Source organism: Pelophylax lessonae, assembly GCF_965119305.1.
Source record: "Pelophylax lessonae genome assembly, chromosome: 13".
Lineage (NCBI taxonomy): Eukaryota > Metazoa > Chordata > Amphibia > Anura > Ranidae > Pelophylax > Pelophylax lessonae.
Genome location: NC_138780.1, coordinates 154144444 through 154380452, shown reverse-complemented (window position 1 = coordinate 154380452; position 236009 = coordinate 154144444). Strand labels below are relative to the sequence as shown.

General features: G+C 42.9%; 1 protein-coding gene across 4 annotated transcripts; it reads left to right on the top strand.

Annotated features, from left to right (window-relative positions):
- The first annotated feature begins 37793 nt into the window (after positions 1–37793).
- CEP170B (centrosomal protein 170B) lies at positions 37794–207848 on the top strand. Of its 4 annotated transcripts, XM_082275275.1 has the most exons (20): positions 37794–37956; positions 99021–99161; positions 121652–121741; positions 142416–142494; positions 144609–144667; positions 151606–151744; positions 152116–152229; positions 154605–155078; positions 158472–159235; positions 164816–164995; positions 168536–168674; positions 171133–172860; positions 185522–185762; positions 189027–189186; positions 196167–196205; positions 199679–199816; positions 203427–203515; positions 203603–203696; positions 206160–206211; positions 207033–207847. In XM_082275275.1, exons 2-20 carry the CDS (start codon positions 99030–99032, stop codon positions 207266–207268), a joined length of 4947 nt encoding a protein of 1648 aa, XP_082131401.1. In that variant the 5' UTR covers positions 37794–37956; positions 99021–99029; the 3' UTR covers positions 207269–207847. The 4 variants fall into 4 exon arrangements, with proteins under 4 accessions (XP_082131401.1, XP_082131399.1, XP_082131400.1 ...); XM_082275273.1 differs by lacking the exons at positions 37794–37956; positions 99021–99161; positions 121652–121741; positions 142416–142494 and having other exon boundaries at positions 144615–144667; positions 185627–185762; positions 207033–207848; XM_082275274.1 differs by lacking the exons at positions 37794–37956; positions 99021–99161; positions 121652–121741; positions 142416–142494 and having other exon boundaries at positions 144615–144667; positions 171550–172860; positions 207033–207846.
- The last annotated feature ends 28161 nt before the right edge of the window (positions 207849–236009 follow it).

Below are 236009 nucleotides of genomic sequence, written 5' to 3'. Positions count from 1 at the left end.
GGTGTCCATTGCAAGTTAAATACACCCCCAGATCACATTGCTTTGTTAATTTACAGATCTAACTGGAATATGATGGCACTGCTGTGAACCACTATGCCATCAAATTCTGCTGGGGACCTTTAAAAAGGATTATGTGTGATTGTGTGGATAATTATGCCACCTTAAATTTGCATCTCCCACATACCATGTGCAACTCTTGCAGGAATTGTGAATCAAGGATAATTCAGCACAGCTTAATGAACAGACACATTGAGGAGTGTAGGAACACACCGTCAGATTACCCGATCACACTATGGGGTTTTAACTCCTCCATAATTTTGCCACTTTGGAAACCAAGTGCTTACTTTATGTATACTTTTTAGACGGAACTACAATTTCTAGTAGGGTGATATCATTGCATGAGATTTTCCCTCACTTCCTGTCTTAGTGTCACCAAGACAGGAAGTGAGGGGAATATCACTGTGGGGAAATAGCTTGCAATTGTTGCCTTATAATGTCCATAGTATATATAAAAGGAAAGAATTGCTGGCTGTATCCCCACGGGAGATTCCCTCACTTCCTGTCCTGGTGACACCAAGACAGGAAGTGAAGGGAAATCTCCTGCAATGATATAACACTGTTACATGTTCTAGTTATGTAGCAAACTTAAGAATATACAAAGCAAACATCTTTTTTTTTCCATTTTGGCAAAATCATGGATTCATTAAAAAACTATCTTTGTTTGTCCCGTGGCTTGCAGGAAAAACATTTTGCCTTGATTCCACCATCAACACAGACAGGGGAAACCCTCCTGCGGAGCCATTGTGTTCTCCTGGTGCTGCCCCTGCCAGGAAAACACAGTGATTATTGCTAGTGGCTACAAGAGATGCTAGCGATAAGTGTGTGTAAAATCTGACAGACTGGTTGTACGTTGTCCTCCAGGTGATCGACCAATCAACTTGGGTACCTTCAGCCTGGCCATACACAGTTTAAATCTGCATCTCAAATGAAGCAATCCCATTTACATATAACACTCCATAAAGGAGAATTGAGGGGCTTATCAGGTCTGCGTCAAAAATTAACAGCCACACCCAATCAGACAGCTCGTGTTAAAAGGGACCTGAAAAGCAATCTGCATGGCTTGCTTTTCCAAGCATTGGCTAGTTTAGTGAGCCTGGACTAATAACAGTCACTGTAATGCTACCCATACTGCTGTCCTTTTAACATGGTGACAAAAGTTGATACCTATGCTACATGTGTGTAAAGTTACTTGCACCCTGCTAAATGGACAGCAATAAGGTTGTAAATACAGTGACTGCCTGTCCCCCCCTGATGGCGGCCCTGGGTGTGTCATGAAAGGCCAATTGAGAAAATGGCTATATCATGTAGAGGAAATCACCAGTGTGGGGCAACCTATGTCATGGAGGTAGATTTGGACATCGATGTATATGTATCACCAGAAATGGAATTCTTTGTTCTACAATATCTCAAAGACGACCTAGCATGTTATTTGAAGACTGTACTATTTTGGACATACTTGGACTCAAACATACACTGCTCTTTCCACAGCTCCTCCTCCTCTGGGGGTATGATAAAGTTTATACGCATCTTCACCAAAAGCACAAGATGATGTGTCGTCTCCGGATGAGGCTGCAGCGGAGATTTCAGTTTCTGCCTGAGATAGTGGATCTGCAGCGGGCCTGGAGTGATGCCAAAAGGCGCTCACCCAAGCTCCTGCTAAAGGCTGTGGAGCAAATCTCCGGTAAGTAAAAATATACATTACATGTGACCAGATAGGTTACAATTTTTTGGGTAGGTGGACATGTGTTTAGCTATGCAACAACACTAATACCAACACCCCCCCCCCCCCTCCCTCTCGCTCCTACCTTTCCTACCTCCATCAAGTGTCTCTTCACAACCTTTAATACTACTATGTACATTCGTATTTTTTATGTTTTTTTTTTTTCTTCTGCTTCTAGCCAAAGCGGACGGACGGCACCCTCTTGTGCTTTTGGTGAAGAAGGGGAGGAGGAGGACGGCCACACTCCAATATGCAGTCAGAGGCAGCGAGCCATTTGAGCAGCTGAAAATTGTGGATCGTAAGTAGAAAATAAAAATGTTAGAAATTTCTAATCTCTAATCACATTTTACAGAGCCCCCTTTACATCGGAGTCTCCAGACTTACTACACTGTAAGAGGGAAGTGTGAAGACTCTGATATAAGGAGAGTTTGGGAACCATTATTTGAGGGGGGAAGCTGGGGACTCTGGTGTAAAAGGGAACTCTGTGTTCCCCAAAGCTCCCCCATACATCTGAGCTTACAGAGACCCTCTTACACTTCCCTTCCTCAGTCCACCACAGTCAAGGGCACAACAAGTCCCACTGCAGAAGGCTACCTGCTTGGACTTGTAATCCTCTCTGTAGGGGAATGAGGAAATACTGCCTGCTATGCTAAGACTTGTAGTGCCCTCTGTTAGGGACTAAGGATTCCTCAGTCCTCAACATTCTAGGGCACTATAAGTCTCAGCATAGTGGGCTGTCATACCTCAGTCCCTCACAGCTCGGGTCAAAAACAACACAGTTAAACATCTAAAGGACAACTCCAAACAAAACTACCAATAATGGACAGAGTCCATATGCTCTATAATGTCAAAGACCCGCTACCACTCACCTTCCACCTCTGGTGCTGTCATTGTGTAGGGCAAAGGGCTCCATCTACACCATGTTTGGCTTTCATGTCAGATAGGCAGGACTTGCTCAGCTCCACTCTCTTCCTTGGCAATTGACTCTGGCGTCATTGTGGATCTTTCCTCCTCTAGAAAACCCCCAGGGGCCCTCTCCTTGTCCCCCAGCCACCCAGGGCCTTCTTCTCCTCCTCCTCCACCAACCATTTTCAGACTCTTCCAACTTCCCTGGGGCTACTCAACCACTTTGCATAGTGGACACAACAAATCTATGACCAGCCTGCAAAATATCAAGTCTGGGCCTGGTTACCTGTATGTTCCGGGTCCAGGGCGGAGCTCTCCTCCCAGAGCAACAACTGATGATAGCAGAGTGAGTTGACCGGCCAGTCACTTCCTACTGGTGCAGGTACACACCTACCGATTCCTCCACATCTTAGGATAACATGATCAGACGGCCAATCCCCAGGCAGAGAAGGAGGAGTAAGTGTCAGCGGACAACAGACACCTGGCAGACGCAGTGAAGGGACTGCAGCACACTGCTGCAACTTTTTGATCCGAGGATTGAAAGCAATCTTTTACTTGGGAGATTTCCCTGACTGCGCCCTTCGAAATGTTGGTGCTCCGCCACTGGCCGCAAGGCCCCTGTAGGTGCGAGGCCTTAGGCGCCCGCTTAATTTGCATGGTGCCCTCCTGTTTTAAAACATGGTCAATGCATCTCATTGGTGTAAGTGCACTTCTATGTTCTGAATTGTAGGGGCATTGAGTATGGTGCTAGCATGATGAGAGGTTACTGCCTATTTGTGTCCATAAATAATATATAATGTTTTTCTTTTATTTTAGAAACCAGTGATCAGGATGTGGAGGCTCAGCCTTCTCAGGCCCCCTGTAAGTAATGTGGATGTGCTGGTGTGTTGTGTATTAGGTCGAACTTGGAGGAATGATTGTTTGTTTTGTTTTCTTTTGTGGTTGATGTAACTTCAGCAAGAGAGGAGCCTCAGGCAGGGCCAAGTCGCCTGGATCCGGGCCAGGAACAAACTGTTGGCCAAGAAGAGGCCAATTGGTCCGACTCGGATGAGGACCTGGGCTCTCTTTAAAGGGGAAGTAAGTATTCTACATGTGTTTGTGTGTTCAATGTGTCCTGGTAAATATAAGGGCTGTAATATATATATTTTGACATTGGGGTTTTGTAGCAGCTGACATTGAGGATGTTTGTTGTGGAGGACTGGGGAAGAGGGGCCACTGCTTACCCAGTCCACTGTAACTACTACCTTCAATGTTTCCAGACTACTTTCTGTGTGCCTTTATCAAATAGCTTTTGTTCAAGGATTGTATTTGTGTCTTTGTGTTTCTAGGAGATACAACGCCATCCCCCCATGAAGGGACACCATCCCCCCATGTAGGGTCTCCCCCATCCTCCCCCACTCCAGGCTCCCCTGAACTAGTCTGTAAGTACCTAAAATTAGATTCTCACATGAATTGTGTGTGCTAGGATGATGTGTATCTAGGATAATCTAAGTTGGAGTCAAAGCAAGTGTAGTTTTGCTATATGTGACAGGAAGGTTGGTCATGAAACACTCTTGCTTAACCTTCATGTTTGAAAGGTGGTTTTGGGGAGCTTTACAGGACATGTTATCTTTTGTAAGTTATCTCAAGCCACCCTATTCTAAATTGGTGTTAGTTTCTCTACATTGGAAATGGTGTGCTTTGTACTTGTAAATTTTTAGGGGACATTGTAATTTAATCATGTCCTGATTTAGTCAACACTGAAAATGTGTGTTTGTCAATCTTTCATAAATACTCTTCCTCGGTAATGTACCACATTCCAGTTCACAATTTGTGTTCTTTTTGTGCAGTTTCTCCAGAGCCAGCCACGCCATCCACTTCAGGGGCCCCAAAAAAACCTGATGATGGTAAGTTGTGTGCTTTTCCAGTAATGTGTCTACTTAGTAAGTGGAGAAATGCTAACTGTGTATGTCCCCGCTCAGGCTTCAAGTTGTTCTAAAGGCAGCGGGTTCTTTATGTGAATGCATTCTATGCATTAGTATTCCAAGTGATAGGTGTGCATATTCCCCCTAAGACTTACTGGGACCATTTTTTACGGTCCAAATTTTTGCACTAATACTTGTCTGGAACAGACTCCCCCTCCTCCTTAACTGAGGTGACAGCATGCCAATATTGCCTCCTGATGCTGTCACTCCTAATCATTGAGACCATTGGAAGGGAGGGGGGCAAGGCTGGCTCACAGCCTAGTGCCTGAACAGGCACAGGGTGCTTGGCTTCATCTCATGTGCCTCCATAGCAAGCTGCCTGCTGTGGGGTCAAACAACAGGAGGGAGGTGCCTAGAGGTGTGTACAGGGGCCATGTAAAAAGGAGGATTGTTATTTCTCTTGTCCCCAAAAACCTAGAGAGTGTAAGTCTAACCTGATTAGTTTTCCGCAGCCCTCCCAAAATGATATGTTTCCAACACTTAGAACAGGCAGGGCTGAGGCACCAAAAACATCAGAAAAACACAATCAGCACAAAAGCAGGGAGTACGTATCCTTAACGCTACAAGCTTCACCCAGAAGAATGACGCTTGCACTGTACAAATCTGCATCACCACCATATCAATGTCTAAATAAAACTTTCAGGGAAATGTGGAGGGGTAATGAGTGGGTGTTAGAGCGTTTTCATGACTGCGTAACCTACAGTTAGCGTGAGTCCATTTGTTGATAAACTTTTTCTTCTCTCTTAACACAGCTGGGATGGCGGAAAGGAGATCAGGGGAGCAGACACATCTGCTCCGTCCAGAACTGGCCCTCAAAATTCCTAAGGGTGAGTCTCTACTATGTGTCAGGTTCAATCTATAGACAGTAAGAGGGAGAGAGAACGCTCCACAGATTCCAATGGTGATAGAGATAAATGTGTGCACATGTATCGTGTTGACCAATTGAACCCAAAACACCTTACATTCTTCAAAATGATTGCTTGTGTTTACATGCAGAAAAGCATTTTACTTAGCTTTGGTGGAACTGCTACTAACATTCCAAGCCATCTTATGTAACCTTTTGAACAATTTGCTGTGAAAGTTTGAGTTTAAGGTTTACAACAGCAATTTAGCATATTTGCTTCAGAGTGTTGATAAAAGCCAACCAATAGACTCCTAAGCATATTTGTTGAGGCACATTAATTACAATCCTTGTTTGGATCATTTTGCCTAAAACTAATTGTCATGTTTTTTTCTACCCAGGGCACACCCACCTCACCTACGAGGTCCTCCTGGATTATATGAGGTGGTGCGGAGACCGAATTCTCTATTTGGAACACCTTTGTGGCGTGGATCCAGACCCTAAGGAGCCATTCGTTAGGAATGTCACACCTTTAAAAAGATCCTAGTATTTTTTTTTTGTTGTTTGTTTACTTATGTTGCACGTTGCAACACAAAGAAATGTCACATTTGTAATTGTTGCCCATTATAAACAAAAATCTAACAAAAAAATCAAAAACAGTTTAAAAAAAAACCCTTTTTTTGGGACCCAAAAAAACAAAAAAAACAAAAAAAGCCTTGTTTTTGGCAACCAAAAAAAATATAAAAATTTAAAAAAAACCCTTTTTTTGGGAACCAAAAAAACCAAAAAAAACAAAAAAAGCCTTGTTTTTGGCAACCAAAAAAAATATAAAAATTTAAAAAAAACCCTTTTTTTGGGACCCAAAAAAACAAAAAAAACAAAAAAAGCCTTGTTTTTGGCAACCAAAAAAAATATAAAAATTTTAAAAAAACCCTTTTTTTGGGAACCAAAAAAAACAAAAAAAACAAAAAAAGCCTTGTTTTTGGCAACCAAAAAAAATATAAAAATTTTAAAAAAACCCTTTTTTTGGGACCCAAAAAAACAAAAAAAACAAAAAAAGCCTTGTTTTTGGCAACCAAAAAAAATATAAAAATTTATAAAAAACCCTTTTTTTGGGAACCAAAAAAACCAAAAAAAACAAAAAAAGCCTTGTTTTTGGCAACCAAAAAAAAAATGTTTACAAAAAAGCCTTGTTGTTTTTATGGCAACGGACAAAACCACAAATGTTTACAAAAAAGCCTTGTTGTTTTTATGGCAACGGACAAAACCACAAATGTTTACAAAAAAGCCTTGTTGTTTTTATGGCAACGGACAAAACCACAAATGTTTACAAATAAGCCTTGTTGTTTTTATGGCAACCGACAAAACCAAAAATGTTTACAAAAAAGCCTTGTTGTTTTTGGTAACAAACTAAACCAAAAATGTTTACAAAAAAGCCTTGTTGTTTTTGGTAACAAACTAAACCAAAAATGTTTACAAAAAAGCCTTGTTGTTTTTGGTAACAAACTAAACCAAAAATGTTTACAAAAAAGCCTTGTTGTTTTTGGTAACAAACTAAACCAAAAATGTTTACAAAAAAGCCTTGTTGTTTTTGGTAACAAACTAAACCAAAAATGTTTACAAAAAAGCCTTGTTGTTTTTGGTAACAAACTAAACCAAAAATGTTTACAAAAAAGCCTTGTTGTTTTTGGTAACAAACTAAACCACAAATGTTTACAAAAAAGCCTTGTTGTTTTTATGGCAACGGACAAAACCACAAATGTTTACAAAAAAGCCTTGTTGTTTTTATAGCAACGGACAAAACCACAAATGTTTACAAATAAGCCTTGTTGTTTTTATGGCAACCGACAAAACCAAAAATGTTTACAAAAAAGCCTTGTTGTTTTTATGGCAACGGACAAAACCACAAATGTTTACAAATAAGCCTTGTTGTTTTTATGGCAACGGAAAAAACCACAAATGTTTACAAATAAGCCTTGTTGTTTTTGGTAACAAACTAAACCAAAAATGTTTACAAATAAGCCTTGTTGTTTTTATGGCAACGGAAAAAACCACAAATGTTTACAAATAAGCCTTGTTGTTTTTATGGCAACCGACAAAACCAAAAATGTTTACAAATAAGCCTTGTTGTTTTTATGGCAACGGAAAAAACCAAAAATGTTTACAAAAAAGAATTGTTTTTGTGAAAACCTTCCAAAAAATGATGTCAAAACATAAAAAATGTTTAAAATGTTTATCTAAATTAAATTTAAGTATGTTGCTCTTTGCAACACAAATGTTACATTGGCAATTTAGTTCATTCTATTATATATTGTAATATATTTTTTGTACGCTACAGTTGGTAGACACCCACATGTGTTATTAAAACATTTATTTTATTACCCAAGTTTTCTTTTTGGTGTACACATCGAATGTCTTTTGTGTTGTATTTGTTTACTTGAGTGGTGTGGTCTGTAATTGTTAGTATGTTGGCTTTGGTTTATGTTAGCCTTGAGACTTGTTTTGAAGCTACATTTGAAGGGAGACCTTTTCTTGGGTCGTTATGTGAACATTGAGTTATCTAAATTTACATGAAATCATATGTTTGGAGATAGAGAAGCACGTGTGTATAAATGCCTACATTAACCAGGGCCATTACTTGGCCACCAACACTCCTAAAAAACCAAAGAGCAAACACAAACTAATCATTTTGCATAAAATTTTATTTCATCCCCAAAAGAAGCACTATAATAAATCATATTGTGCCACCCTCAAATTAAAAAAAAAAATGGCCCAAAAAATTGGCCAATGTAAATCATTAACAAAACTAAACCAAATTAAACAAAAAAACAAAAAATCAAGTTGGTGGTCGTGCCTGAAGCAGTGTGGTGAGCATTGTTAAGTTTCCTGCCATCAAATGGTGTGCCAAGAGTTCCATCTGGTCTGGGGTTAACTGTAGAGTTGTGCTCAAGTGGCCCATTAGGATCATATCTTCTGTCTGAGGCTGCTGATGATGCAGGGTGTTGAACGTTGGAAATGTCCCAGACAGAAGATGTTCGGCCAATAGTGTCATCTGCTCTGGGGTCAGCCTAAGCATTTGGGCAACGTGTGCCATTACCATGAGATGGGATCGTTGCTGCTCCAAGGCTATTTGATGCTGCTGGTGGTGCAAGGGTTGTGAAGATGTGTGGGGAGTGGTGGTTGATTGTTTGTTGTGGTCCACGGTGCGGGGGCAAACGACATGTCGCATTGGTGACAAAAAAGAAGAACGGCCTGGGGAGGAGTGAAGTGATAAAGGTGTGGAGGGAATGTAGTCAGGTGGAAGGGGTACTGTGGAACCAGTGCGCATTGAGGTTGTGCAGGAGGATTGCTCATTGAGGGGTGTGGGAGTCCGAACGGAGTGTGAAGTGCTAGGAGTGGCTACAGGAGGAATTGTCCCATCCCCAGCTGCCTGACAAGTGGCCAACACTGGCATTACCCTCCCACTACCACAACCTGCAGTGGCAGGTGAGTGAGATGTTTGGGAGGGCTCTGCCAATGGGGCATCTTCAGATCCAAACAGGCATTGGCGTGTGGCCAGCACCTGAGTGTCAACACTTTGCCGATCCCGTTGATGCTGGTCTGCTAAACTTACCAAGCTGTTACGCATATCCTGTTGAACCTGTAACATATCCTGGTGAACCTGTACCATTGTTGCTACAGATTCCTGTATGAGCCCGAGCAGACGTACTGCCTCAGTAGATTGCTGAGTACGCCTCCTTAACTCATTTTGGACCTGATACTCATCAAGCAGCCTCTCGGCTACATCCAGCATAGATGGACGAAGTTGGGTAGGTGACAATCCCTCTGCATCTAAGGCTACCTGAAAGCAGAAGAAATAGACCAAATCATTATCAAACATCATGACTAAATATTTCAGATTAGTTTGACAACTTAACACCCCAAGCAGAACGTTGAAAAGTTTGATGTGCTTCTAATGAGTACTTGTTCATTGTAAGATTATCCAAGCTAGCAACACTTCTGATAATGGGTACATATTATATTGGTGTGACTAATATGACAAAGGCAAAAAAGATTCAACATGAAGGTGTTCCCAATTAACCCTGGTGTGGTAGGTTGTTTATGCTTTTGGTAAATCTGTTACTACACCAATGACTTTATACATCTACGTATGTTGTCTAAAATCTTGCCATCAATCGGCTACAGGACAACCCAACCAAACGATACCCATGAATTTGGACCTGGAAAATCAAAGACGGGCCGGACTTTAAAGATCCTGGATGTTTTTGGAACATTAGTGGCACACCAAATTATAACATAATTCCCTGATGTTCAAGATAGAACTCTTGTTGTGCTGGTGCATCGTCAGAATGTCATAGCACTAATTTAACACACACAATGTAAGCCACATCTAGTCCAAAATCAATGCTACCATTGAAATGTTACATGTGCACCTTGTTCCCTTATATCACATACCACAGCACTGGATGCAGAATCGTCGCCAGCTCCTGATCCAACTCCAGCTGCAACGTCAAGAGGGGCCTGATGTTCTTTTAAAAACAAAAAAAAAAAAAACATGTTTAGTACATAACCTTAGTCAGTAATGATTATGGCCAGATTGCCCTCCTAGCTTCATGAATGAAGCATTGAGGCCAAACATTCAAAAGTGCTTTCCTGGGCTCATAGGACACTTGCTAAACCCTCCCAAAGGTTAAGAAGGCTTGGTCTGCCTACTAATGACGGCACCCATTAATGCTGTCAACTGTGTTTTGCAGGGTAAACATCTAAAAGGCAACACTCTTTCCTAAGAAAAAACATGTGTGTTAATGGGGTTAATAAGATTCAAAAAAACATTATTTGACTAGACATACCAACACCTTCCTCCAGGCCTAGCTGCACTGGGTGTGTTCCCTGCTGCGGATCTTCTGTAAAGGACATAGCAATATGAGCTATCTTGGCAAAAAAAAAACATCTACATTGTTTGGCACAGTATGATATTGGACCTACCAGGAGGAGGGTCAGCACTGATGTCAACACCTGTGAGTCCGTCTGGTTCGCCAAGCTGCATGGGCTGTGGAGGGGCTGAGATCCGTGCTACAGATGAACAAATTGCAGGTTGGGGAAAACAAAAAAAGGACAATTGGAAGGGCAAGTATCACATTCTCTTAATGTCACACATAGGATAGTAGTTAATCTTTTCCAAACAACTCACACAATTGACATCCAAGATAATATCCTACCTCGGTGCAAAGCATCCGAATCTAAGTCCTCTCTGGGAAAGATGGTATCGGGTCCTATGATGTTCAAGAAAGGTAATTGATAATCCCAGAGAGAACTTCGTGCACGTTCATCCAGCCGACCTTGACGGTCATAAAGACCCTCCGCAGCCCATGCAATTAGCTTCTTCCGAACGGACCCACAGATGTCGTTGACCTTCTTCCGCACACTGTCACGGTGGCGAGGTGCTTCACCCAGTGCATTTACAGCATCCCAGATTTCATCCCACAATCTGTTCTTCTCTGTTACTGAGTAAGACGCGGCCCTGGTCCCATGTATCGCCTGATATCTGGCCATATAGGCGTGGACCAGGGCACAGCACTGATTGTGGGTGAAACGGGGAAGCCGGGGTAATGTGGACAAGCTGACTCTGGTGGACGGACCCGCTCCAGGACTACTGTCAGAAGAGCCAGCTTGTCCACTTGGTGTGTTAACACCTCCCCCGGCTTCCTCCTCCGGGATGGGGATGGTGGACTCCCTCATGGATACAGCTGGAGCCTCCCTCACACCAGAGCCAGACGATCTGCCCACCCTGCCCCCCCTGCCCCCCCTGCCCCCCTGGCCCCCCTGGCCACCCTGCCCCTTCTCATCCTTCCAGTGGGTGGGGCCATGGGAGCACGAGGTGGGCAGAGAATCTGGCTGTCCAGCAGCAGCAAAGAGCCCCAAACTCCTAAATCTGAAATGACAAAAGAGAAAACAGAAAAAACAGGATTTGCAGATTGCTCTTCATATACAGTATAATTAGTGAACAGTTACAGAACACACTTACCTAATGGCACAAACAGACTTGGTCGTGGTGGTGGTGGTAGTAGTGGGCAAAGAGCAGAAGAGGCTGCAAAGAAAAGGAAAAAAAAAAACACATAAGAAAACGCATATGGGTACAAATCACACGAGGCCCTCCAAACACTTACCTAATGGCACAAACACGGTGGTGGTGGTGGTGGTGGCAAAAAAAGCAGAAGAGGTTGCAAAGAAATGTAAAAAAAAAAACACATAAGAAAACGCATAGGGGTACAAATCACACGAGGCCCTCCAAACACTTACCTAATGGCACAAACACAGTGGTGGTGGTGGTGGTGGTGGTGGTGGTGGCAAAGAGCAGAAGAGGCTGCAAAGAAATGTAAAAAAAAAACACATAAGAAAACGCATAGGGGTACAAATCACACGAGGCCCTCCAAACACTTACCTAATGGCACAAACACAGTGGTGGTGGTGGTGGTGGTGGTGGTGGTGGCAAAGAGCAGAAGAGGCTGCAAAGAAATGGAAAAAAAAAACACATAAGAAAACTCATAGGGGTACAAATCACACGAGGCCCTCCAAACACTTACCTAATGGCACAAACACAGTGGTGGTGGTGGTGGTGGCAAAAAAAGCAGAAGAGGTTGCAAAGAAATGTAAAAAAAAAACACATAAGAAAACGCATAGGGGTACAAATCACACGAGGCCCTCCAAACACTTACCTAATGGCACAAACACAGTGGTGGTGGTGGTGGTGGTGGTGGTGGTGGTGGTGGCAAAGAGCAGAAGAGGCTGCAAAGAAATGGAAAAAAAAAACACATAAGAAAACGCATAGGGGTACAAATCAAACGAGGCCCTCCAAACACTTACCTAATGGCACAAACACAGTGGTGGTGGTGGTGGTGGTGGTGGTGGCAAAGAGCAGAAGAGGCTGCAAAGAAATGGAAAAAAAAAACACATAAGAAAACGCATAGGGGTACAAATCACACGAGGCCCTCCAAACACTTACCTAATGGCACAAACACAGTGGTGGTGGTGGTGGCAAAGAGCAGAAGAGGCTGCAAAGAAATGGAAAAAAAAAACACATAAGAAAACTCATAGGGGTACAAATCACACGAGGCCCTCCAAACACTTACCTAATGGCACAAACACAGTGGTGGTGGTGGTGGTGGTGGTGGTGGTGGTGGTGGTGGTGGCAAAGAGCAGAAGAGGCTGCAAAGAAATGGAAAAAAAAAACACATAAGAAAACTCATAGGGGTACAAATCACACGAGGCCCTCCAAACACTTACCTAATGGCACAAACACAGTGGTGGTGGTGGTGGTGGTGGTGGTGGTGGCAAAGAGCAGAAGAGGCTGCAAAGAAATGTAAAAAAAAAACACATAAGAAAACGCATAGGGGTACAAATCACACGAGGCCCTCCAAACACTTACCTAATGGCACAAACACAGTGGTGGTGGTGGTGGTGGTGTAATCCTTTATAGGCAAAAGGAGGCTGCAAACATTAAACATACATGAGAAATCGCATGACCTACATACGTGCACATAATAAATTACAGTTATCAGGAAAGCAAAAATGGTGTCTTTGGAAGCTGGGAAGGTAAGGGGGCAGGTTTAGATGCCAAATCTAGACTGCACACCTTTAACAAACATGAGAAAACACATGTCCAAACCACATGCACATGGGGCCAACTGCCAATGATTAAAAGACACTTGAGGGGTTCCCAAGCTATTGTGGGTTGGAGGGGATTCACCATAGACAACTTAAGCACACCCAAGATAAGTACAAATTGTCTCCTTCCTTTTTTTTGGGAGAGAGAGATACAATTGTCTTACCTCCAGATAATGTAGGTTGTGGGTCACAGGGTCTTGCTAGCACATAAGAAACATCGATCTATAACATCCAGCAGCCATATTGGCCATGTGCTCCTTTTATAGCTGGCTCACAGGTGTGATAATTAGCGGCCGTTTCTATATATATCTGCGCATTCGCGAATTTGCGCGTTCAAAATGGAGGACGATATCCCAGACGCATTAGATGGTGCAATGCTGGCATTTATTGGTGCCTTGTTTGAGGAGGCCCTGGCACAGGAGGCAGCAGAAGGTGGGGAAGCTGCAGCAGCAGCAGCAGCAGCACCTCCAGCAGCAGCACCTCCAGTCCGTGTGCCCTTACCTCGCCAGCCACGCATTTTTGCTCCAAGGATCTATTTGGACAAGCTGCGGGATTCTGATGTCAGGAGGAAGTTCCGGCTCGAGCGAGGAACTATTCTACACCTCTACCAGCTCATAGCAGAGAAAATTGACCCGGACACACAGCGCGGCCATGCGGTGCCCGGCATGGCCAGATTGCTGGCCACTTTGTATATTTTAGGGCGTGGCAGCTTCCAAGCCACTTCGGGAAGTATCATGGGCATTAGCCAGCCCACAGTTTCAAGGGTGTTCATGTTGGTCATTAATGCCATAGTGGATATAGTGCCCAATTTTATCCACTGGCCACAGAATGAAAATGAGTGGAATGAAGTCAAGTTGGGTTTCTACCGGCGGGCACACATGCCGCAAATCCTAGGGGCAATCGATGGCACCCACATAGCCATTAGGCCCCCAAGGAGCCACGAAAGTGAATACCGGAACCGCAAGCAGTACCACTCTGTGAACGTCCAATTAGTGTGTGACGCCAAACAGCGCATCATGAGTGTCAACACTGGTCACCCAGGGTCGTGCCATGATTCCAGTATGTTAAGAACAAGTACTCTGTACGAGGTGTTTGAAAGTGGACAAATGCCCGAAGGGTGGCTTATTGGTAAAGTATTTTGTCTTAACAACATAAACTGTAAGATTACATAGACATAGGAATAAGCTACATCGGTGTACACCCTGATTTAAGCAAAGCCTACCTAAAATGGATGTGTTAGGAGTTGTCAGGCTGTTCACACACAACCAGATCAGCAGCTTAGCAGCTCACAAAAGAAAGATTTGCAAAGTTGTCTTTGAGTCCAATGAAGGTGGTTAACCAATGTGTAAATGGTGTCCTCTAGCCACCCAAAGAAAACCTACAAATGATTCCAATGGTATTGCCATATCCCCAAAGTACTTTGCATAAGTGAGTCAATATTGGTTTCCTCACTCTAGTTGCAGATATATTCCAGAAGTAAGACCTAGGCTAATGTAATAGGAACAAAATAGGGGCCAAGTTGGAACTTGCAAGAGAAACCCACCACTTTGTGTGTCCTTTTTCCCATTTGTATTAGTGATTTAGGCAGTTAGACAGAGTTGAGATGTTTCATATGATTTTTTGCAAACAGACGAGCAGGTTGTTTAGTAAAATGCCTAATTGTCTCCCATTTTGAGGAGTCATCTAAAGTCACATGATAGGAAGAACTAATGTATATTTTTCTTATTTTTCAGGGGATGCTGGTTACCCGCAGCTGACGTGGCTGATGGCTCCAATCAGGTACCCCCAGGGCCCAGCAGAGAGGAATTACAACAGGGCCTTGCGGAGAAGCCGGAGTATCATTGAGTTGACCATAGGTCTTCTCAAGTCCCGGTTTCTCTGCTTGGCCCGGCCTGGGGGTGAACTCCTGTACTCTCCTACAAAGGCTTCCAAGATCATCCTGGCGTGCTGCGTGTTGCACAACATGTGCGTTGCCCGGGATGATTCTTGGGAGCTGACGGAGGAGAGGGAGCCAGAGGTCCGTCAGCCGGCGGCCCCCAGGCGGCGGAGCACCGCTGCCGGTATGGCCACCCGGAATACCCTGGTTGCTAGCCACTTTACATGTAAGTACTGTAACCGGTCAAGATAGGGCATGTGTATTAATTAGCTAGTTAGCAGAGGTGCCACTCACAGGGAGACAGAGGGTGATTATCATCTGCCAATGACACTTGCCATTGTAGATAAAGTGTAGTCAACATTGGTAAAATTGTGTTACTTGAGCAAAAACATGCACCTCTAACCATAAACATGTTGGTATTGTGAATAGTGTAAAGGGCTGAGAAGAGCTGGCAGGTGTTTATTTGTGTCTATGCCACCTGTGTAGTTATTGATAACATGAACGGCTGCTTGGTATCTTATGGTGTTGTAATTTTCCAGAACATCAACATCTTGGAATCATGGCACGTACCATGGGAAGCCTGTGGTGATGGGCTGTCTGGCGTCACAGGTGTGTATTCAAATGTTTACATTAATGATTTCTGGTTTGTGTAAGTTGGCATAAAATGTGTTATTTCACTCGTGATGTCGAAATTAAATGAAGTTCAGAATGAAGCAAACAGGCATTAAGATGTGATTTTCATAATGAAATGTCTTATCCTTTGTTTTATTTTTCCAGGAGTGGTACTGCTTGCGGGTGTAGGTGGTAGAAACCCACCTTGATGGACTCCACTCATTTTCTTTTGTGGTCAGTGGATATTTGGTAAGGCACATGGCCAATGACCAACATGAACACCCTGGAACTTCGAAAGTGGCTTGGAAGCTGCCCAGCAACCTTGCCATGCCTGTCCCCTATGAGCTGGTAGAGGTGCAGAATGGATTCTGAACTCTGCCGGAAGTTGTGGAAGACATCAGAATCCCGTAGCCATGGAGCAAAGATCGTGGTCTGGCGCTGTAAAGGCACACGGACTGGAGAGTGACAATATTCTTTTGCTGCATCCCTCCTTCTGCTGTCATTCTCAAATAAATAAATACATTAGAATTGAACATGTGTTTTTTTGTTTTGTGTGGGTGCCTACAGACAAAAGGGCCATCCACACTGTAAGATTTAGAGAAGACTTTATCCTTCCGATTGACATTTTCTATGTAGTGCAAGGGCCTGCCTGATTGCATCCAAATTGAAAGTGTTGAGGTTTGAGCTTCTATTATATGGTTTGGTTAAGTCTACAGGAAAAAGTCTAGACAAATTGTTAGTGTATGGCCCATTAAGCTGCCAAGGCCGGAGTTTTGCACTTTGCATGCTGCTTGTACTGGTGATGTGAGGGGTTGTAATGTAGAGTAGGGATGTGACAGTGTTGTGTTGAGGTGTGAGGCAAATGTAGTGTTGGACTATGAGGGCCTGTGTTGTTGAAATATGGAGAGAGTCCAATATCAGACACCTATGTTTATTGGTCAAGAAATTGTAAGAACCATGGTAAATATGTAAAGAATTGCATCTCGATAAAACTAGGACCACACTCATAAAATCAAAATTGTGTTGTTTCCATTGATGTGCTTGAAATTTGGGTAGGACACCCCCCTCCCCCCCCAAATTCAAGATAGTTTAAAAAAACTGTTTAAAAAAATGAGAGTGAAAAGAGATCCCAAGTGTAGTGATGTGATTTGAACCCATGACGTTGTGAACTGCAGTGAAGTTGCAAAGCACTTAGCTATTGTGCAGAATAAAGCTGTATGGTGGAAAAAATGGAGTGTGTTAAGGCTAAAAAGCACATATAGCTAAAGAACTAAACATTGTATGGAATGTGGGAAGAAGACCATGGTAAAATTGTGAGGTTTCATCTTGCCCTGAAGTAGGGTATGGGTTTGGTCACTTGCCTTTGGTACTTTCCTTCATAAGATCGATTCGACACACAGACAAGATCAAAAAAACACTTAAAATGGTGTAAGCTTGCAAGCGCTTCTGAGTGTAACATTATTTAGCAATATATATGATGTAATCCGTTACATTTTAGCAATATAAACAAAAAAAGAAAATAAAAAAAGTAGGTGGAGATGGTAAGCCTCGAACCTACAGCAGAGGGAGATGAATTACAGACATGTGATGTGTGCACTAATCCACTAGCCCACATCGCTATGTGAAACTGCTATAAGCACGAAGACATAAGTTTGCGAATTGGCGAAGCCGCGATCGTAAGTGAATCCCGCTGACGGCGGAATTCATTATTGCTGTTTTACTCGCCAATTCGCCGCAGCGCCAGTTAATTGATTTGAACGCGGCGAAACTGAAACACGTCATAGAGGTTTGAAGCTGCAGTTTCTTTAAATCCGGCCCTTTATCTCTATCATTTAAAATACACTTATGATAAACATTATAGACCCTTCATTTCTTTATAAGTGGGCTACCTTACAAAATTTGCAGGGGATCAAATAATTATTTTCCCCACTGAATGCATACTTATGCTGTGCCAAGCTGGCCCAATATAAATATGCAAAATCAATGGAGTTCAGCTTTAAGTGCCTCAGACAGTGCACTAAAGGTGTGAGTCAGCAATTCCAGGAGGTGAGTACCATCTATTCAGGAGACATTACATTACAAATCTCTAAGCGATATCTTTAGATGTGTCCATTCACTTTTTTTTAGAGATTAGAAAGAGGAACACCATTTAGCACAAAGCATGCAAGCAACAAACATTATCAAGCAGTGGCGGCCGGTCAATAAAGGGCGCAGGGGCACCACTCCCCCAAAATTAGCTTGCAAAAGAAGAAAGCTACTTTAATATGTTAAAAACTGTTAGTCATGTTATCATTTATTAAAAATAAAAAAAAAATAAAAACTGTATTTCGTTCATTCATTTGTGTGTGCACTGTGTAGGGCGCCAGACTAATGGGTGTCTATTAGGTCCATAAACTTTTGAAAAGCATGTGATTTGAGGCTGAGCTCTAATTGGCTTGTTTCTGAATGTTCTCCCACTTTTGATATTTTAGCGAATTAATATTCGTCCTCACGTCACTTCCGGTTTCCAGCTTCTCGTCCTGTGGAACGCAAGGCCTCCTTTGGTGAGTGCGGACCTGGAGGGGGGAGCGCGACGAGTGATTTCACCATTCACTATTATAATTTTTCAGGTTGCACCCCCCCCCCCCCGAAAAAAAATTTCTAGCACCAGCCATCACTGCTATGAAGTACCTTGATGTGAAGCCTGACTAGGGTTGCCTCTCTTACTGCTCATGACAGCATATGCCAGTCACTGGGAAGAACAATACAGGAACAAGCTGGGGTCAGCAACAGTCAGGCAAGATGGCACCAATATGGCATGCAGAAATGGAGTCAGGGGCAGGTAAATTCAGCAACTTGTGGGCAGTGTGTCAAAGAATAAACCAGGTCAACAACTGAAGATCAGGATCAAATTTAGAATTGCAGGTACCAGAGTATGGTTGAAGATCTCTTAGCACTGGAATCTTGCAGGTCTTAGCCTTGAGGAAGAATTTCAGGTATTCAGGTATTCCAGGTATGTTATATTTATCAAAAATTCCAGGCATGGTATATTTTAACATACGGTAGTTACTGTACATTAGTCCAGTATGGACCAATGCCCCTAAAAGCTGAAAGGAAACGGAAGTAGACACCGCCGCTCAAGCGATCTTTGCTTCTGGGTCCTGTGATTTTCAGCTTCCAGGGACATTGGCTCTGACACCATACCTGGAATTCCTTTTTAAATAGACTGCTGAATGCCATTCTTCACAATGAGTGTTGCACACGCCACAAGACACAGACAACCCGCACACAGATGTGTGGCCATGCTCAATTCTGTGAGCAGAACTACTGTGTGTTAATGCACTCACGTGGGTGAGTTCCTGACAAATACAACCCTGTTACACCCCAAGTTTAATTAATGATGAAGTATTAATACACAATAGCTCACCTTTTTTTCATAGACAACAAAGCCAAACATTATAATGAGGCATCCAAGCCCACTTTTGCCTTTTTTCCCTAAAATGGTTAAAAAAAAAGAAAAAAAAGAAATAAAACAATGTAGTGGCTGTATGAAAGGTTTAGGCTCAGTTCACACTGGGGCGGCACGACTCTGTACGACTTCGGAGCGACTTGCATGGACTTTACATAATGAAAGTCTATGCAAGTCGCTCCGAGGTCGCCCCGAAGTAGTACAGGACCCTTTTTTTAAGTCGGAGCGACTTGCGTCGCTCCTATTAGAACGGGTCCTGTAGCAGTCAATGGACCACGAGGGAGCGTGACTTGTCAGGCTGACAAGTCGCCTGACAAGTCACGCTAGTGTGAACTGAGTCTTAGTGTAATATAACCATTTTTGTAGGTAAACAGTACATTTTAATCTATCCATGAGACTAAATAGAGGAGGAGAGAGGAACAGAGAAATTTGGTTCCAGAAGGAGAAACATTCCCTCCAAATGAGGGACAGTTGAGAGCTGTGCAATCTCAAGAAGTGACATAAAAGAGCAATTATTTTAGTATCTAATATATAAAAATGCCCCTGTGGCTCTAGGCCAGTGGTGTCCAAACTGTGGCCCTTTGCTTTATTTTATCCGGCCCATGTGGCACTATTTTTTCCACTGATATGAGGCACTAATCATCTCACTGACACTAGTGATGAGGCTCAATTTCTTCCACTGACACCAACAGTGGGGCATAATTCTTCTCACTGACACCAATGATGGGACACCATTCCTCCCCCACTGACACCAACGATGTGGCACTATTACCCCCATTGACACCAATGATGTGGCAGTATTCCCCCCACTGACACCAATGATGGGGCACTATTCCCCCTTCACTGATACAAATTATGGGGCACTATTCCTCCCACTGACACCAATGATGGGGCACTATTCTCCCCACTGACACCAAATGATGGGGCACTATTGTTCCACTGACATCAATGATGGGGCACTATTCTCCTCACTGACACCAATGATGGGGCAATATTCTCCCTACTGACACCAATGATGGGGCACTATTCTCCCTACTGACACCAATGATGGGGCACTATTCTCCCTACTGACACCAATGATGGGGCACTATTCCTCCCACTGACACCAATGGTGGGGCAATATTCTCCCCACTGACACCAATGATGGGGCACTATTGTTCCACTGACATCAATGATGGGGCAATATTCTCCCCATTGATACCAATGATGAGGCACTATTCTCCCAGTTGAAACCGATGATGGAGAACTATTACTCCCACTGACACTAATCATGGGGTACTATTCCCCCACTGACACCAATGATGGGGCACTATTAATCCCACCAATACCAATAATGGGACACTATTTCTCCCCTTACTGACCACAGGCGCTATGTAATTTTTTGACTCTCGCCGACCACCAAACCTGAGGAATTGTTTGCATTGACTCTGGGGTTGTTTCTACTCCCTCTTGCCATAGTCTGGCCCCCCCTAATGTCCGAAGAAAAGTAAACTGGCCCTTTGTTTATGACGTTTGGACACCCTTGTTCTAGACTAAAGCTAGACATACATGTACCGATTTCAACCACTATCAATCAACTGAACATACACACAAAAATAGTTGCATAAAACACACAGTCTATTACCCAAAGTTGTGATTAACCACATGCATTTGATGGAGTGAACTGGGCTGTATATTGACAACTCCAATACGGGTTATTGAGAAAAATGATCGAAATCAGAAAACACACATTGGCAATTTAATCAGAATTGTTCATATTTTTCCACTGGGTTCAATGATAGCAGTTTTGATCCTTCCTCCTTGCAGTCAGTCAAGACCAATAATTTCCAATAGTTTGGGATTTTAATTCCAGTTTAATCAAATGTGGTTGAAACTGCAGGAAATTTGCCACAGGTATGGTGGTACGCTTTAGGCCCCGTTCACATTAGTGCAAATTCTCCTGCATCTGCTGTTGCATTGCAATGCGCGATAATAAAAATCATATTTTTCTTTATGGTGCCATGTTTACATCAATGCAACATGGTGCAGTACAGTTTTTGAAAAGGTGTAGGTGCCTCTTGTGGTGTATCATAGTACCTTTTTGGCCCCATAGATGCCAAATGCATGAAGAGTGCATGAAGCATGGAAACGCATAAAAATCACGCCTACAGACATGCAAAAAATGCATAATTGTGCAGCAGCACTAGCGTTAAACTTACAATAAGATTATATAAACAAACATATCAATCCCATGAGATTTTGGCATAATGATCAAGCTATTAAAAACTATAATATCAGACAAGTGATCCCGTCATGGATGACGACCAGGATTGCTAACCTTTTAAGAACCACTTGCCACTTCCTATGCAGTCACTCCGTTGTTCGCTGGAACATCCAGACTTTTTGTCCCCTATGTGATGTCAATAAAGTTTTAGAGAAAATAAAACAAAGAAAAAAAATACAGTTTGACCCAAGGACTTAAACCGCCCCCCCAAAAAATGTTTAGCCTGCCCCGTCCCCATTTTCATGCACCCATCAAGGGCGCCTACGTACGAAAGTGTATTTACAATACACATGTCACATATTGCCATGCACGCCAGAGTGAGAGCAATAGTTCTAGGGCTGCTGTTCATGGTTAACTCTAAACCAATGACCTGTAGGGGTTTTAAAATGTCACACACGGGAAATTGTTGGTACCGAAGTTCGCTGTCTCTTTACTACGTAGCTATTTAGTCGGCGCAACCTCATCTTTTATAGTTTACCAAAAATGAGGGTAATATATTGTGCCCTAAAATTTACTTTAGTGTATTTTTACTGGGATTTTGCACTTTCTAGATTGTTGTGCAATTTTAGTGTGACATAAAAATTGGAACTACCACCATTTTATTCTACAAGGCGTCTGCTTTCAGAAAATATATACAGTACTGTTTGGGGGTTTTAACTCATCTTCAGGCCTAAAATGATTTCTTAAACACGTGTGCATAAAATGCAAAAATGACTCTGGCGGTGAAAGGTTTAACCCATTGAACACAATAAACTCTAAACATCCCCCCAAAATTCTTAATCCAGCCATTGCAGTTTACAACTTTCAGTACTGCTGGCTCCTGCTCCCTCAGTAAGGCTTCCCTGAATATCTTCAAAAGGAAAAAGTCCGCCCTCAAACTAAAATCCCTTTATCTATAGACATCCATGATCTAACACTAATCTATCTAGCCCTGTAAAGAAGAATTCAGTATACATACCTTTTTTGAAGCCGATCTGATCCTATCTTCAGTGGCGGAAGCTCTGCAGAGGACATGAATGGGAAGTGACGTCACCCATAGACTTACTATGGGGCTTCCTTTGTCGGATGTGTCTTCTGCACCCGCCTACACAGTGAAGCCACAGCTAATAGCTCAGCATGGGATCGGACCGGATCAGCTTCAAAAAAAGATATGTATACTGATTTTTTTCTTTACAGGGCTAGATAGGTTAGTGTTCGATCATGGAGCTCTATAGATGCAGGGATTTTAGTGGTAGGGTGGACTTCTACTTTAAAGTTCAACTCCTGTATACTTTAAACCTATCCCTTGCAGTTGGGCATTGCAAGGGTTAATTGCTTGTTTAGGTCTAAGGGGACACAGAAAAGCATAATTTATTTTACCTGCTCCTCCACGCTCTCAATAACTCCTTACTTCTCGCTTCCCCCACTGACAGCTCAAAAAAGAAAAATGATTGCTGGCAAAAAAAAAATGGCATTTGGCCCCCTGCTCCTAAACCATACCAGGCCAAATGCCCTCAACATGAGGGGGTGGGTGCTTTGGGGCAGGGGTGGTTCTGCCTTCCCCACCCCAAAACACTTTGTCCCCATGTTGGGGACAACACAGACGCAGTTTTTGACAATTACTTTATGAAAAATAAAAAAACTTCCCCTAATGTAGATCCATCGTCAATCACAATGCCGCAGCCCGAGAAAAGAAAAAAAAAGTTCTGACATCAACAAATGCTAACCGCCAACTGCAGGCTTCGGCATTTGACAGTTAATATATAGGTAAGAGCCACATGGTGACGTCATGTCATGGCCCCACCCCCTTGTGATGTCACTGACCATTGCATGCTGAGTCAGTGACATCACAAGGGGATGGGACCACCAGGTGACATTTATTCAGCCCATATTTAGTCCTAACTTTAACTGAGTGGCTGCCCAGGCATACCTCTGCAAGTTAGTAGCCCGTGATAGTGTTTTCCAGGTGCTGGCTGATCTCTGGATCCTCTGTGCCTCGACAGACTGCAAAGCGAAGCAATCCTCCTTTATAGCCTGTACGGTCAACACTGACCCAGCCTTCTCCCATATTTATAGCATTGGTGAGTAGACTGGATCCAAAAAGCCCAGGAACTTTTCATACACGCTTAACTCTTTCCCCCACAGCCTAAGGCAGCAATAAACAACCTGCCCACAAGTCTGTTAGTTCAGAGGGAGGGGGTGGGGAGAGGAGGAGGGGAGTGCTTTGGCATCCTTGGCTATGGCACACCTCCCAACTTTCTGAGATAAGAACAAGGGGCACCTATCAGCAAATGTATGTAGACATACACACCCCTGCCACGACCCCTTAAAGGAGAATTATACAAAAAAAAAAAAAAAAGATTAGGTAAACCCACAAGTGCTTTTTTTTAACCACTACTATTCCTTTATACTGGCTTTTGAAATTTACAAATGCAGCAATTTAGAAAATCAGGGACAGTCCGTATAAAATCAGGAACAGTTGGGAGCTATGGCTATGGGGTTGTGTGTTTCTATTGATGCGTACATTGGTTTGCTGAGACTGCGTGTGTCTGAGCAACCAGTGACATCCTGTGTGTGCGCCCTGCCCCCTGCTCCTCCCCCTGCTCCTGACTGCGGCTCCCGTCTCCCACTCCCAGCCGGGCCGAGAGTTGGGGCGCGACGTCACGTGCACACTGATGGACATATTTTGTTAAGGGGCACACTGATGAGCACATTTTGTTGTGCCCACCAGAGTGCCCCATAAAATAAAATATGCCCATCAGAATGCCCCTTAACATAAAATGTGCCCATCAGCATGCTACTTATTTTATATTAAGGGTCACGCTGATGGGCATGTTTTATGTTAAGGGGCACTCTGATGGGCACATTTTATGTTAAGGGGCACTCTGATGGGCACATTTTATGTTAAGGGGCACTCTGATGGGCACAAAAAATGTGCCCATCACAGTGCTTGTTTACATCAGGTGTCCCCATCACAGTGCTTGTTTACATCAGGTGTCCCCATCACAGTGCTTGTTTACATCAGGTGTCCCCCATCAGAGTGCCACCTTACGTCAGGCATTCCAGTCAGAGTGCCCCCTTACATCAGTTGTTCCCATCAGTGTGTCCCCTTAACATAAATTGTGCCCATCAGAGTGCCCCTTAACATAAAATATTTCCATCAGTGTGCCCCATAGCATCAATATGCCCATCAGAGTGCCTCTTAACATAAAATATGCCCATTAGAGTGCCCCTTAACATTAAAAATGTGCCCATCAGCATGCCACTTATATTATGTTAAGGTGCATGCAGATGGGCACATTTTATGTTAAGGGGCACGCTGATGGGCACATTTTATGTTAAGGGGCATTCTGATGGGGGATATCTGGTGTAAGGGGGTACTCTGACGGAAATGCCTGATGTAAGGGGGCACTGTGATGGGGACACCTGATGTAAGTGGGCACTGTGATGAGGACACCTGAAGGAAAGGAGCACTGTGATAGAGACAACTGATGTAAAGGGACACTCTGATGGGCACACCTAATCAAAAGGGTACTCTGATGGGCACACCTGATGTGGTGGGGACACTTGATGTAAGGAAGCACCCTTATGGTGACACCTAATGTAAGAGGGAACTCTAAGGAGGACACCCTATGTAAGGGGGCATTGTGATGTGGGAACCTTATATAATGGAGCACTCTGATGGGGACAAAAGATGTAAGGGGGCACACTAATGGGAGACACCAGCTGTAAGGGGCCTTCCATTGCAAAAACCTGATGTAAGTGGGCACTCTGATGGGAATACCTGAGGGAATTACTCTGATAGGGGCAACTGGTGTAAGGGGGAACACTAATGGGGACATTTACTTTTACAGAGTATTACCAGAGTGTGTGGAGGAAAAAGTAGCAAAAGCGCCAGAGAGCATGGCTTATGTCAAGAAAAGAAAGGTAGACGCTGAAAACCGAGCCTTCAAAGATGAATGGACAGACCAATATATGTTCATTCTTTCTATGGGAAGTTTAAAACCAGCTTGTGTCATTTGTTGCAAAACTGTGGCGATATTAAAAAGTAGCAATGTGAAGCGCCACCTCGAAACAAAATACGGTTCATTTGAGCAAACATATCCACAGCATTCCGAGGTGAGGGCATGTAAAATAACTGAACTGAGAGCCCAGTATGACAAATCCACCAAAGTCCTCTCACATTCATTTACAACCCAGCAGCATGCAAATGAATGTTCACTTAAAGTAGCATGGATTTTGGGGCAACACAAAAGACCATATACCGATGGTACATTTGTAAAGGAGTGCTTGAATGCTGTTGCTAAAACTTTACATGAGGGGGAAACAAAAAGCTGTGTGACAAAAACAGCCAAATTCCACTATCAGCATCAATGGCAACCAAAAAGACTGAAATACAGTATTAACAGAGGATGCATTGGCACAACTTGATGCAGCTATTCAGAGTGCAGTATGTGTTTCTTTAGCCATTGATGAATCAACAGATATAACTAATAATGCCAAGCTTTTGGTGTATGTAAGATTTTTCCACGAAGAAAGAAAAGAACTCTGTGAGGAACTGTTGGGTGTAACACCACTTGAGACACATACAAGAGGACAAGACATATGTGAGGCTATTGGGGAGATTCTGAAAAAGAGGAAGATAGACCTGAAAAAAGTGATCTCAGATGGTGCCCTGTAACGCTCTGGGTTTTAGCTCAAGGATACTGGATTTGCAGCTGCAGAATTCCACTCAGTAGTCTTGTAGAGATCTTGTTAAATCACCTGATCCAACTCTCTTGACTCATCATAGTGGTTCAGCCTGATTCAGTATGCACATATACAAACACTCAGATAATGATGTTGCAGGAGTGATAGTAATTATGCAAGTAGCAGTGAGATGTTACACTGAAGGTATAGGCTCTGAGGAGTGATAGTAGATGATGATAAGCACTCAGATAGTGATGTTACAGGAATGATAGTAGATGATGATAGATACAGTGGTGGGATTCAGCCGGTTCGCACCGGTTCCATAGAACCGGTTGCTAACTTTCTGCAAGTTCGCAGAACCGGCTGAATCCCTCTGCGCGTCTGAGGAAGCGCAGGACAATTGAATGTCCCGCGCTCGGACAGACGTGGCGGCCGGGGGGCGGAGCAGTGCGCTCCTCCCCGCCCATTCTGTGACAATAGCGAATGAGAATTAGCTATTGTCACATGATCCTCCTCCTAGCCAATCAGGGAGCGGGTCCTCCCGCTTCCTGATTGGCCAAAAGGCAAACACCGTGCCATTGGACGAGGAGGAGGCGCCGCGGGAGGACTCGGAGACGCGGGGAGCCGACTGCGAGACCGTCCATGAGGTAAGTGCATGGGTCTCGCGGGGGGGATCGCTGGCACTCTGCAATTGGGGGCAATGTTGTGGCTGGCACTCTGCAATTGGGGGCAATGTTGTGGCTGGCACTCTGCAATTGGGGGCAATGTTGTGGCTGGCACTCTGCAATTGGGGGCAATACTCTGGCTGGCACTCTGCAATTGGGGGCAATGTTGTGGCTGGCGCTCTGCAATTGGGGGCAATGTTGTGGCTGGCACTCTGCAATTGGGGGCAATGTTGTGGCTGGCACTCTGCAATTGGGGGCAATGTTGTGGCTGGCACTCTGCAATTGGGGGCAATACTCTGACTGGCACTCTGCAATTGGGGGCAATGTTGTGGCTGGCACTCTGCAATTGGGGGCAATGTTGTGGCTGGCACTCTGCAATTGGGGGCAATGTTGTGGCTGGCACTCTGCAATTGGGGGCAATACTCTGACTGGCACTCTGCAATTGGGGGCAATACTCTGACTGGCACTCTGCAATTGGGGGCAATGTTGTGGCTGGCACTCTGCAATTTGGGGCAATGCTGTGGCTGGCGCTCTGCAATTGGGGGCAATGCTGTGGCTGGCGCTCTGCAATTGGGGGCAATACTCTGGCTGGCGCTCTGCAATTTGGGGCAATGCTGGGGCTGGCACTCTGCAATTGGGGGCAATGCTGTGGCTGGCGCTCTGCAATTGGGGGCAATACTCTGGCTGGCACTCTGCAATCATTAGGGGCAATGCTGTGGCTGGCACTCTGCAATCATTGGGGGCAATGCTGTGGCTGGCACTCTGCAATCATTGGGGGCAATGCTGTGGCTGGCACTCTGCAATCATTGGGGGCAATGCTGTGGCTGGCACTCTGCAATCATTGGGGGCAATGCTGTGGCTGGCACTCTGCAATCATTGGGGGCAATGCTGTGGCTGACACTCTGCAATCATTGGGGGCAATGCTGTGGCTGGCACTCTGCAATCATTGGGGGCAATGCTGTGGCTGACACTCTGCAATCATTGGGGGCAATGCTGTGGCTGGCACTCTGCAATCATTGGGGGCAATGCTGTGGCTGGCACTCTGCAATCATTGGGGGCAATGCTGTGGTCACTGTGCATTGAAAGGGGGGCACGCTGGTCTCTCTGCATTGAAAGGGGGGCACGCTGGTCACTGTGCATTGAAAGGGGGGCACGCAGCGCTGGTCACTGTGCATTAAAAGGGGGCATGCTGGTCACTGGTCATTGAAAGGGGGCACGCTGGTCTCTCTGCATTGAAAGGGGGGCACGCTGGTCACTGTGCATTAAAGGGGGCATGTACACTGGTCACTGCATTGAAAGGGGGCACGCTGGTCTCTCTGCATTGAAAGGGGGCACTCTGGTCACTGTGCATTGAAGGGGGCATGTACACTGGTCACTGTGCATTGAAAGGGGGCATGTACACTGGTCACTGCATTGAAAGGGGGCACGCTGGTCTCTCTGCATTGAAAGGGGGCACTCTGGTCACTGTGCATTCAAGGGGGCATGTACACTGGTCACTGTGCATTAAAAGGGGGCACACTGGTCACTGTGCATTGAAAGGGGGGCACGCTGGTCTCTCTGCATTGAAAGGGGGACACGCTGGTCTCTCTGCATTGAAAGGGGGAACGCTGGTCACTGTGCATTGAAAGGGGGCACGCTGGTCATTCTGCTGGGAAAGTCGGAACTGGTTACTAAAATTTTTGAATCCCACCACTGGATAGATAGCAATCACAAGAGCTAGCAATCTAGTATTATCAACAGGTGATAGATAATAGCAAGCAAGATATACAGGTGTTGCTAAGCTTAGTTCGGTAATGCAGGTTGTAACAAATAATAGGCACAAGAGCTAGCGATCTAGGTTTAGAAATGCAGATGGTAGATACTGGAGAGCATGTATCCTAGAGCTAGCAATAGTTCTTATAATGCAGGTATAGGCCAATCCTGGATACACGATATCTTGCTTTTATCCATCTTAATGCCATTCTTTGATATGATGTATCCCAGGAATAACACTTCCTCCATATGGAATAGGCATTTCTTCAATTTTACATATAAATTGTGTGAGAGCAATCTGGATAATACAAGTCGTACATGTCTTACATGTTCAGACAAGGATTGTGAGTAGATGAGTATATCATCCAGATATACCAACAACACGTAAGGCATTACAACGATTCCTTGGGTTCTCAAACTTTTACAGAAAATTCATCAAAAACTTCTCTACCATTGTAAGACCGTTAACTCAACTCACAAGTGTGAAAAAGACGTACAAATGGTCTGAAGAAGCGAATCAAGCTTTCCGCTTGCTATAATCAAGCTTCACTTCTGCTCCCATATTACGCCATCCAGACCCATCTCTACAATACATCCTAGAGGTGGATGCATCAAATATGGCTGTAGGAGCAGTTCTCTCCCAAAGACCGACAAATACGTCTCCTCTCCACCCAGTTGCTTTTTTCTCCAAAGCACTGACTGCCCCAGAGGTGAACTATCCTGTGGGTGAAAAGGAGTTACTTGCCATAAAATTGGCACTTGAAAATTGGCGACATTTACTTGAAGGTACCCGGTTACCAATACTCATATATACGGATCACAAGAACCTCCAATACCTCCAAACTAACAAAACCCTTTCCCATCGGCAAGTGCGTTGGTCATTATTCTTCCTAAGATTTAATTTCCTAGTGACCTACAAACCTGCAGATAAAAACAAGAAGGCGGATGCATTATCACTGTTAACCGAAGATAACTGTGCAGAAATCCCTTCACTCCCTATAATACCACAAGATCGTATTGTTGGCGTTGTTCGTTCCTTAAAAGAAGAGATTCTGCATAGTCTAGGATTGGATTCACCACCACCACATCTAAATTCTGATGCAGAAGGCTTCCTTTACTTTGATAACAAACTCTACATACCTCCTGACATGCGCACTAAAATCTTGGAACTAACACATGATGTACCTATGGCAGGACACATGAGTATGACCAAAACATTAAATTTACTCACCAGGCAATTTTGGTGGCCTGGAATGAAGACGTCTGTACAGAAGTTCGTTTCCTCATGTGACACCTGTGCTAGGTCCAAAATTGAGACTACAAAGCCATTCGGGCTACTTTGCAGTCTACCTATACCCAAAGTTCCATGGGAAGTTGTGTCCCTAGATTTCATAGTGGAATTACCACCTTCCAAGGGATTCACTACCATTTTAGTGTCAGTGGACCATCTGACCAAGATGGCACATTTCATTCCCATTCGCAGATTACCATCATCTAAAGAAACAGCGGAACTACTAATTAAACATGTGTTCAAGTTACATGGAATTCCAAAGACCCTTTTATCTGACCGGGGTTCACAATTTATTTCTAAGTTTTGGCAAGCTCTATGTCGTATATTACGTATTGAGCGGAAGCTTACTTCCCCCTATCACCCACAGACTAATGGACAAACTGAACGGGTCAACCAATGTATTGAACAATACTTGCGCTGTTACACCTCCTATTTACAGGATGATTGGGTGGATCTTCTTCCTCTGGCGGAATTTGCTTACAATAATGCAACCCACAGTACCACTAAGCAAAGTCCGTTCTTTCTGAATTATGGGTTTCATCCCACATTTCTTCCTCCACGCATCCTACCATCATGTAACCCGGTGGCTACTGATTACCTTACGCAAATAAAAGACTCCTTGGATTTACTGAACACCACCATCTCTCATGCCCACAGCCAACAGAAACGGTACTACGATCTTCATAGAAGACCTTCCCCTCAGTATACCGTTGGAGATCTCGTGTGGTTATCCACGAAAAATCTGAGATTGAAAATCCCCAGCAAAAAACTTGGACCTCTGTTTTTGGGACCTTTCCCGATCGAGAAAGTCATTGGAAAATCTGCAGTTCGACTCACATTACCGACAGATCTCAAGATACACCCTATATTTCACGTATCCTTACTAAAACCACATATACCTAACCAGGGAATTAGACCTACCATCTTGCCTCCACCTCCAGTACAAGTAGAAGGGGGAGAAGAATTTGAGATTCGGGAGATTTTGGATTCTCGTATCCATAGAGGAAAACTCCAGTACCTCATCAGATGGAAAAATTATGGCCCTCAAGATGACACCTGGTTGGATGCTTCTGATGTTCATGCATCCAGACTTATACAAAGGTTCCACACCAAGTACCCTGAGAAACCAGTTCTATAGGCCTTCTGGAGCCGGCCTTACGGGGGGGGGGGGGGGTACTGTAAGATCCTGGCACTCTCAGTGCCTTTCTATCAACTCACTTCCGGGTTGCGTTCCACCACTCAGGTAGGTGGAACGCATATAAGGTGTGTATTCCTTTAACAGTGCTGACGTCATCATCAGGCGCCGCACTGAGTGGCTATTTCAACTGACGGTCTGCACTCACACATTGTTCGTGCAACCGCTCCTGATACCTGCCTAACCTGATGCTGCCGAATCTTCCAGCTACATACCCTATATCTGGATTGACCGGAGCCTCGCTACCTTGTCCTACACTCCCTCACTACTGGCTATTGATAAGTACCCCACAGGGGGCCCCCTCTTATCAACAACGCTTGCTATCTATACCTGCATTATAAGAACTATTGCTAGCTCTAGGATACATGCTCTCCAGTATCTACCATCTGCATTTCTAAACCTAGATCGCTAGCTCTTGTGCCTATTATTTGTTACAACCTGCATTACCGAACTAAGCTTAGCAACACCTGTATATCTTGCTTGCTATTATCTATCACCTGATGATTATACTAGATTGCTAGCTCTTGTGATTGCTATCTATCATCATCTACTAGCATTCCTGTAACATCACTATCTGAGTGCTTATCATCATCTACTATCACTATCATCTAACATCTCACTGCTACTTGCATAATTACTATCACTCCTGCAACATCATTATCTGAGTGTTTGTATATGTGCATACTGAATCAGGCTGAACCACTATGATGAGTCAAGAGAGTTGGATCAGGTGATTTAACAAGATCTCTACAAGACTACTGAGTGGAATTCTGCAGCTGCAAATCCAGTATCCTTGAGCTAAAACCCAGAGCGTTACATGCTCTTGCCATGGTAGGAAAGGAGAGAGGAGCTGTTCCACGACTGAAAGAGGACAACCCTGGCCTTATTGCTTACCACTGCATCATTCACCAGGCTGTCCTGTGTGCCATTCTATCAGAAAGGTTTGCAGAAATCATGGACACAATGATGAAACTCATCAACTTCCTCAGGGTATCCTCATCCCATCAACATCCTTTACTAAGAGAGTTTTTTAAAGAGGAAATAAAACCCTCCTCTGACACTTTTACCTATAGGTAAGCCTATGATAAGGCTCACCTATAGGTACTGTAAATATCTCCTAAACATGTACCGTTTAGGAGATATTTACCTTACATGCAGCCAGTGACATCACTGGCGCATGCGCTCCGAAGGAACGGCCGCTGGTGCCGTTTCTTCAGAGCCCCGTGCCGTGACTGTCGGCTCCTGCGCGTGGGCGCGGGAGTGACGTCACCGCGGCTCCGGCCAATCAGATGGCCGGATGCCGCGATCCCGGAAAAAACGGGCGACTGGACATGTCTCCCGTCATACAGGTGAGCGGGTGGCACGGCGGGGCTCGTTCTAAGGTAAGTATATAATAATGAGCTAGTATGTGATGCATGCTAGCTCATTATGTGTTTCTCTTACAGGTTGCAAAAAAAAAAAAAATAATATGGGTCTACAACCTCTTTAAAGAAGCTGAGGCAAATGCAAATGGCCTTTTACTTCACAATAATGTTAGGTGGTTGAGTAAAGGCAGTGTATTGGAACGTTTTTGGTCCATTTGAACTGAAGTAGCAGCTTTCTTAGTACAACTTAAAAGCCAGAAAGAAAAACAGTTTTCAGTTTTTACAAGATGATAGCACCATGGATAATATTGCTTTCCTAGTGGACATAACATCACACCTTAATGAACTCAATTTATAGCTCCATGGACAATCCAAGAACAATTCCATCTGTGATTTGATGACCGCTGTCCGCTCCTTCCAGAGAAAACTGGATTTGTTCAGGGAAGATCTTGAAGGAGAGTGGTTGCATTTCACAAAAGTGAAAGAACAGATTCAAGGAAAGAGAGATGTATCTCCTTTTGTTGATTTCATAGATAAACTGATTGGAAACTTCAGTAAAAAATTTGACAGCAACAGTCTTGGATTCATTCATTCCTCATTAAAGATGTCAGAGTGTTTTCAAAGGAGGTGATGCAGACTGTCACAGACCTTCAAGTGGGCACATGAGGGATCTCTACACACAGAACTTATTGCTCTGCAAACAAATGTTGCACTAAGAGAGCACTTTGGAGGAACTGATCCTGCTAACTTCTGGCTACAGACTGTGCCTGAGATTGATTTCTCTTGTCTAATCAAGGTAGTACTACACACCTTGACCACGTTTGGATCTACAGTACTTACAGCTATGAGTCAGCATTCTCCACTATAAACATTGTTAAAACTAAGTATCATCCCAGGCTCACCAATGAGCACCTACATACAGTATGTGCGTGAGAATGGCAGTAACACAATTTAAGACAAGATTCAAACTACTGGCCAGACAATCAAAAGCCCATTTTCTCACTAGACAGGGAAGGTTTTTGCGTGATAAAAAAATTAAAAACAAAACTGAGGATATTTTGTGCCGTTTTTTAAATTGACACCTTGTTTTAGTTAGAAGGTGCAATTTTATTTTACTTGAAAAATGGATGGGCTTTTATGTTTTATTAAAGAGTTATTGATTTGTTTCCATGTTCATTCTCTTAAAGATAGTCGCTTGTTTACCATACAAGACAAGAGCAAATGTAAAGTTATCCTAGTTCCAACTGTCCACATGTTTAATGTCGTAACTGAAACTTGACAATAAATCTTGTTGAAATGCTATAGAAATTACACATTTCTCATTTTTTGATAAGACATACAGTGACTACAATCTTTCGGAGTCATAGCACAGACTTGAGATTCGGACCTCGGCCCAAAGAATATTTTACCGACCTGACCTCCTTGAATTTTAATTCAATACCCCTGTTCTAGAGCACTTAATGCTTCCCTCTGCTGACCAGCTTTACGGAGATGCTGATTTCATTTTGCAGCAGGACTTGGCACCTGTGCACACTGCCAAACGTACCAATACCTGGTTTAATGATCATGGTATCACTGTGCTTGATTGGCCAGCAAACTTGCCTGACTTAAACCCCATAGAGAATCTGTGCGGTATTGTCAAGAGGAAGATGAGAGACACCAGAGCCAACAATGCAGAAGAGCTGAAGGCTGCTTTCAAAGCAACCTGAGCTTCCATAACGCCTCAGCAGTGTCACAGACTGATCGCCTCCATGTCACGTTGCATTGATGTAGTAATTTATGCAGGAACCATGGCCAAGTATTGAGCACATACTATACTGTACATGGACATACTTTTCAGTAAGACAACATTTCTGTAATAAAAATCTTTTTTTCATTGGAATTATGGAATATTCAAATTTTCTGAGATAGTGAATTTTGGGTTTTCACTAGTTGTAAGCCATAATCATCAAAATGAAAATAAAGAAATGCTTGAAATATATCACTCTGTGTAACGCATCTATATAATATATATTGGCACTTTTCTGCTGCGAGTAGCGGCTCGGCTCCACTCGGCACTGCTTGGCCCTGCTCGGCTCGGTTTGCTTTTCCACTGTGTGGTACGAGTCGGGACCTTTCAGCACTGTATAGGCTCTACTCAGCTAGGTTTGCTTTTCCACTGCGTGGTACGAGTCTGCACCTTTCAGCACTGTATAGGCTCTACTCAGCTAGGTTTCCTTTGTACTCGTGGTACGAGTCGGTACCTTTCAGCACTGTATAGGCTCTACTCAGCTAGGTTTCTTTTTCCACTGCGTGGTACGAGTCGGCACCTTTCAGCACTGTATAGGCTCTACTCAGCTAGGTTTCCTTTTCCACTGCGTGGTATGAGTCGGCACCTTTCGGCACTGTATAGGCTCTACTCAGCTATGTTTGCTTTTCCACTGCGTGGTACGAGTCGGCACCTTTCGGCACTGTATAGGCTCTACTCAGCTAGGTTTCCTTTTCCACTGCGTGGTACGAGTCGGCACCTTTCGGCACTGTATAGGCTCTACTCAGCTAGGTTTGCTTTTCCACTGCGTGGTACGAGTCGGCACCTTTCAGCACTGTATAGGCTCTACTCAGCTAGGTTTGCTTTTCCACTGCGTGGTACGAGTCGGCACCTTTCAGCACTGTATAGGCTCTACTCAGCTAGGTTTCCTTTTCCACTGCGTGGTACGAGTCGGCACCTTTCAGCACTGTATAGGCTCTACTCAGCTAGGTTTCCTTTTCCACTGCGTGGTATGAGTCGGCACCTTTCGGCACTGTATAGGCTCTACTCAGCTATGTTTGCTTTTCCACTGCGTGGTACGAGTCGGGACCTTTCAGCACTGTAAAGGCTCTACTCAGCTAGGTTTCCTTTTCCACTGCGTGGTATGAGTCGGCACCTTTCGGCACTGTATAGGCTCTACTCAGCTATGTTTGCTTTTCCACTGCGTGGTACGAGTCGGCACCTTTCAGCACTGTATAGGCTCTACTCAGCTAGGTTTCCTTTTCCACTGCGTGGTACGAGTCGGCACCTTTCAGCACTGTATAGGCTCTACTCAGCTAGGTTTGCTTTTCCAATGCGTGGTAGGAGTCGGCACCTTTCGGCACTGTATAGGCTCTACTCAGCTAGGTTTGCTTTTCCACTGCATGGTACGAGTTGGCACCTTTCGGCACTGTATAGGCTCTACTCAGCTATGTTTGCTTTTCCACTGCGTGGTACGAGTCGGCACCTTTCAGCACTGTATAGGCTCTACTCAGCTATGTTTCCTTTTCCACTGCATGGTACGAGTCGGCACCTTTCGGCACTGTATAGGCTCTACTCAGCTAGGTTTGCTTTTCCACTGCGTGGTACGAGTTGGCACCTTTCGGCACTGTATAGGCTCTACTCAGCTAGGTTTCCTTTTCCACTGCGTGGTACGAGTCGGCACCTTTCAGCACTGTATAGGCTCTACTCAGCTAGGTTTCCTTTTCCACTGCATGGTACGAGTCGGCACCTTTCAGCACTGTATTGGCTCTACTCAGCTAGGTTTCCTTTTCCACTGCGTGGTACGAGTCGGCACCTTTCGGCACTGTATAGGCTCTACTCAGCTATGTTTGTTTTTCCCCTGTGTGGTACGAGTCGGCACCTTTCAGCACTGTATAGGCTCTACTCAGCTAGGTTTCCTTTTCCACTGCGTGGTACGAGTTGGCACCTTTCAGCACTGTATAGGCTCTACTCAGCTAGGTTTCCTTTTCCACTGCGTGGTATGAGTCGGCACCTTTTGGCACTGTATAGGCTCTACTCAGCTATGTTTGCTTTTCCACTGCGTGGTACGAGTCGGCACCTTTCAGCACTGTATAGGTTCTACTCAGCTAGGTTTCCTTTTCCACTGCGTGGTACGAGTTGGCACTTTCGGCACTGTATAGGCTCTACTCAGCTAGGTTTGCTTTTCCACTGCGTGGTACGAGTCGGCACCTTTCAGCACTGTATAGGCTCTACTCAGCTAGGTTTGCTTTTCCACTGCGTGGTACGAGTCGGCACCTTTCGGCACTGTATAGGCTCTACTCAGCTAGGTTTGCTTTTCCACTGCGTGGTACGAGTCGGCACCTTTCAGCACTGTATAGGCTCTACTCAGCTAGGTTTGCTTTTCCAATGCGTGGTAGGAGTCGGCACCTTTCGGCACTGTATAGGCTCTACTCAGCTAGGTTTGCTTTTCCACTGCATGGTACGAGTCAGCACCTTTCAGCACTGTATAGGCTCTACTCAGCTAGGTTTGCTTCTCCAATGCGTGGTAGGAGTCGGCACCTTTCGGCACTGTATAGGCTCTACTCAGCTAGGTTTGCTTTTCCACTGCATGGTACGAGTTGGCACCTTTTAGCACTGTATAGGCTCTACTCAGCTAGGTTTGCTTTTCCACTGCGTGGTACGAGTCTGGACCTTTCAGCACTGTAAAGGCTCTACTCAGCTAGGTTTCCTTTTCCACTGCGTGGTACGAGTCGGCACCTTTCGGCACTGTATAGGCTCTACTCAGCTATGTTTGCTTTTCCACTGCGTGGTACGAGTCGGCACCTTTCAGCACTGTATAGGCTCTACTCAGCTAGGTTTGCTTTTCCAATGCGTGGTAGGAGTCGGCACCTTTCGGCACTGTATAGGCTCTACTCAGCTAGGTTTGCTTTTCCACTGCATGGTACGAGTTGGCACCTTTTAGCACTGTATAGGCTCTACTCAGCTAGGTTTGCTTTTCCACTGCGTGGTACGAGTCGGGACCTTTCAGCACTGTAAAGGCTCTACTCAGCTAGGTTTTCTTTTCCACTGCGTAGTATGAGTCGGCACCTTTCGGCACTGTATAGGCTCTACTCGGCTCGGTTTGCTTTTCCACTAAAGTAGTAAGTGGGTGGGATTACAACGATTGTCTGACCAATCAGTGGCTAGTAGTGACAAACAATCAAGGCTGCATGCGAAGGATTGTGGGATATGGTATAGGCACGGCCCGCTTGGAACCCCAAATGAGGTGATCCCGAGCCGTACCATGTAGTGGAAAAGCGCAGCTGTACCAAACCGTACTGAACCGTTCAGACACGTACCATGCGGTACCATGCAGTGGAAAAGCACCAAAGGAAGCCATACCGACTAGTACCATGCAGTGGAAAAGCCCCATATGAGTATCACTTTTTGAATTTAATTTCTGAAATAAATTAACTTTTTGATGATATTCTAATTTTATGAGATGTACCTGTATAATGAATGCAGGGTCCTGGGATTAGTAACACTTTATTATCACTTTAAATTGCCAGTCATTGATTGGCCAGCTTTAGAGAGGGAGTTCCTCTTCCAGTGTACTCTCTCTGTCCTCTGTATATCCAGCACTGACTCAGGTGTCCTGTGCCTGCCTTCTCAGACTCACCAGCAGATGGCGATCGCCTCCCCTCATTGCAGAAGAAGAATGTCACCTATCCTGGTTTTCCAAGCCAGAGGGGGAGGGTGGACAGGCTGGTGATGTCATGAACCTGTCGTGCAAGTGCAGGCGGACTAGCAGGAGGGGAGAGGGTGTGTAGCTGGTGTGCATGCATTACCTGCCTCCATACACCTTCCTGCCTGCTGATCACAGCTACAGAGCTGAAGCCTTCCCTTCCTGCTGGATCCCAGGGGCTGCTGGAACCATCCCAAGCCAAACCCAAGACAGGTAAGTGACAGCAGCAGCACCACCTCCATCCTACATCATGTCACCCAGGGACATGGACACAGCTGATCGTCCATATTTCTGCTGGTGTGTCTGATCAGATCTGTGCTCTGCACTGATACATTGTATTCCATTCTCTGTGCATGCTTTATATTTCATTTCTATGTATCTGTAGGCTATGGGAGGGGGAGGGGATGTGTAAATATTAACACTTTCACTTCTGGGAGAGGGTCAGGCAGATAGATCCCCCCCCTCCCCCCAGTGAAAAGGGATTAATGATTACATTGTGACAAGCGGAGATCCTGGGAGGGGGAGTGGTTTGGATTTAAAGGGATCAAAATATTGCAGCTGCATCACATCTGTATCACCCGGCATGTCCTGTGTGCCTCTACTTGTCTGTGACCCCCCCCCCCCCCCAAAGAAAAGATCTGATAGATGATCTGCTGTTACATTGTGTCTGTGCCAGTGAATAATACATGAGATTGCTGGGTTTGGTCACTGCAGGGCCCTGTGATTTTGTAATTCACTACTGGGGGGGGGGGGGGGGATGATGATGAGCCGGCTGGATTTGGCAGATGTCTCTTCCCAAGGCATGGTTTGATTTTCTTCCACCCACACTGCTTGTCTGGTCGGAGCCTGTGTTTGTGTTTCCACCACACTCTGTGCTGTGACTTTATATTCCTCCCTGATGACAGGAGGCCAAGGAGAGAGGCCTGAACGCAGGATCCAGGGGGGGGCCCATGGCGAGCAGATCCGCCTTGTGGATGTTCGCCTTCAAGTGTACCTGTCATCACCCGGAAACAGCCAGTGTGGGTCAGACGGGTACTTTAGGGGCTCATGCACACGGGCGTAACAAGGACCCCCTACATTCAGATCCATACAACGCATGCAGAACGCAGCAGTGCGGTATATATTCCGGGCCGGTGTACACAGCTGCGTTGTGTTCCATAATGTTGTGTTGTGTAAAATCAAAGTATAAAATTCTGCGCCCGCTGTCAGTATTTCTGCGTTATTTATGTGTATACGCATGGAAATGGTGGGATTGAAAATTGAGCTAGAACAGGGGATTTTAACTTGGGGTCCAGGGATGGGTTTCAGGAGGTCCATGGGGGTCTGGTAAAACATAACATTTACATTCATTATACAGCCAATGAAAGAAAACGCACCCTTGCCACTGTTTACAGCGCCAACCGCTAAGCGTCTCTTGACTAGTCGTTGGCCCATGTTTACCATTTACACATACACTATATTACATACATACTATATTACTATACATAAGTATTGGGATGCCGGCCTTTACACCTACATGAACTTTATTTGCATCCCAGTCTTAGGCTTCTGTCACTGACAGGCGGACCTGAAAAACTGACAGGCTGACCTGATTGGATGCTCCATGCACCCCTATGGAGCAGCGGATGTCAGCGGTGACATGTCCCCTGACACCCGCTGCTATGCGATCCGATCCTGTCTGTAAAATCCAGGACGGATAGAAACCCTATTTTCCATCCGTCTGGAGGATCGAATCAGATAGGACTGCTTGTCTGTTTTCACCTGATCTCCCCATAGAGGAGAGCGGGGCTCTGACAGGTCTGTCTCTGCAAAGTAAGCGGAGAACCCACCTGTTATTCGCCTGCTCAGCGGGGATCGGTGGATCAATCCCCGCTAAGCAAAACGGAGTCGACCGGGCAGAAAGCCCGTGTGAGAGGACCCTTAGGCCACAGACGGACCGTTCATATCCGCCTGTCTGTTTTTTTGGGCGGATCTGAACGGTCCCCCATGCATCCCTATGGGGCATCGGATGACAGTGGAGAGCTGTCCGCTGACATCCGATCCAATCTGTCAAATCTGGACGGATGGAAACTCTACTTTCCATCCTTCCAGCGGATCGGATGGGAACGGACCGACGGTCCGTTCCCATTCGATTCCCCCATAGAGATGCATGGGGATCTGACAGCTGTGTCTCCGCACACAGCGCGGAGACACAGCTGTCATCCTCCTGCTCAGCGGGGGATCGGCGGATCGATCCCCCGCTGAGATAAACGGAGTCCGTCCGACGGACGGACAGTGTGAAAGGGGCCTTAAGCCTCATACACACGCAACGATTATCGGCCGACCGATCGGCCGTCTTTTGTCCAGTGTTGTTGTGTTGGTTGAAATGTGCTCTAGACTGCACATACATTTTTTCGGCCAACAACAACCAACTGCAGAAGTGATGTCATGTGATGGTTTACTTTCCCTGTGTTTTTTCTTCTCTGAGCATGCCCAGTCTTGCTCATCTGATTTTTGTCTGCCAAATCTGTACTGACTGACGAACAATCGGCCTTTCTGTTGACGGCCAACAAAAATTTTACAGCCTGCACACCAGATTTTGTTCGGCCGAAAAGTCGCAGTCGGTTGTCGGAAGCATCATACTAACAAGCCGACAATCGGCCGATCGGACGTTGGCCGAAAATTCACGGCCAACAATCTTTGCGTGTGTACGAGGCATTAGTCTGTAGGGTTCAATAATGATTTGGCCCACCCTTTGCAGCCGCTATAGCACCTTCAACTCTTCTGGGAAGGCTGTCCGCAAGGTTTAGGAGTGTGTCTATGGGAATGTTTGACCATTCTTCCAGAAGCGCATTTGTGAGGTCAGGCACTGATGTTGGGGAGAAGGCCTGGCTCGCAGTCTCTGCTCTAATTCATCCAAAAAGCGTTCTATTGGGTTAAGGTCAGGGCTCGCTCATCCATGTCTTTATGGACCTTGCTTTGTGCACTGGTCCAAATTATTTGGTGGAGGGGGGAATTATGGTGTGGGGTTGTTTTTTAGGGGTTGGGCTTGGCTTCTTGGTTACAGCGAAGGGAAATCTTAAGGCATCAGCATACCAAGACATTTTAGACACTTTCATGCTCCCAACTTTGTGGGAACAGTTTGGGGATGGCCCCTTCCAGTTCCAACATGACTGCACATCAGTGCACAAAACAAGGTCCATGGATGTGCGAGTTTGGGGTGGAGGAACTTGACTGGCCTGCACAGAGTCCTGACCTCAACCTGATAGAACACCTTTGGGGTAAATTAAAGCGGGGACTGAGAGCCAGACACACTCCTAAACCTTGTGGACAGCCTTCCCAGAAGAGTTGAAGCTGTTATAGCGGCAAAGGGTGGGCCAACTCAATATTGAACCCTACAGACTAAGACTGGGATGCCATTAAAGTTCATTTGCGTGTAAAGACAGGTGTCGCAATACTTTTGGTAATATAGTGTATATGCGAATTTGAGGCATTTTTTAACCGCATCCAATTCGCATATAATTGTGAATGTGATCGGCTCTCAATGGAGCTGGTTTACACAGATCCGTGGCGACTGTGGTGCAGTTTTGAAAAGGGTCCTGTGTGTTTTGGGTCTGGTTCAGGTGCGAATGCAAGCAAAAATTTGCACCTGAAGCGGTGAGCAAAAATGCACCGGACTGCAAATCGTTGGATGCCATTTTTTTCTGAGTGCCGGTCTTCGGGCTTCTTCATTGGCCGACAGGAGGCTGTAATCCCGGCACTCCGGGATCAAACATCCAATCGAGTAAGAATTGATCAATGACCAAGTTGAAAATAACCAAGTGATGAGCGTCAGCTAGTGATGGTTTTGATTGACCCAAGATGATGGGTTTGGGCGATGAAAAATAGTTCATACAGGGTTGATCGATGGTGTTTTTTCACATCCTTGTAAATCACTTTTGATTGATCGCCATCAATTGAAGCTGTAGGCCTATTTTTATCCACCACAACCAATAGACTTGGGTCAATCAAAACTGTCATTACCTGTCACCCATCGCTCAGCTGTGCCATTTCTGGCTTTTTTCATCAGTGACCGATTCTATCAATTTGTTGAATCAGACATCAATCAAATAACAGTTTTATCACATAATGTATGCACACTATAAGGCATCATGAACATGGGCCTCAGAGGCCGCACAGCATAAAATGTGGGTGTATTTCCCACCTAGGTTCTAGAGGTGCTGCAAATAACCATCCATAGTGATTAATGGCTGTAGATAAATGTTAATCAATTAATAATTAATATTAAGCTCTTTTCTCCCTGGGGGGGTTTAGAATGCTTTATCTGCTGTATGGGCAGATGGTGAGGCGGCCATCTTGGAATATGCTAAAGCAAATTGACCTACCAGTGTTTCTTTGGAGAATGAGACAAAACCCATGCAGATAGTGTATTTAATAGGACTCGAACCAAGGAACCCAGTATTGCAAGGCAGAAGTGCTAACCAACGAGCCACTGCATGTCCGAGAACCACAGGTACAGCACACAGACGCCCATAATAAACAATGGCTATATACGCAAATACTTGCGTAAACGTGCTTGTGTACGAAGATAGACAGTCCACATTTAGGGGTGCATATCTGTGTGCATTCATTTGTGTATGGACATATTGGCACATATGTCCTCTCCCTGCCCCCAATGTCTTGGGACCAGTCACAGGCCCCAGGAGGCTGCAGGACCGTTCGCAAAGCTTTGCACAACTTGCGCATGCGCAATGGGAAGCCGGCTGTGAAACTGCAAGGAGTCCCATCCCTCTTCCCACATTAGACGTGTCGGCACCGGGGACCCAAAGACCTGGTTCAGGCGAGGATGGCGCTGAATCCTTGGACAGGTGAGTGTCCTTATATTAAAAGTCAGAAGCTACAGTATTTATAGCTGCTGACTTTTAATTATTTTTCTAAAGACTGAGGCTCCATCCACATATGCTGCGATTGCGGATCACAGCATGGGGTCCGGTGCGCCCCTTTTCACCGATTCAGGTGTGAATCAGGTCTGAATTTTTGCCTGAATTCGCACCTGAATCGGAACCAAAGACACTGGGGACCCTTTTTAAATGTGGACCACGGTCGCACCGGAGCTGTGTGAACCGGCTCCATTGAGAGCTGGTCACACTCCTGTCATGCGAATTGGATGTGGAGAAACCTGCATCAAATTCGCATATGTGTGAACCTGGCCTAAAGAACTGCTTTAACCACTTGACCTCCGGGAGATTTATCTCCCTTCCTGACCAGGCCATTTTTTGCGATTTTAGCACTGCATTATTTGAACTGACAATTGCGTGGTTCTGTACTCAAATAAAATCTATGTCCTTTTTTTTCCCCCAGAAATAGCTCTTCCTTTTGGTGTTTTTTGGGTATTTGTTTTTTTTTTAAAGCGGAGTTCCTCGGGGGTGAAATTTTTAGATAAAGGGCTAGTACATTCCACAATGGATAGCCTCTGAACTGTCCCAGGTCGCACTTACCTGCAAAAAGAAATACTTACCTTGAAAATTTCTTCTCCAGCGCTGCCATCTCGGATGTGGGCAGCTGAAGCCAGCGCGTCCTCTTCTGCGTCCTCTTCCGTGTCCTCTTCTCCCAGAATGCACCTGCACCGGCCCCGCTCGTCATTTCCAGTTCGGGCGCGTCATCCCTCCACAGCTTCTGGGCATGCCCAGAAGCGGTTTAGCAGGGAATGACGGGCCCAAATCGGAACTGACGAGCGGGGCCGGTGTTCCGTGAAAAAACCCTACCCGTGAAAATTCCCTACCCTCGTCCCTTCCTGTGCACATACGTCATTTAACAGCTGAGCCGCTTCCCACTGCACATGCTCACAGCGGCGGAGGGCAGGGAATTTTCACGGGTAGTGTTTTTTAACGTTACACCGCATCAGCTGTTGCCGCACGTACATTAAATAATCTCCGCTCCATCATTAAATAATCTCCGCTCCAACCCATCACACTTCCCTGATCTTGGCTCCAAATTGTAAAAGCGGTGGCGGGTCTATGAAAATATAAATCACGGAGCCGAGATCATGTGGGACGCCGCACCTGCTGATGAATGACGGGCGCCCGCAGGGAAATCTCAGGGTTGGAGCGGAGATGGTTTCATGTTGTGGCTGCCCATGCGCAGTGGGACGCGCGGCAACAGCTGATATCTGACGCGATGTAACGTTAAAAAATACTACCCCATGAAAATTCCCTGCCCTCCACAGCTGTGAGCATACGCAGTGGGAAGCGGCTCAGCTGTTCAATGATGTACGTGCACAGGAAGTGACGAGGGTAAGGAATTTTCACGGGGTAGGGTTTTTTAACGTTACACTGGTGCAGGTGCATTGATTCCTGGGAGCGATGACGTTCAGCTCCCAGGAATCAATGCAGGGAGGAAGTGACGGCGTGGGCCATGGCCGCAGAGGGAGGAAGTGGAAGAAAGGTGAGTATATTTTCTTCTATAACAAGGTAAGTAAACAAAAAAAAAAATCTTAATTATCCATTTGTTTTTCAGGTGACCTAGAGCAAGCGGATGGCCCAAAATCGATTTTGAGGCCGGAACTCCGCTTTAAGCATTTTTGCAGCTTATTACAATCGTTTTTACTGCTTCAGGCGTTTTTGTTTAGCCAATAGAAATCACTTGGTGGGGGGGGGGGAGAGGAAATTAGGGTTGAGAGCTGTTGTTTGAGCATAAAACGAGCGACAAAACGCTTGTAAAATGCTCAAGTCACATGTTTTCATCCGTTTCTATTAAAGTCTATGGGACCAAAAACGCTTGTAATCTGCCAGAAAGAAGCTCATGTACTTTTTTAAACAACGGGCATTTTGCTTTAGGTGACAGAACACTCAGATGTGAACAGGGGCCATTGTTGTTTGCCTTGGCTTATTGAGCGTTTTAGGGCTACAAGTTTCAAGCTGAAAATCGCTCAGGTGTGAACATGGCCAAGGTCTGGGACCTCACTGTGAGAATTAGCACTAGGCCCCACCACCACCATCTTTATTTATTTTTTTCTGCACTTCACCTCATGGACTAGGCCCTTTGGCTGGGACTGAGCCAATTTTCGTTACCACGCCGCAAGGCCTAGCTATTGTATAACACATTAGCACCTATTTATTTTACTCTGTATCTGTTACTTGACTTGACTTCATCCTTTTTTTTATTTATTTTTAATTTTTTTACCTCACATGATGGTAGGGAGCTGGTCTTCGGGCCTACCCTGAAGCCTAGGGGGAGGATGTGTGGCCATTGGATTACTTCCTCTTTGGGAGAGCCCTCACCCAGTACTCAGTGGTCAGGTTCAGCTAGCCATGAGAAAAGGGTCCCCCAGGCCCTTTGCCTAGGTTGGCCAAAGTGTCCTTGCCCCTATCAGTAGCCTTGAGCCCTGTGGTCAAAGAAGGTCCTTTTTTGTGTGTGTTTCACATGCACTTTTTCTGGACATTTCTTTTAACCACTATCTTCCCAAAAGATTACATAAACATGTACTGTAGTATATTTCAGGAATGTTATTTACCTGTAAATGGCTCCCATGTGCAGACTTTCAAAAGCCCTAATATTAATGTTGTGCATTGCCATCTTGGTTTCCAGGAGCTCCAATTGAAGTCTATGGGGCCAAAAATCTACCCTTAAAAGTTCATGTACTTTTGCACATGACAAGCAGCATCACGGTGTTCCGGAGTGAATGGGCACCATTGAATACAATAGGAATATTTATGTTGGGCAGTGTCCTACTTCAGAAATGTGTAACAAATTGCTTCATTTTGAAGGCAATTTTCTAGAGGTGGGTAAATTTCTGCGTTTGCTGACATTTCAAGTAAATTTCATTTTTGGGGGAGGATTAGATATGCAGTAGCCCAGGGCCTATAATATTTTTAAGAATGGGGAGAAGCAAGCAGGCCTCGCTTAGGGCTCCTTCACACGTGGCATGTTTTCCCTGAACAGGGATGCACAGGTATTGTCCGCATGCTGGTATCCTTTTTATTTATATTGGGACACACGGCTGCACAGACACAGCCGCTTTGTCATAATATGAAATGTGGGTGCAGGTCCACTGACCTGCATATCATATTAGGACACGCCCAATAGAAATAAATGGGATGCCGGCACTGGGATGCACACAACACCTGGGCATCCCTGTGCCAGAAAAACACAGACCTGAACAGGGTTTTTATCGTCCTTGTGGCCCATGGGTAACAATAAAACAGGTGGTCCATCTGCGTTTTTATCATCTTCCTTAACCTAACATGGCCCCCAAAATCCATACCAGACCCTTATCCGAGCATGCAGCCCGGCATGCCAGGAAAGGGGAGGGGACGAGCTAGCGGCCCCACCCCCCCTGGACCATACCAGGCCACACGCCCTCAACATGGGGGGTGTGGGTGCTTTGGGGCAGGGGGGCCCTGCACGACCACAGACATCTCCTCCTCCTATCAACATTAACACATCCAAAAAACATAAAAAGCATCAAAAACATGCATTATAAAACGCAAAACACATAGGCAAACGGGCTCCAAAAACGCATTAACAGCACATGCATAGATGTGAACCTAGCGTTTGTGTTTTTTTTTACATGCATTTTTGATGTGTATTTGATGCATTTGCAGTGTAAGACTTCACACAGCCGTACAATGTTACTAATGTTATTGCACGTTTTCTAGAAGAAAAGTTCCTGTGTAATGATCATTATAGATGTGATTAAACGCGTAAAGATGCGTGTGCGAACATAATTATTTTTCCTCTTCTTTTCTTTTTTTTTTTTTTTAGATTTATTTTACGCACTTAAAAACACCTACACATGCATGTTCTTAGATGAAGATTTTGGGATTTTGTGTTACAGATCTGAATGCAGTGTATGTTATGCATTTGCGTGAATGGTTCCATTGAAAAAAAAGCAGCTGCCTTCAGATCCGGAATAAAACATTTGTATGTGCGTGTTTTTACGGCCATGTAAATGAAGTCTGCTACACCAGCAGCATGTTGTATCACAGCAGCTGTGTGCAATGGGGTTTGAAGGGGTGCCCAATGTATTTGGAGTTGGTTCACCTTTTCATTTTTCGTTGAGCCCTCAAAATGGCAGCTGCCACCTGAACTTTGATGGTAAATACACGTTTACCCTACAGATTCATCCACAAAACTGTAAAAAAAAAACAAAAAAAAACTATGCATATACAAGTGTTTTTTAATCGCTTTAGCCCCGGAAGGATTTGCCCCTAATGACCAGGCCCTATTTTGCGATTCGGCATTGCGATACTTTAATGGAAAATTGCACTGTCGTGCGATGTTGTACCCAAACAAAATTTACATCCTTTTTCCCCACAAATAGAGCTTTCTTTTGGTGGTATTTGATTACCTGTGCAATGTTTATTTAAATAAAAAAAGAGCGACAATTTTGAAAAAAAAAAAAAAAAAACAATATTTTTTCACATTCTTTTATGACATTCTCAAAAAAAAATTATTTAAAAATCAAAATTTTTTAACTTTTTAGGCCAATTTGTTTTCTGCTGCATATTTTTGGTAAAAAAAATTGCAAGAAGCGTATTTTGATTGGTTTACGCAAAAGTTATTGTGTCTACTAACTACCGGAAAGATTTATGTCATTTTTTTATTGTTTCTTTTTTTTTTACTAGTAATGGTGGCGATCTGCGATATTTTTTTTTTTTTAACGGGACTGCGACATTGCAGCAGGCAGATCGGACCCCTAACTGACATTTTTTGACACTTTTGGGGTTGCCAGTGACATTATTACAGTAATCAGTGCTAAAATTATGCACTGTTACTGTAATAATGACACTGGCAGGGAAGGGGTTAATACTGTTGATCAAGGGGTTAAATGTGAGCCTTGGGGAGTGATTCTAACTGTGGGGGGGTTGGGCTTGTGATATGAGAGACATGTGATCCTATATAGAAGGATCACATAGTCTCTGTGATCATCTCAGGGAGAAGAACGGACGGCTGTGTTTACATCAGCCGACCGTCCTCTGTCAGCGGGGAACGATCGCCGGTGTCAGGCGGCAATCGGAGCCACCTGGCACACGCACTGGCTTCCTGGTTGACGAGCGGGGGCGGGAGCGCACCGCCGGCGGTGCATTTGCCCCCTAGCCTCCCCAGAGCGAGCGCCGTACATGTACAGCGATTTGCCTGTGGGAGTCAGCCTGCCACAGTATATCGGTGGCTGGTCGGAAAGAGGTTAACCAGGTGACCTCGGGTATATTGACCCCCCCCCCCCACCTTTTATTACCAGGCCATTTTTTTGCAATACAACACTGCGCTATTTTAACTGATAATTGCGCAGTGATGCAATGCTGTACCTGAATTAATTTTATGTCCTTTTTTCCCCACAAATAGAGCTTTCTTTTGGTGGTATTTGATCACCTCTGCCTTTTTTATTTTTTGCGCTATAAACAAAAAAAGACCAACGATTTTGACCAAAAAAAATATGTTTTACTTTCTACTATAAAACATATCCAATAAAAAATGTAATTAGTCAAATTACTTTATAAATTTAGGCAAATATGTATTCTGCTACATATTTTTGGTAAAAAAAAAGAAATTCCAATAAGCGTTTATTGATTGGTTTGCGCAAAAGTTTTATAGCGTCTACAAACTATGGTGTATAATATACCAGAGTTTTTATTTATCTTATTTTTTTATACTAGTAATGGCGGCAATCAGCGACTTATAGCGGGACTGCAATATTGCGGTGGACATTCTGACACTTTTTTGACACTTCGTGGGAACCATTGACCCTAATACAGTGATCAGTGCTAAAAATATGCACTGTCACTGTACTAAGGACACTGGCTGGGAAGGGGGACAAACATATAGGGTGATCAAAGGGTTAAATGTGTGCCTAATCCAGCACGTCTCCGCCGACAGGACAGAGCTCTGCCTCTGTTCTGTCGTTCTCCTCCCTGATCAGTGAGTGCCAGCGGACATCCATTGGCCGGCACCCACTGATCGGCTTGTGCTGTGACTAATCACAGCACAAGTGGCGTGCGTGTGCGCCCCCAACCCAGGAGTACCTAGTACGTGACCTGGCACAGGAGGGCCACTGTGCCGCCATATAATAGCATTGTGTGTTTGGCAAGGGGTTAATGACGGATCTGAACACAGCTGCATTATTTTCAATAAAGCCATTCACACAGGTGCGTAAATATGCACTGCATTCAGATCTGTAACACAGACTCTGCATCTCAGAATGTGCGCTTTACGTGCTTACGCATATAAACAGATATATACACATTTGTAGGCATGGGAAATAAAGCAGAAAACTATTATTATGTACGCATATGCATCTTTGCGTTTGAATGCATCTATATGAAAGTATTTTACTGGTCATTATGCTGGAAATTTTCTCCCAGAAAATAAGGACTATCTGTATGGCTGTGTGAATGAAGCCTGAGAGAAATACAGAGGCTGCCTTCGGTAACTTCTTCCTGAAAACGCTAGTTGCCTGGCTGCTGTGATTCTCTGGCTTTAATATTAGAGTCACTTAAAGTGGAGTTCCGCCTCCCCCTCCCCCTCCAAAAATTAAAAGTCAGCAGCTACACATACCGTAGCTGCTGACTTTTAATATTAGAACACTTACCTGTCCTGGAGTCCAGCGATGTTGGCACCGCAGCCGACGTTTCCATCGGCTGTTGGGTGCTGCCACCGCCATTGCCGATGAGGGAACCTGGCAGTGAAGCCTTGCGGCTTCACGGCGTGTCCCTACTGCGCATGCACGAAGCACGCTGCGCATTCCTATTGGCTCAGCGGCGGAGGAGGGAGGAGGGGGCCGAACTTCTGAGGGATGGCGGTGCGGCGCCGTATCCCAGAAGTGGGGAACGGGTACCTGTCAAAACCCTAACCCATGATAGGTGCCAAATGTGGCACTGGAGGGGGGGGGGGAGCAAAAGAGTGGAAGTTCCACTTTTGGGTGTAACTCCGCTTTAAGCTGGCCATGCATTATTGGCTGAATTAAAAATAAATGACCTAATTCCCCCATCCACACAGTTGATATGAATGGGGGAATCACTCCTGCTGGAGACTTCCCCCACACCATAATACACCGATCAATGCTGCTGGCTATAGCTGGCAGTACTGATCGTTCAGGAAAGACCCTACAGGCTGGTTGTACAGCCATGTTTGCTCATGTTTAGCAAATGACAATTGAATGAAAGGCATGGCTGGGAAAAAAAGCCATGCAGTGCTATCGGCATTGCATTACATTTGTGGAGTACAGGGGTGACATCCAGGGTCTTTTAGACCCTTGACGTCTCATTAAAGAGAACCTGCCCCCATAAAATCATCACATAGGAAACTTTTTTGTCCCCTATGTGATGGGAAAAAAAATGTTAAGCAAAAAAAACCATTTTTTTTTTTAACTGTAAAAAATGAAAGTTACACGCAAGCACACAAAATCCCACCCCCACAAAAAGTTTTAAGGCCCCCCCCATCTCCACATATTGGGACATCTATGTATGAAAACGTAGATTGCAATATCCATGTTACATATCGCTGTGCATGCCAGAATGAGAGCAATAATTCTAGCACCAGACCTCATCTGTATCGCTAAACTGATGACCTATAGCGGGCTTTTAAAGAGCCGCCTATAAAAATATAGGATACTGAAGTTTGTTGCCATTTCACAGGTGCACGCAAATTTAAGGTTTGACATGCTGGGTATCTATTTACTCTTTACATCTTTAAGGCTCCATTCACACCTGGGCGTTTTCAGCTCCAAAAACGCTCAAAAGAAACTCTTCCAAAACGCCCAACAAGTAAAACCCCATTCATTTAACCTTCCTAGCGGTATTCCCGAGTGTGACTCGGGGTTAGATTTTAGTGCCAAAAGCGGTAACCCCGAGTCACACTCGGGGTAGCGCTAAGAAGATCGCTGGATGCTGGAGGAGGTTTTACTTACCTTTTCTCCGGGATCCAGCGAAGACTGCCAGCGGTGTGCGGCGGCGGAGCTCTCTCCCGATCGTCTGCGAGCCCCGGCTTCCGTCTCCGGCGACGTGACGTCCGCCGGGGGGTGGAACCGGCAGCAAATTCGAATGTAAAATGCACCAAACACACTGATATCGTTCAAAATAAAATAAAATCACATTACATTGCCCCCCAGTGCCCTTTCCTGCAGTTTTACTGTACTTTTTATGTAAATATATGTATATATATATATATACATATATATACAGTATATATATATATACGTATATATATATACACATATACATATATATATATATATATATATATATACACACACACACACACACACATATTATATATATATGTATATATATATATATATATATATACACGTATATATATATATACACGTAATTCTTGTGAATGAGCAGCCCAAACCAACTGTATACATTATATATATATACGTATATATATATATATATATATATAATATATATATAATATATGTATACATAATATATGTATACATACATATATATATATATATATATATAATATGTATAATAAATGTATACAGTTGGTTTGGGCTGCTCATTCACAAGAATTACATGCTTTCAGCACCTAAAATAATAGTACCGCTTTCAGCACCTAAAATCCAAAAGAATCATACCGCCAGGGAGGTTAAATGGCCCCTGTTCACATCTGAGCGTTTTGCAAAACGCCTGTAGCTAAAAAAAGTACATGAGCTTCTTTTTGGGCTGATTACCAGCGTTTTTGATAGATGTCAATGAAAAACGCCTGAAAAAATCGTGGTAAAAATCGCGGTAAAATCGCGGTAAAAAACGCTACGCTCAAGTGTGAATGCAGCCTTATATTTTACCTAAAAATGTAACTTTAGTGTGTTTTTTTTTTTTACTGAAATTTTGCGGTAATATATCGTGTGACATCCCCCTGAAATTACCTAGAGAGAAAGCGGTCTCATTTAGTAGCATTGTAACTGAATGAGACAGCTGTCTGATTTTTAAATAAATCAAATAAAATAAAAAGCTTTAGGCTCCATGTACACGGGACGCTGGAAATGGCCGTTTAGGAGCAGTTGGGCGTTTTTTTCAGAAGCCCCTGAACCCATCTACATGTTATTTTATCTGTCCATGTACACCAGGTCGTTTAAAGTCATTTGCAGGCAGTTGCGTTCAGGGACTGTTTTTAGAACGCAATTATTTGCGTTCGAACGTGTGTTTCCCGGCGTTTCAAATGCACAAACGCGTCCGAACGCGATGACCCGCGTTTAGCGTTCGCGTTTTTCCATTTTAAAGGGGAATAATTTTTTTTGATCTCTAGGAATGGTTCTAAACGCAAACGCCCGCTAAACGCGGTTACAAACGCGACCGAACGGACGTTTCAAACGTCCTAAAAATTCCAGCATTCAAAGGGACTTTTAACAACGTCCCGTGTACATGGAGCCTTAAATTACTTTTATTTGCCCGCCTCATGGGACTGGCCGGGTAAGTAAGTATAAGAAATTTATAGCTTTTATTTTATTCTATCATTTTATAATCTGAACAGAAAATAAAGCTTTGCTGATGTAGCACCCTCCTAGGTAGATGCTGGGAAAAAGCATATACAGTAAAACCTTGGATTGCGAGCATAATTCGTTCTGGAAACATGCTTGTAATCCAAAGCACTCTTATATCAAAGCGAATTTCCCCATAAGAAATAATGGAAACTCAGATGATTCGTTCCACAAGTCCTTCAGTTTATAGTCTATATACAAATATTATAGCAATGTGATAGGTTGTGTAACCATAAAATGTCCATCCACAATATGCAGCCTTCCCAAGGGGATTAGAAGCAAAATCTAGCAGAGCTACAGAATATAAGAGAGATGAGAGGAGCCTCTAAGTGTAGCAATATGGTTACATTTAATGAAGGTTCAACATTTAGCAACTCACATGGTTGATAATTAAAACAGGCACATCTAAGTATGCAGGCATCCGGGGTAAAGCTGTCCACATAGACCATCTTCTGAACCACCGGCTCTCACCACTGTCAGTCTGCATTCCTGACCGGGAAGAATAGCCTGCAGTAGAGTGATCTGAAAGCGAGGCTTTGAATCACTCGTGGAGTGCAGCGGGGAAGGGATAATGAAGATGGCGGTGCAGAGGACGGTCTATGTGGACAGCTTTACCCCAGATGCCTGCATACTTAGATGTGTCTGTTTTAATCATCAACCATGTGAGTTGCTAAATATTGAACCTTCATTAAATGTAACCATATTGCTACACTTAGAGGCTCCTCTCTTCTTTTTTATACATGAGGCTACTTGTATATCAAGACATCGCTTGTATATCAAGTCAAAATTTATTTAAAAAATGTGCTTGTCTTGCAAAGCGCTCTCAAACCAAGTTACTCTCAAACCAAGGTTTTACTGTATATGGCCCTGTCTGCTTATCAGGGTTGCCTGATCATTCAGCTAGGCTGTCATATGTTTCCAGGGGTGTCTGTTGAGTTTGGGGAGTCTTCCCACTGTGTCCAATGAGGGCTCTTGTTGGGAAGTGGAGGAAACCTGGCCAATAGTGCCCTGGGGCTTATATCTATCTCAGTGGGCAGAGTCTGCCGCAATGCATCCTGGGATGGGGTATAAGTCTGAGGGGAGCATCTTTGGCGGGTGGCAGAGTCCCAAGAGGAGGCTGACTGCTGTCTCTCCTCCTGTCAGAGCAAGTGAAGGTGTCCTGGGAAGTCGGCCTAGAGGACGAAGGTTGAGCTGGGCTGCAGAGAGAGATCCAGAGTTCTGTGGACCGAGTGGAGCTGCTGGGCAGAAGTTTCAGGGAAAACAGTGTCATGAGTACTTGAAACTGCCTAGGGGTCTGCCTAGGAGAGGGGACCACTCCAGAAGGTCAATGGGATCCGGGAGCCAGCTAACCAGTAGAGAAGGCTTAGCAAAGGGGGTGCCAATGTCTAAGCCCTGAAGATAAGAGAGTGAAAGGGGGCGCCGGTGTGGGCCCTGAAGTGTTCAGCAGTGCAGCAGAGTATACATGTAGCTACCTCAGCAAGGAGTACTTAAGGGAGCTTAAAGAGGACTTCTTCACTCAGGAAGCAGTCAAAAGTATTTTCAGCGTTAACAGGCATCAGGCCAGCGTTAACCAGCGCTGACCGGCATCCAGCCAGCGTCAAGTCAGTGCCAACCGGCATTTTTCAATGGTCCCTAGCAATTTGTGCATAGTTGAGCCAAATGAGTATCCCACTCATCCCTTCTATCCAAGTTACCAAATAAATACAAAAAAAAACAAAGATACTGGACTGGTCATTGTCTCAGTGCTCTTGGAGAAACATGCACAAAGGTACTTTGTCAAATTTGTCAAGTCCTGATTTGTGCGACAATGCGTGTTTCTGGCCCCCATAGCCTAAAATGGGAGTGCATGAAAACCCACAAAAAGAAGTACAAGTGACCCTAGGATATGGGCTCATTCACATCAACTGGTGCTTGTAGCATTCTGTAAAACTGCTGGGGTGCGTTACAGTATCTCACAAAAGTGAGTACACCTCTCACAATATTGTAAATATTTTTTTATATCTTTTCATGTGACAACACTGAAGAAATGACACTTTTCTACAATGTAAAGTAGTGAGTGTACAGTTTGTATAACAGTGTAAATTTGCTGTCCCCTCAAAATAACTCAACACACAGCCATTAATGTCTAAACCGCTGGCAATAAAAGTGAGTACACCCCTAAGTGAAATTGTCGAAATTGGGCCCAAAGTGTCAATATTTTGTGTGGCCACCATTATTTTCCAGCATTGCCTTAACCCTCTTGGGCATGGAGTTCATCAGAGCTTCATAGGTTGCCACTGGAATCCTCTTCCAGTCCTCCATGAAGACATCACAGAGCTGGTGGATGTTAGAGAACTTGCGCTCCTCCACCTTCTGTTTGAGGATGCCCCACAGATGCTCAATAGGGTTTAGGTCTGGAGACATTCTTGGCCAGTCCATCACCTGTAACCCTCAGCTTCTTTAGCAAGGCAGTGGTCATCTTGGAGGTGTGTTTGGGGTCGTTATGTTGGAATACTGCCCTGCGGCCCAGTCTCCGAAGAGAGGGGATCATGCTCTGCTTCAGTATGTCACAGTACATGTTGGCATTCATGGTTCCCTCAATGAGCTGTAGCTCCCCAGTGCCGGCAGCACTCATGCAGCCCCAGACCATGGCACTCCCTCCACCATGCTTGTAGGCAAGACACACTTGTCTTTGTACTCGTCATCTGGTTTCCGCCAGCCCCAATTTGGACATTTTCACGTAGGGGTGTACTCACTTTTGCTGCCAGCGGTTTAGACATTAATTGCTGTGTGTTGAGTTATTTTGAGGGGACAGGAAATTTACACTGTTATACAAGCTGTACACTCACTACTTTACATTGTAGCAAAGTGTCATTTTTTCATTGTTGTCACATTAAAGGTATAATAAAATATTTACAAAAATGTGAGATACTGTATGTAGGGACGGAACGGTGCAATGCGTTGGAAACAATATTACATAAGGCAGATCGCCTTGTCTATGTATTGAGCAATGTTGCCCAATGGGGCTGGCGTGAACGGGTCTCTGCTTTGGAACAAGCATGTGCATTAGAAAGTATGTGCAAAACCAGAACTGGTTCTGGGTCAGTTAGAAATGATTGAAGATAATGCGTCAGCCTGACAGCCAGGCAGCTAGCATTTTCATCAGGAGAGGTCAGCAGCGGCATCCTACATTTCTTTTTCGGGTTTCCTTTAAGGCTGCTGAACTACAATAAAATGCTGTGGTAATGGCGGTAATGGCTGCGGATCTCCAGGACGGTCTGGAACATATTATTATGTGCTGTGGAGCTCTGGAGGGCTGTGAGTACCCGGCGTCTGTCTCAGGAATTCCTGCACATGCTTTGTGTGTCGGTTGTTAGGAAGATTAGGGACTGTTTATTCCCGGAGCCTTAGCAGCCTTTTCCAAAATGGTTGCCGAGGCCTGTTATAATCGGAGCTAAAAGCAGCATTGGAGATTCACAGGGTTCTAACAGCAATAGGATGGAATAAATACAAACGTGGGATTCTTGGGGCTGATATATGGAAAGAGGAATAAAAAAACAGAGCAGAAGTTGTTCTCCTGTCTGGAGGATGAAAAGAAAAGGATTTATTTAGTTGCTATAAGCAACCACTCAGTTCTGCTTTTGTTGTCATATAGCGGCCATGTTGGAACGTGTTAAAAAAACATCCTCAAGGCTTGTTGATACATATGCCAGCCCTTGCTGCCCGCAATGGATCGCTTTTGTGGCAGCCCTTGCTGCTCCTCTGAAAAGCACTCCGCGACGGATTGCTTTATACATGCAGCAACCCTTGCCGCCCCTTTGGAAAATGTTCTGCGATGGTTTCCGTTTGACAGGCAGTATGTCGCCCTCTCATCACCTGTTTTAACCCTGAAAATGTCAACCCTCCACGCCACAATGGCATTATATGGAATTTAAATTGAGCTGTGCATGCTCAGGTTTTATCGCTGGCACGGTCCCTGTGTGCCAGGGTGGCTGACTACTGCGCATGCACAGGAGTTGCGTTATCCCATGCCAGCTAATGAAGATGCCTGAAGACTGGTGCTTGGAGAAAAGATGTCGGAGAGAGACCCTTGCCGCCCCTTTAGAAAATGTTCTGCGATGATTTCCGTTTGACAGGCAGTTGCCTTCTCATCCCCTGTTTTAACCCTGAAAATGTCAACCCTCCACGCCACAATGGCATTTATGGCGTTTGTGGCATGGCCCCATTCACTTGAATGTATTGTTCTCAGTGGAGGTACTGCCTGCTGGATACAACATGCCATTTCATTTTTGCCATGGCATCTGTACAGCCCTGAGCAGCTGCCCTTTTTTAGGTGGATAATCGGGGGGGCATTAAAGCAGAACTGAAGGCAATTTTCTAAAATCTGCAAGCAGGCAAGCAATTTATCACAGAAAAACTATGTATTGCCTCTCCTGTGATTAAATATACCTATCTGCCTTCTCTCAGCTTTCTGTGGAATTTAAACTGAGCTGTGCATGCTCAGGTTTTATCGCTGGCACGGTCCCTGTGTGCCAGGATGGCTGACTACTGCGCATGCACAGGAGTTGCGTTATCCCATGCCAGCTAATGAAGATGTCTGAAGACTGGTGCTTGGAGAAAGGATGTCAGGGAGGGACACCTTGCGAACTTCGGATGTTAAAGAGGTAAGTATTTTGACATTAATGCCACTTTAAAAGTGATTTTACAACCTCCAGTCCGCACGACTGAGCGAACTGTTGGTCCCCTTTCGACCGATCGAGTCCGTCTGTCCGTTTTTCAGGGGGACTCAATCGGGCCACCCATTCTCCTCTATGGGGAGGCAGATGTCCTAGGACACCCGCCTGGCATCCGATCCGACAAGATCCTCTGAAAACAGACGGATGACAATACGTCCGCCATCCCTCCAGCGGGTCTGATCAGATGGAATCAGATGAAAATGTACAGGCGGTCTGTTTTCATTCAATCTCCCCATAGAGGGGAGCGGGACTCTTGACAGGTCCTTATCTGGACAGTGAGCGAAGACGCACCTGTCATCTGCCTGCTCAGCAGGGATCAACCGAGCGATCCCCACTGAGCGAGCTGAGACCGTCCAAACAGATCTGCACCATGTGAAAGGGGCCTTAAGTGGGGTACACACTAGTAGAAAATCTGCTGAAAATTCCCGTCCGAGGTAAAATCGTCCGATTTTCGGCTAGTGTGTACACAACTTTCAGAGGCCGATGCAGACATTTTCAACTAAAAAAAAAATGGAGGGACAAACACCAACATTTTTATCGTCCATCCCCAGACGACCAATTTTCGTTTAATGTGTATGCAGTCCGTCCATGAAAAATTGGATACGAAAGACTGCGCATGATCTGAAGTCGCTGACAACCCGGAAGTCCAGGAACAAATGTCCCAAAAAAAAAAATCGGACGAGAAATTTCGTGAACATTATACACTGTCAACTAAAAACAGTTATGATTGCTGAGCATGAGGGAGAAAAATCGGAGGATATTTCGTCCGTTTTTTGCCAAGTGTGTACGAGCCTTTATAGTCTGTGTTGCTCCCTGGCAGCAAATCAGATTAAAATCTGTTTGTATTTTTTTGTATTTGATTGGATGAAGGAAAAATAGACAAGTGTAAATTGCTCGTTTTATGCTGGATTTTGTACAATTTTAATAAATTGTCATCTACTTAGGGGTGGGCAAATACATGGCAGATGAAGTCTAATGTTGAAAAATGTAGAGTAATGCACCTGGGTGCCAGAAACCAGAAAGCAAGCTACTCACTGGGGGTACTGGTAGACAACAGGCTTGGCAGTGGCATGCAATGCCAAGCCGCTGCAAGCAAAGCAATCAGAATACTGGGATGTATAAAAAAGAGGATTCACTCCAGAAATAAAGAGATTATTCTCCCAATCTACAAGACTCTCGTCCGGCCACATCTGGAGTATGCCGTCCAGTTCTGGGCACCGGTCCTCAGGAAGGATGTGCTGGAACTGGAAAGAGTCCAGAGAAGGGCAACAAAAATAATTAGGGGAATGGAGGACATCAGCTATGAGGAAAGACTACAAGCATTGAACTTATTCTCTCTGGAGAAGAGACGATTGAGGGGGGATATGATATCAATGTACAAATACTGTACTGGCGACCCTAGCATATGGAAAAACCTATTCAGAGAAAGGAAATGCAATAAGACACGTGGCCACTCACTAAAACTAGAGGAAAAACGGTTTAACCTTAAAATACGCAGGGGGTTCTTCACTGTAAGAGCGGTAAGGATAAGGAATTCTCTTCCACAAGCAGTCGTATCAGCAGGGAGCATTGATAGTTTCAAAAAACTATTAGATGGGCACCTTAAAGACCACAACCTACAGGGGTATACAATGTACGGTTAACAGTAGACACACACACACACACACACATCATATGTTGAACTGGATGGACTGATGTCTTTTTTCAACCTCCCTAACTATGTAACTAATATACTCCTTACCTTACTGCCCTATGAGTTCTTTTTATTTTCTGGGTGTACTTATTTGATCGAGTGGAAGAATATCGATCAGTCGGATCCTTGAGTCTATGATATTTACTATCATACTGATTTAGAGAGCGTGTGGGTCTTCCTGTGGATGAAGCCTGAGAGTCATTTAAACACACTGCGCATTATTATTGATCGTCTGGTAAGCAGATTTGATTGTATCACGGTGGTGTGGTGTGCTTTATAAACACACAAAGCTGATGGAGGACATTCATGGTTCCATCCTTCCTTTGATCTCTAATCAACTTTATACCAACTTGGAGCGCTGCATATGGACATTTTTATAAAAATAGACAAGTGCGACTTGTGTGACGAGTTCCTCTCACATTTGACTAATCTATATTTTTTAAAGAATGCATGCACAGTAAGGTTTTTGCATAGGGAACAGTAGTTCCTCATCCTATCCTCTCTGTTCTCAGTTGCTCCAATATCCCATCTGTTTTGACTAAAATGTGATCATGAAAAATAGTCACGTGAATCTAGCCTCCTGGTTCACATAGATTTAAAGTGAATGTAAACCATCTTCTTCTTTTTTTTTTTTTAATAAACATGTCATACTTACTTGCTTTGATCCTTTTCTTCTTGGGTCCCCTGCCAGGGCTTCTGGCTCCACCTCTTCAGTGAGTGCCCCATAGGAAGCCGCTCCTTATGAGAGCACTTGTGCTGGCTCAATCCCGAGCCACCGTGCCTGTGTCTATAGATACAAACAACGCAGCTTGGCCTCTATAGGGCAGGATTGATCCGATGCTGCAGCTATCCCATGTCAGGTTTAAAGCAGAGTTCTGGCCTCAAAATCAACTTTGGACCATCCGCTTGCTGAGTGTCACCTGAAAAGAAATGGATAGTCAAGATTTTTTTTTTTTTGTTTACTTACCTTGATATTGAAGAAAATATACTAGCCTTTCTTCCACTTCCTGCCTCTGCGGCCGCGGCCCGCCCTGTCACTTCCTGCTTGCATTGATTCCTGGGAGCTGAACGTCATCACTCCCAGGAATCAATGCGCCTGCACTGGCCCCGCTCGTCACTTCCAGTGCAGGCGTGTCATTCCCTGCTAAACAGCTTCTGGACATGCCCAGAAGCTGTGCAGGGATGACGCTCCTACCCCCGAAGTGACGGCGGGGCCGGTGCAGTGCATTGTGGGACCGAAGAGGACATGGAAGAGGACGCAGAAGGGGACACGCTGGCTTCAGCTGCCCACACCTGAGATGGCAGCGCTAGAGAAGAAATTTTCAAGGTAAGTATTTCTTCTAAAAGGTAAGTGCAACTTGGGACAGTTCAGAGGCTATCCATTGTGGAATGCACTAGCCCTGACTGTCCCGGGGGTATTTTTAGTAAAAAATAATTTCCGAGGCCGAAACTCCGCTTTAAGATTGAGAACAGAGTGATCGCATGGCTGCTGATCGCTCCGTTCTCAGTCTGTTTGGAGTGGAGAGCAGTAGCTGTCAGTCTCCACTCTGCTCCTGTAGCGCTCACTGAAGTGCTGGGCAGGGAAGAGGGTGGGCACAGCTAACTCAAGTTCTCAGCGTCACAGAGAGGCTGAGCTAGCTATCAATCAGGCATCTGAGTGGATCCCAACAAAATTGTCAGGATCTTTCTGGAGCCGGAAGCGGTTCCACCACATCAGCTGATAATGAGCTATAACTCGCTGTCGACTGATTCTGGGTCACAGAAGTGCACTTCTTTGACCCACAAGAGAAGTATAGCCAAAACCGCTTTGTCAATACTTCTTTTAGGCTTGGTTCACATATATGCAAATTGGATGCGTTTTTTTAACTGCATCCAATTCGCATAATGTGAATGTGACCGGCTTTTAATGGAGCTGGTTCACACATGTCCGGGACGGCCGCAGTGGAGATTTGAAAAGGGTCCTGTGCGTTTTTGTGTCCAGTTCAGGTGCAAATTCAGGGAAAAATTTGGCCCTGAATCTCACCTTAACCAGTAAACACAAACGCACAGGACTTTGGACTGCAAACCGCAGCCGGATATGTGTGAACCCAGCCTTAATCTGGTGGTCATGTTATATTCATATATGATAAGGGCCCTTGACATGTCAAGGTAACACACATAACGTGCTGCAGTGCCATTCATTTTGAATTGCTGCCCAACACACCACTGTAGTGCACCTGCACCGCAGCGTGCCACAACACATGGTAGAATGTTGCGCTACAAAAAAAAGGAGTCATGCCCAATTTTTATCAGGGTGGAGTCTGTTGGCGAATGGCGACCTATTTATTTAAATGTGCTCGCTTGATGCAGTTTACGCTAACGTATGGCATAATTCACAACACATAGTAAGTGGGCATATGTATGTAGGATTACACCGGATTGGCATGCAGATTGATGCCCTGTTTAAACACCCCAGTCCTAATTTTAGGGAAACAGTTTTTGTGATTGTCTGAGAAAATCCATGCCCTAGGATTGTTTTTTTAGGATAAATCATCCTAGAGACTTCACCGGGCCATTTGGTGCAGACAGCTACACCGACACTTCAAACATGCAGAGACAATGTGTGAATTGTTCCTCTCCAGAGGAGGGAGAAACGATAATTCACACAAGATCTTTCTTTGATCCAACCCTTATTGGCTGAAATTGACAATGATCCCGTGCCTGTATAAATATTGTTTTGTGAATTGGCACAGACAGCGGCTCAGCATGAAAACAGTAGTGAAAGTATAAATGGAGAAAAGTTTGCCATGCAAAAGACTTTTTCACCAAATTGTGATTGTTTTTATCGTAAAAGATAACTGAACCTTCAGCCAACACATTTTTGTTTTAAATTCGATTTCGTTTTTTTGCTTTTTTAATTAAAAATACTGTTCTTCTTCTTTTTTTTTTTGCATCAGTGCTGCTGATCTTTTGCAGCCATTTTCATCCACTTTTTCTGTCTGTATGCACTCGCTCCAGCTTTGACTGTGCACCATTGCTGTAGTAGACCATGCTTGTACAATATGTATATAAGTATGGCCACTTGTAGGAACAATTGAGAAACGGTTGTCACCCCGTAAAAGGGAGCTCCTGCACAAGGATCTTTATGATAGGATCACTATGGACTGTTGATTAAAGCTGCAGATTTGAAAATAATGAAAACATCTTTTGAAAGCTGACTTTTGATGAAAAACCTTTACCCCATCTCCACTGGAAAGGTTAACTGTTGATTTGCAGCAGGGATGGTAAATAAGGCAAATCACTTACCTTGGTCCTTGCACCTCTGGCAGCTAAAGTTCTCCTCTACTTGTCTAATGGGCCGCCATACACACTATACAATTGTCTTTAGATTTTTTCCTTTAGATTTACCAAAACCATAAAATATGAGGTCAAATCTACACACTTTCAATTTGTATGCAATCAGTCAGGCCCCTGCACTACATAGTTGAAGGTAAATCTAAGAGCCGGTTCACATTAGCGTGACCCGATTCCTTACTACTTCGGGGGCGACTTGTGCATTACATTGCACCAAGACTTCGGAGCGACTTGCAGGGACTTCACATAATGGAATTCTATGCAAGTCGCTCCAAGGTCGCCCCCCGAAATAGTACAGGACCCTTTTTCTAAGTCGGAGCGACTTGTGTCGCTCCTATTAGAACGTGTCCTGTAGCGGTCGATGGACCGTGAGAGAGCGCGACTTGTCAGGCTGACAAGTCGCCTGACAAGTCGCGCTAATGTGAACCGGCTCTTAAGGAAATCTAACAACAAAAGTTGTATAGTGTGTATCCAAGCTTAACACTTTTAAATGTGGGCGCCGTACAGTGCAGGACTGCTGGTACCGCATTGTACAGGATGATGTCAAAGAGCTGCAAACTGTTGGGCAGTGAAGGGAAAGGGCTTTGGGGGACCAGTTACTCAAAGAGGAAGAAGCATGCGTAAGCCGGAAATAAGGTAAGTATATCATCTTCAGGGCCATTTCTGTGCGATCCCGGTGTGAACCGGCCCTAATTATCTCCTAGGCAAAACAAGCTGCTACCCTTGCAGTGGAGAGGAAGACGGAGATGCAAGGATAGCTTTTTCCTCACTGGATTTTGCAGTAAAATGCCAAGGTCTGTTTATAATGGTTTGCCAATTTGGAAAAAATAAAAGGTCAATCCACCAAATATTTTATAACATTTTTCCGTCAGGTCTCATACTTTCCTCTTTGACTTTAACCTAGTCAATGCTTTTCCTCTGGCTGGGATATTTTCTGATTCCTGACCCCGAAGAAATCTGGAGATAAGAACAATTCTTAAGTGTGTTCTTGTCCAGTCAAGGAGTCAACCTATTAAAGTCGGGGGGTCAGCATGACAGCCCAGGAACTAACATTTTGAGAAGATAGTCAGCAATGACACACATGTCTGCACATGTTCCCAATACAGGTTTCCTTTTAATAAGTTTATTAAGCACTATACATATGGGGCAGAGTTTTCTGTAGTTTGTGTAGTTTTCAACACTCTCTACAATCGTGTTGGGCCTCCACATACCAAATGTTGGTGTTTGCGGCAGATTTAGATGCCTGTTGGAAACAAGTGTATGAATTTGCGCCATGGAGGCATGATTGGCAGCAGTAATGGGGATGGAGTGCCAATTGCAGACCTTCCTTCACAGTGTAACTTGGTAACACTAAGGTTCCTGTACGGCCACTGTGCCCACCACACAGAGATGGAAATGGATAGGTAGAGCCTGCTGGGAAACTCTGAAAGACAAGATTCCCATCAGGCCCAGCTTGCTCGTTATTGGCAAAGGGGGATCCCATATTCACTATTGGCTACTACCACCTACTGCTGTCCATTGTCAATCACAAGCAAGGCGGACCTTATAGAGATCTAGTCTCCACCCAACACCCAACAGGAGCAGCGGGTGTGGAGATGATTTTGTTGGGGGGGGTAGACCTTGATGGGGAACTCTGAGACTAGTTACCCTTCAGATCCGCCTCCTATGTGATTTCATAGTGGATGGCAGCGGTGGATTTCATATCCACAGTTGAACCCAATAATGGCAATGGAGTCCACCCTTTGGCCTCTGTGTCAGCCACAAGGAAGGCAAAAGTGATGAGGAACTAGTCTCTGGGCATCCCCTTTAAACGCTCCCCACAGTAATTAGCCCTCATCATTGGTTGCTAGGACGCTGGTGGCCCTGCTTCCCAGCAGCCATTAGGGTATATACAAATATTCACTATTGGCTACTACCACCTACTGCTGTCCACTGTCAATCACAAGCAAGGTGGACCTTATAGAGATCTAGTCTCCACCCTAACACCCAACAGGAGCAGCGGGTGTGGAGATGATTTTGTTGGGTGGGTAGACCTTGATGGGGAACTCTGAGACTAGTTACCCTTCAGATCCGCCTCCTATGTGATTTCATAGTGGATGGCAGCGGTGGATTTCATATCCACAGTTGAACCCAATAATGGCAATGGAGTCCACCCTTTGGCCTCTGGTGTCAGCCACAAGGAAGGCAAAAATGATGAGGAACTAGTCTCTGGGCATCCCCATTAAACGCTCCCCACCGTAATTACCCTCATCATTGGTTGCTAGGACGCTGGTGGCCCTGCTGCTTCCCAGCAGCCATTAGGGTAAATGCAAAACACAATAATCACAGACCCCCCCCCCCCCTAATCGCTCTGGCTTGTCTGGAGGCCAACTCTGAGTTCATCTTTTTTACATCCAGTCTCTCTATCTATGAACTGGCATTCATTCTTTCTTAATTCGTTATAGTTGTAGTGACACGTTGTGAAAATTACACACATAACTTCATTATTCTGGCGTACATGTTGGAATTCTTATCAAAACTGAAGTTTGCATGTTCTCCCTGTGCCAGCGTGGGCTTCCTCTGGATACTCCGGTTTCCTCCCACACTCCAAAGACATGCTGGTTGGTTAATTGGCTCCTGTCTGAGGCCCCTTTCACACTTGAGCGACCTAAAAGTTGCGCAATTTTACCACGATTATTGACTGCCTATGTCTATGGACCTCAAAACGCATCAAAGTCGGACGAAAGTAGTGCAGGGACTACTTTGAAGTCGTTGGGACTTGAAGTCGCACAGATATGAACGGTACTCATTGGAAATCATGGAGTACGACTTGTCATGTGACTTTGCAGGACAAGTCGCACAAGTATGAAAGGGGCCTAAATTGACGGTGCTGTATAAGTACTTTGTAATAAATAAACTATTCCTAAAGCGTTTATGAATTAGGCACGGGACTTTTTAAAGAGTCCATGCTGCCAGAAAAGTTTCACAATTCCTTTTTTGAATTCCCCCCATTGTTTTCAATGTAGTTATTGTTCAGACATGTCTCTTTAACTAGCAATCAATGACCTATTTTATTCTCTAATCATCCCCATTGAAAGAATATAATCCCCTTTCCTGTGTAAGATATATATACCGAATCTGACCTGGGAAAATCTGGTCGTCGTATTGTTCCAGGTAATTGACTCTCCCCCACCCTCATTTATGGGATAACAATGATGCTTTTCTAACCCCTTGCCAGAAAGTGGAATCAGATCAGGTTTCCTAAAGCTTCAGGTGAAGGACTTTGACGTGAACTGTTTAGAATGTAGAGCGATAGCTAGCAACTGGACTGGAATCATAACTTCACGGTTCAAGAATCTCTCCATTGTGGTTTGGCCCATTTGAACTTAGGACCTCATTCACACGGCCATATAAAAGCTGCCTACAAGTGGCTTCTATTGCATCTCAACTTCTATGCGTTTTTGTCTGTATGAGTTGAAGTGGTTCTAAAGGCAGAATTTTTTTTTACCCTAATGCGATCTCTGCAAGGTAAAAATAAACCTTCTGTGCACAAAATCATCCCCAGCTCCTCCTCTTACCAGAGGCAGAGCTACGGACCAGTTGATAGGCACAAAGCGGGAGCGGAAGAGGAAGGCGGGGGGCGGAGCTTGGAAGCCCTGAACATTGTGTCATCAGTTGCCAGGACGCCGGCAGTCCTAGCAACTAATGTCAACTAATGAGTGGAACCCAGTGTTGGAACTTGTTCCAGCACTGGGTTCCCGGGACTTACTTAGAATCGCGGGACAGTCCCGTGGAATCCGGGACTGTTGGGAGGTATGCCTACCTGAGTCCGATCCAGCGCTGTGCCCGCAAGCAGTAGCTTTCTCTGCTCTCTCCTTCCTCATAGGACAGAGTGGCAACAACGCAAACCATTGGCTCCCACTGCTGTCAATCAAACCCTGTAATTGGGCGGGGCCGAACCTTGCTGTCTGTGATGCAGGCAGCATGGCTCGAGATTGAGCCTGCAGGTGTGCAGCTTCCTATGGTGGCACACCAAGAATACGAGGCGCCAGCAGGGGACCCAAGAAGGGGAAAATCGGGGCTGCCCTGTGCAAAACCATTGCAGAGCAGGTAAGTATGCCATGTTTGTTTTTTTTTTTAAAAACGTACCCTTTTCAATTACTTTGAGATGGGAACTATGTAGTTATTCTGCACTGGTGCTGCTGCCTGCCCCTTGTGTACTCCCCCCACCCCCCCCCCCCTCAGTGACTCATTCACTAGGCATTTGCAGCAGTCCAGTGCAGAATGACCTTGCAGTTGGATCATTTAAAATGACTGAAGGCTGAAGTCATTCACCACCTGCGCCGCTTCTGCCTACACCGTGGGTGCTTAACCTGCGGCCCTCCAGAGGTTGCTGAACTACAAGCCCCTTCATGCCTCAATCCTTTGGGAATCATGCTTATAACTTTCATCCTTGCAATGCCTTAATGGGAGTTGTAGTTCCTCAACAGCTGGAGGGCCACAGGTCGAGCACCCATGGCTTCCACATTGTTGTTTACATCTCAAACTTTTCCTGCTTTGCTCAGTGCAACAGATGAGTTGTGTAATAGTCCATAGCATAGAATACTGCTGCATTCAGATCCTAAAAGTGATTTTCTTTTTTTTTTTTTTTTGTTTGTGTGATGTTAGCCGCTGACAGATCTCAGTCACTAGTCACATTTTTAAAAAAACGATGGTGTGTAACTGTAAGGGTAAGGTTTAGGTAAACCCAGCATCCAATATACTTTTTCATGGTGCATGCATGCCAATGAATGTGTAAGTGTAACATTTACTACCTGCTACAGACCCCTGACATCATCCACTTCTGTCTCCAGAAGGGCAGCGCTTCTTTTGTTAAGTTGTCATTCAGGATTGCCATTCACTTGTAGCACTACTCCCTTGGGAGCTGCTGGTTACCGGTTCCCCTGGGTTACCATTAGCAACAGTTCAACATGTTCATTGTGATATTGGCTCAGTCAGCAAACCGTCTAGGAGCCTTGTTTTTTGTGTTTTTATTGAGAACTTGGATGGGAGAAGGGAATGAGTGGGATACTCCAACTTGTATAACTATGCACAATTGGCTAGGACAACTGAATAATGCTGAGTAACGCTGAGTTGCCGCTAGGCCGCTGCTTCAGTAGCAGTGCAAGAACTTTCTGAGGTAAACTGTACTGTACTGCAGAACAATCTTCAGGGCCCTTCCTGGCACCCCCTTTGTTCCTATTCTTCAGGGTCTACTACACGGCACCCCCTTTACTGTTACACTTCCTGTGTGAGCTAGCTCCTTGACCCCCTGACTTCTCTGGAGTGGTCCCCTTTCCTTGGCAGACCCTTTGGCAAATCTCCTGGTACTCACGGACACTGTTTTTCTCGAGAGACTCTGCCAGCAGCTCCACTTGTCAGCACTCTGGATCCTCTGAAGCTCAGTTCCACACCCGGTTCAGTAGGCCGACTGCCTGAACCACTTTCCTCACACACTGCAGGAGGAGAGACCAGCCGTACACCTCTTCCTGGGACCTGGCTTCCCGCCAAAAACGCCCTGCCACATGTCCCCTCAGTATTTATGGCCAATCCCAGGATGCATTGCAGGAATGCCCTCCCACTGGGACTACCATAAAACATGATGTCACTGGCTAGGTTTCCTCCACTGTCCCAACAAGCTCCCTCATTGGATACAGTGGGGACACTCCATCAGACCCAGTGAATCACACCTGGAAACATGTGACAGGCAAATGAATAGATCAGGCTCTTCTGATAAGCAGCAGGAGCAAAATATGCTTTTACCTAGCACCTACCTAACTAGGAGGGTGCTACATACTTCTTGGCCGAGATGCTGGCTCAGATTTATCCCGCTGTATCACCTCACCTTGTGGTTACAGTGTTGCAGTCTGATCATTGGTGGGGGGCAAGAGACTGAGGTAATGCTTTCTTTTGCTTGCAGTGAAGTGGTGATATAAAAACATAGATTAGGAAAAATCACTTTACTGGAGCTCAGATTTATTGAAAAGCTCTTGTTTTATACTCGGGTAAAAAACTAAAGCATTGTAACGGTGCTTTCATCCCTTAGGGGATTTTAACGTTACTGTCCTTAGACAAGAAAAAGTAATCCAATAAAAAATGAAATATAACACTTTATTAAGGTAAAAAACACAAAAAAGCACACCAGGAAAAAGCAAAAAATTGTGTACATTATAAACATACAAATAGTAAAAGCATGTATGAATACATGAGATGATTCTATATAACCTAGAGGGAGGGTACTGTTCCCATGTTCACTCCCTCAATGGTATGGCTGTAAGTGTATAGAGCTCCCAATAAATCACGACCTGTTTCACGGAGAACCGCTTCTTCAGGGAAATGGGACAACAGAACAACAAAAACTGATTTTTACACCATAGGAATGAGGAAAAAGGGAACAACTGATTTTTTTTTTTTTTAAGACTCTTGATAAAGTATAACGTGTAATCAATCAAATATCAAAAATCAACATAACAATAGTTAAAGCGGAGTTTCGGCCTCAAAATCCACTTTGGGCCATCCGCTTGCTCAGTGTCACCTGTAAAAGAAATGGATAGTCACGATTTTTTTTTTCTTTACTTACCTTGTTATTAAGAAAATATACTTGCCTTTCTTCCACTTTCTCCCTCTGCGGCCGCGGCCCGCGCCGTCACTTCCTGCTTGCAATGATTCCCGGGAGCTGAACGTCAACGCTCCCAGGAATCAATTTGCCTGCATCGGCCCCGCTCGTCAGTTCCGGTGCAGGCGCGTCATTCCCTGCTAAACAGCTTCTGGGATGACGCTCCTGCCCCGGAAGTGACGGCGGGGCCGGTGCAGTGCATTGTGGGACCGAAGAGGACATGGAAGAGGATGCGCTGGCTTCAGTTGCCCACACCTGAGATGGCAGCGCTGGAGAAGAAATTTTCAAGGTAAGTATTTCTTCTAAAAGGTAAGTGTGACCTGGGACAGTTCAGAGGCTATCCATTGTGGAATGCACTAGCCCTGACTGTCCCGAGGGTATTTTTAGTGAAAAATCATTTCCGAGGCCGGAACTCCGCTTTAAGCTTGAGCATTGGTGGGACAACAAGATTACCTCATATATAGAACAAAGCTCCATAAAGGGCAAAGAAACATCAAGGTAAACTTCCCCTGGGCGAGCATGGAAGCCGCAGTATAGGAAAGCCCTGTCTGTGTCTAATAATGGAAAACAGTCTTTTAATGGTAAAATGTAGAGCTTTGATGATAATGTACTCGCTGATGATAATTTACTTGCTGTAAATTGTGACATGTTGGGAATTTTTTTCATTTAGCCTTGTAAACTTGCTGAAAGATCCACTTCAGAGGTGCATTCACACCTGCAAATGCACCCACTCTCTGAGTCGATGTGAGAACCCCAACGGGGGTTCCTGCGATTAGCTGCAGGAAGCAGCTCTATTGAAAGCAATGGGAGGCTGTCAGCTCCTGCAGCTAATGGTGGCCACTTGGATATAATCTCTCATGCAGCGATCACGTGCAAGTGACCATGATTCGCTGCAAGAGTTGACCGTCTCCCATTGCTTTCAACGGGGCTGATTCCTGCAGATAATTGTGGGAACCCCAAGCTGGGGTTCTTGTATATACTCAGAGTGCAGGTGCATTTGCAGTTGTGAATGTTTCCTAAAGCTGTCCATATACGGTTCAAAACTTGGCCTATTAAGCAGGGACCAGCTGAGTTTTGAATCATGCATGGGCAGGCTGAATGAACCCAAATAAATCGTTTTAACTTTGGTAAAACCAGTCTGTCAGATTTTACATGTGATTATTGCTAGCGGCTGTTTTAGCCGCTAATGGTAATCACTGTGTTCTGTCAGCGGGGGTGGCACCCCCCCTGTCAGGAGAACACAATGGCTCCACGGGAGGGATTCCCCCCATCATCACTGATTGTGATGATGGGGGTAATCGATGGGGTAGTTGGCCTAGGGGGGCAGCAAGTAGTATGGCATTGGCATTGTTCATATGTGGCACAGCTTCATAGGCCGCTATGAGAGCAGTATGTTTTTTTTTCATTAAGGCAGCCTATTCCATTTTGAACGGACTGCCAACGCATTCTAGCATGGCCATGGTAATGCAACAACCATGCACAGTATTGTGTTGCCATGAGTTTTTTCATGCTGCAATGCAGGTGGGTTGTCTTAGTGAGTTGGGGTGCCATGTAAAGCTGAACACCAGTGAATTGAAAGAATAACTCATGCAATCCCCCCCAACAGTTTTCTTACCTCATTTAAAGCTAAAGTCTGTGGAACTTACAGAAATACTTATGATGTGCCCCCGCCGCCGTTAAATGCTTGTTTTTGCCTAGGCTACCAGGAAAAATGAGTTGTGTGTTTTTTGTTCTCATCCCTCACTCCTGCAGGCTTCTCCTTCCATGCAACCAATCCCCGAAGCCTTTACAGCTCTCCGTCTGGCTGTCGCACTCTGACGTCAGTACGTATGATGCAGAACAAACAGTCCTGCGCTGTAAGGCCTCATTCAGATGGGTGACACCCCTTTGCCATCCTGCCATACCAGTAACTTTTGGTGGTTGACAGGCACTTGGAAGGTTAGACTTCTCCTTATCTTTTGTGTTAACCCTGAAAACGTTGAACCACTGCACTGCAACTGCCAGCATGTGGTCTCACGTGGCCCTGTTCACTTCAAGGGGGTCAGGTTAGGCAGCAGTACTGCCCATCACACAAAATATTTGCGGTGGCTACGAAGCAGCGCATCTTGGCCGCAGGATGTGTATAGCCCTGAGCAGCTGCATGTTCTTCTCTGTGTGGGTGATCAGGGGGAAAAATCTGCGGCTCGACTATTTGTTTTCCCTGCCAAAGTAAATGAGCCCTCGTTCACACTAGTGCAATGCAGGAAATGCTGCAAACCCTATGCGTTTTCCATACTGCACTGAGCTTTGTGATCCGCTGTGGGTGTCAATTCAAAATGAACACACCCAAAAAACAGGTTACAAACGCAGTGCGTTTGCCTTAACCGGATTGCATGGGTATAAACAACCATGCACTTCAGTTCTGGTGCAGCAAAAAATAAATAAAAAAAGGTGCCTGCATCTTTTTGGTGCGGATGTGGTAGAATTTCAAAAATGAATGGGCTCAAATCGCACAGCACAGAATCGCATGTGATTTGCACAGGAATGTGCGGTTCGCTATGTAAACCTAGGCTAAATGAGGACGCTGAGGACCTACCAAATATTCGAGACATTGAGTGAAGAGGGTAGTGCCATCTGCTGGGAGAACGAAGGATAGGGTAAGTAAGAGTCAATGTGATGGCACTAATATAAAAAGGGGGATACCGCACTAATGTCCCAAAAAAACAAAAAATAATAGGCAGCCAACACCACAAAGGTCCAAATGTGTATAAAGTAGGGATCGACCGATTTTTAGCAAAGCCGATATGCACTCTTCCCGATATATCGGCATCTGCCCCAGAGGTTATCGACATTGCCGATATTTTGAGAAAGTGCATGTACCGGAGTGATGCCTGCAGCTAGAGGCATAACCCCGGTACCGCCGTCCATAGCCGACGGTCGGCTGTCTTGTAATGACAACAGATGCGGCTGAGAAGCCGCTCGGCTGTCATTACAAGGAGCGGGACCCCTTTCACGGCTCGCCCGGGTCTCCCGTCCCACCGGGAGACCCGGGCAACCAGCCTGTACGGCCGCCAAAGACCCGATCAAAGCCGCATTCCGGGTACTGTCTGGCGTCAAGTAAAAAAAAAAAAAGACCGCATTCAAAACAGCCAAACTTGGTGTTTTGAATGCTTTTAAGTGCAGAGGAGGGGTTTGGGGTCTTTTAGACCCCCAGATCCCTCCACAAAGGTATTGGTCCGAAAAAAAAATGTTTTTTAAATGTACAAAAATATCGGCTGATACCGAAATGCATTGGCCAAAATATCGGTATCGGCAACGAAAAACCGATATCGGTCCATCACTAGTATAAAGGTTATCGCAATATGTGCAGCGCTAATGAAACGTGTTATTATCACTCGTGATTTAAATTATATTATGTAAGTGCAAAATAAATCATGATGATTTAAAATCTCATGTGAAAATTTTTTTAAAAATTGGCGTCAATAGATAATCAAGATTGGGTATCAATGACAACTATTACTGTACCTCCACGTATATGTTGCGTAAACCTGTGTTAGTGATAAAACATTGATAACAAGACAAATAACCTCACTTAAATTGTGATATGGTGATCCGAATATCAATACCACAAATCATAATGAATGTGCCATATCCACATAAAGTGTAGACAAGTGTGCAGTCCATAAAATTTAAAGAGTCCAAACAAACGTGTGGAAAAATAAATATCTCCAAATCGTAATCCAAGTGGATACTGGATGATTCCAAATCCCACGACCAGAAATCCCCACTGAGAAGAGTTTCACCACCACCAACATTAAGGGGGGCTTACCGGAACAAGTGGACCCAATTGGCATATGCCTATTGGATCTATATGAGCAATGATGTATAAACCATCTCTCCCACCACTCTCCACACAACTCTCCTTGATCGATTAAAGGGAAGCTCGACCTCCACCCTCAATTGAACGACTCAGTTGGGGGTTTACCGGCATCACAGTTAGGCATGGATGATTTCTTCTCTTGTAACGTGCTGGGGACCACAGTGACTCTCGGGGCCCTCACTATTCTCCTTCTTCATGCAGATTCACTGCTTCAGCCCACTGCTTGTATATGTTATAATGTGATGGCACTCACCAATCAGAATCCATGTGGTCTGTTCTGGAAGTGCTCATGGAGTAGAGAGAGAAGAGCGGGGAATTCAAATCCCTGGACCGCTGGAGTGGCTGCTGGGGTGCTGACAGCTCAGCAACCCTGGTGGTAAGTACAGCAGGGTCTAGGATGGTGTTTCTAAAGGAAAACTAAAGCTTTAAAGTGCCGTAATGCACATGTAGCACTACTCCCTTGGGAGCTGCTGGTTACGGATTCCCCTGGGTTACCCATAGCAACAACTTGACAATATAACATATTCTAAGTGCTTGGCTCAGTCAGAAAACAGTCCAGGGGTTTGGGTTTTTGTTGTTTTTATTGGAGAACTGGGATAGGAGAAGGGATGAGTGGGATACTCCAGCTGAATAAACTATGCACAATTGCTGGGACTTCTGAATAAAGCTGAGTGCGGCAAGGCCGCTGTTTCACCTTTCCACTAAGTGAAGAAGAATTAGATGAACCATACTGTACTGTGAATCGCTCTTCAGGGTCCTACTCGGCACCCCCTTTGTCTCTACTCTTCAGGGTTATATACGGCACCCCCTTTAATCTGACACTCTGTGTGACCTGACCCCTTGATCCTTCGACTTCACTGGAGTAGTCCCCTTCCTGGGCAGACCCTTTGGCAAGTCCCCTGGTACTCACGGACTGTTTTCCCCAGAAGACTCTGCCAGCAGCTCCACCGTCAGCTCCACTGGATCCTCTGCAGCACAGCTCCACACCTGGTTCACTAGGCCGACCACCTAAGACCACTTTCCTCATACAGCAGGAGGAGAGGCCAGCCGTCAGCCTCCTCCTGGGACTCCCCACCAAAGACGCCCTGTCACATGTCCCCCCCCCCCCCCCCCGGCTTTTATGAGCAATCCCAGGATACACTGCAAGAGCCCACCCACTGAGACTCCCACAAAAGCCAATGTGTCACTGGCTAGTATTCCTCCACTGTCCAACAAGCTCCCTTATTGGATACAGTGGGGACACTCCCTCCAACCCAGTGAATCACACCTGGAAACATGCAACAGGCAACCTAATAATCAGGCTCCCCTGATAAGCAGAAGGAGCATAAGATGCTTTTACCTAGCACCTAACTAGGAGGGTGCTACACACAAATTCATGCATAGTGGGCTATCACATGTTTCATCAACACAAAGATGCGATCCTGACCTAACACCTTTCTTCAACATAAAAAGAACAGTTTGACCTCCTTGCACATTTTCAGTAAGCTGAGAAATCTGTGTGCAATAAGCTGAGCAGATGGTCAAAATCGCTCATCCTGGCTCATTAGAAGAGCAGGAAACAGCCTAGGCTGCACCGAAAAAGAAAGTCCAATCTTACACTGACCTTTAAAAGCTGTAGCCAGGTTACATACAGACAGGGTGGGTTTGATTTTATTCAAGTCGATTTAAATCCCGATTTTAAATCAGGATTTACCTGTCACTTGTAAAAAGGCTCGATTTTAAATTATGTTTTTCAAAGAGTAACTCTCATCTCTGTTCTGCAGCGGCTCCTCCTCTGACCCGCTGTTGAATCACCGACAGTCCCATTCACTTTAATGGGACAGCTGGTGATGCAGCAGTGACAAGGTGAGGGACGTGGCGGCAGCAGGTGAGAGTGGATGTCCGCTAACAGGTGCTGCCATGATGGATCTGAAATGACAGGAGCTCTTTAAATGTAAGGACTCATTCTTGCTGGTAGTTAGTGTGAAATTGTGTGAATGCATCAATGCAGCGCATGTCATCTCAGCTTGCAGAGCTTGGATTCATTGAATGAGTTTACCAAAAATGTAAATATTGCAGAATATACAGCCTCATGCTACATAATGCCTTGTACACACGATCAGATAATCGGACGACTTATAGTTCGCATTTTGTTGCGTGATACTAACATCGAATTCAACAATGCGTTCTAAACGTATGATTTTTGTCGTACGTTTATGGAAAAGCTTCCTGGTTGCGTAGCTAAGTATCGGATAGTGCAAAACAAAAACAATGGCAGCCAGGCTTTTTCCGGGTTATTTTTGTGTTTCTGATCATGCATGGTCTTTTTGTATCGACTTTTAGCGGACTCACACTGTACTGATTAAACGATTGTCGTACGCTAGTCTATCATACGACAAAAGTTTTTGCGTTTGTCCCTTTTGGATTTTGTTGGATGAAATGTTGTGATCGGCTGTCGAAAGCTGTGTAGTAACGATCAGATTAATGCGCGATCAAGTCGAAATCAATATTTTTCGTACGATTATCTGAACGTGTGTATGAGGCATTACTAAGCTTTTTTTAATGCTGAATAAATGAAATTAATAATGTATCTTAAATAGAAAACTATCTTTTGGATATATTTTTATTAAAAAATAAATTTGATAAAAATCCAAAAAAATCTGATTTTTTTTTTTTTTTTGTATTTTTTTTTTTTTTTTTTAATACAGTGACAAAGTGCATGTTACAGTGAGAAGAGAAAAGAGCAGTAACCTTTAAAAGGACATTTTTTTTTTTTTTTTAACTGGCCCCAGTAAACCGAAATCTGGTTGCTATGTGTTATTGGACTTTGCACCTCATCGCCGTGCTTTGTGCTGCTCTCCTGGGTTAGGGTCCCTGTGCACAAATTCCTGAACATAGGACTTTGATTTCATTGTGTAGAAGTCTGACCACGCACGGGCAGGAAGACACAAAACAATAGTATCACTCAAACGTTGATTAGACCATTTGGCCATTTTTAATTCCTATTGTTTCCAGGTATTACAAATGAACCTCTAGCATAGTAAATCCTATCAAGGGAAGAGCAGGTTCGCTCCCCTGCTGTGACCTAATACAGGTGACTTGTCAGCAGACAGTGCGCACATTGCTCTGTAATCCTCCTCTTCCAGCGACCATAGAAGCCATGTAATCCTGGCTATGGGCAAGCAGACTTTCCATCTACTGCTGCAAAATATGTCAGTGCATACTTGGCAATCATTGTAGAGGCTGCACAGGGATTCCGGAATAACAGCCTCAGACTTTGGGGGGGGGGGGGGGGGGGATCCTAGCATCAGGTAAATTCATGGTAAGTGCATGGATTATTAGTATACTGTATAGGGCCCATTCACACCTCCGCATTTTATAGCTTGAAGCTCCAAAACACTGGAGGAGAAAAAAAATCTATTATTCTCTATGGAGTTGGTTCACATCTCCACTACAAGTCGCCTGAAGCTCAAAAAAGTTCCGGAGCTTTTTTTTGTAGCTCGAATCCAGCAGGTTGGTGTGTTTTTGAAATATTTTTTGTTCCGTAGAAATGCGTGGAAATGCTTTAGTCGCACATTTTAGAGCGTTTTGTTGCACGTTTCTGAAAGCTTTTCTCTTCAAATGCAATAATCAAATAAAAATAAATAATAAATTGCATAAATAATCATAAATATAAAAAAAATGAATATAAAAACCCTAACCCTAATATTAACCCCCAACCCCTAACCCTAATAACGCTTATTAACTCCTCGTTGTAATACCACCTCCTCAACCACTTCCGCCCTCTGTAAATACACGTTGGCACTTGGACGTTAAATACCTGCCATAACCCTGGTATTTTTTTAAACTGTGGGCGGTCCTCTTTAACATAAGGGTGGTCCCAGCGGTGGATTTGCCACGGGATAACCCTTATGGACATGACGCAGATCGCCGTGTGGTGATCTTACCAGGAAGTGGGAGCAGGGACCTGTCAAAACTAGGTACCCATCCCCCCATCCCCACCCTGAAAAGTGCCAAATGTGGCACTGAAAAAACGCCCAAAACAACTCTCATTCACACGTTCAGGTGTGAATGTAACCTAAGAGTGACCCTTGCTGGCATTTAGTACCTTCTTAGTACTACCCCTGACTATGCCTTCATCTCCTTTTCCTCCAGAAGAATGGAGCCAACTTTGTTCAGGCATCATCAACATGATCCCTCTACTTCTTGGATTAAGTTGTTAGCTCAGAGATGACACAATCCTGTAAATACTTGTTCCTGTGCAGTTGTTGGCTGCGTTCATAAATGTTTTATACCTCTTACCTTGTGACTCTCACTGCGAAGTTATAATGTTATGTCTGATCACTGGGTTAGAGGATATTGGCGAAATGCTTCCTTCTTTTTGCAGCAGACTGATGACATCATCTCAGCCTAGGGAGAGGCTCTGGACTGGAGCACAAGGACTGCTTTTTACTACACATTGCTATTGCTGTAAATTTTCACATGATACCATCCGATTCCACAGTTCGCACTGCGTTCTGTAAACCGATTTGGGGGTGTCGTTAACTTTATATTGGCACCTGCAGTGGTTTGCAGAACAGAGTGTGAACTGTCTGCAATTCTGATGCCTAAGGCCTGGTTCACACTGATGGAGTACGGGAACCGCAGCGATTCCTGTGTGGTTCCCGCACTGCAACAGAATCGCAGGCAGTTCACACTGTGCTCTGCGAACCGCTGTGGGTGCCAGTATAAAGTTATTGACACCCCCAAATCAGTTCGCAGAATGCAGTGCAAACTGTGGAATCGTATCGCATAGGTCTGAACAGCCATGCAAGCCAATTGCAGTGCGGACAAAAAAAGGGTCCTGCACGTTCTTGGTGCGAATTGAGCCATACATAATGTATGAATCAGTTTGCACCGCACTGAATTTGCATGTAATTTGTACAGGAATCCAGTGCAATAGCCAGCTGAGTGATCAGAGTGATGGTCGACTCCCAAATCAAAGATGGCTGCTGAAGTGTCACTAGTTATGCGTGGAACGATTGACTGCAAGGAGAGTGTTTTGAAGCCTCCTAGAATGTGTGACTTTTATCCCAGGAGGTTGCAAGCAAGTAGTGGGCCAGCTGTATGAGGAATAAGTAAGTGAACAAAAGCATCAGCCCAAAAAGAAGGTTCCCCCCTCTCAATACGTGCAAGTATGTAACTGGGGAGGAGCAGGGATTACAACGATACCAAGTCTTGTATTGTATTTGAGTGAAAGTCCGCTTTATTGTGCCTATAGACCTGGCTGAATTTGCTTAGAGGGACTTTGTCAAGTATTATTGTTACCCTCAGGACAGTCATTTCTTCCAGCACTTCCTCCGCCGTAGGCAAAAGCTTGCACATTCAACAATACAAACTCATAAAAAAAAAAAATATATATATATATATATATATATATACAAACTTAGACTGTTTGTAGAACAAATTTTTGTTAGCTTGTTCTGCATGCATTGCAGCCACTGTTTTCACTCTTTAGGCTGGACATAAGAAGAATGTTATGCTTCCTACGAAGTTGCTGTCCTTTTTGTTTTTTCCATTTTTGACTTTTTTTCAGTAAACTATATTGAAGCTTTAAAAATGTTGCCCAGTTTTGACTTCCCAATTGACAGAAGTTTTTATTTCAATTCTATGTTTTTATAAAAATTTTCATTTAAATAAAACAAAAAATTACTTGTGCAATGACATAAGATCCAAAAGTGTCAAAATAGACATTGGAAAACATTCTAATAACAAAGCAAGGTTTGTGGTATTCGGTAAGGTTATGATGGGGTACCGGAGTGTTTTGACGTTCCAGTAGGCACAAAAAGGGATGGTAGACAATTTAATTCAAACAATAGCATATGAACAATTTGTAAAAGTGGTTAACCCTGACCTAGGCAGGGTAAAAACACAAGATGCACAAGTTAAAGCGGAGTTCCGGCCACAAAATCGACATAATCAATTTTGTGGCCATCCGCTTCCTATTTGTCACCTGAAAAAGAAATGGATAGTTAAGATTTTTTTTTTTTTTACTTACCTTGTTATTGTAGAAAAATATACTCCCCTTTCTTCCACTTCCTCCCTCGTCGGCCGCGGCCCGCGCCGTCACTTCCGGTTTGCAATGATTCCTGGGAGCTGAACGTCATCGCTCCCAGGAATCAATGCGCCGACACCGGCACCGCTCGTCACTTCCGGTGCAGGCGTGTCATTCCCTGCTAAACAGCTTCTGGGCATGCCCAGAAGCTGTGGAGGAATGCGGCGCCGTACCGGAAGTGACGAGCGGGGCCGGTGCAGGCGCATTCTTGGAGAAGAGGACACGGAAGAGGAAGCAGAAGAGGATCGCGCTGGCTTCAGCTGCCCACATCCGAGATGGCAGCGCTGGAGAAGAAATTTTAAAGGTAAGTATTTCTTCTTGCAGGTAAGTGCAACCCGGGACAGTACAGAGGCTATCCATTGTTGAATGTACTAGCCCTGACTGTCCCGGGGGTATTTTTATTGGACGGAACTCCGCTTTAAAAAAAGAATAACCATTAAGCCGACCATAGCCGATTTGAATCTTGGCCGGTTCAGCACATTTGAACCTTGTATGGGCAGGCTTAAAGTACCCAAGTTGTATACAAGTTGATTAATCAATCAATCAGCCTGCTGAATTTTACATGTGATTTTTGGTAGCGACTGTTTACAAGGGGAAGTCACCCTTCAGGGAGAACACAATGGCTCCACGGGAGGGATTCCCCTGTCAACCTATGGTTGCAGGAAAGAAAATTACTCTGTCTATGGCTGGTCTTAGAAAAGTTCAGCCCAAATGCCATAGTAAATCATTGCAATATCATTGGTAGGTAGGTGATAGAGAGGGTGAGCTGTACAGGGATTTATTCTAGAAATCCCAGGTTTTATTAAAGAGGTCCAGGGTACCTTCAACCTTCGCTGTGAGGTACACTATTCTTATCACACCTACGAGAACATCTAGAGAGCCAATAGAAAAAAAGGTTCTGGCAGCCCTCAAGATAAGAGAAACCTTTTTTTGGGAATATTTAGAAATTCCATGGAAGGGTAATCCTAAAAGACAATGAATGAGTAGGGTCTGAGGGGAGAATGACATCTAGGATTTGGTTCAGGAGCAGCATCAACTGAGGCTAAAATGATTGTATACAGGAACATTGCCAGAATATGATATAATGATCCTTTATCAGACCCACATCTCCGGAGCGATTCTAACGGCTATCATTGGGTTATTCTCCTCATACCTCCTCCTATTTATGGGTATATAAATGAGGATTGTTCTCTCGTGGTTGGTGTTCATAAAGGATTTTGTATATAGGGGAGAATCTTGGGAGCATATAGATTCAAAAGGCATTGCTTTTTCCACGACCATAGAAGGGTGTAAGGAAGAAAAATAATGCCGGACCTGTAGGTGCATAAATAAGAGCTTTTAGGAATGTGTTTATTGGCTTGCAATTCTTCAAAGAGTGGTTTGCGGGATATGGGATTAATAAACTGTTGCAAATTTGAAATGTACAATCGACAGAAGTTTGATAGGAGGTAGGTTGCTTATTTTCTAGCAACTAATTGCGATCGTATTTGCGATTCCCAGGAACGAAAGCGGTTGATATAGACTGACAATTGCTACATGTATGGCCAGCTTTAATCCTATGTTACATGAGCTGTTATTCTTTACTTGATACTTGAGTGGTTTATCCATTTATTGGCAGTCACCTAATTTGCAGCCCTTTTTAATCAATTGCTGCTAATGAGGTGGTAAATTCAGTAGCAAGCGATTAAAAATCACCCATATAGCTAAGCCCTTACTGGTCTTGCTGGCTTATTACGCTGTACATAAGCAATGCTTGGCAGAGGCGTAACTAGAACCTTCAGGGCCCCGGTGCAAGAAGCCATGAAGGGCCCCCCGGACCCCTGGCCGGGGCCCTTCCCTATAAGCCTGGAGCTCTTCCCACTAATCCTGGGGCCCTTTACTCTCGTTGCGGGCCCTTTATTATGGTCCCACAGCGGGACCCTTTCACAAGTTCTGCTTGGGGGGGGGGGGGGTGCAGGGGCCTAGTGACAGCAGAACATAAGTGAACTGGATAGGAGGAGTGGCAGGGGCAGCATACAGAGAAACCAATCTCCTCTATTTTCCTCCTCCAGCTACAGGAGGCAAAAGGAGGACAGTGATTTCTCTACATACTTTCCCCGCCACCCCTCCAATTCAGGTGTACAGGGGAGCCGCATGGGGCCCGGTTGCAATTGCAACCCCTGCAACCCCTGTAGTTACGCCCCTGATGCTTGAGTATTTTTTCAAGTATACATTTTAAATAATTTCCTCATATTTAAAGCAAAACTAGCTGAATTGAAGTCCCAGGCATTTTTTTTTTATCATTATACTTACCTTTTGTAATCAAAATTATGTATGTAATCAACAGGCTGGGCTCTTGGCAAACAGGCAGAATACCGGTGTCGGTCTGCCCTGAAGAAAACAGCCAGCACTGGACCGACCAGCATGTTGGGAACAAACAGTTGTAACATCAACAGGAATACGGCATACAGAGCTGCAAAATATGATTCCTCCTTTAGTAAAATAGCCAGCGGCAAGTAGAATAGAATTTGTTCCTGCTATTTTGTTAAAGGAAGAATATCATTTTGCATCTCGTTGTGTGGTGGTCCTCTTGTTGGTACAATTGATTGCTTCTTTGAAAATTGACGGAGCCAGCACCTGAGATGTGATTGTGGAGCCTGATGTTGCCTGGAGCAGCATGTGAAATATTTGATTAAGTCGGGGATAATACTAAAGCTTGGGTAGGTAAAAGTTGGGGATTTTATTTTTCCAACAAAGGTGGGGTAGAAAGGGGTAAAAAAAAATGTCCTGGAGTTTCACTTTAACAATGTTGGGTGCTTCCCTCTTCAACAGCAACATCCTCTTCCCAGGTAGGTGGCACCTGTTGCTTGACCAGGGGGCACATCCTAACTCAACGTCAAAGCTAAAGTCATAATGTGGGAAAGACCAGGTTACATTCATTTTCTATTGCCAAAGTTATGACGACACTAATTGCACACATAGAAGAACATGTCTATCTCCACTCAGCCACCAAAAAGCTCCGATGCTTACGTTATACGCTGCTTAGCATATCGAATAAAAAGGACAATGGCCATTAACATAACTCAGAGGTGACCGTGAGCTCATTATACTTATTAACTTCCCATAATAGTACTTTTGATGCTTAGCTCACCTTTCTGGTTTTCCCCAGAATCCTGGCAGTATTTACATATGATAATCACAAGTTTGTGGCCCCACCTAATTTCACAATGTGAGAAATCCTCAAGGTATTTGTACCTTCTTATGCTTGCTGAGACTGTGCATTTAATTTCTATGTCTTAAGATAACAACTTTATAAATTATTCAGGATAGGGTTGTCAATGTCACTAGTTTATATTGATCTCCGTTCGATGGCACTGAAGTGGACCTGCCAATAAAATTCACACTCTACATAAACGCATAGAGCCCAAGGCACAATATTTTGGTAAATAAAGTATTTCTTCTTCTTAGCTCTTTTATGTCACCTAAAACCTAGCCAAAAGAATGCATCATTTCTTGCTATAGGGTGGGGAGATGGGGGCAGTAGAAGGGGGTAGGGGTTGCATGCAGAGATCAGGGGTGAAAGTAAAAGGTGGATGGGAGATGCAGAGTTAGGTAGCTGTGGAAGAAGGCTGAACTGTATGTGTGTGTCACACCCCCAAACTCTGCACTACGTATGTAGCGCACCCCCCGAATGCTGCACTCTGAGAAATACACCTTCCCTAACTCTGCATTCTGTACTTAATGCATTCTGTACTTAATGCACTCCTGGTATTTAACCACTTTCCGACCGCCTAACGTACATTTACTGTGGCAAGTCAGCTTTATTGCGCAAAATTCCGTACCTGTACGTCATTTTGTGCAATAGCCACTAGATGGCGCTACCGCACCGCATGAGGCGCAATCTCGCTGTGATTGGCTAACAGGGATGTCGATCAACAGGACCTGTGGACCCGATGTCCGCCCGCCACCCGCGATCGTTCCCTAGAGAGGCAGAACGGCGATCTGTCTATGTAAACAAGGGGGATGTTCTTACAGGGAAGATGGCGATCTTGTGTTTCTGCTCAGCAGGAACACCGATCTCTGTCTTCATCCAGTCAGACCATCCCCCACCCAGTTAGCAAGCACCAGCTAGGAGCCTTTGATCGCCCTTGCCAGGGTCATTAGTACAGTAACAGTGCATATTTTTAGCACTGATTGCAGTAAAAATATCACTGTTTTCCAAAAAAGTGTCAAAAGTGTCAGCTGTCCAATTTTGTCCACCACAATGTCGCAGTCCTGTTAAAGATTGCTGTCATTACTAGTAAAAAAATAAATAAATAAAAATTCCATAAAAATATCCCATAGTTTGTAGATGCGATAACTTTTGCGCAAACCAATGAATATACGCTTATTGGGATTTTTTTTTAACAAAAATATGTAGCTGAATACATATTGGCCTAAATTGATGAAGACATTTGATTTTTTTAAAAATTTTTTTTGGATATGTTTTATAGCAAAAAGTAGGGCTGGGCGATATGGCTGAAAACTGTATCACGATATCAGTGTTTCATATCAGTCGATATCGATAATTATTGATATTTTTTTATTACCCATTTAAAATAAGGACCAGGAGAAAAATGTTACATTTAAACATTTTTATTTTAAACTTAACCTTCCTCTGAGTCTGATCATAATAACCCCCTTAGTTCTTAAGACAATAAAATGTCAACACAACCATGTAAAACTCAAATAATTAAAATGTAAACATAAGTCACAATGAACACTTAACAATTATCTTACATTTAGGTGCAAAATGAAAGAAAATGTAAGAAATGCTTAATAAAGTGTAATAAAATAGTGCAAACTGTTAAATATAAACAGAGAAACCTGAGAATTTAGTGCAAGTTTAGTGCTAGGAGCCTGGTTCACTAGCTGTTCACCTTCTGGTGAATAAAGTGTTTAGTTTCTACCGCATGACAGAACAGACCCATCCCAAAAACACACATTGCATCAAATATGTGTAAAAACAAAAAAAACGCACCAACCAACTGCAACCTGCATAGGCTGTAAGTTGAAACTAACATGTTCCAAAAGGTGAACTTGGCCTGTAATTTGGGCCAAGCTGGCCCTAACAAACCACTTTAAGGATAGCTAGCCGCGAATAGCTGCGACCTATCATTCCAGTTAACAGGGCCGGCAGCCACATCTAGCCGCTCATAGCTGTGTCAGGATTCAGATTGCCAGTGTGAATGTGGCTGCTGGCCTGCTGGGTATGCTGTAATGCACTGTAGTAGTAGCAGATGCTATGTACTGTATGTGCAGTGTTTTGTAAAAAAATAAAACTGAGGTAGAGGTACAGTACATCTGTAACATAAAAAACAAACCTACAGTAGTAACATTGTTTGAAATATAAAACCTGCAGAAATATGAAAAAGTAAGGGCTCTTTCACACGGGCGTTCCTTTTTTTTTTGCCCGATCAGGTCCTTTTTTTTTTTTTTTTTGTAACGGACACGAGTGACACTTGTGTCATCCGGTCCGTATGTCCGTTTTTCATCCCATCCGTTTGCGGATGAAAAACTGACATAATGCATGTCTATGTAAATACGGATGTCTGCGGATGACACCACTGACATCCGTTTTTGCTTCAGTTCCGTTTTTTGAAAGGAAGAAAAAATAGGGTTCTCCTCCGTTCAAAAAAACTGAACTGAACTGACAAAAAACGGATGTCAGAGGATGATCATCCGATGACATCCGTATTTACATAGAGATACATTATGTCCGTTTTTCATCCGCAAACGGATGGGATGAAAAACGGACATACGGAACGCCCGTGTGAAAGAGCCCTAACTCAGTCTAGTTCAAGCTATTCTTACTCTAATCATCATACTTAGTTGAACTATTCAAGTATATTTTAGTCCAGGTTTTGTGCTATGAACACCAGCTGGTTGACCTTCTCTGGGTCTAAAGCTGCCCTGGTGCATGTAACAATATTACCCCCAGTACTAAAAATCCTTTCTGAGGGGGTTCTGGTGGCTTGAATGCACAAGTACTTTTTCGCCAGCTGAGACAATCTGGGGAAGTTGTGTTCATGTAGCCTCCACCAGTCCAGAGGGTTAGACTCACTGTCTGCATCAGGGCACCTCAGGTAACTTTCCAGCTCGCTCTCCACTTTTTGTTTTTCAGTGAGAGGCAAAGCATCATCATCTTGTCACTGTTTTTTGAAAAAGCTCCCCAATAACTTGCGTTGCTTCTTCACGCCCAGTGGCAGAGGTGGTCCACTTGCAGCTCCTCCTTCTGCACCTTGGTCTGCTGCTCCTTCAGAAGGTCCTGCCTGTGATTGTTGGCCCTGGTCTTCATCCATGATCTCAGACACAGCTCTCATTTGAATGGCCCCTACCTTCTCTGGTCTGATGTATTGGCCTTTAAATCTAGGGTCGATGAAGGTAGCCATGTCAAGAAGATCATCTGTGTCAGGGTCAGCATATTTCTCGTCGAGATAAGTCATTATCTTTGTCTTTAACTCTTTTGTGAGCTCAGTGTCCCCCTCAATAACTTTCAGAAAACTGGAGCGGAAAAGGTGGAGCACAGGCTTCACGTACGAGACCGTCACATATGACTCCCCAGAAAGGGAGTCTGTGAACTCCAGGAGAGGAGTTAAGGCCGCATGCATTGACTCAAGGACGTCAATATCCTGCCACGTTGGGATCAGGTGCCTGTTGTTTTTGTCAGAAGTCAGAACTTCAATGATGGCCTTTTGTTGCTCTAGGACCCTTGCCACCATCTTTTGTCTTGAGCCCCACCTGGTTAGTGACTCTGTGACCAGCTGGTGTGTGGGAAGATGGAGACGTTCCTGTGCTTTAGAGAGCGCACTCTTTTTCTTCCACGAGTAAGAAAAGGCAGATACCACTTTCTTGCACACACCTACAGCCCTCTCCACTCTTTTATCTTTTCCTGCAGCACCTGTAGAAAAACAATGCCAGTGTAAACAACTGATAATAGATCGATTGTGTACAAAATTGATGACGAGCATTAAAATGACAAAGCTACTCACCAATAGCAGAGTGCAAACGATGGCCAAAACACTGCAGCCGTGTCCAGTTGTTCAGTGAAGTCGCCTTCACTACATTTGCCCCGCTGTCTGTGGTGATGCACACCATTTTGTCTTCATTCAGACTCCAGGACAACAGTGCTTCCTACAAGCCTTCTGCTATCACTTCTCCTGTGTGATCTTCGGGGAAATATGCAGTCTCAAGACATCTGGTTTTCAAACCCCATTCATTGTCGATGAAGTGAATGGTCAAGCTAATGTATGACTCAGAAGTACGGCTTGACCACAGGTCAGAGGTTGTTGCAAAGTACTTGGCTGACAATATTTCTTGCTGCACAGATTCTTTCCACATTACATACAGCTTAGGAATGGCAGTCTTAGAAAAGTACTTTCGGCCAGGAATAACATAGCGTGGGTCAAGCACGTGTATGAGCTTCTTATAACCTGGCTTCTCGACAGTGCTAAGCGGAAGCATGTCTTTGGCTATATGATATGCCACTGCCTCCGTTATATCTTTGTACCGTTTAGATTCTTTGTCATAAGGCACTGATGCAGAGTACCTCTCCATGGTGGTCTGCTGCTTGTGCGGTGTTGCAGAAGATGTTGTTGGTTGAATACGGCTGTGCTCCAAAAGATGAGCGCGGCTAAGGTGGTAAAACAAGTTTGTGGTATTACCAGTCTTGGTAGGTACGACGGTCTTGCATAACCTGCTGACGACATTGGTCTGACTACGGTCAGACTTATAATATCCAAAAAACTGCCATACTGGCGAGCTGACTTTTCCTCTTTTATTTACAATTTCCTCACTCGCTGCGGCACTCATTTTTTGCATTGGTTGCATTATTAACAAAGGCACTCACACTTTTGGTAACCTAGCAACTAGGGCTGGGCGGGGAGGGAGGAGAGCTCACTGTGTGGAGGGAGGACTGAGGAGGAGTCCGGAGAAGCGCTGTATAATTATGGGCGTGTCTGACACTCTGACTCAGTCTGACGTCTCTGACGGACCACCGCCGCGCCTGGATGTGACGTCAGCTGCGGGCTGTACAGGGGCTGCGCTGTGATAGGTACAGAGAAGAACTCCCCAGTAACCGGCCACCTTTTTTAGTTGAACTTTAAAGTACTATTTTTTTTTTCCAACTCCTTTATTGTACAATTGTTTTGTTTTTTTCGCCTATTCTTATTTGAATAATGAAAGTACTTTTTCTACTTGTGCAGCCAGCCCTCGCGTAACTACACACACCCTGGGGGTCCAGCCAGCTCGTAGTCCGCCGCACAGGAACCGAACTCCCCAGTAACCGCCCGGCCACCTTTTTTAGTTGAAACTTGAATGAAATGAAAGTCAAAAGTACTATTTTTTTTTTTTTTTCAAACTCCTTTTTTGTACACTTGTTATTTCGCCTATTCTTATTAGAATTAGAACTTGAACTTTTTCCACTTGTGCACTGCAGCCAGCCCCCGCGTAACTACACACACCCTGGGGGTCCAGCCAGCTCGTAGTCCGCCGCACAGGCCGCACAGGAACCGAACTCGCTCCCCAGTAACGGACCACCGCCGCGCCTGGATGTGACGTCAGCTGCGGGCGGTGCGTCTGTACAGGGGCTGCGGCGCGCTGTGATAGGTACACAGAGAACTCCCTGGCCTGGATGTGACGTCAGCTGCCGGAGAGGAAACAGGCGGTGCGTCTGTACAGGCCAGGGGCTGTGATAGGATAGTACCTATCCTATCACAGCCCCTGGCCTGTACAGACGCACCGCCCGCTTCCTCTCCCTGCAGCTGACTGACGTCACATCCAGGCCGGGGAGTTCTGTACCTATCACAGCGCGCTGCAGCCCCTGTACAGACGCACCGCCCGCAGCTGACGTCACATCCAGGCACGGCAGTGGTCCGTTACTGGGGAGCGAGTTCGGTTCCTGTGTGGCGGACTATGGACCCCCAGGGTGTGTGTAGTATATCGAACGTTATATCGTTATTGCAACTATCGCGATACATATCGGTATCGCTTTATCGCCCAGCCCTAGCAAAAAGTAAAAAATATTTTAGTTTTTTTGTTTTTTTTTCCAAAATTGTTGCCATTCTTTTTTTTTTTTTTTTTAGCGCAAAAAAAAAAAAATATGCAGAGGTGATCAAATAACACCAAAAGAAAGCTCTATTTGGGGGGAAAAAAAGCACATCAATTTTATTTGGGTACAGTGTCACACGACCGCGCAATTGTCACTTAAAATAATGCAGTGCCGTATTGCGAAAAATGGCCTGGTCATTAAGGGGGTAAAACCTTCCGGTCCAGAAGTGGTTAATGCCCCTTTAAGACCCTCCCTCTGTTAGTGAAATTAGATTACACTCACTATTTGATGCGGTTTGGAGGGTGTGTGATGGGGGAGGGGTGCTTTGGGGGGTCGTGTTTGAGTTCCTGCATCTATTTTCTGAGAACAAAAAAGCTGTGTATATATACATAAGGTTGGGTTTACAAATAAGCATTGAATACATGGCAAATGATTCCCAAAGTACTATGGGTTAGCTAAAGAGACAGCACAGCAGTTTTTGCTTGCTTTTGAGGCTTTTTTTGTCTGATTAAAACTTCAATCTGATTTTTTTTTTTGATCAGCAGTGAGTCACTGCCTTAAATCACCTTATTACTGGTTCAAATAGGTTGCAAGTATTGATTTATATTTTCAGAATGTTGGGCTGCTTTGTGTCCAGGGGTTTGGGATTTCCATTTATTTAGTGAGCTACAGAAACTGAGCAGTGCAGATGGATGATGAGTTTGATAGCATAACTAATTCCCAAAGTGCACTTTGAATGAATCAGGAAGCAATTATAAAGCTGTTTAATATTTATCTGCTGCCAGGTGCACTGCCCTAGTTTCTAGTTCCTGCTTGTTGGGTGAGCTCCTGTAAAGGAACTTGAAATCATCTGAATAATAGACTAAAGCCCAGTACACACCACTATTTTTTTTTTTTCAACTGAGCGGGTTGAACGAAGGACAACTGACCGCTCCGGTCGGACCAACTGTACTAACAATCTGATGTTAGTACAATGATCTCCTCTGCTCTTCTATTGTGTTCTGGCTGAGAGAGCTGATCCAGAGTTGGGTCAGCTGCTGGTTTTCCAGCGTGCTCATCTGACACCAGCCGACTTCTATGGGACCGGTTGCCATACACGCATGCTGAATGTTGGCCGGTTTTTATTGAACCGACCGATGTCGTCCGACATTCGGCCCATGTGTACTAGGCTTAAAGCGGTAGTATCCCGCTTTTTTCACTTTTACCTACAGGTAAGCCTATAATAAGGCTTACCTGTAGGTACAAATAATATCTCCTAAACCGGCACGGTTTAGGAGATATTTACAGTGCATGCAGCCGCTCGCGCGAGCTGCGCATGCGCTCTGAAGGTCCGGGGGGACCTTCAATTAAGTTGCCGGGAGCTTGCCGGAAAAATCACTCCCGCGCGCATGCGCGGGAGTGACGTCATCGCGGCTCCGGCCAATCAGCGCGCCGGAGCCGTCTCTTCCGGCCAATCAGCGCGCCGGAGCCGCCGAACCCGGAAGAGACGACGAGGGATCATGGCAGCGCCCGCATCGATGTCCGGGGGTCCGTGTCGGGGCTCCGTTTTAAGGTAAGTTACACATAATGGGCTAGTATGCGATGCATACTAGCTCATTATGCTTTTGTCTTGCAGGTTTTTTTTTTTTTATTTTTTTTTTTATTGGGTTTACAACCGCTTTAAGGAGAAGCCTGGGCAATTATGGGGTTTTGGAAAGCAATGTTTTCATTCATCTAGTGCAGGGATCTCCAAAATCCAGCTGTTGCGGAACTACTCATCCTATGAGGCATTGTAAAACTCTGACATTCAGACATGACTAGGCATGATGGGAATTGCAGTTCCTGAACAACTGGAGGGCCATAGTTTGGAGACCCCTGATCTAATGTGATCAGCTAAGCTTTCAGGTCTGCACTCGATCAGCTGCGTGTTCCTGCCTTGATGATGCCATACTGAAGACTTCCTCTATGCTTCTACAGTGTTCTGAAATACTTTCCTGCCAGACTATGTGCTGGTACCAAATCTTTCTAGCACTCACTGAAAATCACTCCACAGGATGTTTTCTTTTTGTCTTAGATAAGTTATCTTCACTTTCTCATGCACAGCTATCCATATTCCTCCTGCTAGTTTAGTGCAGCCGTTTTAATCCACGGTTCCTTGGAACCGTAGGCTTCCTTAAGAGGGGTTCCTTGAATATTAAGCAGTGGCAAATTGATCTCCTGCCTTATTATACCTGTAGAGTTTTGGAACCAATGTCCTCCAGGGTGATGTTCTTTACAAAAACCACCATGGTAAGGGGCATTCTTCCACTGAGCCTCAATGTAAGGGGGCCCACCTACTGACTACCAATTCAAGGGCAGGGGAGGACTGGGGCGGGGGAGGACTGGGGCAGGGGGGCAATTGCCCCCTGGGCCGCTCTGATGTCCCACCACTGACATACTGCGTACGGGTTAAAGACAAGGACAGAGCGCAGGCCTTCCTCCCCAGCATGGATGGTGTAAACTGTGTCTGAGCATAGCCGGTTCTATGCCCCACTGGAGACTCTCCTCCCCTGGCCAGACCCAACTGAGCTGGAACCCGGATTCAGCCGGTGAGTAGAGAGTACTTGAAGTGGGGCTTCAGCCTAGAATGGGAGTCAGGAGGAGGACGGGAAGAGGGAGAGTGGAAGGTAGGCCAAGTCGCTGCACCATGGGCCTCTGGTTTGTTCTTGCCCCCTGGGACAAAAGTTGCCAGTCTGCCCCTGTTCAAGGGAGCACTACCATAACCATCAACATAAAAGACCCTTCTCCCAATGACAACTGGTTAAGTGGAGGGAATTTTCTACTGACCTCCAATGTGGGAGAACACAACAAATTTCACGGTCTGCTTTTCTAGTTCCCTCCATATTAATTTTAGGATTGCTAATAAAAAAATGTTCCTATAAAGAGGACTTGGGTGTTAAAAATAGCCTGCCTTTGTGTCCAGGCACCATAATTTTTGTTTATTATTATATCTGTTCTTGCTAAATTATTGGCAGGGTTCCCTGAAGCTAAAGATTATTTTAAGTATTCTTTGAGGTGAAGAGGCTGATAAGGGTTCCTAAAGTAGAAGTCAAGTTTTGGTTAGAGTTCTGCTTTTAGCGACATCTGCTCCCAAGGATCAATTCTTTTATATTACTCTGTACTTCATTTTCTTGCCAGCTGCAGGTCTATTCTGAGTAATGGGTCATTATGTATTCTCTTTATCCCTGAATCCACAAGCTTTCCTAGATATCTTTCTGTTTTTTGTGGGCTATAAAGTTTTCATGACTGCTTTCCTTTTTGTTATGTATTTTCTCTTTATTCAAGCAAAATTCTCATATCTTTTCCAGTTCTGTATTAAAATGTTACTAAACCCAGGTCCCTGCATTCACTATATCTGGTCTCCCACAGTACACAGAACATGGAAATGCAATAGTTTTAGTAAATATAAACAACTAAAAACCTTTTCTTATCAGCAGTATATAGCAGTCTCGTGACTTCTATCAGTGTCTGGGTAAAGTTTATAGGAGTTTTCATTCTCCCCTGATTGTCCTATGAGGCTGCAGGACCCCTGACCCTCTGTCTGGACAGTGCTGATTGGCCCTGTGCTGAGCACATGCACTCTCCCAAGAAAAAAAAAAGAACTCTCTAGCAATACACAGCATACTGAGCATGTGCAGCTTACCATCAATACTCTGTTCTATCAGGAGATGGTTCAGGGACTGTGGAAGAAGGGTAGAATCAGAGAAGATAGGATCGGACAGCCTTTTTACACAATGCAGAGGATTAAGCCCTTAGGTTCCACAGTGAGTGTAACAAACATGCTTTACAGCATATACAGGCTGATTTTACTGTTTTGGGTTTAGAGTAACACATTACTTTTATCTTGCATGCCTAGCCCTTCTGTATGAAAGAGTATTTCCCCCACCCCCAAAGCTTACTTACCTGAATTAGAGGGCTGTTGCCTTCAGTGAGGTGTACTGACCACGGCCAAAATTTTCTTGAAGGCCATGTCTATGCAGTAGATGTCAAAAAAGACTTCCATGGTGTCATCTCTGAGGCTGGAGATGCTCAGATATGCACCATCCCTATGATACTGAGATGTGAAAGAATGCTTTTAGTCCTTGTTTGAAGTTCATAGACCAGTGATGGCGAACCTTGGCACCCCAGATGCAGAGTGCATGAGCATCATGGGAAATGTAGTTCCAAAACATCTGGGGTGCCAAGGTTCACCATCACTGTCATAGACGATGAACTTCAAAAAGACTTCCATGGTGTCCATGGAAGAATCAGAGAAGACTGTCCGATCCAGGTCTGAGAGTCCAATGTGTTATTAAATGATCAGTAGAATGAATGCCAATGCACCCTGTGGGCTCTGACACTCTACTCTCGTCCACAGACTGTCAGTGGCAGAAATTTGTTATATAGGCAGTCCCAGAGTTATGAACAAGATAGGTGTGTAGGTTTGTTAAGTTGCATGTGATGTGGGATTCCACTCCTGTAGCTGGCAAGATGGCTGCCCGGCGGCTTCCAGGACCAGCGTGTGGAGCACAAGCTGCTGGAAGTGACATCACGCTGCCTCCATTCGTAAGTACGAGTCGGTCGTAACCTGGGGACTGCCTGCATAAAATGTATCTATTATTGCTTTTCAGTTGAGTCCAGCCACATTTAGAGATTGTACAATACAATACACCTGATGACGGGGCAATGTCCAAGCCCCCAAGGTTCATTGGCTTTTTTTCCACTGTTCTTTTAATAAAACATCACTTTGGACTCTTATAACTTAGGTGTTGCACTCTTTTTTCTGTTTCCTGTAGAGCTGGATGTGTCCAAAGACCTAATTTGGGTGTGTTTTCTAGTATTTGTGAGCAGCCTATCCAAAGCAAGTTTGCTCGACCAACAAGATGGTCTTTGACAATACTGAATACCAATAATGGAAGATCTAGCTCCTCTGGTTGTAGCAAGGTTTTTCTTACTATCTGTGTACCAGTTAGGGACATTGCTTCTCTTTATCTCCTGGTTATGTCCTGGTGACAAGTATTTTCTTTCAGCTAAGGCTGGCCATACATGAGTCATTTTCTTTCGTTTAACCCAGTGTTTCTCAACTCCGGTCCTCAGGGCACACTAACAGGCCAGATTTTAAGTATTACCTTGGGGTGATGCAGACTAGAATACTGCAATCACTGAGCAGCAAATTATATCACCTGTGATTTATTTCTGTTTTCTTGCAAACCTGGCCTGTTGGTGTGCCCTGAGGACCGGAGTTGAGAAACACCGGTTTAACCCACTGGTTGAACGAAAGAAAATGACTAATTTCCCCCATCCACACGTTCGAGGTGGATGGGGAAGTCCCTCCTGCTGGTCAGAACACACTCCTCAGCACCACTATCTACTGCTGGCGGCGTTGATTAAGAGAAAATTTTCCAACAGATTGGACATACATGAATCAAACCAACCAGCCTGCCCATATATGGAATAAAATTTGTCCAGTCCCTGTTGAACCGCCAAGATTTCAATCTATGAATGGCTGGTTTAACTGTCTTAATTCTAGCAATAAGCACAAGGAACATACTTAGTAGTAGATTAATGTGCTTTTACTTAAAAGTAAGTGCACATTCACCCTAAAGGTCATGTTGTGCTGCCCTTCCTCTTCTCCCCTCTCTCTTAGAAATGAAATGATTATTATTATTTTTTTTTTACACCGTAATTTATTCGTGCTGCACTTGCGCATTTCTTGCCTAGGTGAGAATTTCTCCCTGCGCATGTGCAGATCTGCTGCAGGGCTTGGCTCCTGAGAGACTCCTGCAGCACATCTGGGCATGTGCTGGGTTGCTCAACCATCTGTCCACACGTGGGGGTTTTCTTTTTTGAAAATTCTTTTTATTAAAGTTTTAACAAGTTACATTCAGAAAACAAGACTGTCAATTCACACATCCATTAACAGTCAAAAAAGGAAAATAAATACATTTAATATATTTACATAGACCCAGTTCAAGGTGAAAATTGATACATCTAGTCTGCCTGTCACTTACACAAGACACCATAAATAAAAGGAGTATAGATAGGATTAACAAGTCCCCCCCACAGCTCCAAACCAATAGCTATAGAGGGCACTATTTACTAGTCAGCTATATTTCTATGTATGTCAGGGGCACAAACTTATTCAGCTCATATTCGAGGAAGGGCAATTTACTAATAAATCAATGCAGATCAATCTGAAACTGTATGTGGGGACTCAACCCAGCCATCCCATACTTTATCAAACTTCTGGGGGACTCCCCTACTCAGGTATGTTGCTTTATACAATGGAAGGGCTCTGTTAACTAGTGCCTTCCACAATTCAAGCTTAGGAGCAGATGTTTTCTTCCATGACAGTATTATTAGCTTTCTGGAATAAAATAATAAATGGGTAATTTAGGGTGCGTATTGCCCTAGTGGGAGCCACTCCATCAACCAAGCTCAACAAACAGTCAATGATGGATGGTCTTATTGGTAATTTAGTAACTAACTGAATACAGTGGATCACTTGGTTCCAACACATTGGGTTTTTTATGCATGCACAAAGACTACTGCCAGGGAAGTCTGAAGCCCTCCTTGTCTTTGTGCATGTGTGGGACATGACCAGCACATGTTCAAATGTGTCGATGAGCTCTCCTAGGACCAGAAGGCCAAACTGAGCCAGTGGGCACATCTGCACATGCACTATAATGCTGGCACCAAAATGGGGACTGAAGTTCTTTGTTTAACAAGAATGATGCAATTACAAAGTACTTACAGTTACAGGAAAACAATATAAGACATACAAAATGCATGCATACACTCATGCACAAGCTATCTATCCTTTTTCTAGCAACTGAACATTGGTAATAGTTTGAATGCAATAGGGGTACACTAAAAGTTTCTTTGTTTCCATTATAATTGGTCCATGATTTGGTCTATGAGAAAGGTTCTTGATCTTGGCAGTCTTTTTTTTTTTTTCCTTCTGTCGTGAAGCTTTAGTGTTGTCTCAGTGTAGAGTCCTTCTTTCAGTTTTGGTGTAGACCTTTTATCTTGGAAGTTTATACTTGTTGGCTCTTCCCACTTGGTCTTAGATGTCATTGTGACCATTGTCACCAGGACTGAAAGAGAGGGGAAATCCTCTGATACAAACATAAGAGTGCTACAGAATGCATGTGTAGCAGGTTTTCCAGGCATTGGGTCTGCCATTGTTACCGGTTACCTCTCCAGCCCATGTGAGCTGCGACCCTGGGTGTGAGAACTGAGACATTGACAACTCCGGCATCTGTTTGGTTGTTTTATTGTATTTTAGGGGATGGGAGAAGGGAATGAGTGGGATACTCCTTTAGGCTTAACTAGGTACAACTTTGGGACTTTTTCCAGAAAAATGTCTGTTAACGCTGTTCTGACGCTAGCCAACGCTCACTGACGCTTTGAACACACTGTACTTTGTAAATAGTGCTGGAACCTCGACTTTAAGTCCAGAAGATCCAGGACTGTAGAATACTGAACTTTAACGCTGCTCTGCTCAAAGTCAATGTGGCAGCTTCCTTCAGCCTGACGCTAGCTTGAGGTAGCTTGTTGTGAATTTCTATGTTGCCGCAACTGTTAACTGATGCACTACACACTGTGCACTGACTTTTCAGGGCCCAAATTGCAGGTGCCCCCTACTCTTCATGGTCCCCTGACAAGGTACCCCCTCTGTAACTTCAGGGTCCTCAACCTAGGTACCCCATTTACACCTAGCTGATGTCTTGATCCTAGAACCTTCTCCGGAGTGGTCCCCTCTAACACTTCAGGCAGAACCCCCCAGGGGCAATACTCAGTACTCACGACCTGTGTAGGCGTTCCTGGGACTGGACCCCTCTCACTCTCCGCTAGTTCTCGGCACGCCGGATCCCCCTCAGCTCAACTCGGCACTCTCTGGATTCTCAGGCAGCACCCCGAGACATCCGCTTCCTCAGACAGGAGGAGAGACAGCCATTCTCTCCCTCCTGGTCCCACCAAAGACGCTGAGTCACGCACTTGCCTCAAACTTATACCCACTCCCAGAATCCTTTGTGGCAGAAAGTGCCTTCTGGGGTAGTTACAAGCCGAATGTGTCCCTGATTGGGTTTCCTCCACTGCCCTATGAGCCTCTCACAGAGCCAGTGGGGAGACCCCCCCCCCCCTCAGCAGACACACCTGGAAGCCATGACACCCTACCAAAAAGAGATCATGGCCCTGCTGTTAGGCAGACAAGGCCCACCATGCATTTACATAGCACCTATCTGTAGGGTGCTACACATGAATATACACATGCACAAGCTATCTATCCATTTCTAGCAACTGAACATTGGTAATAGTTTGAATGCAATAGGAGTACACTAAAAGTCACTTTGTTTCCATTTTAGCTGCACCATGATTTTCTCAGAGGAAGGGTAAGGGAAGGATTGAGTGGTTACAGGAAAACAGGTTCTTGATCTTGGCAATCTTTTTCTCTTGTGTCGTGAAGCTTTTGTGTTGTCTCATTGTAGAGTCCTCCTTTCAGTTCTTGGTGAAGACATTTTATCTTGGGAAGTTTCTACTTGTTAGCCCTTCCCACTTGATCTTGGATGTCATTGTGACCATTGTCACCAGGACCAAAAGTGAGGGGAAAATCCAAAACTTTGAGTTTTCCCTAGAACAGAAAAAGAGGGATAAATCTTCCAATGGGGATGCTTTTTCTATTGACAACTAGGAAGAGGTTTTTTAAAACTTTGAAGCGATTTCTCTTCCTGTTGCATCTTTAGGAAAGGGAAATCTCCCCAGTCGGACACAAATGGCAAAGAAACCTGATGGGGGATTTTAACCATTCCTTACTCTGACTTAAAAAAAAAAAACATAACTGAACTATAGAATATATTATTTCTTGAACTTTAAACTTGCAGACATTTTTATTTGGTTGTCTGCGCTGAAGAATTATGAAATTAAATCATAAGCACCCCAGGCAAGGGGAGGAACTCCTCTTTGCTCAGGCTTTCCATCTTTCAACATAATGGGAATGTCTCCCAGTGAGTGCTGAGTGAAGGATGAGAGCTATAACACATATGTCATTGTCTTTATGATAGATTCCCACATTGGCAATGGCCAGAGAGCTCATTGTTGAAAGTAATGGCTATTCGCCATATAGCCATATGATTATCAAATCTCTATTTTGATTTAAGAAAAAATAAATAAAATTACCCGTTATTTTCTATCCCAACTGGGAAATCAAGTTGAATATATTTTTAATGGAAAGCAGCAGAAAATCCGATCACTTTTTAACAGAGTGCTTTAGCTGGTTCTTGTTTTCAATCAATTTCTATTCAATTTTAATTATTCTTCCATTGGGAATGGTTTACTAAAGAAATATTGGCTGTTCACCAAAAAAAAGTGAATGCTCATTTTGAAAAGTGCATGTTTACTTTTTAAAGTGAATGTTGCTAAATAAGTTAAACCAGTGATTACGTTAAATTGTCAGCGCATGCAAGGCAAATGCTCCTTCACACGGGCGCTGATGCCCGTACAGGGTGACCAGGCCATTTGATCATCCATAGTCAATAGGTGTTGCGTGCAGGCCGCCCATTTAAGACTATAAGGACACAGCGGCCAAATGGACACAGGTGCTTGTCTTATTGTGACAGGTGTGCAGGTGCAGGTGAGTAGCCCTGCACACAGACGGTGTGTGATTGGGCCACACTTTTGCACTGGCTACATTAAGATGAGTCCATGTAGCCACTGCTTCCTCATAGACTTGAATTGGCTGCCTGCACACAGCACCTGCCGCCTAGGGAGGCATGAACCAATGGCCTTTTTTTTCATGTGTGGGCCTCAACGTCCTTGTGAATGAGGCCTAAAAACATTTTTGCCACCACCACTATGCAAAGTGAACACATCTTTATCTAGCAAAGTGAATGTTTTTAAATATGTTAAAATTATTTTTCGATTCGTTATCTGTAGATCACCTTTGTTCTCTAAAGCAGTATTAAAGTGATTGTTACCCTAAAATAAAATATAGAGATCCTGTTTCCTTATAGCAGGTTTAGCAGCACAGTGTTAATGCTGTCTAACCTGCCCCTCTGGAAACTGTAAAAAACCTGGCTGATCCTGCCAGTTCCTGTGTTTCCATCTCTGTGCTGACCATGATAATCATGGCTAATGAGCCCTGACCACTATGGTCATCCTGCGTGTCTCCGTCATCCGAAGCTCTTCTCTCTGCTTTCCCCCCTCCCCTTCCTGCCTGTCAGCTCTGTGTGTCTCTGTCTCCCCTCCCCCCCACACGCTGCGTATATTAAAGCGGTTGTAAACCCGAAAAAAAAAAAACCTGCAAGACAGAGGCATAATGAGCTAGAATGCATCGCATACTAGCTCATTATGTATTACTTACCTTAGAACGAAGCCCCGACACGGACCCCCGTACATCGCTGCGGGCGCTGCCATGATCCCTCCGCGTCTCTTCCAGGTTCAGCAGCTCCGGCGCTGTGATTGGCCAGGGCCGCGATGACATCACTCCCACGCATGTGCGCGGGAGTGATTCTCCGGCAAGCTCCCGGCAAGGAAAGCTGAAGGTCCGCTGGACCTTCATAAAGCGCATGCGCCGCTTGCGTGAGCGGCTGCATGCACTGCAAATATCTCCTAAATCGTGCCGGTTTAGGAGATATTAATTGTACCTACAGGTAAGCCTTATTATAGGCTTACCTGTAGTTAAGTGTCAAAAAGCGGGATACTACCACTTTAAACCAGTCAAATGTCACTGCCAGCCCCTCTCTGGTAAGCTCCTATCCTGCATTGTATAAATGCTTGTAAGAAAAGATCCTCTAAATACCTTTTTGAGAAGTGTCTTTAGGTTTGTCACGTGACTCCCGGCCGCTCTGATAACACAATCCAGGGCTACAGCAGGAGGAGCCGAGTGGCTAGCTTGGCGGTCACTTGACTCCCGGCTGACGTCAGAGCGTTTCTTTCTTTCTTTCTTCTTGTATATTGCATTCTCACCTATAAATAAATCTACTGTCTAAGCGCTTAAATGTTTTGCCATGCTTTGCTGTATGCTTGGATATCCATGTTTTAGGTCATTATGCAATACAATCTGGATTCCCAAGTTCCCTCATTTAGAGATTTATGGACTTTAGTTAATACCTAGTCCTGAATCTGGAAATTACACACTATTCTTTGTACATTGTTGATTCGCTTGCTTTATGGCATCTGATTTTTGTTTGCTTCACATGCAATGTAACCACCTAATTGTTGGCCTAATCTGTTGGATTGAATCTTAATAAAATCCTTTGTAAAAGAATTCATCTGGAGTGTGGCTCTGGAGTGTGGCTGTAGTTGAGTGCTCAGCCCCCGGAGACCTCTCTCTGCCTGAGAATACAGATGTGTATGCTGATACTTTAGTGTTGCTGAAGCATGCAATTGATGTTTCTCCTTGTGTACTCTGTGTCTTGACTGTGCTTCTTCTCTTTGCAGGATGTTTGAATGGTAGGAACTGAACTGAGCAACAAGATGAGCGTCACCTCGTGGTTCCTGGTGAGCAGCTCAGGCACTCGCCATCGACTGCCTCGGGAGATGATCTTCGTTGGCCGCGATGACTGCGAGCTTATGCTTCAGGTAAACTCAACTGAGGCTTGATGCTGTTTGTTAGAACGGGCTGGTACCAATTCAAATGCTTTCCATGTTCAGGTTCCCTGTTAGATAGGTCCTTGGCCCAAAAATATCTGTAAATGCTTAGTCCAAGTACTGTTGACTGTACTTCAGTTTTTGTTGTAGGTTATTTAGAAGGTGGCTAAGTTTGTTCTCCATGGTCCCACTATATGTTGGAATGTAGCCTCTATTGCTTACTTCCAAGGTAGGCTGGGGCTATGAGATGTGTAGTTTGCATAGAGCAGTGTACGTGACCGCTACGAACGTGTGCTGCTCGTTCCAAGCAAATGGAAGTGACGGGAAAAAAAGGCGAGGTTTAGTATATTAAGAAGGCAGAAAACCGAGTAAGAAACTGTTTCATGAACCATAGATAGTGGATGTATAGGGATTGTTTTTGAAAAATAAAGCTGGGCATAGATAAAAACGATAGAAAAAAACCTAACCTGTTCCTCCATCTACACAAACAAGGTGGATGGAGTCATGAACTCAAAGGCTTCCTTGTCCGTTTCACCCCACTGTGTACTCTCAATGACAGGGAAAGACTTGTTGAGAGTACATGCTAGGGGTGAGAGGGACAAGAAGTTAGATTCTCCCTAACACCTTATTTGTAGTTACTTATAATGTAATCTGTTCTCATTAGAACCAGTAAAAACCTTTAACCATTCTCTGTACCACCTTAAATCACTCTCTGTACCCTGTATCACTTGATGTAGCTATACAGACACATTTTTACGAACGTTATAGCAAAAACCTTTGAAAAATAAAATGTGATACTTTTTTTTTTTTTTTTGTTAATACTGGAATTTCACTAAACTGCTAAACTTTGCTAGCGTGTATGGGAAGGATTGCAATTATTTTTGTAAATATAGACTGCTAAATACCTTTTCTCATCAGCATTATATAGCAGGCTTATGACTTCCTTCAGTGTCTGGTTAAAGCTTGTAGGAGGAGTTTTCATTCTAAATGATAAAAAAGAGAGTGCATTACCAACAAATCAGTTATTTAAAGCGGAGTTCCACCCAAAAGTGGAACTTCCGCTTTAAGTAGTCCTAGCCCCCTGACATGCCACATTTGGCATGTCTTTTTTTGGGGGGGGTACCTAGTTTTTTGTCAGGTTCCCGCTTCTGCTCGGAGCCCCGCGGTGCCCCAAGCGGAAGTTCGCCTCTCTTCCTGCTTCCCTGCAATCTTCTGGGACACATCAGAGGTCCTAGAAGACTGCCGGCCAATCAAGACGCGTAGCACGTCTCGCGCATGCGCAGTGCGCACCCAGCTGTGAAGCCACAAGCTGTCACGGCCGGGTTGCCCACATTAGTGATGCCAGTGCCACTGAGACCAGATGGAGAGGTTTGAGGCTTCGGGCGGCCGTATCGCTGGATCGTGAGACAGGTGAGTGTGTGTTTATTAAAAGTCAGCAGCCACACTTTTTGTAGCTGCTGACTTTTAGAAATCACAGAAAAGGCTGGAACACCGCTTTAAAATGTAAAAGTAATCTACTCGCAAGCAAGGGCCAATAAGACCAGTTTGGCTCTGATGAAGAGGGCTCAACCTTCGAAACGTGTTAGCCTTTGGATGCTATGAGGGCTTGCCGTCATTGTATTTGCCTTTGTTTGCCAAAAGCTTGCAAGTAGATCCCTTTTACATTTTAAATAAATGATTATGTTGGTAGTGTACTAGGTTGGTGTGCCCTCTCTTTTGCATCATTTTCAGTGCTTGTAAGGATGCCCACAAGTCCTGAGAGACCACTGGCATCATACGCAACATTTGGACAAGAATTAGGAGAGCTACATACATACATACATACATACATACATACATACATACATACATACACCCTAGGCACCACAACTGAGCACAGGAGAGATTTATCTGTGAGTTTACATTCTGCTCAGACTGTCCTATGAGACTGCAGGACTCTTGACTCTCTGTGTGGACAGTGCTGATTGGTCCTGTGTAGGGAGGAATAACACCGCTCAGATGAGTCTGTGTCTACAATCCAAGAGGATGCTGGACCTCGGCTCGCCACCGCAAACAGCATATATGTGAAGAAATTGGTTGCACACCTCCAGGAAATTCAGTGAAGGAAAAGTTCTTTATTGTACATACAAAGGTACAAGGTACAGCAGGATAGATATGGTAGATACGTTTCACACAAATTTCATGTGCTTGTTCACTAACCAATTTCTTCACATATATGCTGATTGGCCCTGTGCCTATCACATGCACCCCCCCAAGAAAAAAAAATTCTAGCAATACATACCAAACTGAGCATGTGCAGAGTGCCCCCGAGGCTCTGTACTATCACCAAATGGAGTGAGTATAACCAGCATGCTTTACTGCATATACAGACTGATTTTACTGTTGTGGGTTTAGTAACACTTTAACCATTACCGCATACTAACGTAGATCTACGTCGGCAGACTTTGCGGTAGTATACCGGGATGATGCCTCTAGCTAGAGGCACCATCCCGGTACTGTGGTTTACAGCCGATGGTCGGCTTTCCGTCAGTAATGACCGATGCGGCTTCCCCGCCGCCTTCCGCGACTTTGCTCGGGGCCCCCGTCCCACCGGGAGCCCCGAGCACCCAGCCGGCACGTCCGCCGGCTGGATGGAGTCCCGATCAAAGCCGGAAACGGCTTCGATCGGGTCTCCGATGACGTAACCTGGAGGCGGCGTCCATGACGTCTCTTCCGGGTTACTCTGCTACAGATGGTGGCAGTTTTAAAAAACGGCTGTATGCAAAAACGCAGTTTTCGGCATTTTGCATACATGCTAAACAAGTTTAGTGGAGGGGTCGAGGGTCTTTTAGACCCTCGATCCCTCCATAAAGAGTACCTGTCACTGCATATTGGTGTCACAAGGGATGTTTACATTGCTTGTGACAGCAATAAAAGTGATCAGATTTTTTTTTTTTTTTTTTTTAAAACTTGTAATAAAGTAAAAAAAAAAAAAAAAAATAAAATAAATAGGAAAAAAAAAAATAATAATTTAGCAGCCCCCGTCACAGTTAGCTCGCGCACAAAAAAAAATGTATACGGAAGTCGAGCCGCGAATGAAATCGCTGTTCAAACCACACATGTGAGGTATCGCCGCGATCGCCAGAGCGTGGGCAATAATTTAAAAAAAAAGAGCTACACTCTAACTCTAAACTGGTAACCGTTAAAAAAAATTAAAGCGTCGCTTATTGAGATCTCTATTGAACGTAGTTTGTCGTCATCCCACGGAAGGCGCAATTTTAAACCGTAACTTGTTTGGTATCTATTTACTCGGCGTGACATCATCTTTCACAATATACAAAAAAAATGGGCTAACTTTACTGTTTAGTATTTTTTAAATGCAGTGAAATGTGATTTTTCAAAAATGTTCCAAAAAAATGGCGTTTTAAAGACCGCTCCGCAAATACCGCGTGACAAAAAATATTGCAATGACCGACATTTTATTCTCCAGAGTCTTTGCTAAAAAAATATATATATATATATATATAATGTTTGGGGGTTCTAAGTAATTTTCTAGGAAAAAATACTGATTTTAACTTGTAAACAAAGTGTCCGAAATAGGGCTGGGGCTTAAGTGGTTAAGGAGGGCTTTTCTGTCATTTCCATAAATTTCTGCAGATAGAGCACTGTTCACTCAAACTAAAAAGCTCGGGACGGGGCTGTGCATGACTACTCACTAATAGGGATAGGGCCAGCATCTAAGCAACTACAGCAGTAGGGTGACAACCATGCAGTGACACCATTGCAGAAGAAGGAGTGTTGCCACTCTATAGAAGGAAGGGCCTATTGAATGGTTCTACTAGAAGATCAAAAGATTTTTACAAAATGTACTTACAAAAACGCAGAGCTCTGTTTTTTTTTTTTTTGGTATGGGCAGTCTGCATCACAAATATGATTTTTTGTTCTGCCTTAAAGCAAACCTCTATTTAGATAATTACCCAAACTATGTCCCTACTGAAAGGCCTATAGCTTCTCTCTAAATGGAGTTCATGTTCCTTTTCCTTGTGTATTTCTTGACATATGGTTACCTAAGGCTGAGCAAGTCTGAGCTGGAGGAGTAAGCTTTGTTTTTCCATTGTGTATATATAAATGACGTTTATTTATGTGATGGGTGGAGGTGGAATAATGTTATTCTTCCCTGTAAATTTTTATAACACTTATGATGCCAATGATTGACTGGATTGTCCTGACAAGTGCTGGATTATCTCCATTTTGCCATCAGCTTATTTTAAAACAAGCCACAAAAAAAATGAAAATTTTGGAGTGAAATGGTTGGACCACACAAAAAATATGTCAATAGGGCCCAGTTGACATGTATCCAAATCCGCTTTTGTCTGTTTTTAATGCGCATTGCATGTGCGTTTTTATGTATTTTCCTTATTCTATTTGTAATCACAGTGTATAAAATTGCGCAGAAAATCGGACATGCCTCATTTTTGCTACACAGTGCACTTACAGGCAGGTCCATAAATATTGGGACATAGACACAATTCTCATCTTTTTGACTCTATACACCACCACAATGGATTTGAAATGAAACAAACAAGATGTGCTTTAACTGCAGACTTTCAGCTTTAATTTGAGGGTGTTTACATCCAAATCAGGTGAAAAGTGTAGGAATTACAACAGTTTGTATATGTGCCTCCCACTTTTTAAGGGACTAAAAGTAATGGGACAATTGGCTGCTCAGCTGTTCCATGGCCAGGTGTGTGTTATTCCCTCATTATCCCATTTACAAGGAGCAGATAAAATGTCCAGAGTTAATTTCAAGTGTGCTATTTGCATTTGGAATCTGTTGCTGTCAACTCTCAATATGAGATCCAAAGAGCTGTCACTATCAGTGAAGCAAGCCATCATTAGGCTAAAAAAAACAAAACAAACCCATCAGAGAGATGGCAAAAACATTAGGTGTGGCCAAATCAACTGTTTGGAACATTTTTAAAAATAAAGAACGCATCGGTGAGCTCAGCAACACCAAAAGACCCGGAAGACCGTGGAAAACAACTGTGGTGGATGACGAAGAATTCTTTCCCTGATGAAGAAAACACCCTTCACAACATTTGGCCAGACCAAGAACACTCTCCAGGAGGTACGTCTATGTGTGTCAAAGTCAACAATCAAGAGAAGACTTCACCAGAGTGAATACCGAGGGTTCACCACAAGATGTAAACCATTCGTGAGCCTCAGAAACAGGAAGGCCAGATTAGAGTTTGCCAAACAACATCTAAAAAAGCCTTCACAGTTCTGGAACAACATCCTATGGGCAGATGAGACCAAGATCAACTTGTACCAGAGTGATGGGAAGAGAAGAGTATGGAGAAGGAAAGGAACTGCTCATAATCCAAAGCATACCACCTCATCAGTGAAGCATGGTGGTGGTAATGTCATGGTGTGGGCATGTATGGCTGCCAATGGAACTGGTTCTCTTGTATTTATTGATAATGTGAATGCTGACAAAAGCAGCAGGATGAATTCTGAAGTGTTTCAGGCAATATTATCTGCTCATATTCAGCCAAATGCTTTAGAACTCATTGGACGGTGCTTCACAGTGCAGATGGACAATGACCCGAAACATACTGCGAACGCAACCAAAGAGTTTTAGGGGAAAGAAGTGGAATGTTATGCAATGGCCAAGTCAATCACCTAACCTGAATCGGATTGAGCATGCATTTCACTTGCTGAAGACAAAAGTGAAGGGAAAATGCCCCAAGAACAAGCAGGAACTGAAGACAGTTGCAGTAGAGGCCTGGCAGAGCATCACCAGGGATGAAACCCAGTGCCTGGTGATGTCTATGCGTTCCAGACTTCAGGCTGTAATTGACTGCAAAGAATTTGCAACCAAGTATTAAAAAGTGAAAGTTTTATTTATGATTGTTAATACTTTTGGTCCCTTAAAAAGTGGGAGGCACATATACAAACTGTTGTAATTCCTATACCGTTTACCTGATTTGGATGTAAATATCCTCAAATTAAAGCTGAAAGTCTGCAGTGAAAGCACATCTTGTTTGTTTCATTTCAAATCCATTGTGGTGGTGTATAGAGCCAAAAAAATTAGAATTGTGTCAATGTCCCAATATTTATGGACCTGAGTATGTGAATAGCTTAATTCGATTCAATGTATTTTTATGACACCGTTGGTTTTTGTGTTTTTCTAAAATGTTTTAAAAACACAAACCAGGCCTTAGGGATGGACATCTTGTGAGCTGGATGACCCCTTGGCTTCTAAAGGTTTGAACTGACTCCTGTAATTAAAGATAGATGTTACAAGCTCTGTACTGCATAAACTTTTTTAAAATGTTTATAATTCTAAAAAAAAAGGATATATCGATTTTAATATATACACTATATTACCAAAAGTATTGGAACAGCTGGCTCTCCATGCAGATGAACTTTAATGGTATCCCAGTCTTAGTCCATAGGGTTCAATATTGAGTTGGCCCACCCTTTGTAGCTATAACAGCTTCAACTCTTCTGGGAAGGCTGTCCACAAGGTTTAGGAGTGTGTCTATGGGAATGTTTGACCATTCTTCCAGAAGTGCATTTGTGAGGTCAGACTCTAATTCATCCCAAAGGTGTTCTGTCGGGTTGAAGTCATGACTCTGTGCAGACCAGTCAAGTTCCTCCACCCCAAACTCGCTCATCCATGTCTTTATGGACCTTGCTTTGTGCACTGGTCCAAGTCATTTGGTGGAGGGGGGATTATGGTGAGGGGTTGCTTTTCAGGGGTTGGGCTTGGCCCCTTAGTTCCAGTGAAGGGAACTCTTAAGGCGTCAGCATACCAAAACATTTTGGACAATTATATGCTCCCAACTTTGTGGGAACAGTTTGTGGATGGCCCCTTCCTGTCCCAACATGACTGAACACCAGTGCACAAACAAGATCCATGGATGAGCGAGTTTGGGGTGAAGGAACTTGACTGGCCTGCACAGATTCCTGATATCCACCCGATAGAACAACTTTGGGATGAATTAGAGCGGAGACTGCGAGCCAGACCTTCTCGTCCACATCAGTTGTGATTGTGGTTCTGGAAGAATGGTAAAACATTCCCACTTCTAAACCTTATGGAAAAAGGATCACTACCTCCTAAAATAACTTGTAAACTCAATCAGGTGTAGCTAATCACCTTTTCAATGGCACACAAAGCTGTTTGACTTTCAACTGTGATCAGCTGTGGTCATTTTGATTAGCTCAGCATGAAAAGAGCTTTCCTGAAGCATTTTATTGATTTTTCTATGATTTCTTTATTAATCTCCGATATGTCACACACAAAACAATAAAAATATTAACATTTTTTTAAATTGCAATTACTCAATCCCTTCCCCTCCCTTAATCTTCCAGTTCTATACCTTCTCTCTCTTCTCTCACCCCCTGTCCTCTCTCCTATATTCCCACTATTCCTTCATATCTCCTTGTTTTCTTAAATTCTGTCCAGTTTTCCCACATATTAATGAATTTTTCTATCTCGTCTTCTCCACTACACCGTAACTCTTTCATTTTATAGGTATTTTTGTTTTGATCTTTTGATCCAATCTCCTATTGTGGGACTCTCCAGTTCTTGGCAGTATAGTGATATCAGAATTTTTGCTGCATTTATCAGATGTGGTATCACTTTATTTTTATATTGTGTTATTGGATCTTTTACACCGTGGAATTAACAGACCCATGGGTCTTCTGTTATCTCTATGCTTGTAATTGCTTTTATTTGTTGCAACACCTCCTAAAGCATTTTAGTCCATGGTAGTGCAACTGAAGCAAACAATAAACTATAGGTGGCAAGGCACTGTCAAAAGATCTCCGGGATAAAGTTGTGGCCAAGTACAATTCAGGAGATGGATACAAAAACGATTTCAAAGGCTTTATTAACACCTAGAAGCTCTGTGAAGTCTAATATTAAGAAGAGGAAGGTAATTGGTACAGCACAGACCATCTCTGGATCAGGACCTCGCTCCAAAGTGTGTGAAAGAGCCAAAAGGAAACTGGTCAGAAAGGCTACCAAGAGGCCTACAGAAATATGAAGCAGTTGCAGGAATTTATCACAAAGAGTGGTCATTGTGTGCATGTGAAAACAATATCATAAATTCTCCACAAATGGGGTTTGTATGGGAGGGTTGCACTCCTTAAAAAAGGCCACATAAAGTCATGACTGAGCTTTGCCAAAAGGCACCTTGAAGATTCTGAGGCCACATGGAAAAGGTGTTATGGTCAGATGAGACTAAAATTGAATTATTTGGCCTCGACACCAAACGATATGTCCGGCGGAAATCCAATACAGCTCACCATTCAAATAACACCATTCCTACAGTAAAGCATGGAGGTGGTGGAATCCTGTTATGGGGGTGTTTCTCTGCAACAGGGACTGGATCACTTGTCAGGATAGAAGGAAAAATGGAAGTGGAAAAAATTTGAGGAAAATCTGCTGCCCTCTGCTAGTAAGTTGCCAACGGGAAGAAGGTTTACCTTCCAACATGACCATGACCCAAAGCACACAGCAAAAATTACCACCCAGTTGGTTGAAGGAGAAAAAGGTGAATGTCCTTGCATGGCCTAGTCAGAGTTCTGACTCAAACCCCATTGAAAATCTGTGGAAGACTGCAGTCCACAAACGATCACCATTAAATTTAACTGAACTTGAACAGTTCTGCAAAAACGAGTGGGCAAATATTGCAAAGTCTAGATGTGCAAAATTAGTAGAGACATATCCCAACAGCCTCAAGGCTGTAATTAAAGCAAATGATGGTTCACCAAAATACTGACACAAGGGGGAGATCCTTTTTCCAACTCAGTGATTCTGTTTTTGAATTTTTTTTAAGAAAATTCTGGCATGTTGGCGGTATATCTTTCACTTTGATGTCATACGCTGCACTGTACAGCTGTATAGAGTAAATATAGCTGGATAAAACAAAAGTGTCTTCATTTCAGGCTGCAAAGCAACAAAATGTGATTGTTTTAGAAGGGTGTGATTCTTTTCTATATCCGCTGTGCGTGTGTGTGTATGTATGTATGTATGTATACATACACCGATCAACCGTAACCTGTCTCCTCTAGACCTCCGAAGGTATGCTGTGGCATTTGGTACCAAGTTTTCCTTTCATGTAAAAGTAGAGGATTGGAAGTCAACACCTTGAACTTGAACTTAAACCAGCATCAACTTTTTCAGCAATTTGCGCTACAGTAAATCTTCTATTGGATCAGACTACATGGTCTAGCCTTCACTGTGACATTGAGCCTTCACCGCCCATGACCCTGTTACTGCTTCACCAGTTTTCCTGCCTTGGACCACTTTTGTTAGGTCCTGACCACCGCAGACCAGAAACATCCTACAAGAGCTGAAATTTTAGAGATGCTCTGACCCAGTTGTCTAGACATTTATAATTTGACCCTTGTCAAAGTCACTCAAATCCTTATACTTGCCCAATTGTTCTGCTTTCAACAGCTCAGCTCTAAGGACAACATGTTCACTTGCCGCCTAATATATCCCACCCACCTTCAGGTGTCATTGTAACAAGATAATCAATGTTATCTACTTTGTTAACCACTTTACCACCGGAGGATTTTGCTGTCTTATGTCTGGGCCACTTTTTGCGATTCGGCACTGTGCGACTTTAACTGACAATTGCGCAGTCATGCAACACCGTACCCAAACGGCCTTTTTTTTTTACCACAAATAGAGCTTTCTTTTGGTGGTATTTGATCACCTGTGCGATTTTTACTTTTTGCGCTATAAACAAAAAAAGAGCGACAATTTTGAAAAAATAACAATATTTTTCACATTTTTTTTTTATATGAAATCCCCCCCCCCCCCCCCCAAAAATGTAAAAATCAAAATTTTTTTATCATTTTAGGCCAATTTGTTTTCTGCTACATATTTTTGGTAAAAAAAATCGCAATAAGCGTATTTTGATTGGTTTGCGCAAAAGTTATTGCGTTTACTAACTAAGGGAAAAATTTCTGTCGTTTTTGTTTTTTTTTTTTTTTTTTATCGAGTAATGGCGGCGATCTGCGATTATTTTTTTTTTTTTTTTTGCGGGACTGCGACATTGCGGCGGACAGATCGGACCCTTGACTGACATTTTTGACACTTTTGGGACCAGTGACATTACTACAGTAATCAGTGCTATAAATATGCACTGTTACTGTAAAAAATGACACTGGCAGGGAAGGGGTTAATTTTATTGGAGAGGGAGGGGTTAATGTATGCCTGGTGCTTACTGACGTGTGGGGGGAGGTGACTGAGTGACACAGGGACAGATCACAGGTTCAGCTATGCTGAACCCTGCAATCTGACACTGCCTGTCACTTAGGAGATACGCCCGCTTGTTTACACAAGTGGGCGGATCTCCAGACTTGATTCCCCGATGATTGGGGAAGAGCAGCTCCTCGCCTGGCCCGACTCCCGCTGTGACTGAATACAGCGGGATCGAGCCTCCGGTGGCGCGCGCCGCCGAGAGAGGGGAATGTCTGGCGACGTAGGTCTACGTCGCCAGACGTTATCGAACCGCTTTGCCGCAGTAGAGCTCTAGTGAGCAGCGGTAAAGTGGTTAAATGAGGGGAAAGAGGTGGTTGGTCATGTTTTGTAATAGATTTCTGGACTGGGAACTCCCGAATGCTTAACGCATCATGTGCAGGAGCTTTCTTGTGGTGTCGAATCCACTTGTCAGTCCAGAGTTCAGTTTTTCCCTCCAAACAGATTCCTGTAACATTTTCAGAATTTCCATGCAACAGTGTCGGTTGACCGTTGTACCATGTTCTATGAACTTGTAGTGAACTATATCCCCATATGATCAATAAAACACACCAGCATGGTTTGAACTGAGAACGAGACATGGTTGCTTTCTTCAGGTGAGGTGAATTATTTGTTTTTTACTGCATGCTCTGGCATTTTGTTTGCGGATCATATTAAAAAGACCATGCAAAATGCAGAGGTGTTTGATATTACCAAAGACTATCATCTCTGGTAATATCAAACACCTCTGCATTCTTTAAAAGATCGGATGAAACTTGAAGATGACGTTGTTTCTGATCTTCTGTCAAGATTCAAGGCACCATGCAAAAATCCTTTCTCTTTCCCAAATCCTCTGTTAGAATCTGCTGCACTGTTTCCCTGTTTATGTTCAATTCTTCTCCCATCATTCGCACACTCAATCTTGGATCTGTACAAACAAGGGTTCACACTCTGTCCACATTTGCATCCGCCTTTGTGTTTGCGACCCAATGACTGTGTGACTCCCCACCATAGTGCTACGCCACGGGCATTCCGGTAATTAACTTGTCACACAGTGTATACATCTGTATTACAGTACGTGTGTGTGTGTGTGTGTTTATACTTAAACTTCAATGTATTTTATTGGGATTTTATGTGATAGGCCAACACAAAATGGCACATAATTGTGAAGTAGAAGGAAAATGATAAATGGTTTTCCAAATTATTTACAAATAAATATCTGAAAAGTGTGGCATGCATTTGTATTCAGCCAGCCTGAGTCAATACTTTTTAGAACCACCTTTTAGTGCAATTACAGCTGCAAGTCTTTTTGGGTATGTCTCTTATCAGCTTTGCATATCTAGAGAGTGAAATTTTTGCCCATTCTTGTCTGCAAAAAAGCTCAAGCTCTGTCATATTGGATGGAGAGCATCCATAAACAGCAATTTTCAAGTCTTGCCACAGATTTGCAGTTGGATTTAGCTCTGGACTTTGGGTCATTCTAACACATGAATATGCTTTAAACTAAACCATTCCATTGTAGCTCTGGCTGTATGTTTAGGCTCGTTGTCTTGCTCTAAGGTGAACCTCCCCCCCAGTCTCAAGTCTTTTGCAGATGCTAACAGGTTTTCTTCTAAGATTGCCCTGTATTTGGCTCCATCCATCTTCCCATAAACTCTGTTCAGCTTCCCTGTCCCTGCTTAAGAAAAGCATCCCAACAACATGATGCTGACACCACCATGTTTCACGGTTCACGGATGGTGTGTTCAGGGTGATGTGCAGTCAGGGCTGGCCCAAGACATTGTGCTGCCTGGGTCCGAGAATGAAATGCTGCCCCCCCCCCCAAAAAAAAAAAAAAATTCATGTTTTTCAAAAGGCCTCCACATTCTATAGGACTATGAAAGCAGTCAGAGGGGTGTGAGTGTGTACGGAGTGACAGCAGGAGCAGGACAGAGCAGTAGACACTGGGCAGATGAGCGCACCAGGCTTTCTACTGTCTATAGTGCCACAGTGCCCTGCAGGGCTGCGGGCATGGTACAGGAGAATGCAGTGCTGTGGGCATGGTACAGGAGAATGCAGTGCTGCGGGCATGGTACAGGAGAATGCAGTGCTGCGGGCATGGTATAGGAGAATGCAGTGCTGCGGGCATGGTACAGGAGAATGCAGTGCTGCGGGCATGGTATAGGAGAATGCAGTGCTGCGGGCATGGTACAGGAGAATGCAGTGCTGCGGGCATGGTACAGGAGAATGCGGGGCTGCGGACATGGTACAGGAGAATGCAGGGCTGCGGGCATGATACAGGAGAATGCAGTGCTGCGGGCATGCTACAGGAGAATGCAGTGCTGCGGGCATGGTACAGGAGAATGCGGAGCTGTGGGCATGGTACAGGAGAATGCGGGGCTGCGGGCATGGTACAGGAGAATGCGGGGCTGCGGGCATGGTACAGGAGAATGCAGGGCTGCGGGCATGGTACAGGAGAATGCAGGGCTGCGGGCATGGTGCATGAGAATGCGGGCATGGTGCAGGAGAATGCAGGGCTCCGGGCATGGTGCATGAGAATGCGGGGCTGCGGACATGGTGCAGGATAATGCGGGGCTGCGGACATGGTGCAGGAGAATGCGGGGCTGCGGGCATGGTACAGGAGAATGCAGGGCTGCGGGCATGGTACAGGAGAATGCAGAGCTGCGGGCATGGTACAGGAGAATGCAGGGCTGTGGGCATGGTGCATGAGAATGCAGGGCTGTGGGTATGGTGCATGAGAATGCAGGGCTGTGGGTATGATAGAGGAGAATGTGGGTCTGCGGCCATGGTACAAGAGAATGCGGGGCTGCGGGCATACTACAGGAGATGCAGTGCTGTGGGCATGTACCATGCCTGCAGCACTGCATCTTCTGTAGTATGCCTGCAGCCCCGCATAATGGCAGATTGGCAGGTAGTGTGGCTGCAGTGTGTGTGGAGCAGTCTCACTTACCTTTGTAAAGGCGCCTTAGGATTTAAAAATGGCGCCACACGTCAACACGTCCGCGGCCGGCCTGACATGCACACTGCGAATGCGCCGCCGCTCGGGAAAGCTAATACATGTTCCGGAAATAGCCGAACGTTTACGGGCTTTGCCGAGCGGCGGCGCATGCACAGTGTGCATATCAGGCCGGCCGCGGGTCACCTTTTATTTATTTTTTTGCCAATAGCCAAAGAAGAGAAGAGGCAGGACCCATGGTAGGGCCGGCCCTGTGTGCAGTGTTCGTTTTCTGCCACACACAGAGCTTTACTTTAAGGCCAAAAATTTCAATTTTGGTCTCACCTGACCAGAGCACCTTTTTTACGTTTGCTGTGTCCCCTACATGGCTTCTTACAAACAGCAAACAGGACTTCTTATGGCTTTCTTTTAACAATGTCTTTCTTCTTACCACTCTTCCATAAAGGCCAGATTTGTGGAGTACATGACTAATAGTTGTCCTGTGGACAGATTCTTGCACCTGAGCTGTGGATTTCTGCGGCTCTTCTAGGGTTACCATGGGCCTCGTGGCTGCTTCTCTGATTTAATGCTTTCCTTGCCTGTCCTGTCAGTTTAGGTGGACGGCCATGTCGTGGTAGGTTTGCAGTTGTGCCATACTCTTTCCATTTTTGGATGGTGGATTGAACAGTGCTCCGTAAATTGTTCAAAGCTTGGGATATTATTTTTTTTTTTATAACCTAACCCTGCTTAAAACTTTGCCACAACTTTATCCCTGACCTGTCTGGTGTGTTCCTTGGCCTTCATGATGCTGTTTGTTCACTAAGACTCTCTAACAAACCTCTGAGGTCTACACAGAACAGCTGTATTTATACTGAGATTAAATTGCACACAGGTGGACTCTATTTATTAGGTGACTTCTGAAGGCAATTGGTTCCACTAGATTTTAGTTTGGGGTATCAGAGTAAAGGGGGATGAATACAAATGCACACCACACTTTTCCGATTTTTTTATTTGTAAAAAACCTTGAAAACCATTTATCATTTTCCTTCCAATTATGTGCCACTTTGTGTTGTTGGTCTATCACATAAAATCCCAATAAAATACATTTACGTGTTTTGGTTGTAACATTACTAAATGTAGAAAATGTAAAGGAGTATGATTACTTTTTCAAGGCACTGTATATGTGTTTATATATAACTGTGTGTGTGTGTGTGTGTATGTGTATATATATATATATATGGTGGCGGTGTGGCACACTGGTGGTGGTGATGGCGGTGTGGCACACTGGTGGTGGGGGTCTGAGTCCTAACTGTGACTGAGTCTGTGAGTAACCATATTTTGTTTTTTGGTACCTGCTGTGCTGCTGCTGCCTGGCTGGCTGCTGGTGGTGCTGTGGCCTGCCCAGGCAGGCACACTGGGGTCTGTCTGGCTCTGTCCTCCTCCTCCAGGCCTGTCTGTCTGCCTGTGCTGTGTGCGCCTCTCTCTCCTGGGCTGGTTGGCTGTGTGCGGTGGGGGACTTCCTGCTGCCCTGGAGACTCCTGGACCATATTTTGGCCGACCAGGCTGGCAAAGTGGCAATGGTGGTCAGCTGGTCGCATGCTGGTCGCCTCCTGGGCCTGGCGCGCTGTGCTCTGCCGCTCGCCTCTCCTCACAGAGTCTCCTCCTCCTCTCTCTCTCCAGTACCGCGGACAGCGCTGGCCGAGGTCATAGAGGAGAGGGGGAATTACAATTATACTACTGCCATCTAGTGGCGGTAGACGTAATTGCGGTAACGCAGCCGAAGTAGCGGCAACGGCGTTACAGGGAGGGCACGAGTATTCAGTTAGATTACTCGTTACCCTCTAAAGTAACTGCGTTAAGTAACGCCGTTTACTTAAATGCAGTTACTTCCATCACTGCTCATGTTAGGTGCTCTGTACCATGCCTGAGAATGCTTGACCCCTAAAGTTTAGTATTGTTGACTAACGTGATTGCTTCATACTGTGCCCTGGTCCGCACTGTATTCGGGCATGGTACAAGTCAACTCATGCCTAGTGTGGGAATGCACTTGGTTGGTTCACATAGGCCATCAACAAGTATCCTTACAATTCTGGACTTTTTTTTTCTATTAGAACGCCAAGCATGCAACTTGCAAAGGCTAATAAAAATGACATAAACCATTAGTAATTTCCTTTTTGGAAAGAACACCATAAACCAGGGCATGTTCATTAATATGTCAATTCTCCCCATGTTTTCAAAGAATTTATCCAATCAACTTTTACTCTTCTTAAAGGGTGGAGAAGAAATATATTACTACATCAAAGTTCATGTTTGCATAGTTATATGGGCTACATAAACTCAAGGCTATGGAAAGCCTGTATAATTGACTAATAGCTCCAAGAACAAAAGTAATAATTAACTTGTTTAGCTGTATGTACAATTTATTGAACTTGGTCTATAATAAACTGTGTACAGTGGGGAAACAATTCTTTCTTTTTTATCTCCTTCAGATTTTGTAAGTTTGCCCACTTACAAAGAAATGAAGGGTCTATAATTATCATAGACTTTTTAAAGATAGAGACAGACTATCTAGAAAAAATACATGATACAAATGCTTTCAATTAAGTTGCAGTTCAGTGAGTAAAATAAGTATTTGATCCCCAAGCAAAACATGACTTAGTACTTGGTGGAGAAACCCTTGTTGGCAAGCACAGAGCTAAGACGTTTCTTGTAGTTGGTTACCAGGTTTACACACATCTTGGGAGGGATTTTGTTCCACTCTTCTTCATAGATCTTCTCTAAATCCTTAAGGTTTCTTGGTTGTCGCTTTGCAACTCGAAGTTTCATTTCCCTCCATATGTTTTTCTAAAGGATTAAGGTCTGGAGACTGGTTAGGCCACTCCATGACTTTTAATGTGCTTCTTCTTGAGCCACTCCTTTGTTGCCTTGGTGGTATATTTTGGGTGATTGTCATGCAGGAAGACCCAGTCACGACCCATCTTTAGTGTTCTGGCTGAGGGAAGAAGGTTCTCATCCAAGATTTTACAATACATAGCCCCATTCATTGGCCCCTCAATGCGGCAAAGTCGGCCTATACCTTTAGTAGAGAAACCACCCCAAAGAATAATGATTCCAACCCTGTGCTTGACTGTAGAGATGGTGTTCTTGGGGTCATAGTCAGTGTTTTTCCTTCTACAAACACAGTGAGTCAAATTAATGTCAGAGCTCACTTTTGGTCTCCTCTGTCCACAGCACTTTCTCCCAATCCTTCTCTGAATCATTTTAGACATTCATTGGCAAACTTCAGACTGGCCTGTAGGTGTGCCTTCTTGAGGAGTGGGACCTTGCGGGTGCTGCAGGATTTTAATCCATGATGGTGTATTAGGTTACCATTGGTTTGTTTGGTGACTGTGGTCCCAACTGCCTTGAGATCATTCACAAGCTCCTCCCGTGAAGTTCTTGGCTCATCCCTCACTTTTCTCATGATCATCCTAAACCCAAGAGGCGAAACCTTGCATGGAGCTCCAAACCAAGGGTGATTGATGGATATTTGTGTATTTCTTCCATTTGCTAATATTTGCACCAACAGCTGTCTACTTCTTCCAGCCTTGTGCAGGTCTACAATCTCTTCCCTGATGTCCTTTGACAGCTCTTTGGTCTTCCCCATGATGGTGAGGTTTGAATGGAAAAAAGAGATTCTGTGGACAGGTGTCTTTTATACAGTACATGTAACGATGTAACAAGTTAGTGTTAGGAGAACCTTCTTAAATTGACAGGACTGATCTCTGTACCACATGAGCACATACTGGAGCCAGTCTGTAGGAGCCAGAATTATTGTTGGTTGGTAGGGGATCAAACACTAATTTTGTTCACTGAACTGCAACTCAATTTATAACATTTGTATCAAATGTTTTTTCTGGATTTTTGGTTGATATTCTGTCTCTATCATTTAAAATACACCTATAGTAAATATTATAGACCCTGCATTTCTTTGTAAGTAGGCAAACTTACAAAATCTGCAGGGGAACAAATAATTGTTTTCCGCACTGTATATAACATCTGTGCTTGCACTTCACATTAATGCTTAAGTTTAAAGGGTCAGTCCACTTGAAACTTCTTCTATTTTGGTAGTTGCTGGAGAGGTAAACCGCCTGACAAATCCCTTTTATCTCTTAGGCACCTTAGGCATTTTTTTAAATTGTATAAGGAATACAAAGGCAGGAACTGGAACTCCCAAAATACTCTAGGTGAACTGCACAAAATTGGGAAATATGTCAGGGAGATTCTACTGCTGAAGTACCAAAGCCTAAAGTTCAACTAAAGGCTCCTATATGACACTAAACAAGTACCAAATCCAGTTTTTATGTTCTGCACAAGCCTCATAAATTAAACAAAAAACCTTTTTTTTATCCTCCTTGACCTTCCTTGATCTCTTAATTTTGTTTCTGACATGTTTTCCCTCCCCAGACACTGCAGCTCACAGTGGGGAGGTTTCAGGAACTGAGGAAGTGGACAGGACCAGGTGGGGCCAGGTGCTGAATGACAAGCTACAACAATATCTCTCCTGCGCTCGAGTGGTATGCGGGAAGGTGAATCTTCTAGGCGGTTTTATGACACAAATGAAGTGGTCTTGCTGCCCCCCTCAGGACCAAGGGTATCCAAAAGGCACTACAAGAAAACAACAAGAGAATGGCGCACCGACCTTGTGCATTACCACTTAAAAGTTTATTAAAATCAAAGAAGGGTAGCGTACAATATACTCACAAACGTAGCATATGAACAAGCATATAGGAAATGGGCACTGCTCGCTTCCAGGACACTTCTCTACTGCTGGATAGCGTGATGGCGTCCTCAAAACCTGATGTGGCTTACGCGTTTTGAGGGAGGACCCTCTTCCTCAGAGCCAAAATCGCCACCCTGAATGACCAGCTTACAGGCTTGTGAATCTGCATTGACAATGCTGATGGCCACACTCCCTAAAACATCTCCTTCCACCGTAGTGCGAGTAGGCACAGCCTAAAGAAGTGGCAACTCTGCTCTGAATTCAGGAGCAGCGCAGAATTGTTGCCTCCCCATCACAGGAAGCTGTATTAGCTGGACTTAACTAGCAGGATAGGCAGGTATTTGTGGGACTTGGAGGAAACTGAAAGTGCAGATACACTTATAATTTAGATGCTGAAGCACATTTTTAGAATGGGAGGGCCATAGGTTTAAGCTTTATTCCTTTGGGCATATCCATACTTTTGTGTTGGACCCTTTGACGCTTACTGAGCTATGTATGTATGTAACCTATTTCATAGTAGACATTAGTGATGTCTGTAATGAACAGAAATCAGACTTCTAGGGGCGAGGCCACAAATTCTAATAATTATCTCTGGCACATGTAATGTAGTGTAGTGTCTGTCATAATTTGAGGAAGAGATATTTTTAGGAAGTAACTCATGAAAAAAAGCAAAGAAAGAAGTAACATGAGATCAGCTGGTTGGAATGATGTTACCAGAGCAACATTAAATTAAGCTCACCACGCACCCTACACTCTCCCTTAGATGTACCTACAGTGATCTGGTGGAAGGGCCTGCCTAATTGAATAAAGATTAATTAAATAATTTTAGGTAGGTTCTCATTTTATACAATTTTGGTAACTGAAAAGTTGACTGTACCAACATCATATAGTGAGATTGTAAATATTGAAAATAAAGCATTGATATGCATTTAGGAAGCATATCCAACCTATTCAAGAGTTGATGTTTTTTTTTTTTTTTATAATCTGAGCATTTTCGTAGTAAGCTAGTCTTCCCCACTCCTGTAACCTGGCTGTCTGTAATCCCCTTTTTGCTTACCCATCTATATTGCAGATGTTGTATCCCTTAGGATACTCAATGTAGGCTCCTTGCTGTTGGGGCTGTGGTCCACATTACAGCAGGGTGACATAAATGTTTGAAGTGAAATTATACCTTTCATAATCTAGTTAAAGGAAAGCAGTTGGTCTCATCTGGGAGACATTTTAATAGTTGGGCGCCCTTCCGTCTAGTACACGCAATCAGAAAATTGGATGGCAAAAATCCCTTTAGATGTGATTATAGGATAATCTGATCGTTGGTACACAACTTTGGAGAGTTCATCCAACAATCTCCGAATTGACAAGTAGGAAAATACATTACAATACTGTACACATTACGTTACTTCCCAAGTTGTATTCTGTCGTACGAGAATTTTCGTATCTTTAGTAACCGCTGCATTTTCAATATAAGGCTAGCATGCAACAAAAAACGGACGATCATTCGTCTGATACTCTCATTGTATGTATGAGGCATTACTATGGAATTAAAAAAAAAAAAATAAGAAATGCTGTCTAAAAGATATGCATTTTATTTTGGGGAGGCATTGCTACCCCTGGATACTAACATTTATAGGTAAAGTTGATCCAGGGAATATCCGATTGCCTCTTGGGGGATCAGGAAGAACTTTTTTTCCTCCTTCTGGAGCAAATTGTATCATGCTTTTTTTGGGGATTGTTGCCTTCCTCTTGATCAACTGTGGGTATAGGATTGTTTTATATAGGATTGTATACATTTTTTCCCTTCTATTGCTTGAACTGGATGGACTTGTGTCTTTTTTCAACCAGATTAACTATGTAACTATTGCCTTCTAATGGTGTCCATAAAGCAGCTCATTGTGTAGACATTTACTATACTGCACAATAAGTGTTTTTCTTGGCTGCAAGTTTTCTTACCACCTACCAGAAAAGCTTTTACCGCAGTATTCCAGAAGATACATGATGTCACTGTTTGTTAGGGTGCCCTGCCCAAGATGTATATGCTATATATAATTCTCTGCTGTGACTTGGCTGTCACCTACATCACGGCATTGACAAGAGCTGTGATTTTGTTAGTAAGGCTATACATAGATTAGGATGAACTTTACCCTAATGTACACCTGGAAAGATAGAGATTAGGTATTCTATCAGAGGGCAGGTAATGCCTGCTGGGCTGAGTCAGGGCCTGGCTCCTTACGTGGATTCTCCAACAGTGAGATCTCTCTGTTAAATTTCCTTGCTATATCCCCCCCTTGAGTGTAAGATAAATAGGAAATCTAAGGCCCCTCTCACACAGGTGGTCCAATCAGGTTAGATTTTTCAGGTGGACCTGATCAGAAACTCCATGTAAGTCTATAGGCAGGTGGATATAAACACCCACTTGTTCTTCTACATCTGCTAATCTGAGTCTGTCCAGGTCCATAAAAATTGACTTTTTCTGGACTTCGGACAACCTCTGATCCATCATTGATGTAAATAAATGCACGTTTGTTTTCATCCAGCCACCAAAAAATTAAATATGGGTCCGAAAAGCTCCATTTATACACATATATACATATATGTACGCTATTGTGGATGGTTGTAGAGCTCTTTGATTGGTCAGCTTGGCTTCAAAGCCAAGGGGATAGTATAGCTTTCCATTTTCGGGGGGATAATTATGTAAAGCCTGATTTAAATATTCTATATAATTATATTTTTCACATATATTTTAAACATGTGCATGGGTGCAGCCATATTTGTTCATTGCAGCCTCTGCATTCTGCTTTGCAGTGCTACTCAATGGTTTGTACCTTACTTCCCCTTCTCGAAATGCTAGCATTTTCAGAAGAGGTGTAAAAGCAGCCTGCATTTGTGTCCTATGACAGGCACCCTTTAAAGGAGCCTTGACCTGATTACATATATACAGTATCTCACATAAGTGAGTAAGCCTCTCTCCTTTTTGTAAATATTTTATTATATCTTTTCATGTGACAACACTGAAGAAATGATACTTGACTACAATGTAAAGTAGTGAGTGTACAGCTTGTATAACAGTGTAAATTTGCTGTCCCCTCAAAATAACTCAACACACAGCCATTAATGTCTAAACCGCTAGCAACAAAAGTGAGTACATCCCTAAGTGAAAATGTCTTAATTGGGCCTAATTAGCCATTTTCCCTCCCTGGTGTCATGCGATCTGCTAGTGTTACAAGGTCTCAGGTGTGAATGGGATGGGGAGCAGGTGTGTTAAATTTGGTGTTATCGCTCTCACTCTCTCATACTGGTCACTGGAAGTTCAACATGGCACTTCATGGCAAAGAAGTCTCTAAAGATCTGAAAAAAGAATTCATGCGCTACATAAAGATGCCCCAGGCAGAGTGTCATTTCTTCAGTGTTGTCACATGAAAAGTTATAATAAAATATTTACAAAAATGTGAGGGGTGTACTCACTTTTGTGAGATACTGTGTGTGTGTGTGTGTGTGTGTGTGTATATATATGTGTGTATGTTTATGTAATATATATAATGTCCCCCAAAGTCTGCTGGGAAACCAACGCTTCCAGGAGTCTCAATCTCCTGGGTCTTCCATGAATCTCACTGGTTCCTCCCTCTGACTTTGTTTCACAGCAGGAGAGAAGGAGAGAGTGGCAGCATGGGGTCAGAGGGAGTTTGCTGCCGCAGCAGCCTGTTCATTATGTGAGGTTTTGTGCCCTTGGCATGTTTCTCTGTTTTCCCGTTTTTTCCACTCTATGGTACAAAACTTTTTTTAGACACCCACAGCCTCTCCATGTTTTTTTAGTTTTACTTTTGTCCAGTAAGGAGGGCCTTTTAGAGACTTGGAAAGGCTTTTACCCCAAAATGCTTTTTCACCTCTAAATGCAATACATAGAAACTATTTTGTGTATTGCAAGTCCTGGAATAAACAGAATGAAATTTACGCTTTAGGCTTTTTGACACTGCTTGTGGATCTTGTCAAATAAGCAAGTTGCCATATGGTCTGCTTAGACCATGGGTCTTTGCATAAAACAACATTTGAACTAGAATAGTGAGAGCTTTGGGGACCCAAGAGATCAACATTCCCTGTATTGCCGTCTTTACCTAGCAGTACACAGGGACCACTTTTGGTGATTGGAGTGGAGTTTGGTGTCATGCTTGCCAGTTTTTCTTTTTTTTTTTTTTACAGGTAATGGCAGTTTGTTTTTAAATTAATTGTGGCAGGTCTTGTCTTAAACTTGACTCTGAGTTACTCCAGTGCAGCAGTTATATCAATTTTTTATTCTCCAACCTATGGTATGCATCATTTAGAGTTTCTAAAATGCCTTGTAATGCTCTGCTGTCTGTATTCATTCACTTGGAATAATGGGATTAAGCATTCATTATAAAGAAATATTTTGGCCTTTGTGCAAGAAGGCCCAGCTTAGGTTCATTAAGTTTTATGCTAGTAAACCAGATATAGACCCGTATTTCTCTGTACAGTATGCCTGCATTATTCTGACAGCGTCAGATGAATTATAGATCTGTGTGTTTTCTCAGTCCCGCAGTGTGGATAAACAGCACGCCGTCATCAACTACGACAGCGAGAAGGATGAGCACCGCGTGAAAGATCTCGGGAGCTTAAATGGAGTAAGTTCTGATGCCTATCAGTTGTAAAATATTCTTTCTGTGATCTTACAGGTCGGATGAATGGATGCAATTTGGATTCAGACTTTTTTTTTACATTTCAGTTTTCTTCTCTTAAACCAAAATGATACTTGAAATGAAATATTTTGCTGGGGTACCAGGAAAGATAACTTGGATTTATAGCAGTATTTAAAGGGAATCTGTCACTTTTGAAAATTCTCTTAAGGCCCCTTTCACACTTGCGGACCGTTCAGATCTACCTGTCAGTTTTTCAGGCGGATCTGAACGGATGCCCCATGCATCTCTATGGGGTATCTGATGTCAGCGGAGACATGTCCGCTGACATCCGATCCGGTCTGTCAAATCCAGACGGATGGAAACCCTATTTTCCATCCGTCCAGCTGATAGGATCGGATGGGATCAGATGAGAACGGACAGATGGCCCGTTCTCATCCGATTCCCCCATAGAGAACAGCGGGGACCTGACAGCTCTGTCTCTACACACAGCGTGGAGAAGATCGATCCCCCGTTGAGATAAACGGAGTCCGCCGACAGACTCTCTTGTGTGAAAGGGGCCTAAAAGCTCATATTCCCCCATACACACTTGATTATTCTGGGTCTAAGCCCTGTACCACTGTTGGTTAGTATTGGAGCTCACACAAATTAATGACCTGCCCCAATATGTAGTAGTGTGCAGGTCTGGTCATTTTCCACCAAGAACTAAGCATTGTATTCTGGTGGGAATAGTAAATGGACAAAGTAAAGAAAACCTAAAATGTCCAGACAGCTGCAGTCCAAACAAGATCCATGTGTTGCTCAGCAAAAGACATAATATGACAAAAAAGACACCGTGGGAACTAAACCAGTCAACGCCTTTCGTGCTGTCGCCATGCTTAATCATGAACACTGAGAAAGCATGTAACGCTTTGACTGGTTAAGTCCCCACTGTGTCTTTTTTGCCATATTGCATGTTTTTGATGAGCAATAAACAAATCTTGTTTGTTGGGACATTTTGGAGTTTTCTCTGCATACAGTATGATGAGCTGAGCCTGCACCCAGGTTTGTGGGGTGTGGACGAGTGTGGTGGCAGTGTTCTTTCTGTAAATGGGCAAAGTGTCAGACTCACTTTAAGCTGAGCCTATCACCTGGTAATAATGCAGACCATAATTACCCCCCCCCCCCACATGGTCTATAATATGTGCAAACCAAATTTGCATAACACTTGCATGTCTTAAACTACAATACCTGTCTTGCCCCATGACATATCCCATGACCAGTCCTGCAGTATTTGTTGATTGTCAAAGCTGCCAAGTGCCATCTTTGTCAAGGGGATCATTTACACAATGAACACATCCAAATGTTTACTTACCTACAGGGATGGGTTCACATTCATCCCTGTATGCAAGTAAAAGATCGGATGTGTGGTTACTAGTGTACAGCCACAGCCCGTCATTGATTTGTACAGACAGCTATACACAAACACCTGTCATTCCTGGGTGCAATTATGTGCTTGTTTTTCCCAGTGTATGACTACCTGCACCTGTGTGAATGAGCCCTAAACATTTTTTTTCAGAATCTGTATGACCATAGGTCATGTGACTTGCCTCCAGGATGAGACAGTTAAGTTTTTTTTTTTTTTTATATTTTTTTAGCCTGATTCAGTATAATAAAGCAAGTGGTGCTAAAGTAGGGTTACTAGAAGCTGATAGGGCTGATTTAGGGCCTATGGGGGGGGGGGGGGGGAGGTATTTCTTATGCAGCTTATGCACTTTACAGGCAGTACTATACATCTTTATGGAAAATATGCCTGTTAGAAACTGTACCATATATACAACAAGAAGAATTTTAGTAAAGCAAAGTAAATGCACCACATTAAAGACTTGTTTAATTATATTGACCTACGCAAGAAAGTCCTGCCCAGGTTTGGCAATGGAGCAGTTAATTTTTAACTGTTTGGAAAAGCCAAAATATGTGAGGAGTATGGATTTCTTCAGTACTGTCATGAACAAATACAACATTTTAATTGAAATAACATAGATTTTATTACAACAGAAAAAACAAAACACATTGAATATTATAAATATCAAATTCATATAGGGTCATTAAAACCAAAGCTCCCTGCAGACTATTCTATTGTTTCTATAATGAACATATAACATCCATGCTGGTATATATCATCGAATTGTCAAATAATGAAGATCAGGAACACGTGGACGGTCGGCAGATCTCAACATGTTTCATAGTCATATACTGCTTCTTTAGGGAGCCACAGATCACTATAAGATGAATTATAAGACATAAAAATAATTCATAAATTCACAACAAATGTAAATACATCAATATATATTTTGTAAAGACTGTTAGAATGGGTGATACTCAATCTTACCCCAGAAAGGCCAGACACATGAAAGGAGGCCAAAGGTGCAAGGAGAGAAGGGCACAACCCTCACCAGGAAGACATGGGAGCAGCCAAGGCAGAATAAAATCTATAAGAATAATTTTAGTCATCAAAGAAGATACCCCATTACAAAAGGCACACTGCCAAAGTCACCAGATACTAAATATCACCAAATACTAGATATCCAGCATGCCCCCCAATCAGTGGTGTATTTAGGTTTTGTGCTGCCCTAGGCCTGACTAAACTTGGGCACCCTCTAGATTAAATATGACCCACCCCTTCCTGTAAAGGCCACACCCCTTCCTGTCTATGACCCACCCTGTCATCTGTAAACCACAATCAGATGCAGCAAACACAAGTCCAAATATCTTATAAGATTGGAGTAATTGTACTCATCCAGTGACATATTGGGATAGTACATATGAGGTGAGCAGCTCCAAAATACTATTGCCATCATATAGAGGTAAAAGTCCTATTTGTATATGATGGAATTCAATCTGCTCACTCAAGGACAAGGATGTTTAAAGAAATGAAATTATATTATTGACATGATTGCTGCCATACCTGGGGGCTGAGGAGGGTACATGATGGCTGCCATACCTCGGGGCGGAGGAGGGGAGGCGGAGCATTAGGCTGCAGTGCCACACTTATTAGCATTGGCAGCTGTCGGCCAGTTGTATTAAGTGTGGTCAGTGGCCTGCGGTCTGTCTGAATGTCCTCAACGGCCAGTATTATAATACCAGGAGGTAGCAGTGTGACCGCTTTATGGGGCTGCCAGACTGATTTGCCTCCTGGACCCTGCCCTCCGGCCCAATTTGCCCCATAAGACTGGCACTATACTAAAAGAGTAGCGCAAGTCAGTGGGGACCCTTTTTGTGCAGAAGTTGGGAGAAGGCTGTTTTTTTTTCTTGCAGGGTGCAGCTTTTTTGCTGCCCCCCTGCAAAGTGCCGCCCTAGGCCTGGGCCTTGTTGGCCTAGGCCAAGATACAGCACTGCCCCCAATAGCAGAGAATGCTGGTACATAAAAGTGCAGGTGAGCTTGGTTGCAGAACCATAAGTCAAAGCCATAGGTGAGCTTACTATCTTTTATGCTTTTACACATTTTGAGTTGAAATGTAATTGGGATCCTATCTGTCCCTATGCCACAATTGTAATAACTGGTAGGGCTTAGATACCCTTGTGTCATGTCGGGTTTTTAGTAATCTCACATAACTCCTGTTGCCTTGACGTATGGTCCTGCCACCACGATTCTTGGATGCTGTTACCTATACTAGGTTTTGATAGCACTCTTTATTTTGATTTACATGTTTCAATGTTGGTACTAAAATGCATCCTGTGTCCTGCTTCCAAACCCAGATGCATAGAATGTTTAATAGAAAACAAGGGATAGGTCAGCACAGAGGTCTAAACAAAGTCTCTAAGCTGCATAGATGAGGACTGAACTTTTATATGAAATGAACCGACAAGCATGAACCACTTAGTTTTCACTTCAAACATCCAATCACTTGCATGGCAATTTAAAAAATAAAGCTTTTTTTCAGAGTTGGATGTTTAAAACAGACACCATCCTTTAGGCCTCAAACCTTTCATTTGAGTAATGTGCACAGTTCTGCAGCGACTATAGCAGACAGTAATGCAGTTGTATGAAGTCCCATGGAGACCTGAGCCCTCATACGCAAACATCTTGAGTTACACGTGTTCATTAAAATAGGAACACTAATCTGGGTCTTTTTAAAGAAAAGCTGTTCTGGAGATTTCATGTCTTTATTGCTGTTGAGCAGCTGCTCAGAATGCAAGCTGATGAGATGTCCAGGCTTGTATTGTAACACCCTTATGTTGCAGTTACAAACGCTTTTAAGTTTTCAGGGTTTCTACATGGTTTGGACTTTTTGCATGCGTATGGAGCTTAAAATCTGTTTTGCAAATTGACTCAATCTTTGATCAACTTTTTATATCCCGATTGCTGTGGCATCCAGGCTCTCAGCTCCACTCAGTACAGGGGGTCTCAGGCTTCCCGAGGATCCCATCCTCTTGCTACAGTCTCTGTGAAGTAAAATAGTGAAATGTCACAGTAGGATTTCTGCAATGGACATCGCACCACTGCAGACCTAAAAGATTGCCAAGTACTAATATTATCACACCATTGTGACACCATGTGGTACACTTAGCCAGTATACATGATGGTGCATCCTTTACAGTAGTTAGAAATATGTTTGCCACTGAAAATATATCATTGCATCGTTAGTCTGCATCCTAGTAGCCATTAAGATATCGGATTTAGCCTATATTGGCTCATCTTTATTAAAAAATACCCAATTGTGGACCGTGCTCTGCTCAGCGGGGATTGATCCGCCGATCCCCGCTGAGCCGGCGGATGACAGCTCCGTCTCTGCGCTGTGTGCGGAGAGGGAGGTGTCAGAGCCCCGCTGCTCTCTATGGGGAATCGGATAAAAGCGGACCGCCTGTACACTCTCTTTCGATCCGATCCCCAGGACGGATGGAAAATAGAGTTTCCATACATCCGGATTTCACGGACAGGATCGGATGCGGGTGGCAGCAGGTGTCAGCGGACACGTCACCGCTGACATCCGCTGCTCCATAGGGCTGAATGGGGCATCCGATCAGATCAGCCTAAAAAACTGACAGGCGGATCTGATCGGAACACCCGTGTGAAAGAGCCCTTAATGTACAAGGTATCATTTCTGAAAATTAAAAAAAAATTGTGTTTTATGTTATGGTTGTAATTTTTAAAAAGTTGCCAGATTTTAAACCACAGGATCACTAAAAATAATTTTCAGTATTCAGGGAACCCTTACTAAAACAATTCTTTTGTGGTCAGTGGGGAAAATTTTCTCTTCTACAGACAGCTAACAAAACCATTGTGCCATGCTACTGATTTTGCCAGGTTGCATTGACCTAGAAACTATTCACGCATAGGGTTGAGCGGACACCTAGATGTCCGTGTTCGACGGGTTCGGCCGAACTTTAAAAAAAAGTCCGGGTCCGTGTCCCGGACTTTTACCGAACTTTTCCCGGGGACAGAACCCCATTGAAGTCAATAGGGACCCGAACTTTAAGGCACTAAAATGGCTCTAAAACACCAAAGGAAAGGGCTAGAGTGCTGCAAATGGCAGCAAAACGTAATTAAGAGCATGGCAAGTGCTCTGCAAACAAATGTGGATAGGGAAATAACTTAAAACAACAAAAAAAAACAGAAAAATAAAACAATGTTCTTCTTCATCTCTGAAGGACGAGGCCCATATGGAGTAGGAGGGAGGTTGAGGTGGTGGTGGATGTGGCGGTGACATAGGCGTGCGCACAGGGTGTGCTGGGTGTGCCTGGGCACACCCTAATCACCTAGGGCACATAGCATTGCCAGTGAGGAGATGGGAAAGATCTCCCTGGGACCTGCTCTGCTCTATTTCTCCTTGCCTACAGGTACATGGCCCCGATACATTACTCTCCCTGCTGGCAAACACATGCATGTGTATTTCAACTTTGGGGTGCACACCTTAATGCAATAGGCTGCGCACACCTATGGGCGGTGTAGGTGGAAGCGGCGGTGGAGGAGGACCAGGGCCGGATTAACAGCATCATGGGCTTGGTGCTGAGGATTTTGAAGGGCCTTAAGGGCCGTGCCTTGCCATGCACCCAGAGGAGGAAGGGTGCAGCCATGCATGCCTAATTCAACATGGGATGCTGTCTCTGAAGCCCATAAACACATCCATGCATCGCCAACTGTCCCTCCTTGTCCGGCCTTCACGCTGTGTGGGGAGGTTCTGAGGGTGCTGCCTGGGGAAGCGAGCATAGAAGCCAGACTTCTGTGTTTACAAGTGACAGAAGAGCGGTAACAGTGAATATGGCCAACCCGGGGCCTATATAAAAGGTAGGGGCCTGGAGCTGCAGCTCCAATAGCCCCTACATTAATCTGGCCCTGAGGAGGAGGACGAGGTAGCCAACACTGCTTCTTTTCAAAAATTTTAAATGAGGGTACACCCCAAAAGAGTGAGAAAGAGCAAAAATGGAACAATGGGTGGGTAAGGTCGGTATCCATTGCTATTCTGCATAAGGTACGGAAAAGTCCCGTGGGATCCATGCCTGGTTCATTTTAATGAACGTGAGCTTGTCCACATTGTCTCTGGACAGGCGGCTGCGCTTGTCTGTTATAACGCCCCCAGCCGTGCTAAATACCCGTTCAGATAATACACTGGCTGCAGGGCACGCCAGCACCTCCAAGGCGTAAAGGGCAAGCTCAGGCCATGTGCCCAATTTGGAGACCCAGAAGTTGAAGGGGGCAGACCCGTCATTCACTACATGTAGGCGTGTGCACACATACTGCTCCACCATGTTGGTAAAATGCTGCCTCCTGCTAAGACGTTCCATCTGAGCTGCTGGTGCTGCTGTTTGTTGTGGCGTGCTGACAAAGCTTTTCCACATTTCGGCCATGCTAACCCTGCCTTCTGAGGTGCTGGCGGTGCCCTGGTTGCGTTGGCGACCTCCTCCTCCTCCTCCTCTGCCTTGTGCTTCCACTGTGGCCCCGCTGTCAGATGGGAATGCCAGCAGCATGGCGTCTACCAGCGTGCGCTTGTACTCGCGCATCTTGCGATCGCGCTCCAGTGAGTGAATTAAGGACGGTACGTTGTCCTTGTAACGGGGATCCAGCAGCGTGGCCACCCAGTAATCAGCACAAGTTAGAATGTGGGCAACTCGGCGGTCGTTGTGGAGACACTGCAGCATGTAATCGCTGATGTGTGCCAGGCTGCCCAGAGGCGACGAAAGGCTGTCCTCTGTGGGAGGTGTATCGTCCGTGTCCTCTGTATCCCCCCAGCCACGCACCAGTGATGGCCATGAGCTGGCCTGGGTGCCACCCTGCTGTGAACATGGTTCCATCTCCTCCTCCAGCTCCTCCTCCTCCTCATCCTCCTCATCCTCCAGAACTGTGCCCCTGCTGGACAATTGCGTCCCTGGCGTTTGCGTGTGCAGGAACCCACCCTCGGAGCCCCTTGCGAATGACTGCCCTGAAAGCCTTGGAAATGTTACCTCTTCATCCTCCTCCTCCTCCTCATCCTGTGCCACATCCTCTTCCATCATCGCCCGAATTGTTTTTTCAAGGAGGCATAGAAGTGGGATAGTTAAGCTGAGAACGGCGTCATTGCCACTGGCCATGTTGGTGGAGTACTCAAAACAGCGCAACAAGGCACACAGGTCTCGCATGGAGGCCCAGTTATTGGTGGTGAAGTGGTGCTGTTCCGCAGAGCGACTCACGCGTGCGTGCTGCAGCTGAAACTCCACTATGGCCTGCTGCTGCTCGCACAGTCTTTCCAGCATGTGCAAGGTGGAGTTCCACCTTGTGGGCACGTCACATATGAGGCGGTGAGCGGGAAGGCCGAAGTTACGCTGCAGCGCTGCCAGGCGAGCAGCAGCAGGGTGAGAACGCCGAAAGTGCGCACAAACGGCCCGCACTTTCTGCAGCAGCTCTGACATATCGGGGTAGTTTTTAAGGAACCTCTGCACCACCAAATTCAGCACATGCGCCAGGCAAGGGATGTGCGTCAAACCGGCTAGGCCCAGAGCTGCTATGAGATTTCGCCCGTTATCGCACACCACCAGGCCGGGCTTGAGGCTCGCTGGCAGCAACCACTCATTTGTCTGCTGTTCCATGCTCCTCCACAACTCCTGCGCGGTGTGTGGTTTGTCCCCCAAACAGGCAAGTTGTAAAACTGCCTGCTGTCGTTTACCCCTGGCCGTGCTGAAGTTGGTGGTGAAGGTGTTACGCTGTCCGGATGAGGAGGCGGTAGAGGATGAGGAAGCGGAGTAGGAGGAGTTAGGAACAGGAGGCAAACTGAAGCGCCCTGCAATCCTCGGTGGTGGAAGGACATGCGCCAAATTGCTATCCGCCTCAGGCCCATCCGCCACTGCATTTACCCAGTGTGCCGTTAGGGAGATATAACGCCCCTGACCGTGCTTACTGGTCCACGTATCCGTAGTTAGGTGGACCTTGGCACAGATGGCGTTGCGCAGTGCACACCTGATATTTTCCCCCACTTGGTTGTGCAGGGAAGGGATGGCTTGCCTGGAAAAGTAGTGGCGGCTGGGCACGACGTACTGTGGGACAGCCACCGACATAAGGTTTTTAAAACTGTGCGTCTCCACCAGACGGAATGACAGCATTTCAAAGGCCAATAATTTTGAAATGCTGGCATTCAGGGCCAGGGATCGCGGGTGGGTAGGGGGGTACTTCCTCTTCCTCTCAAGTGTTTGGGAGATGGAAAGCTGAACGCTTCCACGGGACATTGTGGAGATGGTTGTTGGTGACCCAGGTGGTGGTGTTGCTGACAGATCGTCTGTTTGCGGGGTGGCAGGTGCCGGTATCACTACAGATGTGGCTGGAGCGGCCGAGACTGCAGCAGAAGAGGAAGCAGGATGAGCCAGAGACGTTTCTTGGTTTTGAAGGTGTGTACTCCACTGCAGCTCGTGCTTTGCACTTAGATGCCTGATCATGCAGGTTGTGCTCAGGTTGAGAAGGTTTATGCCTCGCTTCAAGCTCTGATTGCACAGGGTGCAAACCACTCGTGTCCTGTCATCAGCACATTTTCTAAAGAACTTCCACGCTAGAGAACTCCTTTGAGCTGACTTTGGTGCGCTCGTTCCCTTGCTGCGTTGGGCAGTAGCGGGCGTAGTGTCTAGGGCACGGCCGCTCCGCTTCTGCACCCTGCTCCCTCTTCTGCTGTGCTGGTGGCTCTGTGCGACCACCGCCTCTTCCTCCAAACTACTCAGGTCACCTGCATGACGTTCATTCCATGTGGGGTCGAGGACCTCATCGTCCTCCACATCATCTTCCACCCAGTCTTCACCCCTGCCCTCCTTGTCGGTCTCCACAATGCTGAACGCCGCAGCAGTTGGCACCTGCGTTTCGTCATCATCGGAGACGTGCTGCGATGATCCTTGCATGTACTCATCTTGAGAAATAAGTGGTTGGGCATCGCTGCACTCAATCTCTTCCACTTCTGGGGCAGGGCTAGGTGGATGGCCCTGGGAAACCCTGCTGACAGAGTCCTCAAAAAGAATAAGAGACTGCTGTATGGCTTGGGGCTCAGACTGCTGGCCTGATTTGCAAGGGGGTGAGGTGAAAGACGGTTGGACATTGGCTGCAGGTGCCAACTCTGACCTTTCTGCAGTAGACTGGGTGGGAGACAATGTGAAGGAACTGGAGGCACTGTCAGCAGCAAACCAATCTACTATCGCCTCAACTTGTTCTGGCCTCATCACTTCTAGGGGCGTTTGATGCCCTACCAAATACTGATGCAGGTTCTGTCGCCTACTCACACTTGAGGAAGGTGTTTCACTTGTGCGTGTAGCTGGCACAGATCGACCACGTCCTCTCCTTGCAACAGGAGCTCTACCAGCAGCACCACGACCCAGGCCACGGCCCTTATTTGACGGTCTCCTCATATTTCTGTAATTTAAGATCTTGCCCTAGAAAGGTTTTTATTGAATAGCGGAATAGGAAATATGATCCAAAAAAGTGTATGTATCTCGCACGTACAAAACCACACTAGGCCCCAATTACTATTGTTTCTACCCCTAAAAGGATGGATGAGGAGTAGGAGGAGTATGGAACAGACAGCACCCTCAAATCTTCAGAAGTATGAGATGAACCCCAAAAACTTGGAAAGGTGGATCTCACACGTACCAACACAGACTATCCCCCAATTTAACTGATCCCCAAAGGTTTTTGATTAAATAGCGGAATAGAAAATATGATCCAAAAAAAGTGTATGTATATCACACGTACACAACCACACTAGGCCCCAATTACTATTGTTTGTACCCCTAAAAGGCTAGATGAGGAGTAGGGGGGGTATGGAACAGGCAGCACCCTCAAATCTTCAGAAGTATGAGATGAACCCCAAAAACTTGGAAAGGTGGATCTCTCTCACACGTACCAACACAGACTATCCCCCAATTTAACTGATCCCCAAAGGTTTTTGATTAAATAGCGGAATAGAAAATATGATCCAAAAAAAGTGTATGTATATCACACGTACACAACCACACTAGGCCCCAATTACTATTGTTTGTACCCCTAAAAGGCTAGATGAGGAGTAGGGGGGGTATGGAACAGGCAGCACCCTCAAATCTTCAGAAGTATGAGATGAACCCCAAAAACTTGGAAAGGTGGATCTCTCTCACACGTACCAACACAGACTATCCCCCAATTTAACTGATCCCCAAAGGTTTTTGATTAAATAGCGGAATAGAAAATATGATCCAAAAAAAGTGTATGTATATCACACGTACACAACCACACTAGGCCCCAATTACTATTGTTTGTACCCCTAAAAGGCTAGATGAGGAGTAGGGGGGGTATGGAACAGGCAGCACCCTCAAATCTTCAGAAGTATGAGATGAACCCCAAAAACTTGGAAAGGTGGATCTCTCTCACACGTACCAACACAGACTATCCCCCAATTTAACTGATCCCCAAAGGTTTTTGATTAAATAGCGGAATAGAAAATATGATCCAAAAAAAGTGTATGTATATCACACGTACACAACCACACTAGGCCCCAATTACTATTGTTTGTACCCCTAAAAGGCTAGGAGTAGGGGGAGTATGGAACAGGCAGCACCCTCAAACCTTCAGAAGTATGAGATGAACCCCAACAACTTGGAAAGGTGGATCTCTCTCACACGTACCAACACAGACTATCCCCCAATTTAACTGATCCCCAAAGGTTTTTGATTAAATAGCGGAATAGAAAATATGATCCAAAAAAAGTGTATGTATATCACACGTACACAACCACACTAGGCCCCAATTACTATTGTTTGTACCCCTAAAAGGCTAGGAGTAGGGGGAGTATGGAACAGGCAGCACCCTCAAACCTTCAGAAGTATGAGATGAACCCCAACAACTTGGAAAGGTGGATCTCTCTCACACGTACCAACACAGACTATCCCCCAATTTAACTGATCCCCAAAGGTTTTTGATTAAATAGCGGAATAGAAAATATGATCCAAAAAAAGTGTATGTATATCACACGTACACAACCACACTAGGCCCCAATTACTATTGTTTGTACCCCTAAAAGGCTAGGAGTAGGGGGAGTATGGAACAGGCAGCACCCTCAAACCTTCAGAAGTATGAGATGAACCCCAACAACTTGGAAAGGTGGATCTCTCTCACACGTACCAACACAGACTATCCCCCAATTTAACTGATCCCCAAAGGTTTTTGATTAAATAGCGGAATAGAAAATATGATCCAAAAAAAGTGTATGTATATCACACGTACACAACCACACTAGGCCCCAATTACTATTGTTTGTACCCCTAAAAGGCTAGGAGTAGGGGGAGTATGGAACAGGCAGCACCCTCAAACCTTCAGAAGTATGAGATGAACCCCAACAACTTGGAAAGGTGGATCTCTCTCACACGTACCAACACAGACTATCCCCCAATTTAACTGATCCCCAAAGGTTTTTGATTAAATAGCGGAATAGAAAATATGATCCAAAAAAAGTGTATGTATATCACACGTACACAACCACACTAGGCCCCAATTACTATTGTTTGTACCCCTAAAAGGCTAGATGAGGAGTAGGGGGAGTATGGAACAGGCAGCACCCTCAAACCTTCAGAAGTATGAGATGAACCCCAACAACTTGGAAAGGTGGATCTCTCTCACACGTACCAACACAGACTATCCCCCAATTTAACTGATCCCCAAAGGTTTTTGATTAAATAGCGGAATAGAAAATATGATCCAAAAAAAGTGTATGTATATCACACGTACACAACCACACTAGGCCCCAATTACTATTGTTTGTACCCCTAAAAGGCTAGATGAGGAGTAGGGGGGGTATGGAACAGGCAGCACCCTCAAATCTTCAGAAGTATGAGATGAACCCCAAAAACTTGGAAAGGTGGATCTCTCTCACACGTACCAACACAGACTATCCCCCAATTTAACTGATCCCCAAAGGTTTTTGATTAAATAGCGGAATAGAAAATATGATCCAAAAAAAGTGTATGTATATCACACGTACACAACCACACTAGGCCCCAATTACTATTGTTTGTACCCCTAAAAGGCTAGATGAGGAGTAGGGGGGGTATGGAACAGGCAGCACCCTCAAACCTTCAGAAGTATGAGATGAACCCCAACAACTTGGAAAGGTGGATCTCTCTCACACGTACCAACACAGACTATCCCCCAATTTAACTGATCCCCAAAGGTTTTTGATTAAATAGCGGAATAGAAAATATGATCCAAAAAAAGGGTATGTATATCACACGTACACAACCACACTAGGCCCCAATTACTATTGTTTGTACCCCTAAAAGGCTAGATGAGGAGTAGGGGGGGTATGGAACAGGCAGCACCCTCAAACCTTCAGAAGTATGAGATGAACCCCAACAACTTGGAAAGGTGGATCTCTCTCACACGTACCAACACAGACTATCCCCCAATTTAACTGATCCCCAAAGGTTTTTGATTAAATAGCGGAATAGAAAATATGATCCAAAAAAAGTGTATGTATATCACACGTACACAACCACACTAGGCCCCAATTACTATTGTTTGTACCCCTAAAAGGCTAGGAGTAGGGGGAGTATGGAACAGGCAGCACCCTCAAACCTTCAGAAGTATGAGATGAACCCCAACAACTTGGAAAGGTGGATCTCTCTCACACGTACCAACACAGACTATCCCCCAATTTAACTGATCCCCAAAGGTTTTTGATTAAATAGCGGAATAGAAAATATGATCCAAAAAAAGTGTATGTATATCACACGTACACAACCACACTAGGCCCCAATTACTATTGTTTGTACCCCTAAAAGGCTAGATGAGGAGTAGGGGGGGTATGGAACAGGCAGCACCCTCAAACCTTCAGAAGTATGAGATGAACCCCAACAACTTGGAAAGGTGGATCTCTCTCACACGTACCAACACAGACTATCCCCCAATTTAACTGATCCCCAAAGGTTTTTGATTAAATAGCGGAATAGAAAATATGATCCAAAAAAAGTGTATGTATATCACACGTACACAACCACACTAGGCCCCAATTACTATTGTTTGTACCCCTAAAAGGCTAGGAGTAGGGGGAGTATGGAACAGGCAGCACCCTCAAACCTTCAGAAGTATGAGATGAACCCCAACAACTTGGAAAGGTGGATCTCTCTCACACGTACCAACACAGACTATCCCCCAATTTAACTGATCCCCAAAGGTTTTTGATTAAATAGCGGAATAGAAAATATGATCCAAAAAAAGTGTATGTATATCACACGTACACAACCACACTAGGCCCCAATTACTATTGTTTGTACCCCTAAAAGGCTAGATGAGGAGTAGGGGGGGTATGGAACAGGCAGCACCCTCAAATCTTCAGAAGTATGAGATGAACCCCAAAAACTTGGAAAGGTGGATCTCTCTCACACGTACCAACACAGACTATCCCCCAATTTAACTGATCCCCAAAGGTTTTTGATTAAATAGCGGAATAGAAAATATGATCCAAAAAAAGTGTATGTATATCACACGTACACAACCACACTAGGCCCCAATTACTATTGTTTGTACCCCTAAAAGGCTAGATGAGGAGTAGGGGGGGTATGGAACAGGCAGCACCCTCAAACCTTCAGAAGTATGAGATGAACCCCAACAACTTGGAAAGGTGGATCTCTCTCACACGTACCAACACAGACTATCCCCCAATTTAACTGATCCCCAAAGGTTTTTGATTAAATAGCGGAATAGAAAATATGATCCAAAAAAAGTGTATGTATATCACACGTACACAACCACACTAGGCCCCAATTACTATTGTTTGTACCCCTAAAAGGCTAGATGAGGAGTAGGGGGGGTATGGAACAGGCAGCACCCTCAAACCTTCAGAAGTATGAGATGAACCCCAACAACTTGGAAAGGTGGATCTCTCTCACACGTACCAACACAGACTATCCCCCAATTTAACTGATCCCCAAAGGTTTTTGATTAAATAGCGGAATAGAAAATATGATCCAAAAAAAGTGTATGTATATCACACGTACACAACCACACTAGGCCCCAATTACTATTGTTTGTACCCCTAAAAGGCTAGATGAGGAGTAGGGGGGGTATGGAACAGGCAGCACCCTCAAACCTTCAGAAGTATGAGATGAACCCCAACAACTTGGAAAGGTGGATCTCTCTCACACGTACCAACACAGACTATCCCCCAATTTAACTGATCCCCAAAGGTTTTTGATTAAATAGCGGAATAGAAAATATGATCCAAAAAAAGTGTATGTATATCACACGTACACAACCACACTAGGCCCCAATTACTATTGTTTGTACCCCTAAAAGGCTAGATGAGGAGTAGGGGGGGTATGGAACAGGCAGCACCCTCAAACCTTCAGAAGTATGAGATGAACCCCAACAACTTGGAAAGGTGGATCTCTCTCACACGTACCAACACAGACTATCCCCCAATTTAACTGATCCCCAAAGGTTTTTGATTAAATAGCGGAATAGAAAATATGATCCAAAAAAAGTGTATGTATATCACACGTACACAACCACACTAGGCCCCAATTACTATTGTTTGTACCCCTAAAAGGCTAGGAGTAGGGGGAGTATGGAACAGGCAGCACCCTCAAACCTTCAGAAGTATGAGATGAACCCCAACAACTTGGAAAGGTGGATCTCTCTCACACGTACCAACACAGACTATCCCCCAATTTAACTGATCCCCAAAGGTTTTTGATTAAATAGCGGAATAGAAAATATGATCCAAAAAAAGTGTATGTATATCACACGTACACAACCACACTAGGCCCCAATTACTATTGTTTGTACCCCTAAAAGGCTAGATGAGGAGTAGGGGGGGTATGGAACAGGCAGCACCCTCAAACCTTCAGAAGTATGAGATGAACCCCAGCAACTTGGAAAGGTGGATCTCTCTCACACGTACCAACACAGACTATCCCCCAATTTAACTGATCCCCAAAGGTTTTTGATTAAATAGCGGAATAGAAAATATGATCCAAAAAAAGTGTATGTATATCACACGTACACAACCACACTAGGCCCCAATTACTATTGTTTGTACCCCTAAAAGGCTAGGAGTAGGGGGAGTATGGAACAGGCAGCACCCTCAAACCTTCAGAAGTATGAGATGAACCCCAACAACTTGGAAAGGTGGATCTCTCTCACACGTACCAACACAGACTATCCCCCAATTTAACTGATCCCCAAAGGTTTTTGATTAAATAGCGGAATAGAAAATATGATCCAAAAAAAGTGTATGTATATCACACGTACACAACCACACTAGGCCCCAATTACTATTGTTTGTACCCCTAAAAGGCTAGATGAGGAGTAGGGGGGGTATGGAACAGGCAGCACCCTCAAATCTTCAGAAGTATGAGATGAACCCCAAAAACTTGGAAAGGTGGATCTCTCTCACACGTACCAACACAGACTATCCCCCAATTTAACTGATCCCCAAAGGTTTTTGATTAAATAGCGGAATAGAAAATATGATCCAAAAAAAGTGTATGTATATCACACGTACACAACCACACTAGGCCCCAATTACTATTGTTTGTACCCCTAAAAGGCTATATGAGGAGTAGGGGGGGTATGGAACAGGCAGCACCCTCAAACCTTCAGAAGTATGAGATGAACCCCAACAACTTGGAAAGGTGGATCTCTCTCACACGTACCAACACAGACTATCCCCCAATTTAACTGATCCCCAAAGGTTTTTGATTAAATAGCGGAATAGAAAATATGATCCAAAAAAAGGGTATGTATATCACACGTACACAACTACACTAGGCCCCAATTACTATTGTTTGTACCCCTAAAAGGCTAGATGAGGAGTAGGGGGGGTATGGAACAGGCAGCACCCTCAAACCTTCAGAAGTATGAGATGAACCCCAACAACTTGGAAAGGTGGATCTCTCTCACACGTACCAACACAGACTATCCCCCAATTTAACTGATCCCCAAAGGTTTTTGATTAAATAGCGGAATAGAAAATATGATCCAAAAAAAGTGTATGTATATCACACGTACACAACCACACTAGGCCCCAATTACTATTGTTTGTACCCCTAAAAGGCTAGGAGTAGGGGGAGTATGGAACAGGCAGCACCCTCAAACCTTCAGAAGTATGAGATGAACCCCAACAACTTGGAAAGGTGGATCTCTCTCACACGTACCAACACAGACTATCCCCCAATTTAACTGATCCCCAAAGGTTTTTGATTAAATAGCGGAATAGAAAATATGATCCAAAAAAAGTGTATGTATATCACACGTACACAACCACACTAGGCCCCAATTACTATTGTTTGTACCCCTAAAAGGCTAGATGAGGAGTAGGGGGAGTATGGAACAGGCAGCACCCTCAAATCTTCAGAAGTATGAGATTGTGTTCACTGTACCCCACAAAGATTGAGTTCACTGCACCCCACAATGATTGTGTTCACTGCACCCCACAAAGATTGTGTTCACTGCACCTCACAAAGATTGTGTTCACTGTACCCCCCAAAGATTGTGTTCACTGCACCCCACAAAGATTCTGTTCACTGTACCCCACAAAGATTGTGTTCACTGCACCCTAAAAGGATGTTGTTCACTGCACCCCACAAAGATTGTGTTCACTGCACCCTAAAAGGATGTTGTTCACTGCACCCCAAAAAGATTGTGTTCACTGTACCCCCCCAAAGATTGTGTTCACTGCACCCCACAAAGATTGTGTTCACTGCACCCCAAAAAGATTGTGTTCACTGTACCCCCCAAAGATTGTGTTCACTGCACCCCAAAAAGATTGTGTTCACTGTACCCCCCAAAGATTGTGTTCACTGCACCCCACAAAGATTCTGTTCACTGTACCCCACAAAGATTGTGTTCACTGCACCCCAAAAAGATTGTGTTCACTGTACCCCCCCAAAGATTGTGTTCACTGCACCCCACAAAGATTCTGTTCACTGCACCCCACAAAGGATTTTGTTCACTGCACCCCAAAAAGATTGTGTTCACTGCACCCCAAAAAGGATTTTGATCACTGCACCCCAAAAAGGATGTTGTTCACTGCACCCCAAAAATGATTTTGTTCACTCCACCCCAAAAAGATTGTGTTCACTGCACCCCACAAAGATTGTGTTCACTGCACCCCAAAAAGATTGTGTTCACTGTACCCCCCAAAGATTCTGTTCACTGTACCCCACAAAGATTCTGTTCACTGTACCCCACAAAGATTGTGTTCACTGCACCCCAAAAAGATTGTGTTCACTGCACCCCAAAAAGGATGTTGTTCACTGCACCCCAAAAAGGATGTTGTTCACTCCACCCCAAAAAGATTGTGTTCACTGCACCCCACAAAGATTGTGTTCACTGCACCCCAAAAAGATTGTGTTCACTGCACCCCAAAAAGGATTTTGTTCACTGCACCCCAAAAAGGATTTTGTTCACTGCACCCCAAAAAGGATGTTGTTCACTCCACCCCAAAAAGATTGTGTTCACTGCACCCCAAAAAGATTGTGTTCACTGCACCCCACAAAGGATTTTGTTCACTGCACCCCAAAAAGATTGTGTTCACTGCACCCCAAAAAGGATGTTGTTCACTGCACCCCAAAAAGGATTTTGTTCACTGCACCCCAAAAAGATTGTGTTCACTGCACCCCACAAAGGATTTTGTTCACTGCACACCAAAAAGGATTGTGTTCACTGCACACCAAAAAGGATTGTGTTCACTGCACCCCAAAAAGATTTTGTTCACTGCACCCCAAAAAGATTGTGTTCACTGCAGCCCAAAAAGATTGTGTTCACTGCAGCCCAAAAAGATTGTGTTCACTGCAGCCCAAAAAGATTGTGTTCACTGCAGCCCAAAAAGATTGTGTTCACTGCAGCTCACACACAGAAAAATGGATGTGGATCACTGACACCTGCCTATCTCCAATCCCACACCACACAGCAATATCGATTGTAGTTTGTAGAACACAGTTTCCCTAAAATTCAGCAGACTCTGTCCCTAACAGGATTGAGAAGAGATCGTAGATCAGGATTGAGTGCAGATTCACCCCACCCCCCACACAGCAATATCGATTGTAGTTTGTAGAAGACACTGACCCTATAATTCAGCAGACTCTATCCCTAAAATGCCTACAACTCGCCCTGCCTAAACACTCCGACCTGTCCCTCAATTCTATCCGGACACAAATGGTTTTTTCCTGCCTATCTTTCCCTAATCAGCAGCCAGCACGTTGATGTGTGCTCTGTCCCTGATATAAGCAGCATAATGACGCCGCTGCGGCTGCCTCGAACTTATAAAGACTTGGTCACATGCTTCAGACGGCCAATCACAGCTACTAAGACATTTGCAGGCATGGCTGGGATGGCTTAAGGCACACCAGTTAAACGATTGTTGATTGGCTGTTGAAAGCCCGCCATGAAAAGAGCGCCAAAGCATGCAAAACCCGGAAATAAAACGACCGAACACGGATTTTTACCCGAACATACAGTAAAGTGTCCGTGTCCGTGTTCGGGTACAAAAAATCCAATTATTCGGTACGAACACGAATAATACAGTCCGTGTTCGCTCAACACTATTCACGCATCATCGGATAAGGTGTTCATTCGCCAATGCTCAAGGAACACCCAAGGGGGTTGAGGAAGCTTAGAGTTTGATGGAGCCCTGGTTGAGAATGGCTGCTTTACAATATGCCCTTGATGCAGTCAGTGATTGCCTTCCCCACACTTCTCAGCTGCTGCAGACTGCTGCCAAAACCCAGAGAAATAATTTGTACTTTGGGGTATGGGGGAACACAGGACATCCCCCCCCTAATTTCCCCCACAATGCAAGTCTGTGCCTGAGTGGCCAAGGTCTGAATGTTATCACTTGATTTGAAGGAAGGGGTGAGTGCATAGTCTGTTGTACACTTTATAGGCGATTTACTAAAACTGAAAGTGCACAATCTACTGCTGCTCTGCATAGAAACCAATCAGCTTCCAGGCTTTTATTTTGTGCGTCAAAGCTTAATTGAACATGCTGAAGCTAGGATGGTGGGCTACCATGCACAGCTGCACCAGATTGTGCATTTTCCAGTTTTGGTAAATCAACCCCTTTGACTTTCTTAGAAGGTCAACATTTTTACAAAACTTTAGGTGCTCTGGTGGCAGATCAGGGTGATGGTATACTGTTGAGAATGTAAGTCAGTGTTACCAACCTACCAGATTTTAATTTACTGACCCAACACTCAAAATTTACTGGCACAGCCAAGTTTTTACTGGCATTTCCAAAAGTTACAAAATTACAGTTTTAATTGCAAATTTCAGTATTTAGGCTACAAACAAGTACAATATGCAATTAGTGATGGGATTTAAAGTAGGTATTAAAGCAAAAAAAAAAAAATTTATTTTATTTTCAATATATTTTTTCAACAGCTTAGGGACAGGACACTGTAGCAGGCACTTGAATGGTCTCATCCAGCTCTGGTTCCAAGCCGAGCATCACAGCCATATTTTTTACTGGCAACCTTTTCCTGTCACTGGCATTTACTGGCATTAGAAAAATGCCCATTTTTTTACTGGCTGCCAGTAAAAATACTGACGGTTGGCAACACAGATGTAAGTAACGAATACTTCCAGCGCCTACAATAAAGCAAGCCAGTTACTCTACTAGCATGGGCAAAGTAGTGGTTTATTTTAAGCCGTTGCAAGTCAATAAATAAGTACAAAGCCCCTGTTTCTTTAACCTGCAGCCTGCGCTGTCCCTGTAATGCAGCCGTCACTTGTCACTACTGGTCAGCTGAGACAAGAAGGCGGGCACTATGTCAGGTTGGCATCCAGTGATGAATGACTATTCCAATATAGAGCCCGCCTCCCTGTCTATGAACTACACACTGGAGTTGTACAGGAGGGAATCATTTATGTAACCACAGAAACAACAATGCAAGCCTGAACAGTCCAGAAATAGGAGCTCCCCTTGTTACAGGTACATCTTTGTAGTTATTACTTTTTGTATATGGTAATGCTTTAACCATTTCAGATCAGTGATAGCATTTTAAAAATACCCTTTACCCTTTCAGCTCTATCTACAGTAAACCCAATCCTCTCCCATGACCCTACTAGCCAGCCATGCTTTTTTAAATGTGTCCTGTGATATCTCCCTAAAATAAGTACACAAAGAATGTTCTGAAAAATAAAATATTTATTGCTTGCCTTGTAGAAGAAGCCAATTTTCATTTGTATCATCTCCTTCTTTCCCTGCAGACCTTTGTGAATGATGTGAGGATCCCCGATCAGAAATACATCACCCTTAAACTGAATGACGTTATCCGGTTTGGCTACGATATCCTTTATAACTGCTGCACTGGCAGAAGGTTTCTTCCTGGTGGCATTCTGATTGTGCAATGACATACTGAGGTCACATGAAAAGCAGATTAGTCTCTCAATCCCTGGGAGTCAGGTGGTGAATTTACTGGTTTATGGTCTATTTAGTACATTTAAAGGAATGCAGAAAAGTCTCCTATGAATACAATGCCCTGGTTCGTTTATCTGGTAATTAACTGCTAAATTGTTAAAGGAGCATGTGCCTGGCTATGCATTGCACTTTAGACAAAAAATATTAGACCATATACAGAATTATTTTCATGTCTAATAATACATGATCTGTTTGTGATGTTTAGCTCCATTTGTTTTTAATGTCTTCTTAAAGCGGAGTTCCACCCTGAAAAACATTTTGTAAATAAAAATACCCCCAGGACAGTCAGAGCTAGTGCATTTAAGCAACGATAGCCTCTGAACTGTCCCCTGTTTTACCTTTTAGAAGAAATACTCACCTTGAAAACGTCTTGTCCAGTGCTGCCATCTCAGGTGTGGGCAGCTGAAGCCGGAGTGTCCTCTTCGGTGACGTCGAAATCCCAGAATGCCCTGCACCGGCCCTGCTTGTCACTTCCGGTGCAGGCACGTCATCCCTGCACAGTTTCTGGGCATGCCCAGAAGCTGTTTAGCAGGGAATGACGCACCTGCGTCAGAAGTGACGAGCAGGGCCGGTGCAGGTGCATTGATTCCTGGGAACGATGACGCTCATCTCCCAGGAGTCAATGCAAGCAGGAAGGGAGGAAGAGGAAGGAAGGTAAGTATATTTTCTTTAAAAACAAGGTAAGTTAATCAAAAAAAATGTAAATTCTCCAATTCTTTTTCAGGTACATTAAAGCAAGCGCATGGTGAAAAGTTGATTTTGAGGCCGGAACTCCGCTCTAAGGCCTCTCGCGCACATTGGATGTTATAAAAACACCAGTAGCTTTGTAGTGAGTTTTCCAGCATTTTATAGCTTTTTTGCATTGGTGTTTTTTGGCGTTTTTAGCTAAAAATCACCTCCTCTGCTATTGTAGTAACTTCGACTTTCCCACAATGCAATGCTTTCCAGAATTGCATCGCATGGATGTTCACACCCATGTGATAAGATTTAGGTGGGGGGAAAAAAGGGTCCTACAACATTTTGGTGCAAATGTGGACCCTTTTTTCCCCGCATCAAAATCGCATCGTGTGGGTGTGAACATCCATGCGATGCAATTCTGGAAAGCATTGCATTGTGGGAAAGTCGAAGTTACTACAATAGCTAATAGAGGAGAGCAGGGGAGGGTCAAACAAGGAGGACTGACCTCCTCCTTATCAACCGATGAAGCCATCGGTCGCTAGGATGCCAGTAGCTAGAAGGTTGTAATGGTGCACAATGAAAACCTGTGACTTAGTGTAACTAAAAGGCAACTTTCAGCCACACACCAGCTTGTATACAATTTTTGAGCAATTTTTAGGTATTTTGCCAAGGCATCCCTAAAAAAAAAAAAAAAAAACCTCAAGTCACCCTGATTGAAAAAAGCTTCCTTAGACGATCTCACACTGCCAAAGGGCAGCTATAGGCCTCGAGGCACAGGAGAGCAGAGGCACAGGAAGTGCACTGCCATTTTCTTTTTTTAGGAAGAATTCAAGACGATGGGTAATTCTTTGAGGGTACTGCTTATACAATTAATTTTTCATAGATTCTCTATAGGGGATATCTTCACTTGGTGTTCAGGTCCACTTTAACACTTTATCCTCAATTCTTGCAATGGAAAAGCTACAACATAATGCCAAGATGCAGCAGCCACACACACAGGAGATAATTATTGTAATTTTTCCACAGAAATGGTTGTCATTTTTTACACATTCTCTTTTGGCCATTTTGCAACACAGTGATCTTTCCTGGCATAGGAGAGATTCACTTTATGTTGCTACATTTGCAGTGTAATAAATACAATTTGTCATCACCGAATTGAATATTAGAGGCCCCATCTAAGTTTCACTCACTTATGCTGGATGAAAGTCCTCTGCATTCATCCTTCTTGAGGACAATACAGGGTGTTGATATCTGAATGTACATTAGTCACTGTGATTTTCTATTTTCCTTATCTGTTTGTGTACATATCAATATGTATGTGTTGGAACATATTCAGCATAAGGTACCGGAGGAAGCATTGAAGGTTAGTCCATATAGTTTGTATTTGGTATCTATAGTGATACTAGCCTTGCTACAGTTTCCCATGATGAAATTAAAAGTGAAAAGACAAATGCAATCCCCATAATGTAGTAAACAAAGTGAACAATATTTATTAATGATTAAAAATGCACTCCCAAAAGAGGAGCTTGTGCAAAGCAGAAAAAGTAATGGCTGCTGCCTCTGGAGCCCAGAGCTGCTGTTTAATTCCCCTACTTCAGCTGTGAGCAGGGGGGGAGCTAAGGCAGGAGGCAGCCGCTTCTGCAAGGAGACAACCTGACCAGGGATGGAAGCTGGAAACCGGATGGAGAGGAGGCCTGACACCTAAGTGCCACTTCTTCGAAAGCTTCTTCGCATGTTGCTTCTTCCTCAGCCTCTAAAAATGTTTACCCGCCAAAAATAAGAAAAAATCCTATAGGGGGGGGTCCACAAATGGCTGCAACTACTCACTAGGAGGGTAAGAATATCACAGGTGCTGGTGACAGGAGGCAGCTGAAGCCGCAAATGGGACCGTGTAGGAGCAAGCAGTGAACTACTTCACATATCGTGTAACCTAATAAGAGCAAATAATAAAGTTGCTTAGAGGAATGCCTTTTTTATATGTAGCACGACCCCCACCGGGGCTACAGAGTGTGGGTCCCCCTGGCTTACCGCTAGCAATGACCGTACCTTTAAACATACTTCTTCAAATGTGACCACCTCAGACAATGACCAGTCCGGTTTCTTTGGGTTTTTTAGGTTTATTAGGAACTTGGATGGGAGAAGGGATGAGTGGGATACTCCTATTACTGAACTATGCACAATTAGGCAGGGACTCTACAAAATGCTGCTTGACGCTGGTTAACGCTGACTTGACGCTGGTCACGGCTAGACCGCCTACTATGACTTTGCCTTTGACTGCCAAAAGTCCTTTAAGCTCCCTGAGGTACTCCTTCTTGAGGTAGCTGACTTTTAACTTGTACTGTACTGCTGAACACTTCAGGGCCCACACTGGCACCCCCTTTACTTCCCTATCTTCAGGGCTCTATACTTGGCACCCCCTTTACTGCAACAACTGGTTAGCTGGCTCCTGGATCCCCTTGACCTTCCTGGAGTGGTCCCCTCTCCTAGGCGGACCCCTGGGCAGATCTGGAGTACTTACGATATTGTTTTTCCTGAAGATCTCTGCCCAGCAGCTCCTCTCTGCAGCCCAGCTCAACCTCCGGTCCCTAGGCCGACTGCCTGGACCACCTTCACACCTTTTACAGGAGAGGAACAGCCGTCACCTCCTCCTGGGACTAATGCTCCCGCCAAAAGACACTCTGCCTCAGGTGCTCTCCGCTTTTATTTCTCCATGATGCACCTCTCCAGGTGCCAACCCACTGGGATGGTTACAAAAGCCTGTGCATCGTTGGCCAGGTTTCCCCACTGTCCAACAGGCCTCCCTATTGAACGCAGTGGGGACACTCCCTCAGACCAGATGAATACACACTGAGCAGACCTAACTAAAGATCAAGCTCCTCTGATAAGCAGTTGAAGCAATTATAGTTTTCCTGCTGCTTTCCTGTTAAGCAGAAAATGCCAACCTCTATCTTCTATTTAGCACCTGACTAGAAGGGTTCTACATCTAATTTTGATAAAGTGACTGTGTCTTGAGAGAAGTATGGGGGATGCCAAAAGGGCCTAATTTTCAGAATCTTAGTAAATATGTGTCTGAAAAGGTTCAAAGTTTCCTTCTTCTATACTTGGGTCAGCAGCTCAAGCAGCATTGAAGCATAGCTTAGAATCTACATGACAGCCAAGGAACTAGCTTTTTCAAAATAGGCTTCAGCAATGGCATTCTCTATAGTCTCTCATGACAGTCAAATGTGTTTTAATCTGTTCCCACCACCTAGGTTGATGGTTGATAACAGCTATGTGGCCCATGTAGACCAGCCATTCTCAACCATGGTTTTGTGGAACCTGTGGTTCGAGGGGTTCCTTGAGCTGTATCGGATCTGAACTCCCATTTGATGGCGCCTGCATAGTTTTGGGCCAACACCATTTGGCAGAGCTCGTGGCACGATCCCAGTGATCTTTTTTTAAGGGTGGCATTCTGAGCACCACTGTAGGAGGAACATTCTGACCATTAATGTAAAGGACATTTTTCCATCTGACCTCCAATTAACTGGTTTTATCTGGGGTACACCAATACCAAGAGTTCCTCTAGGGTATAATGGCCAAGAGACTTTTTTTAGTTAAAGAAAGAAGGAAATATCGTGTTACAGCTTTCCAAAACCTAAAAATTAGAAAATATGAACATGTGAGACTCCAGCCAGCCCCTGTTTTTCTGTTTTGGATAGATTGGGGAAGATTTAGGTTTCTTTTGTTTTTTTTTTGTCCCTGTGGTGGAGGTTTCCCTCACATTCTTTATGGCCACAAGGGAAAGCCATATAATGGAAATGTAGACCGTAATAAAAGCACTTGGGTGGATGTTTTAGAACAGACCTGGACAAATCGAGGCCCCAGGGCCACATCGCTATCTGGTTCTTGATGTCTTCACTGTCAGCATGCCTCTCTGAACCTGTCAGATTCCTCACTGGGAGGCTCAGAGAGGCATGCTGATAGATGTCCATGTGGAGAGCTGTAAGAACTGGAAGGAAAGAGCCTGAGGAGCTGATCGGTACACTGTTTGGTTTCTATAGGTTTATATACTTACGGACTTTCCCAGGTCTGAAATAGGTTTGCCACAACAGCCCCATTCTCATGTGACATCTTGGGAAAATTGATAGCTCACCCCTGTTTTAAAACCAGGGTTTTGTTGTTTGTACTGTATTCTGTTGGTGAGATTTTTAATCAATTCTTGCGTGGTTTCTGGTATAGGAAGTGAGGGTGACCCCCCCCCCCCCCCAGTGATAAAAAACAGAGGGTCTAACCTTTTCTCCTTTTAAGTAATAAAAATGTAATTCCAGTTATGCTCATCAAAATGTCATTGAGTTATTTTTTAAATGAAAGATCTAGTACAACTTTTTGGCACATTTGGGAAAACACAGTGGGGGGAGATTTACTATAACTGCAGCACTCAGAATCCAGTGCAGCTGTGCATGGTGGCCAATTAGCTTCTAACTTCACCTTGTTCAGTTAAGCTTTGACTGAACTTCCAAAAAATACTTGGAAGCTGAAGGTTTCTATGCAGGAGTGCACCAGATTTTACATGCTATAGTTTAAGTCAATCCCCTCCCCCCAATGTGTATGTTAAAGAGGTTGTAAACTCGCATTTTTTTTCTTTTCACCCTGCAAGAGAAAGACATAATGAGCTAGTATGCATCGCATACTAGCTCATTATGCAATACTTACCTTAGAACGAGCCCCTGCCGTGCCGCTCACTCACCTCTATGACGGGCGACTGGACATGGACATGTCCAGTCGCCCGTCTTCCGGGATCGTGGCATCCGGCCATCTGATTGGCCGGAGCCGCGGTGACGTCACTCCCGCGTGCGCGAGCCGACAGTCACGGCACGGGACTCTGAAGGAACGGCACGAGCGGCCGTTCCTTCAGAGCGCATGCACCAGTGATGTCACTGGCTGCATGTAAGGTAAATATCTCCTAAACGGTGCATGTTTAGGAGATATTTACAGTACCTATAGGTAAGCCTTATCATAGGTTTACCTATAGGTAAAAGTTGTAGAGGAGGGTTTACTTCCTCTTTAAAAGATTAACATCAATCAAAAGTAATATTGGAGTAGGTACCTACTGATTGAATTTGTCTCCCAACTTCTTAAAGCAGAACTCTGGTAATTCGACAAAATGTAATCTTGCAGTGGGGCCCCCACTTTATTCCTGGCTCTGGCAGGCTTCAACCATTTATGTGACCGGTTCAGCCCTGCCACCTCTTTAACCACTTGACGACCGCCGCAAGACTATTTACTGCGGCAGTCAGCCCGTACTGGGCAAAACGACGTAGGGCTACGTCGCTCGCCTACGAGCCTCTAGGGAGCGATCCCCCACCCCCACTCGTTCACTAACATACCCGCGCGAGTGACCGGCGGCTCCGATGTCCACTGGTCACTCGCGATCTCCCGCTGGAGAGGGAGAAAGGCAGGCGGCTGATGTAAACAAAGCCGCCTGTCATTCTCCCTGGTGTAACTGCAGAGACTATACGATCCTACTATGTAGGATCGTATGTCTCTGTGGTTACATCACAAGCCATGCCCCTAGGGATACATTTAACCCACTGATCACCAATAAAGTTAACCCCTTCCCTGCCAGTGTCATTTTTACAGTAACAGTACATATTTATAGCACTGATTACTGTAGTAATGTCACTGGTACCCCCAAAAGTGTCAAAAATGTCAGTCAAGGGTCCGATCTGTCCGCCGCAATGTCGCAGTCCCGCAAAAAAAATCGCAGATCGCCGCCATTACTAGTAAAAAGAAAAACAATAAAAATGACATAATTCTTTCCCGTAGTTAGTAAACGCAATAACTTTTGTGCAAACCAATCAAAATACGCTTATTGCAATTTTTTTTTTTTTTACCAAACCTAAGTAGCAGAAAACAAATTGTCCTAAAATGTTAAAAAATTTTGATTTTTACATTTTTATTTTTTTTGGGGGAATTTCATATAAAAAAATGTGAAAAATATTGTTCTTTTTTCAAAATTGTCGCTCTTTTTTTGTTTATAGTGCAAAAAGTAAAAATCGCACGGGTGATCAAATACCACCAAAAGAAATTTACTAAACAGAAGCACTCAGAATCTGGTGCAGTTGTGCATGGTAGCCAATCGGCTTCTAACTTCAGCTTATTCAATAAAGCTTTGTCAATAAAACCTGGAAGCTGATTGGTTTCAATGCAGAGCTGTACCAGATCTTGCACTCTCCAGTTTTAGTAAATCTCCCCTTATGTCTCTTCGGCAATAAAGCCCCTTTCCCACGGGCTGTCCGATCTGTTCCGCCTGTCAGTTTTTCAGGTGGTCCTGATCGGACCCTCCATTCACCCCTATGGAGCAGCAGATATCAGTGGTGACATGTCTGCTGATATCCGCCGCTACCCGATTCGATCCTGTCCGTAAAAATCCAGATGGCTGGTGGTCCTATTTTCTATCCATCTGGCGGATCAGATGTGGTCGGATTAAAACAGACAGGCGGTCTGTTTTCACCCCATTTCCCCATAGGGGAGAGCAGGACTGTGTCTGTTGCCGCTCTGCACAGTGAGCGGAGACGTACCTGTCACCTGCCTGCTCAGCTGGGATCAACGGAGCGATCCCTCGCTGAGCAAGCGAAGGCACCCATGTGAAAGGGGCCTAAAGGCCCCTACACACTTGACGGAAATTGGACGAAATATCCTCCGATTTTTCTCTCTTGCTCAGCGTTCATTACCGTTTTTAGTTGACAGTGCATAAATGTTCACGAAATTTCTCGTCCGATTTTTTTTTTTGGGACATTTGTTCCTAGACTTCCGGGTCGTCAGCAACTTCATGTGCGGTCTTTCGTATCTGATTTTTCACGGACGTACTGCAAACACATTAAAACGAAAATTGGTCGTCTGGGGACAGACGATAAAAATTTTGGTGTTTGTCCCTCTGTGTTTTTTCGTTGAAAATGTCGGGATCGGCTGCTGAAAGTTGTGTACACACTAGCCGAAAATCGGACGATTTTACCTCGGACGGGAATTTTTGGCAGATTTTCTACTAGTGTGTACCCCACTTAACCACTTGCCGACCGCCGCACGACTATTTACGGCGGCAGTCAGCCCCGTACAGGCAAAGTGACGGCTCGCCTAGAAGCCTCTATGGGGCGAGCGCGTGCCGCCGGAGGCGCGCTCCCGCCCCCGCTCGTTCCCTGACATGTCCGCGCGAGTGACCGGCGGTTCCGATGTCCGCCGGTCACCCGCGATCTCCCGGTGCAGAGGGAGAAAGGCAGGCGGCTAATGTAAACAAATCCGCCTGTCATTCTCACTGATCTAACTGCAGAGATCATATGATCCTGCTATGTAGGATCGTATGTCTCTGTGGTTACATCACTAGCCACGCCCTTTACAGTTAGAAGCACGCCCCTAGGGACACACTTAACCCCTTGATCACTAATAAAGTTAACCCCTTCCCTGCCAGTGTCATTTTTACAGTAACAGTGCATATGTATAGCACTGATTACTGTAGTAATGTCACTGGTACCCCCAAAAGTGTCAAAAATGTCAGTCAAGGGTCGGATCTGTCTGCCGCAATGTCGCAGTCCCGCAAAAAAAAAACGTAGATCGCCGCCATTACTCGTTAAAAAAAAAAAAACAAAAATGACAGAAATCTTTCCCTTAGTAAACGCAATAACTTGTGCGCAAACCAATCAAAATATGCTTATTGCGATTTTTTTTTTTACCAAACATATGTAGCAGAAAACAAATTGGCCTAAAATGTTAAAAAATGTTGATTTTTAAAATTTTTTTGGGGGGGAATTTCATATAAAAAAATGTGAAAAATATTGTTATTTTTTTCAAAATTGTCACTCTTTTTTTGTTTATAGCACAAAAAGTAAAAATCGCACAGGTGATCAATTACCACCAAAAGAAAGCTCTGTTTGTGGGAAAAAAATGACGTCCATTTCATTTGGGTACAGCGTCGCACGTCCGCGCAATTGTCCGTTAAAGTCACGCAGTGCCGAATCGCAAAATAGGCCCTGGTCAGGAAGGGGGTAAAATCTTCCGGGGCTTAAGTGGTTAAGACTCACTTGCCTACTTGCAGTCTTCTAATGGATGTGCATTGAGCTGCGCATGCAGACGTTTGTTGCTATCACCTGTCTGCAATGGCCTTAACAGACAGATGGAGTTAAAAATTCAGGTGCAAATGTCTTGTCACTGGAGTCCTGAAAGATGGAAGCTGCCTGTACTTAACCTTTCAAAATAATATTTTCAGGAGTTGATCTTTTAAACTTTTTTTTGAAGGCATTTTCCCAATGATTTCTTCTTTTTTTTCAGCATGAAAAATACACCAGCCAACTTCAGATGAATTTAAAGACTTCAGTGAACATGAGGACAGAACAGCTTAAAGAACAACCTTCTCACGTAGACCCGTCGTCAGGGAAACAGGAAAAGGTGGAGAAGAAACCCCCCAGTGGTATGTGTTAACTCCTTCACCACCATTGCTTTCTCCTGTTTATTTGTTTTCCTTTTGCTCCGATCATTTGCATGTACTGTTCTAGCGGCCTTCTATGGGAATCTGCTTTGCTTTGAACTCCTAATGTTCCTGTTTTGTGTAAACCTGACACAGTGTTGTATACACAGGCCTGAAACACTGGGGTTCTGTTATGGAGAATTTTTATTGGGCCTCGGCCAGTAAATTATGCCATGTAATTAGAAGTCACTTTTCAGTACCGGTGTTACCACATCATAGCGTGAGGGCTTTGTGAAGCTCCTGATTAGAATACCATACTGAACAAAGTTTTCTTTTTGTCTTATAAGCTGATAATGGGAAGAGTTTTTTTTCAGAGCCCTCAATATATCGCACACCGCTCTATGGTCAGCCATCTTGGTGGGGAGATGATGATGCAAATAACATGCATGAAAAACATGAGGGGAGGAGGCCAGAAGACCATTTTTCAGGTAAGTAAGCTTTATCTATTGGAATCAGCCCATTCGAAATTGTGCTAAAGCACAAAGGGGATTAGTCCAAACTCTGTGTAGCACCCTCCTAGGTAGGTGGTAGGTAAAATATAAGTGTGGCTCTGTTCTGCTTATCAGTAGAGCCTGATCTGTTGGTTAGCCTGTCACATGCTTCCAGGTGTGACTTATTGGGTCTGGGGGGTGTCTCCCCACTGTATCCAATGAGGGATCTTGTTGGACAGTGGAGGAAACCTAGCCAATAGCACACCATGGTTTATGACTGTCCCAGTGGGTTTGGCATTGCTGCAATGCATCCTGGGATTAGGAATACATCCCTGAGGGGGCATGTGACAGGGTGTCTTTTGGGGAGAGCAAAGTCCCAGGAGCAGGTGGAGGGCTGTGTCTCCTCCTGCTGAAGTGAGGAAGGTGGTCCAGGGAGTCGGCCTAGGGACCAGGGGTTGAGCTGTACTGCAGAGGATCCAGTGTGCTCAACAGTGGAGCTGCTGGGCAGGAGACTTAAGGAAAAACAGGGTCATGAGTACTCAAGGATCTGCCCAGGGGTCTGCCTAAGAGAGGGGACCACTCCAGAGATGTCAGGGGGATCAAGGAGCCAGCTAACCCAGAGAGTTACAGTAAAGGGGGTGCCAAGCAGCTAAACCCTGAAGAGTAGGGGATAAAGGGGGCCCTGGAAGTTGCTCTGCAGTACAGTCTATCTTAACTTACAGCTTGCCTTAGGAAAGGACTCTTTTCACAGCCAAGGGCAAAGTGAAGCAGCGGCCTAGCCGTGACTAGCTCAACATAGCGTTACTCAACATTACACAGCGTTAACCAGCATTTTTCAAGTTGTCCCTGCTGATTGTGCATAGTTCTAGTCAGTTGGAGTATCCCACTCATCCCTTCTCCTATCCAAGTTCCTAATAAAACATAAAAACCAAAGAAACTGGACTTATCCTTGTCTGAGGTAAACACTTGGAAACATGCCAGATTGTTCTACTGTTGCTAGTGGTAACCCAGGGGAACCCGTATTCAGCAGTTCCCAAGGGAGTAGTGCTACATCTATAAGCAAAGATATTCATAAATATTGCATCAATGTCCCATCAGGTGTGACTACAGACAATAGGGTCTATAGAGTGCAACCACTAGGGCAAACTCTTTCATGGAGCATAAGCTGGCTCTGACATGTAGGAAACTGTAAGGGATAGAAAAAGCACCTCTAAGTATAACTTGCTAAAAATTGTTTATAGGGTTAAATAATAAGCAACTCACATGTAATAAAAGATCAAAGGTTCATCAGTGTAAACTGCCGGTAAAATGGTCGCCACTAGCTGGAACAGAGATGTCGCAGGAATCTGGTGAAATGCTCTCAAGGAATGAGAAAGCCATCTGGCAGTCTTCTCACATCCGGGAGTGAGGGCACACACCGTTGGCTGCATCGCCTGGCATGATGACATCACCAGGGGGTAGTGACATTTCAGATATCATGCATGCTCGGAAACACGTTGCACCATCCCCTGGTGACATCATCACAGCAGGCGCTGCAGTCCACGGTGCATTCGAACCCTAACTCCTGGATATGAGAAGACTGCCGGCCAGCTTCCTCGTTCCTTGAGAGGGGTTCACCTGGGATTCTTGTGGCGTTTCTTTTCCAGATAGTTGTGATTTACCAGCACTTTACATAGATGACATTTGATCTATTATTACATCTAAATTGCTTGTTTTTTACCCAATAAACAATTTTTAGTGAGTCTACACTTAGAGGGTCTTTTTCTATCCTTTACAGTAGTCAGTCCATTTCCTATGCTCAGCAAGCCAGCCATTTTGTTCTCTCAACCAACTTTGTGTGTGCTTATCCCAAAAGTCATTTTTGTTTTGGAAAAAGTAAAAAAAGAGCCTGAAACCACTGTTAGTTTGTTTTTAGCTTTCCTTGTCCCACTAGGAAGATGTCCATTCACCTCCTGGAGACACAATAGGTAGTGAGGGGAAATCTTGAAGAGGTAAGGGAAATTTCTCTCTGGTGACATTTGTCACCTGGACAGATGTTCCTGTTGGGGGAGCTCCACATTTTGGTGGCAACTGTAAAGCTCGGAATTTCTTATAATTTTCTGTCTTGGTCACAATCATCAGAAAAACAGAGAAGTTGTATTATTAATATTATTTGGGATTTATAAAGCGCCAACCATTTGCGCAGAACTTTACAATGTATATATCTACCTAAGAGTTGCTGTCTGAACGAATTGATAAAAAATGAAAAGCAATAGCGACATAGCAGCAGACTGTGACTGTTTGCCACTACTCCAATACTGGGGATTATTTTCTTACACAAGTTTAATTTAGGCCTGTTACTACATAATTTTTTTTCTTTTTTTACACTGCAGAAAGACCAAAGGGAATACCTCCACATGAGGAAGAAATGAATTGTAATGTGGGGTACAGAGACCCCTCAGACCAATCCCTCTATTCATTTAGGAGAGAGCCAAGCTATTTTGAAATTCCCACAAAGGACTTCCAGCAACCAGTCAAAACACCAGAGGCCCAGGTCCATGAAATCCCAACCAAGGACACAGATACTGTGACCCCTCCAGTTATGCAGAGCCACGCCTCTTTTACCATTGAGTTTGATGATGTTCGGCCAGGGAAAATAAAGATTAAAGACCATGTCACAAAGTTTTCTTTGAGACAGAGAAAAGCAGGGAAGGAAACCGCTCCAACAGAGATGATGTCTGTAGAAAGTAAAGTGGCTGATTGGTTGGTTCAAAATGACCCAAGCTTAATTAGAAGGCCATCACCTGGAGAAGATGATGTATACAGCACCAAGAGTGACCTTCCCATCCACAACAGAACGCTCAAAGGTATGCCAGGCATAAAGCATGACTTGGGTATTTTTTGTCTAAACCTCATGTATGGAAACTGTTGAGTAAATAAAATGCTTGTGTTGCCCATAGAAACCAACTAATGCCGGTATTCTAAAATCCGACAGGTTGGTTGTACTCAAGTTGATCTATAGATCAACTTGGGTACATTCAGCCTGCCCATACATGGTTCGAATCTTGGCCTGTTCCTGCTGAACTGGCCGAGATTCGAACCCTCTATGGCCAACTTACAGAAACATTTATTTGCTTACCTTAGACAATTTTGTTGAGTCCCATTGTGTCAAACATTTTGCACTAGGAAGTTGCATGCATTTCTCCTTAAGCTGCATTTCTCAGGACTGCTCTCATGCAATGGCAGACTTTAGCAGCTTAGTTACCAGCAGATCAGTTAGCCATGTAGATGGTTACCAACCAGTCGGAAATGTTTAGAGCACACATACAATATGCAGTTTAATAAGTATGCAATGTTTTTGGACAGTCTCAACTTAAAGTGGATCTTCACTGCATCTGAGCACCACAAACCAAAAACGCTAATTTTATTTTTAATATTCAAGGAAAACACCCCATCCACCCATGTCTCCATGCTTTATCTTGTTGAGAAATCACTTTAAACCCACCACTCCTAGCATTTCTAGCCATGGCCATCTTGAGTAAGGGCAAATGACTCAAGTAGCATTTACTTCCTGACACTTTTAGATTGTAAGCTCTAACGAGCAGGGCCTTTTGATTCCTGCTGTATTGAATTGTTTTGTAACTGTACTGTCTGCCCTCATGTTGGCAAGCGCTGCACAAACTGTTGGCGCTATATACATTTTGTATAATAGTAATCCATCTGCCCTTAGCAGTGCCAGGACAAGGTCATCAAGCACCCATGGCAAAGATGCCAAACTGCGCCTTCCTCCAATTCATGATGTGCAAGCTTAGGGGGATCCTATGCCCAGCAGCCTCTCACTTGTCAAAATCACTATGCAGCTCAGTTTTAACACTGGACACATGCTTGTGTTGATTGCTCTCTCCTCCACTTCTGGGTCTCTCCATCTTTTCCAGCTCTCTCCTCCACTCTTGGCTCTCTCCTGGGAACTTCTCCTCTCGGTGGTGCTGGCTGTACCCTTTCTCCCCCTCCTCCTTCCTACTAGTGCATCTCCTGTGTGTCTGTGAACACCGCCGCCTGCTGATTAATACAAGAGTGCTGCACTGTCAGGAAGGAGGAGGGGAGTGGTAACACATCCTGCACCATGTCATAGCTCTCTCTTCCTCTCCTTGCTGCTTCCAGCACTGGGCTGACAGGTGTAGTGATGCTGTTGTCATTACTCTTGTCAGCCTTGTAACAGAAGGAAGGTGCCCCCATCTCTACAGTAAACCATTGCACCCAGGGCAGTCAACCCGCCCACCCACCCCTTGTCCCTGGCTCAAGGATGCATGCAGGAGAGTGTGCTTCGTTGAGAAAACACTGCCCCCCGAAGTCTCCTGGGATGAATGACATCCTCTGCCTAGGCAAGAAACCAGACAGTAACTGAAATGAAATAAAAACTGAAGAAATGTAAGAAAAAAAAGTTTAAAACAAGTAAATATGTCTATCTATTTACTAATGCTAGCAGCTTGAGGATTAAAAATAATCAATGTTGATTGGCAGAGTGAAGTTCCACTTTAAAGGAGTAAGGTTTTTTTCAGCATGCTTTTCTAGACTCTGTTAGTCTCTAACACATAGGTAATAGATTCTCTCTTGGTGGTAATACTTTCACCAATGTTAAAGTATACCTAAAGGCAAACTTCTTTTTTTTTAGTGTTGGATAGAGTGCAGAGGGATTACAAGGTCTGTCAGTTTTTAATGCAGTCTCTGCCCCCGTTAGGGAGATTTACTTCTATATTTATTCTGGAAAGATATAGATGGCGGAAAAAAAAAATCTGGCAGGGGTTATAACTAGGGATGCACTGAAATTTCGGCCACCGAAATTTTTGGCTGAAAATGGGCCTATCCCATTGCGGCCGAAAATGGGTTAAAAATGCCGAAATTAATGGCCGCCGTGAGGAAGGAGGAGGGCGCAGCGCAGGTTTGAAAAGTCCCGCCTCTGGCCGGCCGCCCGCCTCTCAATGATGTCCCTACTACGACTATGTGTATGAATGAACTGACCTGACACCAGGCGGGCGGGTGAGCGGCCGCTAATAGCTGTAACTATGTGAGCGCTTTACTTCCCTGTCATGCGGGTATCTCCTCTGACAGGGAAGTGAAGCGCTCACATAGTTATAGCTATTAGCGGCCGCTCGCCCGCCCTCCCGCCCGATGTGTTAGTTCATTCATGCACAGATCGTAGTAGTAGTGACATCACAGGGAGGCGGGCCGCCGGCCAGAGGCGCGTCTTTTGAAACTGGAAGGACACCGGAGGAGCTGAGTGAGTAGGAGATTGCATCCTTGGGATGGGGAGAGACGCTGAGGCGGGGGGGGGGGGGTGAGGGTGTACTGCCGAGGGGGACGCTGAGGCAGTGGGGGGGGGGGGGGAATCTGAGGCGAGCTTACCATTGGTATTATTATTATGCAGCATGAGGGGGTTGATATATTGCCACTGCTGGTCACTGATGCATTAGTGACCGACCAGTGACAGTTAATTAACCCCTTTGTGCTGCATTAGCGCAACCAGTGTTAATTAACCTCTTGCCAACCCGTCACAGTACATATACTGTGACAGGGTGGCAGCGACAGGTGTACGTCGCTGCCTGTTTTTGGTGTATGCCCCTCTTCTATCTATTTTAAAATAATTTGGGGGAAAAAGTAATTTTCGGTTTCGGTTTTCGGCCAAGGGCATCCTGCATTTTCGGTTTCGGTCCAAAATTTTCATTTCGGTGCATCCCTAGTTATAACCTTCCCTTGCTCAATCCAAAATGAAAAAAATAAAAAAATAAAAAGTTTTGCCTAAAGTTCTAATTCAAGGCTTCCTATCTGTAGAAAAATAAATCAGAAAAACGACAACTGTCATTTATTTTCTCATTTATTTTGAAGAGCAAAGTGCAGTAGTCCTTTTTTTCTATTAGACCTAAACAAAATGATAATAAATGGGTGAGAAAAGCGGGCGCTTCCACTGATTGCGGAGCTATTGGTCAGACTTAACAGGGGGGCATGTCGGACTACTGCAGGGGTCCTTAGCTGCAGGTTACTGGTTATAGACAGGCTCTATAAGTGGCAGTGGGGGCATTCATACAAAGCTATTTTAGGTACGACATAAAAAACACCTGTACACCATAACATGATGGGTACAATTTTCTAAAAAAGTTCAATGCTTTAAATGTTGTTCTGATCTTTTTGCTTGTTTATCTTTTTTGAAATTGAATATTCTAGCCATAGTTTTTAAGCTAAAAAAACTATTTCTTTTAATGAAGGTAACCGACATGAAGATGGTACACAAAGCGATTCAGAAGATCAGCCTGTAGCAGTCCCTGAAAAAGAGTCTGTACCTTCCCTAGTTGATCAGGGAAGACTTCAGCGCCAGATTAAACGGGAACCAGAAGAGCTGTTACACAACCAGCAGGCATTTGTTATAGAATTCTTTGATGATGATGCCCCACGAAAAAAGAGGTCTCAGTCCTTCACACACAGTGCGAATGGTTCTCAAACTGATGCTGACTCCAAGGGGAAAAATGAAAAACGGAAAGCAACTTTGCCACCAGAGAAGCCAAATATGAATGGGACGTCGCCACCACCATCCCTTACCAAACCCCAGACAAACTCCTCCTTTTCTCAAAGATCCAACTCCTTCAGAAGAGAAAAGACTGATGACCGAATAAATACTTCCACCCCTATAACAGCAAAGACCCCTTCGAAAAACTTTGGAAGCATTGGCAAGAAATCCAAGTTGGCTCAAGAATTTGCCAGTGAGCTCCTGCGTGAAGAAGCAGCAGAAGCAGCCCGAAAAACAGTTGAACCACCTACAAGCCTACCTTTGTCATCTGGGATCATGCAACAAACTACCATCCCAATGGAGTCTACCACTATTGTATCTTCTTTTCCCCCAGCACCTGATAACAAACCTGTGAGAGGCAAGAAGAATGAAGAAGAGGACAGCTTGAGTGATGCTGGAACATATACAATTGAAACCGAGAATCAAGATAAAGAGGTTGAAGAGGCACGGAGAAGAATTGATGAGGTACAGATGTGAGCCACTGATATAGGGCCTGTGTTGACGGGATTTGGGCTTGTGTCGATCAGCAAAGACAGCTGTCTTTCAGATGCATTCTGCTTGAATTCAGCATCAATTTGAGGCACATCTGAGATCATTGAGGCTAGGTTCACACTGTAGAGACAGGCAGGGCTGCCATTCATTCCTAATGGCACCCCCACGCATCTCAACCTGCAGTACGTTTGCGGGTGCCGGAACCGCAGGGAAGTCACATGGTACCTTTCCCTGCGGCTGCATTTTTAAAGTGGTGCAAGCACCTTTTTTTTGCGTGAAATGCAGGCACAACAGTCCATTCAAATGAATAGGGCTGCTGTGCCCGCCTGAACGTGGGCCGCAAACCCGTACAAGTGTGAACCTATGGTCACAGTTCGTTGGCTGTTGCATTTCACCTGCAGTTGCCCTCAACCTTACCTTTATTTGACCTGATTCAAGCTGTTTTTGGATTTCCTATTTATTTGTATAGAGAGATAAGCAAAAACAAACCTGTTGTTACAGGCCCTTAGGCTGGCCATACATGTTCAATTTTCTTGTACAACATTGTTAGATTCACCACAAACCACATAGTATGAGGTCAAAGCTAAACAACATTTTCACTTGTATCCAATTAGGCAGCCCTTTGTACATACAAATTTCAAGAAAATAGTACAGAAAATTGTATAATGTATGGCCAGCCTTGGGCCCCTTTCACACTGATGTACAGATCAGGTCCACCTGTCAGTTTCTCAGATGGACCCGATCAGACAATCCATTGCTCTCTATGGAGCGGCAGATGTCGATGGACATGTGTCCGTCGACACCCACCGACATCCGATCCGATCATGTCTGCGGAAAAACAGACAAATGGGGATTCATCCCCATTCGTCCGGCCGATTGGATCGGATGACAGTCGGATGGAAACAACCAGGCGGTCCGTTTCCATCTGACAGCCCATAGAGGACAGAGGGCTGTGTCCGTGTCTGCTATGCTAAGCAGGCGAATACGCTGGTGGACTCCGCCAATGTGAAAGAGGCCTAAGTCTGCTTTTACTTTTTTACTTTTATTGATGGTTCATTTTTTTCTTTTGAAGATTTTTACTACAAACATGATTTGCCCTTTTGTATAGGTTTTCATTTTTTGCATTGCAACCAAAACATGCAATCGTATCAGTTTTCATTCCAAATGCCCATGTCTGTATGACAAACCATCTTTAGATGTTAAACACGTGTCTGCTTCCTAAAGGGCCAGTCAACCCAAAATTGTTATTTGAAGGGTGGGTGACTGCTAAGGGTTTAAAACATCTACTGGATTTTGTTCATCTCACACTTTTCCTAATAAAATCCCTCAAATTGAGTTCCTTTTTGTAGCTGGTATCCACATTAAAACCCAGTTATACATTGAATAAAATTCAAAACCTATAAACTTGGGCTGCATGACTGTTTATTCTTTTCAAATCCATCTCACCTCAAGTGAAAACTCCAACCCCAAATATGAAGATGCAGCTAATGACCGCGGAGCTTGTTTTGAAAGAAGAGGTCTATATAACACACCTCCATGCCCAGTCAGAGCTACAGCACTGCAGTCGGCACTAATGTGACGATGACAAGGCGAGGGGTGTTAGATCATTGTACATAGACCTCTACTTTCAGACAGCAGAATTTTAACTGCAAACTCTAGACCAGCCTTTTTCAACCAGGGTGCCTTGAGTTTCTTTAGTGCTGCCTTGAAAAAATTCTTAAAAATTGCCAAAAAAAAATTGTATTCAAACCTGCATGTGGATGAAGCCTGTCCATCAGCAGAAGGCCCCTTTCACACAAGCGGACCGTTCAGATCCGCCTGTCCGTTTTTCAGGCGGATCTGAACGGATGCCCCATGCATCTCTATGGGGCATCGGATGTCAGCGGAGACATGTCCGCTGACATCCAATCCGATCCGTCAAATCCGGACGGATGGACACCCTATTTTCCATCCGTCTGGCGGATCGCATTAGAATGGACAGACGGTCCGTTCTCATCTGATTCCCCCATAGAGAAGAATGGGACCCGACACCTCTGTCTCTGCACACAGCGCGGAGACACAGCTGCCATTCAGCTGCTCAGCGGGGGATCAGCGGATCGATCCCCCGCTGAGTGATGGAGAAAAACTGTGGGGGGAGAGAAACCTAGGAATATTTGTACAGTACCAGTTTTCAAAAGTGTATTTGCTTTAGAAGAATAAATCGCCTCTAACGTTGGTTGTCCTACTTGTGTAGATGTTGCTGCATTATGTAAAACTATTAGAATAGTTTTTACATTTTAGAATGGGGTGCCTCCAGACTGTCTATCATTTTTAAAGGGTCCCTTGACTGAAAAAAGGTTAAGAAACATTGCTCTAGACCAGCATTAGAATTTTCTGCTGGGACTGGAGGAACTTTGATATGTAAAAAACCGTACCATGTTTATCACTTACGGTTTAATGCAGCCTGAGTTTATTGCTCATGTTTTTTTTTGTTACGGCACAATTGGGCTTTCATTTTGCATTGCTGGTAATGTTAAAGTACGAAGACTCTTTCACTAGGTTTTAGGCTGTAGTGTGCTCTATATATGATTCGGGTGGATAAATTGGTTCAATAAAGGTCAAGAAATATCCACATCCCAAATAAAAACCATACCATGCAACAAACTCAACACAAAAGAGACTTTCAAGGATATCAAACATCTTAGTATTAGCAGTATGTCATTGGTTATCTGTACTCGCATTAAACAGATAAAATTACCTTTTTAATGCCCAATAAAACCATTTCTTTGGGGTATAGTAAAAAGTGGTTGAAACACACAGGGGAATTATCAAACACTCGCCCAGCGCTTAAAATTCTGAGGGTAAAAACCACACAATCACAAATAAAACCAGGTATAAAATATCATAATATTGCTGATCGCAGCTACTGTAAAAGAGAAACAGTCTGAAAATAATATGTAATAAATACTCAAACAAAAATGTCCAGCACAAAATCACATTCAGCAGCGCTCAATATGTCTTCAACATACATATCATGATCATGTAGTCCTCATATGAGAGTATTATACCGCCAAAACAGTCTCTCTCTATTCAAGCCAAAAATCAGCTATTCCTCAAATATTCGGTGTTCCCGGTGCTCAGAGATAATTAATCCGGCATTAACCGTGAAGGTTAATGCCGGATTAATTATCTCTGAGCACCGGGAACACCGAATATTTGAGGAATAGCTGGTTTTTGCCTTGAATAGAGACTGTTTTGGCAGTATAATACTCTCATATGAGGACTACATGATCATGATATGTATGTTGAAGACATATTGAGCGCTGCTGAATGTGATTTTGTGCTGGACATTTTTGTTTTAGTATTTATTACATTATATTTTAGACCATTTCTTTGGGGTATTGTATCTTTGCAATTGTTGCATCACAATGTTCCCTCCAACTTTTTTTAAATTTTTGTTATTACAACAAATTATACTTTTGCATTACCTTTACAGCCAAACTACCCTTTGTTGTTGCTAGTGTTGCTGGAGGGTGATATACTGCTTAGATCAATGCATTTCATGGAAAAATGCACTTCATCGGGGTGCACAATCCCAAAAGGAAAATATCTCTTCCCTTTGTTGGATCTGCACTGTAGTCTACCCAGTATATACACTGGCTCACATCCAGACAGGGAGACTTGTATTGGTGTTGGAGATGGTTACAGGGAGTTAAACAGCTCTTGTCTGTCTGCATTGGAGGGAAAAGAGGTAATGCTTGTAGTGACGTCTGCAACTATAAGAGATGACGGATTGAGTTTCTTTAAAAATAAAGAATGCCAGTGGATAATTTAGCCTATCGTAGTCTACCCCTAGCAGATGGTTCTGTGGACTATCCACCACACTGGTGCATGGTCCACCCAGCTGACCCTACTTAACTAAACTGCACTCCCACTTTCCATTGTAAAGTCTTTTGTAGAAAGTCGGATATCATATGCAGTATGGAGAAGCCCTGCACTTCTATCCGTGAGAGTGCTGCGGCTACAAATTTGGAAATGCTGATGTTCACACCTTTTTTTTTTTTTTTTTTTTCAAACCCCACCAACCCCTCCACGGGCTATAGTTATTATTTTATTTAGTTTTTTTTTTTTTTTATCTGTCCACAGATTTCCCTGCAATCTTCATTTGCAGCACAACTCTGTGCAATTTTTTTTTTTTTCCATTTTGAGCTCTTTTAGGCCCCTTTCACACTAGCGGACCATTCAGATCCGCCTGTCAGGTTTTCAGGGGGATCTGAATGGATCCCCCATGCATCTCTATGAGGCATCAGATGTCAGTGGAGACATGTCCGCTGACATCCGATCTGGTCCGTCAAATCTGGACGGATGGGAAACCCTATTTTCCATCTGTCGATCGGATGAGAACGGACAGGCGGTCCGTTCTCATCCGATTCCCCCATAGAGAACAGCGGGGACCTGATAGCTGTGTCTCTGCACACAGCGCAGAGACAGAGCTGCCATCCGCCTGCTCAGCGGGGGGGATCAGCGGATCGACCCCCCGCTGAGAAAAACTGAGTCTGCCGATGGACTCCCATGTGTGAAAGGGGCCTTGGGTTGTTATTTTCCTGTTTTTAGCTCTTTTAGGTTGTTTATTGCTGCTTCTGAAGACACCGGGAAGAAATTCATTGACTTCCTGTGTGGTCACTGAATGAGGCGGTACCACAGAATATAACAAAAAATTAAAAACTAGCATAGAGACCAGTGAGAGACTATGTTAAATGTTTAATGCTGTCGATGTGCCCATTGGGGAGATCTCACTTCCTGTTTGGTCACCAGTACAACATTTTGATAAAATCTCTTTATCAGGGACACAGATGGCAATAAAAACCTAAAAGTTAACCTCTTCCCCACACTACAGGCGGTCCCCGAGTTACAAACAAGATAGGGTCTGTAGGTTTTTTCCTAAGTTTAATTTGTTTGTAAGTCAGAACAGGTAAATTTTTTTAAGTGTAGCTCCAGCCCAAAAAATAATTTTTACGATTTTGGATAGCATAGGGAATGGTTAAGACCCCTGTAGCATTTGTTTTGCTGTTTGTACCCCAGTTCAGAAGATTTCACGTGACTTTCTGTCACTATGGCAATTGGATTTTGAAAATGTTGGGTTGTTGTGGAAGCAAGGATTGGTAAAAGCTTGAGTGGAGACACCTTTTTCCAAGACAGCTCTTACAGGAGTGAATTTCCCTTCCTAGGGAGAGATTTCCTCTCACTTCCTGCTGTCTCCCTCTGTTTGTAAGTAGGAGATGTTTGGAGGCCGGATTTTTGTAACCCGGGGACCACCTGTATACAAAATCAAAAAAACATCAAGTTTTGGATGGATTTTGTATTTTTTTTAAGTTGGTATCAACACAATATTCTCTTATGTACATCATTGGACTCTATTTTTTGTTTTAACAGAGAATTAGAATTAATTTTTTTACCTTCATTTTTACCACTAATGTGTACACGTAAAGAAATAGTGTGGTGTATAATGCTTAGGTATTCGAGAAATCGAAAAGTGTGATTAATTATCTTTATTATAAATGTATTTTTATTTAGGTGTTTGGAGTCTTTGATCCAGAGGAGTATTCCATGATCTCCTCAGCAGTGTACAGACCTATCATAAAATTGGAAAAAGAAGAATCTCCTATGAAAGACAGCAGTGTGAATCATAAGGCTATGATGCTGTCACTAACTCCGACTTCAAAAGCATTTACTGGTTCTCAGGCTGATGGGCAGGTGAGTCTCTCTGTTTGCCATGATTGTGGCCTATTAAAAGAGACAGTGTCATGACTCTTCTTTGCATGATTGTACTTTGCAGAAGCCACATTGTATGATGCATACAGCTTTGTAAGACCCACGGGACATTTATATGTTAATGTATAAATTCATTAAGTAGCTTTTCACTTTTTCCCTTTTTGTGATTGTAAGTGATTTTTTTAAAATAACAATCTTGCCATACACCTTCTCTGTGCAATGGTTTTGCACAGAGTAGCCCTGATCTTCTTGAGCCAGGCACTATGTGTCCATTGACACATACACCACAGGGCTCGGCCCCGCCTCCTCACAGGTCAATGACTTCGCTGCTGCTTCCATGTTCAGTGAGGAGGGAGAAAGAGTAGAGAGCCACTGCTCTTGGGAACAGCGCTGGATCGAGTTTAGGGTCAGATAAGTATTTAGGAGGGCCTGGGGGGGGGGGAGGGGGCTGAACACAGAAGGTTTTTTACTTGAATCCATAGAAGGCATTAAGGTACAAAACCTTCTGCCTTTAGAACCACTTTAAATTGTCTGTGAATTTCTGTCGAGTGTAGATGCTTACAGGTGAGGGGGGCCTAGTACCACTCTTCCATTAACTTTTCCTGTATTAAAGCCGTTTTAAACCTCAAACATGAAATATGAACTAAACATATCACTCTATAGTATATACCTGTCTCAATTAAGAGCACGAAGTCTGCTGCTTCATTCCTCTGCTATCAGCATGAATGAATCACTTCTGACACATTTTTCTGACACCAAGAGAAAAATGATGACAGAGGAGGGATCTTTAGCTGATTAACAGCCTCAGCTCTGTTCCTGTGTGCTATTTGAAGGGGGGGAGGGAGAGTGTCCCTTCCTTCCAATCAGCACTCAGAGATCTCCTCACAGAGTTCTGCAGAGTGTAACTTCAGCTTTCCACCCCCTTTTTCTGAACTCCCAGGCTAGCTTTAAAATTCAGCACTTTGAACTGATGTGGAGAGGAGAAGATTGCAGATAAACAGGTACAACTTATGTAGGAGGATTTTGTTTCTTCTCTGTGTTTTTACCTGAGGCCATTGATTTCACTGGGTATATGTAAGGGTTAATGACCACTTTAAGCTAAGCCTGGACAAAGTGTTTTTGAAATGTAAGTCAAATAACTGAAAATTGCTTTGAAATGACGAGACAAGATTTTATTACATTTTTATAGATTGAGTTTACTTTAAATTAATTTTGTTTTATTAATCTAAAATTTGTACATATTTACTCATGAATATTATTCAAAACATTTACTAATTTATTGAAGAGATCTGATTAATGCATATTGGTCCATGAAAATTAAGTTTACAAGTGATCATACTAAAACCTTGATGCACTGTAGGTAAGATATAATAAGATTATTATAAATTATCTACACATGTAAGATACAAAGATTTCAGAGGTAATACATTATTTCCTCATGGCCATGTGATAGTTTGCGTTTTTGGTGTTGTAATGGATATGTGCAAAGAGAGATTATACAGATAGTTATAACATTTAATAAAAGTATTGCAAGATACAGATAATATAATATAAATAGAACAAAAATACTTACCTAAAGATGCTGTTTCTGCCACGGAGTCCCATCTGCTTTTCATACGACGTGGCACACAGGTGATCACAGTCGCATGCAAACTCTGATACGAGACTGCGATATTATAAGTTTTGGCTGTGGTAATATAGGACGTGAATGTAAGGAAATGGCCAATCAAAAAGAAGAAAGTGTGCTCGGCCACATCCTGGTCAGTTAACAATAAAATTCCTGGTTATGGTATGAAGTCAGCTATGGTAAAGCCACACCTTAAAGTATTCATACCCCTTGAAATTTCCACATTTTGTCATGTTACAACCAAAAACATAAATGTATTTTTTTGGGATTTTATGTGACAGACCAACACAAAGTGGCACATAATTGTGAAGTGGAAAGAAAATGATAAATCATTTTCAACATTTTTTTACAAATAAATATCTGAAAGTTTGGCATTTGTATTCAGCCCCCTTTACTCTGATACCCCTAACAACATCTAGTGGAATTATTTGCTTTCAGAAGTCACCTAATTAGTAAATAGAGTCCACCTGTGTGGAATTTAATCTCCGTATAAATAAAGCTGTTCTGTGAAGCCCTCAAAGGTTTGTTAGAAAACCTTACTGAAAAAACAACATCATGAAGGCCAAGGAACACACCAGACAGGTCAGAATAAAGTTGTGAAGAGTTTAAAAGCAGGATTAGGTTATAAAGAAATATCCCAAGCTTTGAACGTCACATGTAGCACTGTTCAATCCATCATCCGAAAATATAAAGAGTATGGCTTGATTGCAAACCTACCAAGACATGGTCGTCCACCTAAACCGACCGGCTGGGTAAGGAGAGAAATAGCCAAGAGGCCCATAGAAATTCTGCAGGAGCTGCAGTGATCCACAGCTCAGGTGGGAGAATCGGTCAAAATTACAATTATTAGTCGTGCACTCCACAAATCTGGCCTTTATGGAAGAGTGGCACGAAGAAAGCCATTGTTGAAAGAAAGTCCTAAGAATTCCCGTTTACAGTTTGCGAAAAGCCATGTGGAGGACACAGCAAATGTGGAAGAAGGTGCTCTGGTCAGATGAGACCAAAAATGAACTTTTTGGCCTAAAAGTAAAACGCTATGTGTGGCAGAAAACGAACAGTGCACATCACCCTGAACACACCATCTCCACCATGAAACATGGTGGTAGCAGCATCATGTTGTGGTGATGCTTTTCTTCAGCAGGGACACGGAAGCTGGTCTGAGTTTGAGAAGATGGATGGAGCCAAATACAGGACAATTTTAGAAGAAAATCTGTTAGAAAAGACTTGAGACTGAGGCGAAGGTTCACCTTCTAGCAGCACAAGAAACCTAAACATACAGCCAGAGCTACAATAAAATGATTTGGATCAAAGCATATTCATGTGTTTAGAATGGCCCAGTCAAAGTCCAGACCTAAATCCAACTGAGAATCTGTGACAAGACTTGAAAATTGCTGTTAACAGACGCTCTCCATACAATCTGACAGAGCTTGAGCTATTTTGCAAAGAAGAATGGGCAAAAATATCACTCTGTAGATGTGCAAAGCTGGTAGAAACATACCTAAAAATACTTACAGCTGTAATTGCAGCAAAAAGTGGTTCTACAAAGTATTGACTCAGGGGGGCTGAAAACAAATGCACACTACGCTTTTAGATATTTGTAAAACAATTTGAAAACCATTTATCATTTTCCTTCCACTTCACAATTTTGTGCCACTTTGTGTTGGTCTATCACATAAAATCCTCAAAAAAATAAATTTACGTTTTTGGCTGTAACGTGCCAAAATGTGGAAAACTTCAAGGGGTATGAATACTTTAAGACACTGTATGTCCATATATGGCCCCTTAACCAAGGTTTGGAGGTGTATAATTCATTAGTGAGCCCCAATAATAATATGGAAATATTAAATATGAAATTTCCGCATCATACATGTCAACCTTTATTTTGTTTTCTGCAGCTCACAAAATCATCTGGATCTAATGCCAAAGGTGGACAGAAATGGGTTTCACGATGGGCAAGCCTTGCCGACAGCTACCCCGATGCTTCTCCAACTTCTCCTTTAGAAGGCCAAAAGCTAGAATTAACTGTAGATAATGGTAAATATAATTATTATTTCATAGTAAAAGTGTAAAAAAAAAAAAAAACCCAGCTAAGATTGATGCTTGTATCAGTATGAAGCCAATTGCGAAATTTCTAGATGCATCAAAGTGGCACTACATAAACAGAACTGTCATACTTTATTAGCCCAAAAAAAACACCTAAAAAACAAAAGAGGCAACACTTGCATTTTTGTTGCGGGTTAATTGAAGTCTTTTATATGCAAAACGCAATCTGCTGAGGGGAAAAAGTCTCTAACCATTTCCAAAAAACGCATAGGCTCAAAACCCTTAGATGTGAACTAGATACAAAGGAAACCATGTTAAATGGACTGTAGTGCATTTCTGCAAAATAGGTGTGAATCAGGGGTAATTGTGGGGCACAGGGTTAGAGTTTATTAGAAGTTTGGTTTGCATCAGGTTAGGACCTAAAGTGGAACTCCGGCCAAATTTACTGCGACGGTCAGTCCCTCACAGGCAAAGCGAAGTAGTACTACGTCACTAGCCTGTGAGGGTCTAGGGAGCGAGCGGGCGCCCCCGGAGGCGCTCGTCCGTTAGAGCAGGAGAAAGGCAGGGGGCTAATGTAAACAAGCTGTCTGTCATTCTCCCCTGTGTAGGAATAGTGATCATACGGTTCTACTATGTAGGACAGTTGATCACTGTTCCTACACCTCAAGCCATAGCCAATCATAGTTAGAATCACGCCCCTAGGGACACACTTAGCCCCTCCCTCTCCAAAAAAGTTAACCCCTTCACTGCCAGTGTCTTTTTACAGTAACCGTGCATATGTATAGCACTGATTACTGTAGTAATGTCACTGGTAACCCCAAAAGTGTCAAAAATGTCAGTCAAGGGTCCGATCTGTCCGCCGCAATGTCGCAGTACCTCAAAAAAAATCGCAGCTCGCCGCCATTACGCGTTAAAAAAAAAAAACCACAAAAATCTTTCCCTTTGTTAGTAAACGCGATAACTTTTGCGCAAACCAATCAAAATACGCTTTTCTTTTTTTTTTTTTTTTTTACCAAACATATGTAGCATAAAACAAATTGGCCCAAAATGTTAAAAAATTTTGATTTTTACATTTTTTTGGGGGGAATTTCATATAAAAAAATTTGAAAAATATTGTTATTTTTGCAAAATTGACGCTCTTTTTTTGTTTATAGCGCATGATCAAAAAATCGCACAGGTGATCAAATACCACCAAAAGAAAGCTCTGTTTGTGGAAAAAAAAAAAGGACATCAAATTCATTTAGGTACAGCGTTGCACGACCGCGCAATTGTCCGTTAAAGTCACGCAGTGCCGAATCGCAAAATAGGCCCTGGTCAGGAAGGGGGTAAAATCTTCCGGGGCTTAAGTGGTTAAGGACTCATCCCCCGCTCCTCTTGCACAATTGGCACTTTTGAGGAGCCAATTTTGACAGGTACCTTCTCCCACTTCCGTTCTCCTCCCTCCCCTGCAGTCTTCTGGGACACTGACCGGTCACAGAAGACTGCATCCACCAATCCAGGATGTGCTGCGTGATTGGCGCATGCACAGTGGGCACCTGGCTGTTAAGCTGCAAGCTGTCACAGCCAGGTGCCCATAGTGAAGATTGCTGAGGGAGGATGGAGGATAAATACGGCTGGGTGAGCTCACCGCTGGACCATGGGACAGGTGAGTGGCTGTTTTTTAAAAGTCAGCAGCTACACTTTTTGTAGCTACTGACTTTTATTTTTATTTTTTTTATAGGTGACCGGAACTCCTCTTTAAAGGAGTTGTAAAGCCAGGAAGGTTTTTTTTTATCTTAATGCGTTCTATGCATTAAGATAAAAAGCCTTCTCTTTGTAGCAGCTGCCCCAGCACCCCTAATACTTGCCTGTGCCCCCTCTCTGTCCAGTGATGTCCACAAGTCCCTCGGCCATCCTGGGACTCTCCCTCCTGATTGGCTGAGATACAGCTGTGGCGCCATTGGCTACCGTGGCTGTCAAATCTCAGTGAGCCAATCGGGGGGGGGGGGCAAATGGTAGCTCCGTGTCTGACTGGACAGACGGAGCTGCAGCTCGACTCGGTGCCCCCATAGCAAGCTGCTTGCTGTGGGGGCACTTGATAGGATTGAGGGGCCAGGTGCAGGAATGAGAGACCTGAGAAGAGGAGGATCTGGGCTTCTCTGTGCAAAACACCAACTGCACAGAGGAGGCAAGTATAACATGTTTGTTTTTTGAAAAAGACGAGATTTTACAATCACTTTAAACTGAACTGTTGCTTTGCTCATTCTGACCAGAGCTTCAGGTTTACTTTAATGGGGACTCCACCAGAAAATTTACCTTCCCTTCCCTTCTACCCCCTGCTGCTTCATTTTGCCACAGGAAGCAAAGAGAAAAGGCTTCTACAGATTATTCCTCAGATGTATTGTATCATTTGCATCCGTTAATGCTTAAATGTACAGTTTGTTCTTTTAAGCTGTTCATTGTTTTGTAGGTCATGATACTGACCTTGCAGAAATCCTTGGTGATGGAGATACCTCGTTCCCCTCAAGGACAAGGAGACTCCTTCCTCAGCTCCCTCCCAACGACAAATCTGAAACTCCCACACCTATTATTTTGGTGCGGACAGAGTCCAGCTCTGAAGTTCCCCAAAAGATTGCAATAGACGGTGATGAGAAAACTGCTCCAGCAGAGCAAAACAGTTTTTTGAACATACTGGAAGATTTGGATCCAGATAGCCTAAGTGATGCTAGTAAATCCGATGATGGTGTCTTATCTAGTAGAAAGTCTAATCCATCACCTAATGCATCTAGAAATATTTGGAGGAGAGATGATTTTAGTAGTCATGAACAAAGTGTTCAGAGAACAAGTAAAGCACATACTGAATTGAAATCTACTTCCTTTTATGTAGGTAGTGATAACGAAATAGGAAGTTTACCACATGCAAATGCTGCGTTACCTGTTGTAGACATGCACAAAGAATATAAAGGTCATGATGTCCAATTGAAACTAAAGGGTAACCAGCACCAACCACCGGAGACGATGAATGCTGGAAGAATAGCTAACCAGCTGTTGAAGAAGGATAATGGATCTTCGGGAGAATCGGTTTCATTTGTCCGACAGGAAAGCTTTACCAAAGAGAAATCCAGCAGTCAAATATCACCCAATAAGCTTCCACAGATCTCCACCCATCCCTTGCTCAAAGATCTCACTGTTACAAAGCCCACCACTGACTACAGCCAAGAAACCCGCCAAATTCTCAAGGAGACGGAGAATGCTTTGGCGGCTCTAGAAGCCAAGCTCTTTTCCCAAAATCACCTCGAGGGCATTGACAGTGTTGAGTGCCCACCAGATGATTCCTTATCTGGAGATTCTGATGTGGATACTGCCAGCACTGTCAGTTTGGTTAGTGATAAGAACGTTCCAAGTCATCCTACAAAAAATAGAGTTGTAGGCCTTCATAAGGAAAAGTCCTCCTCTGCTTCTTCTATACAAGATCATTACAGCCAACCCACAGCTCGGGAGAGACTCTCTGAAAAACGGAAGACTGGTGCTGCTGATACAGGGACCAGGAGGGATGCCACCAAGCGATTTGAAATGAAGCGCAGCACTGGACCCCGTGGTTCACTTGATTTTACAGATGAAGAGCGAAGCTCTAGTCTTCCTTATATACCTACTGACACTGTATCCTCAGACTATGAACATTCTTCCTCAAAGAATCTCTCAAGAAGGAGACCTTATGCTCAGTCAGCCAGGGAAGAGGCAAACAGAGTTTCATCGAATACACAAAAGGTTCAACAGGCACTCACTAGGTCAAACAGCTTATCAACTCCAAGGCCTACACGGGCTTCAAAGTTACGACGGGCCCGACTAGGTGAAGCTTCTGATAATGAAAGTGCCGATGCTGAAAGATTGAACAGTCCAGAAGTATCTTCTGCAAACTCTTCCTCAGCCAAAAGCTCTTCTGAATCCAAAAAACTTTCCAGACTTGATATCCTGGCAATGCCAAGGAAGCGGACAGGCTCCTTCAATGTTCCAAGTGACTCTGAAGTTTCTTCTTCAAGGACAGGCTTTTCGGGACGCAGCATAGACCAGAGTTATACAAGTCGTAAACCTGCTATGGCAGAGGTTAAACAACCCGTCAAGAAACCTGTAGCACCTGTACCCAAACAACCTTTAACGAGAGCACGATCGGGTAGTGTCAAGTACTCTTCCACATCTTGTAAGTATTTGTTACTTTTATGGCTTTCTTACATTGCTAAATGTGAACCAGTCACTGAGCCCAGTTTTTTTATATATTATACATGGCCAAACTGGAAAATTATTTGATCTGCAATTTCTGGTCTTACAAGGATTGTAGAAAATATTCTATGATGATCAGACAAAAGAAATTCTCCTAAAACTGGATTTCCCATCCCACCACTTTGCTATATCACCTACATTCCTTGCCAATTTATTTTATCCCCATAATTTAGTATGATTGATTGGTTAGGTGAAAAGAAGCTCAGTCTACCACATAGTCAGCCTACACATACATGCATTTTGTTTGGGTTTTTTTTGTATTATGTGCTGTTTTATATTATTCTTGTTTTCTTTTTTTTTTTTTTGAACTGAAGTCAGATTAAAGGCCTTTTGATGGGCTTTTGTTCACCTCAAACGGGTTTCGCATTCCCATACAAGTCAATGAGAGTTCAAAACCTGCTTGGTGCAAGTCAAATGCAGGTCAGAAGGAGGTTTCTATACAGGCTTCTAATTTTTTTCCCCCAGGTTTGGATGGCGTGTTAAGGGTTTAAAACCCTTAGTGTTTTTTGCTTTTTTATTTTATTGTTTTTCTTTGCTTTGCCATTTGTGTCTCATTGGAGAGATTTCCCTACACTTCCTGTTTCACAGACACAACAGGAATGGAAGGAACTACAAAATTGAAGGAAATGCCCTATTTGAGAGTTGTCTTGGAAACAAGTGCTACTCTTGAAAGATTTCCACTCTATTCCTGTTCTGATAACTCAAAATTTTGATGAAAAATTGAGAGAGTGATTTCCCTAAGCCCCCCCGTTCACACCGGTGCAATTTGTCATGCGATTTGACAGATCAAAGACGCATGTCATGTCACACCTGATTTCTGGCTATGGAACTGTTCATATCGGTGCAACTCCAACTTTCACCGATTATGAAAAGGTTCCTGCACTATTTTTGGCGATTTCATGTGCGACTTGCATTGACATCTGTGCATGAAGTCATACAGATGTTGGCAAGCTGCACATGAAATCGCACTGACGGGCAGCTTTGAAATTGCACTGAAGTAGCGCGGTTTCAAAGCTGCATTCAGCGTTTCGGTGTGAACCCCGGGTGTTACAGCACAGTCAGCAATGAAAATCTGAATGAGACTCATAACATTTCCTCACTCCATTAAAAACAAAAAAATGTTTTGCCATTACATAAAAATCAAATTGTTCCAAGAAATTTGTGGCTGGTTTTGCAGGCGATCACTAAAATGGGTTCCAGCCTCATTACAGACCCTGAAATAGGGAATTTAGTTTGAATGTTCACTTCAAGAATGTGCTTTTGTTTCACAGGAGACACAGGTTCACTTTAAAGTGTAAGTGTAGGCAGTAATAAAAGACCCCTATTTAATCAAATTATGTATTTATTAAAAACATGTCAATGTATTCTAATCGGGACATAATCTATCTTTCTCTGTCCTCCTGTACTCTTGTGATTTTCATAATTCAGGCTGAGAAAGGAAGGGAAAGCACTGATGGCAAATCCGGTTTATTGCATTGCCTGGTGCTGTGAACAAATCCAAATTTCCATCAGCCAAGTCTATAGGCACACGACTTCTTGGTTTTCAAATCATCTTCTCACCGCTAGGATTACATCTTTTGCGCAAATATTTTTTACTACATCTAAACTGGCTCAGAAATGTACTGAATTATACTTGTGATGATGATAAAAAAAATTGTATGGGATGATTGTATGACCAATGATGGAAAATATATTTGTGGCCAATGACCATATAGGAAAGGTATCTGCCTCTTTTCCTCTGCCACCTATAAGTAAGGAAATATTCTGCCTAATGGTCAATCCAGCCCTGGCTGTGAATCTAACATGATGAGTTTGCTGATTGGAGGAGAGAACACAAAGAAAACATCACCAATTCATTTATGTTCCTTCATTGTTCCAACATAGGCTGTATTGCATTACCGAAGAAGAGAACAGTAAATGGTCAGGACTTTGTGTAGTATTTGGCTTAGAAAAAAGTTTGAGTCTAAAAATAAAAGTGCCAAACCGGCTTATTAGAGTCAAATAGGGCCAAAACATGCATTACATCATTATTACTTTCCAAGCATGTAATAAGTGCAACAGTCAACACGTTTCAAGAGCCACATGGTCTGAAGTAATAGCTTTTTGTTCCACCTTGTCCTTTCTCAGACTGATGACTTAGAAAATATCTCACTAAAATTACAAACACAATTCCCTATGTTTAATATGTATTTTAGCTGTATGTTTGCCTACACCTACACTGTAAAGAAAGATTGTGCAAGGACATGGCCAATGTCCATGTGTGCTTCCATTGTGATGATTTGACATATGATATGCTGAGAATAATGTAAAGAAATGTGCTATTGTTCATAGTTGCAGAGAGGAAAATGTTTATTTTAGCTGAATGCAACAAAAATCATTCTCAGAAAATGTAAGTTCCAGGAATACGAAGACGGTAGCTCTTGTATTCAAATGAATTGGTTTTTCCAAACTCTTGGTAGCACACTAACTTAATTCTATAGTCGGTACTTTGATCACTGATTTTATATGTGTCCCTGTCCTAATAAACCTTAAGTCTCCATGTACACATCTTCCACTTGATAGTCATCTGTCAAATCTCTCTGTGAGTCTGATAGGTGTGGTGGTTGCTGGATACACTGTTCTGGACTTACTAAGGCAGAACCATGGCCATGAGTACAGGGTGTCTGTCAATGTATGTGCCAGCACTGGATGTCACTGATGGCTTTCAAAGGAAGATCCTAAGGCTTGACACCTGTGCACATGGAGTCTAAGGAACGAGATTAATAATTGTAGATTTGCCAAGAAGCTATTTAATATGTGGTGAACTGCAAGTAAATTGGATTAGTGGAAAAAAAAACATGTATTTTCGTCAAAATAAGACTTTATTTATCATGGTGTCTCTTTTGAGTCCGTCTCTGTCTGATGGCGAATGAAATGAAGAATCTGACTTGGGAGGACTAGTGTGCAACTTGGTAGTTATTTCAGACAATTGGGTGAATAATTCAGAATCTTTTTAGGTTCTTCAATTGACATAAATCACTTCCCTGTTGGCAATCAGAGGGCCGTGTTTCATGGGTGCAAGAAAAAACGTTCTCTATTATATGCAGGTATGTCTTGGAGAATATCAGAAATAATATCAGCAATGAGATCATGTCTGTTATCCACAATTTGAATCTCTCACAATCCTTTTTGAGAAACCTTAGTCTTGAGCCAATGCTGTTGTATGCAATGAAGTTTGGATATCGGAAAATTGACTCCCCTGTAACTGAAATGCAGCCCAGGTTTGACCGCTTCCATAGGGGGGAAATGTTGGGTCTAGCGGCATAAATCTTTATTTTATGATAATTCCCTTCTACGGAGAAGCGGCCAAAAATGGCATTTGCAAGAATAAAAATCATCTCCATTAGTTATGAGTGTAAACTTGCCTTTCAAATTTAGGTGTTTGTGCTGTTATTAACTTGTATTCTCTTCCTGTCAGAGCAGAAAGTCAGCCCAATAACTGGCTGTATAGCCTTTATGAAGGCTGTGTCCGACTTCAGCGTAGGACTAATACCTAACACTGTCCAGGCTGTTGGAGGATGATAAATCTAAAAAATTAAAATATTTTTTTGGGAATCAAAAAGAAGCCGCACCACTCCATGTACGCTTCAGTCCCTTGATGTGGCAGGTGCTGGCCCCAAAGCGCTTGTCCTGCTTGGTATAAGAGCAAGGCCACGCTCTGATTATTCAAATAAGCACAATTAGGGTGAAACCCATTAGAGGAGTGTGGCCCAGGGGCAGGGACTGTATTGGAAGCCAGTTTGATTGAATAAACCTATGGTATAGAGCTGCAATATTAATCATTAAAAAATTTGCAATCTCCCCTCACAATCTTAATCCAGCATTTCCACGATTAATGTAACAGCACAGAGCCGTTCTATGCTCAGAGCTGTCAAAGAAAAAAAACAGCTGGCAAAGTTTATCACAACATTTTGTATCATTTTGCTCTTTAAGAATTTAGATCAAAGAGATGAACGTTGGTCTGTAAATGAGGGCAGTTTAACCACTTAAAGACCAGGCCTTTTTCTGACAATTGTTGCTTACAAGTTAAAATCACTTTTTTTTGCTAGAAAATTACTTGGAACCCCTAAACATTATATTTTATATTTTTTAGCAGACACCTGAGAGAATAAAATGGCAGTCGCTGCAATATGTTATGTCACACTGTATTTGCTCAGCAATCTTTCAAACGCATTTTTTTGGGAAAAAATACACTTCAATAAATAAAATGAAAAACAAAACTGTAAAGTTAGCCCAATGTTTTTGTATAATGTGAAAGATGATGTTTACTCTGAGAATCGTGATCTTTATTTTAACCGGTTCCCGACCACCCACCGCCTTTTTACTGCAGCAGGGTGGCTCTCCTGCATGAACCGACGTAGACTTACTCGGCAGCGGGGAAGCCGATGCGCTGGTCAGGCGGCTCCGATTGCCGCCTGACACCCGCGACCGCTCCCCGCTGAGAGAGAAGGATGGTTAGCTGTTGTAAACAAAGCTGACCGTTCTTCTCCCTAGAATGATCACAGAGCCCCTGTGATCCTTTTATATAGGATTACAGGACTCTATGATCATTTCACAAGCCAGGCCCCCCCCCCCCCCACACAGTTAGAATTACTCCCTTAGGCTCACGTTTAACCCCTTGATCACCCACAATGTTAACCCTTCCCTGCCAGTGTCATTATTACAGTAACAGTGCATAGTTTTAGCACTGATTACTGTAGTAATGTCACTGGTACCCCCAAAAGTGTCAAAAATTTCAGTTAGGAGTCCGATCTGTATGCCGCAATGTCACAGCCCTGCTAAAAATCGCAGATTGCTGCCAATACTAGTAAAAAGAAAAAAAAAAAAAACAATAAAAATGACATACATTTTTCCCGTAGTTAGTAGACGCGATAACTTTGGCGCAAACCAATCAAAATACACTTATTACGATTTTTTTTTTTACCAAAAATATGTAGCAGAAAACAAATGGGCCTTAAATGTTAAACATTTTTGATTTTTTAATTTTTTTTTTTTTGAGAATGTTATATAGCAGAATGTGAAAAATATAGTTTTTTTTTTTTTTTGTTTATAGCGCAAAAAATAAAAATCGCACAGGTGATCAAATACCAAACAAAGAAAGCTCTATTTGTGGGAAAAAAAGGACATCAATTTTATGTACAGTGTCGCACGACTGCGCAAATTTCAGTTAAAATAACGCAGTGCCGAATCGCAAAATATGGCCTGGTCATTAAGGGGGGAAATCTTCCGGTCCAGAAGTGGTTAAGCAAAAAAAAAAAAATCATGATTCCAATTTTATCCAGAATCATGCAGCTCTACTATGGTGTGATTTTTGAGTGTGGCCTCCTCTTCTGGGTTTGCAAATACTTTTGTTTTTATGTAATCCTGACAGCACATTTTTTGTATGACAGTAGTGTGAGGGCCTGTGATCAGCACTGGGCCTGTGATAGTGGTCTCGCGCAGGATTTATAATGGACCACTGCCTTGTTAGGTAGAGAATACAAGTACATCTTTAAGAAAAAAAAATAAAAATTGTAAGAAGCTAGACTGAAATATTGTAACAATTCCAGAACATGGATTCCGATGATTACGGAGACCTAATAGGTACACCTATCATATTTACCTGGAAAGTGAGGAAGGTAGACGTTTGACCCTTTTGTTGGTGTGAATAAACTCTGTTACATTTCTTGTGCCCCGAAAGCTTATACAAGCTTTTGAATAATATTATTTGTCCAATTGGCAGTGTTCAGATTTTGCTTTTTGTCTTTTGGAAATCGTGGACAGATGGAAAGCTATGACTACATAAGCTTTCTATTAAGAGAACTACAGATTGTCAGAGACAAATATCTGAAAAGAAGATTCTGAAGCCTCTGTAGGCCGAATGAAGGAAGAACGGTAATAAACACTCACACGAGGTTGAGGGTTTTATTGACCTTCTTCACAAATACAAATTTGTCAGGAGGTTGGAAATGGACGAGAATTGTCAATGAAGGAAAACTTCCTGTAAACAAGGATTAACTCGCACAATATTTGCTGATTTCATAACAATGAGATCGTTTTTACTTTTACAATCCCCTCCCCTTAAAATAATCATTGTGGCAGTCTATTTAGTACACCTGTCACCTTCATACACCAGACCGAACTTTAGCTTTGGCAGACGTTGTCTACTCGTTAATTACTGGAATGAACATTTAGTTTGGCCTAGTCAACTGATGGAAGGTCCTTGTCAACTGATGGGTGGTCCTTGTCAACTGATGGGTGGCATTCTCAAGGATATGAGATCAAATCTAAAACAGCGCTAGCATAAAAAAAACATTCATAAAGTGAGATAAAATATTGTGAAAAAAAAATTCCATAAATAGCATATAAGTACATAAATATCAAGTCCTTTTATAAAAGTGATCAAATTCCAAAAAGTGCTCCAGTGCAGATAAAAACTATATAAGGTGCTCCAGGTGACAGGAGACCCCTCTTGGTTCCCCACTCACCGCAACAGCTGAAAGATATAGCTTGAAAATTCAATTGAAATATTGCACCGAGCCTTCTTCTTTGGAATGCCACAAGATGACTAGTATATCCTTAGATAGAACTGGTCCGAGTCTCCTCCAAAGACCCCAAGTAAAAAACAAAAGGACCGCATACAGTGAAGTATGTTTAAAATGATTTATTGCCAAAAAGAAGTTAAAAACATACTCCCAAACATAAGTAAAGGATTCACAATGTATGGAATGACAAATGGTGGACGCCGCTAGTAGCGTGCGTTCCACTGCCGATCCAGGAAGTGAAGCCGGGAGTGACGATGCGTCAGAGCCGTACCGGAAGTGCGTCAACGCGTTTCGCCCACCTAAGGTCTTTGAAAACGCCCACTTGGACAAAAAATATAATCACTTCTTATTCACATTTTTGTATCATAAGCTCAGGTTTTAATTCACAGTTTACATTCTCAATGATATAGCTTTACCACACATCCGTTGCCTTCGGAACCTTAAAATTGTTCTGTAGATGAATTTAATGCAACAAGTAAAGATGGGATTGTAGTCCCTTTCCCAACGTAGTTGAGCCACACAGGGAACTAGGTTGGCGTTTGGTATTAAGGTACTTTTTAAGCTGATCATACACTAATAGATTCATACAAACATGCAAAACTCCTCTGTATATTTGAAAACTTGACAAATGTCTTCCTAAAGTACTTCAACATTTCTATTGCTTTTAACAGTCGATTTTGGAATGAATGAATATTTGGTAGAGAAAATTTTCGATCTTGCTCCTTCTTCTAATTTTTTCGGCATTGGAGATGAAAACAAACATTGATTAGACCCAACTATTAGAAAATCCAATGAAAATTTTTGAACAAAATTCTACTAGTGCATGGCCAGCTTTAAACATCTAATAATGGTCCCATTCTCTGGCTTTTTTTATATACGAAGGCATAATTGTCCTAAAGTGACCAACAGCAGATATTTTCTAAAAATAAACACTGGAGGTGCTGTACAAATTTGACACAATCACCATTTTATAGCCTTTAATTATAGCACCTTTAGGCTCGCCACAGGGTTCGAATCCTAGCCGGGTTCAGCAGGAACCAGCCAAGATTTGAACCGTGTAATGGCAGGCTGAACGTACTCAAGTTGATGGATCAATAAACTTCGGTACAACCAGCCTGACAGATTTATCTTGCAAATGTTGCTGGCAGCTGCTAGCAATAATCGCTGTTTTGCCCCCCCCCCCCCCCCCGCACGAAAATACAATATCTCGGCAGGAGGGATTGCCCTGTCAGCACGGTCTGTGTTGGAATAGTGTTGCAGAGATTTGTAAGAGGGACAGAATCTCTATCTTTTGCATTTTTTGCTATGTAATAAATGCATTGCAATCAACGATAGGTCTATGGCGCAGAAATTCGAAGCGCTCAATCAGCATCACTTAGAACTAGTGACACAATCGCCATAACTCGTTATCCAAAGCAGCTGTTGATGATCGATTGGGGCTCAACAACAATTTGAAGCTGCCTAGACAAGCATTTTAGTCGGTTACAGAAGCAACTTTATAAGCCAACTACAAATTACCAGAGAAAACAAGCAGAGAGATTTGTAGCTGCTAAAAACCTCTACTACAAAGTTGCTGATATGATATGGCCCTTAGGCAAAGTCCTACGGTGGCTAATAGTAGATCTGGCTTGATCCCTATGCTAGTATGTTATGGCATTGTACAGCATGGACTTTTCTGATGGCATTGGCATGTTATAGGCAAGTCTAGAATCCAATTAATTTGGTACTGGCTAACTGATCTCATTAATTTTCTGGTATTCTCCACACCTGCATGTGGTTAAAATTTTTAGGAATTTTCAGTATGTTTTGAGGTTAATATTATTTGCAGTATCACCACACCTATTGCATAGCTTCTTTTGCAGAACGATATATGTTTCTTTTGTTGCAAAAAAATACAATGTTTCCTTATCTCCTATTTGGAACATGTTCTTTGGTAGGTTTTGCAAAGCCACCATTATTACAGAACTAAACTTCTCATCATAACTGCCATCATTTCACATTCTATCATCTCTAACCGTTCATTATATCCGGAACAATAGATCCTTTGGGGTGTTTTATTCTTATTCTGGTATTGGACACCTTTGGTTGCCTGAAAGGAATTCTATAGGCTGTCTTTGTACAACAAAAGAAACATTTATATGGTCTGTGAACCATCTCAATGAAATCCCGGATAATGTTTTCATTCTAAGGGCTAGATTTAACAAACTTTGAATGGCTGCTTAGATATAGATATATATATATATATATAGATATAAATATAGATATAGATATAAATATAGATATAAATATAGATATAAATATAGATATAAATATAGATATAAATATAGATATAGATATAAATATATATAGTTATGGTCTAGCATTTTGTCTAGATTAACTATTTTTATTCTGTAGCCAGTTTACTAGTCAACTGTTGTAAATCTAGCCTAATTGGTAATTATATGTTTCTTTCCTAAAAGTTTCTAGGGTGTTTCAGGAAAATGGAACATGTTACTTTTGACTCTGAAATTTCTCAAATCCCCCGTCCCCTCCTTCCCATAGTTACAAAAATTATAACAGGACTCATGGTGCACCATTAAATCTTAATTGGACAAAATGCAATCTGTGGGTGCTGTGTCAACACCACCCAACTCATCAAAAGTCGGTTTTTCAATTAACTTTTGTTGAAGGAGTCAAGTTTTGTTGGCCAAACAGTGACCTCATCCAATCCGATGCAGTCACTGTTTGAGTATTCAGACAGCCGCAGATGTCAACTGTCAGAATACAATAGCCAGCAGGGAAAATTTCTCCTTCCACGCTGTTTAGTGTGGATGGAGGAATCCAGTAGGCTGAATGAGAGAAAACAATATGTGCATAGCTATCCATAGGGCTAAGCTACATGGGTGTTTTTAAACTCTTGCCACTAAGAAATTGAACTGCTTGCTGGTAGTCACCTGAATAGGCTAGAGGTGTACTACAATTGAATTATTAATAGATGGAGCAAATGACTGCTAAACAAATGAAACGAATGGCACAATATAGAGAATACCAACCAATCTCACATGATTGTACCAGTCATATGCAATTATTAAAAGATGCTACTGCTAGTGATTTTTTTTTACTTTTTACAAAGAGTGCTTTATTGAAAAAATGCAAAAACAATACAAATTAAATTTAAACATAAATCATTTAACATGGTAAGTGTTATCCCACATGAAAAGTATTCCAACATATGAGCAGATAAATCAGCTAGACATACCGAATCGCACAATGAGCATTATTACTGTGCCCTATGCGTTTTTCAGGAAAAACCCAGGACACATTGAACCCACAGGAAGAGATCTAGGAGGGAGCCGAGGGGCGAAAAGAGGAGAGGGGTGCACTCAAAAAAGTTATGTTGGATTTAATTAACTTTTTTATGTCAACAAGTTGCACATAACTGGGTTACGTTGAATTTAAGTAAAATATAGACCATGTTACTTAAATTCAACGTAACCCAGTTATGTGCAACTTGCTGACATAACAAAGTTAAATTAAATCCAACATATCATTTTTTTGAGTGTGAAAGGAAGGGTTCCCCTAAACTCCAGAGCCCAGAAGTCAGAGGTGATCTCAAAAGCAAACCCTGATACTGTGACATCCCGGGAAACCTTGTCATTACTGCTAGTGATTTTAGTAGCAGGATAGCGATACTAGCAATCCTGTGTCGCCATAGCCTATCCAGATGACTGCCAGCAAATTGTAAATCTCTCAGTATGAAAGTAGGAAATTGAAATTGATCGTGTAGCCTATAAATTGCCTGTGCATGCATGTTGATGCCTGTGGGTCAGCAGGGAAGAGCCGGAAAACATTAGCCATTAGATAAAATGATCCGACCCAGCTGTTCACCATTTCCTTTGAGACCAGTCAGCTTGGGAAGTCTGTTGCACTCTACCGATGTCCATAGTGGAGTGGCCATCTAATCCTGTGGAAGACAGATACATTGATTTACATGTTCATGCTGTGTGAAAGAGTCAGAAGTAACCATTTCCATTTTCCTAGAGGGCCCGTTAAATATAATATTTTTTTTCCACCTATAGTATGTGGGCTGACATACAAGTTGCTGATTTTGGTAATTTTTTATTGTGGTATCTTTTACACATTGAAATCCTAGCAAACCAAAAAAATATCCTATGGAAGAAAACAAATTGGATATACAAATATGCTTAAAATTTCAATTCACTATTGTCGTCACAGTTGTTAGCAGCAAAGTTCAGTCCACACTGCCCTCCAGTGGAAATATTCACAGGAAGTCAAATGTTTATAGGGAAATGTCTCCCTGTCCGAATAATCGAATAGAAAACTTTATTAGCTTAAATATCTGCACACAGATTTGTGCACTGGACAGAGAATACTTCAACTCCTGGATCACAGTTGGATTCTGGATCTGCGTGTTTCTCTGCAGATTAGACAAATACAAAAATGGCTAACCAGTATATATTTTTATTTAACTTGGGTTTTTTTTTTATGTCAAAACAAACTGAATTATATTGCAAATAAAAGATAAATCCAAAATGAATTTTGAGATTTTAAAAAAGACAGCTACTTGCTGTTACCCTAAATTCCTATGAAACATCCTAAAACATCTAACGTTAAGCCATGTTCAAATTTCGGCCAGTTCCTGATGAACTAACCAAAATTTCACCAGAGGGTGATCCTGCTGGCTCCCTCCCCCCTGACATCCTTTAATTGAAAAAATCAAAGGAATCAGGTAGAAAATTGTTGGCCGAAGAATGTTTGGGTATTTTGACAGCTGAAAAATACAATCGTTGCAATGGGAAATTTGTCCATCAGCGTTGTGACGTGTGGATGGAGAAATCTTTAAGCCGAATGGGAAAAACAACTGTATGTATAAGGCCCGCTTTACAGTTGTGGGTTGTAATAAAATCTAAAAGCCCAACCTTAGCCACATTTTTCTTTTAAATTTGAACAGGCTTGGTGAGAGGAAATACCTCTGTCAAGTTTTTATCACTCCAGAAATTAGGATGGTGGGTAAATAAATCATATTCCAAATAAATTAGATGGTTGCTATGTGGCAACTCTCTACTAAATGTTGAAGCCCCAGTGGGGTCCCTGAGAGGGTCAGCTTGTGTAAGTTAAAAACGAGAGCGCCAAGCCTTAGTGATTGGTCCAGGTATTAATTTTTATCTGTCACAATAGAAGGGTCTGTAAAAGATCAACAGCCAATGCATTTTGGGGGTCATACACAAACCCTCCATCATTGGGGGCTTGTATTTATTTTGCAAGAGCAATCTGGACAGGTAGTTAATCCTTTTTCAGAGACTAGTTTACATTTGGCTCCGTAAAGTGGGCTTGCATACAACCTTACTAAGTGAGCTGTAAACTATTATTCTGACTAATGAAAATGCATATCTTGATCATTCTCTATGGCTTGATGCTCTCATTATTTTATTCCAAACTGTTTTTTTTTTGTTTGTTTGAGAGATTACGCCTTTCTCCCTGGTTCTATGCCAAAAGGACGAGAAATCGGGGTGGGGGGGGGGGGGGTCACTGAACAGTAGAAATAACTTGACAGAGGTCCATACCCTGAATTTCCTGAATTTTTTTTTTAAATATGTTTTCTAAGGATAAAATGGTTTTATTTAGTAGTTTTTTTATTTATTTTTTAATAGGCTGGATATACTAAAAAGTAAGAAGAAAAAAAAACAAATACTGTAATTGTGTTTGACAATTACACTATTAAACAGAAGCACACTGCCACTTGCTGGCTGAAGGCTTATTTTGTGAATGAAGCCTCCTAGTGATGGTTAGTGGGGATGCATTGATTAACATAAAGTCAGCACTGGCTTTTTGCATGGTAGCAAAAATCTGAAGACTACAATAACGGATGAAACCCTTTTCCATTTGGATACCATTTTTTTTTCTTACAAGCAACTTGTATGTTGGCTCTCTCAATGTAAAAAGTTCCATCTTTCCCCCTGGTGGCTAGGAGAGGAATGATCTTTTAACTTTCTCTCTTTAAAACCAATTCATTGTAAGCATCAAGACGAAGGCAGCAGGGTTCAGATTATTTGTCTACATCTGAGGAGGAGTATGGCTCTAATCACAGCACCCCTAAACACAAACGATCCCATACTTCAACAGCCACTCAGACGTCCAAGGTGACCACCAGCATTTCTCACAGTCAGAGGCACAACCGGCATCAGAATGATGATGATGACGACCAGGAGGTGTACAGCAACTTCATGGTACAGTCTGCAGAAATTGCAGAAATAGCCAGGTGAGTGCTTGAAGCCACAGTAACCTCCATGCTTCTTTATGTCTGCATATTTCTAGAGCAGGGGGATGTGTGTGTTGGGTGGAGGCTTGTATTATCTTTATTAGGATTATAGCTCTGTACCAACTCCCATGCAAGTACATGCAAAGGTTTGTAGAGGAACCTACACTATATGGGCAACAGTGTGTGAACACCTGATGATCACACCTATATACAGTAAGTGTGTTGGGCACTCCTTTCTTACACACTCAAGCTAAAAAGGCTTTCTTTCTTTAAAAAATACAAAAATTATTTTTAAAAATTGACTTTTAAAGGTGCTAATCCTTTTACCCTCAGAGAAATAACATAATATAGCTGTATTATAAAAACACATCTTTAATATAAATTGGCAACATGTTATAAAAATGGACTCAAAAAATATTAGCTGCATATAGAGGTATATTTTGGGGTTTATTTACTAAAGCTGGAGAGTGCAAAAGCAGGCTCACTTCTGCATAGAAACCAATCAGCTTCCAGGTTTTATTGCCAAAGCTTATTTGAAAAAGCTGAGGTTAGAAGCTGATTGGCTTCTCTGCAGAAGTTACCCCGTACACCTTCCTAGTTAGATTCATTCCTAGATGTGACCATGCAGCCAATAATCGATATATAAAGGTAATAAAGATGACTGTGAAAGGTGCTATGTCCCCTCCATTGCAATGCACCTTCCATTGTCGTCTTTATTACCTTTCTATATCTATTATTGGTTGCATTATGTTGTAATTCCTACACCGTTCACCTGATTTGGATGTAAATACCCTCAAATTAAAGCTGAAAGTCTGCAGTTAAAGAAAATCTTGTTTGTTTAATTTCAAATCCACTGTGGTGGTGTATAAAGCCAAAAAGATTAGAATTGTGTCGATGTCCCAATATTTATGGACCTGACTATAATTGCCATTCATTCTCATGACTGGCAAAAGCACTTAATGATGATAAAATTCCACCTCGGAAGTTCAAGCATAACCTCCAACTACTTTATCCAGCTTTGGCAACTCCTTTTCCAGGAATCCTCCAGGGTGGTCACATATAGGGTCCCTCCGATGCATACTAGCACGTTATGACATTGCCTTACAGGGGAATTTTTTTTTTTACTTCAACTGCGGTTTGCTACCACTTTAAGACTTTCCTTTTGCAGTTTTTTTTTTTTTTTTTGTTAATGTAACAAAAGGGTCTCTTTAAAGTGTATATAAACCCTAACAATGTTCTTATTGTTAGGACTTAGGAGCTGAGCAAATTTCTGGCAGATCAGCGGGTTTTTGTCTGTACTTGCAGGGTCTGTAAAGTAGAATTCCAGGTTTAATTTCACTTTAAATAGTTATTTTGAGCCATGGTGTCACAAACGTAAGTTTAAAGAAGCAAAGAAACAAATCACTGCTCAAAGTGCTGACAGCTGGGCCAGTAGGATTCCCAAGTAAACTGTAGTAGTCCTGCAAGACTGGGTGCTCACCAAGGTCTGCAACCTAAGAAGTCCATACGCATGTAGAACGAAAGTGGCACTTCCAGTCTCAGGAAAGTAGAAACTTGAGTTTTATTTCTTCAAATCAAAAAGTCCAACATCGACATGTGCAAGACAAACAGGATAGCAGCAAACGCGTTTCACACCATGTGCTTATTCATTGCTGATGAGCTTAAGTTTTCCATTTCAGAACGATGCGGCTGCTGTATGTGCGGTTATAGATTTTAGTAGCATTAACTACATACAGTATGCAGTGATGTGTTTCGGGAGCAGTATGGGCGTCTTCCCAGCATGAACGGGAAATGGCTGAGTGTGTTTCCGCCAATCAGGAGAAGCCTTTTCATTTTTTTTAGTCTTTATTTCCTTTGATTGGCCAGGGTGGAGAGATGGGCAGATGATGTCATGATGCCCACCTCTGCCTATCAGAGAAAGTTTTTTGTATTCAAGAGAAGCACTCAGCCTAACTCTTTGTATCTGGCAGCTGACAAGAAGTCGGCTGCACTTCTGCCGGAACAGAGAGCTCTGCTTATTGTATATAGCTAATGCTACTACAGTATATTACAGCACACACAGCGGCCGTATCATTCTGTAATGGAAATAGCTAATTTGGACAAGCTTGGCCCAAACAAACTATCTAAAGTGAAGGAAAATCTGGAATTCTTCTTTAAGTTGATAAAAACTGGGAAACACATATTGCAGAAATCTACTGCATTGACTTTACTTGCGTTGGATTATGTTGGATCCTTGTGGTTAAGGTTTTGACAGCTAAGATCAGAGTGTACAAACAAAAACAGCTCCTGGGTCAGTGTGATAGGAAAAACAAGTAACACTTTATTCAGATACACTTACATCACCGTATCTTGCAAGCTGTACACAGGGTGGATGTGGATCACCAATCAAGCATCCAGCCATCACGAGGGATGAGAAGACCGCTGTAAGGATAAACTTGGACCTGCCATATGGAGGTGTACAACTGGCAGCGTCTCCAGCTCTCATACCTGCCCTCACAGAGCTAGCAAGAGACCAAATCCGGATGGGGCAGCAACGCGTTTCTGAGCCGGCGCCTCCTGCTTCAGGTTTGCCTGGAGAAGCTGCCAGTTATAAACCTCCATATGGCGGGTCCAAGCTTATCCCCACAGCGGTCTTCTCATCCTTTGTGTGCTCAATTGGTGATCCACATCCACCTTGTGTACAGCTTGTAAGATACTTTGATGTAAGTGTATCTGAATAAAGTGTTACTTTTTACCATCACACTGACCCAGGCGCCCTGTTTCTTCTGTTATTGTTTGTGTCTGAGGGAATTCCCATTCCCTGCTGAGGAGCAGCCAGTGACACTGTGTGCTATCCCCATCCACCTGTGTATCCATCCATCCTGCGGACTTCTTCTTGATATCCCTTACTACTGTGGACCGTATGGACTAAATCTTACCTAATTTTGTTTTTAGTATATCTTTTTGTTTTTTGTCCATTAGCCCCCCCCCCCCCCTTGTTATTGGTCCCTTATGGTCCACCTTATAGCTGTCAGTAAGCGCTAACTCACACTACCTGCCAGTTCTGTGTGATATATTGCTTGTATTCAAGATCAGAGTGTAGCAAATATGGTCTATAGCAGAGTTTGTAAATTTGTTCGTGGGGGGGGGGGGGGGGGTAATTGAAACTTGAATTTATTTTCCATCAAATGGTAGAAATGAGCAAAGAACATTTGTGAGATGATGAAGGTTGTAATAGTCAATGAGTGATAAATCTTTTGAATGTTGGTCTGATATGTATCATAGGTTAAGTCAAACCCTTGTAAAAGATGTGGCCAGCTTGGCTAAAGAAATACATGAAGTAGCTGGAGATGGGGATTCTCAGAGCTCTTCTGGGACAGGACACAGTACCTCTTTAAGCTCCGTGCCAAATACACCGGCCTCCATCATATCTGCGAGGGAAGAGGTAAGATTACATTTTATAATAAAACAAAAAGCCACCTTTAACTTTCTATGTATTATCAGAAAAACGCCAGTGGATGTGGTTACTGAACCCAACTGTGAACTAGTAAGAAGATAATTTACAATGGAAATTTTTGCAGTAAGAAATTTTACCATGTGGCCTCAACCTAAGGTCGCATATTGAGCACTGAATGACTTTTTACCATTCTTTACTGGTTGATATTTCACAGCCTTAGCTGCTTGTTTGGAAAAATGTATACTGCAGGCATAAACATTTAATAAAATTGAATAGTGGATGGCTAACACAATGTTGAAATATATACAAGTAAATTGTCTTTTTACCCAAGTGTTCAGCTAGTTGTGTGATTTACACATTTCTACCCAACAGTAGCCAGTGAATCTGTATTTAAAGAGGTTGTAAACCCCCGGAAGAAAAAATAAAAAAAAAACCCTGTAAGACAAGGGCATAATGAGCTAGTGAGCATCACATACCAGCCCATTATGAAATACCTTAGAACAAAGCCCTTCCAGCGGCGCCCGAGATGACTGACATCTTCCCCATGGTTTCTTCTGGGTTGGCAGACTCCGGCGCTGCGAGTGGCTTGAGCCGCGATGACGGTACTCACGTGCATTCACACCGGAGCCGCCGTTTACGGCATGGGCTCTCAAAGTCCGGCACAGTAAGCTGGACCTTCCGAGTGCATGCGCCAATGATGTCATCAGCTGCCGCTGCATGCACACTCAAATGACATGCTGTTAATTGGCTCCTGTCTAAATTGGCCCTAGTATGTGAGTTAGGAACCCTGGATTCTAAGCTCCTTGATAAAAGGGACTGATGTGAATGTACAATGACAGCGCTATATAAATATATGAAGATGGGAAGTCAGTGCTTGGTCCCCACTGGTCAATGCGGCCACCCATCACTTTAAACCAATAGAAAGCTGCAAGAATTGGGAAAGGGCAGGACTCCTGGGGCACTCAGAGGTAACACAGGAAGTGTGTAGACACCTCTGTCTATACCAACATTCTGATTGCAGACAGGGACTGACCTATATACAGGAACACACACATAAATACAGCTTGATAATCAATATACTCAATTAAGCTGTTGAGATATTAAAAGGCAATCAGCTGAGGTTATAAATCTGCTCCCTGTAAGCAAGGTACCAGTGTTAGACTGACAGCACTATGCAGCGCAGTGCAACCTGTCTGTCTCATACGAATGACTAATCCTTCTGTCTAATTGCTTTTCTACTGGGGATTACAGAATGCTAATATAGAAAATGAATATAAAGACAGACCTAACCCTGGTTCACACCAGTGCGGCTTTGAAATCACACTACTTCAATGCAATTTCAAAGCTGCAGATCAGTGCGATTTCGACCTCTGATTGCGACTTTGTTTAATAGAAGTCTATGGAAGTCGCAATGAAACGGGGAAAAAGAAGTGCAGGAACCTTTTTCAAAGTCCCTGCGACATGAGTCGTGGTAATTTTTAACCGTTCCATTGCCGGCAATGGGCTACGACTTGTCATGCAATTTGACACTGTCCAGTGTGAACGAGGGCTTAGGTACTAGCGCTTGCTGTATTTAAATTTAGGAAATTATGTAGTTTTGTTTCATTTTTCAATCGGTGCACAAGGAGAATAAATTATGTTTTGAAGTTTTCCCTGGAGATTGTGTTCCTTATATTCATAGTCTGGCAAACCAAAGGCATCAAACATTCAGATCTACATTTGGAATAGTAAAAGCGGAGAGTCTTTACCAGGACTAAAATAATAACAATTTTCCAGGAGGTGAATCATGGGCACAAGGAGTCATTTCTGAGCCTGAATTACAGAGTGCAGCTTGGCTGAGATGCCAACACCCTGCATGTAATGTCTACTTTGATTCTTTGTTTTGACTATTACAGCCACCAACTTCACACACCAACCCATATAATGTACAGTAGGAGGCCCAAAATAAGGCATTTGAGATAAAATTTTGGTGGATGTTTGTGTAAATAATTCTGATTAGAATTGCAGCAAATAAAGAATTGGTCATGTGATCTCCTAGAAGTGCGGGCAGTTGTTCAAACCATTTAAAATTTTCCATATCGTAGGCTTTCGCTATTACTTTATTAGTGAATGACTATATTATTTACTGTTTTATTATTTTCATTTTCCTGACAAAGGGATGAAATAGGCTTCAAAGCAAAAATACATTCATGTCAAATGTCTAGTATTCTGCACATGAGATTTAAGTGTACCTGTATACTAACCCATAGGCAACTATAATAAAAATACACTGATCTTACAGAGTTACCAGTTGTAAAAGAAAAAAAATAGAATAAAATATCAAAATCTCTTTATGAAATGTTCATTTTAGGAACCTTACACCGAGAGTGACAAAACATCACACCGAGAGTGACAAACCATGTTTTTTACATATTGTTTTCAAGCATTTTCTTCTGCTTCATTCCTTCCTCCCTCCATATTGATTCCCTTGGATGCACTGAGGTACTTATGACCAAGAGTCATTCTAGCGAGTATAATTAGGACTGAACCTGGCGTTGTTCTCGCTTTTCTACAATGTGAAATCAACCTACCACAGATGCACATCAATCCAAGAAAAAGTGGAAATCTCTTTTTTTTTCATTTAGAAACCGGGGATTTTCTACTTCCTAAACCTTACTTGTAAGCAGCAACAGCCCTTCTGCCCCAAGTCATTCGATTTTGGCCTACAGATTTTCAATTCATATATGATTTCCTGATTTCTAAACCTTACTTTTAAGCAGCAACAGTCCTGCTCCTCCAAGTCATCAGGCGTTGACCTACAGATTTTAAATTGATGGAGGATTCCCTACTTCCAAAACATTACTTATAAGCAACAACAGTCCTGCTGCTCCAAGTCATCAGACGTTGACCTACAGATTTTAAATTGATGGAGGATTCCCTACTTCCAAAACATTACTTATAAGCAACAACAGTCCTGCTGCTCCAAGTCATCAGGTGTTGACCTACAGATTTTAAATCGATTAGAGTGACCAAGAGCATAGCGATGGAATCTGCACTCCTAAAAAGTAGTAGTAAAGCTTAGTTTTTTTTTTTTTTAAATACCTGTTCTATTTACCTGCTCTGTGCAGTGGTTTTGCAAAGAGCAGCTCACATCCTCTTCTTTTCGGGTCCCCCGCCAGCGCTCCTGGCTCCTCCCCCTTGAGCAGTGCCCCCAGAGAAAGCTGCTTGACCTGGGGGCACCACTGTGTGCTCGCTCCAGAGCCGCTGCTCTATGTGTCTATAAAGATGTATAGAGCTGTGGCTTGGCCCCTGCCACCCCCCTCTCTTATTGGCTCACTCACTGTGATTGACAGCAGAGGGAGCCAATGTGCTGTCTCAGCCAATGAAGAGGGAGAGTCCCGGGACAGCTGTGGCTATCGTGAACATCGCTGTAAAAAAAACCTTCAGCCTTTAGAACCACTTTAGCCTGTGCTTTTCCCATGCAGGGCACTCAATTGCCACTTTTCACAGCTGCCTCACTCACCTTCTGCTTCGTTTAACTGTTTGGCATATGCAGATCATGTGACTTTCGTCCCTTTCTCTTTCGTAATAATGCTGATAGTTGGTGATTGGCTCCTCTCAACACTATCACATTGGGGTGGAGAGAAGGTCCTCAGCGCTGTAGAAGCTTTTTACATTTCTTTGCTTCAGTGGGCAGATAGCAGCAGGAGAGTGAAGGAAAGGCAATGTTATGCTGCTGCAGGGACCAGCATTAAAGAGCAACTGAACTGTGAAAGCTGTACCCTTTAAAAAAAGGCAACCAAGCGGGCAAAAGAGTGGTCACCATTATACCCTGTGTCCTCCTTGCGGCTGCTTATTTCTGTTACTGACTTACCATGCCTTATTCTGCACTGTGTCTCTGTGTGGAGATGGCCATCTTGGTAGAGTAAGGGCTTTGCTTCCTCATGTCAGAGCTGCCCCCCTGATGACTGGTGGTGGAATATTGAAGAAGCAGCAGGAGAGGTGGGTAAAGCACAGTTCCACAGAATTAAATAAACAGGGAGATCCTTGCACTGCAGTTCCTCAGGTACAGCTCCCTCTCCAGCATGGAGAACAGTGAGCAGCACATTAGTGACATCCAGTCATCTGGGCTGACTGGAACGTCTCGCGAATCCCTTATGTGGGCCACGAATAAAAGCTTAATCTCTTTGACGATGATGCTTTATTGACTCTGACCAATCCTCTGATATCGATCCTGCGTATCAAGTTAGACAAAACGCCCTTCATGTCACCTTGGCACCTGACCTGGTTACCCGCTTACAGTCTCAGTTCCCCTTTCAAAGGGCGTCCTCCCATATTGACTACCCCGCATTTGGCTGACCCCTTCCTAATCCTCTCTATTTGCATCTAATTATTATCCATTGCTTCATCTTTATCAGCTCTTATGCAGTATTAGCAGTTCCCGCACTTGTCTGGATAGGCCGGATTAACTCCGGCCTAAACTTTTATAATATTTTTGCACCCTTCCAGTGCAGGTTCCATCAGATTTTTTCCGCTTGCTCCAAAAAAGAATCTTCCATTTCTTCTGAGCTAATAAATACCCCAGGATCACCAGAGCGACCCTTTTGACGCATAGGCTACAGGGGGGTCTGGGGGTTCCCAACATCACCAAATATTATCTTACTGCTCAGATCGCGCAATTATCCTTGCTTCATGCTTCAGTAGATGTTTCTCTGTGGGTTCTCTTAGAACTTCCTAAGTGCGCCCCATCACCATGCCAACCCTCCTTTGGCTCCCTCATAATCTTTGCCCATCGGTACTGAGTCCAGTTATGCATCATAGCTTACAAGTATGATATTCCGTGCGATTGCGTGCAGTTCTCCGCTTGCCTTATTTCTCCTTTCCTGCCCTTTTTTCCAATCACTAAAATCCCTCTTTTCCCCATGGTTTGGATTAGCCACAGGCATTTTCCTGGTGTGTCACAAACGGGTTTACACATGTTCGACATTTCCTAACTGCCAGGTCATTTCTCACATGGGCTACTCTTTGGGAGACCCATGACATTCCAGAGTCGGAGTTCTTCCGCTACCTCCAACTTCAGCACTGGCTTGCATTGCCGCGCAGAACTTCTACTTGTCTTTTTCAGAAAACTGCATTTAAACATACCTGCCAGGACTCTCTGGGATCCCTAGGCCTTATCTTGGCTCTGTATGCTTCCCTGAGTAATCGCTTATCTTCCATTCCTCTCACCTATGTTGCTCAGTGGGAATGAAACTTGGCAACTGATATAGACTTAACAGGCTGGAGCAGGACCTGGTCTTTTGTGGCTAAATGCTCATTTATTACAGCCACTTTGGAGGTGAAGTATAAGGTGCTTTTAAGTTGGCATTGGGTCCCTGCCCATATTGCCCTTGCCAGTCCGTCCGTCAGTGACCGCTGTTTCTGGGATTGTGGCCTTCAGTGTGATGTCTTGCACACATGGTGGACGTGCCCTAGACAAATTGATTTTTAGTCCCGTGTATTTGGTCTCCTATTCACTCTGTTCCATCTGCCCATACAAAAAGAAGCCAGGTATGCCTTATTACATTGCCCAATTCCGGGTCGATTTGCTCATCAGCAGAAGCTCACTTCCTACTTTTTTCTGTAAGCTAAAAGAACAATTGACCAAGCCTGGAAAAAAACATCAGTCCCCTTTTAGGGGGTGAGAGACCACATGACCACGTTGATGCTTAACAAACAGATGTCCAGCATCCGTAACGACTCCCATGCTAAGTTCCTTAAAATCTAGGAACCGTGGCTGACATATGCCTTTCCTTCTCTCCCTCCAGCAAGCCTGGGCCACCTATGACAGACAGTCTCAATGCTCCTGAGCCCTTACCTCCCCCTTTTTCTTGGCCTCTGGCCTTCTGGCCCTTCCCCTTTTTCTCCGTGTCTTTTCTATGATTCCCCACTTTTCAGGTGCACAATCCCTCCCCCTTATGTTTCTGCTCTGTTCTCTTCCTCTTTTGGATCTGTATAGGCTGTATATTGCACTACTGTGTGGGTATTGGCGGGCCCAGGGGATGCCCTATTTTGGGGAACCTCTCCAGGACCTTCTGGCCTTCATGGCTTATTGACTTTGCCCATTTACAGCTGTTGTCAGTTCTCGGTGTTCTTACACTGCCTAATTGTTGCCTTCCTTTGCTATCATTCAAGCCAACACTTGCTGAAAATGTCAAAGCTAACCTGTGCATGGGCAGAACTGTTGCATGCTATGTCCTTGTTAAAATCGAATAAACATTATGGAAACAGAAATACATCTCAAATATAAAACTATGAGGCTGTAGACACAGGACTACCTAGGCATAGGATATGCACTGCTATTTTTCCAGAGAAATATGTGCTTAGGGTCAATCTTTCAAAATACTGCTTAGGCACAATTGACATTACTAGATGTTTCCTATAAGATGCACAGCCTTCTTTTAAGGTTGAAGGAAAGGAGGGGGGGGGTGGATTAAGTGTTAAAGTAAGGATAAATTAAATTAAATGTGATGGGCACTTAGGTGTTTACAGTCAAAGTCCCATTTGATTTTAGAGTTTCATGTCCAGTTGTCCTGTGTCGAGTTGACAACCACATAAAGTAAAGCGTGCAAAACATGCAAAACAATTGCTAAAAGCCATTATGTGCCAAAATTACTGGCACAAAAATTTCCATGGCAAAAACTTCAAAACCTGTAAATCAAAAGCCAAAATCTAACATTTTGCTATCGTCTTCCTTACTTGGCGTGTTGCAATCCATGCAGAGGAGCACAGTCTTTATCCTACAGACTTGCCATATTATGTACTGTAAAAACACCAACGGTCCCTAACTAGTGAGACGGATAACTGCATCCCTGTCTTTTCCAACAAAACCTGGTTTCTGCTAGAGGGATGACATTCATTATTATATTCATCTAAATCATTTTAACATTTTCATTGACTTAATTTTCACATCTATGATTTTGTATTTTCTTTTTTCTTTCCTAACACAGATACTTAAAAGATCATCACAAAGAGCATATCCATCCCAGGTGCCCTGATTTTTATTTCTTTTTGTTTTAGTGAATTATAGATTTTGTTTTCAGATCCCTTTAAAAATTCAAACTAGTTTAGAATCTTTTATTGTTATGGGCTTGAATTTATCAGCCGGACACCTTTATCTGCTACTCATATACTTTGGAAAGTTAGTAGTCAAATGTGAATCTCCCAACTATTCCCAAACCATTGTCACTGGCCTAACAATGAACAATTTTTCAGCGACTGAGCTGAAGATGTAAGTGAAGGTGGTGATAATTATGATATTACACACAATACTACTGGTGAAGATATTCTTTAGTCACTCATGCCATTCCTCTTGCTATCTCATCTATGTCACCATCAGTATATGTGCATAAAAGCTGTTTTCAGTTCTTGCTTATGTCACAACTCTCTTGCCCTTTCTAAATAGCAGCCGTGAAAACTCTATGTAAAAATAGACTTCACCTACTTTAAAAAAAAAAAAGGAAAAATAATGCATATGTTATCAGTACCTCAACACCTATATCTTATGCATGTACATTTAGTCTATAAAAAAAACAGTCCCAATCTTCAATATGAAAACTATAAGTCACATACATATTTATAAAAGACTCTTTAAGAGGGACTAGTATATCACAATGCTCTGAGAATCAAACATTCATGTCATACATTATAGAAAAGTGAATGTGCATCTCATAAGAAGTGACTTGTTATTTTATAATAACTTGCCAGAATGCGCAATATGATTTTTTAAGTATTATTATAATATAGGATTTTTATAGCACCAACAGTTTGTGCAGCACTTTACAACATGAGCACAAAATAGCAGGGCCCTCTGATTCCTCCTATATTGAATTATATTGTAACTTTACTATTCGCCCTCACATTGTAAAGCGCTGCGCAAACTGTTGGCGTTATATAAATCTTGCAGAATAAGAATACCAAAGTGAATCCATAACACATATAGACGTAAGAATCCCAAATCTTTGTAAAGGACCAGAAAATGATTACATACTTGTTTGCAGCTGCAATCCCTGTGTGTATAGAAAAAGAATCGGTTTTCAGGTACTATAGGGCAAAATGAGTCCAGCTGTCAAAATTCCATGTACATTATAGCTGGCTCTAATATCATTATATATATCCAAAGTCCACTATAATTAATGTACGTAAGTGAAGGACTTTAAATAATGTCATGCAGACTGTGTATGTAGAGGTTAGCGCTGAAAGGTTGCATTGGTATTTGTACATATGGTACTATATAACCACTACCAATTGCAATAATTCCATTTATCCACAGGAAATGAGAGGATACCTGTCCAAAACAAGGGAAGCCCCCTCTCAAACAACTTTTACCAGAACAAGTGTCCCTATAGGAAAATGTCCTGGTAACATCGGTCACAGAGTGAGTCTAACCGTTACCTAGTGGTAAAACAGATCACAAAAGAGAAAATCTTGAAGAGGTTCTAACCTCTCCCTATTCTATCCAAAACTAAAAATAATTTCGAATACATTTTGGTTTTACATATGGCTGTCTTCCTGGCTTCTATCTAGAGATTGGTGAAAAGGCTGTGACACGCGAGAGGAAACAATAAAGAGTTTACAGTAGCCTCTGGGCAGGTACTGGGATAGAAAGTGGAATGGCATGGGTCACTTTAAAGTAAACTTGCCATCTATTAAAAAAGTGTGCAAGAGAAGGAATCGTAATGTTCCTAAAATTCCCTCCCTTGTCCCAAACAACTTCTTTAGAGTCCTGCTTGGGATTGCTTTTAGTTGCTTTCATGAATCCTTAACTTTGGACCTATGTTCTGCCCTTCTGTGCTTAGGCCTGCCCACCATCCCCCCTTCCAGTGAGAGTCCTCCCTTTGGCTTGCAAGGTGCTATCATTACACAGGAGACTGGCTGGTTGGTAGGGTTTGTGCAAGGAATTCTCTCAGGCCTAAGGTCCCAAGCCTCTGTGCAAACTGAAATCAAAGTTCTAAAGAGCATCTTCATAGATGCTCCTCAAGCATCTGCCTCATATAAGGTTATTTTTGTTAGTGACACCTGAGCTTAAAATGGATTTAAACCCTTACATATACCCAGTGAAATCTCTCTACATAGGTTCTACATGTATATCTGCTGTCTTCAGCCTTCTACACTCTTTAGAAAGTGCAGCTCATGTTAGAAATCTTGTTTCCTCTTCCAGCAGTGCGCGTGGAGTCTGGACAGACACTGTGTGTGAGCTGATTGAAGGAAATGCACCCCCCTCCACATAGGCAGAAGAATGAAGAAACCTGTAGAGCTGTATTCTGAATAGACCAGCTCTATACTTATCTATCTTTAAGCACCCTCCCCGACTCAAATTTCAAGCTGCTTTTATCTCCTGTGTCCAGAACTTGTCAGAAGTTATGATGCTGATATCAAAGGAACAGAGCAGCAGAAAGACATGGCACTTAGGGCTTTTGAGAGAGATAAGTAAACACTACAAATATATGGGCCTAGGTCAGATTTCATGACTGGGGTTTACAACCACTTTAGGGCCTAAGTGCCTCCTTGGCATGAAGCCCACCTACCTGCCAGCCCCCTGTCTACTAAGAGCACCTTACTCATTATGGGCACTCATATTGAAAACTAAGAGCAGTCTTAAGGCATTTAAGAGAATCTTCTGCATAAGAGAGGCGATGATAAGCATCTTGTTATGACTTCTCTTACACAACATATATACTCTGAATGGGTTAAAAGTTTACTTTAAAAATATCTTTATCCAAATTATGATGTGTATTATACTTTTTTTTTTTTTTAGTAATTTGCTATGTATTTAAAATTAAGCTGCTCATTTTCTTTCTTTCTCCTCCATTATTTTTATCCCTCAGGTTAAGAGAATGATGGTCTTATTAATGAGACATATATGTTTGTATAATGCTTTCATATAATTCCAGTAGCTATTATATTTATTATCTGTTGGACAATTTTTAACATGAAGTTGGAATTGTTTTTCTTGAAAGTTGATTGAAGAACAGAGTTACAAAAACTTTCAGTATAATTTCCATGAGGGAATGGGTAACGCTGTGGTGTACAAAGTAACTAATCCGAAATCATCTTTCATTGACATGACTAAAGTAAATTTTCTAGTTTAAATATTAAAGTGTAAGTGCACTTAAATCTTTTGTCCCACCCTCGCTTGCCAATCCCAAACAACTCTTGAAGCCATACCCTTCTCCTTTCTGTAATGCTGTTTGTGGTACTACACAACTTCTTAAAAATCTTTACGGTTGGACTGGAGTCCTCCCGCACATTTGAGCAGCAGTCTCGATTCCAACACCAAGACAGCACTTTGCTCCTCAAACTTTTCAAAGGTAGGGAAAAGGCACAGGGGCTCAATGTAAGTGCAGTAAAAAAAGTGCTCACACTTTTAATAATCTCTAATACATATTTGAGGTAAGTTTGAAGAGTGCGTGCGTGCGTGCGTGTGTGTGTATAACCATCCATTCTTTCCTTTTGTTTAAAGTTGGTGCATCATATCCCAGAGGCAAGTCTAAATTATCAGAAAGTCCCACCAGGCTCCACAGGATCCGATTTTGATCAGAACATGAATGACAGTCGAGATGAAGATCCTCTAAAAAGGAGAGCAAGAAACCGAGAGGAGGTGAGCATATAACACATTGACTTTGTGTAGGCCTGTATGTCATAAAAACATTGCAGTTAGGTGCAGATAACTGAAAAAGCTATATGCAACTCTGTTATCACAATGATTAAAATGTAAACAGTTTTACATTAAAGAAAAATACAATAGAGTTAAATTCAAGGTAGAACTAAAGGAAAAATAATTTATTTTGGATAAAGTAAAGGAGAGTTATAACCCCTGTCAGTTTTTTCGTTTTTTTTTTGCTATCTTTGTCCCATTGGTAAGATTTCCATTTACATTCTGTCCCATAGCCAAAGTGGGAAGTGGGAGTCCATCCAGAGTTAAGGAATCCCTGGTTGTCACCAGAACTAGTGTTCCTATTGGAAAATATACCCTATATTCCTGTTCTAGTGACTGCTCAGGATTTGGGATTGTCTTTCACTTTTACTCTGTTCAGGGGTTAACTCTGTTCACCGAGAGTAATAAAAACCTCTCAGGTGGGCACCAGGGCAGGTTCCTCCACATTTGGTGGTCTTGCCTCAAGATTAAACCATTTTGAAAAGAGATCACCCCATTGATTAAACAAATAACTCTTAGACCTATAGAATCTTCCCCTATGCATTTTCCTTTTCATGGGGTCCCCTCCTTTATCAAACTCTATAACTCCTCATCTACTGAACGTGGCCAAATCCTTAATACCAAGATTTTTGAAATAATCCCAGTGCCCTACCCTGTTGGATTGGAAACGGAAGGTTGATATGGTTATGGAGGCTGAACGACAGGTTCATATGGTCAAAGACCAACAAGACACGTTTAAGAACATATAGTCTGGTTGGATGTACAGTGCCTAAGTATTTCTCAAATAACTACACTTTTCCCCCACAGATGCACCTACTTTCTGATTTTCCCCTTCTGTTTTTTCCTTTCCCCAACAAAGGTTGTTTTCCTTCCCTTCTTAACCCTCAAGTCCTTCTCTATCATTACCCATGATAGTTAGCTCCATTGGGGCCATGATGGTTAGCTCCATTGGGGTGTATAATGTCCACCTTTTTGTACCACAGGTTGGTGTTAGGGAAATTTGCAGGTTCATTCCACGTGAGTTACCTTGATTTGCCCTTGTATGTCCTGTTGTTCCCATGTTGCCGATGGTGCGGGGTCAGATGGGACATCGAGGTGACTTTTTCTTACATGCTCCCTACTTCCTGCCTAGGCTTATTGTATTGCTCTTAGTGTTTCTGTTCCCAATGTGTGTTCTTATGTTTAATGTATTTTTCTATGTATACATTTGTGGACTGATTCTACTCTGTTCACTGTTTTCATTCTTGTCCCTTTCTGTACTGGTTATACTTATCATAAATCTCAATAAACACTTTAATAAATAAAAAATCTCAGGTGTTCTGATCCCTCCCTCTCCACTGTATCCAATACCAAGAAAAAAGTTTTGCTTTTAGTTATACTTGAGTGTATATTTAAAAATATATCTGAACCCAAAAAAACAAGAATATAATATATTGCAGCTTACTGGTTCTAATGGCAGCATCTATTTTCTTTTAGAGGCCTAGGGTAACAACACTCACCCACTGTACCTTTTCCTCTCTACTTTTGGCCAGGGAATACCAAACCAAGGCCAATTTTTCCACTGCCCATCTTCTTCTCAGGGGTACATAGTTCACTTGTTTTCATCTGGTGAACTACAGTGGCATGATCATTTTTCTGCTACATAACGATTTGCTTTCTACGGGTTGATTGACGAATTTGTTTAAAAAAAAAAAAGTTTTATTAGCAATAATGCAAAGCTCTTTAGCCCAAAAGTGGATCTAAACCCAAAACATGTTTTAGTGTAATAGTTGGGATATTTAAACACCTATCGTTTTTTTTTTCTTCTCTCTGTGTCCCATTGGGGAGATTTTCCTTAAAAAGATTGTAAAGGTTTTTTTTTTTTTTTTATTGCACAGAGCAGCCCAGTTCTTCCTTTTCTGGGGGGCCCCGGCGTCACTCCTGACTCCTCTTCATCGGGTGTTCCCATGGAGAGCCATCCTTTGACACAGACAGCAGGACTCGGCCCCGTCCTAGCTCCCGTGTCACTGGATTTGATTGACTGCAGCGGGTGCCAATGGCTCCTGCTGCTATCAATCTATCCAATGAGGACCCGAGACAGCAGCTGGAGCTGCTGGGCTCATGCTCGTCGCTGAATCGATCGGGTTCAGGTAAGAAAAAGGGGGGGGGGGGTCTGGGGGGCAGCTGAAGCAAAAAAGGTTTTACACCATAATGCATAAATTGAGACTTTACAACTCCTTTAACTTCCTGTTTTTAAGACACAAAAGGTAGTGAGAGGAAATCTCCTCTTGGACAGTTTCTACTGGAACAGGTGTCCTCTTTGGGATGATATAGCGCATGACCTCAGCAGCACATCTTGGTCAGCAAAAGTGAAAACCTTTATTGTCCCAAAGAGTTAGTGTGACATTTTGAGCCCTCAGTGGGACTAGTTTCCTTTGGGGTCCCAAAATGTAAAATGTTTCCGTTTGCTGACCAAGGTGTACTGGTGATGCTTTGCTGATGGTGATGCCCTCTGTTTTATTGTAACTTTAGATCTGCACAATGTATGGAGTGCACTGAAGGAGTTCTCATTATCTACACAAAATAAAATAAAAAATAAAACATTTTTGGTTTTGCTGGTGCATTGTGGTAATGTAAGTGGTTATACCTAAAGGATGTATATCCCTCGCGCCACTGGAATGAAGTTGTGACCTAGAAACTGTGACTTGTAGAAGTGTTCGCATTATTTTTCAAATGCATTGCGGTAACGCATTTACATTTAACTTCCTCCCTGATACACTAAAAGTGTACATGCATAATTTTTATTTTACCCTTTGCATCACAACTCACAGTTCACATAGGGGTTGATTTACAGAATAAATTAATTTCCAATTCTAAATGATTGGCGCCACATTGCATTTCACTATGGTGCATGGGTTACCACTCACTGTTGTAAAGTTCAACACTGGTAATTCAGGTCTCAATGTCTGTGCTGTATTATATTTATATTGTATTTCAAACAAAATACTATGTATGTGGAATTTTGTCACTAAGCGCCGGTTCACATAGGAGCGACGCTACTTTCAGGGGCGACCTCCGAGATCGCGGTGCGAGCAGCGCGCCGCGACCTCGGAGCGGCCGCCACAGACTTCATAACATTGAAGTCTATGGCGGTCGCCTCCTGGTCGCCCCAAAGAAGCTCCGGACCCTTTTTCTAGGTCGGAGCGACTTGTGTCGCTCCTATTAGAACGGGTCCGCAGCTTCCCTATGGGAGGCGACCTGCGGCGACCTGTGAGGCGACCAGGTCGCCTCACAGGTTGCCCTAGTGTGAACCGGGGCTAAATAAAAAATACAAAAAAAAAAAAATATATATATATATATATATATATATATATATATATATATATATATATATATATATATATATATATATATATATATATATATATATATATATATATATATATATATATATATATATATATATTTAATAGTAAGATGGATTTATACTTGAAGTAGAATTGCTTGTACATGTTAAATCGACCTTCTGTATTTCTTTTTTTTCGACAAATAACTATGTACTGATCTCTTTCAGGTAATATTTGACAACCTCATGTTGAATCCTGTATCGCAGCTGTCACATACAATATGCGCAAACACAGAGATACTTACTGAAAAAATGAAGTAGGTTACATTTTAAGGTTCTTGCTTTTACCTTGTCTGGGTATTTATATTTTTTCGGAATTAATTCAACTTTGTTTTATGCAACAGAATTTTATTTAAGAACCAAGAGAAAAGCTGGGAAGATATTGAGGCAAAAATTCATTCTGAAAATGAAGTGCCAATCCTTAAAACATCTAACAAGGTACATTTCATGAAAATCATACTGGTATTAACTGTAATATGTCATCTGTCTACAAGTTTATTTACACAAAATTAAGTTTGGTTTGCAAATCAGACTTTGAAGAGCAATTCTACCAATGATTGAATTTTTTTCGCTTTGGATAGAAAGAGACATTTTCATCCCAAGCTGTGTCTTTAGTGCTGCCTGGTTTCCTGGTAGGCTGCCACCACCATCAGTACTATGGGCCGAGCTTGGCTTTTCAACCAAGTTTCTAATGTCATAGGCCTAAGTGAGCTCTCCAAATATTTTAATGATGGAATCACTAGAGAGCACATATTGGAGTGTTTATGTGGCCTATACTTTAACTTTTTTTTTTACCGCAGCAGTTTTATCTTTCGCACACATAACAACTTTAAAACCCTCAAATATTACAGATTTTCTGAGAGCTGAGAATTTTTAAAATCAAAAGGTGGTAGTTGCAATTTTGTTTGTACCATATTATTTGCACAATTGTGTATTAAGCCTATATATTTAAAGACAAAAAGTCAAATCTAATTTTGGTGCATGCAAGCACAATAAAATCCCCTTTTTTTCTAAACTAAAACATGAGATTGTGTTCAATAAATAGATGCCAAACATGTAAAATCTCTAAATTGCGTGCAGTCGCAAAGCAGCAACAAACTAGGATGCCCAATATTGTCCATAGGCGATACTTTCAAAGCCTTTACAGCGCATTAGTTTAGACTTACCCATAAACGATGGCCCTGATATTATTCCTCTCATTCTGGTGCATCTGGTAATACTGAATATGTGTTACACAATTGACGTTTATATGCGAATGCGTATCCTGGGTGTGCATGTTTTTCTTGTTTTATGTGCCTAAAGTAATAAGCAGGGATGCTTTTTTTTATCTTTTAAAACATTTTATTAATATTTCAACAAAGTATATATGGCAAAAGACAAGGTGATAATTCCAAGCAAATAATAATACCTTTACATGAACATAATAGCAGAACAGTATTGGGTGACTAATAAATAATGTTGCTGGTAGCGTGATTTATATGAAATTGTACCTTTGGAGCTCTGCATAGATGGAGTTTTACAAGGTGCTAATGAAGCCGACGTCTAGGCCTCCCATGGGTCCAGGCACCCCTGAGGGGATCTTGCTGTGCCCCGAACTGGGGGAGGTAAGTCCGCCTACTGTATAGCAGTCCATCAAATCACCTATCAGCTGAGAAATGTCTGGATACAATAGTATGCAAATTACAAAGATGTATAGTTAAAGGGGTATGTTGATATATTCAGCATGAGCGCTTTTATCAGTTGGGTTAGTCTTGAAGGATAAGCGTAAGAAGGAGAGGGGGTAGGTGAGGGAAAGATAGAAAAAAAAAGAGAAAGGGGGGGGGGGTAATGGAAAATAAAGCGGATATTGGCATAGAAATTCAGTATGTTGATCCTTGGTCTTGTTGAGAATCAGGTCGATGTGAGGTAATCAATGTGTGCAGTTTGCAATTCTGAGGAATTCTGTGGATTTGGTGAACTCCATCCATAAAGACCAAGTATTGTAAAATTTATCAGGGGAGTCTTTAGCTTGATGTACCAAGTCCTCCATTACTGCTATTTTTTAATGTGATTGAACCAGTCGATTGTCATGGGGGGGGGGGGGGGAGGTTGACATCCAATGACAGGGAACACACATTTTAGCTGCGTTAACTAGGTGTAAGGTAAGAGATCTCTTATACGCAGATTGAGGTAATGAAGTGTGATGAAGGAGATATTGGACTGGGGTGTAATTCGGAGTGTACGATGTTATGTGGGAAATGAGTCAGTGTATTTCTCTCCAAAAAGGTTGTATAAGAGGACAGTCCCACCATATGTGTAGCGTGCCCTTAGTCTGATTACATCTCCAGCACATCGGGGAGATATCAGCGCAAAATGTATGAAGTTTGTCAGGGGTTCTGTACCATTTTGTGTAAATTTTTACTCTGTTGTCCTGTACAGAAACATTATTGGATCCTTTGTGGATGTGTGTAGATATGCTCCCATTCAACTGTTGATAGGTCCAGAGATAATTCTGCTTCCCATTGTCGACTAGTTTTATTTGATTTGGAGTCGTATTTTGTGAAGAGAAGGGAATATATGACGGCGACTAGATGTCTTCGGGGTTCTTGTTTACTACACAAGGTTCCGAAGGGAGTGTGAAATCTAATCCATTCCAAAGATGTCTTGGATATGTTTAAGGTGTCTTGGATTTGTTTAGGGTGTCTTAGATATGTTTTTTTTTACTTTTTTTTATTTTTTTTTTTTTCTATTAAAACATTTTTTTTTTTTTTTTTGCTTTATTTTCTTACAATTGCAAAATATAGGCTAAAACCAAATGATTAACAATGATTGATACTGTATAATTTCATCTGTCTGCACTGTACTAAAAACAGTTTGCATACACAATGGTTATCCTAATTTTCTTTTTTTTTTCCTCTAAAGGAGATCAGCTCTATTTTGAAAGAGTTGAGAAGAGTCCAAAAGCAACTGGAAGGTAGGTACTGTAATTTGTTTCCACTAACACATAATTATTTTGGATTGAAGTCCCTCCAGTGTTGTGGACGGTTCACTATCTTTCATAGCCTTTTAGCTGACAATGACTGAACGCCCCATTCTGCGCATGGTGGACTACACCAAAGGCTTAAACAGTTAGTTTATCCATGGTCAGCAAGTGTGTTTTATGTTCATATCCTAGTGCCAGATATCACCAGCATGAACTCTTCACTCTTGTTTCCCTATGAGACTGTGTAGTAGGGGATGTGTCCATTCCCTCCACTCAAGTGTCAGATTACACTCGGCTCTCCTCTCTGTGCTGTGTGTGACATCAGATCTCCACCCCCTGCCTTCTGAAGCTCAGAAATGCTGGGTAAACTGTGCACTTTTAACTTGTTGTAGAAAAGAAAAGGGTTACAGATAAGCACATACAACTTATGTAGGAGGGTGTTTCATCTGCGTACCACCCAAGGTTACTTACTCTATTGGGTATATGTAAGGGTTCACAACCACTTTAAGGCAACCTCCATTTGTAAATCTTTTAAACATATGTGCAAATGCCCAGTTTTGAGACAGGTTTTGCGTTACCAAGAAAGTACCATGTTTGGTCATTTTGTAGTAACTAATTATTTCCAGGCATAAATAATCAGATGGGTAGAAAGAATAATCCAATTGGTTCCTGTAGATTACTTCAATTTTCACATACCCATTTTACTTCTTTACTAATGAGCCTATTATAATTTTCCCCTAGCTAGCTTTTGTTGCCTTTTTATGTTTATTCATGTACACGTTCCTAATAGTTGTATTTTTCACACCCTACAGTCATAAATGCCATCATTGACCCAGCAGGACATCTAGAGGTCATGACCAGCAATAAGAAAGCCTCTCCAGCCCTTCAGTCTACAATGCCCCAAATCAGGACTAACAGTTCTCTTTTAGGAATGGAGTCCAACCAACCCGTCTATGTCAGAAACTACTTACAAAAGTCCAGCTCTGGATCTTCGCGATCTCCAGAATCCAGCTTTGGTAGAGATGAGGATGGGGCTTATATTGTCTGATTTTTTTTTTTATTTTTTTATTTATTTGTTTTCCCTTTTTTATTTTGTCTTTAGTATGAATGGCCTATGTTATCAGTGTGGCTTTCGGTATAATATTTTGAGTGCTTGTGTTGCAGGAAGGCTATTCCTCACCAATGCGTAAAGTCTGTGTCATGCAAACGATTGTTGACTTTTTTTTTCTGAATCTTGTACTGTCTACCAGCTCCTGTATCATATTGCGGCAATTTTACTTGAACATTATTTTTTTTCAATGCAGACTTTTGTCCTTGCTCATTAAAATGTGCCATACCGTTAAGACCTAAATGCTGTAAATGTCTGATGCTAATAGGTCTAATATGTTTCCTGTATCCTGATTGCACTTATTTTGAGTTATTTAAACACTAGGTTAGTTGAAGCAAGTACAAAGCAAATCATATGATCTGTCTCTTGCCAAAAATTGTCTGAAACAAGTATGCCGGCATTCAATTTATCTGTTTAATAGGTTGTACTTAGCAAACGAAAAAAAAATGTGTTCTTGGTTCAGTGTATTGTTTTAAAGGCATTGGAATTGTTAAATATATTGATGAGAACTATTAAAAGAGACACTGACATTGTTTTTGCAAAGGGGCCCCCAGATCCACAGATGTTCACCTTGCTAGATTTCCCCCAGCACACTACTTTATTCATCACAGATGCAAAAAAAAATCCTCTGTGTCGGACACTAGAGGGAAAGGCGACATCACTCCCTCAGTCATTGGACAGTGCTTGAGTCATTGGTTGGTAGACATCAGTACCTGACATTGGAGGAGGTGACATGCCTTTCCATACCCCTGCATCAGAGGATGGAACAGCAGGGTGAGTATTAGTTGGTCAAGGGGGTCCCTTTGCATAGAAATTACCCTAAATGGCGGCTGTGTCTCTTTTTAAAAAGAGAAACATATTTACAATAAGCAACATAGCAACCAACCACATGTCATCTTTTATTCTGGCTACAGTCAACTGACAACTGATTGGTTACTATGGGTCTCATGATGATGTTGTAGTGGTGGTTCTATGCCCAGTTTTTTTGCTGTGACCTCAGTAAACCTTCTGGATTGGATAAATGCATGGTATTATTGGCATTTTTTTGTCACTAGCATGGTGTGGGTCTTAGAAGAGGCCTGTTTGCTTTCCTCCAGCATCTCCTGTAATGATTTGTTAAATGCTTTAGGATCTGTTCAGTATGGGAAAGTAGTGTTTGGCTTGAGAAACATCCTGCTTTTGCACAGCAACAGCATTGAAACATAACTTCAATGTTAGAGGCTTGTTCTTGCGTTTGTCAAGCACTGCAGCCTACTTTGTTCTCTTAATAATAGAACCTCTTCATTTAGGGTCCTTGCAGCAGTATACTATGATTACTCAGAGGTCATTAATCTACCCCAAAACTGAAAGTTTTTTTCAGTACTATTTATTGTATTATCAATTATCCCCATTTAATTCTTAAATGAGACTTAGTCATATGGGTTAGATGGGCTATAAGTTGATAAAGTTGTGCCATATTTTACGCTGGGAGTAAGGGCACTTGCACATGGCTGTAACTTACATTGTATGGGCATACAGAGTAAAATATGGCTGTAGTTGTGGCACCCAGGAGCCACAGCTGCAGCATATTTTTACCCATATGAATCCATTACAGAAAACCCTATTCAGGCCTATAAAATTTTACATATAAAAAATATGCCCTCATGTGTGAACGAGTATAGGAGCACACATCGCTTTCTGTAATGTATTCCTATGGGAAAAATACGATGCAACTGTGGCTTCCAGATGCCACAAGTAGAGCCATACTTTACTCTGTATGCTCATACGCTGCAATTTAGGGTCATGTGCGAGAGGCCTTTATTATATATTCTAATCACATTATGCAGGTTCTCCTGGGTAAGCTTAGGAATGTTCAGTAGCACTGTGTGTAGGATAATAATATGGCCATCAAGGCCAAACAAAGTAAAAAGTGCAGTCAGTATCTATGCTCCATTGGGATTTGGCTCTCCCCCTCATTGCTAGGATACTTTGCCACCACGCAAGTGATCACCCTTAAAGTATATCTACTGTAAGCCCAAGCACAAAGTTTTAATACATTGCAGCCCATCAATGCTTTGATGTAGCTGCATTTGCTTTTTTTTTTTTTCCATGCTAAGTACATTTCCTGCCCGTACAGTAAATACCTTTTGATCCTGATACAAATCCAGTGTGCTTGTACATTCCTTGTACTGATTTGAAATCTGGACCATTTTTATTAGCTTTCCAAGCTATCTCCTGCAAACAACAAAACCCCTCCCTATGTTCTGAAATGAGTAGAAGGAAATGTATGTGTAGTCCAAATAGGAACAGCAAAGAGTGACAACACTGCAACTTTTGGGCATTTCTACTTTAGAACAGAAATTATATTACTGGCAAGATCACCAGGTGAAAATGAAAGGAAGAAGGTAAAATGCAGCCACTACATCTGCATACTGGTCAGCTGCAATATATTACATGTTTGCTTTTGGGTTTAGATGAACTTTAACAGACCATTCCTTGGAGCTGAGGACCATTCTCCCATAATGTTTTTTTTTTTAGAAGCTCAGTTAATGCAAAAGTGTGGCACTGTTTTGAAACTTGTAGGTCAAACCTGTTCATAAACTTTTTTAGTGTTGTATTCTAGAATGCCATACTTTATTAGATTGCTCAGTCATCTTTCAACAAAATGCCTAATGAGTTTTATGACTCATTACCACCAGGTTTAAAAATGGGGTTTTCTTAGACCTGTGCATTAAATTGCAATTTAAATCTTGCCACATAGTCAGATGCTTCTACAAGATATCCATGGGTTTTTATTTTTTTATTTTTGAGCATCCATATATTTTTTTGCACATAATGTATAATAAACAGAAATAAGAAGTCTCAGGAACTTGGTGACCAATAACCCTTTTTTGTGTTGGGGGGGGGGGGGGGGGGGGAAGCAAAAAATAATTTAGCAAAAATGTAAGATTACTTGTCAGGGTTTAAGTATCCATTTGACTGCAGGATCGGGCAACGATCCTGCAGCAAGTGGTCAAGGTTATTTCATTTTATGGGGGCCTAGCTGAATTTTCATGATCGAGCAACCATTAGATAACACTGGAATGTCTGCTGAGCACCCACACAGTAAAGAAGTGTGCATGCTGCGCTCAAATCTAATGCATTGTCTCTTCTTACTTTGCCATTTTCAATGATGGTGAGCATCCTGGAAAAGGCTCTTGCGCGAATAGGGATCAAGACTGTAGTTTATGTTTAGGTGTCCTTTAAATGTTTACTGCACATCTGAACCAGGTACTGACTCAGTAGTGTGCTGGGTGGGGTAACCCCACCAATGCATCCTAGGGCATCCATATAGTGGAAGTGCAACAATTGAAGTGTTGTATGGCTTGTGTGTGGGTGTGGGGTAGGTGTACTGAATATCCAGAGAAGAGGACCATGCACTTTATACTCTAGGACAATCTAACAGAGTGGAACATGGAAAAAAAACTCCGCTCCCATGGTGTAGCTGGAATTTTTCCATTTCTGGTTCTGCATAAACTACGTTGTTCCTCAGCAGGACAACACCCCCAAAGCAGGATTGAGATGATCAATTTGTGTGGCTGTCAGATGTAGAGCTACCTATTTGCAAGACAGGTGCTTAAAGACTTTTGCTACACGGGTGATTTTTTTTTTTTTTTTTTTAATTTCTGAATTAAAATGGGAGTGTGATCTATCTTTATTAGAACCCTTACCTATCAATGTCTCCTATTTTAGTGATGGCAATCTATAACCAGTCCCTAAAAAAAAATTAAATAGAAACAAGCAATTATATAATATAATATATATTTTTTTCTTTTTAGCCTTCATAATTAAAGTTGAACTCCAGGCAGAAATAAAGACATTGTTTAATCCAGTTACTTTGTAGTCCTTAAAACTCATTAAATGCAATTTCACGTGATCCTGTCAATTTTTTAAAGCCTGATACTATTATCTCCCTGCAAAGCATACTGTTTGTGCTGAACTGCCCTGTTGCCCCCTCACCGCCGATCTCTACTGCTGTGAAAAAAGGAAACTTGCTGAAGATTTTCTACATTTGACACATCTCCAAAGACATGCAGATAGGTTAATTGGCTCCTGTCTAAATTAGCCCTGGTATGTGTATGTATGAATGTCAGTTAGGGACCTTAGATTGTAAGCTCCTTTAGGGTAGGGACTGATGTGAATGTACAATGTAGATGTAAAGCACTGCGTAAATTGATATCGCTATATAAGTACCTGAAATAAAAAAATAAATATGAGAGTGCTTGATCCCACCTCCCCTTCGGCGCTCTTTGGTTCTACCCCCTGGCTCAGTGTCAATACTGTATCATGTGGTGACATAGCAGTCGAAGGATGAAACCACAAGGCGCAGCAGGGAGGGACAGGACATTCAACACACCTAGTAGTGTTAAATGTAAAACAAACATTCAGCAAGCTTTCTTTGTAGGTGCAGGCACTAGAACTGGTGGGTGTAAATAGTTTCTTTTGCAGGGACATGCCAGTTTCAAGTTTCAAAAGTCTTAATAGTCACTATAAATTGCAACAAGATAAAGTACCAGAATTCTCCATTGACTGGTCAGCAGGTTGTGTTTTGCTCCAAGCTTTATTCTAACTGGCAAGTTCTTTAGATGATAAGATTGGCCTAAACAGAATAAAGACAACCATAGATGGAGCAATTTTCTTTCCTGCACCCATGGTTTGCAGGAGAGAAAATCACTCAATTCCCCCATCAACACAGTTCGTGTTGATGGGGGAATCCATCCCGCAGAGCCATTGCATTCTCCCAGCAGGAGGATAGGGGAAGCCGTCCCTGCCGGGAGAACATGATTACTGCTAGCAGCTATAACAGCCGCTAGCAATTATCGCATTTAAAATTCAACAGGCTGATTGTACCCAGATCGATTGATCAACTCGGGTACATTTAGCCTGCCCATACATGGTTTGAATCTCAGCCGGCCCCTACAAAATCAGCCAAGATTTGAAATGTCTATGGCCAGTCTAACAGAGGAGATCAGACATATTGCAGAAATGTATTTTAGCGATGTCATTTTTAATTGGCTCTCTAGAGTTCAGCCTTACATGGTTGCTGTTTTAGAAGAGTAAATGTTTCTCCTATTCAAGTAATCAGTAGAAAAATTGGGCATCTCTACGTCCTTAATCTTTCTGTTTCTTTTTTTTTTTTAATTATTTTTACTTTTAATTCTATGTTTATTTTTTTATTATTTAAATGAACACTGTTCTTTTGCAATGTGCACAAATCATATTTTTTCTCTTATTTGTATATTTGTTTTCTTTTATATATAGTAGATATTTATTTTCTGTATATGTGTAAAATATATCTTTAAGTAATGTATAAGAAGGAAATTATACTTTATAAATGTAAAATCATAAATATAATTCTACTTTTGATATTTTTTCCCTACTAACACACAAAAGGTACAATGTTCTTTAATTATTTGGTGTTTGCTGCCATCAGTGAATTTTCTTAGTGGTTGGTGGTCTTCCATCCTTATGTGCTGTCTATATCAAGTTGTGCTGTATTAAAATCTCAGTTTGCCCAAAATGGGCATTTCAGTATTTGCTAAGGAGCTTCAAACATCAGAGCCTCCATTCACAAAGCTTTAACACCACCTTAAGGCTCTCTATTTTTCTGCTGTGTGACTCGAATCTGCAAATTTCATTAGACTCAACTGAAAGTTACTGTCACTTTTTGAATATAAGAATATCTTTTCGCTTTGTGTGTTAGCCATTTGAATTGAGCCTCCGATGTCCAATTAGGATTCTGGGCTTATACTATCACACTTACATGTTCAGATCTACCCACTTGCAGTGACAGTTGTAAAACTAAAATGTAAATGTCACAGTTTGGCAGATGAAACAAGAAGAGTGGGAACACCCAAAAACAAGTCTTATGTAGAAGCAGGGGTAAGGCAGGCCATACATTATGTAATTTTCTTTCCTTCAAACACAGGTGGACAGTAAGGAAATTGCTTGATTCCCTCATCAACAGTCAGTGTTGATGGGAAAATCCCTCCCGCAGCGCTATTGTATTCTGCTGGCGGGGAGCCACAGGCAGAATAAAATGATCACTGCTGCCGGCTATAGCTACCAGCAGTGATCGGGCAAAAAAAACCTGACCGGCTGGGTGTACAGAATTTGATCGATGGATCAGATTCAGTACAACCACCCTGCCCACAGTCGGATTGAAATTCAGTCATTTCTCGCTGAACTGGCCGCATTTTGATCCGTCTATGGCAGTGATGTCGAACCTTGGCACCCCAGATGTTTTGAAACTACATTTCCCGTGATGCTCATGCACTCTGTATTTGAGCATCATGGGAAATGTAGTTCCAAATTATCTGGGGTGCCAAGGTTTGCCATCACTGGTCTATGGCCAGCGTAAGACTTTGGATAGCAGGGGCAGAGATAGGAATTGTGGTGGAGAGATCTCTCATAAGAATTTAATTAGGCAGCCCGCCAAAATCCACCTACAGTAAACCTGAACCATGAGTTTTTGGGTGAACTGGACCCTTTCGTGTTTTTTTGGAAGAGGGAAGATAGTCTACTACTCCTTGTTTTACATTCTTTCTCCCTATAAGATCAAAGTATAATACTGTAGGCAGGAGGAGCCCCCCTTGTAATAAGTAGCTGGCCACATCAGGAAACTCGAGGGAAGGGCTCTAGGAGTTAATACCTAGCTTCAGCCAAAACTTTTGATACTTTTTAAAAAATGTTTCTAATCTTACCGAACTGTAATTTCCTGATTTAGAGAATCAGTCTGAAGATGAAGCTGAAATCCAATAAACAAGGTTCAGTAGAGCAGTGTGACTTAAATGTTATGCATAATAATCTCATGCACTTCTAAACATTTATTTCTATCCATCAACACCTAAATCTTCTGGTTTATGAATGGCCCTGCATCTTTTTTCAAATCTGCAATGATACAGAGATGCTGAATTCTGTTGACATTTAGCAAATGGAGCTTCAGGCCAAATGAACTCAAAATTGTTTTACCTGGAGATTTACATTTAATGAATGCTGGGTCACAGAACTGCTAAATCCATGACATCTTATCTTGTTCCTTTGAATGCCATCTGAAGGCTTTTTTATTCTTAACAATTAATTCTTTGTTTAACGTTTCTAAGGCAGTAGCCTTCCTTTTATTTTTATTATTCAATTTATTTTAATAATTTATCCATGTGCCATTCATATAACCACCTTGATAACCCAAATATCTACTTGAATTCATGGCCTGAATAGTGATTTTCAATATTGTCTTTTAAGATATTGATGCAAAATCCTGGTTATCTGCAACGATTCTCCTTTCTTCCCTAATATTATGTATCACCACCTGCCATGCCCTTTCTAGTAATCTTCTCACTAGACATATAATCCCATAAAGCCTTGCTTTATCATCAATCAGCTGTGCACCTGCTCAATTACAATTAGACCTAACAAACCGTGAAATACTGACAATTGAAATACCCTAAATCATACTCTTTTGTATCAATGCAGAGCAAAGCAACTGATTTGCTTTGAAGCCAATTCCTGCTTCCAGACCCCCCCCCCCCCCCAAGTCCTCCCCTCCACACCAATTTTTTTTAAAGTCTTTAGGCTGGTCACATATGGACAGCAGTTCTAGTCCTCTTTCTTACTTCTCTGGCACTGAGAAGTCCTCAATGTTGCAGAGGACTGATGTGATCGCTTCACCGCCATTCCTTGTATCAATGAACTGTGCCATTGTGACAAAATTGGACAGGCCTATGACACTCTGCATTCTCAGAAGGTGGGTTGAATGCCACTGGGCATCATTCAACCCAAAAAAGGACTGGTGCTGGACCATAGAGCAGGGGAGTCTGGGTGACATTGCTGGACATGAGAATTGCACCATAATTCTTAAAAGAAAGCTAGAGCACCGATTTTATAAAAAAAGGACACAGTGGAATTTGGCCTTAATGCCCTTCCCCTGGCATACCTGCTCCATTCACCTGCTAGGAGTAAAGAAGAAAATAACTTGTATTTCTGGGTGTATAGGAGCCTGTGGTTTAATTCTATGGCACATCACGTGCTCAGTGTTGTTACATAGGGATGGGAAGGGATCGCCCTTAACCCCCCCCCCCCCCCAAGCTTACACAGATCCTCTTCTCTTCTTCTCCTCTTTTCTCTTCTCTCCTCTCCTCTCACTTTTCTCTTTTTTTTCTCTCTTTTGTCTTTTTTTTTTTTTCTCTTCTCTTCTTCTGAACAGTGGGGGAGCTAAAATAAATCATCTATATACTGCTAGGGAGCAGGGCATTAATGGGCAAAGCACAGGGTTAGTTTTAAGCAGAAATTGAATCGCATGAATAACCGTGCATAGAGAGACTGTTATCACGTGGTAACAGACCACAGAGAACAATCATGTAATTATAACAAAAAAAAACACAACAGACTCTGAACTGATGACTGGCATTCTGTGTCAGAATGGGAACATGTACTAAAAAACACTTCAACGCTAAATGTTTTTTGGCAGCCTCAGGAACCATTCTGGTTCATATGGGGAGACTTCTAGAGTCCAAAGTAATACCGATGCCTCATTACAAAGCACAATCCTTGATTGTAGTGGTCACACTGGTGGAATGATGTGTACAGATTCCATATTGTGCAGCTGAATGTGACTAGTGTGTGAAGTGAGGAATTCTCCCTGTCCCCTTTTGTAATGTGTGTTACACCACGCTTCAGTGGCTCATCTCAAATAAACTTGAAACTATAATTACTGTGCATTGTGTTTAGTCAGTGTAAACCAGCCAAAGAGCAAATCACAAGATTGTATTTTTCAGCCTCAGTAATTCCCAGCTATGAAGCAGCGACAGCGATATAGGTTTCACTTTCAGCATGTGAAGCCCATTTCTGTGTTAAAGTGCATCGGTTGGCTGAACATTGAGGTTGCCGCCATTTTGTAACAGGTTAATCTTTATAAAAGGGCAGCTCAATATCTTGTTCTCCTTGTCCTTAGTGACCAGTTAGATCTGCTTTCATATATTTTTTTTCCTATACTGGGAGAATCAGATTGATTACTGGCTTTAAAGTGTTTGTTACCCTAAAAAAAAAAAAAATCAAGACCCTGTTTCCTTATAGCAGATTAAACAGCACAGTGCTTGTGCTGTCTAACCTGCCCCTCTGGAAACTGTAAAAAACCTGGCTGATCCTGCCATTTTCTGCCCTCTCTGTGCTGACCTCGATAATCATGGCTACTGAGCCCTGACTGCCGTGGTCTGCCTGCGTGCCTCTGTCATCGGCAGCTCTCCTCTCTGCTTTCCCTCCTCCCCTCCCTGCCTGTCAGCTCGGGAGTTTGTGTCTGTCTCTGCCCCCCCCCCCCCCGCTGCTGTTAATAAAAAAGGAATTGTCACTGACAGCCCCTCTCTTTCAAGCTCCCATACTGCACTGTATAATTGTTTGTAAGAACTCGCACCTGGGACACAGCGCCGCATGCTGTATGTAGCCGCAGCTACATACAGTTAGTACCGAACATCCAGCGGCCTCAAAGGTTAGTGAGGGAGATAGTTAGTTTGTTTGGGCCAGCTTGGCTCAAATGAACTAAGTAAATTGTGTGAAAAGCTGGAATTTCTCTTTAACTCGAAAGGTAGCACCACCTGTCAAACTCCCACAATACAAATTCGCTATTTGGCAGTAAAAAAACACCCTCAAACCTCCTTTCACTGTCCTCTTAAAAGAGGTGCACCGCAGATTGCTTTTCGTGAGGGGAGAGTGGTAAGCACTGCTGCTGGAGTGAAAGGAGCCTTAGATTAGTTGAAACCCAGCTGTAGCAAGGTGTTGACTTTTTCCTACTATGAAACGTTACCTCTACCTGTTTAGTCTGACACCTGTCGCCTAGACAGGAAGCAAGGAGAAATTTCCCCAGAAGAAGGTCAGCAATAAAAACTACAGAGGTTCAAACCCTTCTATAAAAAAAAAAAATGGTTTAGCCTAGGTTCATACTATGAACCGTATGTGAATCGCACCGCATTACTTTTCAATTCACATTCAATTCAGTGCAATGCGATTTTGAGGCTATTCATTTTGAATGGGCTCAAATCAAACTGCATCGCACTAATGTAGTGCATGCAGCAATTTTTTAAGTGCAACTGGATCACATGCTACTCTTGTTCCATGTGATCCGGTTGGGGCAAACGCACTGCGTTTAATGACCTGCGTTTGGGGTGTCATTAAGATTGCACTGACAGCTGCTGCAGATTGCAAAGGCAGTGCCATTTGAATGGGGGGCCAGAAACATGCACGGATTGTGGGGGGGGGGGGGGGGGGTGAACCTAGGCTTACTGTGTTGTCTGTGTCCCTCTTGTGGAGACTTTCCCCCATCTACTCTTCTGTCTTACAGGAAGTGAGAAGGAATATCCCACAAAGGCCATAGAAACTGATATATTTTCACCCCTACCCATTCTATCCAAAACTAAAAGATACAGTTTCTGTTGGATGTTGGCTCTAGGCCCAGAATTAAAGGACGTAGCTTTTATGCGGCTTGTTTCTTCTGAATGTTTTTTCCCAGCACTATGGCTGCCTTCGCAAAGTTCAGGCCTCAGATGCACTTTAAATACACAACTGATGTTTATGACCAGTAAATGTATTCAAAGACTTAGGTCTTTGTACTCATTACAGCTACACTTTTCTCTATTAGATCCCCACCTATTTCTCTTTGTGCATCTACGATGCCTTAAAACAAGATGTTCTGATAATATTATTTCATTCTTCTTCTTTTTACCACTCCTTATGATTGCACTAATACTACAAAGACACTAGATGTATTTCTTAGGATGATTGTTTAGTACCATTTTTGTCTTTAAATATTTGACATACTGGTCCTAACATGTAGGTTGCCCATAGCAATCTATAAGATTTAGCCTTCCATTTTTAAGGGCAGGTTATAAAAGGAAGGGAAGAATCTGCTTGGTAACACAGTCACCTATCGTTTTTCATACACGAGGCTCCTCAGGGGCGTGGAGGTAGAGAGTCTAATAGGTTGCTAGCCAATCATAATCACCCTGTCGTTTTTTCTAGCACCAGTTAGGAGATTGAAATTGTGGTTGCTATGGGTATCCCCTACATGTTTCCTTCCTTTTTTTTTTTTATAAATAAGTCCTATGAGTATATTTTCATCCTGGGTACTTGAAAATCAGAGGTTAATGTAAAAATAAATAAATAAAATGGAATGATGTGATATTGCTTTCCTCTGCTTTTAGAATGCTTTATGAGAATGTGGTATTTTTGTTATTGCACAGCAGTGAGAAATTAACAATTTTGTGGGAGCGTTTTGTGTAAAAGATAAAATAAATGTTTATGTGCATAGTGCATGAGGATAAAATCTGCTTGTGCTTAATGGTACTCTGTATATTGCCTTTTAGAAAATATTATATTTGTTGTTCAAATAGTATTGTGACAAATAGAAAAATAGTGAACGAAAAAATTTAAAGGATAACTTATTAAAGTACAAGATATTGGTTGGGTTAAATGAGGTGGTTGTAGCTTAAAAAAAAAAAACCCTCACCTTCATGCCCTCCTTTTCATTTTAAAATTACCTTCAAGCTGTATTTCCCTTTTGATCCACTAGGTGGAGACAGCTTATGGAAATTTCCATCAAGTAGCCAAAGAAAGTGCAGCTTAGAGGTTCTAGGGGTCCAAAAGTCTGCATTTTAAATTTGGTAGATCAAAAGAAAAGCAGCAGATGTGTGGGTTTTTTTTTTTTCAAAGGCGGCTTTCTCCTTATCCCACCCCACTAATATCAGCCTTGGGAAGTTCTCCTTTAAATTTTAAATTAAAGGGATATTCCATAAAAGATTAAAACCACCTCCAGATAATTCTGACTTATCGGTTTCGTAATACAAAGTGTTTGCCACCTATCTCAGCTTTGTTGCAACAGTACTTGAGTTGAACTGGGCAGGCTACCGCACTGTAGTGCAGGCTCCCAGTTGAAATTTGGGATTGTAGCTTTTTTTTTTTTCTATTTATTGGGGGCTTCAGGTTGTGAAAATACCCCCATGTTAGTACCCATTAACTTCAGAATTATCTGGAGTTATTTTCATATTTGTTTTTCTAAGTGGAACGCCCCTTTAAGTGTGCTCTGTGCTGAAATGATTGTGCCTCTCTACACCATTCAGTTCAGGAGGACTTGCAATGCTATGTATTGCAGAATCATAGAGTTTTATTGTCTTGCTGCTGAATTTGATTTAGAAAACAAAATATCCACCAGGTCATTCCGATTGCATGCCACACAAATGCAACTTAATTGTATGACAGTCAATTAAATAATTCTTCTGTTTAAACTTGAATACTTTTTTTTCGCACCCTGAGCTGTAACATTTTATGGATAAGATAAAAAAAATCATCATTATTCAATGCTTTGTTTATTTTGAATAGTAATTTATTTCAATGTCATCTGTACATTATGTTCAAAAGTGGTAATGTTTGTTTTTGAGACAAAATAGATTACTATTTTCTCTAATTTTTTCCATAAGATATTGTAATAAATCATTCTTTTTTCATGCAATACTTGGCTTGGTGTTTTGGTTTTTAGGTTTTAATGAAGTCAAATGTCTAAAACCATATATGTAAAGCGCTATCCATAGTGTTCACAAACATAGGTAATGGCCCTTTAGTTCTACAATACACTACGTGCAATTTATAGTTGAAGGGTAAGTCCACACATCTCAAGATAAATTTTCCCATTTAAAAAATATGCATCATTGAAACATATTAGATCAACATTGTCAACCTATTTTTTTTTAACCATTTTGTGCAAACAATGCATGGTCTGATGCATATGGATCTCATGTATATGGATCCACGCGTTTCACGTGAGGGGCTTCTTTAGGATCCACATTTTTAAAATTGGTAAGTCTGATAACTCAAATGTTGACCACAAGAATGTCACCAATTCATCATGCCTTAAGTGACCACAGCTAAACAGGAAGATATACAGTACCTTCACATTCTTGTAAATATTTTATTATACCTTTTCATGTGACAACACTGAAGAAATTACACTTTGCTACAATGTAAAGTAGTAGTGTACAGCTTGTATAAAAGTGTAAATTTGCTGTTACCTCAAAATAACTCAACACACAGCCATTAATGTCTTAAACGCTGGCAACAAAAGTGCCACCCCTAAGTGAAAATGTCCAAATTGGGCCCAAAGTATCAATATTTTGCGTGGCCACCATTATTTTCCAGCACTGCCTTAACCCTCTTGGACATGGAGTTGACCAGAGCTTCACAGTTTGCCACTGGGAGTCCTCTTCCACTCCTCCATGATGACATCACGGAGCTGGTGCATGTTGGAGACCTTGCGCTTCTCCATCTTCTGTTTGAGGATGCCCCACAGATGCTTAATAGGGTTTAGGTCTGGAGACATGTTTGGCAGTCCATCAGCTTTACCCTCAGCTTTTTTAGCAAGGCAGTGGTAGTCTTGGAGAAGTGTTTGGGGTCGTTATCATATTGGAATACTGCCCTGCAGCCCAGTCTCTGAAGGGAGGGGATCATGCTCTGCTTCAGTATGTCACAGTACATGTTGGCATTCATGGTTCCCTCAATGAACTGTAGCTCCCTAGTGCCAGCAGTACTCATGTAGCCCCAGACCATGACACTCCCACCACCATGCTTAAATGTAGGTAAGATACACCTGTCTTTGTACTCCTCACCTGGTCGCCCCACACGCTTGACACCATCTGAACCAAATATGTTTATATTGGTCTCATCACCACAGGACATGGTTCCAGTAATCCATGTCCTTAGTCTGCTTGTCTTCAGTAAACTGTTTGCAGGCTTTCTTGTGCATCATCACAAGAGGCTTCCTTCTGGGACGACAGCCATGCAGACCAATTTGATGCAGTGTGCAGCGTATGGTCTGAGCACGGACAGGCTGACCCCCCCCCCCCACCCCTTTAGCCTCTGCAGCAATGCTGGCAGCACTCATACATCTATTTCCCAAAGACAACCTCTGGATATGACGCTAAGCACGTGGCAACTGTGCTGCAGCTAAGTTTCAAGGTCTTGGCAATCTTCTTGGAGCCTTGGCCATCTTTATGTAGAGCAACAATTCTTTTTTTCAGATCCTCAGAGAGTTCTTTGCAATGAGGGGCCATGTTGAACTTCCAGTGACCAGTATGAGCAAGTGAGAGCGATAACACCAAATTTAAAACACCTGTTCCCCATTCACACCTGAGACCTTGTAACACTAATGAGACACATGACACTGGGGAAGGAAAATGGCTAATTGGACCAAATTTAGACACTTTCACTTAGGGGTGTATTTACTTTTGTTGCCAATGGTTTGGACATTAATGGCTGTGTTGAGTTATTTTGAGGGGACAGCAAATTTACACTGTTATACAAGCTGTACACTCACCACTTAACATTATTGCAAAGTGTCATTTCTACAGTGTTGTCACATGAAAAGATATAATAAAATATTTACAAAAATGTGAGGGGTGTACTCACTTTTGTGAGCTACTGTATATCCACAAACCTATCCAAACTCCTTAAAACCAAAAAAGGTTCGCCAATTGATACCCGCCATCGATCAAATCTGAAGGAGGTGATAAAACAAAGTAAGTAAAGTAAGAAAAGTGAAAAATTTTATCCAAATAGGAACCAGTATATGTGGTTTAAACACCATATACATCAGATCCATATGCATCAGACCATGCATTGTTTGCACAAAATGGTTCAAAAAATATATGTTGACAATGTTGATCTAATATGTTTCATTGATACATATTTTTTAAATGCAAATTTTTGTCTGAAGAAAACTTGCGGTTTTTAGCTATTTTGTATTTGTGTTACTCTTTTATGGCCCTTCCACTATTCTATTTGCACATGTGCAATTTATGTTTGAAATAAAGTCCCCAAAAAAGTCCTTTTTATATTCAAAAAAATATTTTAAATATAAAAATTACTTCCAGTGATTTATAACACATTTTTACACATTATGGGTGGGTTTTTGGGTTTTATTAGTTTTTTGGTTTTTAATTATATAAAATAAATTATTACATTTTTTTCAAGTATGTATAGCCAAAAATGTTTTTAGGTTTGGATAGAGTAGAAAAAATAAAACCCGTGGAAGTTTATTTTTTTTTGTCATCTGCTTGCCAAAGGGGAATTATCCCTTCACTTCTCATCCTAGAGACGCAACAGGTAGTTAGAAGAAATCTCCCAAAATGAAGGGAGACATAGATGAGCGAGTTTAGGGTGGAGGAACTTGACTGGTCTGCACAGAGTCCTGAGCTCAACCTGATCAAACACCATTGGGATAAATAAGAGTGGAGACGAGCCAGGCCTTCTTGTACTCATCAGTGCCTGACCTCACAAATGCACTTCTGGAAGAATGGTCAAACATTCCCATAGACACACTCCTAAACCTTGTGGACAGCCTTCCCAGAAGAGTTATAGCTATTATAGCTGCAAAGGGTGGGCCAACTCAATATTGAACCCTATGGACTAAGACTGGGATGCCATTAAAGTTCATGTGCGTGTAAAGGCAGGAGTCCCAATACCTTGGTAATATAGTGTATGTGAGCTCCGGTAATTAGCCCGACAGAAGCACGCTAGCATGGGCACCCGGGACACCTGCTCCGCATCTCTTGCGGGGTCCCCGGGGACCCACATGTGGCGATCGCCCCCTCTGTAGCAGTCGGCATCTCTCCCCCCAACTGCCTGCATACATAACAGCTTAGCTTGCTGAAACTACCTCCTCCTCGGCTCCAATCTTCTCATTTACACAGAGGAGGAGGAACCAGGAAGAAGGGACATTGCGCTGATGATCTGAGGTTTGTAACGGGAAAGAGGGGGGCAGGTAAGGATATACACCTAGAGGAGTGATGGGGGAGGAAAGAGGATATGCGCTGGGGGGGTGCTTTCAGAGGGGAGAGGATCTCTCCTGGGGGGGTGGGATTTGACATCCCCCCCCCTCACCTCACCTTCTAGCACAAGTCATCTCCTCTCTCAAAGCACCCCCCCCAAATCAAAGCGATGCTGCCCACCACAAAGGGGGCAATGGTGGCTTCTGGCACCCAATTAGGGATTCAGGGCAAGTGCCCTGGGTGCCCACTCTGGCGCACCTATGTCAGGCAAGTTACTGGAACCAAGTGCCTGAACTCTTTCCAGCACTGGGCTCTAGGACACCAGGATTTTCTGCAAATATTGGGAAGGTCCCACCAAAACCGGTACAGTTAGGAGATATTCCCTTTTAGAAGGACCCAGAGCTTAGAGGAAAGAGCCCAAGCAGGGGGGGCCCTAAATGGATCTTTTTTCCCGGGCCCTGAAGGTTCTAGTTACACCTCTGATTGGGAGAAAGGGGTATGTTGGTTTATGATACAAGTTTAATAGATTTTTTTAATGAAATCATGTTCTACTACTTAATTCTATTTTTTGTGCAACATTTTTCATATATGCTATTGCAGAATTGGATGAAAAAAGACTCCAGGAGAGGACCCATAGGCAGGTGAAAGAGAAGCTTATGCTGTTGTCCCTGGGAAGCAGCATGAGAGGGGGCTTCCATGGAGAGCAGAAGGGGGAGCAGAGTGGTGGAATATGAAGCCAACAAGCAGATTAAGGAGTCTTATATGATATGTGTGGTCATATGGAGTCAGTGAGTACCCCCGTGCACAGGTGTTTGGTGGAGGTCACTCTGTCGAGAGTGAGCTCACACACCTCAGTCAGAAGGTCTACAACCCCTAAGTCCTAGTAACCAGCATAATAATTTACCACCAGAGCCACTTGATCATTTAGGGGCATACTTAAAACTGTGAACTGAAAACCATAAAGTTGTGCAGGTATGATATGTGGCTTGCATCTGCAATATTGCTGCCTAACAAACTGATGATTGTTCTGATGTAGTAATGCTAAAACTTAAAGAACTCATTGGGAATGAGTCACTGTATCTAACACGTCCTCTAAAACATTTACCTGATATCACAGGCAGCCACCCCTTGTCAAAGTGGATGGAACAAAGATAAAAGGCATTGTGCTGCCTGGGCAGTCCCACTGTCAATGCCATGGATTTATCTAAGTACTACAGAAGGTTTACAGGTGAAACTCGAAAAATTAGAATATCGTGCAAAAGTTCATTTATTTCAGTAATGCAACTTCAAAGGGGAAACGAATATATGAGATAGACTCATTACATGCAAAGCAAGATAGTTCAAGCCGTGATTTGTCATAATTGTGAAGGTTATGGCTTACAGCTAATGAAAACCCAAAATCCACAATCTCAGTAAATTAAGCATACATACTGTATGTACTCAGTTCTTGGTATGGGCCCCTTTTGCAGCAATTACTGCGTCTATGTGGCATGGCAGGGAGGCGATCAGTCTGTGGCACTGCTGAGGTGTTATGGAAGCTCAGGTTGCTTTGATAGCGGCCTTCAGCTCATCTGCATTGTTGGGTCTGGTATCTCTCATCTTCCTCTTGACAATACCCCACAGATTCTCTGTGGGGTTTAGGTCAGGAGAGTTTGCTGGCCAATGAAGCACAGTGATATCATGATCATGTGACCAGGTATTGGTAGTTTTGGCAGTGTGGGCAGGTGCCAAGTCCTGCTGAAAAATGAAATCAGCATCCCCATAAAGCTGGTCAGCAGAGGGAAGCATGAAGTGCTCTAGAATTTCCTGCTAGAGGACTGCGCTGACTTTGGACCTGATAAAACACAGTGGACCAACACCAGCAGATGACATGGCTCCCAAAATCATCCCTGACTGTGGAAAATGTTGCATTTTATTTGGAAATCAAGGTCCCAGAGTCTGGAGGAAGAGTGGAGATGTAAATAATCAAAGTTGCATAAGGTCCAGTGAGAGTTTCTACAGTTGGTGATGATTTGGGGAGCCATGTCATCTGCGGGTGTTGGTATACTGTGTTTTATCAGGTCCAAAGTCAACGCAGCTCTGGGAGCCAGACCGCGGGAGGAGCAGGCGTGATTGCTGCCGGCCTCCTGCGATCTTCAGAGAAACAGACAGGAGAACCGCCTGCCTATGTAAACAAAGCAGGCGGCTCTCCTGTCAGACAGGCACAATGAGATTGTGTGTCTCAGCTGAGCTGAAACACCGATCTCTGTGTGCCTGTCGCAGAGACCCCCCTCCACCCACAGTTAGTAAGCACAATTTAGGCTCACACTTAACCCTTTGATCACCCCCAGTATTAACCCTGTCCCTGCCAGTGTCATTTATACAGTAACCGTGCATATTATTTAGCACTGTATTGGTGTCACTGGTCCCCAAAAAGTGTCACTTAGTGTCAGATTTGTCCCTCGCAATGTTGCAGTCTTGCTAAAAATCGCTGATCGCTGGCATTACTAATAAAAACAACAAAAAATAAATAAAAAGTCCAAAAATCTATCCTATAGTTTTTAAACGCTATAACTTTTGCACAAACCAATTAATATACGCTTTCTGGGATTTTTTTTTACCAAAAATATGTAGCAGAATACAATTTGGCCTACACTGATAAAAAAATGTGATGTAAAAAAAAAAAATGTATTGGGAATGTCTTATAGCAGAAAGTAAAAAATATATTTTTTTTCAAAATTGTCGTTTTATTTTTTTGTTTATAGCGCAAAATCTAAAAACCGCATAGGTGATCAAATACCAACAACAGAAAGCTCTATTTGTGGGAAAAAAAGGACATCAATTGTACTTGGGTACAGCGTCGCATGACCACACAATTGTCAGTTAAAACAACGAAGTGCCAAATCGCAAAAAATGGCCTCGTCATTAAGGGGGTAAAACCTTCCAGGAGTTGAAGTCGTTAAGCAAGTACATTCACTTATAGGCTCCTTCTTATGGCAATCCCAACCAGCTAGATTTAGCAGGAAAGTGTTATGCAGACTTTGGATAGAAGGGGGCTTGGTTTGCCCAGACTTTCTTACCTACTATTTGGCGGCCTTGCTTACCCACGCTCATAACTGACTTACCTCTAAAGACACAAATGCCTAAGTAGTATTAGAAGCTGCGCATTCAGGATCCTATGAGACCCTCCGTAATCTCCTCTACAGGGGTTTGAGAGTCTCTCATCCACCCCTTACAGCCGCTATGAGGGCAGTTATTAATACCTGGCATGCTGTCATTACTAAACCCCATCAAAGGTCCCCATCAACTCCGCTTGGATTTGATCCCATGCTACCAGAATTTCATTCCTTACCAGTCTCTGGTCTTTGAGCTGCTAAAGGAATCCGATACCTTTCAGATATTGGTGATGGGAGTGCACTATTTATGTTTGATAGGTTGAAAGATAAATTTACACTGCCTGACAGTCCAACACGCCTATGCAGCACAATTTGGGTCCTCCTTGTTTTGATTGGAGCAGGACGATTTTGAGGTTCTCCTCTGGGATGACGCTCTCAAAAAAACACTTTCTGTGATCTACAAGTCACTACTTCCTTCCGTTCATGTGGGACTAGATGCCCTGCTAACTGCGTGGCGTTCCGAGGAGCAGGACTTGGACAATGAAGACTGGGAAGATCTCTGGGACAGCCCATTTCAAGCACTAATATCGACTAAAGACCGTCTGATCCAATTTAAAATAGTGCGCACAATTTATTTAACACCACAACGACTACATTGTATATTCCCTAATTCCTCTTCTTGCTGTTGGAGATGCTCTAGTGACTCTGTTGAATTTGCCTATATCTTTTGGGAGTGCCCTCAGATTAGTAGCTACTGTTGGGAAATTGAATAAAAGGAAAAAGGTTGGTAAAGGGCGCTACCTATAAATATGTATTGAAAGGTAATTAATATAGGGTGTGCTTAAAACAAATGGTGAAACTAAAATTAATATAAAGTGCACAGGTGCTAGTTTACCCCAATAATCGGGGGGTAAAACTCAACATCCCCAATAAGTGCTCAGTATACCAAAAAGGTGCAATATGCAATAAATAGGCAGAAAGTGCATAAGTAGTGATACATTTTATTATAGATGATAAAAAATATATAGTGCAAGTGTTCAAATACCAGTGTTAGATTAAAGTGCACAGATAAAATGCAATGGATAAAGTTCATATAAATAATTATATTTGCTTGAAAATGAATGGTGACAAACTTAATAAAATTAGGAGAGGTAAAAAATCCTTCCTTAAAGTGCTGTGTGCAGTGTTAGTGGAAAAAATTCCAGTGAATGAAGGAAAAAAAGGGGAGTGCATCCACCTGTGTAACCACTAGGTGTCACACTTCTCATACAACCTGTTGGTGTGTGATATTCTGGGATTAAACAGGCTGATATATCCGGGGGTCCCCTCCGATCTGGATGAGCAAGTATTCATACAATCTGTGTGCTCAAACAAAAAAGAAGCCCCATGGTATAGTATGCAAGGCAATCGGACAAAAACAATAGTATCGACTCACGGTGTAGGCTGGTGGAGATCAGTGCGATAGCCGGAAAGCTTCCGCGTTCCACGGCTCAGGCTCCGAGACCGGAAGTGACGTTTTGACGTTAGACTCCACACTGTTTGGAAATTACCCAGTTTATATCTACCCTAACTACTATACAGGTTCCTGTAAAAGTTGGTGTTTGCCTCCTGGGGTTAGTTGACCCTCTGGCTGTTAGTAGGGCGATGTGTACTCTCTTGGGTGTTAGGTGATAGTTCTCAAATGGAAATCAGGCACTGCCCCTAATCCGCCCTTCTGGAAGCGTTTAATCAAAAAGGTTGTACCCCTATACAAAGCTAAGCTACTTACTTGTCTCGGGGGTTGCCCTAGGAAATTTGAGAAGGCCTGGCACTTGTGGACAGATTCAGAGTGTACAACAGATGATCAGGAGTCCACAGACTAAATTAATTCCCCCCTGATAAGGTTTAGTTTATTATAGGGTATGAACAAATTTATTCCTCTGCAGGGACTCACATTTCCTTTGTTCAGGTAGGATTCTAAACACGAGTTAATATTCTTCCGATACATTATCCTGATGATTGAGAGGGAGCAGGAATCAACCATCAACCCTTGAAGTGATTTTGTAAGAGAATGATACAGCGAGGTGTATGGAAGATGTGTTGTTTCTTTGCCTCTCTTTTCTTTTTTTTTGTGGGGTTCTATAATAGGTGTTATTAGTAGTTCTATGTTTTATGTATTTGCCGGGGAATGCCCACAGGCTATGTTTTATACCTATACATGTCAATTTTTCAATAAAAAGACATTTTCAAAAAAAGTTTGTTCCCTTAAAATCCGTAGCCAAATCTCTATTCCTCCTCCAGAAAATGGAAAGAGTGGCAAGGTTAGCCACTGCTGTCACTTAGAGCAGTGGTCCTCAACTCCGGTCCTCAGGGCCCACTAACAGGCCCGATTTGAAGTATTACCTTGGGGAGATGCAGACTAGAGTATCATTGAGCAGCAAATTATATCACCTGGGATGTATTTCGGTTATCTTGCAAACCTGGCCTGTTAGTGGGCCCTGAGGACCAGGGTTGAGGACCACTGACTTAGAGGACCTGAGCTGTGACCAAAAAAGGCAAACAAAAAAACAAAGGTCTAGTCATCAGTATTACCTGCAACTGCCACTTTCCCCACTGAGTTAGCAAGTACTGCACTCTGTCTGTATATACTGTAGGTGGCCATCTTGGTAGAGGAGCTTCTACTCGCTTGACTAATGATTTCATGATTGGTGGCACAATGGTTAAGAAGCATCAGGAAACGTGTGGACAACATAGATCCACAGAATGAAAGAAGCAGGGAGATATTGCCCTGTCGGTCCTCAGTTAGAGCTTCCTCTTCTGCAAGGAGAACCGAGAGCTGCACAGTAGTAAGATTACCAAATCTTACTCCAGGTTTACTCCAAATCATACCCGAGATGATCTCACATTAAAGATACTGAGCTACGAGGCTCAAGGTACAGTAGTGACCAGGCATAGGAATTGCGCTGCTATTTTTCAGAAATAATTGAAGACCGTGTAAATTCTCAGGGTACTGCTCAAGCACAATTAACATTTTTAGAGGTTTCACATAAGATGGAAAATCTTCACTGTTATTAAGGGCCACTTTAAAGTAGAATTCAATTCTAGTGTTATATGTACTTTTAATTGCATTCTTTGATTATGATTCATAGCAGTACCTGCACTACTTTTAAGCAGGTCTCCAAATCAGACCCCTGTATTGGTGCTTAGTCTATGATTCTGAAATCAAGGCTGTGGAGCACAAGACTCAAAGTTTGTTGTTCTGTCTGATATGATTATTTGGTATAGTGTGGCTGCTCTCTCTTGCCTGGTGGACACCCAGTGGAGTTTCTGGGAGAGTTAGCTTGTATGGAGAAAAAAGATGAAAGTGCTAAACTGTAGGGATTGATCCAGACATGAATTTTTATTTTTCACAACCGAGGGGTCTATCAAAAGTTGTCAATCTTACACATTTCAGCAGTCACACACAAATCTCCCTTCGTCAGGGCTATAATACAATAGAATAATATTTTATTTTAGTTTCTAACAGTAGTGTTGTAGCACAGATGTGTAAATACATACATTTAAAAAATAAATGTATAAAATACATTAGATAAAGCCATGATTACTAAATTACTAGGCTGTCAACTTATGATAGACCCTTTGATTCTGAAAAATAGAAATTCATATCTGATCCAACCCCTAGGACGTGGCACTAATCCTTTCTCTCCATACAAGTCTGATTCTCGATTGTAACTGACCAAATGCTAGTATTGCATGACATATGTAATAGCTAGCTATACAGTGCCCTTCAAAGTAGACTTATCTGAGTCAGATTTGTTTTCCTACTATTGGGATGCTTTTTTTTCTTCCAAATGAGGATTTCAAATTTTTAACCACAGACACTTGTAAGTAAAAAATTTACTAAAGTCAAAACTTTTTTTATAGGTTTCGATAGAGCGGGGATAGGTTTCGATATTGCTGTCTGTGCCCTTCTTAGGGAGATTCACCCTCTCTATTTGCCCTGTTTACTATGATCAAAATTGAAAGAAAATTCCACATTTAGGGTTGTCCCCAGGACAGAAATAGATGGGAAATCTTCCAATGGGGGCGTGATTTTGGTGACAACCAGGGATTAACTCACCTTGAAGGGATTTACTATTATTTCCTGTTTTGACTATGGGAGAGGAAGTGATTGGAAATCTTCCCAATGGGACACACGGAAAAAAAAAAAACAATTACAGTGGTATAACCCCTCCCTTACGCTATCCAAAATGAAAAAAAAAAGTTTTGCCTTTAGTTTTATTTTAAAAATTTGATTCCGTCACACCTGTACATGTCAAGATTTAAGACAAAATAAACACACAGGATAAATAATAAAAACAATATTTTATTGTACTGCATATTGATATATTCTTGAAATTATATCTGACAGTGAATAATACATTATATACTTATACAAGAATGCTGACACCATCCCCAAAGCTTTTATATACAGTATAATTTGTTTAAAGAGCTCAGATATACAACAGTTAAGATAGCTCAAACTCCATTTTACAAATATATTATATTCTCAGTTAAAGATCAGAATTTAACCCCACAGAGGAAAAGAACACGGGACATTTACTGTATACCTGTGTGTTAAAATGAGCAGCAACATAAATCATTATATTCATACACACTTGTAATATATTGACCTTACTAAACGTTTCAGTGAATTGTCAAGGCTCCTCCTCCTCCTTGCAGATAAACCCTTTTTATTGCCTGAATCAATACGCTTTTGGAAGACTTTTTTTTTCCTTCACAGTCTTGTATCCTTGGGATAGTCAGTGCAAAGGTGGTGGGGGTAACCTATTAAAGTCTAATTAAACTTTCGTTTTAAATTGGCATAATACTTTCCGTGGCTGCAAAGTCTTACAGTTAATTTTCTTTAGAAAGCAGCCACATCCTGAATAGAAAGGCCTGTCCCCTGCCAGCATAATGCTTGCCCCCTGTGTGGAAGCAGCGATCTCTTTGCTCTATGACACACCCATTACTGAATCAGTGCTGGAGTTCTCCAATCAGCAAAGCTCATACTCCCTGCTGATTGGAGTGCTTTAGCTCTCACTCAGCAGGGGGGGAGAGTGTCAGACCTGTGCAGAAAGAGAGACCTTCGCTATAGCTTGCTGTAAGGGGGAAAGGCTTTTCTAAACAAGCTGTGGCTACTTTCTAAAAAAAATCAACTTTGTAAATCTTTTCTTTGATGCAACTTGAAGGTATTTAGGTGTATTCAGCCCATGGCAACCACAGATGAGTTTTTCTATTTATTTTTTTATTTATAACTATATATTTTTTTACCTACAAAAAAAATATCATTGCTTTTTCCTTAATTTTAAGACACATTTGTTGATAGTAACTAGCACACTGAGTACCCGTAATGTGACTAGTACACTAGGTACCCATACTGCAGCGCTCCACAATGCACGTGCTATGCATTGTGCCTCATGTAAAATCTGACTTACAGCGTACACTTTTTTTTTTAATCCATTGTGGTGTGTTAGCAGTCTGTTCTAAATGAATGGACACATGTTAACACACAAAACACCACGCATTGTGCAGGGGGTAATGCAATACAACAGAATGGCATAGTGTAAAGGAAGATGCCACCCAAAACTGGTATCAGTTTAAAATCAAAGTTAAGGCCAACATTCCAACTATTTATTTTTAATGAGTGGGGAAGAGTTGAAATTTATGACACATTTTTACTTCTGTCTGTGACCCCTTTGAGGAGATTTTTCCTCACTTTCTGTCCCTGTGCCATCCATACCAGTAATAGAGTTGGGAGGCTGGGTTTGTCATCAGTATAGGAAGGGCATGGGCAGCAATAAAAACATCATTAAAAAGTTTAACCTGTCCCAGCTCTTTTAAATATGTGTTTTTGTTTTTTGTGTGTCCCCATTGGATAGATTTGTTCATTATATTTTAGTAATGATATGCAAAGCAGTGCAGTAACCTATAATAAACTCAACATGGTTTTTGATTGGCTGCAATGGTTTACTGTACTTGATGCATTCCTGCTCATAAAAAGCCTACATTTACGTGTGTTTTCATCAAAATGCCACTACCAGACTTGAAATAATGCCTTATAAAATATGTTTCTTTGCAATGCACTTAGATTTCTGTATTTTGTTCAGCAGACTATGTTCCCACATGGGATTTTGATTCACGTATGCAGACAAAGTAGATCAGCAAAGTCAATGTAAAAGTCCAGACAGTGTAAAAGCTTGCATAATATTAAATATGTACAATTTTGATTACTTTATTTAACAGTGCCCACATCCTGGATGTTATTTACAGAAAGCTTCCCCAACAATAATTTTGTTTCTAAGTATTATGTGATGAATTATTACGATGGAAGATATTTTATTGTGTGTGATGGCACTTTGAAAAAACCGTAGTATAATCTGAAATGAATTTAACTTTTCCACCGCCTGTATGCAAATATGTGGCAGTACGGCAGTGGGTTTTAATGCCATGCAGCCAGAAATATGTGTACAGCCGACGTCGCTGTACCACTTTTGTGGTAGGTGCGCACTCAGCACCCTCCGCACTATGATTGTGCTGTCACTGACAGCTGCCGGTTGCTATTTACAATTAGGAGCGATAGGGTGGGCTCCAAGACACCCCATCACTGTGACAACTGATCACAGTGATCACATGATTAGGATGCCTAATCTAAGGGCTAGATAATTGGTAATTTTGTGGAACATGCCCAAGATTAATGAAAAAGTGCATTGCAGGGACTATAAAGGTATATAGAGATAGCCACTCACAATAAAGGGATAAAACCATCAACATAAAGGGATACCATATGTATTACTTAATGTTTTTTCTCCTTTAACTATCACCTCCTACTAAAAGTAATCTTAAGATATAGATATTATGATCTAATGGTACAATCTCTTTAAATATACCAAGGACTATGGGGTACAAAGAGTCTATCTGGATACATATTAAATGGATTAGTTAGGTAAACCCTCATATTAAAAAGTTTTGGTAACTATAACGGAGCTTGTACTTAAATTGTAGAATCAGATTGTAAGTTGGATGGCCAGCTTCAGGAACTTGATATAGAAAACCAATAAAAGGATGATGGTACCCTATTTTATAGCCTATTTTATAAGGAGGACTGACCCCAGCCAATATGTTTTGGTAAAAGGCATTGAACGATATGTCATGGCTTATAACTACGGGGTGGTTAAATTGCACATGGCTGACCTCTGGAGCTGTAACCACACATTTTGCAGCTTAAAGGTGTGTCACAGCTAGATTAGATTCCTTCTACATCCCGTAGTGAGTACTTTCTTCAGGCAACGATGCCATGGTGCACAGCTGGTCCGTGGGCACTCAGGTGTGAAGTAGCAAGGTGAGTGGCTCAGCCTCCATGCCTCTGGAGTATAACACTCCGAGTGGTAAGTCTCCATTTCAGATGATGAATGATGTCAACACATTCTCTGGTTCCAGTTGATGAAACGTGCTTACTCACGGTTGCCTCCTTAGACTCATGCATCTTGATGATGAGGATATGTTGAGTGCTGTGTAGCTGTGGAGTACTCAGGAATGCCATTTTGTTTAACTCCTCCAGGCTGTGAATACCTTTTTCGAATTAGCCACAATTTTTTTTTAAATAATCTTGGCAACACCTCCAGCGGCCCGTACTTCATCCACCCTGAAGAAACTTTACAGCAACCAATCAAATAACACAGCTGGGAAAGCAAAGGTATTCTATAATACATAGCAACCAATCAGAATACTGCTACCTTCAAGTTAGTGTAATTATAATGATTGAATGCTCATTTCTGATTGGTTGCTGTGCAGTACAGAACATTATTGCTCCTGTCTGTATTTTATTACAACGGATTTTGTAAATTACTTATTATCAATTTCAGATGTGGCCAAGGTCAGTTTTCCCTATATAATAGGGAAGCATTAGAACAAGTTAGACGATGCTCCCAGCTGATCATAAAAATTAGATATTATAAAGGAAGGCTGTACAAGTGCCAAGTTGGAATTAGGTTTTAAATTATCGGCCATTTTCTTAGATGTGTTCTTTTTAAGGATCAGTAAAGTACCCAATGTGTATATATCCAAGCCTCATGGTTTATCCTATGTCTGATTGGCACACCAGGCCATAGTGATACATTACATTTTTCTTTAGTGTGGATTGATGCTTCAAAATAGGGGTCTCCAAACTATGGCAAGCTATAGGATTTTATCTGGCCCGCAGCTTGGGTCAGTGACATATCCTCAATCTGCATTCATTGGGGATTAGGGTCAGCTGCCTATGGTCTCTCCTTCTGATGTAGGGGGACTTTAATGGAGACCCTTATGTAAGAAGGGACTCTGATGGGGACCGTGATGTAAGAGGGGAATCTGATGGGGACCCAGATGTAACATGAAACCTGATAGAAGGGGAGGATCTGATGGGGACCTGGATGAAAGGGGGAATCGGAAGGCGACCCTGGCATAAGCGGGGACTCTAATGTGAACCCTGATGTAAGGAGGACTCTGATGGGGATTTTTTCAGCCTGCAATTATTGGTAAAATATACAATGTGACCCTCATATTGAAAAGCTTGGAGACCCCTGCTTTAAAACATAATAGATCCTACAGCTATATAACTCTCTAAAGGTAAAGAGAGCTGAAATGTCTATTAAGCTACAGGTGCATGAATGGCATTCACTGTGCGAGTTCATCAGTTGGACATCTGTCTTTACAATTTATAAGAAATCTGTACAAAGAGAATAATGGGGCTGCTGTGGCTGACCTGCTAAAAATGCTAGTTGCCTGGCTGCCCCGGATCAAGGAAAGCAACAAGGAGCTATTAACAGGGAAAATCAGAACTTCTGATCTGCATATCCCTTATGGGTTAGTGACCCAGAGGGTACTAAAGCCTTTTGTTTAGCAAAACAGACAGAAAACTAGCTTTTTTATCAGGTGAGTTCAGCAAAGGAAGGCAATCTCTTTAAAGGGAATTTGTCACAATGCAAGACACTTGTGTGAAAAGGCTCAAATACAAGTAGCTATTACCAGGCCCATGTGTCATATGCTAATCTTGGGACAGTGAGCCTGTAAACCAGTTTAACTTCATGGCTTAAGCATACAGGATGCAAGTCATAAAATTAGCTTCCATCTGTGCCTGGTCACATGGGTTTTTTGCTTTACGATGGATTCTGCGCCACATCATGTATCTGTCATGTGACTGGTAGTATAAGAAAGAGAAGAACTGCTTTTTAACCTGGCTGCAAGGAGGGGAGAGCTTGCCTAACATTTGCACAGGGATAAACACTTCTGATAGTTCATTAACGCAATTCAGTACAATTGTACACCAAAGCTGACTTATAGACAAACCGTGTTGGAATGTCTTCTAAGAGTGTAGGATCTGATATCTAGAATAGTCAGGATTTAGCAAAATATAATTTGCAATAGAAGCAAAACAATAATTTAAAAAATTACATTCCTCTAGATATTTTGTGAATTAGTACCCCTTGCTGTGTTTATAGCGAGAGGTTTCAATTTATTTAGAATTATATGGGTAGTGGATGAAAATGATACCTATTTTTAAGTTATTTTATTGTAGCTTAAAACCAAGTTTCCCACTTTTGGAGTCCCTGGCTTAGACTTGAATAGAGAGGGAATTAAGTCCCTGTCAGGTTTTTGTTGCTGAAGTGTTGAAAATAGCTTGCACAGTGGAGCCGAACCTAAATCTTTTACTGACATCACATGGAATACGTTACATTCTACTAATGTTTTAGGGACATGATTGTCCTA

Bases quoted from the DNA above. Each gene is read 5' to 3' on its own strand.
- CEP170B (XM_082275275.1), top strand. From the start codon at position 99,030: ATGGTAGGAACTGAACTGAGCAACAAGATGAGCGTCACCTCGTGGTTC. The intron at 168,675-171,132 runs GTAAATATAATT...ATTGTTTTGTAG, and splicing joins AGAATTAACTGTAGATAATG to GTCATGATACTGACCTTGCA. The intron at 172,861-185,521 runs GTAAGTATTTGT...ATTCATTGTAAG, and splicing joins CAAGTACTCTTCCACATCTT to CATCAAGACGAAGGCAGCAG.